Source organism: Myotis daubentonii, chromosome 3, assembly GCF_963259705.1.
Source record: "Myotis daubentonii chromosome 3, mMyoDau2.1, whole genome shotgun sequence".
Lineage (NCBI taxonomy): Eukaryota > Metazoa > Chordata > Mammalia > Chiroptera > Vespertilionidae > Myotis > Myotis daubentonii.
Genome location: NC_081842.1, coordinates 202,374,258 through 202,661,360, shown reverse-complemented (window position 1 = coordinate 202,661,360; position 287,103 = coordinate 202,374,258). Strand labels below are relative to the sequence as shown.

At 43.4% G+C, this 287,103-nt stretch overlaps 9 protein-coding genes, 1 long non-coding RNA gene, 4 other non-coding genes and 4 pseudogenes across 30 annotated transcripts in view; 12 read left to right on the top strand and 6 right to left on the bottom strand.

Annotated features, from left to right (window-relative positions):
• Window positions 1–7,152, top strand: part of FAM76A (family with sequence similarity 76 member A) — a 22,747-nt gene extending 15,595 nt beyond the window's left edge. For all 3 annotated transcript variants that reach the window (XM_059690605.1, XM_059690603.1, XM_059690604.1), the window contains 3 exons: window positions 1,047–1,182; window positions 4,027–4,128; window positions 4,879–7,152. In XM_059690605.1, the coding sequence (XP_059546588.1) occupies window positions 1,047–1,182; window positions 4,027–4,128; window positions 4,879–4,965 (325 nt within the window). In that variant the 3' untranslated portion in view covers window positions 4,966–7,152. The remainder of the gene's footprint in view (window positions 1–1,046; window positions 1,183–4,026; window positions 4,129–4,878) is intronic.
• LOC132232058 (U6 spliceosomal RNA) lies at window positions 1,852–1,957 on the top strand. The gene has a single exon (XR_009452221.1). It is a non-coding gene; the product is annotated as a U6 spliceosomal RNA (small nuclear RNA).
• Window positions 7,153–14,131: 6,979 nt separating the features above from the next.
• Window positions 14,132–45,961, top strand: STX12 (syntaxin 12). 2 transcript variants are annotated; one of them, XM_059690602.1, is made up of 9 exons: window positions 14,132–14,367; window positions 28,342–28,411; window positions 30,451–30,550; window positions 35,309–35,446; window positions 36,428–36,471; window positions 38,249–38,354; window positions 42,547–42,619; window positions 43,330–43,412; window positions 45,288–45,961. In XM_059690602.1, exons 1-9 carry the CDS (start codon window positions 14,250–14,252, stop codon window positions 45,381–45,383), a joined length of 828 nt encoding a protein of 275 aa, XP_059546585.1. In that variant the 5' UTR covers window positions 14,132–14,249; the 3' UTR covers window positions 45,384–45,961. The 2 variants fall into 2 exon arrangements, with proteins under 2 accessions (XP_059546585.1, XP_059546584.1); XM_059690601.1 differs by lacking the exon at window positions 43,330–43,412 and having other exon boundaries at window positions 14,135–14,367.
• Window positions 45,962–51,828: 5,867 nt separating this feature from the next.
• On the top strand, window positions 51,829–70,696 carry PPP1R8 (protein phosphatase 1 regulatory subunit 8). 9 transcript variants are annotated; one of them, XM_059690591.1, is made up of 7 exons: window positions 52,577–52,732; window positions 54,553–54,613; window positions 59,046–59,199; window positions 60,460–60,680; window positions 62,478–62,622; window positions 67,346–67,410; window positions 69,250–70,696. In XM_059690591.1, the coding sequence occupies exons 1-7, from the start codon at window positions 52,677–52,679 to the stop codon at window positions 69,601–69,603; spliced, it is 1,056 nt and encodes a 351-aa protein (XP_059546574.1). In that variant the 5' UTR covers window positions 52,577–52,676; the 3' UTR covers window positions 69,604–70,696. The 9 variants fall into 9 exon arrangements, with proteins under 9 accessions (XP_059546575.1, XP_059546574.1, XP_059546583.1 ...); XM_059690597.1 differs by lacking the exons at window positions 52,577–52,732; window positions 54,553–54,613 and adding an exon at window positions 59,308–59,431 and having other exon boundaries at window positions 59,063–59,199; XM_059690594.1 differs by lacking the exons at window positions 52,577–52,732; window positions 54,553–54,613; window positions 60,460–60,680 and adding exons at window positions 59,308–59,431; window positions 60,251–60,418 and having other exon boundaries at window positions 59,063–59,199.
• Window positions 56,636–56,800, top strand: LOC132232223 (small Cajal body-specific RNA 1). Its single transcript, XR_009452358.1, has one exon. It is a non-coding gene; the product is annotated as a small Cajal body-specific RNA 1 (non-coding RNA).
• Window positions 70,697–93,273: 22,577 nt separating the features above from the next.
• On the top strand, window positions 93,274–110,266 carry THEMIS2 (thymocyte selection associated family member 2). The gene is made up of 6 exons (XM_059690590.1): window positions 93,274–93,430; window positions 95,544–95,684; window positions 98,537–98,938; window positions 104,242–105,308; window positions 108,000–108,156; window positions 108,633–110,266. The coding sequence occupies exons 1-6, from the start codon at window positions 93,337–93,339 to the stop codon at window positions 108,686–108,688; spliced, it is 1,917 nt and encodes a 638-aa protein (XP_059546573.1). The 5' UTR covers window positions 93,274–93,336; the 3' UTR covers window positions 108,689–110,266.
• A 2,427-nt stretch (window positions 110,267–112,693) lies between these two features.
• Window positions 112,694–130,212, bottom strand: RPA2 (replication protein A2). The gene is made up of 9 exons (XM_059690589.1): window positions 129,983–130,212; window positions 129,618–129,724; window positions 124,640–124,741; window positions 124,187–124,300; window positions 121,122–121,196; window positions 120,145–120,261; window positions 115,197–115,304; window positions 114,924–115,018; window positions 112,694–113,389 (listed from the first exon to the last, which is right to left on the bottom strand). The coding sequence occupies exons 1-9, from the start codon at window positions 129,990–129,992 to the stop codon at window positions 113,305–113,307; spliced, it is 813 nt and encodes a 270-aa protein (XP_059546572.1). The 5' UTR covers window positions 129,993–130,212; the 3' UTR covers window positions 112,694–113,304.
• Window positions 113,463–113,584, bottom strand: LOC132232240 (small nucleolar RNA SNORA26). The gene has a single exon (XR_009452362.1). It is a non-coding gene; the product is annotated as a small nucleolar RNA SNORA26 (small nucleolar RNA).
• Window positions 130,213–140,322: 10,110 nt separating the features above from the next.
• SMPDL3B (sphingomyelin phosphodiesterase acid like 3B) lies at window positions 140,323–159,497 on the top strand. Its single transcript, XM_059690588.1, has 9 exons — window positions 140,323–140,406; window positions 142,308–142,592; window positions 149,240–149,453; window positions 150,447–150,544; window positions 152,594–152,737; window positions 153,746–153,912; window positions 155,748–155,928; window positions 156,011–156,144; window positions 158,898–159,497. The coding sequence occupies exons 2-9, from the start codon at window positions 142,532–142,534 to the stop codon at window positions 159,267–159,269; spliced, it is 1,371 nt and encodes a 456-aa protein (XP_059546571.1). The 5' UTR covers window positions 140,323–140,406; window positions 142,308–142,531; the 3' UTR covers window positions 159,270–159,497.
• On the bottom strand, window positions 145,599–145,705 carry LOC132232021 (U6 spliceosomal RNA). The gene has a single exon (XR_009452185.1). It is a non-coding gene; the product is annotated as a U6 spliceosomal RNA (small nuclear RNA).
• Window positions 151,363–159,880, bottom strand: LOC132231444 (uncharacterized). Of its 2 annotated transcripts, none has more exons than XR_009452058.1 (2): window positions 159,744–159,880; window positions 151,363–151,524 (listed from the first exon to the last, which is right to left on the bottom strand). It is a non-coding gene; the product is annotated as an uncharacterized LOC132231444 (long non-coding RNA). The 2 variants fall into 2 exon arrangements; XR_009452057.1 differs by lacking the exon at window positions 159,744–159,880 and adding an exon at window positions 152,396–152,595.
• Window positions 159,881–159,963: 83 nt separating this feature from the next.
• On the top strand, window positions 159,964–168,834 carry XKR8 (XK related 8). Its single transcript, XM_059690587.1, has 3 exons — window positions 159,964–160,384; window positions 163,702–163,898; window positions 166,221–168,834. The coding sequence occupies exons 1-3, from the start codon at window positions 160,092–160,094 to the stop codon at window positions 166,928–166,930; spliced, it is 1,200 nt and encodes a 399-aa protein (XP_059546570.1). The 5' UTR covers window positions 159,964–160,091; the 3' UTR covers window positions 166,931–168,834.
• Window positions 168,835–171,246: 2,412 nt separating this feature from the next.
• EYA3 (EYA transcriptional coactivator and phosphatase 3) lies at window positions 171,247–270,338 on the bottom strand. 5 transcript variants are annotated; one of them, XM_059690582.1, is made up of 18 exons: window positions 270,216–270,338; window positions 233,855–233,955; window positions 229,316–229,359; window positions 221,459–221,538; window positions 218,707–218,773; window positions 213,838–213,974; window positions 209,435–209,572; window positions 202,795–202,880; window positions 199,688–199,871; window positions 197,241–197,380; window positions 193,608–193,691; window positions 192,060–192,149; window positions 187,373–187,431; window positions 183,884–184,044; window positions 181,709–181,823; window positions 180,393–180,514; window positions 178,969–179,069; window positions 171,247–175,018 (listed from the first exon to the last, which is right to left on the bottom strand). In XM_059690582.1, exons 2-18 carry the CDS (start codon window positions 233,885–233,887, stop codon window positions 174,938–174,940), a joined length of 1,722 nt encoding a protein of 573 aa, XP_059546565.1. In that variant the 5' UTR covers window positions 233,888–233,955; window positions 270,216–270,338; the 3' UTR covers window positions 171,247–174,937. The 5 variants fall into 5 exon arrangements, with proteins under 5 accessions (XP_059546565.1, XP_059546566.1, XP_059546568.1 ...); XM_059690583.1 differs by lacking the exon at window positions 270,216–270,338 and adding an exon at window positions 236,462–236,576; XM_059690585.1 differs by lacking the exon at window positions 209,435–209,572.
• LOC132231442 (large ribosomal subunit protein uL18-like) lies at window positions 176,260–177,704 on the top strand (annotated as a pseudogene).
• On the top strand, window positions 184,283–185,373 carry LOC132231441 (chromobox protein homolog 3-like; annotated as a pseudogene).
• On the top strand, window positions 222,950–224,648 carry LOC132231439 (major facilitator superfamily domain-containing protein 8-like; annotated as a pseudogene).
• LOC132229787 (large ribosomal subunit protein eL15-like) lies at window positions 239,881–240,800 on the top strand (annotated as a pseudogene).
• Window positions 270,339–271,431: 1,093 nt separating the features above from the next.
• LOC132231437 (probable ATP-dependent RNA helicase DDX5) lies at window positions 271,432–273,441 on the bottom strand. Its single transcript, XM_059690580.1, has one exon. The coding sequence runs from the start codon at window positions 273,376–273,378 to the stop codon at window positions 271,534–271,536; it is 1,845 nt and encodes a 614-aa protein (XP_059546563.1). The 5' UTR covers window positions 273,379–273,441; the 3' UTR covers window positions 271,432–271,533.
• Between the last annotated feature and the right edge of the window lie 13,662 nt (window positions 273,442–287,103).

Genomic DNA, 287,103 nt, shown 5'->3' with positions numbered 1-287,103 from the left:
AAGTGTCTGTGAAGTTTACTCTTTCTTATTACCTCTGCAAGGTATCTTTTTAACAACTAGCATCATTGATTTTAAACTTCTCAGGTAGTGTTAGTGGGAGGAATCTGTTGAAAACCCATGTTGAGATTGACTTGGGAGTTTGCCACTTCTTAGTTCCTTTCCTAACTAAATGTCCAGAATTCATGCCCTGGCCAGGTGGCTTGTTTGCTTGGAACATCATCCCAATGTCCCGAGATTGTGGGTTCAATCCCTGGTTGGAGCACATGCAGGAACCAACCAATGAATGCATGAATAAGTGGAACAACAACAACAAAAGTCACAGAATTCTTGATATTGGAAGTGTCAGTTAACCCACCAGTTGTAATGTAGGGAAAATTGGCTTCCTTCCTGTTAAATTCATCTTCTTTTTATCATTTTTTAAAAGGACTGACTGTTCATTCCTGAGATGGAATACAGCAGCTTCTTAGCAGCTGTACCACATCACAGTGCTTTGGGGCAGAAAACAGAATCAAAAGAGGAGCTCTCTGGGGAGCATTAAAGAAAATGCATGTGCTTAAACTTCTTGATCATTGGTCCGGATTCTAGGGAAATTATCTAATCACAAAAAAATGATGACTTTCACCCATAAATAATTGGGGCTCCTCAGTGAACCTGAAACAGAATAGGTTTGCTCTTGTGAAGTGGCATTTATTTTAGTCCTGAATGTGAGAGGAAGTGCTGCAGGAATGCTGCGGGTTGTAGCTTGGCTATCTGATGATCACCTTGCCTGCGCAGTTTAGCAAATGCTGTTGAGTCTGACGTGGGTGGACATTGTGCTTAATGCTGGGAATTCAGATAGTGGCTCCTCCCTTGAGCTTGCAGTCAGTGGCCTACAGTGTGTCCTCAGGTAGAAAAAAAATTTCCTGAGCATTTATCTCAGTCTGTTGGGACCTTGCTTCCAGGTGTATCTTCAGTTTGACTCAAACTCATAAAAATTAAGAGGGGGAAAAAAGAAAAAAGTTTATCCATCCAAGTTATGATTTTTTTCTATCCATTTTTCTACTCAGCTTTTCCCCAGACCTGGCTCTGGACTCACCAGGCACTGACCACTTTGTCATCATTGCCCAACTGAAGGAAGAAGTGGCCACTCTAAAGAAGATGCTACATCAAAAGGATCAAATGATTTTAGAGAAGGAGAAGAAGGTATGATTTAATTAGTGCCTCTCAGGCCAGAATGATGACAGGGTAAGCTATGTGGACTAGGGCACGATGCTAACTCTATTTAACTGTTATTAGTTGGGTACTTAACATGGATGCTTTGAGAGAGAGCCCGTGGCAAGGTTGGGATATCCTGGGGAGAGGTTTGTTGTCTGCCAAGGTAACTCATGGCATGGTATCACTGTAATGGATCCATCTCATTCAAGTGGGTTTAGAAAGTTGATTTTCTCAGCATTTGGAGGGAGCTTTCATTTCTCAGGGAGAACTTGTGTTAACCAGGCTTACAGAGAAAATGTATAAAACCACAGTGTTTCCTCTTAATTTACAATACAGCATGTAACTGGATATTATTTTTCTCAGTATGAGCTTCCTTGGAAGGTTGTAATGAGAAAGTGCTAAATGAACATGGAATTGGGATAGGAGGAGGTAGTTATGTAATTGGAATTTTTAATGCTCTCAGGCTAAGAGAACCTGATGCCTCCATCTCTGTTATTGGGATGGCATGTCCGTGGGACAGTAATACTCAAAATATGTGGGCGAGGTCTCCCTTCTCCCTGGACAGTGTTCAGGTAGGCCTTCCTTTATGACTCTTGTGTCACTTCGCTTCCATTGCTGACAACCCCCTTCCTGAGTGACCCACTTATTAAACACACTGTGCTCGCTTTGGCAGCACATATACTAAAATTGGAACGATGCAGAGAAGATCCGCATGGCCCTGTGCAAGGATGACACGCATATTCATGAAGCGTTCCATATTTGAGAAAAACAAAACGTTAATATCTTCAGTAAAGTCTTATTCTGTTGTCCTATGAGTCATCCTTCCTCTTTAAGGGGACTTTTTCCATCCTTGTTCTGATTTGTGTCTAGTATTTATTTTCACATTCTTAGAGAGTATCTAATTTTTGCCTTAATATATTAATGAAAATAATAGTAGCTAACTTCTGTTGGATGCTTACTATGGGCCTGACTCTATTCTAAGTACTTTATATATATTAACTAATGTATTTTCATAACAACCTTTTAAGGTAGGAATTATTATTATCATCTTATTTTTTAAATGAAGACTTTTAAAATTTTCTTTTATTGATTTGAGAAACAGAAAGAGAAGTATTGATTTGTTGGTCCACTTATTCGTTGTTCCACTTAATGGTTGATTCTTGTGTGTACCCTGACAGGGGATCAAACCTGCAGCCTTGGCTAATTAGGCTGACACTCTAACCAACTGAGCTACCTGGCCAGGGCTATTATCATTATCATTTTATAGATGAAGAGTGCCTCCAATATTTTTTCTCTTAGGGTTCCAGTTCCTTCAACTAGCTGTTTTTCTCCGGAGCTGTATATTATCTTGTGCCGGGTTTGGAATGCTGTTACTCATTCCAGGAGCTAACACAGACATTTATAACATTAAAACCTTCACATGCAGTCTTTCAATCTAATTTCTACCTCATTTTACAGATGAGAAAATGGACCTAAAGAAAGTAAATGATGTGTCTGATTCACATAACTAAGTAAATGGCAGAGCAAAGGAATGAACTCAAGTCATTACCACTATACCGTTCTTTCTACTGTGCTGTGCTTTCTTCTTCCAGTAAGATGGAGATTCATAGGAGAAACCAATATTCTCCCACTTTACCACATGACTGTCAGATGAAAGTAGACTCAAGTATATTTTCTTCATGGACTAGATCAGAATGGCACATAAAAGGATTTTTGCAAAATAGAGACAAAATGAACACTTGTTTCTACTGCTTTGCAAAGTTAGGGTTTAAAAGGAGCAAAAAACAAATAGTAGCTTGTTCCCTAAAACTTTGAGGAGCAAAGTCACACTCCTTGGCTTGGAATGCAGGCTCTTTCATGTCCTGCCTCCCTATCTCTAGCCTCATCTCCTGTCATTCCCCATGCACATCAGCCATTAGAACAAGCTCTCAGTTATCTCACTCTCTCTGCCTATGCCCTTGCTGTACCCTTTGCTTAGGTACCCTTCTCCTTTCCTCATGTTCCAGTTGCTGCTTACACCTCAAAACGCATCTTACACCTGATTTATCTGATTTAAGTAGCTTTTCTCTGTGCTTCTTGAATGGCATAGTCAACAGAAGAAGGCCTGAGGTTTGAATTTTAGCTCTGTTTACTTGCTAGCCTATATGATCTTGGCTATGTTACCTAGCCCTTTCTAAGCCTTAGTTTTCCCATCTATAAAATGGGAAGAAGAATATTACTCCCCACAGGGTTATCATAGTATTGAATGAAGTAATTCATCAGTTTTATTGGAGCAGGGTAAAAATTCAGAACACGGAAGCAGCTATTATTCTCATGGATATTCTCAAGTCATCAGTCAGCCTGGCCAGTTTGGTTCGGTGGTTGAGCATGGACCCAAGAACCAAGAGTTCACTGGTTCCATTCATGGTCCGGGCACATGCCCGGGTTGCGGACTTGATCCCCAGTAGGGGGGGATGCAGGAGGCAGCCAGTCGATGTCTTTCTCTCGAAGTTTCTATCTATCCCTCTCCCTCCCTCCCTCCCTAAAATCAGTGAAAACATATTTTAAGAAAAAGCGTCAAAGTGTATTATAATCACTAATTTTTTTGGAGGTATACATGAAATTTTTCAAACCTGCTAGTGGTTAAGTGTCAGAAATGGTACTACAGGATTTTGTGTCATTTTCAGGAAATGCTTAGAAAAATAGGATATGGAATTCTCTGGCTTTGATTTAGGTATGGATCTTCAGGAAAGCCCTGGACTTTATTAATTTGGGGTACTATTTAGTTCTCTGGTAATGAAACATTCTTTATTGCGCAGAAATTTATTCTGGTTACTTTGCCTTTTCCCTCAGATCACAGAGTTGAAGGCTGATTTTCAATACCAAGAATCTCAGATGAGAGCCAAAATGAACCAAATGGAGAAAACCCACAAAGAAGTCACAGAACAATTGCAGGTGATGACTGCTCATTTTATGTAGTAACTCGTGTGTTTAATTGATTACATTTTAAGTGATCATCTCTTAGATTTATTTTTTTCCAAGTATTGACAAGTCTAATCCACCTTATACATGTCTTCTATTGTTTCATTCTTAGATGTGTTCTGATCTTTCCCCCTCAAAAACAGAGGAAGTAATAAATATTTTCTTTGAATTTGGGATAAAGTAAATGTGATTCCAAATTTCTGAATTATAAATTCTGTTTATCCAGCACATTAGGACACTCCATGGTTTGTTTGTGTTGCATAAAACATCCTTTTGTAACAGTGGATCCCAGGAGATTGAAGTATATTGATTAACCTCCAGCAAATATCTTCTTTCCCCCAAATATAGCTCTAGAGCTTGCTGTTGTTTTCTCTAAAATATGTTCATTTCTTGCCCTAGCCAGTTTGGCTCACTGGATAGAGCGTCGGCCTGCAAACAGAAAGGTCCCAGGTTCGATTCCGGTCAAGGGCACATGCCTGGGTTGTGGGCTCGATCCCGGTGGGGGACTTGCAAGGAGGCAGCTGATCCATGATTCTCTCTCACCATAGATGTTTCTATCTCTCTCTCTCCCTCTTCCTTCCTCTCTGAAGTCAATAAAATATCTTTTAAAAAATAAAATATGTTCATCTCTTTCTGACCATCTACATCTGCCTGCATCTGCATGAAAAGTGTATCCTATTCTATTAAAACATCCTTCTTGCGCTGTTTTTTTGTTTGTTTAAGGCCAAAAACAGAGAGCTTCTGAAGCAAGCAGCTGCCTTGTCCAAGAGCAAGAAGTTGGAGAAGTCAGGAGCTATAACCTCTCCGTAAGAGACCACAAGGAGATCCCCAGCAACAGCAAATGGATTCCTGGGTTAGGGTTGGCGACTTGGGAACTGCAAGTTTTCTTAAGAAATCTCTATTTTATTACAGTTAGCCTTTGTGTGATTGCAGTGGGCTGAATGGAAACACCTGTTTTTCACTGTGTTATGACTGCATGCTTGAATGTTTGGAGTTTCAGGCTCTTTTTCTCTCACTCTCTCACTCCCAATCCTCTCTCCTCCCTTTCCCCCACCTTCTCACAGTACTACTAGCTCTGTCTCTCTCTGTACTGCTTTTTTCTTCTTCTTCTTTTTTATGGTGGTTACTGCTCAGTGTTATGTGCAGAATGATTTTTTTGTCCATTGTTGAATTCTGCCATACCCATGAACAAATAGTTTGGCATTAATTTCATATCACTGCCACCCTCTGAACTTTGAAAACTGCCACCTTAAGACTTGGTATAATGGACGAAGCTTTCTCTCTCCAATAAACCTTTTGCTTCAGGGTATACCCTTGGGTTTATTTCCAGGTATATTACGTATCAACTTTGTACTATGTATAGCCAGAATTTTATTTATTTAAAAAAAAAAAAAGAAATTTTCTTGGCAAAGGAATAATGGTAGCCTAGCTTGTTGTTCTTGTAAAAGTGATGCCTCTTTTTTTAAAAAGTCCTACTCTAGCTTTTAGTAAAAGAATCAAATCTTTTCTTTCTTGTTATCTTGGAGTCTTAAAAACTGTTAAGGTGAAACAATTCAGTGCATAAGAATGGAGTTAAGTGCCTTTTGGAGGATTTCTTGGAAGAGCATTTAAGAAGATACTTAGGGTGGTAGCAGAGATTTGAATCGTCTGTCTTTGTAAGTAAGGGCAGAAAGAAAGGTTGTCCAGGTTGTACTGGACACTTCCCTCCCCTACCCCTTTCCTGATTGTTTTTATGTGACTGTTTTAAATTCTCACACTGCCACTTCTTTTAACAAAAAACCAAAAACCCTTACTTGCTTAGATCAGTCGTCATACTTGGCCATTGTCAGAGAACATTTTTTTTTTACATGAGCAGATTCAAAATGGGATAATATTTAAACTACAGAGCTTTTTGGGGGGGTCAGTACAGCTGCTCAAGTATGAACTCTGAGTCTGGTTGAAAGAAATGATATCACTGTAACTTCTCCCCTCCTCACCTTCTCCAGCCTGTATACTCCCTGTTTTTAACATAAATGCATTGAAAACAGGTGCTGTTCTCAGAAGCAGTTTGGTCTTAGCCAGAATTGTTCATGTCCTATTCTCTCTTCTTGACCCAATAAACAGGCACATGGTTACTTTTCTAGGAGACGGGATAAGTTTGCATTTCTAGCCTTACTCTCAGATCCTCTATATGATGTTTGTGAAAGAAATTAGAGACATGTAGTGTGCCATGATACAGTAAAACCAACTGTCTTGCAATCATTAACGCAGGGCGGTACTTGAGTTAGAGGAAATCATGAGGGCAGAGGACATTTGTACCTCAGGCTACCAATATTGTAGCAGGAAGTTTAACTTACTAGGCATTTCCTAGAAGCAAACACTTACCAGTGTGATAGCATTCTCACAAGCGGACCCAGGCATATAAGGGGCAGATGTGGGAATGGGAGGCTTCCTTCTGATAAGAGAAACAATAGGCCGTGCTGTTTCTATATCACTCTAGGAAGGGTTGTAATGTTTCCCTCCAAGCAAGGGAAAAGGCAGTGCTAAATAGTTTTCTAACTTTTTGAATGAGAAACTTTTAGGTAAAGACAAACTGTCAGATAATATTTTTCAAATGCACATATGTTGACTGTGGGGAAAAGATTGTAAAAAAAAGTTACAGTCTGGTTTTTGTTTAATTTTAAAGACTTGAGAAATTCTGTTACATGAAGTGACAATATAAAAGCATATTTTATACTAAATCTTTTTTTAAGATCTTGGCACTTATATAAAGCAAATTCACGCATTTTCTAACTTTCTACAAGTTCTAAAAAGGGAAGGAAGAAACCTCAGTCTTGCAATTTTGGTTTTTAAAAATCATGACACTGTTTTACCATGAAATTGAGTAGCTAACTTTTGGTAACACCTTTTGTTTATTTGTATGTTTGTGATAATGGACATTTTAAAATAGGAATGTTTTGGTTTGTACAGACTTTGACAAATGTGCATTAATAAAAATTCATATTGAGTCAAGTATAATCATTGGTGTGGTTTTTTTTCTCATTTATTTTTTGCTGGTTCACCAGTAAATCCTATTATTCCCTTCAACTTAGAAAACAGTCAGTTTTGACCGGTGGCTGTGGCACAGCAGTTGAGGACCTAGGAACCAAATGGTTGCCATTTGATACCCTTTCAATTACCAGTCAGAGCACCATGCCCTGGTTGTGGGCTTGATCCCCAGTAGGCAGCCCATCTCTATGATGTTCCTCTCATCGATGTTTCTATCTATTCCTCTCCCTCCCCTCTCTCTAAAAACCAATAAAAACCCATATATAGCCCTAGCTAGTTTGGCTCAGCAGATAGAGCATCCACTTGTGGACCAAAGGGTCCCAGGTTTGATTCCAGTCAAGGGCACATACGCTGGTTGCAGGCTCCTCCCTAGCCTGGGCCCTGGTCAGGGCTTGTGCAGGAGGCAACCAATCGATGTGCTGCTTTCACATCGATGTTTCTGTCTTTCCCTAAAAATCAATGGAAAAATGTCCTCAGGTGAGGATTAACACACACACACACACCCATATGTAAAAAAAAAAGAAAACAGTTTGTCTTGCTTGTCAACCTAAAATATTGGAAGTCTGCCCTGTCCAGTGTGGCTCAGTTGGTTGAGCATCATCCCACACACTGAGGGGTTGCTGGTTCAATTTCTGGTCAGGGCACATGTTTGGGTTGCAGGGGGCAGCCTCTCATCGATGTTTCTCTCTTATTCTCCCTTTCCCTCTCTCTCTAAAAAATATATTTTAAAACAAATTTAAAAGCCTAACTATGCTAATAGAGAGTTTCACGTCCATCAGAGAATAGCTCGTTCTCTTTCTTTTGTGACTTTATTTATCCAGTTTAAGTGCTTGCTTTGTTATAAGCACTGTGCTCGGCAATGAGTGTACAGCAGTGCAGAACATCCACAAAGTGACTGACCTCATGTGGCTTCCATTTAAGTGGGATATTGCACAGCTCCATTGTTCCTTGATTTTATATTTTATCCTTATTATTCAAAATATAATATAGGAGGAGCTTACAGTATGAGTGAAAGGTTTTTGGGATACCATCTTAAGGAGGAGAATGTGTTAGTTTGAAACCTTGGTGTTAGTTTAATAACAGGTACCTTTCAGGTATTATCACTTACATCCTAGTCATTCTATTTTATAGACTCCATGACAACTTATTTTCTCTAAATAAGTTTAAGATAGTCTTATTTTGTAGGTGCTATGGTCTGAATGTTTGTGTTCTCCCCAAAATTCATGTCAAAATCCTAACCCAAACATGATAGTATGAGGAGGTGGGGGTGCGTAGGCTCTGCCTTCATGAACGGAATTAGTGCCTTTATGAAGGAGGCTCCAGAGAGATTCCTTTACGTGAGGCCACAGCCAGGAGGAGCTGGCTGTGAACTGGAAAGAGGGCCCTTATTATAAAGCAACCATGCTAGCATCTTGATCCTGGACTTCCCAGCCTCCAGAACTGGAAGAAATTTCTGTTGTTTATAAGCTACTCAGTCTGTGATTTTTGTTATAGCAGCCCAAACAGACTAAGACTGTAGGCTATGTTTATGACCACCTTTATTGTGTAAATCATCTTAATTTATACATTTATTCAGCCTTACACACTTATTTAGCAATAAAAAAGATCAAACCCCTGACCAGTGTGGTTCAATTGGCTGGAGTATCGTCTCATGTACCAAAGGGTTGTGGGTTCCATTCCCGGTCAGGGCACATACCCAAGTTGCCATTTGATCCCCAGTTGGGGCACGTGCAGGAGGCAATCAACCAATCTCTCTCTCTCTTTTTTCTTCTACCTTCTTCTCTCTCTAAAATAAATACATACATGCACATATCCTGGAGGATTAAATGTCATACAGCTACTGATATATGCAACATTATAGATAAATCTCAAAAACATGTAAATTGAAACAAGCCAAACTCTGAAGAGTACACGAAATATGATTGCATCACTATGAAGTCCAAGAACAGGCAAAACTAATGTGTAAGATAAAAATAAAAAAGTGATTTCTGGGGGTAAGTGGAATTGATTAGAAAGGAGCATAGCTCAAAAAAACTTTCTGGGGAGGGGTGGCGGGCCGCGGCGGCGGGCGGAGGTGGGTGCCCGGCGGAGCTCCCGGAGCCAGCCTTCTCCGGGGCGCGGAACCCGGCGCCCCCGCCTCCGCCGGAGCTCCCGGTGGGGGCGTCCCCGGCCCCGGCCCGATCCTCCGCTCCGGGGCTCGGTCGCGGCCCCGAGAGTCCCCGCCGGCTCCTTTCTCCTGACCCCGGCCCCGCTGCGCGACCCCGGGCTAAGGCGGCCGAGCCGAGGCTCCGAGAGAAAAGGGAAATTGCAAAGTTCACCTATAGTCAGCTTGACAGCATAATTGTCTAGGAATCAAGAATCAACATTGGTTATTTCCTAAGATTAAACCTTGAAAGCCCACGTGGAGGCTGCACAGCCTTCTGCACACTTGAACATGAAGAATGGCCTTCTTCAGCTAAATCATCAGAAGTGGTGAGAAGAAGAAGGGACCCCTACCCGGCCAGACTCATCCAGACAAATTAAATCAGTCTTTTTTAAAAGCAAGCTGCACGAGGATGGCCAGATCTCCATGTTCTGCTCGCACCAGCACTGAGCAGCCCCGACCAGGACTGCCAGCCACCTATATGCAGGTGGTGCCATGAACAAGGGCACCTGGCTGAGGCAGCCAATGGGAGCTGACATCCTGCTGAGCTCCACTCACCAAGCAGACTGGACTGGTGCATGGTGTCTGCCCAGGCAATGCGGCTCCTTCTGATTTGCGCCAAGGCACCCTGTACGGGTTAGGAGCAACTAGGACCCTCCCACCCCCATACACCAGTCCTAGCCAGTATTATATTCCTTACTTCAGATAGATTAAAGGTTCTCTTGAACATTTTAGGATTATTGTAAAAGATGAAATATTTGACACAATTGAAATTGAATTGGTAAAGGTCCAAATATTACCATGTATATGAATTATGTATCTATATATTTATATATGCACACACTTATAGTATGTTGATACATACTTCTGTGTATCAGAAGTTAGCACAACTTAAATTTGGTAAATGTTTAAAATAAAATTATTCGGGTTATTGCAAAAAAAAAACTTTCTGGGGTGATGATGACAATTTTCTATATCTTGGTTTGGGTGGCGGTAACATGGGTATAGACAAGTGTCAAAATTCTCTGAACACTTAATATCTGTGCATTCTATTGTATGTCAATTATAACAACAGTTAATACAGAAAAGTACTGCTTAATCCTAAAAATTGCTATTTTGAACATTCCTATACTTGGTTTTTGAAACACATATGCGTTGACTTTATAGTTAGGTGTAGAATTGCGGAGCCATAGACTATGTATGAATCAGCTCTGCAACATAATAGCTGTATGACATTGGGCAAGTACGTCCTAGAACCTCTAGAGAGAACCAGTTTCCTTATCTGTAACCAAGGAGCTAATCTCATCTTGATGGGTGCCAATCATGAAAACTGTTTTTATCAATTAACAAAAGGACATAATGCTGAGAAACTTATTCTTTAAAATCAAAGAGTTCAAGAAAACTTGCAAATTGAAATATCAGGCAGAATGGAACATTCTTGCTTGGAGGATCTGAGTTATTTTGACACAGAGAAGCAGCCTCAATTTCCAACCCGGATGCAACGCTTCAGATAAGAGGTTTCCAGATACAACATTCCATATTTATCTTCACCTTGTAGTTTCCAAGGAAACAGATCTGAGTCCTCTTATCAGCTCAGGCCTGATGAGAATATCTTTACAAATAGCCTGGTATGCTTTGAGGCTATCCTGAAACAATTCTTTTAAATTTTACCTACACTCCATTCCCCCCCCAAATCCTAGAATAACTATCTCTTACTGTGCTTGATGTGACGCTCCGAGATTCCTCTGCTGTGCAGTCTCCCTTACAGCATTAAGTTAATAAACCTAACTTTGTCAGACCACACGTGGTCTTTATCTCATGGGCTTTATCTTGGGGATTACTGATAAATGTTTGTAAAATTTGTTCACATCGCCTGAGAAAGCATTTAAGAAACTGTGATTATTTTTTATTATTCATGTATAAATTCGGTATATGTTCATTTGACATCTAGTATTTGCAAGGTAAAAATGTATTGCTATGAAAGAATACACAAGGCTTTGGCCAGGGAGCTCAGTGGGTTAGAGCATCACACTGAGAAGAAAAGGTTGCAGATGGTTAGGGCACACACAAGAAGCAATTTCCTCTTCCATTCTCTCTAAAAATCAAGTCAAATAAAAAGTGGCTATCCATCTGTGTCCTGTGCTATCCTTTCTTTTCTTTTTCAAAATTTGATTTTAAAGAGAAAGAGAGAAAGGGAGGCAGAGAGAGAAACATTGATTTGTTGTTCCAGTTACTTATGAATTCATTGGTTGCTTCTTGTATGTGCCCTGACTCAGGGTCAAACTTACAACCTCGGTGTATGGGGACGATCCTCTAACCAACTGAGCTATTCAGCCAGGGCAATAACCACTTTTTATTTTATTTTTTGTTAAGCCTCACCTGGGGATATTTTCCCACTGATTTGAGAGAGAGTGGAAGGGAGGGAGAGAGACACACAGTGAGAAACATTGATGTGCCTGTGAAAGAGACAGACACAATGACTGATTGCCTCCCACATGCACTCCAAGCACTGCAACCCGGGCCCAGGCCGGGGAATGAGCCTGCAACTGAGGCATGTGCTCTTGACTTGGAATGGAACCCAAGACCCTTCAGTCTGCAGGCCGATGCTCTCTCCACTGAGCCAAACCAGCTAGGGCCTACTTTTACTTTAGAGGGAGAAAGAAAACAATAACAGCAACCACAGTGTCTTCCATTGCTATGAGAAAAATACCTTTATTACTTCACTTTACAGAGTAAAATGTAAATGAAAACATTCTAAAGGCTCTTTTATAGCTTTAAAAAAGTACAGTTTACTATAAGATGACATAAAACCATGGATTCTAGAAAATGGTAGGGCTTTAACCAGAGTGAGAGCCCCCAAATGTTATTTGTCTCTTTATAGAGAAAGAAATGCTCTTATAAATGTTCCAACAAAAATACAGATAACTCTAGCCGGTTTGGCTTAGTGGATAGAGCATTGGCCTGTGGACTGAAGGGTTCCGGGTTTGATTCCAGTCAAGAACACATGCCTGGGTTGCGAGCTCGAGCTCATTGATGTTTTTATCTCTCTCACTCTCTCCCCTCCTCTCTGAAATCAATAAAAATATATTTTAAAAAATAGAGATAGACTAGCTTGCAAAAGCCCTAAGGCTGAATGCATTCACCCCTTTGGGGTACCCTCTAGCAAGCAGCTTCCTCTCTTTACCATTCCCCAGAGATTGGAAAGCAGGCTGGGGTGGGGTGGGGTGAACACAGGAAACAAACACTACCAGTTCCCCTTCACTTCTCCCTATCTGGAGCTCCCTAGCCCAAATCCTACCCATGTCTTTCCATTTACCATAGCTCACAAAATGCCATCTTCTTTTTTTTAAGTTTATTATTATTTATTATTGTATTATTTTCCATACAAACAACTGTAAAACTACTTTTGTCCCACCCTGTATAATGGTGATTCAGAGAGGGAGAGAGAGAAACATTAATGATGAGAGAGAATCATTGATCGGCTGGCTGCCTCTCACACGCGCCCCCCCGCCCCCCGCACTGGGGATCGAGCCCACAACCCAGGCATGTGCCCTTGACCAGAATCAAACCTGAGACCCTTCAGTCCATAGAATGCCATCTTCTATGGGAAGAGGTCATACACTACAAATTACTTAAAGAAATGATTTAAAAATTTTGAGGGTCTAGTTCTCCAAAAAATCCTGGTTTGGGATACAGATGAAGAGGCTATTTGGATGAGATTTAGATGAAGAATGAATTTGGGAATATGAGAATGCGTTTTAGGAAAGTAGTGAGATGACAATGGAGTTAGCTTAGTGTTTGGGTTTTACAGTCAAATTAACCTCTGTGGTCTTAATTTTGTCAATTGTAAAAGGGAAAGTAATGACGCTTACTTTGTTCAGTTACTTTACTTCAACATTTAAAAAATTAATTGTAAAAAAAAATGAATTGTACATTATCTGTTCTGAAGGTAAAAATATAGTTAGAACATGGTCCCTTGCTGTGAAAGAGCTTATGAACAACTGAATTGCAGTGATGATTCACACATAGTATGTGCTCGATAAATCTTATATTATTTTATAGTTTTGATTAGAAGAGGGGTGGAAGGAGAAATGAAAGTGGTTTGTAAACCATAAAAGTACTCCAAATACTAACAAAGCCATAGAGGATGGAAGTAGAATGAGGAATTTCAGGAGTTTGGTTAAGGATCCGATTTTCAACGTTGTCTAATACTCCCATATTTGGGCCTGAATTCTCAGAATAGAACAGAAAAGGATGTTAGAGCTGAGATCATCTGGCACAATTTTATGCTAATCAAAAATTCTTGCCTTCTGTCACCGTGCTCTGCTGAGAAACAACACCGCACCCTCAGCTCCTCCAATCCCAGCTCCAACGACGTGACGTCATCGCCCCGCCAGGCATTCCAGGCCCGGGCTCTTGGTTCTCAACCTTCCTAATGCCGGGACCCTTTAAGTTCTTCATGTTGTGGTGACCTCCAACCATAAAATTATTTTTGTTGCTACTTCATAACTGTAATGTGGCTACTGTTATGAATCGAAATGTAAATATCTGATATGCAGGATGTATTTTCATTGTTACAAACTGAACATAAAGCATAGTGATCAATCACAAAAACAACATGTAATTATATATGTGTTTTCGATGGTCTTAGGCGACCCCTGTGAAAGGTCGCTGGCTCCCCAAAGGGGTCGCGACCCACAGGTTGAGAACCGCTGCAAGGGCACTCGCCCAGCCACGCAGGCGCATTGTGGGGCAGGGCGGGGCAGACGCATGCGCACTGCGTGGGGGTGGGGTAAGTGCGCACGCAGCCTCAGCCCCTTCCCCGCCCTTTCTCTTCCCGGTTTCCCAGTCAGCCTGCGGTCGGGTTTGGTGGCTGCTTCCGGTGGGACCGCGGTGCAGGGCGAGTCCGTCTCAGCTCCTCATCATGTCCTACGGTCCCTTAGACATGTACCGGAACCCGGGGCCCTCGGGGCCCCCGCCTCGGGACTTCAGCAGCATCATCCAGACGTGCAGCGGCAATATTCAGCGGATCAGCCAAGCCAGTGAGCAGGGGGACGAGCTGGGGGGTGGGGACCATCCCAGGAACAGGCCTGGGGGAGGCTGCTGGGACGCGGAGCCGGGCTGCGGCTGCGGCCAAGGCCACACCTGAAACCGTGTCGGGCTTTCCACTCTGGCGATGGCGAGCTGTCATCCCCCAGCCTTGTCAGGCCCGGACTCCCCAAGGGTCCCGAGCCCCAGCTGGAAGGAAGCTCGAGTCTCTTCTTAGAGTTATGCCCTCCTGGTGTTGGGGCCAGAACAGCAGACTGACAGCCCCAGGGTGGGAGGGTGTGTGTGTGTCACCTGGAGATGCAAGAGTGAGGTGACTGGGCGCAGTGGTCAGCCGAGTATTTCCTGTCATCCGCCTCCACCCAGCCCCCGCCCCCGCCCCCGCCCCTCCCCCCTCTTTCTTCTTTGATCAGTTTGCATCGGTTGTTGTTTACTGATTTAGACCTTAAGTTTACATTCTGCTCAGTTCCAGCTCCTTGGAAATCAGCAGCTTTCAATTAAGGGAAGTGGAGAGTGCTTGTGTTTGGGTGACTTAAAACAGTTCTTCCTTTAATGAATTTGGACATCAGGTACAGTGACTTGTATTTGAGGAGGAAGATGACTTCTGTTTTAACGAAGAGAATTCACCGAAAACATTTCAGTTGACATCTGCCTTTTGTAGCAAAAGGTTTGCATATACATTTGTATTTCAAGCCTATGAGGCAGTTGTTTACAAACCCGATACATAGAGCAGCTCAGGGACTTGGCCACAATCACATAAGTAAGACACGGTAGAGCCGGTGGTGGATTTCAGAATGTCATTGTTCGTCTTAAAACAACGTCCCCACAAGTAGGGTCTGAGGGAGACTATCTGAATGAGTCAAATACTGGCCATTTCTTGTGCCTGGAAATCAGCTCAGAGCTTTATCAATAGGAGGTCATCAGCAGCAACTTTACTTGGAAAATGGTGATCATCAGCCTTGTTGTTTGTTGTGTTTTGGGGAGCTTGGCTGTACTGTATTAGGCAGAACTAGTTGGTCCTGAGTTACAATTATTTTCGGTATTAAAGAACAGTCTATCACTTTGCTTTTAAATTTAAAAACACAATGTACAATTTGAGAAGTGGGAAGTTTTCGATGGGAAGGGATTGAGACCGGGTGATTTGAAAATGGAAAGAAGAGTAAGTGGCCTGTTTAATCCAGGCATTAAAAAAAAATTAACATGACCACTGGCTAGGAAATACAGTACTTTGTGTTGCAATTTCTCTTAGTGAGGGAGCTGTAATACAGGTTAGATCAGAAAATTCTGGTTCAATGATTAAAGTTTTCTGTTGGGGCGAAATCTCATTTTAATGTCTGTGAAATCATTCTACGTTTGAGCATGAGGCTATGTGTTAAATACTATAGGAACTGGCATGGATCCTTTCAAAAGGGTTTCTATGGAGTACATAACTGAAATATAAGGTTGAAAGGGATCACAATTTTAGAAGAGGTATAAATAACATTATGTAGGTATTCCCAGGGGAGAGAGATCTTTTTCAGTTGGGAATGGTGTAGGAAGGCATTATGGCATTTGAGCTAGGTCTGGAAAGGTGATGGAAAGGATTTGAACTTTTTCTTTTTTAAAAAATGTATTTTATTGATTCTTTACAGAGAGGAAGGGAGAGGGATAGAGAGTTAGAAACATCGATGAGAGAGAAACATCGATCAGCTGCCTCCTGCACACTCCCCACTGGGTATGTGCCCGCCACGAAGATACATGCCCTTGACCGGCATCGAACCCGGGACCCCTGAGTCCGCAGGCCGATGCTCTATCCACTGAGTCCAGCTGGTCAGGGCGGATTTGAACTTTTGACAGTAAAGAGTGGAAGAGCATCCCAGAAAAGAATAAAATGAGGCCGAAACCGGTTTGGCTCAGTGGATAGAGCGTCGGCCTGTGGACTGAAGGGTCCCAGGTTCGATTCCGGTCAAGGGCATGTACCTGGGTTGCGGGCACATCCCCAGTGGGAGATGTGCAGGAGGCGGCTGATCGATGTTTCTCTCCCATCGATGTTTCTAACTCTATCTCTCTCCCTTCCTCTCTGTAAAAAATCAATAAAATATATTTTTTTAAAAAAATAAAATGAGTAAGTCATGTAGTGGGACAGCATGAGTTGTATATAGAAAAAAGTAAAGTGATTTGGTTTGGCTGGAGTGATGGACTTCAGAAAGTAGTGGAAAATAGGTTTGGAAAGGTAAGTTGGGGTCCAAACAGGAAGGGCTTGAAGTGCTGAATTAGGGGGAGTTGGATTTAATTCTTTAGGAATGTGTAAATTGAATTGGAAGGGAGACACTGGGATCAGAGACACCAGTTAGGGGCTGTGACAGTAAAAAGGAAGGAAAGGATAGGAAAGGTTTCTTTGGTGATGGAATTGATAAGGTTTAACTGTTGATTGGGAATTGGGCCCAAGGGACATCGGAGTCAACCATTAACAACATTACTAACTAACATTTAGGTATATACTGGGTGCCAGGCAGTATGAAACATTCTTTACATGCATTATATTAATATTATAACAACCCTGAAATACAGCAGGTCACTGTGAGGCCGCTGTGTGGGTTGTAGGTACAGCTAAGGTTGACTGCTCGGTACAGAGGGTTGTTGTTAGTATGTGTGGGGTACAGAAGAAAAACACTTAATTCTGCTTGTTGTGGAATGACGGGTCTGAGCAGGTATTGCTGAGGCAAAAATAGGAAAAATAATAATAGCCTCTAAGTTATGAAGAATAGATAACTAATTTATTGATATTGAAGAATAGATAACTAATTTATTGCTAGTTTATTGATATTATTTTGATATTATCAATAAATATTGATATTTATTGATATTATTTTGTCTACAAAAAATAAACAGTTGAACTCTTAAAACTGATTATCATGGAACTCTGTAGGTTTTTCTTTCAAAGTTATTTTAATATTTGCCCTTTGCTTTTTATTTTATTGCCACCCTCTCAAGTTTTCATGATCTCAGCATGTGTATTCCAACGGCATTCTCTCAGTGTCTCTGTTCTCATTCAGGCGTATCCTGATAATGCTATCTGCAGTATCTAAAATCCTGTTTTCATCATACCATTCACCTTCTCAAGCGCCTGAGTGGCTCTGAATTTTTGCTGCATCAGATCTTAACATTCCTCCTTGCTTTTACCCTCTCTGTCATCTTAACCCAAATTAGCCATATTGTCTTCTTCTCTACACCCTTTGCTGTAGTCAGGCTTTCCTTCTTAACATACCTAAACACTAGCTTTTGCTCATTCTGTTCTTTCTTTAATATCTTTTCCTACCTCACTAGCTACCCAAATTGTACACATTGGATAGCTAGTGGTACTTAACTCCTGCCGCTTGTTAACTAAGCCTTCCTTTGCTTTTGACAGTGAAATCAGAAAGCATGCGCTTTAGGGTCAGTAGGTCTGTGACTGATTCTCTGCTCCTCTGTGTACTGTTAACCTTGAACAGGTTATTTCCCCTTTTTATCTGTTATCCATTTTAAAAATGAATAGTATTGTTAAAATGGGATGTTTGAAAGTGCTTGGTATAGTGTCTGGCACATAGTAGTCATTCAGTAAATGGTAGTATTTTTGGTTTAGTTCCCTGCCCAACTATAGTTTATTAGTTAGATGAACAGGCTCAGGAGTCAGGCCACCTGTATTTGAATCCTAGATCTGCTTCTTATAAGCTATGTAATATGTTACTTTACCTCTCTTTTTCTCAATTTTCTCATTTATTAAATGGAGTTAATAATAATATCTACTTCATAAGGCTATGAGGATTAAATCTCATGCGTTTAAAACAGTACCTGCAACATAGTGTTTAGGAAATGTTAGCTATCTTTTATTTTTCTTTGAATTTGCAGGCAATTTGTTTTCACAGTTTCACGCTTGCTTATATTCTGAATTCTTTAATTAATTTATGCTTTTTGACCTTGTCATTCCAACTAGAGAGATCACTGTTAGTTTTATGGGAACAGAGAGACCATACATTGTATGTTTCTCTTCAGTTAGCTACAGTTCCTGGCACAGCAATGGATATATAATTGGCATTCAATATGTCCCTAGTTGATTTTGTCATTGCCAAGTACATTTTTCTTATTCTTGAGTTTGATAATAATAGCCATCTTTAATTGAGTTCTTTTATATGCCAGACACTGTTCTAAATTTAGCTTCGTATTATCTCATTTCATTCTCACAACAACCACATGAAAATTCTCTTGTTATTCTCATTTTTAAGGTGAGGAAACTGAGGCACAGAGGAGTGGACTTTATTGCTCAGGATCATGAATCTAGAAAGTGGTGGAACCAGGAATAACACATAGGCAGTCATAATTTAGTCTTTGCTCATTACATATACTATCCCTGGTATGGTAAATGGAAGATCATACCTTTGATATTTAGTATTCATTTTCTGTTTAGTCTGGAGCTTTACTATTGTAATATAGTGGTTTATTTAAAAAATATTTATAGATTTGAGAGCGAGAGAGAGAGAGATACATGAAGGGAGAGAGAGAGAAATATTCCTTTGTTGTTCCACTTATTTATGCATTCATTGATTGCTTCTTGTATGTGCCCTGACCAGGGTGGAACCTGCAACCTTGGTGTGTCGGGCCGATGCTCTAACCAGTTGAACTATTTGGCCAGGGCTTACAGTTAATTTTTAAAAGTCAGGTCATTTTCACTGAAGCTATATAAAAACAATGTAAACCTAATTTTCAGAATAAGACACAAAATGACATCATTTTCATAAGCACCTCATAGGCTAGCATTTTCTCATTTGTTGTAAGTAATGTGTTTTTGGTTGAATTTTATTTGTTTGTTTTTTTTGAAGTATAAATTAGAGCATTAGAGTCTGTCAAATGAAGAGGATCTCTTCCCCCCCCCCCGCCCCCCCCCCCCCCGCCATGATGCTTTTGATATGACTAGACTTTGATTTGATTTGGATGGAGATTCAGATTCTGCTTAAAGCTGATATCAGCTAAAAACACATAAAGAGTGTTCAATTTAGAGTAGTTCCTGTGTGGATGTTAGCTGTAATGTCAAATAAATTGATTTGCTCTGTAGTCTTTTAAAAGTTTTAGCTAGGACATCCTTTAAAAAATGAAAAGTCACAAAGAAAAAAATGTCAGTGATAGGAGAAATTGAAACCTAGTTTTTTTTAAAATATATTTTTTAATTTATTTCAATAAAAGGAAGGGAGAGAGATAGAAACATCAGCGCTGAGAGAGAATCATTGATCAGTTGCCTCCTGCATGTCCCACACTGGAGCGAGAGCCTGCAACCTGGGGATATACCCTAACCAGGAATTGAACCGTGACCTCCTGGTTCATAGGTCTATACTCAACCACTGAGCCACACCAGCTGGGTGAAACCTAGTTTTATAAATAACAAAATTGCTTACATGGAACTAGAATGCTTAGAAAAGAGTTTTCTTATTAACCAGGTTGAGCAGAAAACCCTTTTCGATTCAATTCATTTTGATAAAAATCTTTTCAAAAGGTATCACTTTACTTTTTGACATTTTAAATACACTCAAGTGAAAAGAAGTGTATATGTAAACATTCTATTTATTTTTGTGCTTTAGGTTTATTAAGGGACACAATTCTTAGGTGTAAAATAAATGGGTCGTTGTGACACTATTTTTGAATAAATCCCTGATGGTGGTGGTTATGGAGGGCAGTATGCAAAATATTCTGCTTCTTTAGGTTCCAGTAAACTACGGTCCTTATAATTTGAAATTTGGGGTATCTGATACTTGAATCTTGATAAAAACTTTTTTTAAAAATTTAAATTCTTTATTGTTTAAAGTATTACATAAGTCTCCGTTTTCCCCCTTGACTTCTCCCCAGCCGCCCCCACCCCCAGCACATCCCTGTGCCCATTGGTTGTGCTCATGTGCATGCATACAAGTCCTTTGGTTGATCTCTTACCTCCCCATCCCCCACCTTCCCTCATAGGTGGGACAGTCTGTTCGATGCTTCTATGACTCTGGTTCTATTTTTGTTGATCAGTTTATGTTGTTCATTATATTCCACAAATGAGTAAGATCATGTGATACTTACCTTGATAAAAACTTTTAGGAAGATATCTTTAAAATATATTCATAGGTTGACACTCAACCATTGAGCCACACCAGCCGGGCTAGGAAGATCTCTTCATATTTAGGAATTTAGAAGGAGTTGATGGAGGCTTGGATTAATTCTGGTGCTTAGCTAGCAAATGATCCTATAAGGTCTCCCTCTCCCATACTTCCCTGGCTCCGCTGCCTTCTCCCAACACACACACACACACACAAATTCAGGTAAGCTCAACAAAAGAAGTAAAAAACAATCTACATGAAAAAAGTTCTCAGATGGGGATACAGAAATAACAATTGATTTTTAATGGATTTTCTAAATAAAAATTCCCATTGCTCTCTAGGATAATAAGTTTGGATAGATGATTAATAACTTGATGTTTTGACACATCGCTATAGTTGCTAAGGAGAGTGCTCTACTTTATAAAGACAGTCAATAAAAGGAGATGTTTCCTTGAACTTTTGTAAGATCTACCTTTATGTGTCATCTAGAGGGATGTGTGTGCGAGTGTGTGGTTATGCAAATACAAAAATGAGAAGAATGTGGTCCCTGCTCTCCAGCAGCATATAAACAGCCCAGTCCCATTTGTACACTGGTAGAGCCTCTCTAAGCCAACTTCTGGCTTGCAAAATAATTCCTTGGTTACACAGCATCATTCTGGGACTAGAGCTTTTTAAAAATTTTTTTAGAGCTTCTTTGTTATTACTGAATTTTAGCATTGAGCAGTGGTGGGAGTACTTAGAGATCATTTAATCCTCACAGAGTTGTAAAGATTTCATGAGAAAAACAAATCCACCCACACAAATAAAAAGTACAATGGCAAATAGTAAGTGCGCAATATATGGTAGTTCAACCTGAATGTCATGTACAGTTGGTGAAAAGAGACCCAGCACATGAAATGACTTGAGTGGTGCCACATACCTAGTTAATACCTAGTCAGGTCTGGTTTAGAGTTCAGGTGTCATTGCTAGCTCATGTTCATTCATATCTTCTGCCTTAAAGACAGTGTCATGATATAAAAGGAAGGCTAACTCAGTTAATCAGTAATTACTTATATACCCACTGAGTGTCACTCTGCTGGACTCTGGTGAGCACACAGGAATATTCTCAAAGGTGGGAGGAAGTTGGGAAAGGAGCAAGTTAGAGAGCAAGGACATTAGCCTATCTAGAGTAGAGAGCTAATAAGTTAGGGAGGTATCAGATAGGCAAGGTGGGGCTAAGTGGAACACTGGGATATGGAGGCCAGCCCTGTGTCACTACAGTCTATTTCCTTTAAAGTGTTAGCCTTTTGATAACATAACATGGTACAAAGAGTATAGCCATTGAAATTAGTCTTGGGTTTGAATTCTGGTTATTATGACACTGCTCAAAACCCAGTGGCTTCTCATTTAAAATCCAAAGTCCTTTCACTAGCTTATAAGGCCCTATACCAGCGGTTGGCAAACTGGCCCCTTGAGTGTGGCTCTTCCACAAAATACCACGTGCGGGCGCGCACATACAGTGCGATTAAAACTTCGTGGCCCATGCCACGGGGCCAAAGAGCCGCATGTGGCTCGTGAGCCGTGGTTTTCTGACCACTGCCCTATACAGTCTAGCTCCCCTCTGCCTCTTTGGCCATTCTGTTCTCTTTCTCTAGTCACGCTGGCTTCCTCTCTGTTCCTCCATCACACCAAGTGCTCTTGCCTTGGGGACTTTGTACTTGATACTCTCTCTGCTAGAAAACTTCTCCCCCAGATACTTAAATGGCTGGATCTTTTAGTTCCTCTAAGATCTTTGCTCAGCGTCACCTGGTCAGAAGTCTTCTCTGACCACCCTATATAAACTGGTACCCACTCCCCAGCCCCTGTGATTCTAGCCCTGACCTGAATTTATTTTTTTTATAGTACTTATAACAACCTGGTATACGCTATTATTTATTCTTTTCCTTAAAATGTAAGTTTATTGAGAGAAAATGTCTTGTCTGAACTCTGTACACAATGCCTCCCCCACCCTCCACTTGTTTATGCTGTCTGAGTCCACCGCAGCGGGGAAACCCTGGTTTTAGTCTTTCTACCAAGGGACCGGGACCTGCCCAGTTCAGTCAGAACTATGCCAATAATATCCTCATTTGCATCTGTACCAACCATTCATAACTGCATGATTTAGGCCAATCAGAGCTGTACAATTTGGAAACCTCATTTACGTGAAACTGGCCAAAATGAGAGGTCCCTGGGTCTGGCTGAAAGTTCCAACCTTCTAATCATTTGGTCACTGTGGTGACCAGTCCCACCCAATCTAAGGTTATCTAGAGGCCCCCCCCCCCAAGTCACCTCATTAGCATAAACTTGGTGTGCTCAAAGGGGCTCTTTATTACTAACCAAAGACACTCCTATCACTCAGGAAATCCCAAGGGTTTGTGCCTAGAACCAGAAACAAAGATCAAATATACTTTTTATTATATCGAAAATATAGCTCAATAACACATAGTAAATGCTCAGTAAATTTGAATGTCTGCTTTCTTTCATAAATTATTTATTTGGCTAGCCAGCTGATACCTTTAGTGATATCCTGATTCCCATTTGAAAGAAATTGATGTGAAAAATTGTAGCTTATATATGTGAAAAATTATAGCTTGTATAATGCTGTAATTGATTTTATTTATTTATTTATTTAATTGATTGATTTCAAAGAGATGAAGGAAGAGGGAGCAAGAGATAGAAACATCCATGAGAGAGAAACATTGATCAGCTGCTCCTGCATGCCTCCTTCTGGGAATCGAGCCAGCAACAGGGCATGTGTCCTGACTGGAAATTGAATGGGCAATCTCCTGGTGAATGCTCAACCAACTGAGCCACACCAGCTGGTCATATAATGCTATCTTAGCAGAATGCAGTGATTATAGTGATTACGTCTTCCTATAATCAAGTGAATCCTATATTTCCATTATAAAGTTAGTTACATTTTTGCTAGAAAAACATGGTCTCAAAATAAGATAAAATCATAACTAAAAGTGCTGTAAACCTGTCCTAGCCAGTTTTTCTCAGTGGTTAGAGCATCAGCCCATTGACGGAAAGATCATGGGTTGGATTCCCAGCCTGAGTCAGGGTACATGTGGGAGGCAGCCAATGGATGTGTCTCTTTCATGTTGATATTTCTCTCTCTCTCCCTCTCCTCCATCCCTTCCACTCTCTCTGAAAATCAATGGAAAAATATCCTCAAGTGAGGATTTTAAAAAAGTGGGGGAAAAAGTGCTATAAACCTATATGTTCTTGACTTTAGAAATTTTGGATTCACACATCCATGATATAGTGATTGTTTTGGCTAGGGAGAAGTAACTTGTGCATATTGCTAAGGACTAGGTTGTTCAATTGCCACTTAGGAGTAGAGTCACCCAGCAATCAATTAGAAGATTTTGCTTAATCATTGTTTCTTATCAGAGTTAGAGACTGTCCACAAAAGAAAGTCCAGCTTGAGAAAAAGTCTTGTAGAAGAGTTTACTTGAGCCAAACTGATGACAATTGCCAGGAAGCAAAATCTCAATGAATTGAGAAAATGCTCCAGGTAATGGCAGTTTTACAGCTCATTATTATTTTTAAGAATGCCCCTAGAGGCTCTAAATGTTTAATTTTCAATGTTCTGGGTAAACCATTATTTCTATATATTTAAACTGAATATTTTGGCAGAAGTCACTAATTAATAACAGGTGCCTCAGGGGCTTACAGCTTATTTTATACATTAGAATCAAAGGAGACTTGCGGGTGGGGGGCTAGGGGGTGTTACATGAAGTCCATTGTTGGTAGATTAGAGATGTGGGAGAAAGCAAAGCAGGGGAATCTCTGAAATTGGATAAAAAGTAAAACAAAGAGACACATACTTCTTTTACATTGGTAGGTACACGATAGTTACCAATTACAACACAAAGATGGTGTGTAGACAATAAGATAACAAGGAGGGGTTCTGTGGCCTCATGTTCTGGTGTGATGGCTGTGTCCTGAGGGGTCTGGAAAAGATAACTTTGACATTCCAAAGGTATGTTATTGTAGATGCAAAAAGACAATAGATAGGAGACTTCCTATCAAGATGACTGTAGGTAAATGCGGTCCTCTCATCCTCCCACAGCCACATCAAAATTACAGCTAACCTACATAATAACCACTATTCAGAACACCTGAAATCTAGCTCAATGGAAGTCCTACAATTAGGGATTTAAAGAAGAAGCCACATTGAGACCGGTAGGAGGGGCAGAGACGCAGAATGGGTTGGTCCCACACGTGTGGTGGGTAATAATCAGGAGGGATATTTTGGCTGCAGAGGTCCCTCTGAGGAGTGAGGGATCCCAGCCTCACACCAGCCCCTGATCCCAGGGTTCCAGTGCCAGGAAGAGAAATCCCCATAACGTCTGGCTGTAAAAATCAGCAGGGATTATGGCTGAGTGAGACAGAAGGCTGCTGGAGCCCAAGGCAGTGCCTCTTAAAGGGCCCACACATGGACTTACTCTGATTTACTCCCTCTGTGTTCCAGCTCCGGAGGCAAGCAGCTTGAAAGGCAGCTGGGACATGAGGGGAGGAACTGAATCGTTTGTTATCAGGGTAAAAGCTGGGGTGGGGTGGCTTTCTGTCACACAAAAGTGCTGGCAGAGGCCATTGTTCCTTTTCTGAGACCCCCAGAGCTGGCAGGCAGGCACCATATCTAAGTCTGCATCCACCAGGCTCACACTGTTTGCCCCACCCTAGTGATTCTAGAGAGCCTGCCCAACCCAACCTGTGGGGCCCACCCAAGCTGTTTCTAGTGGCTTTTTTTTTTTTTTTTAATAGGAATGGCTTGTCTTGGCTCATGCTTTGACTTTCCTAAAATCTCTCAAAAGAGCAGCACATGGTCTCATTGTGCCCCATACTTCATGAAAAGTGGCCCCACACCGAGCACTAGCAGCAGCTGGCCGTGATTCACAGCTTGACCTCACCTGGGCACCTCTAAGCCCAGAACAGGTAGCAGCCATCTGCAGATCACTTTGTAGCTCATGCTGGGTCACCCTAGGGCAGTGATGGCGAACCTATGAACTCATTTTTTTGGTTGATTTTTCTTTGTTAAATGGCATTCAAATATATAAAATAAATATCAAAAATATAAGTCTTTGTTTTACTATGGATGCAAATATCAAAAAATTTCTTTATGTGACACGGCACCAGAGTTAAGTTAGGGTTTTTCAAAATGCTGACACGCCGAGCTCAAAAGGTTCGCCATCACTGCCCTAGGCAGAAAGTAGGTGGCACTGACGTTGGCCTGTACCTTCAGGAGGCCCAGCACACCCAGTGGACAGCTTCAGACCATTTTGAAGCACCACCCAACCACCTCAAGTGACACACTCAAGGGGTGTACTCAGTGGGCACCAAAGCCCCGCTGAAATAAGTCCTGCTCCATGGGGTGGTCCCTGTACAGCTGATCCTGCACGGTGATCAGGGATTGGTAGTCAGTGGTTGCAGCCAATCCTTGCAGTCTACTGGCCTGGGGTAAACCCCTCCCATCGATGTGCCAACAGCAATCCAAGCTCAACTACAATAGGAGGGTGTACTCAACCCACATGGGGTGGAGGAGGAGCACCTGGAGTGCCCAGCTTGGGTGATCAGGGAGGCTGTGGCACTAGATCCTACACAACACTTGTTACATTAGGCCACTGTATCAAGCCCCAGAGACGTGGCAGCTCTACTTAATACATGGAAGCAAACACGGGGAGGCTGCCAAAATGAGGAGACAAAGAAATATGTCCCAAATGAAAGAACAGAACAAAACTCCAGAGGAAAAAGAAATGGAGACAGGCAATCTACTAGATTCAGAGTTCAAAACACTGGTTATAAGGATGCTCAATGAACTTAGAACTTCCACAGCATAAAAAAGGACATGGTAGCAGGACACAAAAGAAATTGAGGGCTCTATTCACGTTGCAGAAATCAATGAGGACGGGTGGGGGTGTTCAGATTCCCAGGCAGGCTGCTGTTAAGAGTGCTCCTTCTTGCCCTAGCTGGTTTGGCTCAATGGATAGAGCGTCGGCCTACAGACTGAAGGGTCCCAGGTTTGATTCTGGCCAAGGGCACATGCCTGGATTGCAGGCTCGATCCCTAGTAGGGTGTTCGGGAGGCAGCCAATCAATCATTCGCTCATCATTGATGTTTCTGTCGCTCTCTTCCTCTCCCTTCCTCTCTAAAATCAATAAAATACATTTTTTAAAAAGTGTTCCTTCTTACTGCTAGATAATCAATTCCTTTGGATCACTGCTGTTTCAGGACTAAAGGCTTAAACATCCAGGATTCAAACATGATCATTCCTTAGTCTTAGCAAAATATCTAGGAAAAGGTAGAATTATCTAACAAAACCATGTATTTGACTATAATTAGCATAGTTGAAAGAACACAGGTATATAACTGAGGTTGACTTTTTTGCCCTTCTACTTATTGTGTACCCTTATATAAGATACTTCTTTAAATATATTTCCTCCCCTGCAAAATGAAGATATATCTGCTTCAGATTTTTTGCTGTGAAAATAAGATGATGTATACAAAGCTCCTGATATAGTGCCTGGCACACAGAGGTGCTCAGTCAGTGGTAACTTTTTATTAATAATAAATATACATTGCCCAGCCAGTGTGGCTCAGTGGTTGAGCGTATTTCCAGTCAGGACACATGCATGGGTTGCAGGTTCAGTCCCTAGTATGGGGCATGCAGGAGGTGGCCAATTGATGATTTTCTCACATCGATGTTTCTAGCTCTCTCCCTTCCTTTCTCTGAAATCAATTTTAAAAATATTTTTTTTTAAAATATATTTTATTGATTTTCCACAGAGAAGAAGGGAGAGGGACAGAGAGTTAGAAACATCGATGAGAGAGATCGATCAGCTGCCTCCTGCACGCCCCCCACTGGGGATGTGCCCGCAACCAGGGTACATGCCCTTGACCGGAATCGAACCCGGGACCCCTGAGTCCGCAGGCCGACGCTCTATCCACTGAGCCAAACCGGTTCGGCTAAAAATATATATATTTTTTAAATATACATTGTCTTTGCTATAAAAAGTGTGCTATAAAAAAATTGTGTACTAGTGGATTGTAGTTTTTATTGTGATTTGATATTTGGTATTAAGGCCCTTCTAAAGGTGATTACAGCTCTGGCCAGTGTGGCTCAGTGGATAGAGCATCAGCCTGTGGACTGAAGGGCCCCAGGTTCAATTCAGGTCAAGGGCACATGGCCGGGTTGAGGGCTCGATCCCCAGTAGGGGATGTGTAGGAGGCAGCTGATCAATGATTCTCTCTCATCATTGATGTTTCAATTTCTCTTTCCCTCTCCCTTCCCCTCTGAACTCAATAAAAATAAATAAATAAATAAATACATAAATAAATAGCTATTTCATTTTTATCCAGTACCATGGGAAATCTGAAAAAATTTATAAGTTCTTTGGGGGAGATGAACAAAACCATCACCCTCTACTTAGAGATGTAGTTACTCTTTAGGACAAAGGTGAACCCCAAAATTTGTCCTTTAGAAAAATACATATTTTGATTTCAGAGAGAAAGGGAGAGGGAGAAAGGGAGAGAAACATCAATGAGAGAGAATTACTGATTGGCTGCCTCATGCACACCCCTAACTGGGGCTCAAGCCGCAGCCCAGCATGTGCCCTGACCAGGAATTGAACTGTGACTTCCTGGTTCATAGGCCAATGCTCAACCACCGAGCCATGCTGGCTGGGCAGGAATTTAGTTTTAAAGGGAATGTATATGTATATGCCAAGGAGTTGATCATAGCAAGCTTTCTATTAGTTGCATGTACTTGTTCAGGATATAGAAAGAAACTGGTGATCTTAGATGTAGGGTGCTCATGATGAATCTATTTTTCTTTAAACAAGTCTTTCTCCCCCTTCTCTGCAGCTGTTCAGCTAAAGAATTTGATGAGCCAACTAGAAACTAAGCAGGACTCCGCCAAGCTACAGGAAAATCTGTGAGTAGCTTCCTAACAAGGCTGGGTTTTGCGAGGGTCCTTCAAGGACACACATAAAGTCATTGGTGCGTGGCTGCTTAGGTGTCAGGTCTATGAAGTCAGAATGAGAGGCAGTGGGACATGAGGTAATAGCTGGATCTAGAAGAGGGGCAACAAAATAAATCAATGGATTGTGATCTTCCTGCCTCTTTAAGTCCTTGATCTCTGGTTCTTTCTTCCCTTGGGCAGTTTAGCAGAACAGCTTAGGGAAATAAAGAAGGGAACCCTACTTCTCTTAAACTATATTTTGCCTAAATGAGTCTCCCTATTGGCCGAGGCCTGATGATCTGCAGAGCTCATTTCATCTAGTTGGATTTCCCAACTATATACATTATTAGGAAGATGTATTCAGAATGATTCCGGGGGAGTCAGAGAATAGTAGACTGGTAGTAGGCACATGTGATTCTTTTTAAAAAAAAATTTTGTATTTAAAAAATTTGATTTCAGAGAGAAAGGGAGAGGGAGAGATAGAAACATCAGTGAGGAGAGAGAATCATTGATCAGCTATCCCCTTTTGGAGACTGAGCCCACAACCTGAGCACATGCCCTTGACTGGAATCGAACCTGGGACCCTACAGTCCGCAGGCCGACGCTCTATCCACTGAGCCAAACCAGCTAGGGCTGATTCTTTTGATCATATCCTTCTGAGTACATTTCTGCTTTTAGTAGTTCTCTTCTTGATCTTTAAAATATATTGAATAATGTTCTTTATTTCCTGTCCTAGACTTTGTGAAATGAGAGAATAACTTAACTACATTGAGCGTTTTCCAGGGAGATGTGAAATATCTCTGGATATGTTAGTCCTGTCTGGGATGTTCAGGCTCCTGTGGACTCCCTCTTGTTTTTTTATCTTGGAGGCCCCTTTGCAGTGAAAAAAACATTAATAATTAATAGTGTGGTTTCCCTGTCCTCCCTGAAAACCTTTGTAGAAATGGCCAGATAGAGGAAATCATGACTGAGAGGAGCCCTTTTTATATTTCCACTACTTTTCTTTTTTCTTAAAATATATTTTTATTGATTTCAGAGAGGAAGGGAGAGGGAGAGAGAGATAGAAACATCAGTGCTGAGAGAGAATTATTGATCGGCTGCCTCATGCACATCCCCTACTGGGGATCTAGCCTGAAACCCAGGCATGTGCCCTGACCGACTTCTGCGTGTGGGCCACAAAGTTTCAGTCGCACTGTACGTGGTATTTTGTGGAAGAGCCACACTCAAGGGGCCAAAGAGCTGCATGTGGCTCACGAGCCGCAGTTTGCCAACCACTGTCCTAGTTCTTAAGTTGACGCTCAACCACTGAGCCACACTGGCCGGGCTATTTCCACTACTTTTCACTTCCACTTAATATATTATATATCCTTGTCTCTTTAATGTCCTTCCCTCTCTACTCCTGATAATATGTTTTCACACTATAGGGCTTTTTGTTTTAGAGGGAAGAAGCAGAAAGTCAAGCATAAAGGGAGTCAAAGCTAAAGCTGAAGGAGCATCAACTTTTAGCAAGAACTTGGGAGTAGATCTTTGGAGCTTGCTCCCTAGGGTAGGAGCTGTGCTTTTAATGCACATTTCATCCAACTGCCAGGACTCTGTCTCTAGGCAGTGGACTGTGACAATAGCCGTGCGAACTCCTGGACAACTCATTGAGAGAGTTTTGTGAGAGGGTCCAGCATGTTAAAACTATTAGATTTAGCTGTGGGGCAGTGGCTCTTCTTACATTCCTGTCACAACTGCTATATGCTTTTCTTTTCTCCCCAAAGAGTAAAATACCTGATCATCAGATTTCACTGAGACACGTTCTTTCTACTCGGTAATAGGAGGAAGCCTTGACATGGGTTTGACTGGGTAGTAGTTCTGGAATTTTGTTGTGAACGCAGGCATCTAGGACCCTATTTCTTCGTGTACCCTTTTATTCTCTGCATTGTGAGACACTCGGAGGATAAGCTGATACTAACTATAGCAGCTCGCAAGAAGTGAGAAGATTCTGAAACCTGTCTTTTCTCTCTTAGGCAGCAGTTGCAACACTCGACAAATCAGCTTGCCAAGGAAACAAATGAATTACTGAAGGAACTAGGGTCCTTGCCCCTCCCCTTATCGACCTCAGAACAGGTAGGTATTTTCTGGTTTTTGGTTTTGTTTTTTAATAAAAAAGGATTTGTTTTAGTGGAAATACAGTGCGTGAAACAAAAAATAATTTGGCCTTTGGTGCTAGATAGACCTTCTCTAAACCTCAACCTCATTATCAGTAAAATGGGAGTATGTGGCCACTGTGACAAGAAAAAGAATGTGTGCACCAGATCTTGCAAAGTGCCTGGCATTTAGTGGGTACTCAATATGTGGTGGCTGCAGTTATTACTAATAATAACATTAATATACTAATAAAATAGGTTTAGCTGAAGAAGAATCTCAGCGTTTGCATCTTTTTGGGTTTGGGCTAGCATCTTTACGTTTTCAGGCTTCATCCTAATTTGCTTTGTATCTAGTATCTCTATATTCCAGTCACATGTCTTTTACATTTTGCCTTCACTTTCACGTCCCATCACAAGTCTTTCATAGGTCTCAGGTTGAGGAAATGCTCAGGAAAAAAAAGACCTCTTTTCAAGTAATTTTATTCAGTGGCCATTTAAATCCTTAAAAACACACACATTTTATAGGGATTCATTGTTTTGTTGATCTGCCCTGCCTTTTGTTCACACGTTCATGAAGTCGGATGTGCTCCCTCCATTGTGGCTGGACTCTTACCTGTCATTCATGATCTACCTCAAATTCTCTCTCTTCCAGGGGAGAAACCTTCACCTACCTAAACCTGTTGTGAGTCCATTTTGTTTTTTAACGTTTTTAAAAAAATTATCCATTTTTTACATTTTAGGCACTTTTAAATTATACACACACACACACACATGATTTCATAGAGGAAAGGAGAGGGAGAGAGATATAGAAACATCAGTGATGAGAGAGAATCATTTATCTGCTGCTTCCTGCATGCCTCCCACTGGGAATCGAGCCCACAACCCAGCATGTGGCCCTGACTGAAATTGAACCCAGGACCCTCAGTCCACAGGCAGGTGCTTCCACTGAGCCAAACCAGCTAGGGCTGCTTTTAACTTTTATACCATTCATGGGGGCACTTAACTTATATTATTTTTAAAAATTTTAGGTAAAGGGGGAGAGAGAGACAGACAGACAGACATCAATTTGTTGTTCTACTTACAGTGGAGCCTTGACTTACGAGTGTCCCGACTAACGAGTTTTTCGAGATACGAGCTGTCTCTCGCCAATTTTTTGCTTTGAGTTGCGAGCTAAAATTCGGGTTACGAGCCAGCTTCAGATACCCCACCGCTAGTTGGCGCAGCGAACATCACAGTGAACGCCACAACATCAGCCCAGCATCACGTGTCTCACTCGTTCACTTTTTGATTTGACATACGAGTAATTTGAGTTACGAGCTCCGTCACGGAATGAATTAAACTCGTAAGTCAAGGCCCCACTGTATTTATACATTCATTGCTTGTTTCTTGTATGTGCCCTGATCAGGGATTGAACCCACAACCTTGGTATATCGGGACGATGCTCTAATCAACTGAGCTACCTGGTCAGGGCTTATTGTTGAACTTTTTAAGTGATGATGTGTTATCTATGATGGCCCTAAATATGAAGCCTACAGGGGTTCTCAGTGAGTTGTGGCTGTTGGAACATCAAATAATATTAGTGTGTTGTTACCATCATTTTGACATAGAGTAGAAATAAGAGTGTGTTGTTGTTACATGAAACTTGTTTCATATATACTAGTATGTATGTATATGATACTGGATTAAGATGTCACAGTCTTGCTGTGTGCCTCTATCAAAAAAAGTTTGAAGATCACTAGTTTAATCTGTACCTGACAAGCCATTTAATGAAGTGTATGTTCAGTCTTTGGAGTTTTGGTGCCCCTTGCACAAAAGAGAGGATGCTTTCTCATCCTGCTACAGAGTAGTTAAGATGGAAAATAATCTTCATGTACTCATTCTTTGGTTATCCGTATGTGTGCTGTTTTAGTTGTTACTCATGCTGATATTTCAATATGGACAAAGTTCCATCCAATATCTCTAAATTGTTTCAAAATTACCCCTCTTTTCCTCCCAGTTGTGCACTTAGAGAATACACTCTTGTAGATAATCTTAGTAGTAAAAAAGGAGTCTAAGGGTCTGAGGCAAACAGAGCATTGAAAGTACTTAAGAATTAAATAGTAGCCTAAGCGAAATATAATTAGAAAGTCAACTCTGCTAACAAACAAACAAACAAAAAGGATCTAATGTATTCCAAAATCAGATAGAAGTTATTTTTGGATTATGCATGTTATTGTTCCCTTCCATTATCTTGGATCATAAAACACGAAATAGATCTACAAACATACTGTTTCTAGTGAAATATAATTCCTTGATTTTCTTCCTCCTATTGTGCTGAATACTCTTTTCCTTTCAAGCCTTTGTTCATCTAATTAATCTTAGCCACATTTCCCATCTTGTGCTACTGTCCTACGCCTCAAGCCATATACTCTACTTTTCAGTATTTTTTTTTCATATTTATATACTATCATCAGTGATTATTTAGTTGCTAAATCCAATGCCTTTTTGGTTCTTACTCACTTTTCTTCTCTGATTCATTGATCCTCTTGCCCAGCCTGTCTCCACTGAAACCTTCTTCTTCCTTTCATTCTGTCCCTCAATTCTGGTGAACTTTTTCGGGCTTATTTTCTCTAACCCCAGGTTGCTTCTCGGCCTCCTTCTCTGAGTCTGTTGCTTCCTAGAATGGACATGCTCTGCCATCCATTGATCCTGTGATTTTCTCACTCTGCTTTCTCCCTCAGGAGTCCTCTCTACTTTTATAAGCTCCCTGTCATCTTTATGAACGTGACCCCCAGGTCTTTTTCCAGCCCTAGCCTCTAAGCCTCTATTGCCAACTCCTTTCTGAACTCTCCTCTTCATCTGAAATGTAGTGTGTTGTGTTATATTGAATTCCTCCCATTCCTCCTAAACACCTTAACTAAGCTGATTTACAATACGTATTATCATAGAAAATTTAATCTTTAGACCTAATATTCCCACTCAACCAGACTTGTCCTGAGGGAAAAAGTACTAAGAGGAAAAAAACAACTATACTCTGGAGCCAAATTTCCTGGATTTAAATTCTACCTGTGCCACGTACTGTGTGACCCTGGCAAATTATTAACCAATCTCTGCCTCGGTAAAAGGGGGACTATAATAGTACCTAACTAAGGTAGGAGCTTGTACGGATTAGATGAACTACTATATAAAGTACTTATATCAGTACATGAACATAGTAGGCACTCTGTAAATACGAGCTATCATAAATACTAGCTATCACTTTAGCTTTATTTAGAATATTTAAAAAGTGGGAACAATCTAGAAGGAATGTTTACATAAAATTACTAGATCAGTTTGATGGAATATTATGTAACAAAGACCGTAATTGTGAAGAATATGATAACTTGGAAAGTGTGTATGCTATACTTAAAAGAGTATTTTTGGATAGATTGGGGCATGATGTTTCCCCCCCACTTATTGTTACAATGTTTATGAAAAAATAAAAATCCCAGAAAAAGGAAAAAACGTTCCTCATCTAAGTTTGCTTTCAGTATTACCATCACTCTCTTCAGTGTGAAATTTGAGTCATTCTTGACTTTACCCCCTTCCCCCACAGCCACTCACTAAGCCATTATGTTTCTTAAATTTATTTTTTTGTGTTCCCATTACTGACAGAGACGTATCCTCCTAACCTTAAGTCTACAATAGACTATTGCAGTAATCTTTTTGGCTTGTTTCTTTTTTTCTGTTCTATCTTATACAATATCACAGACTAATTTTGTAAGTTACCATTTTGTACCCATTATGTTTCCTGCTCAGAAATCTTTGTTCTTTAGAGATTAAGTCCCAAAATTATTAGCTTGGCACTTAAAACCTGCTGTGGTCAGCCCCTTTCCTGCCTTTCCAATTTCATCTTTTAGCATTGTCGTGAAAAAAATCTGTGCTTCCAGCCTTATAGGTCCTCTTCCGATTCCTACCACGGTGCCTTTGCTCACACAGTCCTCCTGCCTGGCTTTGCCTAGCTAGCCCCTTCTCTCACGCCTTACTCTTTCTTCAGTGACCCCTCCTCTTGAGGCCCTTTTGACTCCTTGAGTTCTGACTGATTATACCTGCCTCTAAACTCCTATAGTTCTGATTGGATATAGCAGTTATTTATAGTGATTTGTTACTTGTATGTGTACATCCTTTATCTATAAATACATGGTAAGTTGTTGAGATCAGGGGTGAATTTTTATGTTCTCAGCACACAGCAAGTGCTCTCACTGTGTGTTTTTTGAGCCATAGCATCGATACGCTTAGTTAAGGTAGCCTATATTTGTACAAACTAGTTTTCAGATTTAAAACCTCACCATAGTAAAGGAAAATGACCCTAGGGTTTTCAGGGAAGCTGTGAGCTCAGCATAGATGAATACGGTTTTAACACTTGAATAAAAACCAACCCCTGGGTCCATTCTGAGTTCAAAGGCGTTTATTTGGCTTTTGATTATTCAGGGACCCAAGATTCTGAACTGCAGTTCCTTCTGAGATCGCCTTACAAGGTGAATGACACCCAGTTCCCAGGGTTGTCAGAATGAATATTTTCGTTCTGACGTGGTCTATGGTATTAACCAGGAATTTGAGTTAGCAATGAGCAAATTTATTAATTTAAGGAAGATCCTATTTCATAGTAATTTTCCCAGTAGGAAATCTTCAGGAGGTATAATATACTGCTTTGAGTGGGTGTGAAACCACATGGTTTGAGATTAGTATGAAATTTTAAGTTTTCGTTTAATTTCCTTAGCGCCAGCAGAGACTTCAGAAGGAACGCCTCATGAATGACTTCTCTGCAGCCTTGAACAATTTCCAGGCTGTGCAGAGAAAGGTGTCTGAAAAGGAAAAGGAGAGTATTGCCAGAGCAAGAGCTGGATCTCGACTTTCGGTAAGTTTATTCCCCAGAGACCTTTGCAAATTTCAGAATTTTTTCCCCCTGATCATTAGCCTTTGTTTACTATTTCCCCAAATAATAAATATAGACATTAACTGCTGCAAAATGCCAGATTAGTAAAACCTGTGTAAAAAAAAATGTGTGCATATGGTCAAAGACTAGAAAGGAATGTTAACAAAGGTTTTAAAAAGTGACAGGTAGGATTATGTACAATTTTCTTTTTTATTATATTGGTCTTTTGTTAAAAACAAAAAAAAAGAAAGAATGAATCTGTTTCTTGGAATATAGTACGCTAGGTTATTTGGACTAGCTTTCTCCTTGAAAAGAATTAACAAATACTAGATTTTATCAATCCAACTTCTCAAAAGTACCTAAGAGCCATGGGAATATTAAGGTCAAAATCTAAGAGAAAGTGAGAACCTGTAGAAGTAAGCAGAGCATTGAAACTGCTTTTGCACTGAGTACATTTACTGAGGATAAACTTGAACTTCAATTTTTTTTTTTTGTTAATCCTCACCTGAGGATGTTTTTCCATTGACTTTTTAGAGAGAGACAGAGAGAGAAACATTGATTGGTTGCCTCCCGCACACACCCTGACCAGGGCCAGAGATCCAGCTTGCAATCCAGGTTCATGGCCTTGACTGGAATAGAACCCGAGACCCTTCAGTCTATGGGCCAACACACTAACCACTGAGCAAAGCTGGCCGGGGCTCATTATTTTTAAGCCTCTCTCCTGCCCATGTTCTCTCATCTTGTTTAGTATGCGTTCAGTTCTGAGCACAAACTGGAATGCAGATTTTTCTTTGTCACCCATTTTCTAGTCCAGACAGATTGCCAGAGCCCTGTGCCATCTTGTAGATCCTGTTGGAGCCAAGGGCTGTTGCTTCTTTACACTTTAGCTAAAGAAAGCTGTTGTTTTGTGTGTCTGTGACATGTTTCTGGATAACAGCAGCAATAATGCCCTCTGCTTTCTAGGCGGAAGAGAGGCAAAGAGAGGAGCAGCTCGTCTCATTTGACAGGTAAAGGAATTATTCAGACACCTGCTGGCTACTTGAGATGGGATTCTATTCTTTATACTTTTAACTTTAAAACTCAGTGAAAAAAACCAAGGAAAAATAAAGAGAAACCTGAGGAGGTTAATTTTATAATCCACCAAATAAAACAATGTCAAAACCACGGGATTCCCAAAGATCTTTGAATTATTTAAGGAGTAATATCAAGGTGAATAAAAAATATCAGGAACCCTCCCTGATGTCTATATTTTGAGGAGAGAACCTGGCTCATTAGGAATAAGTATGAAGCCACAAATCTACAGATTAAAGTCCTAAATCATTTTATCTTTAATTGAGATCATTTTCTCACTTAATTCTTCAGAGTTATTAGGTCTCTGTTTACTCATCTCTAAAATGGAGGCAACTCCGTTTCCCTTTTCTTAACTTGTTCACACTGAATCAGCTACAGTAGGTGCTCCAACACCGCTTTGTTCAACTTTGTGTGTTTTTTCTGTTTTTTGTTGTTGTTTTTAATTTAAATTCTTTATTGTTTAAAGTATTATGTAAGTCTCCTTTTTCCGCCATTGACCACTCCCTGGCCACCCCCACCCCAACTTTGTTTTCTTATAGCCTTGGCAAGATGCCATAGGAACCTAATTTTTGTTTATATCCATTAGCCTATGGTAAAATTGGTTTCATTATATGTCATTTTAAAGTCACAGAACCTATCAACATTGAGTGTTTACTGTAATTCCTTAGAAATGTATTTGTACTATTAGTTCAAAACTTAAAATGTTTTGTCATAGATAGATACCTATCTCCCTTCCCTAACCTTGAGGTAGGGGTGCTGTATTATTCAGCTTTGTATCTCCAGCACATGGAGGAATTTTTTTTCTTAATGTAAGGACAATGTATGATTTATGCACACTGGTGAAAACAAATGCTTAATACTGGATTTTCAAAGTGTTGCATGTTTAATATAATGTATCACATGCCATTCTTTCAAATATGGTACCAAGAAAAAAAGAGTTACCACATTTCACTAATTTTTTACTTTAGTTTTCTGTTAAGAGGTATTCAACTCAAAGCATAATCTTTTTTAAAAAATACTTTTTTATTGATTTCAGAGAGGAAGGGAGAGGAAGAGAGATAGAAACATCAATGAGAGAGAATCATTGATTGGCTGCCTCCTGCACGCCCCCTACTGGGGATCGAGCCCACAACCTGGGTATGTGCCCTTGACCAGAATCAAACCCAGGACTCTTCTGTCTGCAGGCTGATGCTCTATCCACCGAGCCAAACCAGCTAGGGCTCAAAGCATAATCTTAAGATTTCTGAAAACCAGGAGATGTTTTTCTGTTGGACTGCCAGGTCATTTAGCCTTCCCTTCTCCACCCATTTGGTACCCAAGATACCAACACAGCTTGCACTTTGAGAGTGTCCTGAAGGGAATGGGCTAGTATTCTTCGTTGACTTCAGATCGCTGCCTACTTTGCTTGTCTAGCAAGTCCTAGCAAGATTGCAGAGTGTACCCCTAAATGGAAACAGCAAGGAGTCCCATCCCTCATAATTCTGCTTCATCCCAGTCTTGCCCATGAAAGCTGGGACTTTGTTTTCTTGGTGTTATAAGCGCTTTGCCTCTGGATATGAAAACTGTGGCCCCAGGGCCTTTGTATTGATTGATACCAGAGGAGATGGAGCCTGCAGTGTCCTCGGATAGGCTCTGCTGGCAGAAGAGATGCTGTAGCTGTCTCAGGCACACCTTTGAGAGCAGGAATCAACTAGAGTGCTTGTCTCCCTGCAGCCATGAGGAGTGGAACCAGATGCAAAGCCAGGAGGATGAGGTGGCCATCACCGAGCAGGATCTGGAACTTATTAAGGAGAGGGAAACGGCGATTCGGCAGCTGGAGGTGAGAGCCAGGCCATGTTTTTTGTTTGACTTAATGTATCAGTGCTGTATAATCCACTTGCTCCTCCCTGACCTTCATCTATGGCAGTAGTTCCGAACCCTGACAGCACATTAGAACCACTTGGACTTATTTAAAAAAATCCCCAACTCTCCTCCCTCACACACCATTTATTAGTTTGGACTATGTGAAACTCCTATTTTTTGTAAGTTAAAAATGGGCAAATATCCACAAGAGGCCATGGGGGTGGGTTGTGTTTTTTTTTTAATTTTTTGACTTTAGAGACTGATTTGTTGTTCCACTTATTTGTACATTCATTAGTTGATTCTTGCATATACCCTGGCTGGGGATTGAACCTGCGACCTTGGCATATTGGTACAACGCTCCACCAACTGAGCTAACCAGCCAGGGCATCAGAGATAGATATATATTTTTAATTTCCCAGATGATAATATGCATTTAGGGTTGAGACACACTGCCCTGGGTCCCATCAGTGTCTAGTCTTAGATGAGATACTTCATCCTCAAGTTGGATTATTTAATTTCCTCCAAAGATATTGTATCTTTCTTTTTCTCCCCCACTGCTATTGGTTCTCTAACATTAGAAATACTATCATAGCAGGGAGAGAGACATACTGAGCAAAGTAAACTAGTGAATGTAATGGGCACTTCACATTCAACAGAATTAAGTCCAAATTCCTTAGCCAGGCTCGATTTTCATGTCCAGTCATTTCCTATATCTAATATACAATCCCTGTTCTAATCTATACCTATAAAAAACTAAGTTGACTTACGCCTGCGCAATACATAGAAAGCGCTCGCTGGCGCCAATCGCACACGTGTTTCAAACTATCATTGTCGATTGTGAATTTGGTTGACACTTCTTTATAGAGAAAGAGCGAATAGCGATATTTACAATATTTCTTCTAATTAATTTCCTTTCAGTGTGCATGAATCCATGCACCAGGCCACTAGTGGGAAATAACATACTCTTACGTGTCTCCTGTCTTCTCATACTACACTTCTGGCCACCAAATGTGTAGGTTTTTCCCCACATCAAGCAATTCTGCCACACCAGCTGGATGTCCTGCAATCTAACTCAATTCTGACACTACCTGGAGATAGCATCAGATCCCACAGGTTGAGTTCAATCCCACGCTTCAGATACCATTGTCAAGTCCAGGTTGTTATCTGTGCTTCTGACTGACAGGCTCTAAATTGGAGGTTCCTATCACCCCTCCTTGGTTTTGATTAATTTGCTAGAGTGGCTCACAGAACTCAGGAAAACAAGTTTCTTACTAGATTGCTGGTTTATTATAGAAGAATACCACTCAGGAATAGCCAAATGGAAGAGATACATGAGGCCAGCAAGGTATGTGGGAAAGGGTGTGGAGTTTCCATGCTTTCTCCAGGTGTGCATTCTCCCAGGAACACCATGTTGTTCACCAACCCAGAGCTCTCAGAACCTATTGTTTAGGATTTCTGTGGAGGCTTCATTTCATGAGCTTGATTGATTAAATGATTGGCCTTTGGGGATTGATTCAGCCTCCAGTACCTCTCCCCGCCCCAGAGTGCAGCTGAATGTTCCAAACCTCTGATCACAAGGTTGGTTCCCCAGGCGAGCATCACCCATCCTTAGGGATTATCCAGAAGTCAAGTCTTTAACATAAACTTTGGTGTGGTTGAATAAGGCTTGTTATGAATAACAAGACACCTTTATCTTTTATCACTTAGGAAATTCCAAGGTTTTAGGAGCTCTGTGATGGGAATGGGACAAAGACCAAATATATATATTTATTATAAATAACAATATTGCATCTGTGTTATAGCCAAACTGGGCTATTTGCTCTTTAACTCAGTTACCTTTCCATTTATATGGCTTCTCTTTTGCTTTAAGGCACAACTCAAGTCCTACCTCTCCTGCAGTCTTTCTCCTCTACACAATGTTCTATACTATTTATTAGTCATTTCCCATATAAAAGCCCTTCTTTTTTATCTTGTTGTGTGCTGATCCCCTCAATTCCTACTTAGCTATTAAGTCCTTTTGTATCCACAGCAACTAGTAGTTTGTCCCAACAAAAGCAAACTCTTAGCAAGTAATTGAGGGTGATAGGAAGAACTATTCTTGTCAAGTTATGATTAGGAAGTCATTGCTTTCAAGGTATCAGTTTTTATTGTAGCATTCTGCGAGGCAATGTATTGCAATAAAAAGAGGGTGTGTTTTGGATATGTAATCCTAGCTGCAACACTTAGTTTTCTCACTGAGGAGCTATGTGACTAGACAGATTACATACTCTCTCTGAGCCTCATCATCCTCCAAGATACTTACTTCATAGAGTTACTGAATGATTAATTTAAACTCTTAAAAAAAATGTTTTTATTGATTTCAGAGAGGAAGGAAGAGGGAGAGATAGATAGAAACATCAATGAGAGAGAAACATCAACATCTATTGGCTGCCTCCTGCATGCCCCCTACTGGGGATGGAGCCCGCAACCCAGGCTTGTGCCCTGACTTGGACTCAAACCGTGACCTCTTGGTGCTTGGGTCAATGCTCAACCATTGAACCACACCAGCCGGGCCTGATTTATTTTTTATTTTTTACTTTTAAAATATATTTTATTGGTATTTTACAAAGAGGAAGGGAGAAGGATAGAGAGTTAGAAACATCAATGAGAGAAACATCGATCAGCTGCCTCCTGCACACCTCCCACTGGGGATGTGCCCACAACCAAGGTACATGCCCTTGGCCGGAATTGAACCTGGCTACCTTTCAAACCGCAGGCCAACGCTCTATCCACTAAGCCAAACCAGTTAGGGCTGAATGATTAATTTAAATATAAAGGAGGTATAGTAACATAATGAAACATCATGAACTTTTAATTCTCAGTTTGGCCAATTGTTGTGAGACCTTGACACAAATCATTAAACCTCTCTGAGCCCCAATTTTCTCTTCTATAGAATGAGGATAAACATGTCTCATTGGGTGTCATGAGGACCAAGTAAGTAATTGCCGGGGTCCAACCCCAGCAGGTCCAGGGGTTCCCAAAGGCATAGACGGAGTCGGCGAAGAAGGAATGACACGGAGACAGCGTTCAGTTGATCAGCAGCCTAGCCAGGATCTCTAGCCCGGATCTCCAGCCAAGTTCTGGTCTGGATCTCCAGAGAGGTTCTGCTCAGGTTCTGTGTCCATGCTCTCTTGCTAGGTTCTCCAGCCAGGTTCTCCAGCCAGGTTCTGTAGCCATGTTCCCTCGCTAGGTTCTCCAGCCAGGTTCAGTCACCAGGTTCTAGTCAGGTTCTCTTGCCAATTTCTGTAGTCAGGTTCAGTCCAGGATCTTTTGCCATGCTCTCTCCAGCGAAGTTCTTCTGTCTGTAGGTTCTGTCTGTAGGTTCTCTCTTCTGAATTCTCTTCTAAGCTCTGTCTCTTTCTGTCTTGTTACATCTGTATTTATACCAGTTGATTCAATCCCATCAATCTCTATTCCAAAGGTTAGGGCGTTTCTTATCTCCATTCCAGGGAGTAAAGATTATGTAGCTTAAGCATGATTGTTTGTAGTTAAATTGATTAACTACCCGCCTGGCACTTAGTTAAGGAGTTTCATCCCCTCCCTAACTTCAGGGAAAAATCCCTACCTGGGGATTCAACCTTTCTCGGAGAGGTGACCTTGGTTAAAACACAGCGCCAAGAAGGTGAGCAAACATATTAAGAACCGTATGCTGTATATGCCAGGTCCCTTGAAACAGCAAGCATGGACCTGCTCCCGGCAAGTAATAATTCATAATAGCTAACACTATGAAGTGCTTATTACACAGTTCTAAGAACTTTATATATGATTTATAAGCCTTAAAAACACATAGGTTGTCCTAGCCGGTTTGGCTCAGTGGATAGAGAGTTGGCCCGCAGACTGAAGAGTCCCTGGTTCGATTCCGGTCAAGGGCACCTGCCTGGGTTGTGGGCTCAATCCCCAGTAGGGGGATGTGCAGGAGGAAGCCAATCAATGATTCTCTCTCATCATTGATGTTTCTATTTCTCTCCCTCTCCCTTCCTCTCTGAAATCAATAAAAATATATTTTAAAAACAACAACAAAAAACACATGTGTTATGTTAATAGCTTCAGTTATGTTACTACAGGTAAGTAGAGGAAATGAATCTCTAACATGTTGCCTAATGTTAGTTAATTGTTTTTGTGTTCCTTAGGCTGACATTTTGGATGTCAATCAGATATTTAAAGATTTGGCTATGATGATCCATGACCAGGGTGATCTGATTGGTATGTATTATTAATACCTTCTGGGGCCCTATGTCACCTGCCTATTCTCTCTTTTAGATAATGTAGAAGTAGCCATCTGGAAATTAATCCTAAATTCCAATAGATATACACAAATGTGAGCGGTCTTTTGTCAGAGCTGGTCCATGGCTATTAACAGGTTAACTATTCTGTCTCTTTTTCGTACCCCACGGCTGCTATAATTTTAATTTAGAGTAGCTTAGAAATTTTTTTCTTGTCGTAGGTGCACATAATTTTTTCTCAACCATTTGTGGGTGAGTTGTATACTTTATAACCCTTTCCTGTAAATACTTCAGTGTTTATTTCCAAAGAATAGGGCTATTCTCTTACAAAGTTAGTTACTTCTTTTTTTTAATACTGATTTTAGAGAGAGGAAAAGGGAGGAGGAGGAGAGAGAAAGAGAGAGAGACACACACATTGACCAGTTGCCTCCCATATGCACCCCAATCTACAACCTGGGCATATGCCCTGACCAGAATCAAGCCGGCGACCTTTTGGTGGTACATGGGATGATGTTTAACCAACTGAGCCACACTGGCCAGGGCCGGAGTTAGTAACTTTTGTTTTCATGGCTGGATAGTTAGAATGGTGGTGGTGAAACCAGGATCCCCATAACATCAGAAGTTTGTTCAATTTGCTGCCTTGCAAACATCTGAGTTTGGTAAAATTTCCACTGCCCTTCTTTTTTGCAGATAGCATAGAAGCCAATGTGGAAAGCTCAGAGGTGCACGTGGAAAGAGCCACTGATCAGTTACAGCGAGCTGCTTACTATCAGGTAAAAGGAGGTACCGTGGGGCCTTGACTTACGAGTGTCCCGACTAACGAGTTTTTCGAGATACAAGCCGTCTCTTGGCTGATTTTTTGCTTTGAGTTGCGAGCTAAAATTCGGGTTACGAGCCAGCTTCAGATACCCCACCGCTAGTTGGCGCAGCGAACGTCACAGTGAATGCCACAACATCAGCCCAGCATCACGTGTCTCACTCGTTCACTTTAAGATTTGACATATGAGTAATTTGAGTTACGAGCTCCGTCACCGAACAAATTAAACTCTTAAGTCAAGGCCCCACTGTACCAGAGAAAGTCACTCTGTGCTACAAGCTTTATGGGCCATTAGAAAACACCAGCGATTTTCAACCTTTTTCATCTCATGGCACACATAAACTAATCTCTAAAACTCTGCAGCCGACCAAAAAATATAAAATAGGTGTAATTTAGGTTGTTTGGTGCGTTGTTATTTTTTACAAAAAATAGGTATAATTTTGATTCATTCATACCAGACCGCTACTGTTGTGTTGGCTGTTGTAATTTTTTAATTTGACAATCTAAGGGAAAAGAGGTCAGGTATTGCATTTTTTAAAAATTCTTGCTGCACATCAGTTGAAAATCGCTGGAATACACTGACACATTGAGAACAGCTGCAGCCTTTTTCTTAGGCTTAAGTTGGAGACAAGTAGTCATAATTGCAGTGCCAGTTCCGTTTTTAGTATTTTCCTTTGCAGAGAGATCTACAAAAAGGCATCAAACCTTGAATAAACTTATATAAAAGCTTCTTAACTACCGAGCTAACCCCATATGCTAACATGATACCTAAATTTGGTTTAAGGCTAATTTTATATCCTAAACAGTTGAAATACAGGGTTTCAGTTAGGGTAACAATTGGTACAAAGAAGAACTTTGCAGATACTTTCTGTTGACTTTGCCACAGAGGATGGACATAAAATCAACTCTGACTTCTGTTTATCTATGAATATATAGGGACTTACCATTTGGGGATTATTTATCTATGAATAAATAGGAGTTAATCGTTATACTTTCTGGAAAGTGATATTCTCTTACATATTAGTTGAAACTGGTTTTATTACGTATCTGTGTCTTTATCTGTGTACAAATATTGTGAATGAGGTCCTTCTCATTTCTCAGTTGGGTGTTGCATGACTTTTTAGAAACAAATAGCATTTTAATAATTTTCTATATTCCTAGGATAGCTGTATTTTACCTGGGAATGTTCTTAAAGAAATTTGTTTAATAATAGTGTTTCCTTTTAAAAACTGAGTGATGACTTTAGTATCTAACGGCAAATGAATAATTAAGTAAATTATCTATATCCACTCAATGTTATATTATGTGGAAATTAAAGGAGATGTTTATGATGAGTTTATAATAACAAAATTTTTATGCTAAAATGTTACGTGAGAAAAACATCAAACATCATATAGTATGATCCCAATTATATCAGATAACAATTTGCATAGACAAATGAGGAACTATAATCAAAATGTCAACAGTTTTATCTGTGGGTGATTATTTTGTTTTCTTTCTGCTTGTATTTTTTACATTGAACATGAAATTTTACAATAGGTATAAAACCTTTATTAATATATACATGCACAAATAACTTACTTCATTGCACATAATGCCTAGCAGTATTGGTATAAACAGTTATTTTGATAAACTGTATTTGGGAACCTGGAATTAAAACTTGCACTAATTTCTAGCTCTGGTAACTGTTAAGATTTTGGGCAGGTCTCTGCATATTCACTCATGGATAGAGTTGATTTTGAATTACCAGGAGGCAGATTTATGAAGCACTCTTAGAATAAAAAATTTCACCTGTTTCATGAGTGTCTTCTTAACATATTTCTCTTCTCAGAGAAAATCTCGCAAGAAGATCTGTATCCTGGTGCTTGTCCTGACGGTGATTGCTGCTATCTTCGGACTTATTATGTGGTTAGTTTATGGAAAGTGATTGCCTCAGAGCTTTCTCCCACGGAACTGTTTTCAAGGGCAAATGCTTGCTGGAGTCTACCAGAACAAACTGATCACAGAAGAGAGCATACATCAGAACGTCCTGGAATAACTTAGTTAGAAACTAACTACTAACCAGTCCTTGGAATCAGTGACCTATGGAGACAGTATTTATCAATTTATGTATACATTTTATTGATTTCTCAAATTAGGAATTAATTTATGTAGATTTTGCTTTCTCTTCTATTCTGATTTACCCTTCATCCCAAGTATTTACTGAAAATTCCATTCTAGATATTCTTGTTTTAACAGGGACACTACAGTTTGTAAATTTCTTTTTATGTGTATACAAGATTTACCTTTTTACTAGCAACTGACATAGAATTACTTTTTAGCACCCAGCATATTGGAGTCTGTCAGAAACTGTATAATAAGCTCGCAATTTTTATTATTTAACATTTTAATTTGAATTTGTAAGAAGCCTATTCTCTGTCTGCTTTGAAAGATTTTGGCAATGTATTTAACTAGAAGGTAAGAATTGCACATGTGACCCAGATTAAATGAGAAGTATCGATTTGAGCTGGCCAGTTGTGGGTTTAACGTTTACTTTATTATCTGCTAATGTCATCCACAGTAGTTCATCCATATACACACTAACCCATCATGTTCACTTTTTGAAGAGATTAATTTAATTGACATTACTATACTCCAAGGAGTTCCTTTCCCACCTGCTTATTTAGAAAGGGATAATTAGACAAAGCATGCATTTGGAAAGCAAGTAGGAATTGTTTGGAATGATTTGATCATTTTGTTCTTGTTCAGTTGTGGTTCTGCTTTCCTGGTGAATGATGATGTTACTGTCAAAACACTGTCCTCCCTTATAAGGGTCACTGGGCATTTGATGGCAGAAAGATTTGAAAGGCTAGACTGTAGTTGGTTTAAAATTTAGTCCTGTGAACCTGGCGATAAAGCAAAGAAAAGGTTCATTTTTGTAAATAATACTGGTTTGGAATAGTGATATTAGACTTATCTTAATTTATGAACAAGAAATTAATCTCTCTATGCATAGTTTTAGACAAAAAATGTTTCAATAAAAGATTGTTGTCTTGTAATATAAATATTGTTCACTTCCCTTTTTAACAGGTTTAGAACAGTTAAAGGGAATGTAATTTCTTCAGGCTCTCACATGATTTATGTGAATTGGACCAACAATTTCAGTTCATCTTTTAGTGAATTAGAGGATTTGACCACGCTGGATATATTTATATTAATTTCTTCCAATCCCTTTAATGTTACTTAATCTTTGTTTACCAAGCTAATGTGAATGGTAGGGAAACAAGAGCCCAGATGCATTCTTGCACCATTCTACCCACTTAATACAAATAAACATTTAAAAAACTTTCGTAGTAAGTTTTTATGAGTTAAACCTCCTAATGTGGTAGATTTTAGATAATGTGCTATTCTTTAGAAAAACTGAGACCTGCAAGAAGACTGGGAATCAGAGGAGGATTGATTTGGGGTGGAGTTGGTGTTGCTGCAATCCTTTCCTTGGAAAACAGGATAGAGCTATTGGGGTGTCACAGTGGCCAAAGCAGCAGCTTCAGAGCTAATTTCTTGGTTCTATGATCACTGCCCCTTAAGCTCCAAATTACAGCTGGACTTGGATACATCATTTGTAACATTCCAAGCAAGAAAAAAGTCTTGATAGTGAAACACTGTTGCACTCTGGGTAAAGTGAAGCCACCATAGTTCTGTTCTGTAATGCTATGTAACCTGGCGGTGGCAGTAATAGTGGCCATAGGTAGCAAATAGAATTGGAATGGCCTAGAATTTGCATGGCCTGAAATTTGTAGCAGTTACCACGAGGTTCTGCTAGATGGTCCTAAAAACCTATTTATTTATGACACCTTAATCTATGTTTTATTCATCATTAGGGGCACCCTGGTCTAGGACAATTGTTCTGAACCATGGCTTCACATTAGAAACTAGAAAATTACTGATACCTGGGTGCCCCTGCTGTAAGATTCTAATTTTGTTAGTTTGGAATATAAGCTAGGCATAGGGACTTTTTTTTTTTTTTAAATATATTTTATTGACTTTTTACAGAGAGAAAGGGAGAGAGATAGTTAGAAACATCGATGAGAGAGAAACATCGATCAGCTGCCTCCTGCACATCCCTACTGGGGATGTGCCCGCAGCCCAGGTACATGCAGCCCAGGTACATGCCCTTGACCGGAATCGAACCTGGGACCTTTCAGTCCGCAAGCCGACGCTCTATCCACTGAGCCAAACCGGTTTCGGCTAGGCATAGGGACTTTTAAAAGCTCCAGATAACTCATGAGAACCATTGGTCTGGAGGTCAAAAACTAGACTGGGATACTGAAGGCCTGGAGAATCTCAGCTCTGCCATTAACTTGCTGTAGGTATTTAGACAAGTCATTTAACCTATAGACCCCCAAGTTTTCTCAACAGCTCTCTTCTAGCTGTGAAATTCTCTGATTATAAGGACCATAGGAGTTTGGTCCAAACATGCAAATTCTGTTTGCCTCTGTATTCCTTTCCTTTTCCTCTTATCTCCTTCCTTTGTGTAATGTTTTAGAAATACTGGACAGATCTAGCTGTTCAAGTGAATTAAAATTTTAGTACTATATACGGTAAGGTAGAAATGTCGGGCTGGCCACTTTCTCTGGAAATATACCAGAATAAGAACTTCTAGCTGATGCTTCCAGGGTAGGTTTGTCTTGTTTTGCCAAGGGTGGTGATATACTGCCTTACCATTGGGCAAAAATATCAAAATGAAATTATTGTTCAGTCAGTTCAAAGTAAAATAACCTGAGTCTCCTCCATTCAGTTTTGTCTTGTCTTCTTTTCAGAGGCTGTCCTCAGTCATGCGAATGAAGCATTTGCTTTTGGTCATTAAATGCAGACCGGAGCCCTAGCTGGTTTGGCTCAGTGAATAGAATGTCAGCCTGCAGAATGAAGGGTCCCAGGTTCAATTCCAGTCAAAGGCAAATGCAGGGGTTGTGGGCTCGATCCCCCAGTAGGGGGCATGTAGGAGGCAGCCGGTCAATGATTCTCTCATCATTGATGTTTCTATCTCTCTCCCTATCCCTTCTCTGAAATCAATAAAAAAAAATTTTTAAAAAGAAAAATGCAGACAAGAACCCAGTTCAGATTTCAGTCTATCCTGTTTCCTAGGGCTAGGTATCACCTGCTTTCTTCTGGCTTTTCTAAGCATGTTATTATATCCCTAGGTTTCAAATAATTTTTCAGTATTGCCTTCCAGTGCTATGAAATACAACTACTTTAAAATCTACGCTTATCCAGGAGTTTGAAAGGTTTTGATTCCCAACCTACTTTTAAGCCAATGAATAGTTCATTTTAAATACTTATCTAACATGAAATTTGATTGACAATGTCGCACTTAATTTTTATTATTTTTTTATTTTAAAAAATATGTTTTTAATTGATTTTAGAGAGAGGGGAAGGAAGAGAGAGAGAGAGAGAGAGAGAGAGAAACATTGATGTAAGAGAGAAACATGAATAGGCTGCCTCCCACATACCTCTTACTGGGGATCGAGCCCAAAATCCAGGTATGTGCCCTGACTAGGAATCAAACCGGAGACCTTTTGGTGTATGGGACAATACCCAACCAACTGAGCCACACCGGCCAGGACAGCACTTAACTTTTAAATATAAACTTGAAATAATAGAGTTTTTAATGTTGGACTGTGATTAAGGACCAAGCTTTTACCAGTCCATGGAAAAATGAGAGAAATGATATAGTAGGCTTTTCAAAGTACCATTTTTGAGGTTGAGCTAATGACCTTTCAACTTACTTATTTTTCTTTTTTTAAATTTTCTATTTTTTTTTCTTTCTTTCAACTTTTTTAAAAGGATATTTCAAGATTATAAAAATGAAAAGGTGGTGATATTAGATGGCAGTCTTCATTTTAAAATCTTATTTGGCAAAATAAAAGTCGACATTCCTATAAATTTTTTTCCTGGTCCATGACATCTCTAATGTTTAAACAACTCATTTAGAGTAGTCCCATCACTTGACAACTGAAGAAATTGAGGCTAGGAATGGCAGTCTACTACAAGAATTAAAAGGCTTAAGGAAGTGCTCTGTACATGTGAATGGTCATTTGTAGGGTAATTTTTGACTCTTGCTACCAGCAATTTACAATGCTAAATGTTAAGTGTTTTACATTTTATATTTAATATCTCATATCCACGAAACCAACTAGGAGATATGTTTTCTTGTCCGCTTTGTATGGATTAGGAAAAGGAGGCATAGTAAGTAACCTGTGCATGGTCACACCGTTGAGGAGGGATGGAGACAGGATTTGATCTCAGACTTCAATTCCACACCTTCAGATTCTAGACACTGTCTCCATGCATCACTGACACAAACTGTCCTCATCACCTCTTTCATGAAGCTTTCTCTTAAAATCTGGAGTAGTGGCAGTTTCTACCCAGTTTTTCATGAATGTCTTTTCTTTTGTCAGTCCCTTGTGAACTTTTCATTAACCACCCTGATAAATGAAGCCTCCTGCTTATACTATCTACATACACGTTTTGTTTTTAAGACAGTTTTCTAACATCAATATGCTAATGTCTTTAGATTTGAGTCTAAGGAAGTCTCGGTGTCTAAGAAATGAATCTATCTTTGTTGAGATACCAAAGTCCAAAAGCAGCTAGTCTATCAGTCTTCCCATTTCAAAAAGTTAAGGGTCTAGACTGCTGCCCTCCAATTCGCTGATCTATACTGACATCATTGGTGCCCAAACAAAGAACGTTCTGCTTTAGAAGGCCTAGGTAAGTATAAGGTGCCATTACATCACATGCTAGTGTGAATGTCAGCTGTGCTGAAAGCAGGGAACACAGACCAAGGGTAAGACAAGGGTAAGAATCTAACTTCAAGCTTTCTTGGGTGTATAGTCAGCAATAGGAGGGATTAAATAATGGACCACACACAAAAGCTTGAGAAATTGAAAGGCAAAGTTGACATAGATGTTATCAGGTCACTCAAAGCTAGAAATGGCTTCAGTAGCACCTCATGCCTGCAAGGGGCATGGAACCTCAGAGGCCTGCACAGTCTCTGTAGATAAAAATGAACGTGTTCTTTTCTGTTACACTTAAAACACTTTTGAGACTATTTAATTCCTTCTCAAGAATCATGTCCTTGCTCTCAAAAGAAGAGTCAGCCAGGCCAGCGTGGCCCTGTGGTTGAGCGTCGACCTATGAACCTGGAGGTCACAGTTCTCTTCCTAGTCAGGGTATATCCCAGTTGTGGGCTCAATCCCCAGTGTGGGGCATGCAGGAGGCAGCCAATCAGTGATTCTCATCATTGATGTTTCTCTCTCCCTCTCCCTTCTCTGAAATCAATAAAAAATTTTATTTTATTTTTTAAAGGAAAGAGCCTCTTTTCTTGAGACCAAGTTTAGAATTTGTATTTCCCCCATCAGCCTAGTCTTTGGAATCAAGATTGGAAAGGAGGCTATACACAGGTCAGCGGATAAGTCATCTGATCAATTAACATCCTTGCTGGATAAATTTATTGTGCTTTTGAAAGCCAGAGGAAAGTGATTCTCCTACCTGCCTAAGAGTTGATAATTTCAAAATCCAAGTTAATATCATGTTGCAATTAAATCTTGATTCCTGGAGAGATGTCATTAAGGACAAAATCTTTTGAACAGGTTGATGTTCAATTTAAAATCTAGAGGACCAGCAGCAAGGAAATCAAGAAAAGAAATTATGTGCAGTGCCTCTTTCTGGTTAACAATTTTCAATTTAAAAAGAAACAGCCCTGACCAGTTTTGCTCAGTTGATAGAGCGTCAGCCTGCAGACTCAAGGGTCCCAGGTTCGATTCTAGTCAAGGGCATGTACCTTGGTTGCGGGCACATCCCCAGTAGGGGGTGTGCAGGAGGCAGCTGATTGATGTTTCTCTCATCGATGTTTCTAACTCTCTATCCTTCTCCCTTCCTTTCTGTAAAAAAAATCAATAAAATATTTTTAAAAATAATTAAAAAATTAAAAAAAAAACAGGTCAGATAACCCAAACTTTCTACAAAAGTGAAAAGGTGTTGGGCATCATTTGCATGATAATATATCAGCATCTAATTGTGAGACAGTGGTGATTAAAGAGCATGGCTGGCCTTTGGCATCATACAGATTTAGGTCTGAATCCCACTCACCCTCTAGGGCAGCGGTTCTCAACCTGTGGGTCGCGACCCCTTTGGCGGTCGAACGACCCTTTCACAGGGGGCGCCTAAGACCATCCTGCATATCAGATATTTACATTACTATTCATAACAGTAGCAACATGACAGTTATGAAGTAGCAACGAGAATAATTTTATGGTTGGGTCACAACATGAGGAACTGTATTTAAAGGGCCAGAAGGTTGAGAACCACTGCTCTAGGGTGAGGCTGGGCCACTCAATCTGTTTGAGCATTCTGGGATCATACCTACCTCAAGAGTGTTGTGAGGATTAAATGAGATGATCCACATAAAATATCTACTTGCCCAGAGAAGTAAGCACCCAACAAACAGCGATTACAACTAGAGCACCTGCTCAAGGTCTCTTTCAGGCAGCTGTTGGCCTAGGGCAGGCCTGGAATCCTAATGCTTCCTTTCACTATTCAGTCACCATGACCAAAATCCCGAAGGGGCCACGCCTTGATTAGCCATTGAAGATCTGGATGTCTGCCTCTGATTGGATCCTTCTTCCCCAGCACGTCCAGACTTTTCATAAATAGACGAGATGGCCCCTTAAAGCAGATTCCCAGATAATACACATAAATCCACAAGTCCCGATTTGGATTAGGAAGAGGAAGCGAGCATGCAACTCTGCAGAGAAGGGCCGTAAGAGAAACAGAATGAGTGATTACTGTAATTTCTAAGCTCTGCGCTCTAATTCCTCTCTAGCTTGGGGTGCTTGGGGTGCAAGCCTGTAGCAAGGACGGAGTCACAAGATTTAAGAGTCCAGCAGAGTGTGTGCAGGAGGACGGACGGGAGACCGATACCCCCCCACCTCCCGCCCTTATAAGCACCTTTTCTTCAGACACCTCCCAGCCAGGAGAAACCCTAGTCTTCGGAGACACTGACAAACACCTCAAAATCCCATCCCCGTTTCCACCGCCCCTAGAAGCGCCCCCTGCGTGCGTGCGTGTGTGCGCGCGCACGCGGGCGCGCACGCACAGGCTACTGGGATGCCGCTTCTCCCCTCCGAGTCTTCCAGTTTCCCGGCGTGCTTCGGGCCCGCCAAATGGGCGGGGGAGACGCAAGATGGCGGCAGCCACGAATTCCGGCTCCAGCCTCCCACTGTTCGACTGCCCGACTTGGTGAGTGGCGGGGAGACCAGGGCTGGAGTGGCCTGGGCTGGCTGGGCGGCCCAGTTCCCGCAGCGGGCCGAACGGTTTAGACGTTTTGGGACTGACTGAGGGAGAGCAGGTCGTCGGGCCGGGCAGCGTGGGGAGGAACCGGGAGCCCAGGCCCAGGCACTGAGGAACCCAGAGTTGGGGGCTCTGAGGCGCTCGCTGACGCAGCCCCCCCCCGGCGGTGCGCCGGTTGCCTGGGCGTTTCGGGGCCGTGGCCCTGAACTGACCTCCACTCCCGACTGGATCGAGTGCTCTTGGGGAGCAGCGGACCGCGCCCCTGCTCTCAGTCCCGAGCGCGCGCGAGCCGGCTTCCCGGACGGAGCCCGCCGCGGAGCCCGTGCCCCGCCGCTGTGCTGCTCCCCTGGTCCAGCACTTGCCTCTCACGGACCGGGAGCCCCCTGAGCGCAGGGACGGCGCCGACCCACCCCTGCATCCGCAGCGACCGGCGCTGGGATTGTTGGAAGGAACCCCTTCCATCCTTTCTCAAGTTCTTGGGAAGAGTGGGATAATTTCATTTCGCCTTGGAGTAGAGTACAAGATGAGTAGTTATGCACTGCCTTGAGTTAGAGCTATTTCAGCAGTAACTCACCGGTGGATGAATAATGTTATTCTTCTCTGCCTCCCGCTATGTTGAGATCCTCAAGGGCAAGGCGTCTGATGCATCCTTTCTATTACCAGCGCCTAGGCCTTAGCCAGGCACATAGTAGGAGTTCAGAAAGCATGTTTTGGATGTAACATTGCTTTTCCTCTTTCCCAGAAAAAAAAAAAAAAAAAAGGCTTTTCCCAATGCACTGTTTTCAGCAACTGCCATAGAGGAGTTGGGGCAGGATTGTGAGATGACTATGTTGCTCTTCAAATTAGAGGGAATTTGGATTGCATATTTTATGCAAATATGCAAAAGGACTCTGGCAAGATTGTTCTTTTTTTTCAAACTTCAAAGGAGCAAACACAGGAAGCAAGTGAATGTGTGCCTGTTTTCTGGGTTCCTTTGCATTTTGTAACACCCAGTTGCTTCAGTCTACAAATTTTATGTCCATTTTGGTTCCCTGCCACAGTGATTTCTGATGTTGGATCAGGATAGTAAACTTCTAGTTAGAAGAGACATATCACCTACCATTTCTTCAGTCCTGTATGCACCAGCTCCTGTGTTAGGTGCTTTGACATGTATCCCTCTTGGATGTTGTGGTTATAGAAATGCAGAGAAAAGTGCCCTGAACAAGCCATTATAGATAGAAAGACCTGTTCGAGGGTAAGAAACATCTCTTGTATTCATTGGTACCTGGTTTCGTAGGCACGATACGGGATTGCCCTAACTCCCTAAGTATATACCTCTGATTTGGTCTCAGAGTTCAGAGCTCTGTTTATTTTGTGATGAGACTAAACTTGGATCAGCACAGAACACCAGCGATATACTCAGCCTTCGTATGTTCTTTGCAGTAGTCACAAAGCTTAGATTCAAACTCAAAGGATCAGACTGCGCCAGCTGTAGTACGTGCACTCTCGATGCTGCTTTCTCTCCGAGGTCGATGTTCAGTGTTAAAGTACAGGTTTCTTCGGTGCTGCTCTAAATACAAATCCATTAAAATCTGTGTTAGAGCAATTGAATCACTGGGGAAGCAAGTGTCAAACTTAGAAAGGAGCTGTAATAACAGTGAAGTAGATGACATTTCTGCTTGAACATGAGCTAATTATAGGCTGGTAGAGCTGCAGTGTTGAATGGGACAGTAATTGTAAATGGCATTATGAACTCATTCTGAAAATGCTTTTTCCTTCTTATTTTTCAGGGCAGGTAAACCCCCACCTGGATTACATCTGGATGTAGTCAAAGGAGACAAACTAATTGAGGTACAGAAATACATGTCTTTCCTTTTTCCCATCACATTAAAGATTTTTGCCAGTGACTCACTTTTCCACCCCTTCTGCTGTGCTTTGTTTTCCGATGCTACTTTCGTTCATCCTGATTTTTTTTCTATTAAAAGCACATGGTGATGTAACACATTCAAACCTCTTATCTCCCACAGACACTCAGTGTTTTTTTTTTTACTTCTCTCACCTTTTAAATAAAGGATTTTAATAGATCATAGGCCTATGAGCCCTAATCAAACTGGAAGCCCTTTAATATGGTAAATTCCCTCTCTTTGAGTACATGGAGTTGTGTGGAAGGTACAAGATATGCAATCTATAATAATAAAAGCGCAATATTAGCGCTGGACATAATTAGACTGGACAGCCAAACAACCTTCCGGATGAAGCCGCCCTGGCGGGAGCTGAGGCAGGGGGGGTTAGGGGCGATCAGGCAGGCAGGCAAGCAGTTAGGGGCAATCAGGCAGGCAAGCAAGCAGTTAGGGGTGATCAGGTAGGCAGGCAGAGTGGTTAGGGATGATCAGTCAGGCAGGCAAGCAAGTGGTTAGGGGTGATCAGGCAAGCAGGCGAGTGGTTAGGGGTGATCAGGCAGGCAGCTAAGTGGTTAGGGGTGATCAGGCAGGGAGGCGAGTAGTTTGGGGCAATCAGGCAGGCAGGCAGAGTGGTTAGGGGCCAGTGATCCCAGATTGAGAGAGGGATGTCTGACTGCCAGTTTAGGCCCAATCCCACAGGATTCCCTGCAGAATCGGGCTTAAACCGGCAGTCGGACATCCCCCAGGGGTCCCGGATTGCAAGAGGGTGCAGGTCAGGCTGAGGGCCTTCCCCACCTCCACCCCCACATGCACGAATTTCTTGCACTGAGCCTCTAGTAATTGAAGAAGAAAGTGAATGACATAGATTGAGTTTAGATTTTAAGTTGCTTTTATGATATTCAGGCCTGAGCCCTTCAAAGGGAATGGAATGGTGATGAAATTCATTCATTTACTCAAAACATTGAGTGCTTACTTTGTTCTTGTCGTTGTGCTCGCTATAGGGACTACAACAGTGGACAAAACAAGCGTGGTTCTGATCCTCAAAGAAATCTGGCGGGAAAGACACTACATAAAAATTACCTGAAATAAGTTCTATAAAGGAAAAGTTTAGCAGAATTGCAGATTTTCTACAAGTCTCTAGAGTGAACACCACATAGAACTTGAAGATAACATAAATTTTGATTAGATACTAAGTTGTGTGAGATTTTATTTTATTTTTAATAATTACGGCACATTTATTTACCAAGAAATGGAGATTAAACCCACTGTGACTATGGAGCTGTGAATCTCCAGCTCTTAGACCAATTTTATGTTTGCTCGCTCATACAGAATTTAGATTTAAGGTCCCACTTTTGAGTGCAGTTGTTTTTGTTTGGTGTGAATAGTAAAAACTCCCAAGGGGATACTTTGTATATTAGGCTTTTATATAGAGAGATTTTATTTACTTGTTTTTAATTGATTTTATTGGGGTGACATTGATTAATAAAATTATATAGGTTTCAGGTGTACAATTCCATAATACATCATCAGTGTAGAGTTCTTTTATTTTAAGTCACAAAACTTCAAGATTATTCAATGAAATAATTTTGCTAAATTGTCTGTAAAACCTATTTTATAGACTGTTCCACAGATACAAAATATTGTTGCTAAATAGCATGAAGCTCTGAAGACATAAGAATCTGTTTTGTTACCAGAATTTAGTAAATCTCCCGTTTGCTACAGGAAGAAACAAAGGAGGCCTAGCTTTAATGATTATATCATATTCCTTTGTGAAATAATTTATATTTTTAAAGTGCTCTTAGTTGTCAGACATTCCTCTGATTACTGATTTCTATTAACTGATAATGTTCTCTGTCTTTCATTGCTCTTAGGTGTGCTGAGTTGCCATACAATTGTCAAGTTGCAGTCTTTAGGCATCACTGTGCTGTTTCTGAGAGGAATAGATTTATGTGCTTATTTTTAAAGATTTAGACAGCACTTGATACTAGCCGAGCTATCTACATCCTAGCCTTGTGTCAGAGGCTTGTGATGTGTTGTGATAGCTGGGTTTAAGAAGTGCAATATTAAAGCAAAAGCCGTGAGTCTTTTAGCCCAGTGTGTAAAGACACACTCTGAGTTATAACTCAGTGGCACAACTGGGTAATGGTATAGCTAGTCAAGAAATTGTGGCTTTGGTGACTATTGAAACACCAATACATTATCTTATTTACTTGGACAGAGAAAGTACATTGTTCAGGAGTTAACAAATTTCCTTAATTCTAAGACATACTATTTTCCCGCTACATCGTTATGTTTCTGTCATTGAGATGCCTTTAATAATGAATGTATATATTTAATTTGGAGGACCTTTCACTCCCCCTCGCCCTCTAAATACCTAGATCTCTGGTATGTCTTTGGCACCTTAGAAACATAGAAATTTGGTCAGTGGTATAGTAGAACCCAAGATCTGGTGGTCTTATATACTGTTTCCTTGAGACTATCCAGTGAGCCCTGTGTTTAGCAAATTTAAGTTTGTGAGGGCATAATCTGGGTGCATATAAATATGAATGAGAAATGCAGTGAGATTCAACCTGCGCAGATATTACCTAGAAAGAATAAGATGTTGACATTTCAGAATTCTCTCAATTTTAAAACAATGTCTTATATTTAATCCAAGTTTTAAAACTTGAGTCTAGGCCCGCGGTTCTCAACCTGTGGGTTGCGACCTCTTAGGGGATCGAGCGACCCTTTCACAGGGGTCGCCTAAGATCATTGGAAAACACATATATAATGACATATTGTTTTGTGATTAATCACTATGCTTTAATTATGTTCAATTTGTAACAATGAAATTGGGGGTCACCACAACATGGGGAACTGTATTAAAGGGTCGCGGCATTAGGAGGGTTGAGAACCACTGGCCTAGGCAGACCTGGGGATGATCGTCTTATTGAGCTGTCAGCTGCTCATTCTTGATGCTGCCCAGCAGTATAGTGGGGCTGGAACGAGCCTTGCCAGTAGCACATGGTCACTGGACAGGGTTTCCCAGCAGTGACCCACATACCTATACTCGCTTGAACTAATTTTGAACCTTAAGGCTAAGCTTTAAAGAAACTGGGTAAGTGATTGTTTAAAGAAAAATGAAGAGTGTGGCCCATCGTCGTTTATTCATTAAAATGTTCCTTGCCATGTAGTACATTTTCTGACGCAGGTAGAGTGAAGAAAATATATAATATGGTTAAAAGAGCTTAGACTCTGAAGTCAGACAGATTCTCTGTCTCTCTGAATTTCTAATTCAGCTTTTAAATATCTGGCTGTGTGAACTTGAACGTGTTAATTTCTTTATGCCTCAGTTTTGTCATTTATAAAAATAGGAATAATAGTATGTACCCACCGCATAGAGTGGCTGTGAGGGTGAAATAACAGCATAGAACACATACCACAGTGTGTGGCACATGAATACCCAACGGCTGTTACTGTTATCAGTGCGTGAGGTATATTTCTGGTCTTGTAAGGGGAACACTAAAGCATAAGGGAGAATAGTAGCCCACTGTGAGTGCAGTGACATAGCCAGGAATGAAATATAAACCTCTTGATTCCTAGCCTGGAACCTACTAACTTGACTGTGCTTCTCTACTCAGCTGTGTGCTGTCTTCTCAGGGATTTTAGAAGGAGTGCCATGTGAAATGTGAACTAGAGCTTAGTGAAACCTTGAAAGGGTTATTCTTTAAAATGGTCAAATTGTAGACTTTTAAAACTGGAAGAAGTGTTAGTAAAAATTTATCAAGAGGCCTTTATCTTTGACAGCTCAGTTTACAACCAGGCTGTGTCAGGGTTTACTAACCCAAGATTAAAAGAAAAATAAGGACAGTGTTGTGAGTTCTTCATAAAGCTAAATCCAGCTCAGTATTCCAAAAGTGCTTTGGGGCTATGATGGCATGATTCAGATGTAAATAGGTATTTATAACCCCTTTCTTCCCTAACCAGCTGGTAATCTTCCTTTGGTTATGTTTCTGAAAAGCAGTCATTACTTTATAAACATGCTTTGTGTTCTCATTTCTTGCTTGACCTAAAGTTACTATCCGTTGAAATCTTAAATTTCCAATGGACAGAGACAACCCCTTTTGCAGGTCACTTTTACGTAATAGAATTAGTAGGAAAACTTCTTTTCATATCAATAGTAAACATTTGACTGCTACATTTGGGGATATTAAATGTCATCTATCCCTCAACATGTTAGTAAGTTTTTCTGAGCTCTTTATCTTAAGAATAATAGGAAATAAATTTTTTTCACTGTGGCAAGGAATTTTTCTATTCAAGATCCTCTACTTATTTGATAAGAAGAATTTTTGCTTAACCCTGTTGAGACTATTTAAGTAACATTTAATTTAATGTTTATTTAGAAACTGATTATTGATGAGAAGAAATATTACTTATTTGGGAGAAACCCCGATCTGTGTGACTTTACCATTGACCACCAGTCTTGCTCTCGGGTCCACGCTGCCTTGGTCTACCACAAGCATCTGAAGAGAGTTTTTCTAATAGATCTCAATAGTAGTAAGTAATTCACATCCCATTCTGTCTCACACATTTCTTTTGGGCAATGTGAAAGTTCTCTTTAAGTTCTTCAGTTTCAAAATTGTGTTTTATTATTCACCAAGGAAGAAGTTTACATTTGATTTTTAAATCAACTCTTCTTGACTCCTGTGATATCGCCTATTTTCCTGAATAATTGATGACTGGAGAGAGAAGAAGGTTTTGGGGAGGACTGTCCTGGAGGAGGCATTAGGTAGATATAGAGAACACCATCAACAAAAACACTCAGGAGCTAGGGACTATGGGTAGCTAAGTGTTTACAAGACCATGATAAATTGTGGTCTAATTTAGGCAGAAGCGGTGGTAGCTCCATTAATATAATAGAGTAGTTGTGCAAGACATTAACAACAATACTTGTTTTGAACAATATTTAATTTTTTATTAAAGGTTCTTTATCCCAGCTACATTCTGCTTTGACTAAGTAATAATATAAATTTTAATTTCATGAATGTACTCCAACTAATAAGATTTTCAACTTTGCCAAAGATAATCCCAGAAATGCAGTTGAGACTTAACTACATGGAGCCTTGAAGTGTTTCACTTTTCCCATATATAAATACAATGTAAAATAGAAAGGATCCTGCTTCCTGGGCTGACCATGTTCTCCTTCCCCACTTTTATAACACAGACCCCACCCCAGTCTGCTGATAGAATGGTTTTGGAGAGCCTTGTCTCACACGTACTTACTTGCAAATTTATCTCATCTTTTCTGTCCATTTTATAACATGCCGAAAAATACTCAGACTCAGCAGTAGGATTTTGGCTTGCCTTGGTATTGATATTGCACCTGTTTCTGCCAACCTTTCCTGTTCTGGGGAAAACCCAGCATAACTGCCACCAGGGCCTGTATTCCTTAGACTTGGGGCTGGAGAGGTCAGACCACAGCGATGCCTGTCTCCTGCCTTGGGTGGCATGGTTATTGCTGGGTTGGAGCCATCCTGCTGGACCCAGAATGGAGCCAAGCCTGTCTGGCAGGAGAGCAAGCAGTGGTATTTGTTATCTGGGTTAACAGCAGGTCTGAAGATGTGTAAGAATTCCACTGAAGAGATTCAAGACCCAGTGAAGGAGTTTTCCTTTTCGTTGTGACTCATGACAAGGGATGCAAAGTGGACTCAGTGTCATTTTTATTTTAAAAAGCAGAACTGATAATGCTGGGAGGAGCTGCTCTCCTACAACTCAGGTTGGTTTTTTCTCTTACATTTTTGATTTGGTTATTCCCAGCACACGGCACTTTCTTGGGTCACATTCGGTTGGAACCTCACAAGCCTCAGCAAATTCCCATCGATTCCACAGTCTCATTTGGCGCATCCACAAGGGCATACACTCTACGTGAGAAGCCTCAGACATTGCCATCGGCTGTGAAAGGAGATGAGAAGATGGGTGGAGAGGATGATGAACTCAAGGGCTTACTGGGGCTTCCAGAGGAGGAAACCGAACTTGATGTAATTCCACGTCTGTCATTATTTTGTCTTTTGGGACTCTAGTTTTTCCATTATGTAGCTGTCTGTGTAGCTTGAAATGCCAAAGACTTAGAAGCAGGAGGTTTTCCTGAGCCCAGTGATGGGCCTTTGCCACTTTGTCAGTTATAAGGTGGTCAACTGTGACACACTTTGGAGAGCTGCATTGTGTGATTTGCTTATGTATGACCAGGGGTAACAAGGAAACTGGTCTCTTGCCAATAGACCCTCATGGTTGTCTGTGCACCTTCACTGGATGTTAGAAGCCAAGGCTGGGAGTTAAGTTTTTCTAGAGCTGCACTATCAAAGGTGGTGGCTATTAACTACATTTCAAATACTCAGTGGTCACATGTGGCTAGTGACTTCCATGTTGAATGGCACAAATAGAGAACATTTTCATCATTCAGAAAGTTCGATTGGACGGCACTGACTTAGACTGAAGCTTTCATTCATTTACATTGCTTTCTTGATATTGTCCAAATAGCCCAGGAATCTTCTGAATAGAACTAGACTGCTTTTGTTCTTATGGGCCTGGCTGCCCTGAAGGCTATGAATTTGACAATATTGTATTTAAGTGCTAAAGTTTTCCTTTTCTAGAGACTGACCCCAATATGTGAAGTGGCCGTCATCCTTTACATGTCAGTCACTGCACTGGTGTGACTGGTCTATTCAGGTAGACCCTCTGTAAGCATGCCTTAACCACCCACATGCACTTACTGTTCTAGTACACTAAGGCAGTGTCCCAGCCCTTAGGAAGAAAAGTGCCATGGAAATCTAAAGTTTAGAAGTTATTTTGTTCTAAAGAAGTAGCCTCCTAGCCAGAGGCCTTGATGGTGGTCACTCTTACCCATTTCTCCTCCGGCCTTCTTCCATGCTTTCCTGTATTTAAATTAGTATGTGAGGTCCTCTGTGGGTCTTTATTCTCAAGACATTTTGAATATCTCAAACCGCAATGCAGTTTGGAATAAGTCCAGAGGATTGGGAAGAGGCAGGCAGCAGTGCTGAGGCCAAGTTAATCATTGAGATGGATGGATGGTTATGAATAGAAATGGGGCCATACACAGGAATGGGGAGTGACAAAATATTAATGCCAAGTGTAAGTGCACTGACAGTGTCTGTATGAGTTCTCAAAGAGAGTTACTGGGAAGAAAGCTGTCAATCATCCTTTCTCATCTCTGTTTTGTTACTTTAAAACAATTCTTGGAGTTCCTTCCAGTTACATTCTTTTAATTCTCAGCATAAAGACATGATAACCTTTGTAAAAAAAAAAACAAGCAAATCTCATCTGGCCAGTGTGGCCCAGTGTTTGAGCATCAACCTATGATCCAGGAGGTCACAGTTCCATTTCTGGTCAGGGCACATGCCCAGGTTGTGGGCTTGATCCCCAGTGTGGAGCATGCAGGAGGCAGCCAATCAATGATTCTCTCTCATCATGTTCTATCTCTCTCTCCCTTTCCCTTCCTCTTTGAAATCAATAAAAAAACAACAACAACAAAACCTCAACTCCAAGATGTTTGTACAGATGACCTGTTCTCAGCTCAAGGTCCTCACCTTTTGAATATCACTGCCCCACTAGTCAGAGGGGCACATTCTGTCAAAGGTGACTTATAAATATTAGCAGTCTGGGGATAGTAATGAGTTCTTTCTGAATACAGAGGAGAATCTTGTCTGCCTGGGGAAGTCAAGGTTAGCCCCGAATGCCTTTCTGCCCGTCATTTAGTAAGATAGTCTGCTTCACTTTTCTGTGTACTGACTTGTCTCTTCCTGTGAACCCTGGCCTAGAACCTGACAGAGTTCAACACTGCCCACAACAAGCGGATTTCCACCCTCACCATTGAGGAGGGGAATCTGGATATTCAAAGACCAAAGAGGAAGAGGAAGAACTCACGGGTGACTTTCAGTGAGGATGATGAGATCATCAACCCAGGTGAGGTGTCTTTCTAGTTTCTTCTGATGAAAAAGCTGTGGTCTCGGAGGGTAGTGTGCACAACCTATAGGTCAGTTGTAATGTTTCCAAGGTTTAGAATAACAGGTGCTATTTTAAGGAGAGATAGTTTTTACAGTTCATTGGTGGAGTGCTCTCAACAACTCAGGCATTATCCATTTGCACTGTGGAAGAAATAGCTATCAGGAGAGTCCATTTAGTTCAGTATACAGAGCAAGGCGGTAATTCTCTGCTGACCCAGAGTGTCTGTGTCTTAGTGGAGGTTTAAGTTAAGCATAAGTGTTTTCTGTCTTGACCTCAAAGCAGAACGTTATTGTCTTTTGGGGTTCTGTGTACTAGTATGAGTGGTAACTATAAGATTGGAGAACCTTCTGCTGCTACTGTTAACTGCATTGAAGACTTGCCTCTCTGGAAGGAAGTAATTTATAGTTTGAATGGAAATGTCAGTAAGATAAGAGCATTGTATTATGGGAAGGCCACTAACTTTACCAATTTCTTCCATCATTCAACATTTATTTATTGGGCCTGTGTTGTATCTTAAGTACTCTGGTGGATGGATGACATAGAGCTGGGAGGTATAGTTATACAGTGAAGATGGAATTGGGATTTAAAAAAACCTTGTTTGAAAATAAATCTCAATGGATAGAAGAAACAAGGATCCCAGACTAACAAGTTGCTTTTAATTTCCAAAGTAAAATGCAGTGAGAATTACTTTCAAGTCCTGCATTTAGGTTCAAAATATCAATTATTTAAATGGAGATGGTCTGCTCCAGCATGAAAAAAAAAAGGTCAAAGGATTTTAGTTAATTGAAAATGAAGTTTTATGTAGACCCAAGGGTCCCAGGTTTGATTAAGGTCAAGGGTACATACCTCGGTTGCAGGTCCTCCCCGGCCCCAGCCCTGGTCAGGGCTCATGCAGGAGACAACCAATTCATGTGTTTCTCTCACATCAGTATTTCTCTCTGTCTTTCCCCTTCTCTTCTACTCTCTCTAAAAACCAATGGAAAAATATCCTTAGGTGAGGATAAAAAAAAAAAAAAAAGGAAGAAAGAAAATATAGTTTTAGTCATTAGGAGTATGTGAAAACTAATCAAGTGGAGTGTAAGATTCATTAATAGGAGAATTGGGGACAGTAACCCCACTGGTCTGTGTTCTGAGCCAGTGATGGCGAACTTATGACACGCGTGTCAGAGGTGACACACGAACTCATTTTTTTGGTTGATTTTTCTTTGTTAAATGGTATTTAAATATATAAAATAAATATCAAAAATATCAGTCTTTGTTTTACTATGGTTGCAAATATCAAAAAATTTCTATATGTGACACAGCACCAGTGTTAAGTTAGGGTTTTTTAAAATGCTGGCACACCGAGCTCAAAAGGTTCACCATCACTGTTCTGAGCATAACTCATCCATATGTTACTAAATACGAGCATGGCCCTAACCATCAAATGTGATGTAGTCCTGAGGGAGGAGGAGATTCATATATACAGAAAACAGTGCCCTGCATGCTGGGAACGTGGGGAACCATGCAGGAGGGAGAGCAGATTGGAGGGGGCATGACCACTGTGGTCAGGTATTTGCAGGACTAACCTTAGAAGGGAACAGTGGGCAAAACCAGAGCTAGTGAGTAGCAAGTATTTGACTCAGCGTAAAAAGCAACAATGAATCTTTATATTTAGAAGAATTAAAAGGATTCCTCTGAAAGAGATTGAGGCATTCATTCTAGTGACAAGTTTACTTTCTGATGGTGTGTGAAGTGGAAAGGATTACTCCTAGAAGTAGTGAATGCCCGAGGGGAATTTTTAGGCAGGGGCTGGATAACCAATCGAGGAAACTTATTTCTGGGCCCTGGAACCTCTTGAGTAAGTTTCTAGAGGTTGAACCTAAAAATTTGTAGCTTCAAACAAGCTCTTATTGTACTGATGAACAGCCAATAACTTGGAAATTACTGGACTAGACACTAAGTCTCTCTCAGGATTCAGTGTCTGATCTGCTTTGTTTTTCTCCTGGAAAATTATTGCCCCAGAGCTTTATTAAGGTGCTGTATTCAGGCAGAGTATAGCATAGTGGTCAGAGGGCCTGGGTTTGAAATCCACCTCCCCTCTTAGTAGTTGTATGACCTTGGCCAAGTGACTTAAAAGACTGCTGGCCTGCCCTGACCGGTTTGGCTCAGTGGATAGATTGTCGGCCTGCGGACTGAAGGGTCCCGGGTTCGATTCCGGTCAAGGGCATGTACCTTGGTTGCGGGCACATCCCCAGTTTGGGATGTGCAGGAGGCAGCTGATAGATGTTTCTCTCTCATCAATGTTTCTGGCTCTCTATCCCTCTCCCTTCCTCTCTGTGAAAAATCAATAAAATATATTTTTTTAAAAAAGACTACTGGCCTCACAGAATTGGTGAGGAGAATAAATGATTAACATTTGTAAAAGCACTTCATATCAGTACTTGGGATTTGTAAGCTCTTGATAAATGTTAGCCATTATCCCCATCATTATCTGCCACAACTTTTGCCTTCCACCTGTGCATCTTTCCTAAACTAGAAGTAGACTTCGTAAGGAATCTGTTGGTAGATCTTCCAGGAGCAAGGCTCTCCTAGAACATGCGTATTCTCTACGACTAGAATGAGGAAAGGAGGAGAGGGCCTGACCATCAGCCAACACAGGACAGGGTCCCCCAGAGAGGCTTAGTCTCTCCCCTCTACAGGCCTAGTGCACGCATGGGGTGCATCCCCCAGTAGCCACTCCTGTCAGGCTCCATCCAGTTGCTTGTGCGCCTCGTTCAGCTTTCCTTGCTGAAGGGAGATGAGAACAGGGCTCTTATGGGGGTGAGGAAGGATCAGGTTGCCTTTTTTAGAGACCTTGTCTCCTTCCTGAGTCTGGTTATCTTTCCTCTTTCTTCTTCCATGTAGAAGCCATTTGTTCGTTCATTCATTGAACAAAGATTGGTTAATCAATGAATATACCAGGGCATATTCTTTAAAGGCATCCTAAAGGGAAAAGTCAGACTTAAATCAACCAGGTGTAATTATTCAGATTAAATAGGGAATCTTTATTTTCCAAAGGAATTCATACGAGTGCTCATCTTTAAAATAGCAAGCTCCCTCAATGCATTTAAAATAAGATGTACAACATCAGTTAGGGAAATAATTCCTTTCCTGTCACTACATTAAGATGAAGGGGACTTGGAGTCGTTTTCTGTAGTAATGCTAACAAGTCAGCCTGCCTGTCTCCATACACACAGCCTTCAGCGAGAAAACTGCTCATCCTAGGCGGCCCAGCGCAGCCATCCTCTCTGTGCGACAGAGCAGCTCTGCTACCTGTCTTGAAGCACCTCCAGTGTGCTCTAGCCTATCTGGCTTTACGGTGTGAACTCTTTAAAGGCAGTGCAGTATCTTGCTCTTATTTCCATGCCTGATGTCTAATAAATGAGGCACAAGAGAGTGGACTGACTGCAAACATGTCCCTTACGTGGTCTTATCTCTTCCTCCCTGCAGAGTGAGTGAAGCTAGAAGTTGTAGGGTATAACAATGTGTGTAAGCTGTGAAAAGGGTGCTGCCCTCCCACTCTGCCTGGACGAGGGCTTCAGATCCTTTAGTAAAAGTCTTTTTTTTTTTCATATATATATAATTTTATTTATTTTTGTTAATCCTTACCAGGGATATTTTTCCCATTGATTTCTAGAGAGAGTGGAAGGGAGGGAGGGAAGAAAGGAGAGAAGGAGAGAGAGAGAGAAACATCAGTGTGAGACAGACACATTGATGGATTGCCTCCCGCATGCACCATGACCAGGCCTGGGATGGAACCTGCAACCCAAATCTGTGCCCTTGATGGGGAATCGAACCCATGACCCTTCAGTAGGCAGGCTGATACTCTACTGAGCACACCGGCCATGGCAGTAAAAGTCTTGATTGTATACAGTTGTTCAGGTCAAAAGGCCAAGTGAAGTTGGAAGCCCTGGATCTGAATCCTAATTCTGTTATTTGCTAATGAGTGGGCATTACCAAGATAGGTGGTGTGTGACCTCTTGACATGTCATTGTTTTGTCACTATCATGGGATTACTAATAGGTACTCCTTTGTTTCTCCCTCAAAAAAGGGAAGTATACGGAATGCAAAAGAACTCGGGGAAGGCAGCACAGCACAGTGGTCCAGTCCTACTTCTGAATACTTGGACTAAATCCTGGCTCCTCCACTCTTCCATAGGGTGACTAGGCCCATCACTTGACTCCTCTTAGCCTGAGGTGTTTTCTTGTCTATTACATGTATATTGTAACCCTAGCTGGTTTGACTGAGTGGATAGAGCATTGGCCTGGGGACTGAAGGGTCCTGGGTTCGATTCCAGTCAAGGGCACATGCCTGGGTTGCAGTCTCAGATCCCCAGCAGGGGGTGTAGGAGGCAGTCAATCAATGATTCTCTATCATCATTGATGTTTCTGTCTCCCCCTCTCCCTTCCTCTCTGAAATCAAAATAAAAATATTAAAAAAATAAAAATTAAAAAAAAAAATGTTGACTGTAGTCATGCTTTCACCTCATAGGCTTGTTGTGAGGATTTAACACAGTGCCCAGCACATAGAAACAGTTGACGTGTTAGCTGTATTTTATTGTTTTAATGTGAGTTGTGATTGCTTTGTTTGTAGTGAGCCCTCTTCCCTTAACCCTCACAGGAGAATACCAAACTAATCCTTCCCTCATGTCTTTTTGCAGAGGATGTGGATCCCTCAGTTGGACGCTTCCGGAACATGGTACAGACTGCAGTGGTCCCAGTAAAGGTAGGAAGCACATTGTAACAATATTTGAAATGCCATTTCATATAGTCTGGTTTAAAAACCCACTCTTTTATAAATAGGTTAGGTGTACTTAATTTTAAAACATATTCTTTGCTCCTCTTCCATTTTTTTACCCTGTGGTCATACTTTTACTCCATCTGTGTCTAGAGGATTCTGGAGCCCATAATAAGGCTGCAGGTGACCAGCCAGCTTGATGCTGTATGTAAATTATGGTGCAATGTAAATCTACCGCCAGCAGGCTGCAGAGAGGCCCACGTTTCTTTAGCCTTTCCCTTTTCACTCAGAGTTAGCTATTAGGCAAGAAAGGCGTTGTTGTATTTCTGCATGGCACTGCTGCCTTTTGCTGTGCCTTTATTTTTTGTGCCTGGGAGTGGCACAGATAGAAAAGCCAGCCCAAATCTGGATTAGGTTTATAAAGACCAGGTATGTTGAAGAACCAAGAGATGGAAGTTACAAAGATGTTCTAATTGCTAAACATGTGGAGGAACTACCTGACAGCTAGGAATAAATAGTCCTTTAAATATTGGGATCTCTGTACATAGAGGTATTAAAAAAGTAATTGGGCCCTAGATGGTTTGGCTCAGTGGATAGAGCATCAGCCTGCAGACTGAAGGGTCCCAGGTTCAGTTCCAGTCAAGGGCACATGCCCAGATTGCAGGCTCGATCCCCAGTAAGGAGGGTGCAGGAGGCAGCTGGTCAGTGATTCTCTCTCAGCATTGATGTTTCTATCTCTCTCTCTTCCTCTCCCTTCCTCTCTGAAATCAATAAAAATATATTTAAAAAAAAGAAATTGGAAGATGCTGGTCAGAGATACTATAGAGTTTTTGTTTGTTTTCAATGCACAAAAATCAATTATATTTTTATGTACTTGCAATGATAGAGTTTTATTTTTTAAAAGTCTTTAGAATATATTAGACGAGGTTGATGTGTCAAATTCCTGGTTAGTCTTTAACTCAAAAGGAGTAGACAAGTGAGGGGATCTTTCATGAACTTTCTTTAGACTCTTGTGAAACGTACAAGGTGAAGTTTTCCTGTGCAACTCCATAGAGCTCATGTCACATTTCCCCCTGAGCTCTGTTCTCTTTTGGAATGTTCTGTTGTCATTAAAGTACAAAACCAGAAGATATTTTTACTTTTATATCAGATTTATTATGATATAATTTACATACAGTAAAATGCACACATGGCAAGTGTACAGTTTGAGTTTTGTCAAATGTGTACCCCTGAGTCATCACCATTATAATCAACATATAAAAGATTTCCATCACCCAGAAAATTCCTTTATGTCCCTCTGCTGTCAGTACCCGCCCACTCCCAGCCCCAGGCAACCAGTAAATTTCTTTCATTCACTTCAGATTTGTTTTGCTCTGAGATGAATGTTGAGACATTTGGTGCCCAACATGAAGATAAATACTAACTTCTGCTCCCCCCTCCAAATTTAAATACCTACTACCACCCATTATCACCTATTTCCTTAAAGGGCATTTTAACACCAAAAAAAGAGAGGGAGACGTATGACACGCTAAGGATAGTCACTGAAACTGGATAAGGTTATTTTATAAAATGCTCACACACTATCCTCATTTTTCTCAGTGTGACTTGGGATGGTAAATACTTTATGTGGACCCATCACATTAGAGGACCACTGTAAAATCTCTTTAATCACTGAGATTTCAAGACTGGGAAATAGGTTTGTTTGGGACACAAAATAAGCTAGAGGTTTAGGGGCTTTCCCCAGTGTTTAGGGCTGGAATAGAAAAGGCTAATGAGCACCACCCATGTGCCTCACCTCTTGTCTGCTCGGTTCCTTGTAAACCACAGAAGAAGCGGATGGAAGGCCCTGGCTCCCTGGGCTTGGAAGAATCGGGGAGCAGGCGCATGCAGAACTTTGCCTTCAGTGGAGGACTCTACGGGGGCCTGCCCCCCACACACAGTGAAGCTGGCTCCCAGCCGCATGGCATCCACGGGACAGCACTCATCGGTGGTTTGCCCATGCCATACCCGAACCTCGCCCCTGACGTGGACTTGACTCCTGTTGTGCCATCAGCAGTGAACATGAATCCTACACCAAACCCTGCAGTCTACATCCCCGAAGCTGTTAACGAACCCAAGAAGAAGAAATATGCAAAAGAAGCTTGGCCGGGCAAGAAGCCCACGCCTTCCTTACTGATTTGATATTTTTGGTCATGGAAAAGGGGTGGGGTTGGGTGGGAATTGGGTGGAAGGGTGATGGGGGAGCTGATGAACTTGGGAGGAAAATTTTCCATGTGTGCAGTATCGTCTTTCAGAACGTCTCCCGGGGTCCTAAACATCTAATACCAAAACTGGGGGTGGGGTTGAAATGTCCCGTAAAGACTGCTCTTCAGAACACTTCAGTGTAGAAGAACGTTTCATACGTCATTTTAAATTGGTGCCCTGGAGCCTCCCAGGCCTTCCATGACCTCCTTTTTCTTTCTTCCCTCTTTCCAGGGTTATTTTTATTTTAAGTCATGTACCCTGTGGAGAGACTCCAGGCCCAAAGAGTCGAATTCAGAGCTGGAGAGGTGATGGTGGAATCACCAGCCTTATGGGTCCAGCAGCCTAATTTATATTTACTATCCCTATAAGTTCCACATAGCAAAAGGGTTGCCATGGATCTGAGGTTGATAAAAAAGAGGGTTAAAATTCCTTAGTTAAGCTAAAGTTTAAATAATGTTTTTCTGGGTCAGTGGTTTTGAGGTCCAGTAGTTAGGCTTTTCTCTTTTGTCCTTTCCGTTGGAATGAGAATATTTTGATTGTGGTCTGTGACCAGTGAATGCCATAGACACAGGTTGATAGTTTTAAACTTATTACTTTGTTTGAACTTTACCTGTTTTTTCTTGTCAAACCTGAGTACTCTCTACTTGCTGAAGTTTCTCATTTGATTCCAGAGTACTGTACTCTCCAAGGCTTTCCTTTTCAAGTGTGTTATGAAGGCAATTTTTAAAGCATTTGACCAGTTAGAACAATTTCAATTAAAAAGGAAAAGATTTCACTTTGCAAGTAACTGATGTCTCTAAGAAGACATTTCAGATGTCGGTTTGGAGGCGCTTCCCCCCTGTGAGAGCTCTTGTTATCTGAAGCTCTAAGATGAGATCTGGCTAATGAACATAGGAGACGAAGGTAGGAAACATCGATAAAAGCTTTGTATAGAGATTTGTACATTTGTGTAATAGGCCTTTTCACGCTTTATGTGTAGCTTTTTACCTGTAACCTTTATTACATTGTAAATTAAACGTGACTTTTGACATCCGGTGCAGTTGTGGTTCGGTCGCCGCACGGATTCCCGCTGACAGTAGGAAATGTTGCCCAGGGTGTGCTGTCGGGCTTGGGAGGTGGTGCCTGTCCCCATTTTATTACCACGAATGAGAACGCCCCCTAATGAATGTAGAAACTAACTAGAGATACTGGTCCCCAGAGTGAAGCCTCATGGAGCCAAGTGGGTTGAGAGATGCCAGTCGCCCTTCATCAGGAGGCAGAACCACAGATGTGACAAAAGATTGGGCTTTGGGGCACTCGGCCTGGAGTGGGCATGGCTTAAACTTGGTCATCCGCCCTCTGGCTACAGCTGCAGCTCAGGTGCTGAAGTTGAGGAGGGTTAGAAGGGATTTCAGCCAGAGTTGGGATTGAATGGATGTGTCCATTCAATACGGGAGCCTCATTTCAGGAAGTGCACTTGGTGTGTGGTGAGAATTATAGGTGGCTTTGTGATGCTGCTGCCAGCTGAGTTCCAGATCCCTTGGGTCGTCGAGAGTGTGGACTTGCAGCAGGAGCAGCCTGATAACAGAGAGAGTCTATAAAATCACAAGTTTACAGGAAGCGGACCTCATCAGCCTCTGTAAAAACGAGTGTCCTCATCTTAGGAGAGCACTTTCCCCTCATCTCATAGCAAAGATGACCATTAGACACACATGGAGCCCCTACCTACCCCGCCAGCCATTCACGGCCTGTCGTCTAATTCACGTAGCCCTACGAGGAGCACTGCTTTTGTCCCCATTTTACAGGTGAGGAAACTGGCCGAGACAAAAGAAACTCAGGATCCCACTGTAGTGAAGTCCGGATTGAAACTAGCCTGAGTCCCGAGCACAGGTTTACACAGCCTCCAGGATGAGTTGGTGAAGGGTGTGTGTGGCCCACATGTGGAATGCTCTCAGCAGGCTGGGGTTATATTCATTTGTAGTTAGGCATTTGTTTTTAAAGTTGATTTTTTTCCAAATGATAAGCTCCTACTTATCATTATGGTATATTAAAGGATTTAGCTTTAGTTCGCATAGTAAAATAAGTCATTGGTGAGAGAGATCATGCCCTGTACTATTTGGCTCTGGCATTTGAGTTGCAGAGTGAAACTCGCATTTGTGTCTCAAGGCCCAACAGACTATCCCAGCCTGCAAAGCTATTATCTTTTTCCTTCAAAGGCCCAGTTTACATTCGTGGCAGCAGGAGTGCTTGAATTTGGTAGTTACGTGATGAACGGAGGCTTGTAGGCGCAGAAACCTGGCTTGCCTGGCACTATTTTTCTGATTTCTTCCGATCATGTTTTAGTGTCCCTCAAAGATGAGCACTGCAGGAGGGGGCTCAGCTGCCTCACAGGCTTAATGCAGCTCTAGACACTGACCATGAATAGATAAGCCCCTCCTGTTCACCACAAGGATTAACATGATTATCACTCACCACTGGGGTGAGCATCTTTCTGTTGAAGACATAGCCCCGCCCCATCCTAGGACACAGTCCACCCTCGATGAGAAGTGACCATGGGTTCCCCAAGGTCCTGTGTGTAATGGGCCATGTGTAAAGCAGGGAGAGGACAGCCATGTTCCCCTGCCCAGGGTGGTAGAGGGGCAAATCCCCTGGAGCCCCTTCTCTAGGAGATCCCCGCTCAGGATTCGCTGTTGGGTGACAGTTGCCTATGATATGCTAACCATTATCCGTAAATGAGAAATTTAGAGTCAGAAGGATTTGTGAAATCCTGTCTGTCTGGATCCTTCATTTTGCATGTGAGCAAACCATGGCAGTGGGAACTCGTGTCAACTAAGCAGGGCTGAACATGGGAGGCCTGTTTGAGAGGCACCTGCCACTTACAATGCTGTCGAGCTGGGAGCTTTAGTGGAAGGCGGGCAAGGAGGAGGGAGGAATCAGACAGGCAGAGGCCAGGTCCCACCCTGGAAGCTTTGCTAGGGAATTTGAAAGTAACAGGAGGCCCTGAAGGATTTCCTTTTGCTTTTTTAAAAATATTTTTTATTGGTTTCAGAGAGGAAGGGAGAGAGAGGAACATCAATGATGAGAGAGATGGCTGCCTCCTGCACGCCCCACACTTGCGATCAAGCCCACAACCTGGGCATGTGCCCTGACTGAGAATCCAACCCCGACCTCCTGGTTTATAGGCCCATGCTCAACCACTAAGCCATGCCTGCCAGGCAGACTTCTTTCTTTACTAAAAAATAAATAAAAATGTAAAAATATTGGATAATCCAGAGACACAAACGTCACACACACCCTCACCCCTCACCCACAGTGGGGGAGATTCAGTTATAAAATCCCTCTGGCAGCTGATAAATAAGGCAATACCTGACCTCTGGTGAGGCAGGTGTTCTAGCAAATCTAGAGGTAAGTACAGATGTGAAGAGACTATGGAAGAGAACGTTCCAGCAGTTCAGTCTGCAGGGGGTAAGGGTGGTTAAGGGGAGAGCTCACAGAAAGCCTCAGAGGGGGGACTTGTGTTTCCAAGTGGTGGAGGGAGCCCATTCCGAGCTGGGGCAGCTGCAGGACCAAGCGGGGCGGGTGGGTTAACATCTCGCTCAGTGTATGATGGGAGGTGGGAAGGCTCTGGAGTGCTCGCTACTGATTTTGGATGACATCTGCTGCGGAATGAAATCATTGCCGGGGGCGGGGGGGAAGGTGGCGGGGAATTGAACTGGATTTGGAAGTTCCACCTCTGAACAGGGGCGAGGTGCAGTCCAGCGTCAGCCAGCAGGAGGGGCCCTGCTCCCATCTATGGAGTCGCTATGGTAACGGCGTGAAGCCTGGGGCGGGGCTGTGAGGGGAGAGATGAAGGGCACAGAAGAGAAGGTCGCTCCCTGTGCGCACCCGCCCGCCCTTTCTGTGCATTATCCCCTGCTTGTCCGCAGGGCCCTGATGGGGGGGGGGGGTCTCCCATTTCACACCTGCGGAACCTGAGGCTCAGAGAGCGCGCCGCGACCCAGGTCGCAGCCGGCAAGCGTGAAGCAGGGTCCCAGCGCGGCTGGCGCTCGGGCGGTGAACAGCGCGGGAGCTCCTGGCTCGGGTCTGTGAGAAACTGCATTTTGTCTCTTTCTGATTTCCCCTCTACTTCCTACTCCTTCTGTCTTATCTCTGGTTACAAACAAACAAAAACCATCTGTTGACTCCACTTCCCCATCGGCGACCTCAGCTTCCCCGCCTTTCTCTGCGGCACCTCGCCGTCTCCAGCGCCTCCTCCACTCACTCTGAAACCCACCCCAGCCTGCCGACACTCCGTTCAAACTGTGCCCTCCCCAGTGGGGGGCGTGCAGATCAATGGTTCTCTCATCATTCACGTTTCTCTCTCCCCCCTCTCCCCTCCTCTCTGAAATCAATGAAAATATATATAAAAAAACAACACAAAACACATGCCTGCTAATGACCCCAGCCAGTCCTAGCCACTGCTCTGACCAGAATACTCCAGAGGCCCCTCATTTTCTCCAGAGTAAGAGCAGTTTACGTCGTACCTGCACCCCTCCCTCGCTCCCCGCCTCCCTCTCTCCCCTCACTCAGCTCCTGCAGCGCCCCCAGGTCTGCTTGGTCCTCCAGCCCTCAAGGCACACTCCCACCCTGTCCCTGGGCTCGGCTTCCGCCCCCAGATGTCAGCGTGGCTCCTTCCCTCACAGCCTTCAAGTGGGAAAGAGAAAAGCCTCCCTGGCAGAGTCCGGGGAGAAGGAAGAATGCCGGGGTCCAACCCCAGCGGGTCCAGGGGTTCCCAAAGGCGTAGACGGAGTCGGCGAAGAAGGAATGACACGGAGACAGCGTTCAGTTGATCAGCAGCCTAGCCAGGATCTCCAGCCAAGATCTGGTCTGGATCTCCAGAGAGGTTCTGCTTCAGATCTCCAGCCAGGTTCAGTCACCAGGTTCTAGTCAGGTTCTCTTGCCATGTTCTATAGTCAGGTTCAGTCCAGGATCTATTGCCATGTTCTCTCCAGCGAAGTTCTTCTGTCTCCAGGCTCCGTGTAGGTTCTGTCTTCTGAATTCTGTCTGTTGTTGTCTTGTTGCATCTGTATTTATACCAGTTGATTCCAATCCTATCAATCTCTATTCCAAAGGTTAGGGCATTTCTTATCTCCATTCCAGGGAGTAAAGATTATGTAGCTTAAGCATGATTGTTCATAGTTAAAGTGATTTACTACCTGCCTGGCACTTAGTTAAGAGGTTTTATTCCCTCCCTAACTTCAGGGGAAAATCCCTACCTGGGGAAACAACCTTTCTCAGAGGTGACCTTGGTTAAAACACAGCGCCAAGAAGGTGAGCAAACATTTTAAGAAAAGTATGCCATATATGCCAGGTCCCTTGAAACAGCAAGCATGGACCGGCTCCCGGCAGAAGAAGACGCCCCCGGGGTCCCTGGCCGGGGCTGTTGGTGTTCAGAGGGGCCGTTCCCTGCAGAGGGGGAGCGGGAGGGGAGGTCGCTGGGAGGGGCTGAGTGTGAGGCACCCCATGCTGTGAGCCGTGGGGGCGGTGCCAGCGGGCAGCTGTATGCAGCACCCCTGCAGCTCACGGTTCGCCTGCAGACGCGGGCTTGGAAGGTGGACCTGCAGTGCTACCGAAGCCTTGGCCGAGAGGGGGCGCCTGAAGACTTCTACCTGAGGGCTGGCCTTGCCCCCCGGAGCCCCCAGGGGCTCCAATCACACGCTGGGACAGAGATCTCCTTTCTCTCCTAATAAGTCACTGCCCCGGCTTCTTGAGAGAGCAGAGGGGAGGCTGTGCGGGCACCCAGCCAGCCAGCTGCAGCTCTGGAGGTGGAGGGGCAGCCTGGCCCTGGGTCTCGGGCCCATTATTCTGGGAACGCTCAGAACCGGGGCTGACGTGGGTGGTCACCATAGGAAGCCCAGGCACTCTGTTACCATCAGCAGGACACAGCAGGGCCTCGGGACAAGCCTGGCACTGGCTGGCACACTGCCTCCTTGTCCCAGTGGTCCCAACCACCCGCCCCCCAAGACTGACCAGAGCTGAGGCCGCCCTGCCCCAGATGGGCACCTGAACCCAGACTCCATGGCTCCATCCCTCACTTTCCATTCTGCCTCCTAAATGCCTCTCCATGTGCCCACCACTCCAGGCTGGGCTTCCCTGCTGTCCCCCCCGAGCATAGCCCCGGCCTCATAAGCGCCCCTCCCTGCCTTCCAAGTCCTCTGCCACGCCTGCAGCGGAGTCCTGCCAAAAATGGATTTCACGCTACGTCAACCAGGGCTCATCCCAAAGCCTTTGGGTCAAAGGCCGAGCTTCCTGGGGCTCGGGGCCAGCTCTCAGTCCCTGCTGGGGCCTCCAGCGTGGCTCCCACTTGAAACTTCTTTTAGTTCCTCAATGTGTGTTCTCCCTGCTGCCCTCCCCCTTGTTTCCAGCTCACTCTCGGTTAGCTCATCACTACCTCTGGGCGGCCTTCCCTGGCGTCCGGGATGCAGAAGGAGGGTCTGGTTGAGTAACCCTCATCCACTGGGTTTTCCCCGCCGGAGTGCCGGCGGGCAGGCTGCTATGCTGACCATGGGTCCTAGCCACCCCACAGTGGGCCAGAATATGGACGGCCTTGAACTGCAATGCGTCATGTAGCTCTTTGACTCGCCTCCCCCCGTCCCCCAACCTCCCCACTCCCTTCCCCAATGGGTGACAGGGCTGTGTCCTTCCCAGCTGGAAGGAAGGAGACGCCTGAGTCCAGAGGCTGTGTCTCGAACCCAGTGACACCACCAAACCAAAGTCACGTTTCTACAAGACTCCCAAGCCCTTAGGGGAAGTAGGAGACAGGGAGTTCCTGTGCGGAAGGCAGAGAGGCCACTGAGAAAGGGAACTTGCCCCGGGGCTTCCTGGTGGGGCAGCGCAGAGGGGTGGTTTGAACCTGGGGCCCTGCCTGATTCAGCCTCTTCCTGGCTGCTGGACTTGGGTGCACTGCCTTTTCCAGGTGGCAGTGTCCCCATCTGTAAAGTGGAAAAAACGAGATAACCTGCATCACAGGGTGTTCATGAAACAAGCACAGTACCTGGTGAGCCAAGTTCCCCTCTCAGGCCCCCAGGTCTTCCCATCTCCTCCCCACGTGTGAGAATTCAAGTCTGTGCAATGCCCAGGCCGGGGATGGATGAGACAGACCCAGCAGGGGGGACAGAGACATCAGGGCAGATGTGTTGTGGGACAGGGCCTTGGGGCTGGAGGAGGGCCCTTTGAGCTTGTCCTTCCATCCCTTTTCATTGCAGCTGGGGAAACTGAGGCTAAGAGGTGGTGGCACTGTTGCTGCTGCTCAAACATTGTTGGAGGCAGGTGTGGCACTGAAGCGTCTCTCCTGGACTCTCACGTTGAATGACAAGTGCCACATCCCAGAATCCTGCCATCATCATTCAACAAACTCCAGGCTCTGAGGAAATAAGTTCCTCATGGAGCATCTAGCCTACTGGGGAAGAGAAGTTAAGAAATCACAAATAAACGTAGCATCATAGTGTGAGGAGGGCTATAGAGAAGTGGTTCGTGGTCCATACAGTGTAAGGGTGTAATAAGGGACCATATTCTATCTGAAGGTGGGTGTGGTTCAGGGAAGTCTTCTTGAGGATGTGATGCTTACATGGATGAAAAAGTTACTGTGAGATTAAAATGTGTGTGTGTGTGTGTGTGTGTGTGTGTGTGTGAATTGGCCTCTGGACCCAGTTCTTGGCACAGAGCTTCTAAAACACTTGTAGCCCAGCCCAGCTGGCTTGGCTCAGAGGTTGAGTGTTAACCTATGAACCAGGAGGTCACGTTTCAATTCCCAGTCAGGGCACATGCCCGGGTAGCGAGCTCAATCCCTAGTGTGGAGCATGCAGGAGGCAGCTGATCAATGATTCTCTCTCAACATTGGTGTTTCTATCTCTCTCTCTCCCTCTCCCTTCCTCTCTGAAATCAATAAAAATGTATTTAAACAATCTACACTAATAAAAGAGAAACATGCAAATTGGTGTCACTCCACTACACCCACCAGCCAATCAGAGTGACTATGCAAATTAACCCAACAAAGATGATGGTTAATTTGCATACGCAGGCACGGAGCAAAGACTGAAGACTGAATACTGAAGACTGAAGAGGCTTGGCTTCTCCGCTGCGGCCAGACCAAAGGCCTGCGTCCCAGGTGCCAGAGGAAAACCGGTGCCAGCAGCCAGGGGAAGGAAGGCCTATTGCGTGAATCTTCATGCAACGGCTTCTAATAAATAAGTGAATAAAAACACTTGTAGCCCAGCCAGCGTGGCTCAGTGGTTGAGCATCGACCCATGAACCAGGAGGTCTCGGTTCCATTCTTAGTCAGGGCATATGCCCGGGTTGGGGGCTCAATCCCCAATGTGGGGTGTGCAGGAGGCAGCTGATCAGTGATTCTCTCTTATCATTGGTGTTTCTATCTCTCTTGCCCTCTCCCTTCCTCTCTAAAAAATAAATAAATAAAAAGTAAGACACTTGTAATTTTCTAAGTGATAAGAGCACTAGAAGCATCTTTTGTTCTATTGAGGTGACTCTGGGTGAGCTCCTGGATGGGGACTCAACAAGCCAAGATCAGAAGCTTGGAATCCTCAGCTCCCTACCCGCCCCTTCTCCCCACCCCCACTTCAACAGAGAGGGGAAAGGGACTGGAAACAGAGTTAATAATTGGCCATGCCTATGTGAGGAAGCCTCCCTAAAACCCCAATAGTCCAGGCTTCAGAGACCTTCAGGTGGGCAAACACACCCACATACTGGGAGGGTGACACACCCCAACTCCAGGGACAGAAGTTCCTACACTCAGGACCCTCTCAGACCTCACCTAGGGTCTCTTCCCCTGGGTGTTCATCTGTATCCTTTATCATGTTCTTTCACAGACTGGCAAATGTAAGAACGTATTTCCCTGAGTTCTATGAGCTGCTTTAGCAAATTAACTGAACCAAAGGAGGGCTCATTGAGGCCTGCGAATTGTAATAGGCGGTTGGTCAGAAGCACAGGTAATAACCTGGGTTTGCAACTGGCATCTGAAGTGTGTGTGTGTGTGTGTGTGTGTGTGTGTGTGTGTGTGTGTGTGTGAGAGAGAGAGAGAGAGAGAGAGAGAGAGAGAGAGAGAGAGAGAGGCAGTCTTGTGGGACTGAGCCCTTAACCTGTGGCATCTGATGCTGTCTGTAGGTAGACAGTGTCAGGATGGAGTAGAACTGTAGGACACCCACTCCGTGTTGCAGGGAGTTACTTGGTCTGAGGGGAAATTCTCTGTGAGGACAGGGTTCCCCCCACAGTTATCCAGGCAAGGAAGTGGGGTGCATTCCAGGCAGAGGGACTGGCATATGCAAAGGCCCTATGCTGAGAAGTACAATACAATTTAGAAAAATGCTCCAAATCTACCTTTTCAAGAAGGTGGAGTAGAGGCATCTTCTTCCCCATTTCTTTTTCTTGAAAATCACCTCCCCGCCTCCCCCCCCCCCCCCCCCCCCCCCGCCACACACACGTACAATGAGAATGAGAAACAGGAACTTCATCTTTTAGGAAGGTATTTTGTACCTCAAACTATGGCATGAAAAAAGCTCCAAATGTTCTAGATTCCAGTATGGCTAAATAATGGAAATATTCAATAATTGTATATTTTTGCTAGTTCTAGAACTTGGCCTCCTCTGGCCTGTTCTTTCTTATCTATACCAGTAATGGCGAACCTATGACATGCATGTGAGAGGTGACACATGAACTCATGTTTTTGGTTGATTTTTCTTTGTTAAATGGCATTTAAATATATAAAATAAATATCAAAAATATAAATCTTTGTTTTACTATGGTTGTAAATATCAAAAAATTTCTATATGTGACACAGCACCAGAGTTAAGTTAGGGTTTTTCAAAATGCTGACACGCCGAGCTCAAAAGATTCACCATCACTGATCTATACTAATAAAAGGGAAATATGCTAATTAGACCGGGAGATCTTCTGAACATCCTTCTGGACAAAGCCATGGTGGCAGGGCTGAGGCAGAAGCAGTTAGGGGCAATCAGGCAGGTAGGGGAGGGCAGTTGGGGTTGATCAGGCTGGCAGCAGAGTGGTTAGGGGTGATCAGGCAGGCAGGCAGGTGAGTGGTTAGGAGCCAGCAGTCCTGGATTGTGAGAGGGATGTCGGAGTGCCGGTTTAGGCCCTATCCCACAGGGATCCCAGATTGGAGAGGGTGCAGGCCGGGCTGAGGGATACCCCCACCCCGTGCACGAATTTCATGCACCAGACCACTAGTAGTGTTAATAAAATTCCAATGTCTGGCCCTAAGAATGAAAATCTTCTTGATTAGCCACTGCTATAAAAGTAAACCTCAGAGAGATGAAAAGTTGCCCTTTCTCCCCTGAAGCTGCAGAAACAAAAACACTTACTATGCTCCACCAGGAACATGAGGTCAAGAGTGAGATGTGATGGGTCCAAAGGAGACCTTTCCCGACAGGAGAGCCCTGCCCTGTCTTCCTGTGAGTGTGGGGGCTTGTGGGACTCGTCGTGAGGAAAGCGGTGCGGTAACTGTCAGTAGAAACCTGTCCGTGGGAGGGCTGTTTGCACAGAGAATGCTGACAGGCAGCCGGACTTCAGGTTACAGGACACTCTCCGGGAGGAGCTTTTAAATTCCAAACGCAAGTCCGGGTCAGCAATCGACTACCTTCATTGATAATCTGAGCCGTGATAATTTTGCCGCAATTGTCCTCTGTTATTTAGTTATAAGCTTTGTTCTTTGGAGGGGTGGGTTAAGCAGAAGACAATCGCGGCAACACCTTCTCCCCCACATCCTGTCTAATAAAGAGCTAATATGCTAATTAGGCCGAACAGCAGGACGACCGTCCGGATGACCTTCTGAACGAAGCCGGGCCTCTAGTGACATATAATATCCACAACATAAGAACAGGATGAGTAAAAGGAAGTTCAAAGACATTTAAAAATGGGAGCCCTACCTGGTTTGCTCAGTGGATAGAGCATCGGCCTGCAGACTGAAGGGTCCTGGATTCAATTCTAGCCAAGGGCTTGTACCTCGGTTGCAGGCTCTGGCCTGAGGCAACCAATCTCTGTGTCTCTCTCACATCGATCTTTCCCTCTCTCTGTCTTTCTCCCTTCCACGCTCTCTAAAAATCAGTGGAAAAATATTCTCAGGTGAGGATTAACAACAACAAAAATAAAAAATGGGAGAGCCCACCCTGCATGGCTCAGTGGCTGAGCGTAAACCTATGAACCAGGAGGTCATGGTTCTATTCCCAGCCAGGGCACATGCCCGGGTTGCGGGTTCGATCCCCAGTGTGGGGCGTGCAGGAGGCAGCCGATCAATGATTCTCTCTCATCATTGATGTTTCCTCTCCCTTCCTCTCTGAAATCAATACAAATATGCATATATATATATATATATATATATATATATATATACACACATACTTGGAAAATAAAATTGTTAATAATGGAATTAGTAAAACTGGTAGAATGCTTAGAAGATGAGGCTATGAAATCTCCTAGAAAGTAGAACAGAAGGACAGGGAGATGGAGTATTGGTCCAGAAAACACAACACACAACTAAAAGGAGTTCCTGAAAGAGAGAAAAACAAGGAAGTTTCCAGAACCGAGAGGCATGAGCCCCCAGATTTAAAAGCTCTACGAGTGTCCAGAATGGAAGGCCTGCAGAGAGCTGAGCGCGTGAAGTGAGCGCGCACGGGGACCGAGAGGAGGCCCCCAATGTTCACACACAAGGGGGCTGCAATAAGAACGACATGGGACTTCCCAGCAGCAAACGTCACTGCACAGACTTGCTGCCAAATCTGGGGGGACACTGTTTACAATCTGGGCCTCAATACCAGTCAGGTCATTGTTGACGAAAGACCACTCCTGTGCAGTGGATATGAGAAACAGCCTGAGATCACTTTTTTAAAGGTTGTGATCCAATACACATAATGTAGCGTTTCCCGTCTTCCCATTTTAAGTGTGCAGTTCAGCCGTGTTAAGTACGTTCACACTGTTGTGCTGCAGAACGTCTCATCTCGCACGCCTCAGACGCAGTCCCCGCCAGGCAGCTCCCCGTGCCCCCGGCTCCCGGCTCCTGCAGCCATCCTCCTGCGGTCCGTGTCTGTGACAGTGACACCGAGGTGCTCACACAGGTGGGGTCACACAGAACTTGTCATTCAGCTTATTTGAATGAGCATAGTGTCCGCAAGTTTCGTCCACGTGGCAGCGGGGGTATGGATTTCCTTCCTTTTTTTTTGTTTAATATATTTTATTGATTTTTTACAGAGAGGAAGGGAGAGGGATAGAGAGTTAGAAACATCGATGAGAGAGAAACATCGTTCAGCTGCCTCCTGCACACTCCCTACTGGGGATGTGCCCGCAACCACGGTACATGCCCCTGACCGGAATCGAACCTGGGACCCTTGAGTCTGCAGGCCGAAGGTCTATCCACTGAGCCAAACCAGTCAGGGCCAGATTTTCTTCCTCTTTAAGGCTGAATTCTGTTTCATTGTGTGAATACGTCACATTCTGTTTATCTGTCCACCTGCTGGTGGATACTGGTTCCTCCCCCCTCTTGGGTACTGTAAGTAACGCTGCTACGAACATGGCTGCACAGATACTTCTTTGAGGTCATGCCTTCAATTCTTCTGAATATATATCTAGAAGTGGGATTGCTGGGTCATATGGTAACACCACTTTTCATATTTTCAGAAAGAGAGAACTTTTCATTAAACCTCTGCTGAAAGGCCGTAGCCACTCCCCCAAACCCAGAAGCTACACAGAGGTTCTGTAGTGTTTGGAGCTCAAAGACCGATGCCACCATCTCCCCCTCCCAGCCTGGGCCCACTTCCTCCTCTCTGCTCCGGCCGTGCGGCCAGGTGGGCGCTGCAGTCGCTTCTCTCACAGTTTTGGCTTCCACCCAGTCCCAGCTAGGAAGCTCGGGGGTGAAAATTCTCACTGGGCTCAAAACCACTTCCTCAGGCCCAAGGTCAAAGGTTTCACTCTCTGTTCTGGCTCTGCTCCTCCCCAGCCTCACCCTGGGGACCTGGCCTGGTCCCAGGCCTGAGCAGATCCTGGCCAACACTCCCCAGGGGCCACCCTGACGGATCTTGACAAGGTGTCTGGGGACCCCCCTCCTTCCTGACAGCATCCCCTGTGCCTTCCCAGAGGCCCTGGGTCCCCGCCCTGGTTTTCTCTATCCTCTCCTTCCTCTTTTCCTCCCTTCCCCTCCTTCCCTTCTCCTCTCTGCTCCTCATCCCCCCTCCTCCCCTCACCCTCTGCCCCACCTTCTCATCTTCCTCCTGACCCAGAGGCCCCTTGTCGGCTCCCTGCTTCGCCAGGTCAAGAAAGCAAGGAGGCTTGCCGCGCCCTCCCCCTCACACCCGAACAGGCCTGTCCTTCCCAGCTTCACAACCAGAGGCGCTGGCCTCCTCCAGAAGTGACTCTCCTCACCAGGGAAGCCTGCGAGGGGAGGGAGCAGCCCTCCAGACTCCACGTGGTCTCGGGGATCCCCGGCAGGGAGCTGCTCCTAAGACCTTTAGACTCAGAAAATCTAGAAAAGACAGCAGATCGCCTTTCAGGCCCCCGTGGTGCCAGGGCCGAGGGCCTCATCCTGCGAGTTTTCTGCACTTTCTCCCCAGGAGGCTCTGGCACGAGGTGGGGCCTTGCTCTCCCAGGGAGAAGGCAACTCTGGAGAGAGGGAGGGACCACCGCTTTGGGCGCAGGTGGGCGTGTGTCTGGCGGGCGCCCTCTCGCCCAGCCGTGTCCACGCATGACAGACGGCCTGGGGACTTGTGAAAGGACACATGTCCAAGGCCACTTAGGGCTGTGCTGAGAGGAAGGAGCCCCCAGGGCCCATGGAAGCCCCCAGGCTGTGCGGCCAGGCGGCCGGAGGGGCCGGGCAAGCAGAGGCCTGGCCCATCTCACTCCGCTAGGAGCGGAGGCCTCAGTCCTGACCTGACGGCGGCCTGCTGTCCACTGCGCGGTGCCAAGTTGGTGGCATTGGCGTGAACAGCAGGTCACTGCGCCCACCACCCCGTCATGTCCACGGGGGTCCCTTCCCCTCCTGGACACTCAGGCAGGACCCCCCCACCCCTGGTGTGTTGCTGGGAAACGCTGGGCCACGTGATGTCACATGCAAGCGTGGAGGGTGCCACGGCAGCAGGCAGGGGCCCACGCTCGTCCCCCGTCCCCCGTCCGCCTGAGTCACCTGCTGCTGGACCAGCGGCTGCCAGAGCCGTTCTCCTTCGGATGCTGACAAGCCTGGAGGGTGCGAGGACGACTCTGGCTGGGGCTGGGGCTGGGGCAGGCCTCCTCCTCAGGGCCCCTTCCCACCCACTTCCCCCACCTCCGTGTGCACCTTCCCGCTCAGTTCTGTTTTTTTGCTTTTACGATATCGCTGTCATGCATCTTGTATGTAGTGGGCATGTCGAAACAAGACAGTCGTCAATGGTCCAGCCTTCCGAATGGATAGTTCCTCCTCCAGAGTGAGGCTGAGGTCTGGGGAGGAGACATGAGTGAGAGGCGGGCGGAGGGGAGTGAGGACCGAGGGAGTCAGGGGAGCTCCCAGGCACAGCTGCAAGTTGGGAGTCTCTCCATGAGACGATGTGGGGAAACTCTCCCCGCCAGGTTTTTTAGGTGAAAAAAAAAACACAAAACAGCAGCTCAGACAGTATTGAACTTTCCAACGTCTCCCTCCAAGACAGGTCAATACAGCAGGAACCATCTAGATCTTTCCGGGAAGTGGCGGTGGAGCCTGGCATTCCCCCTGTTTGGCCCCAGGAGGATCTGCCGCTGCTGCACCTGCTGCTGCGGCTCCATTTGCAACATCTGCGTCTCAAAGGCCACAAGAAGAACCAGGATCCTGAAGGAAGTTGTCCCAATGCCCAAGGCTGCCCTGGAAAACTGGACATTTTTTGAGGGAGGGAGGGAGGGAGAGAGAGAGAGAGAGAGAGAGAGAGAGAGAGAGAGAGTGATCAAAAGTGGCTCCAGGCAGACCGGATCCTCTGGAAACATGTCCTCAGACCCAGAGTCCCTCCGGCAGGGTCTCATCTGGCTGTGTCTCCTCTCCCAGCTCCTCCTCAGGCTCCGCATTGCCTTCCGGAAGCAATTTGTCAGGGGCGGGGAGGACTGGAGGGGCCCTGGATGCAGGGGGGAAGGGGGAGCCCCCCCCCCTCAGCCCGTAAGGAGCCGGGAGCCCCAGACCAGGCTCCCAGGGTGCGTAAGTGGAAAGGGCTTTCCAGTTCCCCATTTGCATGTTGCGCAACAGCAAGGAAGACGTTTCCCACTCAGAATCATATTTGCCTAAACTAGAGGCACACGAGACCTGAATCCCCAGAAATGTCAGAGGCTCGGAAGCCCAGAATGACAATGAGGTTGAGCACGTGGCGTGTGCCCACATGCCCGGTGACACTGTCATTTTCTCTGACAGCCCAGCTCCGGGCAGTCCCCATGCACAGAGGGGACCTGAGGCCCAGAGAGGTGAAGGAACTGATGGAGGTCACACAGCTGCCCAAGGAGTGGAGGAGCCAGGATTTGAGCCCAGCTCTCTTTCTACAGCCTGTCTTTATATTCTTTTTTCTGTATTTTTTCTTTTATTTATTCTTAAGAACATTTTTATTGTGAAGTATTACACATATATAAACATTCATAAAACAAACACACAGTTTAACTAATGGTTACAGACCTAGAGGCCCAGTGCGCAATATCACCCAAAACCAGGACCCACCACTCCGGTGGGACCCAGACTGACTGCCGCAGCGCCGGGCAGGACGTGGGACCCGGGACCCAGAGTCAAGTCCCCACCCACCCACGTGCGCCTCACCGTGCACACAGCCTCCTGGTGACCAGTCTTTGGTCGTTCCGCCATTACAGCATCATGACCGCAGGCCTTTTATGATATAAACTCGTGGCCCAATGCATGAAATTTGTGCACATTGAAAGGGAATTAATTAGAGGAAATATATATATATATTTTTAATATATTTTATTGATTTTTTTAGAGAGAGGAAGGGAGAGGGATAGAGAGTTAGAAACATCAATGAGAGAGAAACATCGATCAGTTGCCTCCTGCACACTCCCTACTGGGGATGTGCCCGCAACCAAGGTACATGCCCTTGACCGGAATCGAACCTGGGACCCTTGAGTCCGCAGGCTGATGCTCTCTCCACTGAGCCAAACCAGTTAGGGCGGAAATATTTTAATATTGCTATTTGCCCTTTCTCTATAATAGAGGTGTCAGAGATGAAAGAAAATTAGTAAAATGTATATGAAAATCTTCCTCCTGTCAGAGTCTGGGGCACACCGTGGGACCCAGAGTCAAGTCCCTGCCCACCCACATGCACCTCAAAATCATGTGAGACCCAGACTTGGCTGGCCCCACCCCCATTGGGTGAGATCCAGAGCTGGCTGGCCCCACCCACATTGGGTGAGATCTAGAGCCGGCTGGCCCCATCCCCGTCAAGCCCCACTGGATGGGGGGTGCAACCTCAGATCCCCTGGCCCGGTGCCGGGGCAGGGGGTGCAGTCTGAGGTTCCCCAGCCTGGCACTGGGGTGGGGGGCATAGCCTCAGGCCCCCCTTCAAGCCCTGCTGGGTGGCAGGTGCAGCCGGAGGTCCCCCATCAAGCCCCACCAGGCGGGGGCGTGCAGCCTCAGGTCCCCCACCCCTGCCTGGCACCACACAGCCTCAAGTCCCTTCTGATCACTCGTTATGGCTCATTGTGGGAACCCCACCTCTGCTGTGGGCGCAGCCATCTTGTGATGGTGTGATGGAGTGAGGGTCAATTTGCATATGACCTCTTTACAATATAGGATGAGCATCAAGTCAAAAAATAAAACATTGCTAGTTCTCCATATATCCTCAACTGGCCTCTTCCCAATCCAAAACCACTCCCTACCCGTCACCAAGGTAACTACTGTCTTGATTCTTAGAACAATGACTTCTTTACTTTTCTTTATAGAGTCATCACCTAACTGCATTTCTAAACTCTGAACTTCAATTTGCCTGCTTTGAAACATTATAAATATAAAATCATAGAGCAGATATTCTTTTCTATCTGGCTCTATCTGGGCTTTTTTAATCAATATTTTGTTCGTGATATTTACCTATGCTGCAAAAAGCTTCAGTTGGTTCATTTTTATCCTATATAATAAAGAGGTAATATGCAAATTAATCCTCACGCCCTCACAAGATGGCTGCCTACGGCCAGGCCGGCAGGGAGGTTAGTGAGGGACGACCAAATGACTGAACAAGCAGGCTTGTGTGGGGCGACCAGGCCAGCAGGGGGGCTGGTGAGGGACGACCAAACGACTGAACAGCAGGCTGCGTGGGGTGACTAGGCCGTTGGGGGAGGGGTTGCAGTTGGGGGCAACCAGGCCGGCGGGGGGGGGGGGCGGGGGGCAGTAAGAGGCAACCAGGCTGGCGGGGGGGCAGTTAGGGGTAACCAGGCTGGCGGGGGGTGCAGTTGGAGGTGACCAGGTCAGCAGAGGGGGGGCAGTTGGGAGCGATTAGGCTGGTGGAGTGGCAGTTGGGGGCGATTAGGCTGGCAGGGGGGGAAGTTGGGGGCAACCTGGCCAGCAGCAGGGGGCAGTTAGGGGCGACCATGCTGTCAGGGGGGACAGGTAGGGGTGATCAGGCCGGTTGGGGGGGGAGTTAAGGGTGACCAGGCAGGCAGGCAGGTGAGTGATTAGGAGGCAGCAGTCCAGGATTGTGAGAGGGACATCTCCTGAGGGGTCCCGATTGGAGAGGGTGCAGGCTGGGCTAAGGGGCCCCCCGTCCCCATGCACGAATTTTATGCATGGGCCTCTAGTTGGTATATAATTGTCTTGTTATTCCTCATCCTTCATTGCAATTCTAGACAACGCTGGGCTGAGCAGAAGTCTGCCAGTTACATGGTCTGCTGACGCACGCATGGAAGAGGGAAGAATTGCCACATTCTGTGGCCTGCAGGGAAAGCTCAGCAGCGCTGGGCTAACATCCTAGCCTCTCGCTCTGGCCTGTGTTGCTCAGTGGTTAGAATTTGGCCCATGCACAGAAGGGTCATGGGTTTGATTCCTGGTCTGGGGCACATACCTCGGTTTGAGGTTTGATCCACAGCCCCCAACTGGGCCACATGCAGGAGGCAACCAATCCATGTATCTCTCTCACATCGATGTTTTTTTTTCTTTCTCTCTTTCTCTCTCTTCCTCCCTCCCTTCTGCTCTCTCTAAAAATCAATGGGAAAAAATACCCTTGGGTGAGGATTACCAACAACAACAATAACCAATCCTAGCATCTCCATTTCTCACTGCATGATCGTAGACGAGTCCCTTCACTCTTCTGAGCCTGTTTCCTCACCTATAAAGGGGGGATGATCGCGTTGGTTTACCTGACTGTAGGGAGATTAAGTGGGCAATGGCTGTACGGGGCCTGCTTGGAGCAGGTGCTCAGAGAGTCACATCTGCTGATGTTTCTGGAAACATTTAGAAATGCCCCCGGCACATCTCTGCGTAGCAGACCCTCCTCTTGAGCCCTTGCAGGCCTCTGTTTACCTCAGCTCCTTTATTTTATCGTGTCCACTGGAGGCTCGGTACCCCTTCAGCTCCACTTAAATATGCCCTTTGAGCCCTGCTGCTTTGACTCAGTGGACAGAGAGCATAGGCCCATGGACTGAAGGGTTCAGGGTTCAATCCTGGTTAAGGGCATGTACCTTGGTTGCAGGCTCATCCCTGGTGTCTCTCCAACCTCTCTCTCTCTCTTTCTCTCTCTCTCTCTCTTTCTCTCTCTTCCCACCATCCCCTTGCTCTCTTTCAAAATCAATTTAAAAAAATATAGGTGGCCCTAACTGGTTTGGCTCAGTGGATAGAGCGTTGGCCTGCAGACTGAAGGGTCCCAGGTTTGATTCTGGTCAAGGGCATGTACCTTGGTTGCAGGCACATCCTCAGTTGGGGGTGTACAGGAGGCAGCTGATCGATGATTCTCTCTCATCGATGTTTCTAACTCTCTATCCTTCTCCCTTCCTCTCTGTAAAAAAAAAAAAAAATCAATAAAATATATTTTAAAAAATATAGGTGAATCCACATTGGCATAAAATCTTCCTTACAATGGAATTCCAAGTAATTTATTTTTTTAATTAAATCTTTATTGTTCAGATTATTACAGTTGTTCCTCTTTTTCCCCCCCCATAGCTCCCCTCCACCCGGTTCCCATCCTACCCTCCGCCCTCACCCCCCCCCCAACTGTCCTCATCCATAGAGAGCAAGGGGGTGGTGGGAAGAGAGAGAGAGAGAGAGAGAGAGAGAGAGAGAGAGAGAGAGAGAGAGACATCGATGTGGGAGAGACACGATTTTTGTCCAGTCTCTTCCCGCATCCCCCACATCCCTTTCCCCCCCAAGAATAGTCAGTCCACTCCCTTTCTATGCCCCTGATTCTATTATAATCACCAGTTTATTCTGTTCATCAGATTATTTATTCCCTTGATTTTTAGATTCACTTCTTGATAGATGTGTATTTGTTGTTCATAATTGTATCTTTTTTTTTTAAAATATGTTTTATTGATTTTTTACAGAGAGGAAGGGAGAAAGACAGAGAGCCAGAAACATTGATGAGAGAGAAACACCGATCAGCTGCCTCCTGCACATCCCCCACTGGGGATGTGCCCACAACCCAGGTACATGCCCTTGACCGGAATCGAACCTGGGACCCCTCAGTCCGCAGGCCGACGCTCTATCCACTGAGCCAAACCGGTTTCGGCCATAATTGTATCTTTACCTTCTTCTTCTTCTTCCTCTTCTTAAAGGATACCCTTCAGCATTTCATATAATACTGGTTTGGTGGTGATGAACTCCTTTAGCTTTTCCTTATCTGTGAAGCTCTTTATCTGACCTTCAATTCTGAATGATAGCTTTGCTGGATAAAGTAGTCTTGGTTGTAGGTTCTTGGTATTCATCACTTTGAATATTTCTTGCCATTCCCTTCTGGCCTGCAAAGTTTCTGTTGAGAAATCAGCTGACAGTTGTATGGTTACTCCCTTGTAGGTAACTAACTGTTTTTCTCTTGCTGCTTTTAAGATTCTCTCGTTGTCTTTTGCTCTTGGCATTTTAATTATGATGTGTCTTGGTGTGGTCCTCTTTGGATTCCTTTTGTTTGGGGTTCTCTGCACTTCCTGGACTTGGAAGTCTATTTCTTTCACCAGATGGGGGAAGTTTTCTGTCATTATTTCTTCAAATAGGTTTTCAATATCTTGCTCTCTCCCTTCTTCTGGCACCCCTTAATTCGGATGTTGGTGGGCTTGAAGCTGTCCCAGAGGCTCCTTACACTATCTTCGCATTTTTGGATTCTTTTTTCATTTTGCTTTTCCGGTTGGGTGTTTTTTGCTTCTTCGGTTTTCAAATCCTTGACTTGATTCTTGCGATCCTCTAGTCTGCTGTTGGAACTCTGCATAATATCCTTTATTTCAGTCAGTGTATGCTTAATTTCTAGTTGGTCCTTTTTCATAACCTCGAGGGTCTCACTAGATTTCTTGAGGGTCTCACTACATTTATCGGCGACCTCACCAGACTTTTTGAGGGTCTTACTAAATTTATCGGTGGTTTCTAGAAAGTTCTTGAAAAACCTTAAAAGTGTGGTTTTGAACTCTATATCCAGTAGTTTGCTTTCCTCCATTTCTGTCATTTGTGACCTGTTTCTTTGTCTCTGCATTTTGGCTGCTTTCCTGTGTTGATAGAGTGGCTTCGTGTGCTAGGTGTCCTATAGGGCCCAGTGGCTCAGCCTCCCCAATTACCTGAGGTGGACATTCTTGGTGCACCCCTTTGTGGGCTGCATGCACAGTCTTGTTGTAGTTAAGCCTTGATTGTTGTAGGTATCACTGGGAGGAATTGACCTCCAGGCCAATTGGCTGTGAGAGTCAGCTGTGTCTACGGTGGGAGAACTTCTGTGCTGAAGACACCCTTCTGGGGCAAGACTTGCTTCAGTGGGGCTTTGGTGTGCACTGAGTCTGCCCCCTGAGTGTGTCCCTTATGGATCTGAGGAGTTGTAATTGGATGGTCCCACTCTGACCACTGGGTACACTGGCTCTTGGATCTCTAAGGAGGTGCTAATTTAGCCTCTGCCTGAGGCTACCCAGCAGGAGCTATGAGGAGATCTGCAGATTCCCCTTCCTTGTTTGGGGTTTGGAGGTGCCCAAATGAGGCCCAGCTGTGAAGCAATGCAAGCTGCTGTGGGGCCTTGGCCTTCTCTTGGAAGTTCTGGGTCTGTCTGGCCCAGCTGCAGTTTGTTAGGCAATTTTCAGATTGCAAAGGGCCAGGGTATTCATATGCAAAAGCCTCTGCCATAGCTTGGGCGGGGCGGGGTCTCAGGGAATCAACAGGGCAGAGCAAGCAGCTATGGCTGATCCTCAGCCCTGCCCTAAGGGGCCCCGGGTCTCAGTGTCCCAGTAATCGCTGCAAGCACCTTTGAGAGAAAGCCGCCCTCGAGTTCCAAGTTCTGCCCGCTGCCAGGCAGTCCAGTTTCTCCCTGTATGAGTCTAGGTCCCCAGAGACTCGCCCGGAACTGGAGTTCAGAGCAGTCGTGGGCTTGTGACTCCCTCCTGATTCAAAAAGACAGCCACGTCCTCAGTTGCCAGCCCTTGCCACATGCGCCTCTGTACCTCTGCACTTTATTCCTCACCTCCTCTGAGTCTCAGTGTGCTTTTCTCTTTCCTTCTAGTTGTAGAACTTCCACTCAGCCAGCCTTCCTGTGGTTCTGGATGATGTCCGTTTTGTCTTTTAGTTGTATTTTTGAATTTGTTTTGGGAGGTAGCAATTTCCGATGTTTACCTATGCCACTATCTTGGTTTCTCCTCAAATTCCAGGTAATTTATTTGGATGCTCTCCCTCCAAGGGGTGCAGCTTGGCTCCCCCTGATTGTGGACTGCACTTAGTGACTTGTTTCCAAACAGCAGGGTATGGAAAGGGGAAAAATAGCACCTTCACATGGAAAAGCCTGGAAACTCCATCTGACGCCAGGGATTAAGGTCCCTATCACAGTGCGAAGTCATGTGGGAGGTCCTGTGTCCCCCTGAGAGGATGTGAGGAGAGAGCACCTCATCTTGTTGGCAGGCGCCTCTCCAACCCACAGCCCCAGGCTGGTCATGAGGAAAACATCAGGAAACACACACGAACAAATTAAGGGACATTCTGCAAAGCCCCTGACCAGCGCTCCTCAGGACTGTCAGCGTTGTGAGGACAAGGAGAGCTTGGCCACGTGTGACAGACAGGACCCATGATGGCTAAATACAATGTGAATCCTGGGTGGGGTTCTGGAACAGGCAAACACAAACACGGGCAAAATCCAAGTCACGCCTCCAGTTTTGTTAGCAGTAACTCAGCAATGTTGTTTTCTTAGTTTTGAAAAGTGTATCCATGATAATGTGAGGTGGTAGCGTTGGGGGAATTTGAAACTGGCTGAGGGATTGATGGGAAATCTCTGCTGTGTTTACAACTTTACTGTAACACTCACACACAGAGGCAGAATAGAGCGGAAAGAAACAGCAAAATTTTAAAAGTAAATATATGTGGGTGGTGGGGGGAAAATGCCTGTCCTCTTTCTATTTGTCAAGTGTCTTTAATTGGGGTTTATTCCTTTTATTTTAAACTTTCATTATTTTTCCTGATTAGAAGTCATCTATTACTTTTGTAGTGACAAAAAGTGAAGTAACGCGTTTTGCATAATGCCTACATCATCGCATTTCGCCCTTCCACCGGCTAAGTAAGCGAAGGCTCTTTCCCCTATTTTATAGATGGGGAAACTAAAACGCGGAGAATCGACGTGATTTGCCTCAAGTTATGTAACAAGCAAGACGAGGAGCTAGGATCTGAACCTCTGTGGATCTGACTCCCCGGCGCCAGGGAAATGGAAAAACTGCATTCTTGTGGGGTCAGAAGAGATTGGACTCTCTCCTGAGTAGATTTCCCTTTAGCCTAAGGAAGATTTCTTCTTAAAGTAGAGCTTCTTAAAATCTTCAATACAGGCATTTAAAAATATATTTTTATTGATTTCAGAAAGGAAAGGAGAGGGTGCCTCCTGCACGCCCCCTACTGGGGATGGAGCCCACAACCTGGGCATGTGCCCTTGACCAGAATCGAACCGGGACCCTTCAGTCCACAGGCCGACGCTCTGTCCATGGAGCCAAACCGGCCAGGGCCAAGGAGGACTTTTCAGCTAGAGTTGTCCGAGGGGCATGAGCGTCCTGCAAAGCGAAGTCCGGTCCGTAGGACCGTGGAGTGTCCGGAGAGGGGCCTGACCATCTCCCCAGATGCGAGGGGCTGGGCTGTGCCTCTCCTAGGAGACCTGGGAGCACACCAGGCGGCGTGTCTCCTTGTTTAACGGGGATGGCGTGGGGGTTGGGGGGTGGGGGTGCGGAGGTGAGGGGGTACAGGGTGGGGGTGGAGGGAGCCTCAGGGGCTTCCCTTCCTCGTGTCCCCCTTCCGCCGCGGGGCCCGTCGCTGACGACTGCAGCCGCGGGACCTGCTCCACGCAGAGCCTCCCCGCTCTGGGCCCCCCATAGCGTATCGTGCCACCCCTGAAACCAGCAGGCGCCGCACCCCGATTCTAGAGAAGCGGAAGCCGGCCGGGGCGGGACAGGCTTGCCCAAGAGCTCGGGAGCTTCCCGCGGGCGGGGCGGGGCGGGGCGGGGCGGGGCGGTGGCTCGGGCGGGAGCGCGGGCGCCGGCCACTCGGTGCGCGTCCCGCGAGCCGCGCGGACCATGGAGCCCGTGTCGCTGCAGGACTTCGTCCGCGCCCTGGACCCCGCCTCCCTGCCGCGGGTGCTGCGGATCTCCTCGGGCGTCTACTTCCAGGGTGAGTGCCGGCCGCGCCCCGCGCCCCGCGCCCCGCGCCCCGCGCCCCGCGCCCCGCGCCCCGCGCCCCGCGCCCCGCGCCCCGCGCCCCGCGCCCCGCGCCCCGCGCCCCGCGCCCCGCGCCCCGCGCCCCGCGCCCCGCCTGGCCAGGCTCCCCGTCCGGGGGCAGAGGCGCTGCTGGGCGTTAGGAACCCGGGAAAGCGCGCCCAGCTCCGAGCCCCGACGTGCCTCTGCCCCAGCTGGGAGATTCGGGCCGCCCTCCACCGGGGTAGCTCGGACCTCAGGCGGGCGAATCGAGCCCGGCCCGCGGGGAACCGCTTTCAGGGGTGGAAGGGAGAGGACGGCTGCTCAGGTCGGGTGTGCGCCGGCATTAGCGCGCAGCGGGCTCGGAGCTGCTGCTTGATTCTGACGTGCCAATCAGCCCTCCCCTCGGGGTAGCTCCCACTCCCCCGACACCCTCTGCACCCCCCCCCCCCCAGGTCCCTCCGCCGCCCTTTGTCCCTGCGGGTCTGTCACAGGCGGTGCTGGATGTGAGCAGCTCTCCAGCTCTAGGCTGGCACGGCTCCTGGTCCTGCACGCCTGCGATCCGCTCCCCTGGCCGAGGCCGCCTGGCTCGCTGCACACAGAGGGGCCCAGCCAGTCACTAGTTATGACCTGAAAGAGCAGGAGGCCACGGGCTGACAGGCGGTGGAAGGGGGAGGATGGAAGGGGGAAGACGGCTGCTCAGCCCATGGGAAACCCAGGCGGTGGAGGGTGAGGGAGGAGCTGTGGGAGACAGAATGGGGAAGGAGAAGGTGGAGGAGAGAGGGAACCAAGACACTGGGTGGGGCAGAGGGCTCTTTCCTTAGAGAGCAACTTAATTCCTGGTGCCCTGGTTGTCCTGTCCCTCTCTCTGCCCCCTCACAGCAGCTCTGAGGCCCCAGGGGCCCCGGACCAAGGGTGAGACATGCAGGGCCACACAGGGGACAGGTCTGGCCAGGTCCACTTAGGAATCCGACGGGTCTGGGTTCAAATCCTGACCCTACCTCTGGGGGCTTGGTGCAGGCGCCCGGTTCTGTTTGTTCTCCCCGGACATCCCCTGCTCATTGGGTGTCACAACACCTGGTTTCATCATGCTGCCTCTGCCGGGTGGTGGGAAGTGACCGATGTTAGGGTAGGATAAGAAGCAGATGGGTGTGGAGATGGGGTGCGTGGAGGACAGATGGCGATGCTGATGGGGCAGGCGCTGGCCCAGACCCTCGGACGGGGTTAGGAGTTGCAGCTTTGGAGGCACACACCCTGGACTCAAGTCCCAATTAGGCTCTAATTACCTGTCATCTCGGGCCCCCTTGCGGCCTCGCCGAGGCTCAGTTCCATCATTTAGGAAAGGCACTGTCTGTCCTCCGAGGGCAGTCATGGGCTTACACGCAATGATGGACATGCAATGACCACCCCGCTCGTCACCCCAGCTCTGTGCTCACCAGCCCCGAAACCGCAGGCTCACTGTGTGCTTGTGAGTCGGTGTGCACTTCCCTGGGGACCAGGAAAGAGGTTTGGGCAGTCTCTGGGGGCTGTTGTGCAGGCCCTGCTGGGCTGCAGTGGGGTGGGCTGGGGTGGGGTGGGTGGGTCCGGTGGTCTCAAGGCTGGCCCCGCTGTACTTTGCTGCCGGTCGCCAGCAGGACGCAGAGCCTGGGCACTCCGTGGGAGAGAGAGACCTCTACTGAGACCTCCCATGTTCCAGACCCTGCTTTTTCGGCCCAGGACCCTGCCTCGGGGCCCACCCTGCCGGCGGCCTCCGTGTTCTCCTGTACGTCCTTGAAAGACAATTCCTCTGAAGAAGAAGAAGGCACCCGGGTGGGTGCTGGGCTCTGCGTGACCGTGGGAAGCCACGGGGATGTGAGGAGGCCAGAGGATGTACCGCAGAAGGTGCATCCAGCGAAGGCAAAGGCGGCCTTTGTGCGGCCTGAAGGCAGCTGAGCCAGTGGCCGCTGAGTGGGGAAAGACAGGGAAGGGCGTTCCTGGCAGAGGAACACGTGTGCAGAGGTGTGACGGGGCAGGGCTTGTGGGAGAACAGGGCACAGGCTGCCCAGTGCTTGGGCCTGCCGAACGGAGAAACTGAGTCTGTGTCTCTGCAGGTTCCGTCTACGAGATCTGCGGGAATGAGTGCTGCCTCTCCACGGGGGACCTGGTCAAGGTCACCCAGGTTCGCCTCCAGAAGGTTGTCTGTGAGAACCCGAGCACGGGCCAGACCAAAGAGCTGGACCCCAACTTCAAGGGTAAGGTTGGCTGGCACCTCTGTCCCCCCGAGTGTCCGGGCACCCTCCGGGCACACCTGCAGACACGCTCGTGGGCTTGCCGACTCCAGCACGCACTCCCGCTCCTCTGGGTTAGCGCGCGCGACGCTCACGACGCCCAGCCTAAGGCTCAGGATGTCCTCGGGGTGGTCTGATGCCCTGAGCCTGGCCTGGCTGCCCCCTCTCCCTGTCCATCTCTCTGATCACATCTCAACAGGGATTTTTTTTTGTTCCAGGTCTTTGTCCACCTGCCTGTCTCTGTGTTCGCTCATACATTCACTTACTGAATATTATTGACACCCTCTGTGTGGCAGGCTCTGTGCTGGGGGTTGGGGTTCAGGATGAATCAGGGGCAGCCCTCTCGGGGTGGGGGCGGGGAGCTACCATGATGGCAGTGAGAGAAAGAGCAGCAGAAGCAGGCACAAGTTTAGAGGGGGCTCTGGCGGGAGTGGCCTGCCTCAGGGGTCTGGGCAGGCTTCCCGGAGGAGGTGGCCTGTGCTGGAGGAAGGATCCCTAGAAGGAGTAACCAGAGGGAGCAGCATGTGCACATTCGGGACTCCAGAAACCCCATGTAGCTCAGTTATTTCGGGAAGTGTGTCGTGTGGTGGACTGTGGGCCCGAGGCCAAAGCCAGCAGCCTGGACGGGAATCCCATCCTGCAACCACCAGCTGTGGCTGTGGTCAGTTCCCCTGACCGCCCTGGGTCTCAGCTTCCTCCTCGGTGACAGGGACACTCGGGCGCGATGTGAGGATGAGGTGAGTGGCCTTGCATGAGTGGCCATGCATGAAGGCCTGGCACAGAGCAGGTGCCCTCTGAATGCTGGCTCCTAGTATGAGTCACTGTGATCGCCCAAACAGGATAGGTGAGGGTGTGTGTTCCGGATGGGGTGGGAGGTGGCGGGAGTCAGACCGAAAGGGGCCTGTGTGCGGCACAGACACGTTTAGGCAGTGGTTCTCGACCTTCTGGCCCTTTAAATACAGTTCCTCATGCTGTGACCCAACCATAAAATTATTTTCGTTGCTACTTCATAACTGTCATGTTGCTACTGTTATGAATCGTCATGTAAATATCTGATATGCAGGATGGCCTTAGGCGACCCCTGTGAAAGGGTCGTTTGACCGCCAAAGGGGTCGCGACCCACAGGTTGAGAACCACTGCTTAGGTCTTTATTTTGAAGACACTGAGGAGTCAGTGAGGGTTTTAAATATGAAAGTGATGTTGTGTTGATTTGTATTTGAGGATTTTGCTTTTATTTTGGAATAATTTCAAATTTACAAAAGACTTGCTAATAGCAACTACTGTACACCTTATCCAGATTCCCTAATTGCTAAACATTTTGTTATGTTTGCTTTCTCTCTCTTTCCCTTCCTCTCTCCTTCACACACGCACACACTGAACATGTCACGTCACTATATACGTATGTGTTTATGTATATACTAGAGGCCCAGTGCACAAGATTCGTGCACTCGGGGGGAGGGGGCACCCTCAGCCCTGCCTGTGCCCTCTCACAGTCTGGGAACCCTCGGGGGATGTCCAGCTGAGGGCTTAAGTGGGCCTAAGACGTCAGTCGGATATCCTTAGCGCTGCCGCAGAGGTGGGAGAGGCTCCCGTCACCGTCACTGCGCTCACCAGCCATGAGCCCGGCTTCTGGCTGAGTGGTATGTCCCCTGAGGAAGCACACTGACCACCAGGGGGGCAGCTCCTGCGTTGAGCATCTGCCCCCTGGTGGTCAGTGTGCATCATAGTGACCTGTCTTTCCGCCGTTTGGTCGATTTGCATATTAGCCTTTTATTATATAGGGTTTTCCTTGAATCATTTGAGAGTAAATGGCAGACATGATGCCCCTTACATCTAAATATTACCCCCAATATTTAATGTGACTCCTAAGAACAAGGACATATGCTCACAAAACTATATTTAATGATCAAATAAATCTAGGAAATTTAATATTGATACAACACTAGTGCCTAACCCAGTCTGTATTCCAGTTTCACCAGCTGCCCGAATAATGCCCTTTGTAGCAGTTTTCCCCCTTGATCCCGAATCCAGTCCCAGATCACACAGAGCAGGCAGCCATCCTGTTTCTTAGTCCCCTGTGGGCTGGGAGAGTCCCTCAGCCTTTCCTTGTCCTGACATCCACATTTCGAAGAGTCCAGACCAGTGCTTTTGCAGAATGGCTCTCAGTGCGGGTCTGTAAGATGTTTCCTAGCTTGGATGCTTGTTGAGTGTTTTGGGCAGGAAAATCTCAGGAGTCATGTCCAGGTGAGGGGCTAGTTTAGGGCAGTCGGGTGGCAAGATTGGATGGGGTAGGGGAGGGGCAGAAGTGAGAGCAGCCAGAATTGGCAGACACTTTAAGTGGGGGGGAGGGGGCAGTGTTAGAGCTCATTTGGCCAGTGGCTCCTGGGTCTCTAGTTTGGGGAAGGGGGACAATGGCGCTGCCCCAGGAAGGGGTGGCCGGTGTTGGAAGTGTGGCATTGGAGCCCTGGTGAGCTATCTGGAGGCAAAGTTGGCAAAATGAGAGGCAGGCGGGGTCAGGAGGTAGGGAAATGTGGCAGCTGTCAGTGTGTCTACGGGAAATAGGTCCCTGTTCTCTTCTCTGTCTGCCTGTGTGTCAGAGGGACCATCTCCACTCGGCCCCTCGCTGTCCATTCACACGTGGTCACTTGCTGCCCCCCCTTTCTCAACCCTACGGCCCGGGTATCCAGATGCTGGCCTGTCCTTGGCACCTGTCCTCGGGGGAATCTGGGTCCTCTTTGGCCAGACTGGGGCCTGGTATATTCAATCCTGGACCCAACCCAGGCCTGCCCCCCTGACACCCTCTGCTGTGCCCCCAGGCCTCTTCAGCCCCCTCACCGGCCCCCAGAGCTATGGAACCCTGGAGGAAATGATCTCTGCTATCAACCAGAGCTCCAAGCAGCTGCCCATCTGGTTCATGTCGACCCACAGAATTGACACGAAGGCGGTGGTGGTGCCTGAGGAGCAGCCCCTCATGCTGGAGTCTGTGGAAATGCACCTCGGGGTCTGCTCCGCCCGCTGCGTGCTGGGCACGGAGGCCCAGGTGACGGTGCTGCACCTGCCCCTGTCCACCAAGGGGCCCTTCTGGGAACTGGAGACTGGGGCCCCTCGAACGCTGCTGCAGGCCCTGGCCCTGAGGGACCGCCAGCTCACCTGCCCCGCCTTCCCCTGGCGCTCCTTGATCCTGAGGCCCCAGTATGAGATCCAGGCCATCATGCACAGTGAGTTGTCGGGGCAGGTGGGTGGAGGTTGCTGGGGGAGGGAAGGAGGGGGCCTGGGGAGCAGCTCTGATGGAGGACCCCCGCCCATAGTCTGGGGGTTCCAGGTGGCTTACGGAATAGACTCTCAAAGAGTGGGAAGTAGGTGTACAAGGAGATAGGAAAATAGGGTAAGTTGAGCGTGGGGTCCCAGGATTTTATAAAATTGCGGGAAGCTGGGTTGTGAGGTACTAGCACCCAGGAAAAGAGACCAGTGTTACCAAGCAACACCTTGACCCTTTGCTCGGAGAAACATGTTTGCCTGCCTCTGGGGAGAGCAGTGTTGTTCCGAGGGCCCTTCTGTCGGTGACAGGGCACCGAGGGGAGCCCCAGCTGCGCACGAGCTACTTCTCAGGGCAGGCTGGTGGCAGCATGCAGAGCAGTGTTGGTGTCCAGTCGGAGGCCGAGCCTGAGCAGAGGTAGAAGCGTGGCACCTGGGGCCTCTTCCCTAGAGGCCAGAGTTTGAGGTTCGGCTTCCTGGCAGTTACCAAGAGCAACTAGTCGGGATTGCTGGCAGACGACAGAGCCAAGTGGGGATTTTTTGCCTTGATTTTTAAAAATCTTTAAAAGCTACTTTACGCCCAGCTGGTGTGGCTCAGTGGTTAAGTATTGACCCATGAACCAAGAGGTCACTGGTTGACTCCCAGTCAGGGCACATGCCTGGGGTTGTGGGATGGATCCCCAGTAGGGGGCGTGCAGGAGGCAGCGGATCAATGATTCTTTCTCATCATTGATGTTTCTATTTCTCTACTCTCTCCCCTCCTCTCTCTAAAATCAATAAAGGCATATTACAAGAAAACAAAACACAAAAACCTACTTTACTATGTAAAAATTCAATCCATTACAAAAGCAGGGAGGAATATAACAACCCCCATGACCCCATTACCCAACATCATAATTGTCGACTCATTATCGATCATGTTTCATCTCTCCCAGCCCCCCTCTCCCCACTCCATCTCACTCGATTATTTCAAAGCAAACCCCAGGTATCATAACCTTTCTTTTGAAAATACTCCAATATGTGTCTCTATTTTAAAATGTGACTCTTTTTCCCAAGACACTGAGTGTTTAAGAACACTTGGTCTGACAGTACACCACGCCTAACAGTCTCACCCAGCAGTCCTCCGTCTGCTGGGACCCTGGCTGTGATTCTGTTTGGATCGCCTTCCTGACAAGGCATCGTTAACCACGGATCTTGGCTAACAGGACGCAGCAGCAGCACTTACCAGTCACATCTGACCACGCTTCACGGCAGGTGCTCCTGGCCGTGGACCACATGGCTCTCCCCGGCCTGTTTTCCGGTTTTTCTCCAGCTCCACTTGGTCTGATGGATGATACCGATCAGCACTTCCGGCAGCTTGAGCTGCTCTTTGGCTTTGGAGACCACTAGCTTTTTGGAGTTTACATAGACGTTCATGTCTTTGTACTTCTATTGGATAACAACTCCTGTTTTCTGATTGGACTGATGGTTTTTTTTTTTTATTGTTTTATTGCTTAAAGTGTTACAAGGAGTATTACATATGTCTCCTTTTTATTCCCCCCGCCCTTGACAATCCCCTGGCCTCCTCTACCCCCCAGTGTCTTATGTCCATTGGTTATGCTTATATGCATGCATACTATTTTTTATTTTTTAAAATATGTTTTTATTGATATTTTTAGAGAGAGAGGAAAGGAGAGGGAAAGAGAGAAAAACATAAATGAGAGAGAAACATCCATCAGCTGCCTCCTGCACAATTGAGCCTGCAACCCAGGCATGTGCCCCATGACTGGGATTCGAACCCGAGACCTTCCAGTGCGTGGGCTGACACTCTAGCCACTGAGCCATGCCGGATGGATGCTTTAGAATGGAGACTGGCCCAATGTCATTGCCATTTTTTTTTTAAAATATATTTTATTGATTTTTTACAGAGAGGAAGGGGGAGAGATAGAGAGTTAGAAACATCGATGAGAGAGCAACATCGATCAGCTGCCTCCTGCACATCTCCTACTGGGGATGTGCCTGCAACCCAGGTACATGCCCCTGGCCGGAATCGAACCTGGGACCTTTCAGTCCGCAGGCCGACGCTCCACCCACTGAGCCAAACCGGTTTTGGCCATTGACATTTTTTTAAAAAATTATTATAGTGCTTGGGTAAAGTCTTTGACTTTTTAAATTTTTGGTAAACTGCTTGAGTTTGGGTACATATTTCTTTCCTTCTTTGTAATCATCCTCTTCAGTAGTTATTTTCACTGCACCTGACCTGGTCACAACAGATTCTTCCTCTTCCTCTCTCGGTTCCACATAAAATAGCTCCCCACTTTTCTGCACACAGTCCAGCCATTCAGGCACAAGGTCGGTCTCGATGTGACTTCTTCTTTATATCCTTAGTTGTAGGACTTCTTCTCAGCTAGATTTCAGGTGGTTCAAGATGATGGTTGTCCTGTAGTTTAGTTGCAGTTTTGATGTGGTTGTGGGAGGACTCCAGTGCCGCATTTACCTACGCCATCTTTTTTAAAAAATTAATTTTGAGAGAAAGATACTGATTTGTTGTTCCACTTATTTATGTATTCATCAGTTGATACTTGTATATGCCCTGACCAGGGATCGAGCCTGCAACCTTAGTGTATGGGGATGACGCTCTAACCAACTGAGATACCTGAGCAGGGCCCTGTGCCACCATCCTAACCGGAAGCTTGCACTGCTTTTTCTTTTTGAACAGATACAATACCATCATCACCCCAAAAGAAAGAACAGGAACTCCTAGCACATGGTGATAACACCCCCCTGGTGTTTGAATTTCCTCCACTGTCTCATAATTTTGTTTTAGTTTATTCACCTCAGGACCCATATAAGGTCCACAATATTGCCGTTGTTTTGTCTTTTAAGTCCCTTTTAAGCTATAGGTTCCCCTTTCTTCTCTATTTTTCTTGTAATTTTTCTGTGGAAGGGAGTAGGCCATCTGTGCTACAGGCTTCTTCACGTTTTGGGTTTTGTTGCCAGCATCCCTGTGGAGTGTTAACCTGCTCTGTCCTGATTCTCCCGCTGGGTCTGGCCCTGAGACCACCCCAGGTTGGGTGACTCAGTCACAGCTGTATGCGTCCCAGCGAAAGGACACGAAGCACCGTCAGCACAGGGAAAGTGCAGGCGGAGAAGCCCAGAGGACACGGGGGAGTCACACGGGGCACACTGAATTCCTGCAGCACTGAATTGTGACAACACGTGTGAAACCAGGGAAACGCAATAGAGAACCAGGGCCCGAGGTTTTTACTGGGGCTGATCACAGAGGCCTCCTCTGCCTGGCATGTACCGAGATCCCAGACTCCGGGAAGGAAAGCAGGTGTTCAGCTTAAACCACGCTGCGTGTACAGCTTAGGCACCGTGACCCACTCTTATCAGGAAATGGTGGGGACCCGCCCCAAATCCACATGCCTGCCCGCCAGCCGGGAACAACTCGCAGGCAGGCAGGCTTTTCTAGGGACAGCCGCCTCGGCGTGCTGCTAGCTCTTTCTGCTCACCTGCAAACAGGCACTTCGCTCTAGAGGCCTGAACAGATGCAGGAGGCAGTTTGTCACAGTTGCGGGGTGTGGGGCAAGGAATCCACAGGTGGCTCTGTGTCTGCCACCAATCTGACTACCTTGAGCACCAGCCTTGCCATGAGGTGTAGCTCAAATAACACAATGGATGGGCCAGTGTGATGTGAGTAGCTGCTGATGACCCCTGCCTCGATCCATGATTTCATTAGAGGTTGCAATCCCGTCATCCCTTCTTCAAGGGAAACGGCATCAAGAGAAAACTCCCCTCCTCCGCTCTTTGGTTCCAGTTTGTAGGAAATTCAGGACATTGTGTTTGTAAACGTGGAGGTCCCGGGACCATTCGCCTCCACTCCGGCTCGGCCTCCACTGGCAAGGCTCTACCTCCGTTTCACCAACCCTGCCACCAGCCTGCACTGAGACTGAGAAATATCCTTTTTTCTTTTCTTTTCTTTCTTTTTTTTTTTTTTTTTTACTAGTTTTTAAAAGAATGAGTTGGCTCCTCAACATCCTTCAATGGGTGGTTTAGTTTTTTATTTTTTATCACTATGAACTCAGGGATGACATGTTTTCAATATTTCAATCCACTGAAATTGTTAATCTTATGGGAAGCTCAAATTAGCTCAGCTTGGCCAGTGGGAGCCATGGAAGCTGTTTCACATTGGCCCCTAAATCCTCTTGACAAAGCTTAGTGGTCTTGAATAGATTTTCTTGCTTTCTTGTAAAAGATAGTTCGGGCTCATCTTCAGCATTTCCTCCTCAGGAAATTAGCTCTTTCCCAGGGAGTCCTGGGCAATAAGAGACCACATCTGGGGAGCCAAGGATTTTGAGGGCTTGGCAGGCTGTGCTGGATAATGAGGCAGCTCAGGTAACCCTTAAAATATTTTGAAGAAAAAAAACAAAACACATAATGGACCCCCACGTGCTTCAACCCATTATCAGCTCATCTAGCACAAAGCAAAAATCCCAAAAATGTGACCGAGGAAGCCATCACCACCCCTCTGAGCCTCTGTGTTCTCATCTGCAAAATGGGAGGGTATGCCTGCTCCGTCTTCTATGTGGATCAGACAACACAGTGGGTGGGCCAGTTTGCCTCATAATCACAGTCACCCTTTGAGTTTATGTACCAGGTACTAATCCAGAGAGGAGGCAAGTTGCCCAAGGCCATTTAGTCTGTTTTTCTTGATTTGGTTTTATGTCTTTATTTACACCCAGAAAGGATTTGGAAAGGCAGCTTATAAAATGACATTAAAAATTCAATTAAAATTTAAAAGTGGTTGAACCAATTGAATATTTGGTATTAAGGAATTATTAAATAATCATTATTATTTCAATGTGGTAATGGCATTGTGGTTATGCTTTAAAATTTTTAAACCATCCCTTCTTTTAGGGGCCGAAATAGTCAAAGATGGTGTGATGTGATTGTTCTGATTCAAAATAATTCAGTGGAGGGGAATAGATGGCTGGGAGTAGAAATTAAAGATGAGCTTTTGAGTTCAGTGTTGAAGCTGGGCACATGGGGGGGTCACTATACTAGTCTCTCTACTTTCACAAACGTTTAATAATTTCTAAAATAACTTAAAAAAAAAAAAGAGGTTGGAGACAAGAGTGGCCAAGGAATCTGGTACAGCAGGAAAATGCTGGCTGGGGAGAAAAGACAAGAACGGGAGAGGTCAGCCCAGATCTCTTTGCTGGGGGTGGAGAGTCCGCTGAGGTGGGTGTGGCCATGCCGCTGAGCGGACTCTGCTCCTCCACAGTGCGCAGGACCATCGTCAGCATCCCTTCCACCCTGGAGGTCGACGTGGAGGATGTCACTGCCTCCTCTGAACACTTCCACTTCATCCAGCCGCTGCTGCTGAGTGAGGTCCTGGCCCGGGGGGGCCCCTTCCCCCTGAACACAGAGATCCTGGAAGTTCCAGACGGGCCCCCCATCTTCCTCAGCCCGTGGGTGGGCTCCTTGCGGAAAGGCCAGAGGCTCTGCATCTATGGCCTGGCTTCGCCACCCTGGCGGGTCCTAGCCTCGTCCAAGGGACGAAAGATGCCCAGATACTTCCTGGTCTCCGGGGCCTACCAGGGTAAACTGCGGCGACGGCCAAGAGAGTTCTCCACGGCCTATGACATCCTGAGCGCTCTCCAGCCGGGCCAGCCACTGCGGGTGGTGGCCATGCAGGACTGTGAGGGGGATGAGATGGAGATCCCTGGGTTCACTTCCCTGACCATGGGAGACAGGCTGGAGGTGGTGGGGTCTGGTCAGGCCCACGACGCTCATGGCAGGGACGTAGACATCTTGGTGTGTCATCAGCTCAGTGACCAGGCGGAGGAGGAAGAGTGTGAAGAGGAGGCAGAGGACCAAGAACGGATTCTGCTGCCCCTCTACTTCTCTGGCGGCTTCGTGGAGGAGATGAGTGATAGCCGGCGATATAGCCTGGCAGATCTGACTGCCCAGTTCCCACTGCCCTGTGAGGTCAAGGTGGTGACCAAGGACACCAGCCACCCTGCTGACCCTCTGTCCTCCTTCCCGGGCCTGCGGCTGGAGGAGAAGATCATGGAACCCTTCTTGGTGGTCAGCCTGGACTCTGAGCCTGGGGTATCCTTCGAGATTCCTCCCCGGTGGCTGGACCTGACTGTTGTGGAGGACGAGAAGCAGCCAGGCCAGCCAGCTGGGTCTCTCCCCAGAGCCACAGTGGAGGAGCTGACAGATGTCTTCTATTATCACCTGCGGAAGTTACCTGCCTTTGAGAGCCAATCCCCGCCACCCAGGCCCCCGAAGCGCCAGAACCTCAGTGGGCAGAAGAAACAGAGCAGCCAGGAGAGAAGCATCAAGGTACCAGTATAACCAAAGTTGGCGGGGATGGGTTCACCGGTTAGGGTCACTGCAAGTCCAGCCATTCTCCTTTGTCTAGCATCACATTTCTCTGACAATCGCATAGAACTTGCATTTACAAACGTGCACACTTTGCACCTGTTATTCTTATTCCATCCTCACAGTCCTGACGTTGGTGTGGTTACCATGTTTTATGGTTAAGTGACTCACAGACCCTGAGACTCACCTGAAGTCACAGCTAATAAACAGGAGGCCCGAACTGGAGCATAAGCGTACTGACTTTGCCTCTTTGCTACCCTTGATGTCACTCTAGTTCAGGCTTCATCGTTATTCACGTCAACTGTTTCGGCAGCCTCTTCAACCCTTTCCACTGCTGTCAGAATTGCCTTCTAAATCTTTCCCTGGTCACCAATGGGTTTTGGCCCTATTTTCTGAAACCTCCAGTGGCTCCCCATTGCCAGGGGGTAATGCAGGCCCCGTAACATAGCATCAGCGTCCCTTCTAAGCTGACCTCAGTCTCACTTTCCCAGGCCCACCTTCCCCCCACCCACTCTGAAGTCCACACTCCAGCCAGAGAAGCTCCTGTCGCTCCCTCACTATGCCAGGACCCCTGCCTCAGCACTTGACACACACCAACCCTTTATCTTCTTTCTTTCTGGCTCACGAGCAAGGCTCAGCTCAGATTCCCTCCTAGGCACCGAGTCCTCCCTCTTGTGTATTCACACTGCATGTTGGATGTAGCTTGGGGGTGGGGTGGGGGGCACGTAGTTTTCAATTAGATATACCCGAGTCTGTCTGGCTAGAATGAGAGTTCTGTGGGTACAGTGGACAGAGAAATGCCAGGGAGTGCTGAACTGAATGAAACAGAATCACAGTAAGAGGAGAGAACCAGTCAGACAACAAGCAGCTGTGCAGACAACTGTTGTCTGCACCAGTCACAGAGAGAAAGAATGTTGTAGTCCCAGTTTACTCAATTTGTGGCCTGGACTCAGCATCGTTTCCTTGTCAGTGAACCTGAGATGATATCGCTGACCGCTGTTACATTAGCTGCTTCCTGCTGGGTGTTTACTCTGTGGCAGGCACCTAAGCATTGCTCCACCTGGCTCTCATGTTGTACCTCTGAGGTGGCCACTGATATCCTCTCTGTACCGAGGAGAAAATAAGAGTGCTGGCAAGTAATTTACCTGAAATCACCTGGCTAGCAAGTGGTGAGGGGGGTTTAAAATGGGGTCTGAGCCGAAACCGGTTTGGCTCAGTGGATAGAGCATCGGCCTGCGGACTGAAAGGTCCCAGGTTCGATTCCGGTCAAGGGCATGTACCTGGGTTGCGGGCACATCCCCAGTAGGAGATGTGCAGGAGGCAGCTGATCGATGTTTCTAGCTATCTCTCTCCCTTCCTCTCTGTAAAAAAATCAATAAAATATATTTAAAAAAATAAAATAAAATAAAATGGGGTCTGACCATTGGAATTGAACAGCTAACTACCATGCTCCACTCGTAGTTTGCACTGTGGATAAAGTTCAAAAAATGGATGCTGGGTCTCAGTCCAGAAAGAGGTCATATCTCAAGAGGGGCCACTGTTGACCTGTCCCAGCCTTGGTTCCCGATGGACGTGACTTTGGGCCCAGCTCCTGCTTGTCGTCCTTGATCCAGCAGCTTTTCCTCTCTGGGTCTTAGTATTCTTTGTTGCTGATCAGGGAGCTATACGTGTTTGTTCTCCAAAGCACGGTGTGGCGGAAAGAGCACCAGCTTTAGGTGGCAGACATGGTCTGGTGCCGGGGTCCAGCCCCAGCGGTCCAGGGGTTCCCAAAGGTGTGGACGGAGTCGGCGAAGAATGTTTTACACAGAGACAGCAGACAGCGTTCAGAACTCTCTAGCTCTTTCTAGTCTCCGTGGATCTTCCTGTGCCTGGCTGAGGCCACAGAGAAAGATCTGGAGGCAAACTGAGCCTTTATTTTATAGTCAGAGGTAAACAAGGTAGTGGTTACCACAGTTACACTGTTCTTGTGAGTTTCACTTGTTTTTGTTCTTGTTCTTGCTGCACTTCCCTCAGCCCATTAGCTTCCCAGATAAGATCTAGGGAGCATTATAAGGTCAAGCCTAATTATGCTAAGAGGACTGTGACCTCTAAGCTGGGACTTGTTTGTGACTTTGCCAACAGGTCAGTCCGAAGCTTAACCCTACAGCTGCTCCCCAGTCTGGGACCGAGTGTTTTGGTCCAGCTCGGGTCCCCGTGTGAGGTCTGACATGGCATCCTCTCCCTGACCCCATTTCCTCATGTGTCAATTGGGGACTGAAGCAACTACTCAGAGGCTCACTCGAGGGAGCAGATATGCATATAGTATCTGGCACCAGGTAGTTGTGCAATGAAAGTCCTCTTCCTTCTGGGACTCCTCTCAGCCCTGGCACTGTGTTCTGAGGCTTTGTGACATTTTCCCCCTTCAGCAAACTCCTATGTGGATACTGTCTCTAGCCTCTAATCATATCATCTCTCACCCTGGCCCCTTTCTCCCCTGCCAAAGAACATTCCATGTGCTTATAGCAAAAACCCCTGGGGTCCTGAGAAGCCCTGCCCTGAAAAGGAGGTAGAGAAAGGAACAGAAGAAGTGACATTTGAAGGAAATTACATTTCATGGATTTTGCTGCTCTATTTCTGGGGACCCTGCTGACTTCTGCATTTTCTCTCACTTAGTCTTCTAAAGCCCTAGCACAGCAGCCGCCCCCTCTGTTGCCCAAACACACGATGAAAACCCTGCCGGCGGCCACAGAGGGAATATCAAATACCTACAGCAAGATCTCTGCCAACAGGAAGGGCCGGAAGCCCACTGCGTCCAACATTCTGGATCCAGGTAAGTCCCGTCGGCCCCTATTCACCCTTATCCTTTCTTCTCCCTTCCTACACTGATCCTCCGAGGCTGGTGGCCAAACATTCAGCAAGGCCCTGCCAACAGGCGGACCCTTCTGTGGTCCCAGCTGGATGGTCAAGCCTCTATAGGGGGGGCTTAGGCCGAAGCGTCCCCACTGTCCCTCTCCCAGCCCTGCTCCCGATGGAAGTGACTTTGGGTCCAGTTCCTGCTTGTTGTCTGCACAGAGCCCTGGCAAGGAAAATGAGTTCCTCTCTCAACACACTCCCCTCCGTCCCCAAGGCATACAGGGGGAATGCCTGCAGTGTTCAGTCAGAATGTATAGTTTCCAGGCTAGCAAGAACCTTAGAGCACTCAGACCAACCCTTCCCTGTCCGGGCGAGGAAGTGTGCCCTAAAGTGGTAAAGTGGGGAAGGAACCTGCTGAAGGATGGATCCTCACTGACCTGGACTCCTTTGCAGACGATGAAGAACACGATTACGAAGAGGTATCTGAGCACTTTCGGAAAACCCTCTAGATGCCGGAGGAACCATGCTTCCTGACTGCTGCTTCTCAGGGAATCCGGGATCCCAGCCAATGCTACACGCCGCTAGAAGACCTTGGACTGTCTCACAGAAACCGAACTGCGGGCAGGGAATGGCTTTGTGGGACGGATCAGAAATGGGATGAACACAGTCCCAGCTTCCCTCGGGTTCTCGGTCTCTGCCACTGAGGGCTGGCTTGTTTGGGCCCAGCCCCTACACTTGACTCAGTGATGGTGTCCAGAAGAGCCAACTCATTTCTACTCCGCCGTGTGTCCCCTACACCAGCTGTCCCACTGGTCAGTAAGAAAGGAATCAAAACCGCCACCTTCGGTGATGGCAGCACAGTGACTTCTGCCCCTTGGTAAAGGGGACTCAATCCTGATCACACGGAACTGAGAGCCCTTTATGTTTGCCACCCCCGTCCCCCTTCCTGCTCCACTCACTCTTCCTCCCTCTCCCCTGCCAAGGCTCTAAGCTCCTGGGATGCCAGGACTGTCTTCCTCCTCTCTGCAGCTCCTAGCACATGACAGCTGTACATGACTACCCAAGATTATTTCATTCAAGAACCATAAAATAAAAAGGACACCTGAGTTCCTGGGAAAATGACAAAGACATCACTTATTCTGTGTGGCAGATCCTTTACAAACCTATTTAAATCCTCCAGTTTCTGAGGGAGACAATAATAGCCTGGTTTTCAAGATCAGGAAACAAGCTTGGGTGATCAAGTGGTTCAGGAGGCAAACTGGTCACGAACCTGGGTCAGGATGCCAGCTCACCACCCATCAGCTATGACTATGAGCAAGTTATTTTAACCTAAGATTTAGTTTCTTCACATGTAAAATGAAACTAAGTTACCTACCTCACAGGATTGTTTTAAGAATCAAATCAGATAACTTTTGTAAAGCATTTAACACAGTGCTTGGGACGTAATAAACACTTGATGAACATGTATCAGTACTACTGACCAATACCAAACCTATATTCTTCCCACACGTCCACGTTATCCCCCAGCCATGGAATCGTCTGTTTAACTCGGCTTCCAAGGCCACTGGAGGCCTGTTCAGTGAGGGAAGACCATAGGCCTCATTTCCTGAAGTGGTGGGCCTTTGGTTTCCTAGAACTAACCACCATGGTCAGCAGAGGGCAGGAGGCAGACAAAAAGGTGATCGAAGTGTCCACTTGAGGTGAGGGCCAAATGTCCAATTCCTGGATTCTAGGAACTGCACCCGAGTTTGTCACCCTTTGCTTGCTGTCATCCCTCTGGGCTGTCTGGACCTGCTGCACTTCCCAGGCCTTCTGGCCTTCCCACCACTGCATGGATTTTTCCAGGTGAAGTATCTAGCACCCCATCCTCATCTCCCCCCACCCGGTTCTCATGCTCTCCTCCAGAAAGATAATCTAAACTGCAGAGGAGGACCCTGAGGAAGAGTATCCTGGACAAGCAATAAGCAATAAAGTGAGAAAGTTCCTCCCTGACACAGCCCCTAGGGGCCAAGCCACATGCAAAACACCATTAGTTTTCACTTTGCATTTACGCTTGGCAACAAACTGAGCGTGATCACAAAAAGGGGGTGCGGCGGGGGGTGCAGCGGGCGGGTAGAGAAGTGGGCTACCAGTTCCTATAAAAGGAGTGGACTACCAGTTCCTACAAAAGGGGATTTCTGAGTGGCCAAATGAGAAATGAAAAAATTTCACAATGGGGAAAGCTAGGCTTAAAAGGAAAACATGTTTGAAAATTACAACTGTGCATGTTTGATCAGAGCAATGAAGGTCAGCAGAGAATGGACCAAAGGCAGACACCACCCTCAGGGTGCTTTTGGCTTCTTTACCTCTGGAATAAGCCACTGGGCAGTGGGGAGGGTGCTCTAATGGGGACAGGAATACCCTCTGAGCAGTTGGTCTCCAAAGTGAGCACCCACGCCCCCGAGTACACAAGATGATACACTGGGATACCTAAGTTATTAGTACACCCCTTCATATTTTTAATATCCTTTTCCATTTACATTTGTGAATGTTTTGTAATATATAACTACTAATATAGTAGCAGATGTAAATAACTGCTAAATAAATGGATGTAAGCTGGGGATATATGCTTACAAATATTTATCAATGAATTCTGAATTTCAACTGCATTTTTAAAAACCACTTCATATCAGACACTAATTCTTATTGGCCTATCTTTCTTTTTAAATCATCACTGAGGATATTTTTCCATTGATTTCTAGAGAAAGTGGAGGGAAGGAAGAAGGGGAGTGTAGGGGGGGGGGGGAAGAGAGAGGGAGAGAAGAAGAGAAACATCGACATGAGAGAAGACACATTGACTGGGTGCCTCCTACAAGCACTTCCTGCAACTGAGGCATGTGCCCTTGACTGGAAATCAAACCCAAGACCCTTCGGTCTGCAGGCTGATGTTGTAACTACTGAGCAAACCAGACAGGACCTATTGCCCTTTCTTTAGTTAAACCCAATACAATACTATTTCTCAAGGAGCCTAATCTCCTACCTGTATACCTAGAGAGACCCTATGGAGAGCAGGCTAGACTCACTGCTTGGCTATGATACTGGGTCATTTCTAAGAACCTGGGTCATACAAGAACTTGGTTCATGCTGTCTCCTCATATGCTAGCAGAACATTATGCACATCCCAGGTGCCCACAAACACCTGAAGTGTAAAGGCCTCCTGCTGAAGCAGGACCTTTACAAAGACTGGGATTTCATTCTGCTAAGCAATGGGCTGCCCGTGCTCAGCCCCACAGGCCTCCGCAGTGCTCAGAAACCACACAACTCCTGTGAGACCGTGTGAGTGCCAAGATGGTAGGGAGTTCGGTGCCACTGAGCAGCTACTCTGTGCTGCTGGGAATGCTGAACCAGCAAGTCCTGTGATGCCAATCTCCTTATTTTGTTTTAAATTCCTAGTGTCTGATCAAGAAACACTTGCTGAGTTAAGGATTAAGTAGTTTGTGTTTTTAAAAAATATTTTTATTGATTTCAGAGAGTAAGAGAGAAAGAGAAACATCAATGATGAGAGACAATCATTGACTGGCTGCCTCCTGCACAGCCCCTACTGGGGATTGAGCCTGCAACCTGGGAATGTACCCTTGACCGGAATCGAACCGGGACCTTTCAGTCCATAGGCTGACGCTCTATCCACTGAGCCAAACTGGCTAGGGCTGAGCAAGTAGCTTCTAATTGCTGAATCCTCATATCCAAATTAAAAGAAAAATAGACTTCCACCCAGAACCAGGGCTATGCCTTGCCCATTTGAGGACACAAGCCTGAAAACTAGAAAGAGAAGTCCGCCACCCATATAAGTACCCTATCATGCATTCTGAGTTCAAATGCATGATATTTTTAGCCTATTTTTGGCTCACTGTCCTTTATAGGAAACAATCAAGAAACAAATAGACATACTGGTGACTGACTTTTAAACATCTGTCTGCTCCCAAGAGAGGAACTACTCTGCATAAGCCAGGATGGTGGAGCTTTCTCCACACAGCTGCTGGATCTCATTTAGAAACATAGTTAAAACAAGCACAGGACTTTTATTTGCATATTACACCTCATTAACTTAGAATTAGCTTACTGTCTGGAATTGTCAGAAACATCTTGGAACTAGTTTCTTCTCCCACAAGAAAAAAGGAGCTAATTAAGTTGGCCAAAAAATAGCCAAGGCCTCTTAGAATTTCATCTTGAGGTGACATGGTAGGTATTTTATCAGTCACATGATCATATACTGCTAGAGTCAAGATTAAGGCCTGCTTTAGAACCCTCATTAATGGCAATGCTAGATGCTTTACAAACTTTATTTCATCACAAACCTATAAGGAAATAACATTGTTGTCTTTTCATAAATGGAGGCTCTCAGAACTGATGTACCCTGCTCAAGATCCTAACTAAAAAGCAGGAGAACCACGATGTCAAATCCAAGTCAAGTATGCTGTACTGTCTCAGATAAGGTAGTAATTAAAAAGAAAAATAAGAATGTCTTCACAAGTTACTACAATAATAGAACTACTTTATTAAACATATGAATGTACTTATTTTGTACAAAACACGGTGACATTTCTTTCTCTCCTCTGCCACACGAGGCTACCACTCTAGAACTTCCTATTTACCAAAACACTTGGCAGCAGTCATGACAAGTTGAAGAAAAGTGCAATTCTGAAAGTAACACCACATAACCAAAATGGGGAACAAAACCAGGCAGAAGTTAGCAGGTTTCTTGGCTAGCTCTCTGCGGACAGATCCTAATCGTACTCAACAGGTAATATTTTAGGAATAGAGACTCCTGAGTATTTAAGTAATACTGCCCAACTCTATGGCAGCATCCCTCTTCTACTTCCATCTATCCAGATGGTATTATAACTAATAATTTGTAACTTCTTTTAAGAAATTCCAGTTTGGCTCACACCTCTATGAGTTGCCTATCTCACTTTGAATTTCAAAATAACGGAAGAGCAGTAAGTTTCAAAATGATGTCAATTGAGACATTTTTTGGATGAAACCTACTTTCTAGAAGTCAACTGTTCAAAACATATGCACAGCTGGACACAACAGACTGAGAAAATAGGTCCCGCTGGAAAATATGTTGGGTACCAATTAGATCCAGTTATTCTGCATCTGTGGATTTAAAATGATCATCATCCACAGTGGAATAGATGTGTCCCTCGTTGCTTAGAAAATCCACAGCTTGCCTAAAAAGAAAGGGAGGGAAAAAGCTCATTTTCTTTCTTTATAAAAAATTTTTATATTAAAACTTTTTTTTTCAGCTGTGACTCCAGACAGGATCCAAAGAGGAGTTTTACCATCTCTTCTGTGGGTTTTATGGAGACTTAGTTTACCCTTCTGTGTTAGCCTCTTAAGGCACTGAGTCAACCTTAAAAGGGCAAAGAAAGGGAACTGCCTTCCTGACATTGCCAAATATGTAAACTTCACTACCTCCCCACTTTCTATCTTAGCTAAGAATTCACATCCATTTGCTCACAAAAAGCTCTTGCAGGGAGAGATGCCAGTAAAATTACAAAACTGAGGTAATCCATGGAGGCAATGGCTACTGGGAGAGGGCTGCCTTGGATAACTCTCCCAAATTATATAAAGGCAAGAAAATAGAGCCTCACTTAAATAGCAGTAGAAGCAAATCAAAACAATCATCTAAAGTTGTAGTCCAGCTTGCACATAAAATCTCCTAGCATAAAGAGCTATTTTTAAAAGTTGTCCTCCCCACCCACCCACTGAACCTCTAGCCTGCCCGCTGGGAAGTAAAGTTGAAGGAAGTAAAGGGAAGGTCTTTCCAGAAACGTTAAGAGACCTTCAAACCTTCACAGCCCTCAGGGCCAGAGTCAGTAACATATTTAGTAACAGGAACAATTTATAGAACAGTTACTATGTGACAGCCATTCTATACCTCATCGTCATAGTTACTCTGAGACTGAAACTATTATCCTCATTTTATAGGACAGGAAATGAAATTAGACCTGAGCATTTTTCTATCTAGGCCTAGCATACTGATTTATGGTAACAACAATCCAAGTATCATAATACCCTGTTTGATTAGTTCACTGGAATCAGGAAGCTGCTTGACAGAGTGTTAACTCTATCAGGGCGAGACTGTGGGGAGGACTGTCTAAATGGCTTCAGGTGCAGACAGCCTGATGCATACACCTCCACAGTAGGATGGTAATGCAAATGGTACTGTACATCTAAAGACCAGAGCTAAGGACCTCACACTCCTCCAGATTTAATCAAGAGGTATAAGGTCAATTTTGCTCAAAATTATATCCCACATCATGGGATTCAGTATTTGATGAATGAACAAACGAATGAGTGATGGTGATGGGCAATAACATCCTTGCAAGTTCTTTTCTATTTTTCCATGACTGAACGACTTCCTTTCTGTCAACAGATAGTTTTGTGGTTTATTTTCTTAAATTTATTTTTTATTAATATCAGAAAGGAAGGGAGAATGATAGAAACATCAACGATAAGAGAGAATCACTGACTGGCTGCCTCCTGCACACCCCCAACTGGGGATGGAGCTCGTACCCAGGCATGTGCCCTGACTGGGAATCAAACCATGACCTCCTGGTTCATAGGTTGATGCTCAACCACTGAGCCACACCAGCTGGGCAACATAGTTTTTTTAAAACCCACTTCTCATTGCCAGGAAACTCTGACAAGGGGAAATGGGCATAATTCTGGAGTCCTAGCTCATAGAAACCAAATACTCACTTGATTGAGGCTATAGGCATGTGTTGAAGCTGGTTCTTGAGATCGTGAAAGTTTAATCCTTCAGGTCTTGGGCAAGCCTTAATCAAATTCAGCACCTGAACATAAAAATCAGAACGATTTTAGCAACTACTTTGAATCAGCTCCCCTCTTAAACCAAAGTGTCGTTAAAAGAAGGAAACAAGTTGGGTACTTAGCCTCAGAATCATTAAGGAAGTAGCAAAATTTAAGACAGTCTGTGCTTTGCATTTCTGGAGCCATTCAAGTAGAGTTTACCTGGTTTTGGGCCACAGTGAGGCCATTTGCCGGTATGAGGCTATTCCCACCAAAGCTCCCTGCTTCACCCATTCCTGGATTGCTGATAGGCGCTCTCCCGGCTGAGGGCTGAATTAAGAAATAAATTCACAACATTAGAAAATTAATCAATTTAAACACAGTCCTTGCTATTTTAAAGAGCTTGTTAATAAGCAGCTTACAAAAAACAATTTAGGCAGTTTTCGCAATAAGTTTTTATTTTAAAATATATTTTTATTGATTTCAGAGAGGAAGGGAGAAGGTGAGAGAGATAGAAACATCAATGATGAGAGAGAATCATCAATTGGCTACTTCCTTCATGCCCCCTACTGGGGATTGAGCCCACAACCTGGGCATGTGCCAACATTCTATCCACTGAGGCAAACTGGCTAGGGCCCAATAACAAGTATTTATATTGGAAGGAAAGCTATTATCTGATGAATATTTCAAAGGAGGGCAAAGCACATCATATCAAACCCAGCTCCTTCTATTCTTTGTAATGTGAGGGGAACAAGAGGAAAACTAGCACTGAGAAGAAAATTACCCAGGTCTGCTATAATGATATCTTTGGTGTTGAACCACTCAAGCATTCACTGAGTGTCAAGTAGGCATGAAACGTTACATAGAAGAAAAGAATAGGGGAGAACCAAGATGGCGGCAAAGGTTAACGCCGGAGTTTGCTGCTTTGAACAACTACTTCAAAAGTGAAACCAAAAAACGGAAGGGACATCACCCAGAACCACAGGAACGCTGGCTGAGTGGAAGTCCTACAACTAGGAGGAAAGAGAAACGCATACGGACACTCAGAGGAGGCGCAGTGCTGAAGTCAAATTCTGAGGTGCGGAGTGCGCGGAGCAGGCTGGCGGCGGAGGGTGCGGTTGTTGTTTTCAATTGGGAGGGAGTCGCAGACTCTGAGCACCAGATCCGGGCAAGTCTTTAGGGACCCAGACTCAAACGGGAGAAGCGGGACTGTCTGGCTTCGGTCAGAGCGAGTGCAGCTTTCTCTCCCAGCTTTGCAGCGGGTGCTGGGACTCAGAGAGGCAGAGCCCCTGGGGTCAGGACTGAGAGCCGCCATAACTGCTCTCTCCGGCCCACCCTGTTGATCCTGTGCGACCCGCCCCGCCCAAGCCCTGCACAGAGGCACTTGCCGGATAGCCTCAGGCAAAGGCTAGATTAGCACCTCCCTAGAGGACAGAAGTTCTCTCACTGCTGACACAGCTGATTCTCATAGCCACTTGGCCTGGAGGTCAAACCCTCCCTGGAATTAGCTACAACAATCAAGATTTATCTATAAGACTGCGAACAAAGACCACTAGGGGGTGCACCAAGGAAGCATAACAAAATGCGGAGACAAAGAAACAGGACAAAATTGTCAATGGAAGAAATAGAGTTCAGAACCACACTTTTAAGGTCTCTCAAGAACTGTTTAGAAGCTGCCGATAAACTTAATGAGATCTACACGAAAACTAATAAGACCCTCGATCTTATATTGGGGAACCAACTAGAAATTAAGCACACACAGACTGAAATAACGAATATTATACAGACGCCCGACAGCAGACCAGAGGAGCGCAAGAATCAAGTCAATGATTTGAAATGCGAGGAAGCAAAAAACATCCAACCGGAAAAGCAAAATGAAAAAAGAATCCAAAAATGCGAGGATAGTGTAAGGAGCCTCTGGGACAGCTTCAAGCGTACCAACATCAGAATTATAGGGGTGCCAGAAGATGAGAGAGAGCAAGATATTGAAAACCTATTTGAAGAAATAATGACAGAAAACTTCCCCCACCTGGTGAAAGAAATGGACTTACAGGTCCAAGAAGCTCGGAGAACCCCAAACAAAAGGAATCCAAAGAGGACCACACCAAGACACATCATAATTAAAATGCCAAGAGCAAAAGACAAAGAGAGAATCTTAAAAACAGCAAGAGAAAGAAACTCAGTTACCTACAAGGGAATACCCATACGACTGTCAGCTGATTTCTCAACAGAAACTTTGCAGGCCAGAAGGGAGTGGCAAGAAATATTCAAAGTGATGAATACCAAGAACCTACAACCAAGATTACTTTACCCAGCAAAGCTATCATTCAGAATTGAAGGTCAGATAAAGAGCTTCACAGATAAGGAAAAGCTAAAGGAGTTCATCACCACCAAACCAGGATTATATGAAATGCTGAAAGGTATCCTTTAAGAAGAGGAAGAGGAAGAAAAAGGTAAAGATACAAATTATGAACAACAAATATGCATCTATTAACAAGTGAATCTAAGAATCAAGTGAATAAATAATCTGATGAACAGAATGAGCTGTTGATTATAATAGAATCAGGGACATAGAAAGGGAATGGACTGACTATTCTTGGGGGGGAAAGGGGTGTGGGAGATGTGGGAAGAGACTGGACAAAAATCGTGCACCTATGGATGAGGACAGTGGGTGGGGAGTGAGGGCGGAGGGTGGGGCGGGAACTGGGAGGAGGGGAGTTATGGGGGGGAAAAAAAAAAGGAACAAATGTAATAATCTGAACAATAAAGATTTAATTAAAAAAAAAAAAAAAGAAAAGAAAAGAATAGTTTCCATCAACCTCTCTTCTCTTTTATAACCAAATTCTTTTAAAAAGACTATAAACAGTTTTCATTCCCTTCTTCTTAGTCACTCCTCAAAGCCCCCACTATTTGGATTCTCCCCAAAGCACCTCTGAAACTGTTCCCACCAAAAACTTTTCAACCAACATACCCAATAATCTCTTTCAGGCCTCATAACACTCGACCTCTCAGAAGGAGAAACTGCTTAGCATAATCCTCTTGCAATGTACCCCTCCCTAACCTACTTCTTCTTTTCTTTAAATCTTTTTTTAGTTTCTCCCTGGGCTTCTCTCTCCCTACCCGCTCCCGGGCTTCTTGATACCAGTCTTCTGATTCTCCTCTTACCTCTCAAACGACACCTTCTCAATACCCTTTATTAGCTCTTCTTCTACCTGTCTCCCCCAGGATTTCATTCCAGACCGCCTCCTGGGCACAAATCCTTATTCCCAGCCAGCTGTTGGACACCTACACCTAGCTATCTCACACTTCAAAATAAAATTCATTACTTTCCTCCCCAAACCTGCTTGCCCTGCTATATTCCATCTCAATTAGTAAACGCAAACCTAATCAGACCGACCTCAGTCATCCATTTCCTCCCTTCCTGTCACCACAGCCTTTTAATACAATCTTCAGTGTCCCTCAGGTCAATCCTCAACACACCTGGCCTCCTGATTGTTATCTCAGCTGCTAGTCTCTCCTACTCCAATCAACCCTCCTTGTTGCTACCAAGTAACTTCTGGTCATGTTGCTTCTCTGCCTGAAGCTTCCAGGTGGCTCCCCCTGCCTGTGAAAACAATATAAAACTCCAAGCCAGTGATGGCGAACTCATTTTTTTGGTTGATTTTTCTTTGTTAAATGGCATTTAAATATATAAAATAAATATCAAAAATATACATCTTTGTTTTACTATGGTTGCAAATATCAAAAAATTTCTATATGTGACACGGCACCAGAGTTAAGTTGGGGTTTTTCAAAATGCTGACACGCCGAGCTCAAAAGGTTCGCCATCACTATAGACCCTCAAGAACTACCACAATAAGATGTCAAAATCTGTATTTTTCTTGATCACTCCTTTTCAGCAACTCTATCCCCCAACTGCACTTGGACTTCTTGCCATCCAAAAACATGCTTTGTCACTAACATGTCGCTTCCTGACTGGAATGCTCCTCTCCTTGTCTGCCTGGTAAACACTTCGTTGACATTCCCAAAGCCAAGTTAAGTCATGGTCTTCCTTCTTGGCTCTCATAGCATATGGCCCAGTCTTTTTCACAGCAGCCTTCATTCACTGTCCCCCATCAGTCCCCTCATCTTACACAGTGCCTGGGGTACAGTGCTGCTCAATCAATGTCTAATCTATTGAACTGAAGAGGTAAGGATGACCAATCAAATGTTAAGAACCCATAACAGGATAGAGGAGCATGTGGAAGCTCACTAGGAGAAATCCCATCCAGTTAGGAGATTTACTCATTCAACACATGTTCACTAGATGAACATTTGAGGTAAATAAAACAAAACAAAACAAAACAAAAGAACCAAGAGTCAGTCCTGGCCCTTTGTTTTCAAGCTAGATACCTTCACATTGTCTGCTGGTGAAATAGAAGTCTTACGTTTTATGATCCAGTAGTACTGGACTGAATGCTATTTCCTACCTCGTTACCTCTGCTGAAATGACCTCATGTGCTGCTTCAAGCGGTCCCATCTCATGCATATTTTTATTTTTACTGATTTCAGAGGGAGAGATAGAAGCATCAATGATGAGAGAATCATTGATCAGCTGCATTCTGCATGCCCCCTACTGGGGAGTGAGCCCACAACCTGGACACATGCCCTGTGAGCTCATTATGAAATGACTCCATTAGGGGGCATGCAAGAGGCAGCTGATCAATGATTCTCATCACTGATGTTTCCATCTCTCTCCTTCACCCTTCCTCTCTGAAATCAATAAAGATATATGCATAAAAAAAAAAAAAGAAAATAAATCTAACCACTGCTGTTACCATTCCCCTAAACTACTACTGCTGCTATTCTTGGTGTCTTATAGTCTATTAACCATACAGCAGCCTCAGTGGGCTTTTAAAAAGGTCAATTAGGCCTGGCCAGTGTGGCTCAGTGGTTGAGCATCAACCCATGAACCAGGAGGTCACAGCTGGATTCCCGGTTAGGGCACACGCCAGGTTGCAGCCCAATCCCCAGTTGGGGGCACGCAGGGTGCAGCTGATCAATGATTCTCTCTCATCATTGATGTTATTTCTATCTCTCTCACCCTCTCTCTTCCTCTCTGAAATCAGTACAGATATATTAATAACGAAGAAAAAAAGAAAAAAAAGAAACTATGAGTGAAGCTGCTCACCTGGCTGTTAGCTTTGGTCAGCATCATGTGTGCATTCACTACTTCCAGAATATGTGCGGTGAACTCATTCATATCCTCCAGGGGCATGATCTTAAAGGCCACCAGGCTTTTTTTGTTCTATTAAAGTAAGAGAATAAAGGATAAGCACATTCAAGTCAATTTAAGATCAAAACATTATGGCTCTTTTCTTGGTTATATTTTGCTAATATGGGAAAAATGTGTTATATATTTAAAAATTTTTACTCAAGGTTAATCTAGATATAGTTAATAAAATATATTTAAAAAAAAACTAAACTACCTCAGAGATGTCCAATGACTTCCCAAGGTTACATAGCAAGCAGAGCCTAGCATCCTGACTCTATATCCAGTGCCCACCCATCTACGCCTAATGGATGCCATAGATGTCAATTGCAGGCGGAGATCCTGTTCTTTCTCTACCATTCTGTTAGTTTTTTTTTTTTTTTTTTATTGATTTTTTACAGAGAGGAAGGGAGAGAGAGATAGAGAGCTAGAAACATCGATGGGAGAGAAACATCGATCAGCCGCCTCCTGCACATCTCCTACTGGGGATGTGCCCACAACCGAGGTACATGCCCTTGACCAGAATCGAACCCGGGACCCTTCAGTCCACAGGCCGACGCTCTATCCACTGAGCCAAACCGGTTTCGGCCTGTTAGTTTTATATTAAGGTAAAAATCCATTATTTCCTTTTGAAGAAGAGAGTAATAAAATAACTTCAATATAACTCCCATTAAATATGAAGACTTAGTTAAGTTTTAAGTATCCTAAATGCAGGCATGAATCTAGAAATTGTTAGCATGCAAATACATTTAAAAAAAAAAAATTTTTATTTTTATTTTGAAGGGGGATCAAACCTGCAACCTTGGCATATCCGGACAACACTCTAACCAACTCATCTACCCAACCAGGGCCCAAGGAAACACATTTTAACAGTCTTTTTTTCTTTCTGACTTTACCTGAAAAGATCTCAGATGGCCAGCCACTTTCACATACGTTTCTGGAGGAACCACAGTGTTTTCACCACTGGCATCCTAACAGGTAAAATACAAACACATTACTAAGGTTTTAGTGATATTGGTAAAAGCTTCTTTAAAATCTCTAAATTATGTACAGAAACAAAAAGTTAAAGCTACAGGATCCTAATATGTCCCTAACTAGTTTAACCAATCTATTAGAATTAACTTTTTTTGTAAAAACAGGAATTAGAATAAACATCTCTAAAGGTAATTTCCAGTTCCAAAGTTCTGTTATGTACATCATAAAAAAAGCAAACAATGATGGTACTCTCATTCAATGCTCTTAGGCACACAACTTTCTGGTGGATAGTGGACATACATATTGGCATAGTGTTTCTACTTTTAGGAATTAAATGAAATTAAGAACATGCATTAGATTTAGCTTTAGGAATATTCATTATAGCATAGATTACAATATTGAAAAATTTAAAACAGCCTAAATACGCAACAATAGGCACACATTCAAACAATGTAGAATTCTATTAATTGGGAGGACCAGTTGTGGCATGCAGTAACAATGGTTAACTGGGATAATTGGGGTTTTACAGAATATGTACACATTATTTATTTATAAGAAAAAAATATAAGCTGATTCATAAAGATTTTCCTGATTATAAAATACCTGACTATAAAAAACTAAAAAGCTGCCCAGGCCATGTAGCTTGGTGGTTGAGCATCAACCACCAGGAAGTCATAGTTCGATTCCGGTCAGGGCACAAGTCCAGGTTGCAGGCTCCATCCCGTGTGGGGCATGCAGAAGGCAGCCTATCAATGATTCTCTCTCATCATTGATGTTTCTCTCTCTCACTCTCCCTTCCTCTCTGAAATCGATTAAAAAAAAAAAAATTAAAAAAGGCCTCTGCCCAATTAAAAAATAAAAAAAACATGTATTTTATTTCAGTCTATTTCCTCCATACACACGTTTTTCTTTGCAAAAATGGGGTTATACTATGCATACTATCATATAGCATGCTCTTTTCCTCTCAACAATTTATGGTAAACACTTCTTTGTGACAATACATACATTTCTACATCATTTGGAATATTTTATAAATATACCACGATTTAATTAAAAATATCCTATTGTTAGCATTTTAAGATTGCTTTTAATTTTTCATTATTATAAATAATGATATGATCAACATTCTTACAACTGCATATGTATTTAATTATTTCCTTAATGTAAACCTCTAGCAGTAGAGTATGAGGTCAACATTTTTATGAAGGATGATTTTGATCATCAGCTAATTTTTAAAAAATATATATTTTTATTGATTTCAGAGAGGGAAAGGGAGATAGAAACATCAATGATGAAAAAGAATCATTTATTGGTTATCTCCTGCATTCCCCGCTATTTAGGACTGAGCTTGCAACCCGGGTATATGCCCTTAACCAGAGTCGAACCTGGGACCCTTCAGTCCGCAGGCTGACACTCTTATCCACTGAGTCAAACTGGCTAGAGCGATCATCAGCTGATTTTAGAGAAAGGTTATACCAGTTTATATTTATACCATCTGAGTAGGATGGTACTCACTTTCCCAAACAAACAGTGACAAATCATTAACTAATTAAGTGCTTACTAAGTACTAGAGGCGCTGTGCTACCTATTGCTTTCATAAAAAGTGGGCAATGCGCCCTAACCGGTTTGGCTCAGTGGATATAGCGTCGACCTGCGGACTCAAAGGTCCCAGGTTCAATTCCGGTCAAGGGCATGTACCTTGGTTGTGGGCACATCCCCAGTAGGGGGTGTGCAGGAGGCAGCTGATCTATGTTTCTCTCTCATCGATGTTTCTAACTCTCTATCCCTCTCCCTTCCTCTCTGTAAAAAAAAAATAATAAAAAAAAAAAAGTGGGCAATGCCATTCTTTTTTTTCTTTGCCAATTTAGTATGTTAAAAATATCTTAATGTCTATTAAACTTAATTATTGTTGCTGCCATTTCATCTGTAATAAATAATCTGTGTATCTTCTTTGCCTACTTCTCTAAAATGCAATTGCTTTTTTCTTTGTAAGAACTTTTATTAAATAAAAAACTTGATGTTTATAATATGTGCAAAAATTTTTCCCATTTATTTAAATAATATTTATTCAGGGCCCATGATGTAACTGGCATTATTCTAGGTGCTGGGGGTACAATGGCAACATAAAAATCCTTGTTCTCTAGTGCCTCCTACCTCTTGCCTTTTTAACTTGTTTATAGTATTTTGGAAAGTTTAGGTTTTAAACTTTTACAATATAAAATATATTAACCTTTTATTTTAAGAATTTTGCCTTTGATGTCTTATGTATTACTAGTGTCCCAGTGCACAGATTTGTGCACACTGAAAGGAAATTAATTAGAAGAAATATTTTAATATCACTATTATCATCTTGCTAATGAAAAGAAAACAGGATTCTACTGAGTATCCTATCTACTTCAGGACTTCTGTGAGGATCAAATGAGATGAGGCACAGGAAAGCACTTCACAAACATCTGGTTAAACTGTAAAATGTTTCACCTGCCTATAAAGCAAGTCAGGTTCCTGGGCTGAAGAAACTCCAAGGAGGCTAGTTGCTAGGGAGAGGAAGCTGGGCATTGCTACGTGATGTCATTACCCGGTGCCCACAGTGACCGTTTCCAGGTGGGGCTGGGCTGTGGGCCACATTTTGCGCCAGGGGGTCTTGGCAGCTTTGGTTGTGATTTGGTGGCGTGTCACTCCAGGGTGGTGGGCCTGTGTCCCACTTGGGGTAAGCCGAGTGTTGGTTTGTCGGTGCTGGGTCCGTGGTGCTATTTATTTTTAAATGGTCAATGTGAGTCATGGCAGCTCCTGCGTTGAGTGTCTGCCCCCTGGTGGTCAGTGCGTTTCACAGCTACTGGTCAGACAGACATTTAACCTTTTATATATATATATATATATATATATATATATATATATATATATATATATGTTTTTATAATAAGAACCTTCAAAAAGACTAAAGAAATCCAACAACTCCAAACCCCACCCTGATTTAAAAACCGCTTACATCTGTGTCAACCCACTGGCGAACATCCATGGGTGCAGCTGTCATGTCATCTATTTTGTAAACAATGTTGGTTGGAGCCTTCTCAGCATGTCTGATTATCCCCACAATAGTGACCTAGATCAGAAGAAAAAAAAGTTTGGTTTTCTTGGAAACAAAAGCAACATTTATGTATTTTTTTAAAATTTTAGTCCACTTTAACTTATTTTTTAAAAATATATTTTATTGATTTATTACAGAGAGGAAGGGAGAGGTATGGAGAGTTAGAAACATCAGTGAGAGAGAAACATCGATCAGCTGCCTCCTGCACACCCCCTATTGGGGATGTGCCCACAACCAAGGTACATGCCCTTGACCGAAATCAAACCTGGGACCCCAGTCCACAGCTGATGTTCTATCCACTGAGCCAAACCAGTTAGGGCTTAAATGAAATAATTTTTATTTCATTATTCATACCTGTGATATCTCAACACTCCCAATTCTGAACACTTCATCAACCAGAGTGGCAGAAAGCAGCTGAGATATGGTACAGGGTACAATGTGCTGGGCTCGGGTTCTCTGGGGAAAAAAAAAAAAAAAAAAGAGCATGCACAAAGTCAATTGAAATAATAACTACCACTCATTTAACACCTGCTACATGTGCCAAGCACTTTGCATATATGATAACACTAGAGGCCCAGTGCACGAAATTCATGCACTCAGCGAGTGGGGGTCCCTCAGCCTGGCCTGCGCCCTCTTGTAGTCTGGAAGCCCTCGGGGGATGTCTGACTGCCGTGGAGGCGGGAGAGGCTCCTGCCACCGCTGCTGCACTCTCCAGCCATAAGCCCGTCTTCTGGCTAAGCAGTGCTCCCCCTGTCGGAGTGTACTGACCACCAAGGGGCAGCTCCTGTGTCGAGCATCTGACCCCTGGTGGTCAGTACGCATCATAGCGACTGGTCATTCCGCTGTTTGGTCAATTTGCATATTAACCTTTTATTATATAGGATTGGATCTTCAAAACAAGCCTCATTATCTATGCTTCATATGGAAACAAAGGTCATATAGCTAACAAATGCCACACTTTAGAATTCAAACCCAGGTTTGTTTGACTCCAAAGCTCCTGAAGAATGGTTAAGTTTGTGTTGCACTAGAGATTCACCAAAATAAGTGGACCAGAGTGGGGACAGCATAAGGAATGACCTGCTTCCTGCACAGACTTTTAAGAGGCAACGCCAGCTTTAGGCTGAGGACTAGCTGGAGCTAGCTGTTCATCACTGGTGAAATGAGATGGTATTTGGAAAGGGTTTGAGAAATGGCCAGTGGAGACAGAACTTTGAGCTTGCTCTAAATCTCTCCCTATTTTAAAACCTTCAACCAAGGATATTTTTCCCATTGATTTTTTTTTAATATGTTTTATTGATTTTTTACAGAGAGGAGGGGAGAGGGATAGTTAGAAACATCAATGAGAGAGAAACATCAATCAGCTGCCTCTTGCACGCCCCCTACTGGGGATGCCCACAACCAAGGTACATGCCCTTGACCAGAATCGAACCTGGGACCCTTGAGTCTGCAGGCCAACGCTCTATCCGCTGAGCCAAACTGGTTAGGGCTTTCCCATTGATTTTTAGAGAGAATGAAAGGAGGGGAGAAGGAGGGGAGAGAAAGAGAGAGAAACATTGATGTAAGAGAGATACAGTGACTGGTTGCCTCCTGCAAATACCCTGACTGGGGGCGGGGAGTGAAGCCGCAACCGAAGTACATGCCGCCCTTGACCAGGAATTGAACCTGTGACCCTTTGGTCCACAGGCTGACATGTTAACCAGTTAACCAGACCGACCAAGGCTTGCTCTAAATTTCTTAATAAAAATATAACAAGCCGAAACCGGTTTGGCTCAGTGGATAGAGCGTCAGCCTGCGGACAGAAAGGTCCCAGGTTCGATTCCGGTCAAGGGCATGTACCTGGGTTGCGGGCACATCCCCAGTAGGAGATGTGCAGGAGGCAGCTGATCGATGTTTCTCTCTCATCAATGTTTCTAACTATCTCTCTCCCTTCCTCTCTGTAAAAAAAAAAAAAATAAAAAAAAATCAATAAAATATATTTAAAAATATATATATATAACAAAAGTTAGAGGTATAACTTCCTTTAGGACAGATGTTCTGACAACCAAATGGAAGTCCTAGGGAAAATTGGATAAGAGCTTGGCTATACTAGACATCTTAAAGGGAAGGGACAGGATGTGATGGGCAGAAGAGTCCCTAGTAAGAGCACTCAAGTCACATCCTGAAGCAGTCTAACAATAGCATAAATTTATTTTTTCCTACAACTGGCCAGGGATTGTCTGGGTCACATAAAGATGAGTATAGTTGCCCTTAACACACTACAAACCCAGGGGAGGTGAAAATGCAAATAACAAACTTGATCTTGATATCCTACCGAATAAGATGCACTAGTGGGATGTAAAAAGAAAATTATGGTATTGGTGATTTCAAGAGGCAGCATTTTATGCTGAACCCTAAAACCCAAACATTTTTGTTTTTGTTGTTAATCATCACCCAAGGATATTTTTCCATTGATTTTTAGGGAGAGTGGAAGAGAGAGGGAAAGACAGAAACATCGATGTGAGAGAAACACCATCGACTGGTTGCCTCCTGCACATGCCCCGAGCCAGGGAGGAGCCTGCAACTAAGGTACATGCCCTTGACTAGAATCGAACCCAGGACCCTTTGGTCTGCAGGCTGACGCTCTATCCACTGAGCCAAACGGGCGAGGGCTGAAACACAACCATTTGACAGTGAAAAAATAGTAGCTGAGGAATGAGCATTACAGGCTGAGGACAAATATGCACTTCCACAGAATCATAGAGGGAATATTCAAAACAAAAAGAGCATAGTGGGTTAAAGATTAGAGTTCTTCCTGTCAGAAATCAACAGGGAGTAACCTGACGACTGTTCTACATGCAAGACCAAACATAGTAGACTCTTGACCTTCAAGGATTTAGCAGGTGCAGCTTTACCCCGAAGGTCCATGACACCAGTAACATTTCACTTTGCTGAAGTATAATTTTGAATGGTGAGTATTAGCAAGATGGTAGAAAATAAGCCCAGGCAACCACTAGAACATATACCACAAAAAGCAGCACTTGAGGGTAAGAGTTTGGCTCTACCACTCAGGAGCAGTGTGCTTTAGGTCACATTTCTCAACTCATCTGGACCTCAGTAACCTCATCTACAAAACTAGGAATGACAAAATCATTATGAAAATTACATATATGGTGAAGTACCTACAATACTACCTGGTTCATGTATGCATACTCAATAAATGTCAGCAATTATTGTGTCAGCTATTGTTCCTCACTCTTTACATTTGAAATAGCTTTTAATAAGGATGTGAAGGAACCGACTATATTTTTAAATTTTACTTTACAGCATTTTATAAGTGAAGTTATATGCTATATTAGTATTTATAGATTGAAAATTTGCTGAGGTCCCAGATTTAGTTCTCAAACTCTCACAACCGAGAGTTTTATTGTATCTGCAGCATAAGAAAATTAAAAATCACTACAGTAACAGCAGCAAGAACATGGGCTTTGGAGCCAGACAGTTCTATAGACCTGTGTTCAAATCCCAGCTCCAGGCCCTGGACACACCACCACCTCTTCTTTAAAATGATGACATTTGAAACATATAACTTATACAAATGTGACAACACCGATGTCTACATAGGTATTTAATAAATACGATTACTCCTCAGGTAAAAAAGTTATGTATGGGTAATTATTAAAGTGTTAGAAATGCCTTCAAATTCATCTCAAATTAGTTGTAGCCTGTTTTTTAATGAGCACCTATTATGTGCCAGAAACCAATTGCAATGAGTGCCTGATTTGTTCCAAAAAGATTCAGAGAGTGAATCAGGCACAAGTATGTTCAATTTTGAAAATATAATTTTCTAGGTGACTATGAACCACAGGATATTCTTAAGTACTGTGTGAAACCACCATTTTTATCGATGAAACACTGGAAATTTCTCATGGTTCAATAAAATATAATGGGTTTACAGTCAACAGGAAACATTTAAATCTAATTTACTGTGGGAAAGGCACTGGATTTTAAACACAAAAAGACTTAGGTTTCAGTCTTCGGCTTATAACCATCATCATTCTCTGAAAAGCTGTCTCAAAACACAGCCCATGCTAGGAATCCTGAGATAAAAATTCTAACAACTGGAATGAAGAAAAAATAGTTAAACTTAGGGAGGAAAGATGAGAACCAATTATCTAGCTTCTGTTTTCACCTTCACAGCCTCAAGGAGGAAAAATTAGAGAACTGGAGTCCCCTCTGGTCTTTCCGGTTAAACACACACACACAAAAACTACCACCGAGAGACTCAGCTGTCTACCAGATTTTGGATTTGCTCAGCATCGCGTGTGTTCGGTCTGGTTCCAGTTACTCGCTGTGCCAGCTTAGGGAGTCAGTCCCTTACTCTCCCCGGGCCTGTGTTGTACCAGGGAGTAAGCAACAAACACCTGATAGCATTACATGAAATAAGCTGCACGAAAAACACAAAGAACATCCACATGTATGAGGATTACCGATGCTTTCATTCTTCCCCACCAACACCCACCCCGGAACTCAGTGTCGGTAAAAGCTTACCAACCGGCCCGCAAACCACAGAAGCTGCTAACTCCTCTGCACGGCACCTAGGAGGCCACACTGACCCTGTACCGAAAGGGCGAAACCCACGGCAGTGGTTACGCGCAAACTCCTTTTCCACGCAACAGGCGCGTGGCCAGCTCCTCCCCTTCCTCCCTCCGACCTTGGCTGATGCGCCCGCTCCCGGGGAGGAGTAGGACCCGCACCGCATCAGACGGAGAAACCACAGGGGCCACCGAGACCCCCGGGTTCGAGCCGCTCCACTCGCTCGCCGCGTTAAAAGGCAGTTGATTCGGGCGCGATGCATTATGGTCCTCGCTCAGGTCTTTTAAGTAACACGCGGGGCCACTGACGGACGTGACTACGGGGCGGCGTGTCACACAGGGTCTCATACTGTCCGACAACCTGGCGAGGCACGCGGGAGGAAGAAGGTGGGCAGGCCGACTGACCGCAGAGGCCACGCTCTTTGCACCGCACTGCCACCTCGCTCTGCTTAACTGTTATAAACACGACTCGGAACACAAAAAGGACGTAAAAGCGGCTACTAACACGAGCTCGGTTTCCCCACTAGGCATTGGCTACGTCAGTAAACTTCAAAATAAAGGCAAGGGCGCAGTGAGTGCAACATTTGGGGAGATCCCTTTTTTCAAACTTACAGCACTTAGGGGATTCGGCAAGGTAATAGTTGATAGTTATCAAATCAGCTCGTGTTTACCACCCTTCCTTCGCCGCACACATTTGCTCCCATGGGTGAATTACGCGCTTCAGGACAGACCAAAAAAAATGGAATACTCTTTCCACGTACTGATTTCCTCTCAGCCTGAGAAGGTGTCGGCGATCCAAAGCCCCCGGGGGACTGGGTGTAGCCTCCGGCTCCCCCGAAGGTGGCGCTGCCATAGCTCTCAAATCCACCTGGTTTTAAATAACAACCGCATTAGCACCCGAGCCGCTTTCCCAAGCTTCTGAACGACCCACAGGCCCCCTCCCCACCTCACTCCTCGACCCAAACACTCCCAGCGCGTCCCGAAGCTTCCCGACCACCTGTCGCGGCCTCCAATCGCCGCGGCCCCGGCTCCCGCCCCTCCCCCTCCCGCCACCACACGCCTCTCCGCTCCCCGCCCTCTTTGCTAAATTCTTGCTATTCTCATCCTCCGCCACATTTATCATTACTGTTCCACATCTTGGTCACGACTCCCTCAGGAAAGAAGCGCCCAGAAGGCTCCGGCCCACTGGGTTCGCCGGACGCCGCAGAACCTTGTTGCGGCTGCAGCACTCTACTTTTCGCTGGCGCCACAAACTCCTTCCCGCGAATGGCGGAGCCAATCACTGTCCAAGAACGCTTCCTTCGTCAGCCAATCAATGCTCGTGAATCCTACGCTTTTTCCGGTCTTTGCTGGCCTGGCTTCTGAAGTCGCGCACTCCGTTCCAAGTAGGACCGGAAGCCATTGCGGCCATCTTTACTAAGGGCACGCACGCTACGTCAGCGGAAGCGAGGATCTGCGCGAGGCCTCCGGCGTCTCAGAAAAATAACCAATCCAATAATTCCGGATCTCAAACCCATATAATCCCACCCCCACCAATAAGCGACGTGACGTCACTTCCTTTGTTCGGCGTTTTCCTCTGTTCCCGCCAAATTTTCACCAATCACAGGACGCCTTAATCTAAAGCGCTATAGTAGAGCCTGGTCTGTGTGGCTTAACCGTTGAGTCTGGACCCAGGAACCAAGAGGACGCGGGTTTGATTCCCCGTCAGGACACATGCTCCCGGTTGCGGGCTCAGTCCCCAGTAGGGGGCGTGCAGGAGTCAGTTGATAATGATTCTCATCATTGATGTTTCTCTCTCTCCCTCGCTCTCTAAAAATCAATAGAAACATATTAAAAAATAAAGCGCTATAGAATTCCCGCTTGGAGTCTGCAACCTGCAGTCCCCCAGGATATGTGCTTTCAGGAAACTCAGTCCTAGTTCACTGCGCCTGATGGATTGACCCGTTTCTAATTCTACCCAGAGAAGCTATTAAAAATCTACACTCTCCTCCAGGGCAGCCTTCCAAAACTCTGAGTACGGCACCCCCACACCATCCTCAGCCCCGTCCACTCCCGCTCCACACCCTCCGCTGCTCCAGCTGCTCTAAACATAAGGCGGCATGTTCCTCCTGTATCAGTTCCTTACTCCAAACACTGCTGGGTCGTTAGACATCCCCCTCCCATTTGTTTATTTAAAATGTGTATTGATTCCTTTTTTGCTCTAAGCTCTCTGCTGGCCATTGGGACTCAATGCAAAGGTAGACATGGTCCCAGGACCCCTGCATCATTTTTTTTTTCTTTTATTAAAACAGCAGGCACGGCCTTAAGCATGTTGCATTTCTTAATTGAAGCCTGTGAGGTTGGTGAGGCGCTGCTATTGTCCCCATTTCACAGATAAGGAAACTGAGGCACGCTTGTGGAAGCCTGCATTCAAGCCTGGAAAGTCTGATTTCGTCCACCAGTGTAGTTACTATGCCCTTTTTGTGTGTTAATCCTCACCCCAGGATCTTTTCCCGTTGATTTTTAGAGAGTGGGAGGGAGGGGAGAGACGTAGAGAGAGAAACATGGATGTAAGGAGACACCTTGATTGGTGGCCCCCCAGCCCTGGGACAGGGCTGGGATGAACCCACAGTCGAGGATGGGTGACAACATGGCCATGACCAGATCGAACCCCTTGGGCGGGTGGCCGTACTGACCACTGGACAGCCGGCTGGGCCCTGTGCCCTCGCGGACACCCCGAACAGGCCCATGGCTGCTGGCTGGACCGCACTCTGACCACCGGACAGCCGGCTGGGCCCTGTGCCCTCGCGGACACCCCGAACAGGCCCATGGCGGCCGGCTGGGCAGGGCTGGCGGTGGGGGGCCGGGTCACGGACTCCCCACTGTCTTCCCGGGGAAGGAAAACGACACGAGCACGATGCCAAATAGCAACGGACACAGAGCGGACGCGGACCGACTATGTGTTTTAGCAGGGGTCAGAAACTGGGATTTTTGTGTTAAAAATGGCTGCATTTTCAGTGTTTTAAAACAAATTAAACAGTTTCCAAACACAATAAGCCAAAGGAAAGGTCACTTTTTAAAAATATATATATTTTATTGATTTTTTACAGAGAGAAAGGGAGAGAGATAGAGAGTTAGAAACATTGATGAGAAACATCGATCAGCTGCCTCCTGCACACCCCCCACTGAGGATGTGCCCGCAACCAAGGCACATGCCCTTGACCGGAATTAAACCTGGGACCCTCTAGTCTGCAGGCCGACACTCTATCCACTGAGCCAAACCAGTCAGGGCCACAGGTCACTTTTTAAATCCTGTAAGCCTCCCCGTCGTTGCTGAGGAATAGACACAGCCAAGACACAAATCGGAGGCATACGGTGGGTGGGTGGGGAGAGGTGAACCGAAGAGCTTGTAAGCAGATATGCACACCCCATGGCACAGACAACAGTGTGGGGAGCTTTGGTGGGGGGGGGGGGGGGCTGGAGGGGACGCTGGGGGACAAATAGGGACATCTGCAATACTTTTAACAGCAAAGATATCAACAAAAACGATCTGGGCAGCCCGGCTGGCGTGGCTCAGAGCCTGAGCGTCGACCTATGAGCCAGGAGGTCATGGTTCAACTCCCCGTCAGGGCACATGCCCAGGTTGCAGGCACGATCCCTCGTGCGGGGCGTGGAGGAGGCAGCCAGTCGATGATTCTCTCATCATTGATGTTTCTGTCTCTCTCTCCCTCTCCCTTCCTCTCTGAGATCAATAGAAAGTATATATATTTAAATCTGAGGCATATCAAGACAACATTATTGTATTAAGCCTAAGGTGGTTGAAACTTACACAGTCTGATAAGAACAGATTTATGATATATGGGATGAAATGTTTGAAATTAACACTATTCTGGTGTGCCAGGCCAGCACAGGCAAGGGTTCGGTGAGCCTGGGGTGGGGGGTGGGGTGGGGGGAAGCGAAGGATTGAAGAAAAGACAGACAAAGAGAATGAGCTGGGCTAGGTGGATCTCCTGTGCCTGGCTAAGGCCACAGAGGGCAAGCTGAGGCTTTATTTTATAGCCAGAGGTAAACAAGGTAGTGGTCTCCATAGCTACAATGTTGTGAGTTTCACTTGTTTTGGCAGCACTTGCTGCACTTCCCACGGCCCATTAGCTACCCAGGAAGGATCTAGGGAGCCTCATAAAATCAAGCCTGATTATGCTAAGAGGGCTGTGCCCTCTAAGCTGGGACTTGTTTTGGCTTTGCCAACAGGTCAGCCTGAGGCTTAACCCTATAGCCGCTCCCTACATTCTGGGAAATTTAAGTTGTGTGTTCACTTGGGTTAATGGGTTTCATTTGGGGTTTGATTCATTATAAATTCAGCTGTGAAGGTTAAACAGGTAAAAATGAAATGAAGATGTCTTAGATTAAAATATAACACAATGCAAACCATCAAAATAAGATCTTTGCACATCTTTTCAAGAGCTTGATGATCAGATAAATTGAACAGAGGGCTCAGTTCTCTGTCAGTGCTAAAAAAAATTGATATTTGCTCTGTGTGTTAATGAATTCATCTCTCAAGGTTTACTTTTGTCAAGTTGCAATCTTCCAGTCACAGTGATTTTTTTAAACACTTATTCTTATTGATTTGAGAGAGGAAGGGAAATGGGGAGATGTGGGGAGCTGATATAGGGTTAAGCCTGGGACTGACCTGTTGGTAAAGTCACAAACAATTCCCAGCTTAGAGGGCACAGTCCTCTTAGCATAATTAGGCTTGACCTTATGAGGCTCCCTAGATCTTATCTGGGAAGCTAATGGGCTGAGGGAAGTGCAGGAAGTGGTCAAAACAAGTGAAACTCACAAGAATTGTTTAACTATGGAAACCACTACCTTGTTTACCTCTCACTATAAAATAAAGGCTCAGCTTGGCTTGGGATCTTTTTCTCTGTGGCCTCAGCCAGGCACAGGAAGATCCACGGAGACTAGAAAGAGCTAGAGAGTTCTGAACGCTGTCTGCTGTCTCTGTGTAAAACATTCTTCGCCGACTCAGTCCACACCTTTGGGAACCCCTGGACCACTGGGGCTGGACCCCAGCAGAGAGAAACATCAATGACAGAGTCATTGATTGGCTGCTTCCTTCAGGCCCCACACTGGGGATCAAGGCTGAAACCCGGGCATGTGCCCTGACCCGGAATCAAACCGTGACCTCCTGGTTCAGAGGTCAGTGCTCAACCACTGAGCCACACTGGCCAGGCTCACAGTGATTTTCAAGAAATCTTCCATTTCCCTCTCTCTAGGCTATTACCAGGACTGAAAAGAGGAGAAATCACCCCTTATTTATTTATTTATTTATTTTTTAAAATATATTTTATTGATTTTTTACAGAGAGGAAGGGAGAGAGATAGAGAGTTAGAAACATCGATGAGAGAGAAACATCGACCAGCTGCCTCCTGCACATCTCCCACTGGGGATGTGCCCGCAACCCAGGTACATGCCCTTGACCGGAATCGAACCTGGGACCTCTCAGTCCGCAGGCCGACGCTCTATCCACTGAGCCAAACCGGTTTTGGCTACCCTTTATTTATTTTTTTTTAAGTATGCTTTTATTGATTTTTTTAGAGAGAGAGGAAGGGAGAGGGATAGAGAGATAGAAACATCAATGAGAGAGAAACATTGATCAGCTGCCTCCTAAAAGCCCCCTACTGGGGATCAACCCTGAAACTGGGGCATGTGCCCTGACCAGGAATGGAACAGGCAACCTTTTGGTTCATGGGTCGATGCTCAAACACTGAGCCACACTGGCTGGGCAGAAGTCGCCCTTTAAACACATTCTGGTAGCCCTGGCTGGGTGGGTCAGTTGGTTGAAGTTGGTTGAAGGCACCAAAAGGTGGGGGGTTTGACTCCCGGTCAAGACACATACCTAGGTTGTGGGTTTGATCCCCAATCAGGGCATGCACAGGAGGTGGCCGATCAATGTTTCTCTCTTATGTTGATGTTTCTCTCTCTTTCTCCCTTCCTCTCTCTCTAAAAATCAATAAAGAAACATATCGTCAGGTGAGGATTAAAAAAAAAATTGTTAACTGAATGAGTGAGTGAATGAAAGCTAAAGATCAACGTAGCTTTGCTTTAGAGTGACTGGATTCATTGTGTTCCCACTCTTGCCCTTCTTGGACTAAGCCCTGTGTGGACTTGACCCTCGGGCCAGCCACAGCAGCAGCCAGAAGCTCTGAGGCTGGGAATGGGCAAAGGTCACTAGCACTCGAGGGCTATCACCCACATTCGCCAGGGCTTTGCTGCCAAGCGTTTGTTTCTCCTGAGGTGATAGGCCTGAAAGGCTACAGCAAAATCAGGAAGAATGCTCGCCTCTTGCCGAAACCGGTTTGGCTCAGTGGATAGAGCGTCGGCCTGTGGACTGAAAGGTCCCAGGTTCGATTCCGGTCAAGGGCATGTACCTTGGTTGCGGGCACATCTCCAGTAGGAGATGTGCAGGAGGCAGCTGATTGATGTTTCTCTCTCATCCATGTTTCTAACTATCTCTCTCCTTTCCTCTCTGTAAAAAAATCAATAAAATATATTAAAAAAAAAAAAAAAAGAATGCTTTCCTCTTACAGCTTTTATACAGCACAAGTGGCCCGGCGCACGAAATTCGTGCGTGGGGGGCGGGTGTCCCTCAGCCCGGCCTGCACCCTCTCCAATTTGGGATCCCTTGGGGGAATAACCGGCCGTTGGATATCCCCCTCACAATCCAGAACCGCTGGCTCCTAACCGCTCGCCTGCCTGCCTGATTGCCCCTAACTGCTTCTGCCTGCCAGCCTGATCATCCCTAACTGCTCCCCTGCTGGCTTGATTGCCCCTAACCATCTCTGCCTCAGCCCTGCACTCAGGACCCAGGATTCCCTCCTCCAGCTGACCACAGGCACCTGGGACCTGGGCTTCCCTCCCTCTGGTCAGCCATAGGCACACGGGACCCGGGCCAGCTTTGCCCAGGCCGGCTGCAGCCGCAGGGGATGGTGGGCAGGTAGCTTCCCCCAGCCTGGAGCCGCAGGTGCTGGCGCCCGGGACCACGGGGTGGGCGGCTTCTCCGTCTATCAGGCCACAGCCAGCCATAGGTGCTGGTGCCCGGGACTGCCAGGAGGCGGCTTCGCCTGGCCCGGCTTTGTCAGGAAGGATGTGTGGATGGTCGTCCGGAAGACATGCGGTCTAATTAGCATATTACCCTTTTATTAGAATAGATCATGGTGTGTTTTTTCTTGCCATCATTAACCATAGTAACTGTTGCTTATGTATTAAAGTTCTATTCCTGCTAAGTCTAGAAGCAGCCTCAGAATCCTTCTCACCATTCATCTTAGGTCTGATGCTTAGTTGATCAGAATTAATACCTGAGGTGAAGCCTCTTACTGCAGATGTATCCCAGAATGTATGGCATCCTCTCTGCTTTATGTTCCAGCTAATAATACATTGCTCAATCACGTTGATTGCGGTCATTTTCCCCCTTGCAGTTTCTAGTAGTAGATTACCATCTACTGCCTAGGAAGTAAAATTGACTGTCTCCATGTAGATCACAAAATAAGGCATTTTTCTCATCAATAAAATGTCATTCTTTCAGCATGAGTAATTTTGTCAACAACGTTTTGAGGCAGTAACAGTTTATAACAAATTGAGGGAATTATTGTTTCAGGTACTGTGCTGTGTCATACAGATTTCATTTTATCTTTGCAACAACTCTATACAGTAGGTACTATAATGACACAGATGAGAACACTGAGGTATAAGAGAGTTCAGGTAACTTGACCAGTAAAACCCAAAAGTGGCTGAGTCTCATTTCAAACCCATGAGCCTTGGCATTTAACCATTACACTCCACTCAGTATTGTGCTAGAGCCTGCTCTTACTGGCTCACAAATTTTCAGGAATTTTGTAAGCTGGTTGTTAAACATGTTCATTATTAAAAATTAAATCAGATAATCTTAAAAGTGAATAAACTACCTGAAAACCAAAGGAAATACATACTCCAAATTCATCACTCCTCAATTATTTACTACAATTTACTGTTCTGACTCTTGACATTATTTATATCTTTTGGGTCTTTCTGGTAGAATATAATAGTGTATTACTGCATGTTTCTCCTCAGCTCTGCATTTAGTGGCATCACATTAGCAGCTGAAATCAGCCTTGGATGGAGAATTTGTGCCACAGAAATTGGCCGACAGTATAAATCAAAGAAAACAAATAATCTTTGATTGAGAGCCAGTTGTTAAATATTTATCAGCACAACACTGACCACATTGATGGTGGTGGTCTTGTCAGAATGTGTTAGATTATGCAGGTGAAAATCATTTTAAACAGACTTGATGTAGATATTTTCAAAGATGGAAGAATTGTCCCTGTCAACTATGTTAGTTGATTCATAGCTTCACTAATTGTCATCATTGCAAAGTTTTCAGTCCCCATATGCATTGCTGGATATAATATGTCATGCCCTGTCCCTGTCCCCTCCCTTCGTAGCCTTTGTTACCTTAAGGACTCCAGTTTTCCATTTATATGTGTAAGTACCAACCTTACCACCTTAAAAATGTCAGCTTTTAACACGGCTCTGTTCCGTATCCTTCCGATGAAAAGTGGAGTTGGGTTGCGGCACCGGAGAGAAATTCAGAAGGGGAATGTTGGAGTAATGACTGCAGTGGGAGAAGAGGGAACCTATTTCCCGGGACACAGGCGCTGGCGTCCTGGACCACAGGGCTGGCAGCTTCTCCTGGCGGCTGCAGCCTGAGATCATGGGGCAGGCGGCTTCTTCGTCTCCCAGGCCGCAGCCAGCCTCAGGCGCTGGGCCCGGGTTCTCTGTCTCCCCTGGGATGCAGTGTGGGCGGCTTCTCCAGCCGGCTGCAGCCTGAGATCATGGGGCAGGCGGCTTCTTCGTCTCCCAGGCCGCAGCCAGCCTCAGGGGCTGGGCCCGGGTTCTCTGTCTCCCCTGGGATGCAGTGTGGGCGGCTTCTCCAGCCGGCTGCGGCCTGGGATCACGGGCAGGCGGCTTCTTCGTCTCCCAGGCCGCAGCCAGCCTCAGGGGCTGGGCCCGGGTTCTCTGTCTCCCCTGGGATGCAGTGTGGGCAGCTTCTCCAGCCGGCTGCAGCCTGGGATCACGGGGCAGGCGGCTTCTTTATCTCCTGGGCCGCAGCCAGCCTCAGGCGCTGGAGCCGGACTTCTCTGTCTCCCCTGACTTCTGCGTCTCCAACAGGCCTGGAGCGGCCAGAGCCAGGATGCTTGCATGGTAGCCGTGGCTGCGACGCAAGAATCCCGACTCCGGCCTCCGCCATCTTTGTTGGGTTAACTTGCATATCACTCCTGATTGGCTGGTGGCCGTGGCTTGTGGGCATCGCAAAGGGACAGTTAATTTGCATGTTTCTCTTTTATTAGTGTAGATGCTCTCCCCTAAGAGTGATGGAGATTTTCTGTAGATTACAATTGCCAAGAGTCAAATAAGTACCGGGGGCAATTTGAAGAGGAGGGACTGGTTTGTACTTAAAGAGGCAAAGCTCCAACCATTCGGATTTCTCTGCCTCGGTTACCTCTTTCAGTAAACCCAAACGGGTTCAGCTGGCCAGGCTGCACCCAGGAAGAAGCCACTGTTATTTAGGCAGCAAAATCCTGGCAGAGGGCTGAGTCAGGGCTGAAACCCTCCTGCTCCACTCTGAGCTCTGGCTGTGTCTGTCTGGGATGGAGGCATGTTTTTCTAATCCACACACAGGCCTAAAGGAATGCCTTTTTCTTTCTTTCTTCCTTTCTTCCTTTCTTTCTTTCTTTCTTTCTTTCTTTCTTTCTTTCTTTCTTTCTTTTAAAACATATTTTTATTGATTTTTAGATAGAGAGGAAAGGAGAGGGAGAAAGCAATAGAAACATGGATGAGAGAGAAACATTGATCAGCTGCCTCCTGCATGGCCCCCACTGGGAACTGAGCCTACAACTCGGGCTTGTGCCCCGGCTCAGAATCAAACCCACTATCTCTTGGTGCATGGGAGGACTCTCAATCCATTGAACCACACCAGCCGGACAAGGGCGAGGGGTGCCTGTTTCTATTCTCACAGAAATACCTTGTGGGTTAGTAGTGGTGGTGGTGATGGTGAAAAGGAACATGGGGGTAGGAGGGCTTGCAACCTAGTTCAGTATCTGGTTAAAACTGTAGTCTTACTTCCCCACACTGACTTGGGCGGAGCTGCAGGGCCTAACACCAGGGCCCCGTCACAGCTGACTTGGGGGAAGCTGTGGGGACTCTCAGGGGCCCGCCACAGGAAGAGATATATAGGTCAGAGCCTCCCCACGAGTTCAGTTCAGGCTTTGGATCCGGAATTCCCTGTGCATTCTGCCACAACAATGGGGGGCTTTCTGGGGACACTGACCAAAAAACTGGGGTATTTAAAAGTAGTCTTTGCAGTCAGCCAAAAGCTGAGTGGGACTCTAGCACCCCTCAATGGGTTTACAAGGAGCACCTGAGCCTGCCCTAGACTTTCAGCCTGTCCTCCTTCCCCACCAGTCCCCTGGCTTACCTTCCAAGCGAACCTCGATGTGCCCCAGATACCGTCCAGCAGGTATGAATCAGGCCATAGGCTCTGGTGCAAGAAATGTCACACTGCCTTGTTTTTGTTAAATCAACAGCTGAAATGGCACAAAATTAAGTCCTGGTGGTTATTTTGATGCCCTCCTCCTCCCTGGGGTGGCTCAGGGCCCTGAACACGACTGTTCTTCTGTAACAATCTATTTGTACTTCTTAATTCCTTCACCTTTTTCACCCACCCCGCACCCCGCTCCCACTTTCAATAATAAGAGATTAAACCCCTGTCACCTTCTCAGCCTGAGTCAGATCCCTCCTCTCGGCTTGTCAAGCCACTGAATATGCTGAAATGCATGCTGTCCAGTGGGTTACCTCCCCATCTTGAGGGCAGGACTGCCTTGGGTCCCCTCCGTCTCCCTGGGACATGGTTCCCAGCATGAATGAATGGATGACTCATAGTCTTGATTCATTTGTGAATGAGCAGCTTTATCCCCAACTAACAGTGGCGTTCCTTTGATGGCAAAGACCAGCCATGTTCTACAGGCTTGTTTGCTCTCCAAGAGCTTATGACATTTGCTTCCCAGTGGCTGGGGTTAGGTGAGTGCCCTCAAGCAACCAGTTGCTGGCTGGACTGACATGCTCTGAGGAACTGGCGATGTTACCGATGAGACAATGAGGCCTCGGTTCTTGTCTTCTTGAAGGAAAGATTTCAATCAAGAGACGAAGTGTAGAAAAGCAAGCATGAATGTATTGACCGCAGCAAAAATACATTTAGGAAGTGAAACAAGGAAGAACGTAGAGCCCAGTTAGTGTGGCTCAGTGGTTGGGCGTGGACCTATGAATCAGAAGATCAAGATTCAATTCCCAGGGGGGCGTGAAACCCAACAACCAATGAGTCCCGGCTGCCTGTCACCACTTGAGCCAATTCCGCAAAGACAGGGTTGAATCATATATGAGCGTTTACTCCAAACTGCCGGCAGGTTGGGAGAGCAGCAGGTCATCCACAAAAATCTGCCCTGCAGCCCCCCATAAGCCAGCTGCTTATATAAGGTAGGACAAAGATTCCATGGGGAAGCAGGGATTTCAGGCATGGAGAGGGAGGCTATGTGGGTTTAGGGGATTAGCCCAGGATGAGCTGCCGCTGCCCATTGCTCCCCTGGTTGCAAGTCTCATGGGGTCCTCGGAGTTTAGGAGATACGTGCCTGTGGGGGAAGGGGAAGGGTAGGAGTGGAATGGGGATTAAAGGCTGGATGTTGTAATGTACCCCTCAAATCACAGAAGGACGCCTCAAGAAGTTGAATTAAAGAGTCACATTTATTGCAATCTGGGACTATGAGGGGCCATTCCCCAAATCTCATAGTGATAAGATGGTGGCAAAACCAGACTTATATAGGCAAAGATCACAAAGGTATTGATTACATCTCAAGGTTTCAAATGAGGAACCTGGTTTGCAAAAAAGCAGTTTACAGCCAGAACCAGTTTGGCTCAGTGGATAGAGCGTCGGCCTGTGGACTCAAGGGTCCCTGGTTCGATTCCGGTCAAGGGAATGTACCTTGGTTGCAGGCACATCCCCAGTGGGGGGCATGCAGGAGGCAGCTGATCAATGTTTCTCTCTCATTGATGTTTCTGGCTCTCTATCCCTCTCCCTTCCTCTCTGTAAAAAATCAACAAAATATATTTTTTTAAAAAAGCAGTTTACAGAAGCAGAAGCAGCATGTTATCTAAATTACAGTTTGGGGTCTCTGGATCACTGAATTGACAGAAACACATTATCTAGAGCCCTCGGGTCTGGAATGAGGAACCTGGTCAGACTTAAGCGTGTTATCTAAAATATAAATTTTATTGATTTTTTACAGAGAGGAAGGGAGAAGGATAGAGAGTCAGAAACATCGATGAGAGAGAAACATCGATCAGCTGCCTCCTGCACACTCCCCACTGGGGATGTGCCCGCAACGAAGGTACATGCCCTTGACTGGAATCGAACCTGGGACCTTTCAGTCCACAGGCCAATGCTCTATCCACTGAGCCAAACCGGTCAGGGCAAGCATGTTATCTAAATTACAGTGTTTGGGTCTCCGGAACACTGAGTCAACAGGGACACGTTAACTGGAGCCCTCTGACCTTGGGATAACTGTGCTGTCCTTCCCAGGTAAAGGAAAATGTGCTTTCTAAGACCAGTATGACCACTACCCATGGGATTTCACATTACAATCAATAGGGTATTTAATCGAATGGGATGATTTATATAATTCAGAAAATCAAAATAACTTTTCTATTGCTAAACAAAGCAAATGAGTACAGAAGCCAAACAGCAGGGTTAGAGTTAAACTACAGTTTCTACCTGAGATGATTGCTACCGTACTTCATGGGCATTTAGGTCCTGGGGGAGGACCAATAGACTATTTATCAGCTTGATGCCGATGTCCCAAAATGAGGTTTATTCTCTTAATTCGTCTCCCCTTGGGTGTGGTTGGCAAATGGCACTAACTGGATTTCTGCTCTCTGTCCCCCTGAGTAGGGCGATTTAAGCTATTTACCCTCTGGCTGGGGAGAAGCGCAGAGACACCAAAGTGTCCTTGGTTTAGGGAAGAAAGGATTTAATACGTGGCTGCAAACTGCTATTTACCCATCTGTCTTAGTTCCCCTATTCCACTTGTCCTGAAATTTTCCTAGCTTCTTACTAGCCCAGCCGTGGGCAAACTACGGCCCGCGGGCCGGATGCGGCCCGTTTGAAATGAATAAAACTAAAAAAAAAAAAAAAAAAAAGACCGTACCCTTTTATGTAATGATGTTTACTTTGAATTTATATTAGTTCACACAAACACTCCATCCATGCTTTTGTTCCGGCCCTCCGGTCCAGTTTAAGAACCCATTGTGGCCCTCGAGTCAAAACGTTTGCCCACCCCTGTCCTAGCCTGTAACCGTGGGACGGGTGCTGCTTTCTCTTTCAGAATCCAAAGGTCTGGCTGGCGTAGCACCTCCTGTGCACCCAGTTCACACCCTGCTGGGCAAAGGAGGAAAAGCCAGGGGAGCCTTCGATGACTGGAAACACCAGGTAACAGGACAGGAAGCTCTGCTCAGGCCAGCAGCCACCATTACCTACTTAGGAAGCCTGTGGCTCGAACCACAGCTCCTGGAAAATCCCACGTACCCTGTGACGCCGCAAGCCCCAGGGATGAGCCTGCTCAAGCTGCTGCTTTTCCTGGCCCACTGGGGAGTCGCCAGGGCTGGACCAGGTAGGCTCTGCCAGTGCCCCTGATGTCTTCCCTCTGTATTATGAACTCAGTGCTTCCCGGAAAGGGGACCTGGCCCTGAGAGGGTCTGCCACGGGCCAGCAGCAGTGTGTGGGTTTTTGACTTCCTGCAGGAAAAATTTCACAACCGGAGTCCAGGTGAATTTTAAAGGATATTTGTTAAAGCTGGGGACAAGGAAACAAGGAAGGGCGGGGGAAACGAGCCTAGGCTGGGCTGCTTTGGCTAAGAAGTCAGAAAAAAGGGGGCCTTGGGCACAGGTTCAGGAGGTTTGGCTGGGCCGAACTGCCGCTGCCCTGGCTGCAAGCCTCGCGGAGTCCCTTGCCCTTTAGGAGGCGCAGGCCTGTGGAGGGGGCAGGGGAGAGGCTGGGTGTGCTCCTGGGAGGGAAAGCTGGTGCAGGACCTTCCTTCTGAGGGGTTTTAAAGGCTGGGCACTGAGGGCCGGTCTTATGCTGATGTACCCCAATGCAGTTTATTCTCTTAACTTTATCTGTCCTTAGGTATGGTTGGCAAGTGGCACTAAGTGGATTTCTGTTATGTCTCCCCGAGTAGGGTGATTTAAGCCAATCGTTTATTTTTAAGTGTCCTTGGTTTAGGGAAGATAGGATTTACTAGATGGCTGCAAACTGCTTGGCATGTAGATTTTCTAGATGGCAGTATACGGTCTGTCTGTTTTCCTGTCTCACTTGTCCTGGCTTACGGGCCTGTCTCATCAGGATCGGAGTTGCTGCAAGCTGCTCACAGGAAGCTGGAGGTGCTGCTAAAAATAGCAAGGCATGGAGCTGGGCAGGGAGGCTCTGAGAGAGTTAGTAGGCGGGGTGCGGGGGTGGGGGGAGGGGGGGTGGGAGTGCCGTCTGAGCCTGAACGTTATACGCGGAGGCGACAGCTGGCCAGGGGAGGGACACCGACCTTGCTAAGAGGTAAAGTGGACACATAAGACCCGGCCCGCTGGTAGAGGAAGAAGGTGGCAGGAGATGGTGAACTCACTGAACAAATATTGGTTGAGGGTCTGCCATGTACCATGAGCTATTCCAGGAACCGGAAAAGAAAGGAAAACAAGCAAAGCCCCAGGTCTCCCGAAACATCCCTTCACCTGGAAAGAAACAACCCCAAAGACATGTACATGCATAGTATTCCCGGAGATGACAGGTGTGATGGGAAATAACCAAGCAGAAAACAGCGGGTTCCTGTGGGGTGGCCAGAGCAGAGCCGTCGAATAAAGTGGCATTTGAGGAGAGACCTGAGGCCGTGAGACAAAGAGCCATGTGGACAGCTGGAGAAGAACATTCCAGTAAGAGGAAGGACAGTGCATAGGCCCTGAGCTGAACATGCAGGTGATGTGTGTGAGGATGAGCGAGGAAGCCAGCGTGGCGGGAGCAGAGTGGACACGGAGGGTGGTAGAGATGAGGGCAGGGAAGCACGGGGGTGGGGTGAGGCTTGGCACCAGCTCCTGTATGAACTTGCAGCCGATGGAAGGCGTCGGAGTGAAATGGAATGCCATTAGAGGCTTTCAGGCAGAGCTGTGATGTGATCCGACATGTGAACGTTTAAAAGGAGCCTCGGGCCGAAACCGGTTTGGCTCAGTGGATAGAGCATCAGCCTGCGGACTGAGAGGTCCCAGGTTCGATTCCGGTCAAGGGCATGTACCTGGGTTGCGGGCACATCCCCGGTGGGGGATGTGCAAGAGGCAGCTGATCGATGTTTCTAACTCTCTCTATCTCTCTCCCTTCCTCTCTGTGAAAAATCAATAAAATATATATTAAAAAAAAATAAATAAAAAAAATAAAAGGAGCCTCGGGCTTTTCTGAGGAGAGGCTGTAAGGACAGGAAGGCAGGGGAACCAACTCGTTTCTGTCTGCCTGGGACTTTCCTAATTTTGCCACTTCACGTTTGGCGCCTTGGACACTCGTGCAGTCCTGGGCAATGCGGAACGGTGGGTCACCCTAGGAAAGAGAAGCAGCCAAACCAGGGGGAGGCGACTGCCATCATCGAGTGAGAGGGGAGAGCGGCTCAGCCTGGGGTGTAGGGCCGGAGATGGTGGGAGATGGTCTGTTTCTGAACAAGACTTACTGACAGATAGCGGGTGTGAGAGAGGAGGGGGCTCCAACTGGAAGGACAGAGGTGTCATTCCCTGATATGAGGGAGGAGGAGACGGCAGTTTGACTGGGGATACGTCCAGTCTGAGATGCCTGTTAGAGGGCTACATTTCCATGCAGTTAGAGGGGGCTCAGTGGGAGGGCGGGACCTGTAGTTTTCCTACGGATTCTCGCTGCCCTTCTCTGGAGTCCTTTGCATGAAACCTTAGCGATGATCCAGCGCCCTTTCTGCAGCTGCAGGAAATTGAGGCCAAGGTGAAGGACCGGCACAGGGTTCTGCTCCTCGCTTGTCCCTGTGGAGCTAGCTCAGTCCTGGTCAGTCCTCTGGTCATCCACTTCCTCTGACCCTACTCAGGAGCAGCTGAGCGCCTGGGCAAAACAGTCAAGCACTAAGGACAATGTCCAAGAAGAGCTAACATCTATTTACTGAGCAGTTATGATGGGCCATGCTGGGCCATGCTTGTGCTAGGTGCTTGATATATGCTGTCTTTGTTGTTGTTGTTAAACCTCACCTGAGGATATATATAAATATATATATATTTTTTTTAATTAAATCTTTATTGTTCAGATTATTACAGTTGTTCCTCTTCCCCCCCCCATAGCTCCCCTCCACCCAGTTCCCACCCCACTCTCTGCCCTTACCCCCCCCACTGTCCTCATCCATAGGTGTACGATTTTTGTCCATCTTTTCCCACACCCCCCACACCCCTTTCCCCCCCAAGAATTGTCAGTCCACTCCCTTTCTATGCCCCTGATTCTATTATATTCACCAGTTTACTCTGTTCATCAGACTTTTTATTCACTTGATTTTTAGATTCACTTGTTGATAGATATGTAATTGTTGTTCATAATTTTTATCTTTACTTTCTTCTTCTTCCTCTTCTTCTTTTTTTTTTAAAATATGGAACGCTTCACGAATTTGCATGCCATCCTTGGGCAGGGGCCATGCTAATCTTCTCTGTATCGTTCCAATTTTAGTATATGTGCTGCTGAAGCAAGCACTCTTCTTCCTCTTCTTAAAGAATGCCTTTCAGCATTTCATATAATACTGGTTTGGTGGTGGTGAACTCCTTTAGCTTTTTCTTATCAGTGAAGCTTTTTAACTGACCTTCAATTCTGAATGATAGCTTTGCTGGATAAAGTAATCTTGGTTGTAGGTTCTTGCTATTCATCACTTTGAATATTTCTTGCCACTCCCTTCTGGTCTGCATAGTTTCTGTTGAGAAATCAGCTGACAATCTTATGGGTACTCCCTTGTAGGTAACTGACTGTCTTTCTCTTGCTGCTTTTAAGATTTTCTCTTTGTCTTTTGCCCTTGGCATTTTAATTATGATGTGTCTTGGTGTGTGTGGTCCTCTTTAGATCGCTAAGGAGGTGCTAATTTAGCCTCTGCCTGAGGCTACCCAGCAGGAGCTACAGAGAGATCTGCAGATTCCTCTTCCTTGTTTGGGGTTTGGAGGTGCCCAGATGAGGCCCAGCTGTGAAGCAATGCAAGCTGCTGTGGGGCCTTGAGCCTTCTTTTGGAAGTTCTGGGTCTTTCTGACCCAGCTTCAGTTTGTTAGGTAATTTTCAGATTGCAAAGGGCCAGGGCATTCATATGCAAAAGCCTCTGCTAGCAGCTTGGGTGGGGCAGGGTCTCAGGGAGTCAACAGGGCAGAGCAAACAGCTATGGCTGCTCCTCAGTCCTGGCCTAAGAGGTCCCGTGTCTCAGTGTCCTGGTAATCGCTGCAAGCACCTCTGAAAGAAAGCTGCCCTCGAGTTCCGAGTTCTGCCCAATGCCAGACAGTCCAGGTTCTCCCTGTATGAGTCTGGGTCCCCAGGGACTCGCCCAGAACTGGAGTCAGGGCCGTAGGGAGCTTGTGCCTCCCTCCTGATTGCAAAAGACACTGGCGTCCTCAGTTGCCAGCCCCTTTCCGCGCGCGCTTGAGCCTCCGTACCTCTGCACTTTATTCCGCACCTCCTCTGAGTCTCAGTGTGCTTTTCTCTTTCCTCCTAGTTGTAGAACTTCCACTCAGCCAGCCTTCCTGTGGTTCTGGATGATATCCGTTTTGTCTTTTAGTTGTATTTTTGAAGTGGTTGTGCGAGGCAGCAATTTCAGGTGTTTACCTATGACGCCATCTTGGTTTCTCTCCAGGATATATTTTTAAAATTGATTTTTAGAGAGTGGAAGTGGGGAAGGGAGAGAGAGAGAGAGTGAGAGAGAGAGAGAGAGAGAGAGAGAGACGTTCATGCGAAAGAGGCACATAGATTGGTTGCCTCCCGCATCCTGATTCCAGCCAGGGATTGAGCCTGCAACTGAGATACATGCCCTTGACTGGAATCGAACCTGCAACCCTTCAGTCTGTGGGCCGATGCTCTAACCACTTAGCCACACCCACCAGGGCTCATGTTGCTTTTAAAATGATTTCTTGCCCTGGGGAGGGATAAGGAATTGTTTGGACAGTCATTTACACCTTAGTGTGAACAAGTTTCTGCTTCTTTCTTGAGACCAGATTTAGATCCAGAAAAGTGGGTAAAAGCTATGACTCACCAGGGAGGAAAAGTCAAGAAGTGGTGATCAGGGGCCAGACTTCACCCTCCAGCCTGCCCCTTGGCTTGGGTGGTGCCTGGCTCTCAACCCTGAAAGCAGCAGAAGCTGGACACAGAGGCCCAGTTTCCTGAGGGTTGGGCGGGTGTTGACTGTTGGCTCTGAGCGACACAGGAAATGGAGGCCAAAGTGGCAGCAATGGTGAAGGGTGAGGAAATCCCAGGCCTCACCCTTGTTTTAGCCAGAAACGGGATTTGGGGCAGTGGCCAACCCTGTTCAGTAAACATCACTGAAACTATATCAGGCTTGGTACTGGGTACAGAAAGCGAACCCACTCCGTGTAGCCTGTTTCTCTGGATTCCCTTCTCTCTATTGCACCAAGAGATTATTGGCATTTCAGCCTCCCTTGGTTTGGAGCTGCGACCAGGTTTCATTCGACCACTTCAGAAAACAGGACGCCTCCCAGTGGCCTGACCTGCCGCCCTGCATCTAGAACCACCGAGCACACCCACAGGAGGAATCCAGCCCAATCTGAAACCACATTCCTTCTTTTCTGGCCTAACATTATGTCCACATCTACTCCCCAGGTTTTTGATGGTATTAATTAGCAAGATCTTACAACACATTTGGTAAGCCTTCTCCTAGGTCAGATTTCTTTTTTTGGAGAATGGAAGGGAGGGAGTGAAAGTGTGTGTGTGTGAGGGGAGATCGGTTGGTTGCCTCCCACCCCCCACCCCCCAAATGGGGCCTGGGGCCAGGGATCGAATCTGCAACCCAGGTATGTGCTCTTGACCGGGAATCAAACCTGATGCTCAGGCCAATGCTCTAACCATGGAGCACACCAGCCAGTGCCAGGTCTGATTTTTGTATTTCCCTGGAGCATGATAAAATCTGGCTCTACTAGTAATTATGGGCTCAGAGAGGTGAAGAAACTTGCCCAAGATCACACCTAGTATGCTTGCTTAACTCTGACCCCCCCCCCCCACTTTTGCTTTAAGATAAGCACTTTCCTTAGAACTCCCAAAGGTTTCTGAGGGTCACACCTCAGCCCAATCCCTCATGTTGATGCTGGGGATGCTGAGGTGGGGAGATGGAGAGGGCCTTGTCAAAGGTCACAGGTCAGGGTCAGAGAAGCCTGTGCTCCCTCCACTCAGTGCCTCCCTGGGCAAACCCTGTGGCCCAGTCTCCCTCCCTCCCTCCCTTTCTCTCTCTCTCTCTCACCCTCTCTCTCTCTCTCTGTCTCTCTCTCCTTTCTTTCTTTCAAAAAATATCTATTTTCATTCATTTCAGAAAGGAAGGGAGAGGGAGAGAGAAACGTCAATGATGAGAGAGAATCATTGATCAGCTGCCTCCTGCACGCCCCACACTGGAGATCAAGCCCGCAACCCGGGCATGTGCCCTGACTGGGAACCAAACCATGACCTCCTGGTTCTTGGGTCTACGTTCAATCACCAAGCCACGCCGGCCAGGCTCTGTCTTTCTTTTTGTAATATTTATTTTAGAGAGAGAAACACGATGTGAGAGAGAAACATTGATCAGTTTCCTCCCATACATGCTCCCACCGGGGATCAAACCTGCAACCTGAGTATGTGCCCTGACCAGGAATCAAATCAGTGATCCTTCTGGTGCATGGGCTGACACTCAACCAACTGAGCCACACCGACCTGGGCCCCTGGTCCATTTTCTCTGGACCCTTTCACCTGCACCACCTCCCCTCCTCCAGCTCCTGGCTCCCCCACTGCCTCCCCAGGTGGGCTCGGGAGGGCTCAGGCGGGCTCAAGAGGGCCCAGGCGGGCTCAAGAGGGCCCAGGCGGGCTCAGGAGGGCCCAGGTGGGCTCAGGAGGGCCCAGGCGGGCTCAGGAGGGCCCAGGTGGGCTCAGGAGGGCTCAGGAGGGCCCAGGAGGGCCCAAGCGGGCTCAGGAGGGCCCAGGAGGGCCCAGGAGGGCTCAGGAGGGCTCAGGAGGGCCCAGGCGGGCCTGGCATTGAGAAGGGTCTCCTCTCCCCTGCAGGGAGGTTCTGGCACATCTCTGACCTGCACCTGGACCCTGACTACAAGGTGTCCACAGACCCCCTCCAGGTCTGCCCCTCAGCTGGCTCCAGGCCGGTGTACAACTCGGGGCCCTGGGGTGACTACCTCTGTGACTCTCCCTGGGTCCTCATCAACTCCTCCATCCACGCCATGAAGGAGATCGAGCCGGAGCCAGACTTCATCTTCTGGACAGGGTGAGAGCCGACATCACAGCCACCCTCCACCTGGCACCTTCCTGCCCGTCCCCCTTAGTCCTCATCTGAAGCTCAAAGGGGCCCTGGGTGTGGCTGATTCCAAAGCCTGTGCCCTCGCCCTCCGTGTCCCGGCCTCAGCAGAGTGCAGTGTGGCTGCACGACCAAGGGTGAGCCTGAGTGGGGGGGTGAAAGGATTAAGGAAAAGACAGACAAGAGAATGAAAGCTGGGTCTCGGTGGGACGCTGCCTCCCTGATGAGGAGACAGTGCCAGCGCCCACAAGCCGTGTCTTTATTTTATAGCAGATGCCACGAGGCAAAGCAGGGGCGTGATCACGTTGTTTACAGCATTCTCGTGAGCTCTAACCCTGCTCAACTACATGCACCCGAACTCTAGCACAAGCCACGTGGGGTTACGTGCTCGGACCACAGGTTCAAGCTTACAAGCACAGCCGTTGGCTATAACTGTGCTGGGGGGGCCCTGCCCTCCAGCTGGGACTTGCACGTGGCCAGGAGAGGACCCTGTCCTTTCATTAGTCCGAGGCTTGAACCTGGCCAAAACACCGTAACCGCGCCCCACAGTGCAGCTCTCACTGTGGCTGGGACAAGGCCATGGCTTGCCTGGGCGTGTGGAGAACTCCCCCATTTTAAGTTGGGGGATGAATACTGCAGCCACTCCCACTGGGGTTTAGGGACTGCAAGCCCTAAAGATCCAAATGCAGAAACAGGAGAAGGTAGGTGCCATTATTATTCCTATTTTACAGATGAGCTGATGGGGGCTCAGAGAGTTTAAATAACCAGCCAAGGACCCACAGCAGGACAATGGCAGAGCCATTGGGTTTGAACTCTGTCCTATGTGACTCCCAACTTCAGCCTGGCCATACCTCAGTTCCACGGCCTCTTTTCTCACAGCAGAGTCCCCCCACTCGCCGTACCCCTTTTCTCATTCCCCATCCTGAGCTGCCCACACCAAACTGGCTTGGCGGTGTTTTGCAGGGACGACACCCCTCACGTGCCCAACGAGAGGCTGGGAGAAGCAGCTGTGCTGAAAATTGTGGGACGCCTGACCAGTCTCATCAGAGAGGTCTTCCCAGGTGAGAGCCTGCCATAAGTCCTCCACAGCATTCCCTGAACCCCAAGGTGCCATGGGACAGTAGCAGCGAGGGGTAAAGCCACGGGACAGTAGTGGCCTTCATCCATTGACAATAATGGCTGTGGGAAAGTTCTGTGCCAGGCACTTCCAACAGCCCTGTAGGGAACATGAGAGCTAATTGGCCTATGGATACACACAGACTTATTCTTGGAAATGATGGGAGAATCATTGATTGGCTGCTTCCTACACACCCCACACTGGGGATCCAGCCAGCAACCTGACATGTACTCTGACCAGGAATTGAACCGTGAGCTCCTGGTTCATAGGTCGATGCTCAACTACTGAGCCACGCTGGCTGGGCTAGAAGGTTTTCCAGTTTATCATACACTTGCACATTTGCTGAATTTCCTAATATCCAAGATGCCATCGACTGTAAGATGCATCATTTTATGTAGAGTGGTGAACACAGATGTAGAAGGCTTGCCAACCCAGCCCCTTCTAGGCCCTGCCACGCACTAGCTGGGTAATCTCATCAAAACTATTTCTCCCTGGGAAAAATAAATACTGGTACCTGCCCAGAGGAGTGCTGTGAGGATTAAAGAAGCCAACCCATTCACTCATTTAGTCAATCAACAAATATGTATTGAGCGTCTACTATGGGAGACACAAGTTTAGGGGTAGGGGACTTGGCGGTGGAACAAGACGTCAGGTCATGACCTCATGGAGCTTGTAAGGAGCTTCCAAAAAGTCTGACCCATAGAAGCAGCAAAAAGAGGGAGGGATCCTCTCCCTTCTCTTCTGCCCTTGAGATTCCAGGAATTCGTGTTTTTCTTAAATGGATCTTTAATGGCTGCCAGCATTTATTTCAGAGAGGTGAGGTTTTTCCCGGCAGTTACAATCATGGCTTCCTGCTTTGTGAACAATTCCTGGTGAGAATTCTATAACTTCCTCCTTTTTGCAGCGCTCTCAAGACCTGGCAGGCTATACAGGACAAAGGGTTTGTTAGAGGCATTTCCCCAACTGAGAATGGGAGGCTCCCTGGGGTGAGCCAAGCTCATATAAGGAAAATGCCCTGCCCTGAACTCAGAGGAGTCTTTATTTGTCATCAGATATTTATTGAACAACTACTACCTGCCAGACACAGTGGTAAAATAAAAGTGGGGATAAGGCTGACAGCCTCCCCTCCCCTCCCCTCCCCTCCCCTCCCCTCCCCGGCTCATTCACAGGCCACTTCCTCTAGGACCTTCCCCTGACTCCACCACTCCTGTTACACACTCCCACAGCAAGTGGCTCTTCCTTTTTCGTAACAGCCACACACCTCTCGTTGCCCAATACCTGTCAACCTGCTGCAATGCAAAGCCTCGGACTGGGCCTGGGCCTGGGTGCCTGGTACCAGGTCGACGTGTCGGTACCAACAAGGTGCAGTGAATACTTTTGTTTCATGAGTGAAACTCCCAGGGCCTCCGGGAGTGAACCAGACCGTTTCCCTAACAGTAAGATGGCCCCGGAATTGACAAGAACAAGGAACACTAAATACTAAGTGTCCTTTTTAGAAAAATGTTTATTTTTATAGCTTTCAGAGAGGAAGGGAGAGGGAGAGATAAAAACATCAATGATGAGAGAGAATCAACAATTGGCTGCTATCTGCACGCCTCACACTGGGGATTGAGCCTGCAACTCGGGCATGTGCCTTGACCGGGAGTTGAACTGTGAAATCCTGGTCCAGAGTTCAATGCTCAACCGCTGAGCCACACTGGCCGGGCTAGCTTTCTCCTTCTCAGTCGATGCTTCCTCTCTGACCAGAAAACTTTCTGCTGGGGATGGGGTTAGGGTCCAGGATCAGAGAGCTCACCGCTCCTCCTTCCCAGGTCTCAGCAAAATTCAGTGAGATTCTATTAAATGAAGTTTTCTGTTTATCTCTGTATTTTCCTCCTCTGTGGGTTTCTTCTCATTGCTCTTCTCCATAAGCTCTGATGGCCAATGGCCAACTGAAAATGATTAACTCAAAGTGCTTTCCCATATATTTTTATATTTTTCCTTCCCTTCCCAGATACTAAAGTATACGCTGCTTTGGGAAATCATGACTTTCACCCCAAAAGCCAGCTCCCAGCAGGGAGCAACAGCATCTACAATCAGATAGCAGAACTATGGAGACCCTGGCTCAATAATGAATCCATTGCTCGCTTCAAAGAAGGTAGTAATTCCATTTGCTACTATACGCACCCATTGTACACCAAGGTCTAATCTAATTCATCTTTACCACATCCCCATGAGATCGGTACTGATTTTATCCCTATTTTATAGATAAGGAGACTGAGGTTTAAAGATACCAAATCACTTGGCCAACATCACCCCTTAGAGGAGGCAGACGTGATAGCAGAACCCATACTCTTAACCCCACGGCACTAAGGAGGATGAGCAGTGAATATTATTGAGAGTTTATTGTGTGCCAAGCACTACCTTCAGTGCGTATTAGCCTCCTTGCAAATACACTAGGAAAAAGCAGTGACCTTCAATTCAGTTCAAGGAGGGTTTCTTAACCTTGTCACTATTGACATTTGGGGCAGAATGGCTTTGTAGGGGGAGCTGTGCTGTGAACTGTAGGCTGTTTAGCAGCACCTCTGGCCTCTACCCCTAGGTGCCAGTAACACCCCCAGTTGCAATGCCAAAAAAATGTCTCTAGACATTGCCAAACGCTCCCTGGGGGACAAAGATCACCTGGTTGAGGACAACTGACCCAAAGACAGCCTGCCCAAGGTAACCCCATTCCTCTTCCTGTTCTTCAGTTCCCTGCGGCTGGGGCTCCCCATTGGTCAGACCAACCAGAAGCCTGTGGCACGGAAGCTCATTGGCTTAGTTCACATAGGTCAGCTCCTAGGGCAAAGAGCCGCGTGGAGAAGGGTTGATGATGCATCTGGAGGGGCAAACACACCTCACTGTTATCACCATGATACGATGAGGAAACTGACAGAGAGTTAGGTAACTTCCCCAAGTTGCACAGCTAATAAGTGATAGAAGCAGGATTTGAACCGACGTAACCTGACTCCAGAGCCTTAGGTCTTAACCCATGATGCCCATCTTATGGGAAAGATGGGAAGGGAGTATTAAGGGAGGGAGGAAGTGGGAGGGTAAAGGGGGGCAGAGGTGTGTTTAGTCAGAGGCAGAGGGCCCCTTCATATTTCCCCTGGCTGTGATGTCTTAGGTGCGTTCTATTCTGAGAAGTTGCCGGGGACGACTGGGCGTGTTGTGGTCCTCAACACCAATCTGTACTATACCAGCAATGAGCAGACGGCCAGCATGGCTGACCCTGCCCAGCAGTTCCAGTGGCTGGAAGATGTGCTGAGCAACGCGTCCAGAGCTGAGGAAAAGGTAAGGGCTCCTACCTCCTCCCCCTCCCTCTCTCACTCTGGAATCACTTCCTGAATGAGTCTCCCACCTCTGCACGAATTCATCTGTTCTTTGCAGATGCCTACATCACAGGTTGGAGTGGGGAACCTTTTTCTGCCAAGGGCCATTGGGATACTTATAACATCATTTGCGGGCTGTACAAAATTATCAACTTAAAAATTAGCCTGTTATATTTGGTTAAACATTTAATTAACTCAGCCCCAATGCCTTGGAAGAGCCAGACCAAATGATTTCACGGGCCTATATGGCCCGCAGGCCAGACATTCCCCACCCCTGACAGAGGGTCTTTATTAGCACCAGGAGGGGGGTTTGTCCATCCTCAGAACAGCCTGTCAGTCTGGGACCCCAATGCCCATTGCAGATGTGAGGCTCGCGAGGGGTGGTGATGATCCCAAGTCACACAGTAAGTGGTGGGGCCAAGACCAGAACCCCTGACTCCAAGTCCAGTGCTCTTTTCACTTCTGCCACACTCCACGGCTGCAGACCACATTGTGGGCTAGACTTCAAGGGGCTGCCCTGCCCTGTGGGGAAGCACGGGACTTGGTTGGAATGCCTGTAAGGAGGATTCTCTGAAAGGTCGGGGGCCTCTGGGGGGACCTTGCCGAAGGCGGCAGCCCCTACCTTGACTTTTCCAAACAAGTCCTATCCCCTGGAGTGTTTTGTTAGAATCTCTATGTTTAGTCTTTAAAGACCCGACCTTGTAGAAGCATATACTTTCTCAAGGATACTTACCCTACTGATTGTCTCTAGAGGTTAATTTTAGTTCAAGCTGTCATTACAATAAAAAACTAAAGAAGCAGGCAATCAGGGCTATTTTAGTTGCTAAAGCCAAACAGTCCCTTAGCCTTCTCTTTTACAGAAATGTGTGTCAGAGTAATCTGTTCATCCATCTCTCAGGGTCTGCTGGTCAGCCCTGGCACTGCCCTTGAGGTGTGTCCAGCTAGTCTGCTGGGCTGGCAGCTCCCCGAGGACTGGTCCTGTGTCTCATTTGCTTGAGTCCCTGCATGGAACAGCAGCACCTCCCAGCAGGATTTCATGGCTGGTGCTTCTGAGCACTCACTGTGCATTATCTCATTTAACTCTCAAAGCTCCACCAGTTAGGTGCTATTCCCGATGACAAAACTGAAGCTCATGGGGGCTGAGGGGGTAAGAGATCAACCAAAGGACTTGTATGCATGCATATGAGCATAACCAATGGACACAGACAGTAGGGGGGTGAGGGTATGTGCTGGGGGGTGGGAGTGGCTGGGGAGAGGTCAATGGAGAGAAAAGGAAACTCATGTAGTCTACCGCTGGTAGACTCCAAAGTTCATGCTCCTAATTGCCCTCTCCCTCACCCCCATTCTACTTCTTGCAGTGGTGGCCAAGGGTCCAGGTATTGTTAGCCGAGTGATTCAAGGAATGGAAGATGTGATCACACATGAACACTTAGCATGTGCTACGCAGTCATGCAGGGCAGGGCAGTTACAGTGCCCAGCTCTCCAAGAGGAGACCAGTCTGTGAGGATCAGGAGGAGGTGTCCTTTGAACTGGGTTTTGAGGTCTGAGTAGGATTACAGAAGTGAAATTAAAAAGGGCACTCCAGGTGGCAGGCACAGCACGGGCAAAGCAGAGGTGGGAAGCATGTGTACATTACAGGGTACAGAGAACACTGGAATCTGCCCGGAAGAGGGGAAGCAGCAAGGGTGCACTTGAACCTGTCTGCTTGCCTCTGGGGAGATGGGCAGGTTGTGAGAGGTGGAAATGAAGGGCTGGCGAGGGCATCTCTGAGCCCCTCCTGGCACGCCCTCCTCGTAGGTGTACATCATTGGCCACGTGCCCCCGGGGTTCTTTGAGAAGAAAGGGAACAAAATGTGGTTCCGGGAGGGATTCAACGAGAAGTACCTGAAGGTGGTCCAGAAGCACCATCGAGTCATCGCAGGGCAGTTCTTCGGGCACAACCACTTGGACAGCTTTCGGATGTTCCACGATGACGCAGGTACTCAACCTGGAGGGCGCCTGCCAGCCTCCCTCCCTCCTCTCACCAGCCTCTCACAGTCCCATTGCCTCTCTCCTAAAAGGTGCCCCCATCAGTGTCATGTTCCTGACACCTGGAGTCACCCCATGGAAAACCACATTACCTGGAGTGGTCAATGGGGCCAACAATCCAGGCATCCGAGTGTTCGAATACGACCGAGCCACGCTGAGCCTGCAGGTCAGGAGCCCTGGGTCTGCTGGGGGTGGAGGAGGTGGGAAGGAGGGAGGGAGGCAGGGCCCTAAACACATCACCACACTCGCGAATTCTTTCCCAGCGAATCCACACTCTAATGACCACTGAATCTCAGGAAGGTCACGTTACTTCCCTCCTGCTAGAACTCAGGACCAGACACCCCTGGTGCCAGCTCCAAATCCTGCCACCAAATCAGGTCATTTCTTCTTCCCCAAATCTCCCTTCGCCCCGGATCATTGCCACGGGCCTCTTACCGAATTTCTCTGCCTCCAGCACTGCCCTGCGGTAGCTCACCTGCTACTTACTACAGAAGAGATTAATCTTTTTAAAGCACTTGTCTCTCTCCTGCTCAATAACCTTCAGTGGCTCCCCAGGGTTCCCAAGATAACATGGATCTCCTCAGCCTGGTATTCAAGTATGCCCACAGGCCCACTGCCCACACGTCTGCCCTCTCTACACCGATTACACTGCAGCTAATGCAGGTTCCCAACTCATCAAGCAGCCCGTCACCTCCCGGGATGTGCTTGTGATGACTGAAATGACAAAGAAACATTATTCCTTAATTTATTCAACAAACTATTAATGATCTGCTATGTGCCAGGCCGGTGTGCTAAGCACAGGAGATACCTAAGTGAGCACAATAAAGTCGCTGCTTTCCTGGAGCTAACATCCTTACAGGAGTAAACAACTAAGTCACGTCAAGTATGGCATGAGATACGTGCTAAGGAGAAAAGAAAACAGCGAAGAGGCAGGTGGTGACGATGGTCATAGAGTGTGTGTGCCGTTAGATATGTGGCAGGAAAGTGTCATGGACAGGATGACATTTCAATCCCGAGTAAACTGAGGGAGCGAGCCATGTGAGCATCTGGTGGAGGAAGAGCCAGCCTTTTGCCCTGGGGTGGGAGTGTGCCTGGTGTCTTAGAAGAGCAAGGAGGCCAGTGTGGCCCCAGTGGGAGGCACGAGGAGAGAGTGGGAGGCACAAGGAGAGATCACACAGGCCATGAGTAGGAGGACTCTGGATTTGGAAGGTTTGGGGCAGAAGAATTAAATATGCTGACTTACAAAATTTACAAAACCACCATGTCTGCTGTGCAGAGAACAGGCTGTAGAGGTCAAGGGCAGAAGCAGGAGGACGAGACAGGAGGTGACTGCGCCAACCACGAGAGGCGATGGTGCTGTGGGCCAGGGTGGTAGCAGGGGGTGGTGAGACGTGCCAGACCCTGGATGTATTGTGACGGCAGAGCAGACTGGATTTGCTGGTGGATTGGACGAGGGGTGCGAGGAAAGAGGAATCCAGGAGGACGCCAAGGCTTTGGTCTGAAAACCTGGAAGGAGGAAGTTGCTGTTGACTGCAATGGGATCACTGCAGGAGCAAGTTTCGGAGGGAAGACCAGAAAATTGGTTTTGGGCCTGTTAGCGTCAGGATGTCTAAGTGGCGTGCAAGTGAAAATGCCGAGGGAGGAGGCAGCTGGAGTCCCAGGAAGAGGTGGGTACTGAGATTTAATCTGGGAGTTGAGAAATGCCATTTAAAACACGGACTGGGTGAGATAACCTCGGTCCTTGATTCCGGAGTAAATGAAGATGGAGAAGAGGGCTGAGGATTTTGAAGAGTGTGATCTCTTGTCCACACGGGCACTCAGAGGGCTCTATTCAGCAAGAGGAATCACAGGCTGGGACTCCCTCCTCCTCCCTGCACCTGGCCCCACCCACGATGGGCCGTTCGTTTCGCCACGATGCAATGTGAGAGGTCGCAGTTCTAGCCTGGGCACCAACATGCCTGATCAGTGGTTTTCAACCTGTGGGTCGTGACCCCTTTGGGGGTCTAACGACCCTTTCACAGGGATCGCCTAAGACCATCGGAAAACACATATATAATGACATATTGTTTTTGTGATTAATCACTATGCTTTAATTATGTTCAATTTGTAACAATGAAATTGGGGGTCACCACAGTGAGGAACGGTATTAAAGGGTCGCAGCGTTAGGAAGGTTGAGAACCACTGCCTTACATCCTTCTCAGGGAGGGAGCCAGACACACGCGGGTTTGAATCTTGGCTCCGCCACTCAGGAGCTGTTGACCTCCATGTGCCTCCCTTGCTTCCTCTGTAAATGGGAGGCAGGAAATACCATGCATACATGGCAGCTCCTCTAACCCCACCTCTAGTGACCTGAAGCAGATCCACAGATTTAAGTGGAAAATGTTGGACAGATGAACCCTTCCAGATTCTAGTCCTGAGGATGCACCTGAGTCCTAGGGGTCTTGGGTGTATCCCAAGCCTCCAGCCAACCACAATTCTATAGCCTATCTCAGCAAGGCACCCTGTCCTACTTCTTTTAAGTTGCTTTTTATCCATTTATTCTATAAATATTTATTGAGCATCTTCTGTGTACCTGGGAGCTTGCTGGGACAGAAAATGCATAGGCCAGGGGGTCAACCACCTGGTTCCACTCCTGCCTTGGCCACTGAACACCTGTAGGAACCTGGGCAAAGAAATTAACCTCTTTAGGACTCAGTTTCTTCATCTGTGAAATGGGGGTGATAAGCACAGTTACTTTATCAGATTCTCTCTCTGTCTTTCTCTCTCTTACACACACACACACACACACACACATCTGGTAAGTAGTAAATGCTCATTAACTAATAGCAGTCATTATGGAGGGTGAGGGCAAAGGCAAGGTGCAGGATTGGGCGTGGAAGCAGACAGTTGTCCATAGCCGGCCTCCTGCCCCCTCTCCAGGACATGATGACTTACTTCATGAACCTGAGCCAGGCGAACGCGCAGGGAACAGCGCGCTGGGAGCTCGAGTACCAGCTGACCAAGGCCTTCACGGTGCCCGATGCCAGCGCCCGCTCCATGCACGATGTGCTGGGCCGCATCGCCAGCGACCAGGGCACGCTGCAGCGCTACTACGTCTACAACTCGGTCAGCCTCGACACGCGGGCCTGCGACGAGATCTGCCGCGCCGAGCACGTGTGCGCGCTGCGGGAAGTGGCCTTGGACCCCTACACCACCTGCCTGCGCGGCCCCGCCGCTGCTCCCGGGCCGGGGCTCGGGCTCCCGCTCCTGCTGGCCGCGCAGCTAGGCCTGAGCGCGTTGCTCGCGTGGTGACCCGGGGTGCCGCCCGCTGGATCGCTGGGCGTGCCTTCCTCTGGGTGCATTGGGGCCAGCGTCACCCATTGAGGGCTGGACTTTTTCATTTTCCCGGCGTCCGCAGAGTGAACGGGGATGGGGCAGCCGGATCAGGAAAGAAGCCCAAAGACCCTACCACAAGCTCATTCCTTCCAAGTTCACGTTTTACAGTATTAAAAAGGCTCATGATGTGTCTTATTATGTGCATTACCCTGTCAATGTGTAAACAGTGTTGAAAGCAACTCCCTTGCCGTTAGTGAAAGTCCCCCCACGGCTAATGGGAGTAAAATGAGCCGCTAGGACGGCGCGCCTTGTCTGTCCTGGGCCCTCGTCTCCCCGGCACAGGCCCGAACCCGAGGCACACTTTCAGCTCACGAAGTCCCGCAGGCTGCGATCAAAATAGGCCTCTCTGCGTTGCAGTGTGAGAGGTCGCAGTTCTAGCTGGGCACTCACCTCCGGGCCATTTTCGCCCTCGTGGGCCCACAGGGGCCTCCAGGGCAAACACGAGGCAGGGAGAAGCTGATACGCTGCAGGCAGCGCACCTCGGCCGGCCGCCGGCAGCGCGGCTGGGAACCCCTGCGCCGCAGGCCGCGCCCCGGGGCGGGGGCGGGGCTCGGACCACCTGGGGCGGGGCCTGCGGGCCTCGCTCCGCCCCGGACAGGGCGGGCCGGGGAAGTCCCGCCCAGGAGGCCGGGCCCAGGCGGCTCGGAGGGTTGTGACTGCCTCCTTCCGGCCGCCGGGACCCCGGGCAGGAGGGCGAGTCCCAGCCCAGAGGGCAGCAGCCGGAGAGGCCGGCGGGTCATGCCCTGCTCACTCCGCGCCATCCTCCTTCGGGACCTGATCCTGGGCGTGTTGGGCGTCTCTGCCTTCCTCCTCCACTTGGGCTCCGCCCTGTGGGCGGCGAGCCAGTATGTGCTCAGCGGCCGCTACCTGTGGGCCGCGCTGGTGTTGTCGCTGCTGGGTGTCGCCTCGGTCGCACTTCAGGTCTTCAGCTGGGTCTGGCTGCGCGCCGACCCCGCCGACCTGCACTCGTCTCAGCTCTCCGCGCGCTGCCTGGCGCTGCTCCACCTCCTGCAGCTGGGCTACCTGTACAGGTGAGCGCCCCGCCCTGGGGAAGGGGCGAGACGGAGCCCGGCGGTACCCCCGACAGCTGGGCTACCTGTACAGGTGAGCGCCCCGCCCTGGGGAAGGGAGGGGACGGAGCCCGGCGGTACCCCCGACAGCTGGGCTACCTGTACAGGTGAGCGCCCCGCCCTGGGGAAGGGAGGGGACGGAGCCCGGCGGTACCCCCGACAGCTGGGCTACCTGTACAGGTGAGCGCCCCGCCCTGGGGAAGGGAGGGGACGGAGCCCGGCGGTACCCCCGACAGCTGGGCTATCTGTACAGGTGGCGCCCTGGCACGGGATGGGGGTGGGGAGGTACCCCCTGGGCACCTTTACCTACAAGTGAGTTTCCAGCTCCTTAAAAAATGACGCCGGCTGATAGCCCTCAGACCTCATCCAGCCCTCCCCTGCCGGGCACAGGTAAAGAAGGAAGCAGGGCCAGAGAAGAAAGGCTGATTCGGAGTCAGACGTCTCTGGGACCCAGTCTTGGCTTTACCATCTGTGGCCTCATGCCTGCCTTTCTCTGAGCCTCGGCTTCCTCCCCTGTTAAAAAGAGGTAGTAGCTCTGGCGGGTTTGGCTCAGTGGATAGAGCGCCAGCCTGCGGACTGAGGGGTCCCAGGTTCGATTCCGGTCAAGGGCACATGTCCCGGTTGCTGGCTGGGTCCAGTGTGCAGGAGGCAGCCAATCAATGATTCTCATCATTGATGTTTCTATCTCTCTCTCCCTCTCCTTCCTCTCTGAAATCAATATATATGTGTGTAACATATATACATAGAGGCCTGATGCATGATTTCATGCAAGAGTAGGCCTTCCTTCCCCGGGCTGCCGGCACTGGCTTCCTTCTGGCACCCAGGACCCGGGCTTCCCTCTGGCCACCCGCAGGTACCCGGGACCCCGGCTTCCCTCACAGCCCTGGCTTTGTCCGGAAGGACATCTGGAAGGATGTCTGGTCTAATTAGCATATTATGCTTTTATTATTATAGACTAGAGGACTGATGCACAAAATTTGTGCAAGGGTCTCTGCCCTCACAGCCGCAGCTTCATCCAGAAGGTCATCTGGATGGTCGATCTGCAATTTGGTCTAATTAGCATATTAGCTCTTTATTATATAGTGTGTGTATATATATATATATATAAAGGTAGGTCTGGCAGGCAGGCCTGTTGTGAGGAGTGAGGGAAAGAACAGAGAGCTCAGCTCCTGAGACAGGTAAGCAGACAGACCAGTGTTCCTTTTAGCTGTGGATGGGGCCTTGGGCAAGACACTTGACTCCTGTAGGTCTCAGTTTACTCTCTGTTCCAGGGGGGATGGTCCTCATGCATGCCTCTGTTTGGTGCAGATTAAATAAAATGAGACCTGTGAATTGTGTGCAAACGCTAGCTAGCTTCATGAGAGTTCCAGCAGCCCTGACCCCCAGAGCGGTACTTGTCCCCTCACCCCTGAGTGCCTCGCACCCTTTCTTTCCCAGCTGTATTCTCCCTGAACATTTCCTCCCGCCTCCCCCTGCTCCCCACCCTGACCAAGTTAGAGGGCAGCGATGGGCTCTGACTCCTCCTTTCCAGGACTGGCAAGGCCCTCTAGAGATGGGGAAACTGACACCAAGGGGTCAGAGTCATGACGTGAAGTCAGGACGGGATGTGGCCTGGGTTGGGCTGGGTTGGGATGGGGTGGGTGGACTCGGGATCTGCTTTTGAATCCATTTTTGTTGTTGTTGTTAATCCTCACCCGAGGATATTTTTTCCATTGATTTTTAGGGAGAGTGGAAGAGAGAGGGAAAGACAGAGAGAAACATCGACGTGAGAGAAACACATCAATTGGTTGCCTCCTGCAGGAGCCCCGACCAGGGCCCAGGGGAGGAGCCTGCAACCAAGGTACGTGCCCTTGACCGGAATCGAACCCGGGACCCTTCGGCTCACAGGTTGATGCTCTATCTACTGAGCCAAACGGGCGAGTGTTTGAATCCATTTTTGCAGTCTCTCCAGCTCTTGTCTTGACAAAGCTGCAGCGAGTGTCCAGGAGGGGGCGAGAGGGGCTTTGAACGGTGCATTTTGCCCGAGGGACTGTACAGGCATCAGTAAAACTCCAGGGGGGCATGAAGAGGCACACGTTACCGTTCTGGCAGCCTCAGTGAGCCCTGAACCCCTAACTGTATCTGCATCTTCCCGTCTCCTGTTTCTGCTGAGTGTGAGGCAGACAGTGTACTGAGCTTTGGTTTGAGAGCCATCTCTGTGCCTGCCTGTGACTCGGCTGAGGCAGGGCCCTGCCCTGGCATTGGGGGACCAGGGGCAGAGGCTCCTGCTCGGGGAGCGCCCCAGCCCAGGGCTGCCTGCCTGTTTCCTTCCCGTGTCGTCAAGTCCGTCCCGGGGAGGTAACAGTACCTGTCTGATGAATGAGTTCGCAGTGAGCCAAGGGCTCACCTCCCAGTAACCAGCTGAGACCAGCTGTGGGTGGTGGAAGCCGTGGTGCATCTCCACTCCCCCCTCCTGCCAGCGGGTCACCCAGGCCTGTCTGTCCAACTTCTGTACTCTCTCACCTCTGCCGCGGTCTCCGTCCCCACCCCTCTGAGGCTCTTGTCCTTTCTCCCTGGATTGTTACGACAGCCTCTCAAATAGACCCCTGCTTCCGGTCTTAGCCCCTCCATCCCTTCCTCCTCGCCACACCTGGGAGTTCTTTCTACAGCACAGTTTGACCTGTCTCACCTGTGCTCAGAAGCTCTCAATGGCTGCCCTTCCCCACAGGAGCCTAAGACATTCTTGGGCTTGCTAACATTTGAGAACTATCATCGTAGGCAGTTTTCTTGTGTGCCTTTGATATTCAAACACTACTGCTTATTAGCTCTTTGGTCATGTTTTCCCATCTGTAAAATACAGATGTTGTAAGGCCTAAATGGGACAAGGTTTGTGATGAACTTGGGATAGTGCCTGGCCAGCAGGAGCAGCAGTAATTATTGTTTTGGGGTGTGTGTTTTTTTTACTGTGTTGGCAGAACTCTTTTTTTTTTAAAAAAAATGTTTTTATTGATTTCAGAGAGGAAGGGAGAGGGAGAGAGATAGAAACATCAATGATGAGAGAGAATCATTGATTGGCTGCCTCCTGCACGCCCCCTACTGGGGATGGAGCCGGCAACTGGAGCATGTGTCCTTGACCGGAATTGAACCCAGGACCCTTGAGTCCATAGGCCGACGCTCTGTCTTGCCCAACGTCCCACAGCTTGTAGGATTGGCGCCTGCCTGCACCTACCTGGTAAGCAGGGGAAGGAGGAATGCCTCGGGACACTAACCTGGCCCCTGGGTCATCCCTCTGTGCCTAGGTGCATGCAAGGGCTGCAGCAGGGGCTGTTGGTGTGGCAGCAGGAGACGCCCTCCCCGTTCGACTTGGCCTACGCCGACTTCCTCTCCCTGGACATCAGCATGCTGCGGCTCTTTGAGACCTTCCTGGAGAAGACACCGCAGCTCACGCTGGTGCTGGCCATCGTGCTGCAGAGCGGCCAGGCCGAGTACTACCAGTGTGAGTAGTCGCCCTGGCAGCAGCTCGCCCCCCTTTTGTGGCTGGAGAAAGTTTCCCACAGAGATCAGAAATGCTTCCACTCTTTCATGAGGGCTGCTTAGGAGATAGGAGCACGTCCTTCGTCAGGCAGGCCTGGGCTCAATTCCAGCGTCAAATCCCAACACTAGCTGCAGGAGTTTGACTAATGACTCCACCTCTCTGAGTACTGGTTTGTTTTTATCTGTGAAATGGACATAGCACATAATCCTACCCCATAGGACTGATGAAAGGATCAAGGGAGGTGATGCATATACCAAGTCTCTGGTGCATAAATAAAGCTTAATTGTCATTTTTACTCTTTTGAAGACAACAGATAAAGTGAGTGTGTAGGGTGCGACACATAATAGACAACTTGTTGGCCCATAAAATGTTTGTTGGGCACCTTCACTCACTTAAGTTGTTATTGAGCATCTTTGTGCCTGTCCCTGTGCTGGGGGCACTGCAGTGAGCAAGGACCAGCCCCTGCCCTGCTGGGCTGGCTGGAAAGCAGGTAGTTAAAGGGAAGTAATGAGCCCATGGACTCCAACTGTGTCTGATTCCAGGTCCAGGGCTGCCCCTTTTCTGCCACACCCCTGCTTCCTGCCCTGCTCCCCCACCCCTGCTGTAAATGCCACAGGCCTCCCAAGGGACCAGTCTCCACTCCGCCCTCACTCACGGTGTGACCTGGAGAGCCTTCCCTTCTCTGGCCTCAGGTTCCATAGCTGTACAAGATGGGGTTGGACTTGGTCTCCAGGGACACTTTCAGCTGCTCTTTTGAGCCTGTAGTATTAATTGAAAAAGACCAGTAATAGCAGCCATCACGATCGAGTGCCTGCTGGTAACCAGGCACTGTGTGGAGTGCTTTATTGTCAGAGCTCACATCAAGCCCTATAGGTTGGTGCTATGTTTATCTCCATTTTGCACAAGAGGAAAGAGGGACAGAAAGGTGGAGTGATTTGCCCTGGGACACACAGCATATACTGGGCACACATTTTTGTTTGCCTGTTTGAGGGCAGTGAGTGTCTAGGATCAGGGCCAAATGGATACAGTCTATACCGTCTGTGTATGGGGGTTGGGGGAGAGGAGCGAGGGAAGAGACGGATTTTCCCAAGTTTTTATTTAACAAACATTTGTGCTGGGCTGCCTGGGGATCCCAGGGGAGCAGAATCTGTGTTCCTACCCTGAAGGAGCTCAGAGATAAGGAAATTGGTCATTAGTTCAACATAAGTGGGTGGGACCAGATCTGGATGTGTGGCTCTAGGCCAGCGGTTCTCAACCTTCCTAATGCCGCGACCCTTTCGTACAGTTCCTCATGTGGTGGTGACCCCCAACCATAAAATTATTTTCGTGGCTACTTCATAACTGTAATTTTGCTACTGTTATGAATCGTCATGTAAATATCTGGTATGCAGGATGTATTTTCATGTTACAAATTGAACATAATTAAAGCATAGTGATGAATCACAAAAACAATATGTAATTATATATGTGTTTTCCGATGGTCTTAGGCGACCCCCGTGAAAGAGTCATTCCACCTACAAAGGGGTCGCGACCCACAGGTTGAGAACCGCTGCTCCAGGGGCTACTTCAGGGTAAGGATTCCAGGCTGGGCGTGGGGTCCTGGCCCATAAGAGGTTCCCAGTAAACATCTGGCGAATGGATGCGGTGGGAAGGAGGCAGGGGAGGAAGCGTTCTAGAGACATTCCAGCGCTGCTTCCCTCCCTCTCTGGGGACCCTGGTGCCTCTAGTCCACCGTGGACAACCAGTAGGTGGGATAGGATCCCCACTGTGCACTTGGAGTTTTGGAAAATCAAGACCAGGCCCAGTCTGAGCAGGGAGGGGAGGGGGGTGAGGATCTACCCTCCACACAGCAGGGCACCTTCAGAGGCCTGTTGCCACCGCATGGGGTTTCCAGCTTCCCTTTCTGAGAGTAAGAAAGGGGGAACTGGGACCGCTGAGTTTCAGATCCAAGAAAGGCGTGGGCTCTTCCGGGAAAGGAAGGGTTGCAGGGTTCTTTAAGATGCCAAGGCCCAGGGGTGCGGATGAGGGTGTGTACGTCGCACACCCTCTCAGGTAGCACCTGAAAAGTAAAAGCTTTGTGGTGAAGGGCAGACCCCAGAGTTGAATCTCAGACCAGGTTTTGGTTGTGAGAACAATGTTCTCCAGTTGTAGTTTTCCCTTCAACAAATTGGGGGTTCGCATACCCACCTCAGGGTGGTTATGAGGCCCCCAGAACCTGTGAGCCCTGGGGAGGGGCAGGCAGGCTGCCCACAGGCCTCAGCTGTCTCCTCTTCCTCTCCGCAGGGGTTGGCATCTGCACGTCCTTCATGGGTATCTCATGGGCACTGCTTGACTACCACCGGGCCTTGCGCACCTGCCTCCCCTCCAAGCCTGTCCTGGGGCTGGGCTCTTCCGTGATCTACTTCCTGTGGAACCTGCTGCTGCTGTGGCCCCGAGTCCTGGCTGTGGCCCTGTTCTCGGCTCTCTTCCCCCGCTACGTGGCTCTGCACTTCGTGGGCCTGTGGCTGGTGCTGCTGTTCTGGGTCTGGTGTCAGGGCACCGATTTTATGCCAGACCCCCGCTCCGAGTGGCTCTACCGGGCAACGGTGGCCACCATCCTTTATTTCTCCTGGTTCAATGTGGCTGAGGGTCACACTCGAGGCCGTGCCACCATCCACCTGGCGTTCCTCCTGAGTGACAGCGTTCTCATGGTGGTCACCTGGGTGACGCAAAGTGCATGGCTGCCCAGTGGGATCCTGCTGCAGATGTTGCTGCCTGTGGGCGGCACCAGCTTCCTTCTGGGTCTGGTTCTGCGGCTTGTCTACTACCGCTGGCTGCACCCCAGCTACCCCTGGAAGCCTGACCAGGTGGACGGGACAGCCGCCTCCCGCTCCCTCGGGTACTATCAGCTGCCTCAGAACAGGCGCATGGACCATTTGGCTCAGAATTTTTTCTCCAAGGCGAGGGATGAGGCTGCTTTGCCATGGCCGGGGGAGGCCAATGGCGTCCTTTGAGGCAGGGTCGGACCCAGCCAGGGGACAGAAGGACACATGCAATCAATCGTTAGGATGCAGGAGAAGATAAGCTAATTGTGCTGCTAGGGGCCTTGACTCACTCAACAAGCACTTGCTGCCTGATCTGGCCAGGCACTGGAGACTAGAGCTGAATAAGACAGAGGCCTGCCTTCAAAGATCAGAAGAAGATGAGGAGGACCGCACCCTAGAGGGTCAAGAGCCTCAATTATATACAAAACACTTGGAGAGGACAGAAGAGATCCCCTTTTCTTTTCCTTCCAACCAGTATATCTGGAGCCCAAAGCACCCCAGTGTTGGTGTTTTCACCCAAATAATTGGTGGAGGCGCTCTCCCAGCCCTTGGGTCCCCTATCCTGGAAGCCATGGATGCCCCAATTGGCTGACCTCCATCAACCCATCCAAGGCCTTAGTGCAGCTGGCCCGGCCTCTGACTCTGCTCTCAAGGGGCTGCCTTTTAACCACGTGCCTTGTTAACCTGTGGTCTGGGCCATGGCTCAGCCCATGGAGTGTATGTTTTATACGTTAGACCAGTGGTTCTCAATCTTCTAGCCCTTTAAATACAGTTCCTCATGTTGTGACCCAACCATAAAGTTATTTTCGTGGCTACTTCATAACTGTAGTGTTATGAATCGTCATGTGAATATCTGATATGCTGGATGGTCTTAGGCGACCCCTGTGAAAGGGTCGTTCGACCGCCAAAGGGGCCGCGACCCACAGGTTGAGAACCGCTGCCTTACAGTGTATTTTCTACCTCGGAACCTATTGTGAGGAGGAGAAGGTATGTGCATGTGTCTCTGCAGGTGAGACACGATGTGTTGTTTTGTTGAACAGTATTATTAGGTTGTTATTAAAACCTTATAAAATCCTCCAAACTAGTTGTGTCATTAAACTAAATCTGCAGAACTCCACGCCGCTTGGAAAGAAGGGGTCGGGGACACGAAGCCCACTGCTCAGAATCGGTGAAGAGGACAGAGGAGAAGGGGGCTGGACGTGGGCAGGACTTCTCCACCTTGCTTTCTACGTTTCGGGGCTGGCGAGCCGGCGTGGGGTTGATCGTTCAGGTGGGCACCAGAACCCAGATCTGGACTGACTGGTGCTTGCTCTGCTGCTGGGCCCGGCAGTAGCTGCAAACGCCTTTAGTGCCGGAAGTGAATACGGGAGCCCAGGTGAAGGAAGGTCTTTTATTGGAAGCTCAGGGAGGGGGTAAGTGATGAGGTGGCTTAAGGAATGTGAAAGCGGGCAATGGTGCCAGGGAGGTGGAATCTTTTGCTGCTCTCGGGAGGTCTGTGGGTTGGAGAAACAAGGAATTTTTGCCAAAACTGTCATCTATACTCTAGATCAGTGGTTCTCAACCTTCTGCCCTTTAAATACAGTTCCTCATGTTGTGACCTAACCATAAAATTATTTTCGTTGCTACTTCATAACTGTAATGTTGCTACTGTTATGAATCGTAATGTAAATATCTGATATGCAGGATGGTCTTAGGCGACCCCTGTGAAAGGGTCGTTCGACCGCCAAAGGGGTCACGACCCACAGGTTGAGAACCGCTGCTCTAGATGAAGTTGTCAAATGATGGCAATATGTATGCAGTTAACTTCAAACAATGTATACCGATACTACCTAAAAAGCTATAGAAAAAGTTTCATTTGTATATACACTTAAAAGTTTACAGGATCGCCCTAGCCGGTTTGGCTCAGTGAATAGAGGGTCGGCCTGTGGATCAAAGGGTCCAGGGTTCAATTCTGGTCAAGGCATGTACCTCAGTCAGGGCTGGTGTAGGAGACAACTCATCGATGTGTTTCTCTCACATTGATGTTTCTGTCTTTCCCTCTCTCTTCCACTCTCCCTAAAAATCAATGGAAAAATATTCTCGGGTGAAGATATTATAAATAAGATTACAGAATCAAAAGCTTTAAAAAGATGAGTGACATTACACACCCATTAGAAATTTCCTTTGAAAATTCCCATCAATCATTTTTTTTTCAAATGTCAAGAAACCTGTTTTTGAAGAATAAAAACCTCCTGAATTGTCTGCCACCGAAAGTTTTTGAGAAATGTGCAGATGTTATACTTATCGTAAGGAGAGATGGAGGTGTTTACTCTTTGGGCTTGAGAAGCAATATTTGTGCTTACAAGCAAGGATATAGCAACTCACGGGTTTGCTTCATCTACAGTGTGGTCCAACATGTGCCCCTTTTTTTTCTTCTAAATCCTCACCTGAGGATATGGGTGTTTTTTTTTGTTTGTTTGTTTGTTTGTTTGTTTTTAGAGAGAGAGGAAGGGGGAGGGAGAGAGAATCATTGATGTGAGAGAAAAACACCCATTGGTTGCCTCCTGTACTCGCCCTGACTGGGGATCAAACCCACAGCCTTTTGGTGTACAGGATGATGCTTCAACCAACTGAGCCAACAGAGCCATAATGTACAACTTTCTGTTGAAAAGATGTAATGATTAGAATACATGGCAACCCCATCTTTCCTGAGATGATTAATTCGGGAAAAACACCTGTTACTCTGACATCTATGGCACTTGGAAGCTAGATCTGGATTCTGATTTCCTTCATGGAAATAAAAGGCAAAAGAATTCTTGATTTTTCCAGACCAACAATGGACAGACCCAAATCTGAAGAAATGAAATGAGAAAAAGTAGCCGATGGGACATGAAATCAGGCCATATCCAACAAGGCTTGATGTTAGTTTGTGTTTTATTGCTTTTGTGTTTTAAGCTCAGCACAGCAAGTTACTCTCTAATAATTAAATTTCAACACATTTGACAGAAAATGAAATCTCTTATACCAGTCCTAAACTTTAAAAAGCAACACACACACACACACACACAGTGGCCAGATTATTATGACCACCTGACATTTGTAGGCAAATTGGCTATAATTTCGAGCTGAAGTTGTTAGAGGGCCAGACCGTTATAAACAGGGAAGCAGGTTGTTTACCACGATAGTTACCCAAGCACAAGAACACAAGGATTGGACAGTCGAGCATTGGAAAAAAGTCATGTGGTCGATGAATCACGTTTCCAGTTGCATCATGCAGATGGCAGAGTGAGAATTTGGCGGAAACAGCATGAAAGCATGCACCCCACGTGCATGAGTACAGCCCTTCAAGCTGGTGGGGCAGTGTTATGGTTTGGGGCATGTTTTCCTCGCATGATTTGGGCCCTTTAATTCGTGTGGAACAATGTCTGAATAGCACAACATACCTAAGTATCGTTGCTGATCAAGTTCATCCTCTCATGTTGATGGCGTATCCCAATGGAGATGGCTTCTTCCAACAAGACAATGCGCCATGCCATGGTGCTCGTATTGTGCAGGAGTGGTTTCAAGAACATGAGGGAGACTTTACCTTGCTTAGGTGGTCCCCACAATCACCAGATCTCAATCCAATTGAGCATTTGTGGGACGAAGTTAAAAGAGCCATCAGGCAGCTGGTTCCACAACCATCAAATCTCTCAGAACTGGACAGTGCTATTCATCAGGCATGGTGTCAGATTCCTCGCATCACCTTTCAACATCTCGTGGAGTCAATGCCAAGAAGAATCGCCGCAGTATTGAAGGCAAAAAGTGGCCCAACGAAGTACTGATGGGGTGGTCATAATAATCTGGCCACTCAGAGAGTGTGTGTGTGTGTGTATAAAATTTGATTTCAGAGAGGAAGGGAGAGGGAGAGAGAAACGTCAATGATGAGAGAGAATCATTGATTAGCCGCCTCCTGCATGCCCCTACTGGGGATTGAGCCCGAAACCCGGGCATGTGCCCTGACTGGGAATCAAACCCTGACCACCTGGTTCACAGGTCGATGCTCAACAACTGAGCCACGCCAGCCGGGCTCAATATATTTTATAGACAATTAATTTGTCCTGGCTTAGTGATTAGAGTTCCGACCCATGCCCCAAAGGGTTGCAGGTTCGATTCTGGTCAAGGGCATGTGCCTGGGTTTAAAGTTCAATTCCTGGCCCTGGTTGGTGTCTTTCTCACCTGGATGTTTCTCTCTCTCTCCCCCCCGCCCTCTCTAAAAATAAATGGAAAAATATCCTCGGGTGAGGATCAGCTAAAACAAACTTTTCCTTGCAAATTATTTTTCCTCCATGTACATTTATTTATACCAAAAGATTGGTTATTTTTTTCTACCTTTTTGGTGAAATTAATTAGTTATTAAAAGGGTGGTATCTTTTAATGAACTCGATTTTTATAATGAGCTCTTCAGATTTTTATAAAACCTTACTTAGGTGCCAACTAGCTGGGCAACTGTGTTGATCCTATTCAGAAAAGACATAGGAGCAAACTGTATAGAAAATAAAAACTTTATTTTTTTTTCAAGTTTACAAGATAGTTCCCATTACATATAACATTATGGTCAAAGACTCTACAGCCATGAATGCCCGCAGTCACATAAATATATCCAATTCAATCAATGCCTTTTACTGCTAAATGAGGCATCTGTAATCCAGAGGGTCAGGCTTTGAGAAGTTGCCCTTAATGGGATGGCTCCTGTCAGTGCATTAGGAACTAGCCAATGAGTCTTGCTTGCTAGAGCTGTCTGACTCAGAGGAGAGAAACAGAAGGCCTGCTGAACTAGATTTTCTCTCTTGTGGTTTAAGATATTTTAGAATTTGCCCTGGCCAGTGTGGCTCAGTTGGTTGAGCATCCTCCCATACACCAAGAGGTCCTGGTCAGGGCACAGGCCTGGGTTGTGGGCTTGATCCCCAGTAGGGGGTGTGCAGATGGCAGCCGATTGATCGATGTTTCTCTCTCCTTCTCTCTCTAAAAATCAATAAGAACATAATATATATAAGATATTTTAGAATCTCAGAATTCAGATTTGGCTTGTTATGGTGGAAATCTGGGGAGTTCCAACTTTTGGATGAAAAGGAAACCAAATTAGTGGTAAGAGACAGAAGCTTGCTTCAAGGGGCCCTGCTTGCCCCTTCCTGCAGGAGGAGAGGAACACCCCAAGCTCAGGACCCCTTGGCTCAGACCATCACTCTCCCAGGAAGTGGGAGAACAGCTCTGTCCCTCGTCCTCTTCCCTATGCTTCAGCAGCACTGACACCCATTCAAGGGAGTGGACATCTAAAAGCTCCACATGCTGCAGCCGGTTTGCCAGTCAGATTCTACTTGGGAGCTTTAGCGCTGAGTGTGTGTAAACTGCGAACAAACTGTGGCACAAGCCTCCTGGGACGCTCGTTTTGGCCCCTCCCAACCTGCAGAGCAGAAGATAGGAACACCCCAAACCAAATAAAAGCATCTAAATCTGGAGCAGGAATCCATTCTCCTGGACACCACCAGCTGCCCCAGGGACACTGGACAGGGTGATGCTAAGGCACAGTCAGTTTTACATTCGAGAGTCAAGCCACCTCTTAAACCCAGGACACACTTGACAACTCCGGATCCCTTACTAGAAAAGTCCTCACCACGAAATGTGCAGACCCATCTTATAGAACCCAGTCCCCAGCTGGGGAAAGGATTCTTTCTAGTAAAGAGAGCTTCCCCCTCGTCTAGAGGACCCCCAGTGTCCCGGGGCCCTCGGCTTCTAGGAGCTCTTGGTGCTCCCACTTATTTTCCTTTCCAGGTCTTTGTACTGGGAGGAGAAAAACACGGTAAAGAGCACTGTGTTCCCTGGACAATTCATTTTGGCAAAGAGGAGCCAGGTCCCAGTTTCTGCCTGCCCCTAAATGAGTGTGGCAACAACCAAAAAAGAGCAACGACTGCTCTGCTGAGCTTCCTCACCTCTCTTGGTCAATTTCAAGGTCCTTTGCACAGACCTCGGCTGGGCAGTCAGGAAAAGACCAATGAAAAGGGGTCCACGTCATATTCTAGGAATGAAGAGCTTCTCCCAAGGGCAGGGAGAGGGAGGGGTTAGTGTGTGGACCTGGGTCTATGATGGGGGTACCCCCCCACAGCCTCACAAGCCTGAAACACAGCACCAACCGGGTGGCCTATGTCCAGGGTAGGAAACCAAGTTACACGGCCGGTAGGCGGAGGGCATGGGGCCTGGAAGAAAAGATCCACCCTAGAGCTTTCTAAGATCAATTATCAAGCAAGGCAGAGCGGCATCTGGGCAACTGTGCTGAACTCAGACCAAGGGAAAGTCTGCCTTAGACTACATAACCCCCACTTCCACCCCACCGACGAGAGCAAGGCCAAAGCAGCAGCTGAGCAATGAGCACTGACTTCAGCTCCTCTCCAAAGACCTGTTCCCTACAATTGTGAGCCATGAGTTGTTTCTCATTCAGTTCTGAAGGAATGTGTATGAACAGCCTTTCTCTGCTACATGAATGACCTGGACTCGGGAGGAGTCTGGCCTCTTTGTGCTGCAACAGCTCTAGAAATGAATATGCAGGTTCTCTGGGGTCAAGCAGGTATCGCTGGGGTTGGTCCGACTGAGTTCCAGACTACACCTCTCTGCAGCCTGGGAGAGGCTGAACGTCCTCAGCTCTAGGGAAGTTTATCCTGCCTGAGCAGATGCCCAGGTGGGTCGTGGAGGGATGGAGCACCCACAAACACAGTTGGGCTAGAAGGCTGGGACTAGTGCCTGGCACCCATCAATCTCCCCAGAGGCCAGGCTGGGAGATGTCCCTGCATTTGGCCCAGGATTAAATTTCCAGGCATGGAGTAGGGACCCAACAACTAAAACAGGAGTATTTCTGGCTTCTGGTTTTCCACTTTAGAATGAGATTTGAGAAAAGGGGAGGGTGTACCATGGGAAAATTGGGTTTTGATCACAGCAATCTCTTCAGTTCCAGACAGAGATCTGGGTAAATATACCCGGAATACCCTTACTAGGCTTAAGGGCTTCAAAGAAAGTCAACTACATTGGTAGTTTTGGCCAAATGTAGTTACGAGCCTGTTCTTAGACTTAATTTGACTTCTTGGGTCCAAAGCCCAGGGATTGGCCAGAGCTGCACGGAGGTGGCTGTGAGGGATGCAGGGCAGGAAAGGGACAGGAGCCTACACTGGGGACTAAGAAGGAAGGAAGGAAGGCTGTAGGGTGAGCATCTGTTGGGGGAGGAGTGCCTCTCTGCAGGAGGAAAAGGTGGAACAGTCCTGGTTCAAGAACCAAAGAAGTGAAAATTCACAAGAAGCCGTAGTCCCTTCTCTCCAGTTTAGAGGTAAGCCCCCTGGACATAGTCTTTGAATCAGAGTCAAGCTGAAGGCTTAGCATTTACTGTCTAAGAGAAGAAGTTTCCAGGATTGTGCCATTTGGTTAACGGGGAGGAGGGATTGGAAAGGGGACTGAGGCTTTTAGGATGGGAAATACCAGAGTCTAAAGTTAATCAGTGTCCAGTGCCCCACAGTTCAGCAAACCAGGAGATGGAAGAACAGCAGAGAAACCATCCTAGAAAGCAGACCACTGGAGCAACTAAAGAGGTGCTACTGTCACACAGAGAGGTATTTCAGATATTTCAATTACTATTTTCCAAGGAAACTTTACACATCCCTTTCTCGCTAGGAAAGAAAGGAGGGAAAACCTGCTTCTGAGACCAGACCCTTACCTATAAAAATTACATATACATTCACTGGGAATATGTTCTACAGCTAAGGAGTTTATAAAGACTGCAAGAGATGTTATTACAAAAGTCTGCCACATTTATCCTATCACCACAAGTTAACAGCAGTTCTCAACCAGGTCATGGACAAAGAGTGCAACTCTGCCCCCAAAATTTCCTTTTGTTTTTTCTTCTTCATTTTTTGAAACAAAAGAAACAAAACAAAAAACACAGAATTAAAAGCACTGTAGCTGCAGTGAGTCTATTGTTCTCTCAATCCAACTGTCCTGCTTCTGCATGAGAATGAACCCGAGGGGGCTGCAGCTCACTCTTAGCAAAAATAAGCTTCATCCCTTGCAGCTGTTGGTTCTGATTGTGTTCTCGCCAGCATTCCATGGAGAAAGAGAGAGAGTTCTCAGTTGGTTCCAGTCTCCGGCTCCTTTCAGGAGTGAAAAGCAGCTCATGGGGAAGGCTCTTCATTCCAGTTCTTAGAGAAAATCAAGCTCCAAAGCCTGGTGGAGGGACACTAGGTCTCCATGGTTTGTGATCCTCCAGAAAGGCATGTTGTGCTAGAAGAGAGCAGGGACAGCTGTTAACCCAACTTCTTTTGGGAGGCCATATTTACCCAAACCCAAGACCTCTCCCCAGGTACTTGAAATCCTCTCTTCTCCTGCCCACCTCATGGGGCTGCCATAAGGATCAAATAAGTCATATGTGTAAGGACTGTACACTATAGGACACTCTACAAATGTGAGAGATTTTTATTAGGTTTCAGTGGTAACTCTATGCTTATATCTACTTATTCTAGCTGCTATATAGGGTCTTCAGGATCAAATAAAATAGCCACACAAGAAATTAGTATCAATATTACATTTTCTTGTAGATAGGCAATTTCCTATAAGTTACAGAGCTACAAGGCCCAAATCTTGTTCATCACTAAGATTCAGAACATACAGATCTTGGAAATAATCCCATTATGTAATGTGGTCAGAATTATGTCCAGTAGACTGTGTGCTGTTCTGAAAGCCTTATGAATGGCTTTGACAAATCCAAGTGTTAGAATCTATGTTCTACGAAGCTGCAGGAGACTAGCGTTACTGACTGTCTTGTTCAAACTGGTTACAAATTACCCAGAATTTTGAAGTCCTAGAATAGTTCTTTTGACATGTAACTCAGTGCACATACTATTTAAAAGGCTTTTAATATAGAGAAGAGGAAGCTGACTTGTTATGTTGTACTCAGGAATGCCACTAGGACCAAGATGTGAAAGTCAGAGAGATAAATTTAAGTTCGGTGGAAGGTGGAACATCCTAACAGTTTGGACAACTCCACAATAGAACAGGATACGTGGGAAGCAGCCTCCTTATCCTGGGGTATGTTCAAACAAGGACTAGAAGTCTTCTGTCAAAAAGGCTGCAGGAAAGATCCCTCACAGGGTAGGGGCTGAATTGCACAGAGGTTTTAAGGCATTTTCCAGCAGGTATATTCTATGGTAAATGATAACAGGCATCAGCTTAGAGACACCGACTCTGCTAACGACTTGAGTTGTTCTTTATCTCCCTCTCCCTTCTTCAGACCAAGAAGTACTGATACCTACATCCACTAGTATCTTTCTCAGAGGCAACATGCACTTTAGAATCAAAACTCCAGCTCCCCTCCATCCCCGGAGCTGTGCTAGTCCTGCAGGTCTTTGGCGAGCCGCGGACATGGGTCTCTCTTCTGCAGGACAGGGTTTGTCAAAAATAAGGCCCACTTCAAGAGATACCAAGTGAAATTCAGAAGACAATGAGAGGGTAAAACTGATTACTATTCCCCAAAACACTTGGTGATCCAGGATAAAAATAAGTACAACACACCTGAATACAGGATGATAGTTTCTGTAACTAACAGAGAGATCATTTGTCAGACTGCTTATTCCCTTATAGAAGGAGGTATGATAATCTGTGCAGTTTATACTCAAGAACTCCCAAAGCATGGTGTGAAGGTTGGCCTCACAAATGAAGCTGCAGCACACTGTACTGGCCTGCTGCTGGCCCACAGGCTTCTCAATAGGTTTGGCATGGACAAGCAGGTGGAGGTGACTGGAGATGAACACAATGTGAAAAGCATTGATGGTCAATCTGGCGCCTTTACCTGGATGCAGGGCTTGCCAGAACTACTACTGGAAATAAAGTTTTTGGGGCCCTGAAGAGAGCTGTGGATGGAGGCTTATCTATCTCTCACAATTCCAAACAATTCCCTGGTTATGATTCAGAAAGAAAGAAATTGCCTGGCTGGTGTTGTTCAGTGGTTGAATGTTGACCTATGAACCAGGAGGTCAAGGTTCCCAGTCAGGGCACATGCCCAGGTTGCGGATCCATTCCCATTGTGGGGTGTGCAAGAGGCAGCCGATCAACGATTCTCTTTCATCTTTGAGGTTTCTAGCTCTCTCTCCCTCTACCTTCCTCTCTGAAATCAATAAAGATACATTAAAAAAAAAAAAAGGAAGGACTTCAATGCAGAACTACATTGGAAGCATATCATGGGTCAGAACACTGCAGAGTATGAGTGATCTAATGGAAAAAGATGAAGAAACAGTTCTCTCAATACATAAAGAACAATGTAATTCTAGACATGGTGGAGGAGATGTATAAGAAAGCTCATGCTGTGCCCTGGCTGGTTAGGCTCAGTGGATAGAGCGTCAGCCTGCGGACTGAAGGGTCCTGGGTTCAATTACAGTCAAGGGCACATGCCCGGGTTGTGGGCTTGGTCCCCAGTAGGGGGCGTGCAGGAGGCAGCCAATCAATGATTCTCTCTCATCATTGATGTTTCTATCTCTCTATCCCTCTTCCTTCCTCTCTGAAATCAATATATATATATATACATATATATATATATATTTTTTTTTTAAATATATTTTATTGATTTCTTACAGAGAGGAAGGGAGAGAGATAGAGAGTTAGAAACATCGATGAGAGAGAAACATCGATCAGCTGCCTCCTGCACAACCCCCTACTGGGCCACTGAGCCAAACCAGTCAGGGCAGTAAAAATATTTTTTAAAAAAAAAAAAAGGAAACTCCTGCTGCTATATGAGATAATCCAGTCTATGAGAAGAAGCCTAAGAAAGAAGTTAAAAAGAAGAGGTGGAACCATCTCAAAATGTCTCTTGCCCAGAGTAAAGATCGGGTAGCTCAGAAGAAAGCAAGCTTCCTCAGAGCTCAGGAACAGGCAGCTGAGAGCTAATAAACCAAACCACAATTTTTTATGAAGATTTTTCAGAGAGACAAGAAACTTATTGGACAAGCAACTAAAAATAAAAAGAATCAAAACTCCAAAGATAACACATGTGAAAAAATAAAGGTCCTTGAATTGCTACATAAAGTGGCAAATGAAAACATAATGTGTTAATATTGCCAACTGATTACCTCCATTCTCATAGTTCATTAATAGTTCCTGAAGGTTTGCATGCTACTGAATGAAGAAAATTAGGATAGTGGTCCTAGTTGTTAACTCACTGCCTCCAAGTTTAAGAAATAGAGCTGCTAGAAGAAAGCTGGAGTAGAAGGGAAAGAACTTCTGTAGATCCATTTAGCAGATGAGGATAAGTCAATTATTCACACAGCTAATAGGTGATTCAGATCTGAAAGGGTGTGATTTTAGGTTACATAGTCAGGACTCTTTCACCTGTTTCCTGTTTCAAGAATAGACAACCTGAAGCTGGGACTGCATAGTGAGGAGGTTAACATCAGAACAAACTCTCCAGGACTCAGAAGCAGAGAGAACTTTCTCCAAACAACTCCCCATTGATTGCAACGGTTTTTGAGAATCTGAAGCCTGGAAACGTCAAAATTATTTGCCTTTTCACAGCTAAGTCTCATGCTCTTTAGAATGCACTGCCTGAAACTGAACTGTAACACAGCTCCTGGCGAGACGCTAATCCATCCCAGAGCATGCTGGAGCTGGATCACCCTTCAGAGATGAGGGATGGAGACCAGAGCTGTGTCTCTACCCCCACCAGTAACTAGAAGCAAGGTGTCTTTGGGAAGGTGATGTAACTTCCGCTGAGGGCAATTCTGGGGGAGAAACTGTGAGCCCACAGCAGCCAAGAGCAGGGAGTGGCTAAGGAAATGAGTGCCTCAGTCCTGCTGGGGGTCTGGGCGGCACTCCACAGCATCCTCTACAGACAATAAATTCTCTGGTCAGTCTTCCCAAAACATTACTTCTGAGCTAACATTGCAGCAAACGAGTTAATATTTTCTGCTCCCACGTTACCCTGGACCACAGCTTTTTGTGTTGTCATCAATGTGTGTTATTAGACAATTCAAAGGTCCGATGTCCTCTGTAAAAACCGAAAAACCTAACAAAACAAAACAAAAGTTTCTGAATGAAGGTCACTACCTCTCCAAGTAGATAAATGATCCAAGGAAGTACACTGAAGTCAGGTTCAGATTCTCCTTAGAATTTCTCTTCCTTTCCAAAGCATACACAAATGAGAGCAATAGGTCCTGAAATTCCCACATTTTCTTTACCATGATTACCTGTTTGGCTGCAATTTCTTCATCTCGTCCATCTCCAATCACTACATATGTGACTTTCTTTCCAAACCTTGACACAATTCTCTCAAAGCAGCTCTCTTTACCTGATGAGAGAAAGCAATTTCCTATTAGGACATCCTGTCCTACCTTTTTTTCAACAGCAAAGAAAAGGCTGCCGCTAGGTTCACCAGCCTGTGCACAGACAAAGTGAGTGGCAGCCCCTGAAGTTTGCTTGGTGAGGAGTAGCGGTGGCAGCTAGAGATCCCAGTAGACTCTCTGCATCTATAAATGGGAGGCTAAGTGGCCTAGGCAGTGTGAGAACTGTGAGCACCACTTCCCTTTTCCACATCTCCTGTACTTGACAGCTTACAAAGCAGTTTTCAAATTATTCCTTACTTAATTCTCAAAATAATCCAGTGAGATAGGTACCGTACCCTCTTTTAACAGATGAAATGGGACTAGTGACTTGCCCAGATCCAAACAAGTTTATAGCTAGACTCTGGGCTCCTGACTCCAAGTCTAGGCTCTGGACATTGTGAAAGGATATTTTTTGAGGGGAAACTATTTTAGTGTAGGGGGAAAAGTGGGAACATAAGGCCTCGGTTTCTTGTTAGTAATAAGAAACAGACAACAGCCATTTCCCTACAATTTTTTATTTTCCAGAAACAGTCCTGGCCATGAACGAGCCTTATGGCTTTCAGTAGGGGAGGAACCCCAGAGTACCAATAAATATGGCAGCAACATTTGTCATATCTGGAATTTCCTCACTATTATATTTTGTAACTGCAACTGAGATACTATATCACTGACCTTAACCTTGGGGAAACGGGTGTTTCAATACATTGCAGACTGTTTTTAGATATATGGTAATAAAAATTCAAATCCCATTTGGAACCTACACATAAAACATGCACAGGTGATACTGCTTTTTATTTGCAGAAATAAATAAAAAGGAAATTGTTTTCTTTCCTTTTTCTTTGCCATCTCTTATACTTTATTTCCCTGCTCTGCCACCTTCTTCAGTTAAGTGATTTTTCTATTATACTATATTGTAGTGCTCTCTATGCGAAAAAGAAATCGGAAATGAGGCAAAAGTAGATTTCTAAACTAGATATTATGTCCTTTCAAATATTATAAAGGAAAAGAACAAAGTCCCACAGATCTGGATTTGAATCCTGTTTATGTAACTTACTTTCTGTGAAGTCTTGTGCAAGTTACATAACTGTTAAGCCTGAACTGCCTCATCAGTAATATCAGAAGACTGTGAGGAGATATATAGATATAGATATAGATATAGAGATAGATATAGAGATATAGAGATATAGAAATAGATATATGTCTAACAGAGGAACTGGTAAATAATAAGTACATCATAGTAGGAAATATTATTGTAAGGCAAGTGGTAAGAAACTGAATAGAAACCATACCAATTTTGGTAGCACTATAGATGTTTTCAATAGGAAATATTTCTCCAAGCCCATATAGGAGAACCTTGGCCAGAGCTGGAACCAGCTGGGTTGTAGTGATCAGAACATTCACACAATTCTTCCTAGAAGGGAGAAATAAGGAGAGAAAAGAAAAGGGTGAACCAATCCAGGATGTGACCTTTAGATCTAACCATTAAAAATTAACCTTAAAGGGCCTGGTAATGATATTTGTTCAATGTCATTGTTCAGTTATCGTTCTAATTATCTCAGGTTTACTTACTTTCCATATTAAAGGACAGAGATTCTATAGTGGGCACAGAGCAGCAACTTGATTCTTGCCTCATTTCCCTCTGATAATTCGCTCACTGCACTTGTTAGCAATTACCACCAACCCATGTCATTGATACTACTCTCTAGGAAACAAATGACAGACTTTCAGTTACAGTGCTATTTCATCCGAATGCAACCCAGTTCTTAATGAGATATGATTTAAGTCTTCTCTGTTCTTCATGTAATAGCAACATAGATTCTAGAAAACACATTAATTTCACAGGTCCTTTACAAACTTCACTGAATAACCTGTGTCAGTTTTAATGTCTGCTCTATTAGATTATGGATCTGGAATTCCTGTTTTGAGGAAGAAATCAGTAAGAGATTTAGATACAATTATGACTGTATTTATTTCCCACTATAAGCTTTAAACTGAAATCTCCTTAATCTGCTTAATGTATCCTTTTCTTTTGAGTCCTGCCTTCCTGAGTAAGTTTTGGTACATTTTTTTGAAGCTTCCTGTACTTAGGATATTTGAGATATGTCTCCTTTATGTATCCTTTGATGTCACCAGGACCAACTCCTGGGTGGAGATTATGATTTACTGAGTTTTAATTTTGTGAGCAAAAAGTAAGGGGAAGCCCTGGTTGGTGTGGCTTCGTTGATTGAGCATTGTCCCATGCACCAAGAGGTCACCAGTTTGATTCCTGGTCAGGGCACATGCCTGGGTTGCTGGCTGGATCCCCAGTGAGGGCATGCAGGAGCAGCCGATCAATGTTTCTCTCTCTTTCTCTCAAATCAATAAAAAAATATTAAAAAAAAAGAAAGGGAAAGAAAAGGGCTTTCATATATATTCTCTTAAAACTCTAAGGTGTGTTATTAGTATAAAATGGCCCTGCCTCCCACTAACCTACTACATACTTCCTTGCTTCACTTAAACTCCTCTCTCCCCTCCCCACATCCTATTTTGGGAATGGCCTGTCCTAAGCTGGTGTAGGAAAGAGTGTGTCTCTGAGAGGATGAGACTGAAGGAACCACTTTCATACCTGGACTTGATGAGAAGTAAGGACTTCAGTGCAGTACCTAACCAGGAATCTGTTAACACTTCAATTTCCGCTCTTAGTCTCTGCAGTGCTTCCTTTCTCTGGGGACTGAGAAGGCCTTTGGGAATAAAAGCAGACACACTTATCATCTGACAACACATCCTTGCTGACATCCACAAAACAAGTTCTAGAATTCAACTGAGAAGTAGTGTGTCATTAAAATTTCTACTGAACTAATACAGTTCTCTTCTTAGTAAAACGCTAGAGTAGTCTGCTCAAAATATCTTTTTCACTTTCTTCATCAGAATGTTTGCTACCAGGCACAACAAAACCAGCTGAGGAAACAATATGATTAGATTCTGACACAAGCTCTTTCATCATGAATCAGCAGCAGAATCTGCAGACGGGTGGACCGTTCCCTGAGTAGCACTGATTTAGACATGGGCTCAAGAACCAAAGGGGAAAAATAAGTGTTAGAGCTGAAAGAAGAGTCCGCACCATTCCAATCTCTTTCTAAAGACACCAGACCCAGGGAGGAAAGGGATGCTAAGATTACACAGACAGTTAGTGGCTTTTGGTCTCAAAAGTCTTTCTACTGCCTCTCCTGGTGACTGTGCTTTTCCTTTACCCCTTTAAGAAGACATCAACCTGAGATTCCAGGTTGAAAGACCACCTCTATGAATGTCATGTACTTGTACTGTATTTACTTCTGAAACAACTCCAGCGAGAAAGAGACCAAGATACTGTTTAAGATCAGATAATTAAGCAAAACAAAACAGAATTCATCTGATGAGAGCACGTTATCAGACACTTGAGTTATAATATTCAAATAATAAATCTGGCCCTGAATTTTCTATAGTGAAGAGAAATCCTATAATCTATTACCAATATTCCATAAAAATAGAAGGCATTTCTATGAGGACTAGAACTGCATATAATTTGTTTTCAGATTGATGGTTTCACAATGCAAGCCTAGAATTAGATGACTTTCAATGTTTCTAATAAAACAAAACCAATACCTCTATGGCATGTATGACATAAACATATATGTCTTTTACTTAACTAATAATATGATGTGGCACTTTGACAATTCAAAATTTTTACAAAATACAGGTGGATATTCTTATATAGGGTTATATTACTTTCTATAGCAAATTAGGTCAAGGTATTTAATAGGCAAAAAAAAATAATCAGACACTTAAATTTGACTCCCAAAGCCCAGTTGCCTGTGATTTTTACCTGGTATTGAAAGACTGTAACAGAAATGAACTAAATTGACTTTCAAAGTCCTATTTTCACTTTCTGCAGCACAGAAAGCGGTAGCATGGTATTGTAGGAGGATTCTCTTGACCTAGGGTAATATACCTTTAGGCAGTGCAGGAAATCCTTGAAACTTCATGCAACATTTTATGTGTATGTAAAAGTTTGAGGGTGATGGCTTACAATTTTAAATATTTTCTCATAATGGTATATCACTAGAAAAAGAACTGCATGAATGTAAAGTGGACCAAGAATTCAGGGATGTGGATTCTAGCTGTGATAGGTAATTAACTTGCTACGGTATCTGCCCTTGTTACTTTCAAGATGGACAGCAATTTTCTCAATAGATATCTAATGTCTCTTCTAATTTGGACAATCTATCACTAATTAATCCCAAATAATAGAATTCAGGCCTGGTGGCACCTGACATGAGATATTTCTAGGTAGAAAGAATTTCCAAGGTCCTTCAAATCACAACACATGGATACTGCCACCCTATACTCCTGGACCTAGTTTTCCATCCACTAAAAACCAATCTAGTGACTTGTTATATATGACTTGTCCTGATATATTAGTTAAAAAACAATAAGGCAACCTATTAACTAGTACTGACAGTTTTGACTCCAGAATAAAATACGTCATCAAATATAATTAATGGAACATATTTCCTTTAAAAAGGCATTTGTCTAAAAAAGAACAAGAGAGCTTTGAACTTATGCTAAGAGAAGCCCATCAGAAATGCAGAGCTTCCTCCCCAAAGGATTTTAATCAAACCTCCATGTTTTAAAATATAGAATTAAAATGTTACTGCGGCACAAATTCATAAACAGTTGTCAGAGAGTTCTAAGGAATCCCTGGACAAGAAAGCAGTAAATCGGAAGGAAAGAGAAAATCAGACTGATCGTATGCCACACTTACCGCCCACGTTGCTTTTATGCTTATCATAGATTTCTCTCACTTTTCGGTAACGGAAAGCCAGTTTTCTCATCCAGTCCACACCTCCCTGTACACCCACAGAGGAACCATGGCTGCCACTGCCTCCTGAGCCACTGAAACCATCTGTTGAGAAACTATAGTTGCTGCAGAGAGAGAGGATAATGAAAATGAAAATCTATACTGCATGGGGTTTTTGGATGAATGCCACTTGGGATTCTCTGTCCTATTCCTAGCACCTGACACCAAGACTAAGTGCTTTGAGAATCTTTTCTCTAATCTCTACGTCTCAGAGTCTATCTTTCACTATTCCTCTATATCATCCCTATTACATCCATCAAAAAAAGGATGAAGACTAGGGAAAGAGAGGTAGGAACAAGCACCAGCATCCCGCAGGGGTTAGCTTGAAATGAAGCATCCTTTCATTAATGACAGAATATCTTACAGTGAAAAAAAACCCCAGAATATGAAATTTTTGTGTATGTATATATAAAATGATTGCAACTATGTAAAGAAAAAAATAAAAAAATTAATGGGCCCTAGCTAGTTTTGCTCAGTGGGTAGAGGATTGGCCTGAGGACTGAAGGGTCCCCAGTTCGAGTTCGATCAAGGGCACATGCCCAGGTTGCGAGCTTGATCCCCAGTGTGGGGCGTGCAGGAGGCAGCCGATCAATGATTCTCTCTCATCATTGATGTTTCTCTCTCCCTCTCTGAAATCAATAAAAATATTAAAAAATAGGGAGCTGAAGGCATGCAGGGCCAGAGACACCGGAGAAGCCGGAGACACGGGATGCGGAGCGGCATGGAGGCGGTGAGTAATAGCTCTTTGAATCTGCAATAAAAAATGGCCTCCAATAAAACTACATTGCAAAAAATGGGAAAGAAACAGATGGAAAGAGTAAAAAAGTTGGAGGCAGAGCTGAAGAATTTGTAGTGGAAAAGTATTGGATCGATGTGTAGTGCATGGGAAGGTGGAGTATTTCCTGAAGTGGAAAGGATTCAGATGCTGATAATACTTGGGGACCTGAAGAAAATTTAGATTGTTGAGTTAATTAAAGCATCTCTTAATTCTCAAAAAGCTGGTAAAGAAAAAGATGGTACCAAAAGAAAGTTTTTATCTGACAGTGAATCTGATGATAGCAAACACAGAAGAAAAGAGATGCTGCTGATAAACCAAGAGGCTTTGCCAGAGGTCTTGATCCTGAACAAATAATCGGTGCCACCAACAGCAGTGGAGAGTTAATGTTTCTCATGAAATGGAAAGATTCAGATGAGGCTGATCTGGTGCTGGCAAGAGGCAAATATGAAGTGTCCTCAAATTGCAATTGCTTTCTATGAAGAAAGACTAACTTGGCATTCTTATCCAGAAGACGAACCCCAATTATTTGTTTCCATTCCTTTTTATATCTGTATATATAAAAGCCTAAGCGACTGTCTGACAGTTAGCTATGATGCACACTGACCACCAGGGGGCAGATGCTCAATGCACAGGCATGGAAACATGGAACAGACTGATGAATCTCAGAGGAAAGTGGGGAGGGGGAGGGCAGGAAGAGATTAACCAAAGATCTTATATGCATACTAGAGGCCCGGCACACCCTTGATCTGCATGTTTTCTCTTTACTCCAACTCATTCCTTCCATGTAGGCTCAGTCTCAGTATTTGGGGTACTGGTTCAACAAAAGCCAGGAAAAACAACAGCTTTGTAGTAAACAGAATGTTACTCAAGTGTATATTGTTTACTTTATTGTAAATACTGGTAAACAGTGGTTAATATTTTTATATTCCTTTGTGAAAAAAATATTTAAAAAATATATAAAATAATGGAAGGTAATAACACAAAATACTAATAATAGTAAGATAACAGGGATGTTCTCTTTCAGTGATCTGTTGGCTAGTTTATTAAGCTCATAGTTCATTGGGTGGCTTTAAATTATGCCCACAGATTCTTCAATGTTCCTCTCCTCTAATTCCGCTCCTTTGGGTATGTAATGTATTGGAGTGTAAACAGAACGTGGTGTTAGACTTCAGAGACTAGACTTCTCTTGTTCTCTCCTGGAGCACTTGTTCTGAAGGAAGCCAGCTGTCACTTGAGAACACTCAAACTGCCCCATGCAGAGGCACACAGTGAGAAACTGAGGTCTCCTGTTATCAGCCACAGGCAAGAGGCTGAAATCAGGTTCCGCCTCTAATAAAACCTTCAGATAAATTTAGCTCCTGCCAATGTCTTGATTTCAATCTAAGAGACCCTAATTCGGAACTACCTAGCTAAGTCACTTTCAAATTTCTGACTTACAGAAACTATGAGATGATAAATGTTTACTCCCTCTGTCCCATAATAATAGTAGCAAGTGAATATTTAAAGGGGAATTATTGGCGAATGCAGCTGTAAGTTATGTTGTAGCGCAAAATTGCGAAGCCTTCAATCAAAATCAATGTTTCAAGACATCTGTCATTTGTTTTGACACATCTTTCAATTTTTAGGTTAATCTAATTATTATGAATTATAACTATTTTTCTAATTTCATCCGCTGATCGAAACTGATTGTTTTATTTCAGTTGAATATCAACCTATTGTAAAAGTAAGATGAAAAAAAGAGAGTTTTCAAGCAAAGATCGAGTTGCAATTGTCCAGTTCTTGATGCATCAAAAGAAAAAGGGAAAGTTGCAGAAAGGTGCAATTACGTTAGCTGCAAAACAATTTAAGTGCAACAGAATGACCATATCAAGAATTTGGAAATGTGCTTCCGAAAATAATTGTCAAGGAGAATCTTATGCTAATGTTGATTCTTTGAAAAAACAAAACTGTGGACGTAAATGCAAAGATTATGGAGAAAACTTGAAAAACTTAGACATATTCCTCTTAGCAGAAGAGGCACCATATTAGCCTTTGATAATATTTCTCCCGAAATACTGGATAATACGTTTCTGTCACTTCAACAAGTTATGCTGGAAGCAATGAAGAACGATGGCTCCAATAATTTAAGCTCACGCGTATAGGGAAAGCAAAGCTTCGCAGCCAATGGATCCTGCCTACAAGTTTAAAATGCAGTAACGAAATTACTGAAAAATCCAGAAACTATCTGAACACTCAAAATAAAAATTAGGAGTACTATTTTTAATTTATTGTTTAATTTAATCTAGTTTTTTGATAATAAATGTTGCATTCTATATTTATTTTCTTTTGCTACTATTATTATGGGACAAATTACATCCATCAACTGCTACTATTATTATGGGACAGAGGGAGTATTATTTTAAGGTACTAAGTTTGGGATAATTTGTTATACAATAGATAACTGATATAGGTTTACCTTGGAGATATTATGGGTTCAGTTCCAGACCACCATAATAAAGCAAATATTGCAATAAAGCAAGCCTGGTGGAGGAAACAAATGATTTTCTTTGTTTTCCTCTAAGCCTAGATTATGTCTTATGGTGTACTAGTATTTAAGGCATCGTTGTTTTTATCACCTTAAGTCTTGGCCATTGTCATCAGAAGCCACATCTTCCACATGCACCTGGTCACACTCCTGTTAAAAGACAAAACCATACACTATTTCAGTCTGGCCAGTAGAAGTGCTAGTACCAACATGACATATTGTAAAAACACCACAAACAATGGTGGAATGATGAAATACCTTATGGCCTCTCTTGGAGGATCACTCTCACCCCCCTTGCTGTCCATCTTCTTTTAAGGCCTAATTCATACAGCACAGTCTTCATGAAACCTTAACCAAGCCAACCCTCACTTATGCTCTTATCTCTATAGTTCATTTTTCCAACAGCTCCTAGGTATGAGCACAAACTCCCTTACATTGTCAGGTGTGTCCATGTTCTATACTAGATTGAAAGTTCTATTACACTATAGGCCTCTTACAACACGACCCCTATCTTCCATCTCTTTTGTACTCCTCTGGTCTAGTCCAGTGACCTTATGCAGCATGTACCCAATAAATTCTTGAAGAAGAAACAGATGTTGGTAGAGTGTAGTATCACAACTGAAAGTGACTGAAACAGAAATTTATAAGTTCAAATCTGGTACACAGAAGAGTTCATCTAAGTCAATCTCCTCATGTTATAAAAGTGAGGTAAAATGATTTACCCAAGTGAGTGGTAGAAAGAATCTAGAAAGAGCCTTATAATTCAGATTCAAGGTTCTTTCCACCAAACCCATTAGTACTGACATAAAATGCCACCCACTGCCTAACTCTAACAGATTTACTCCTCTGACATCACCTAGGGTGGTAGTGTAATGTCCACCTGCATCAGAATCCTCTGGGGAAGTTTTTAAAAAATGCATATTTGGGTCCACCCCAGAACTACTTGAATAGAATTTCTGGGAGTGAAGTCCTAGAATCTTCATTTTTAACAAGGTCCCCAGGTGATTCTTATGCCCCCTAAAGTTGATAACCACTGACCTCAGGGGCAGGAACACATTCAGGTCAAATTCTTCACAGAACTTTCAGTCCTGAGTGAGGACTATGTCTAGAAAATCATTACAAATACAATTTGGCAATAATTACTGGCAGATAATAAGTTTTCAACAAATGTTTGCTGAATAACTCTGATGTCCTAACTTCTCAACATGTGAAGTTGAGGAAAGATTAAAGCATCGTGGAGCTTAGATTAAAGTATTAGAGTTTAGAGCCTTATTAATTTAATTTGTTGGAGAATTGTCTGTTAAGTAGAACTGGATTATATTTGAAAAGGAATAGAATTATTTCATGTTTATAAAATGCTATCTTAATTTACTTTAAAATTTTCACTATTTCTAAAACTAGGTAATACATTTGGTGTACAGTTCAAAATTCAAAAGGATATTAAGTGACAAATCTGCTCCTTCCTACTTCCGTGTCCCAGTAATGCATCCTCCTCCCCAGATAGAACAACTTTTAATAGTTTCTTGTGTAGAATAACTGCTTCACTGAGGCCCAAAGGTGGGAAGATAACTTTCCTAACTTGGGACTCACACTCCGGTCTTCTGACTCCCAGGTCTGTGTTCTTTCCACTAAACCATGTTTACCTCAAAGGCTAACTAAAATGTCAAAGCCAAAAAATTCACCAAGAAGCTCTCAGTGTTTCTTGGTTTTCCTTACACTTAACTATACAGCGACTCTGGATGTCAAGGCTAACTCATCCATGGAAAATCAGCATGTATAAAATAAAATGAATTACAGCTGTTACTTGTAGATCTGACAAATCTAGAGATTCTTTTAAGAAGGTAAAATTGAGAAACCAAGATGGCGGCATAAGTAAACACCAGAAATTGCTGCCTCACACAACCACTTCAGAAATACAACTAAAAGACAAAACAGACATCATCCAGAACCACAGGAAGGCTGGCTGAGTGGAAATTCTACAACTAGAAGGAAAGAAAAAAAGCATACTGAGACTCAGAGGAGGTGCGGTGTGGAAGTAAAGTGCAGAGGTATGGAGGCGCAAGTGGAAAAGGCTGGCAACTAAGGATGCGGTTGTCTCTTTTAATCGGGAGGGAGTCTCAATCTCCCAACTGCTCTGAACTCCAGTTCCGGGCGAGTCTCTGGGGACCCAGACTCATACAGGGAGAAACTGGACTGTCTGGCATTGGTCAGAACTCAAGGGCAGCTTTCTCTCACAGGTGCTTGTAGCGATTACTGCTGGACACTGAGACCCAGGGCCTCTTAGGGCAGGGCTGAGGATCAGCCATATCTGATTGCTCTGCCCTGTTGATTCCCTGAGACCCCGCCCCACCCAAGCTGGAGCAGAGGCTTTTGCATATGAATGGGCTGGCCCTCTGAGATCTAAAATTACCTACAAATTACAGCTGGGTCAGAGAGAACCAGAACATCCAAAAGAAGGCTCAAGGCCCCATAGCAGCTTCCATTGCTTCACAGCTGGGCCTCATCTGGGCACCTTCAAACCCCAAACAAGGAAGAAGAATCTGCAGATCTCTCCGTAGCTCCTGCTGGGTAGCCTCAGGCAGAGGCTAAATTAGCACCTCCTTAGAGATCCAAGAGCCAGTGTACCCAGTGGTCAGATTGGGACCATCCAGATTACAACTCCTCAGATCCATAAGGGACACACTCAGGGGGCAGACTCAGTGAGCACCAAAGCCCCACTGAAGCAAGTCTTCCCCCGGAAGGGTGTCTTCAGCACAGAAGTTCTCCCACTCTAGACACAGCTGATTCTCACAGACAATTGGCCTGGAGGTCAACTCTTCCCAGTGATAACTACAACAATCAAGGCTTAACTACAACAAGACTGTGCACACAGCCCACAAAGGGGTGCACCAAGAGTGTCCACCTCAGGTAATTGGGGACGCTGAGCCATTGGGCCCTATAGGACACCTAGCACACGAAGCCACTCTATCAACACAGGAAAGCAGCCAAAATGCAGAGACAAAGAAACAGATCACAAATGACAGAAATGGAGGAAAGCAAACTACTGGATATAGAGTTCAAAACCATGGTTATAAGGTTTTTTGAGAATTTTCTAGAAATCGCCGATAAATTTAGTGAGACCCTCAAGGATATGAAAAAGGACCAACTAGAAATTAAGCATACACTGACTGAAATTAAGAATATTATACAGAGATCCAACAGCAGACTAGAGGATCCCAAGAATCAAGTCAAAGATTTGAAATACGAAGAAGTAAAAACACCCAACCGGAAAAGCAAAAAGAAAAAAGAATCCAAAAATATCAAGATAGTGTAAGGAGCCTCTGGGACAACTTCAAGCATCCCAACATCCGAATTATAGGGGTGCCAGAAGAAGGGAGAGAGCAAGATATTGAAAACCTATTTGAAGAAATAGTGACAGAAAACTTACCCTATCCGGTGAAAGAAATAGACTTACAAGTCCAGAAAGACAGAGAACCCCAAACAAAAGGAACCCAAAGAGGACTACACACACCAAGACACATCATAATTAAAATGCCAAGGGCAAAAGACAAAGAGAGAATCTTAAAAGCAGCAAGAGAAAAAAAGTCAGTTACCTACAAGGCAGTACCCATACAACTGTCAGCTGATTTCTCAACAGAAACTATGCAGGCCAGAAGGGAGTGGCAAGAAATATTCAAAGTGATGAATAGCAGGAACCTACAACCAAGATTACTTTATCCAGCAAAGCTATCATTCAGAATTGAAGGTCAGATAAAGAGCTTCACTTATAAGAAAAAGCTAAAGGAGTTCATCACCACCAAACCAGTATTATATGAAATGCTGAAAGGTATTCTTTAAGAAGAGGAAGAAGAAAAAGGTAAAGATAAAAATTATGAACAGCAAATACATATCTATCAACAAGTGAATCTAAAAATCAAGTGAATAAAAAATCTGATGAACAGAGTAAACCGGTGAATATAATAGAATCAGGGGCATAGAAAGGGAGTGGACTGACAATTCTCAGGGGGGAAAGGGGTGTGGGGGGTGTGGAAAGAGACTGGACAAAAATCGTACACCTATGGATGAGGACAGTGTGGGGGGGGGTAAGGGCAGAGAGTGGGGTGGGAACTGGGTGGAGAGGAGCTATGGGGGGAAAAAAGAGGAACAGCTGTAATAATCTGAACAATAAAGGTTTATTTAAAAAAAAAAAAAGAAGGTAAAATTGAAGAATAGTCAAATACACTTAAGACCACAAATAATTGCCTGGCCGGTGTGGCTCAGTGGTTGAGTGTCAACCTATGAACCAGTATGCCAGGGTTCAATTCCCGGTCAGGGCACATGGTTGTGGACTCAATCCCCCAGTGGGAAGTGACTGGGAGGTGGCTGATCAATGATTTTCTCTCATCATTGATGTTTCTATCTCTCCCTTCCTCTCTGCAGTCAATAAAAATATATATTAAAAAAAGAGCACAAAAACAGGTCAAACCCACCTTATATATTATTTAATATATATGAATAAATTGAAATTTTGGTATCTGTGTTTTGCCTAATGGGTTGGCAAAACAGAGCTAGATCACTTCCAGAAAAACAATAAAATTTTTGAGCCAATACAATTGAGGGATAGAACCAAGACTGTGATGACTTAGCCAAGGCACTATTTCTACAAGACTATATAAATCTAAGTAACCAGCTGACCTCTCCATACCCACCCTAACCACATATCCTCTAACTAAATAAGCACTAAATAGTTACTGAACAAAATGTTTCATTGAAGCACAGAAACAATTTAAAATGCTTACCTCTAAGTCATTGAAAAATAGGTGTGTATCAGCCACTTCAAAAATCATTTCTTCCATAGTTAAACCTGAGCCAATCACTACTGTTGGGTCCTGGAATACAATAAGAGAAAAACTGCTTGACTAGATACTCACAGATCTGGTTCTGATCCTTAAATATTTAAAAATTATTTGGGTCAAGGCCAGAACAACACAGACCCACAATAGTGCTTCCAACTATTACTGATGCAATTTCATTCAGTTTTAAGAATCTGGAATTGTGAAAAGTTAAAAATTTCAAGACTTTAGTTTCTAGAAGACCAAACCCACTTAAAAACAACAATAACAAAAACAATCTTGTCGTCCCGTGCACCGTAAGGTTGATGGTTTGATTCCTGGTCAGGGTATATGCCCAGTTGGCAAACTCAATGCCCTGTAGGGGACATGCAGGAGGTAGCCAATCTATGTGTTGCTCTCACATCAATGTTTCCCTCTCCCTCTCCTTGCATCTCTCTCTAAAACTCAATAAAAATATTTAAAAAACACACACAACACTTGAATTTTTTTTGGGAGGGAAATTCTGTTTCAGGAGAAACTCTAACTATTGCTAAAATATTAATATTGTAACACCCATTATCTTCCCTACACACACACACAGAGTATAATACCAGAAATCAGCTATCTGACAATCTCAACAACCAGGAAATAAGTAAACAAAGGCCGAAGAGTCATAATATTTGCAGGAAAAGCAATGCAGTTAGCTTACCCTCATCTTCAACCCCCAATGCACTTAGTTTTAAAATGAACAACCAGGTCTTCATTTAGAGGCTGTATGCTCTTATTTTATTTATTTATTTATGGTATAAACAGCCTAGTTACGGTATTTAGCGTAGGAGCTTGCCAGTCTATATACTAAAAGTCTGTGGAAATTACTCCTAACACAAACATTTTTGACAATAAGGAATATATGGGAATAGTAAGAGAGCAAAAGAGGCAGATATTTTTATAAAATGTATTTATAATACAGAAAAATAGGTGCCTGAAGGTAGTTTAGTGTAGAAATATATAGGCAATAGCTCAAAAACAGCTCATCCCTCTATGAAAACTGATGTTTAGATTAATGACAAAACAAGTTAAATTCTGCTTGGTATATTTAATTTAAGAAGGTAAGTAATCTCTTTTAGAAAGATACTTTATATTTTATCTGTAATTTGAACTAGGTAAATGAAATGTACAGTTTAGGTTGTTAAAAGAAACTTAAGGGATAATAGATTGGTCTTTGGAATATATAATCCCGAGACTCCACTCTGTTTTGAGCATCATTCCCATACTTCATTTATACAAAATACCACTCTCAAAGAACTTCAGCTTTCACCACTTACCTCAGGTCTAGTCTCTAGCTTTATCATCAACTCTGCCTGACCATGCAGCCTGCCTGGTAAAAGCTACCAGGTGAAATTTAACATGGAAAAGCCCAGGGTAAGGTGGAGGTAGCAGAGAAAGTGATTTTGGTTACCTGCTCTTATAGCAGAAAAGGGATGGTTACAACAAAGGAAGAAAGACTCAAATTACCTTTCCATACTTCTGGGCATAGGATCCAGTAAGAAGGGAGTGAAAGATGATGATAGTTTCATCCAAGTCCCACAGAAATACCCGCTGAGGGAGGAAAATATGAAAAATAATGAGTGAACATCTTTTCTAATCACAATGGGATAAAGCAAGAAATTAATGGAAAACTGGAAAATTCACAAATACGTGAAAATTAAACAACACAATTTTAAATAATCAAGGATGGAAGAGGAAATCACAAGTGAAATTAGAAAATACCTTGAAATGAATGAAAATAAAAACACAACAACAAAAAAATTTGTAGTATGCAGCAAAAGCAGTGCTAAAAAGGAGATTTACAGCTGTAAATGCATAACTTAAAAAAGATCTCAATTAATAAATAACCTAACTGGACAATTTAAAAAACTAGAAAAAGCCAGCAGAAAGAAGGAAATAATAAAAGTTAGAATGGAGATAAATAAAGCATAGAATAGAAAAATAATCAAGGAAAATCAACTAAAAGCCAGTTCTTTAAAAAGATCTATAAGCCCTAGCTAGTTTGGCTCCGTGGATAGAGCGTCAGCCTGCAGACTGAAGAGTCCCACGTTCGATTCCAGTCAAGGGCACATGCCCCCTAGTAGGGGGCATGCAGGAGGCAGTCAATCAATGATTCTCGCATCATTGATGTTTCTCTCTCTTCCTCCCTCTCCCTTCCTCTCTGAAATCAATCAAAATATATTGTAAAAAATAAAAATCTATAAAATTGACAACTTTTTAGACTAAGAAAAAGAAAACTCAAATGACTAAAATCAGAAATGAACATTATTACTAATTTTAGACTTTAGAAATAAAAAGGATTATAAGAGAACACTATGGACAGCTGTACAACAACAAATAACCTAGGTGAAATGAACAAATTTCTAAAAAAACACTAAGTGCCAAATGACTCAAGAAGAAATAGAAATTCTGAATAGACCTTTAACTGGTAAGATGATTTGATCAGTAATCAAAAACATCCCAAGGAAGAAAAGCCTATGACAAGATGGCTATCCTGGTAAATTCTACCAAACATTTAAAGAAGTCGTCTTAAGCTATTCCAAAAAGTTGAAGAAGAGGGAACATTTCTTAACTCACTCTATGAAGCCAGCATTACCCTGATACCATCAAGAGAGTAAGAAGACAATCCACAGAATGGGAGAAAATATTTGTATATCATATATCTGACAAAGGATTAATATCTAGAATATATAAAAAATTCCTAAAACTCAATAAAAAACAAATTTAAAACTCAGTTTAAAAATGGGTAAGTACCCTAGCTGGGTGGCTCAGTTGGTTGGAGTGTCATCAAATACAGAAAAAAGGTTGTGGATTTGATTCCTAGTCAGGGTACCTACGGGAGACAACTAATCGAGGATTTTCTTTTTCTCTCTTTTCTCTCATTTCTCTCTCTTCTCTCTCTCCTCTCTCTCCTCTCTCTCTCTCTCTCTCCTCCCCCCTCTCTAAAATCAATGAACAGCCTGGCTGGTGTGGCTCTGTGGTTGATCATCGACCTATGAATCAGGAGATTAGGATTCAATTCCTGGTCAGGGCACATGCCTGGGTTGCAGGCTCAATTCCTTGTATGGGATGTCCAGAAGGCAGCTGATCAATGATTCTCTCTCATCACTGATGTTTTTATCTCTCTCTCTTCCTCTCTGAAATTAATAAATATATATGAAAAATAAATAAATAAAATCAATGAACATATCCTCAGGAATAAGAAAAAAAGGGCAAGGAATTTGAATAGACATTTCTCTAAAGAAAATAAACAAATGGCTAATAAACACATGAAAAGGAAATGCAAATCAAAACCACAATGAGATACCACTTCACATCTATTAGGATGCCTATTATCAAAAATATGGGTGAGGATGTAGAGAAACTGAATCCTCATGCATGCTGATGGGAATATTAGATGGTATAGCCACTATTGAAAACATTTTGGTGGTTCCTCAAAAAGTTGAACATAGAATTACCGTATCATCCAGCAATTCTACTCCTAGGTTTACCCAAAATCAATGAAAAGAGGTACTCAGAGATACTGGTATAGCATTGTTCATAGCAGCACTATTTAGCAGCTCAAAGGTGAAAGAACCCCAGGTGTCCATCAACAGGATGAATAAACAAAATGCAGTATATACATAATACTACAATGAAACAGTATTCAGCCATAAAAAGGAACAAAGTTCTTATGCTTGCTACAAAATGAATGGACCTTGAAAAAAAGTCTGTCATAAAAGGACAGATATTGTATTATGCTATTTTTTTATGAGATATCTAAAACAGGCAAATTCAAAAAGACAGGAAGTAGAACAGAGGTTACTAGGGGCTAATAAGAGAGAAAAAGGAGTTATTGCTTAATGGGTACAAAGTTTTTGTGTAGTAGGATCGTGGAAATAAATAGTGGCAACAATTAAATAAGTTTGTGAAAACATTTAATACCACTGAATCACACTTAGAAATAGTAAATACTATGTTAAGTATATTTTACGATTTTCAAAAATGAGCTTTCTCTCTCTGTTTTTCCCAAGAACCATATTAGGACTTTAGATTTTCTTTCTTTCTCTTTCTTTTCTTTTCTGTTCCTTCCTTCCTTCCTTCCTCCCTCCCTCCCTTCCTTCTTCTCCTTCTCTCTCTCTCCTTCCCCTCCCTCCCTCCCTACCTCCCTCCCACCCTTTCTTCTTTTTCTTTCCCCAGGAATAAAGGGGAAGAGAGGCTCCAAAAATAGCTTCAATTTACCCATGTCTTCAGAACACCTATCAATGGACTGATTTTTAAAGACAGCTTTTCTCCTTATTAAATAATTCTATTATAGAAAAATTGAAAAACAAAACGATTAATATCAAAACTTCACTCTTATTAATCGTTTGTATGACTTTCTAGTCTTTTTATAATAATGAAGCCAAATGTATCCCCATAGTAAACTCTTATAGTGTTTAACCACAGAGTAAATAAGTGTAAATCTCATTAATAAAGTCATCAAATGGACATAAGACACTGGGGGGTAGGGGAGGCTGGGGGAATGTCAAGGGGGGGAGGGGGAAGGAGACATATGTAATACACTTTTAATACTTTAAGCAATAAAAAAAAAGAGATAAGTAAAAAAAAATAATAATAAATAAATAAAATAAAGTCATCAAATTTGGTTGCATGCTTCCCAGAAACTTTGTCTAAAGCACTCCAGTCTTCTCATTTTACTTTGAGATTTTTGAATGGCGAACAGTATGACATTACTTGCGACACCCTCTGCTTTCTGAAGATAATGCACTGTTCTTTCTGTTCTCTGGAATATAGAGAATAGTTGCTTCTTTCCCTTAAAGAGTTAACTGGTTACTTAAATTCAGAAAAGCTTTTTTGATACTTTTGGTAAAAGCATCTAAAGTAATATGGAAAGTTATGGGCATAGACAACTGTGTTTTTACATTTCTCTTATCACTTGATCAACTCAGTTTCTCTTGCCCAGGAATTAAAGGGTACACAACATAGAACCATATTATTCCATGAGATAGGTGATAGATAGATAGATAGATAGATAGATAGATAGATAGATAATCTTAATAAACTTAAGAAATGAAGAAAAAAATGAAGTAGGTAACTCAAAGAAGTTTCTTCCCATACTTCCAATTCACTGTCCTGGGAAGAGCTAGCATCAGCCTTCCTCTTGCCCCGGTTCTTTCCAGTCATGTTTTTTCTGGACAGGTCATCAGCATCTTTACTTGGTGTAGTCTGGGACAAAGATGGGCTTGTAGAAGGGTCTCCTGAAAAGGAAAAACAAGACATCTATTGCTCGTAGTCACAGAGAGGGAAGAGGGCCAGAAGTTTTTTGTCCTTAAGAATCATATTGCAGAGATAAAGCATGAAAAACCAAACTTTAATTTGGGAATGCAGAACTAGGCACTGAACATCAACAGCTCTTAACGTCATAGAGAGTTATTACTAGAATTTATACACCCGCACCCAATGAAAGAACACATCTATAACATTGTTTTGCATAAAAAAGAAAAAAAAATCTGAATCTGATTAAGCTTCTAGATCAGAGTTGCTCAACTTGGCACAATTGACATTTTGGGCCAGATTAATGTTTGTTGTGAGTGTGCTGTCTTGTGCATTGTAGGGTGTCTGACTAAGCAGCATCCTTGGCCTCTACACTCTAGCTGCCAGCAGCACTCCACATAGTGTGACAACCAAAAATGTTTTTATACATTGCCAAATGTCAAAGCGGGAAGAGGGAGGCACATGTTGCCTCTAGTTGAAAAAGACTGCTTTAGATCCATTTACTAATGTACAATAACATACACAAGGCAGCAGGATATGTTAAACTACCCTATGAGGCAGCGGTTCTCAACCTGTGGGTCGCGACCCCTTTGGGGGTCGAAGGACCCTTTCACCGGGGTCACCTAAGACCATCGGAAAACACATATATAATTACATATTGTTTTTGTGATTAATCACTATGCTTTAACTATGTTCAATTTGTAACAATGAAATTGGGGATCACCACAACATGAGGAACTGTATTAAAGGGTCGTGGCATTAGGAAGGTTGAGAACCACTGCTATAAGGATATAATCAACGCAATAGTTTCTTGAACAAAATAAAGTACACAGGGAAATAAAAAAAAGAGATGGAGGAATTTATAGATTAAAAGAGACAAAATACGTATCTTCCAATCACAATGTATGGATCTTACTTAGATCCTAATTTAAACAAACTGTAAAAAGAAAAACAAAATAATATTTATGAGAAAACAGGAAATATGAATACCTCTTGGTACTTTATGATATTAAGAAATTATTGTTGAATTATTGTAGATGGGATAATAAAATTGTGGTCATGTTGAGCATTTATCTTTTAGAATGATGTTAGAATTTAGAGAGGGAACTGGATGAAGTATAGTTGAAAAAAAGTTTGCCTATGAGCTGTTATTGTTGAAGATGGATGTTGGATACATAAGGGTTCACTAGACTACTCTGACAACGTCTGTCTGTTTGAAATTCTTCATTATTCAAAAGTTAAAATTGTTATGAAGAACGAAGAGATTTAGAGAAATGAAATCAAAAGTAAAGCATCATTACATGTAATTATTTCAAAGTTACGTAATTTTGAAGCGACCATCTGTATGTCCATTACTTAGAAGACTGGTAAAGGCACACAGAAAACTGCTTTAGTTGATGTAGAGCACTATTTTTAAAAATGCATCAGAGCTAATAACAATAAACAGTCCTTCCTCAAGTGATATGATATGACAGCAAACTTTAAATGAGTGAAATACAGGGGAAGACAACTATCACTATCATCAAATTTTCATGAAAATTAGTGATAAATAAAAAGTATGGCCCAGGCAGTGTGGCTCCGTGGTTGAGATTCAACCTATGAACCAAGAGATCATGGTTTAATTCCTGGTCAGACACATTCCCCAGGTTGTGGGCTCAATCCCAGTACAGCGCATGCAGGAGGCAGCCAATCAATGATTCTCTCTCATCACTGATGTTTCTCTTCTTCTCTGAAATCAATAAAAAAATATATATTTTTAAAAGTGTGTGCATATGTTTATTGAATGTGTCAGGGTTTGTTTGTTTTTAACCTGGACATCATAATCCATTGAAACATTTCAAAGCTAAATGCACAGATCTAAATTTGTAGGTCAAATTTCATGTGTTTCTTTAGTTTTACTTAGAATCTTAAAGGAATCCATGACACAGAAAAGGTTAAGAACTACTGCTCTGAAGCTGAGCAGAAGTCCAAAATATTCAGACTAAAACTTCTATAAAATGTGCCATGAAGTTCCCTGTGACAATCATGTTAGAGCTATAGAAGGGAGGTGGGATGAAGTAGGAGTCATAAATACAGTCTTTCAATTCTTAGTACTTTTCTGTTTACAGCATCAGGTATTACATTCAGCCTGCCAATGACTTGTTACAGTCTGGCTTCAATGTTTATATACTCCTGAGAGGGAAAACAAATAGCATGGCAATAGTAACTTAGACCAGAACAAAATACTCGTCACCATCACCTGTCAGATGAAGTGCCCTTAAAGCCAAAGTTTTTAGAGCTGTGGTGCTTACCAGGGGAAAGTCTCTGTGCTGCAGGCGCAGGTACCATGACACTAGGCTTCTCCGCCTGGTATGTGGTTGCTGCTAATGTGGTACTCTCAGCATCATTGTTAGTTTGGCCTGTGACTCCAAAGCTGGAGCTGGGGTAGCAGGCCTGGTACTGACTCTGACCAAGGATAGTATAGGTGGGATAGTCCTGTATATCAAAGGGGTTAAGGGAGAACAAGACTTTTAGATACAGCAAAACATTAATTTCAACAACAAAAATTCTCATGCCCTTCCTATTCATAATTATTTTCCTTAAACATTAAATTGGCTGCTTCTTATATCTTCAGCTTAAAGAAATGATTTTCAAAATGCATTCTGTTGGAAACCTATGAGTCAAGAGGAGATGCCTCATGGCTGTCTGGAATGGGGGAAAGCTGAGAGGGAAGGGTCCCACGCACTCTACACATAATGTCCCTTTTTCTAAATATAATAGCTCTCTCTCTCTTCTTCCTATTTTACGGATTGAATTTCTAGATAAATATCTGCATGGAATTCTTGAAGAAAGATCTACTCTTTAAGTAGTTTATAAACCACCTGGCCAGCGTGAACCAGGAGGTCACGGTTCGATTCCCCGTCAGGGCACATGCCCAGGTTGTGGTCTCTGTCCCCAGTGTGGGGCATGCAGGAGGCAACCAGTCATTGATTCTCTCTCATCACTGATGTTTCTATCTCTCTCACCCTCTCCCTCTCCCTTCTTCTCTGAAATCAATTTTAAAAAAAAGTTTATGAACCACTGCACTAGATGGTAGTGTTTCTAAGGACAGAAGACCTTAAACAAAAAAGATCACAAATCCTACATTAAAGTTTCCCAGTTTAAAAACTTTCTAAAATAATCAATGTTTCTTTAGAATATTCAAAGGGAACTTTTGCTGGTGTCACGAGCACATACATGTCAAAACTTATCAAACTGTACAATTTAAATCTGTAAAGTCTATTTTATGTCAATTATACCTCAATAAAGCTGTTAAAAAATGGGTATGATGTATAGCTCAAAAACACACCTTAAAAAATTCCATCTATACTGAAGTTGATGAGAAACAGAAAGACGCTAACTGATCAGACCAATTATTTGTAAAGAATATATAAGTATCTACCCTAAGTGGGGGGGGAGGGGGTGTGTGCATGCGTGGGAAAAGAGATTATTAAAGAGAGTAAGTCATACTAGCTGTACTCAAGGGAGTTAAAAATTCAACAGGAGCTAAGGAAAAAAACAGTTCCAACAAATTAGCAATAAATTATATGTCAAATGAGTGAAACACACAGGAAGACAAGTATCACAGAAGATTGTGGTTAGAGTGTTTACTGAGATAAGTAAGCAGAGGGAATAAATACAAGAATAGGCTCTGAAAAGATTTTATTAAGGAGCCAGAGATGTTCAGTCTGGTTGAAAGGATCTTTTTAGGCTTGAATGGCTGGTTAAGGAATATGACTTGGATTGTGTCCAGTGGTTCTCAACCCTGGCTGCACATTAGAATCACCTGGGAATCTTTTTAAAATCCTGATTTCTGGGCCTCATCCTCCAGAAATTCTGTTTCTTTGTTACTAATGTTGTGGCCCCACCCCATAACAAAGAAACAGAATTTCCGGAGGATGAGTCCCAGAAATCAGGATTTTAAAAAGATTCCCAGGTGATTCTAATGTGCAGCCAGGGTTGAGAACCACTGGTTTAGACAATGGTGATTCGCTTATTGGGGGCAGGAAATGGGGATTATCAAATTCAAACCAACAAGTAAACAGACAGAAAGATAATGAGCAGATGAGTGTAGGATAAAAAGTGACATTTAGAGAAAAGTAATCAGATGGTGCTTAGAAAATGAGAGATGAATAGTTAAATACAGTAATTCAGGATTAAGGGGCTAGAGGACAAAACATGGGAAATGATAGCAAAAGTGAAAAAAAAAAGAATTTTAGAAAAGGCTGGATTAGGGATAAGTGAGGAAAAAATATTGTTGACTGGTCTAGGCCTAGGTTTATTAAAAAATGGTCTCATTAACAAGAATTGAGAAGTCCTAGAGAAAAGTGGTCTTACTGATGGAGAACAAGGTGACAGAGGAAAGGGAAGAATGAAAGATTGTTTTTAGATATGGTAAACTTAAGGAAATAACAGGACATTTAAAGTGCCAGGTACATCTTATCCCCAATAGGAGGAACTCAATAAATATTTGTGGATTAAAAGATGAACAAATGCAGGAACAAACATAAAAAAATGAACCAGAATAGTAGTATGTTAAATGCAGCCAGAGAAAAAGATTGATACAGTGGTTGATAATATTAATTGCTGCAGAGAAACAACAAATAAAAACATAACAATAAAGGCACTGAAGATATTACCAGTGATCCAAGATAAAACGTTAATAGAACAATGATACCGATCAGACCACAGCCCTGGCCAGTTTTTCTCAGTGGTTTGAGCATCGGCCTGTGGACCAAAGGGTTTCAGGTTCAATTCCTGGTCAAGTGCATGTACCTTGGTTGCATGTTCCCCAGCCCTGGCAGGCAACCAATGGATGTGTCTCTCTCACATTGATGTGTATCTCTCCCTCTCGCTCTCTTTCTCATCCTCTCCTCCCTCCCTTCCACTCTCTCTAGAAATAATTGGAAAAAATATCCTTGGATGAGAATTAAAAACAAACAAACAAAAAAACAAAAAAACAGACCACAAAGAATTCACAAAGGAATGAGTAGCTAAATAAAAGTGGAAGCAACATTTATTCATTCCACAAATATTTATTATGTGCCTTTAATGTGAATGCCAGGCATTTTTATGAACTCTGGAAATATGTAAGTGAACAAAATAGAGAAATAAATCCCTACCCTCATAGAGCTTACATTCTAAAAGGGGCAGGGTAGGAGATAGAGACACACAGTAGATAAAGGGAGCAGATAGAACCATATCATTGAGAGAAACTGGATGGGGCCTATGAAACCATCCAGGGGACAGGTTCTCAGGGCTTCCAGAGAAGGGTCTTTCCACAGCACATATTTAGGTTGGCAAATTGACAATAAAAGAAGAGAAGACGAGCTAGCTAGATGAACCATATCAAATAGGATAAACAAAAGTAGCACTGTACCTGGTTTGAGATGCTGGAAACTGCTGCTGCTGGAATATTGGCAATTGTAGATGAAGTGGATATCAGGCTGGCATTTGTGCTTGAAGCTATAGGATTGAGAATATTAAGAGATATTAAAGATATTATGTAAAAGGCTAGAAGAAATTTAAAATATACTGTATCTTAAATAGGTCTCCAAGGATATAAAGAACATTAGCAAAGGAAGCAAATACTAGTTTTGCTCTTTAACATGCTATATCATAATTTAGAATTGATTAAACAGTTCAAATATTTTTCTGTTTCAACTTGGGTCTTCAACTATTCCTACTAAAGTCCTAGAACAGTGGTTCTCAACCTTCCTAATGCCATGACCCTTTAATACAGTTCCTCATGTTGTGGTGACCCCCAACCATAAAATTATTTTCGTTGCTACTTCAAAACTGTAATTTTGCTACTGTTATGAATCGAATGTAAATATCTGATATGCAGGATGTATTTTCATTGTTACAAATTGAACATAATTAAAGCATAGTGATTAATCACAAAAACAATATGTAATTATATATGTGTTTTCTGATGGTCTTAGGCGACCCCTGTGAAAGGGTCGTTCAACCCCCAAAGGGGTCGCTACCCACAGGTTGAGAACCGCTGTCCTAGAAGGATACATATACTGGTTCATACTAATGATACCAATAAAGTCAGAAGCTAAACCAAATGACTGTAGTCCCATCTTTTCTGGTGTTGAAAAATGACTCACCTATAACATGGCCTATTGACTATCAGTAGAAATAACAAGAGCTCTGGTAAATCCACGTGTAAATCCTACACTATAGTATTTATTGTCACTTGCCCCAAATTATGCCTTTCCTGATGCAGCATAATTACTTTGAGAGAGAGATGGTCCTCCAAATTCAAAGGTACTTGAAATTGCTTATTGGGCACTACTCAGTGAAATTATTGTGATCAACAAACACAATGGCATTTAATGATTTTCTGGAAAAATTCAGAAAATATTAAGTAATATCTGGCCAGGTAAAAATGTACCCTATAAGTTAGGCTGCTTATCTTGAGATAAGGAATTTGGGTTAAGTTTTTCATGCCTTTCTATCACAGATTCCATTAGGGTTTTAATCAAATCCTCAGTGACTAGTATTTGCCACAGAAATTTTTTTCAGGCGGACAATGTAACTGAGATTGAGGCAATGGTCCTTAGTTCCTCTCACTTACTTATCATAAGCACATGTAAGCCTGGTTCCCATTGCAGTCACAAACACCACAGAGTTCAATATCATAGAGTCAATAAACCTGACTACCTGACTACCTACCCCATTAGCAACAAAGTCCTCTACAGGGAAGTTGGAAAATTTCCATTAGGAATAGGGCAAGTAAAGAAATGCACAGAATTTCTAAGTACTGGTCAAAATCAAAGGAAATTTTTTATTCCTTTCCTTAAAGAAACTCTGCTTAGAAGAAAGTCTAGAAGAGATTAAGGTAAATATAAGGAACAGCTAATGCTGCAATGCCAGCTTTCATATGAAGAACCAGGACAAACAAGAGTTAAAGTAATTTGTCCACAGTCATGGAGCTAGTGGTAGATATTAAGATGATAAAAATGGGATCTCCCAATTCTTCGTCAGTTGCAGATTTATAAACAAAAGTAGGAGTAATAAGATATGCAATACAAGGTACAAATTTAGAGGATTAAGTAAAACTCAAGTGGTAACTCCTATTAATATATATCTAAAGGCTATTAGCTCTCCAAATGCTAATGGCATAGCCAACTGTTTTTGGATAAGTCTCCACCTGTTTTGACAATGGAGCTGTGAACCCATAGAAAGATAAAGCATCTGAGAACCATGCCCCACTAGAGGTCTAATTAGAGAGCTCTAATCAAAGACTTTGATTACAGAACTGTGAGAGGCAGCATTGAATTAAGTGACATTGCCCCAAAGCTGGAGGGTTAATGGCACATAAAGGTTGCTGCAAGATTTAGTTTCTATCCACCCCTTTAATTTTATATATGTTTCTCCACCACTCTTGCTCACCCTGGCCTTTTCAAGTTACTCAAAACAAGAGAGGATCTCTACCTGGATTGTTCTCCCTGTCCCTCTCCTCCTCCCAGCATGATAGCTCCTCCTTCTCAGACCCTCTCTGACCCTTCTATTGAAACTAACTCCTTTCTTGTTTTCCCAATCATAGCAATCTATTCTTTATTCCTTTCAGAGCACTTTTCAAAAATCTATTTACTTGCCTGTTTTCTATCTCCTCTACTAGTCTGTAAGCTCCATGAAGGCAGAATCTTAAGATATTCATTAATCCCAATATCTAGCAAAGTGCCTGGCCTACAGTAGGTGATGCTCAGTAAGTAGTTGTGGGATTCATTTATATCTTGTATACATGTATAACTTGTAGAATTCAAGTATAGCATGTCAAGGTCATCAAAAACAAGGAAAGTCTGAAAAACTGCATAGTCAAGAGAAACCTAAGGAGACATGACAATTAAAGGAAATGTGGTATACTGGATGGGATTCTGGAACAGAAAAAGGATATCAGGCAAAAACTAAGGAAATCTGAATAAATATGGATTTAATTAGTAATAATGCACTAATATTGGTTTATTAATTGTAACAAATGTTCCTTTCTAATGTAAGATGTTAATAATAAGGGAAACTATGTACAAGGTGGGAGGATAAATATAACTATACCATGTGCTCAATTTTTCTACAAATCTAAGACTATTCTAAAAAATAAAATATATAATAAAAACAAGTCTGGTCAATGAAAGACTATTATGTATACCAACAACATCAGGGCGCAAAGACCTTCATTAAAAGTCAAGATTGAGTTAAAATTAAATTTGAAATTTCTGTAATTAATTTTGCCACTTGAATATTAATCATTTAAACCATCTCAACTGAAGAAAATAACCAGATATTGGGCCATAAACAAACAGTGTAGGAAAAAATTAATATAAAGAAGCCGGATCTACTTAATCAAAGGGTTTTCATAAACACTGAAGTATAAAATAAAGGTTTTGATCAGCGCTGATGAAGTCAGAAGAGGAATTGAGTTTTTGAGATCATTTTACTAACTTCCCAAAGGAAGAAGGGCTGCTGTCAATGATAGAATGCTTTGGGTAGAAAGAGGAGATATTGCTGTTTTGACCATTAACAAAAAATTGCCCTAGCCGGTTTGGCTCAGTGGATAGAACATCAGCTTGTGGACCAAAGGGTCCTGAGTTCAATTCGGTCAAGGGCAGGTACCTTGGTTGTGGGCTCCTCCCGGGCCCAGGCCCTGGTCAGGGCTTGTGCAGAAGGCAACCAATTGATGTGTTTCTCTCACATTGATATTTCTCTCTGTCTTCCCCTCTCTTTTCCACTCTCCCTAAAAATTAATGGAAAAATATCCTTAGGTGAGGATTAACAAACAAACAAACAAAAAATCAATACAATGCTCCTTGTTTGTATTCTGTGGAATGGTTGGGTAGTCACATAGTGGGGAGGAAGAAGCCTGGACAACTAACACTAATTGTTCATGCTAACAGAAATGAAAAGTGGGGTGAGGAGAGTGAGTGGAGAACCCAGGTCATTTAAATGTTCCAATACCCATATTTCATTTTAGCCCACTGTTCCAACTTATTTTCTTTCTTCCCCCCGCTCCCCCAAAATATATTTTATTGGTTTTTTACAGGGAGGAAAGGAGAGGGATAGAGAGTTAGAAACATCGATGAGAGAGAAATATCGATCAGCTGCCTCCTGCACACTCCCCACTGGGGATGTGCCTGCAACCAAGGTACATGCCCTTGCTGGAATCGAACTCGGGACCCTTCAGTCCACAGGCCGACGCTCCATCCACTGAGCCAAACCGGTCAGGACCTAACTTATTTTCTACCATTTTTTTCCTTCAAAATAAGTGACAAAAAATACCCCAATAAATTTAATGGTAAACTAGTTTTTTTTTTTAATTAAAATTTTTTTCACCCCAGCCAGTTTTCTCAGTGGTTAGATCATCAGGCCACGGACTGAAGGGTACTGGGTTCAATTTTGATCAAAGGCACATATCTGGGTTGCAGGCTTGGTCCCTAGCCCCAGTAGGGGTGCATGTGGGAGGCAACCAATTAATGGGTCTCTCTCACATTGATGTTTCTCTCTCTCTCTCTCTCTCTCTCTCTCTCTCTCTCTCTCTCTCTCTCTCTCTCTCCCCCCGCCTTCTTTCCTTCCACTCTTTCTAAAAAATCAATTGGAAAAATACCCTCAGGTGAGGATTAAAAAATAAAATAATTATTTTTCAATTAAAGTTGACATTCAATTTGGTGAACTTCTGCCTTAATTTCTGTGCCAAAGTTCTAATGAATAATACAATGGACCAATAAGTTAACCAAAAAAAGAGATGAAAAATAAATTTAGATATCTGCCACTATAGGTTCTTAATTATGGGAGGATTGATATTGATACCATAACTTCAATATTAAATATCATATATTTTCAATCATAAATCACTCATGCTCTGTGGTCAGACTGCCCAGCTAACATCCTGACTTTATTATTTACTAACTTTGTGACCTTTGACAAGCCACTTTGCTTTTTCTGTGTCTTCTGTTCCCCTTCTTTACAATGAAATAAATAATAGTACTTCCCTCAAAGTATATTGTGAAGATTATGATTAACACCTATCTATTGTTTAAAACAATGCTAAGAACATAGTAAGCACTTAATAAACACCAGCAATGATCATTATTAGAAAAATGTGAGGAAACCAAATTAAGCTATCAAAACGGGGGAAAATGTACTAACATATAAGTTAGGGTAGTGGTTAATGGAATTTAAAGGATATTTTCATGACCTTTTATTTTTATTTTTTATTTTTTACTGCCCTTGACCGGAATCGAACCGGGGACCCTTGAGTCCGCAGGCTGACGCTCTATCCACTGAGCCAAACCTGTCAGGGCTTTTCATGATCTTTTAAAGCAGCGGTTCTCAACCTGTGGGCCGCGACCCCTTTGGGGGTTGAACGACCCTTTCACAGGGGTCGCCTAAGACCATCGGAAAACACATATATAATTACATATTGTTTTTGTGATTAATCACTATGCTTTAATTATGTTCAATTTGTAACAATGAAAATACATCCTGCATATCAAGATATTTACATTCGATTCATAACAGTAGCAAAATTACAGTTATGAAGTAGCAATGAAAATAATTTTATGGTTGGGGGTCACCACAACATGAAGAACTGTATTAAAGGATCGCGGCATTAGGAAGGTTGAGAACCACTGCAAAACAATGAGTTCCAAAGGTGGTTCCTCTTTTTTAAAAAGAGAGAGAAGTATAGCTATTAGGTTCCTCAAACTTAAGATACAACTATGGAGAAGTGGTGGTTCTACACCTTGGGAGAGGGTTAGAAATATAAAAAAAAAGAGTATTCCCTTCATTTCTTTCACGACCTAGGTGTAGTCATCAGGGATATGCCCCTTTAGAGGGACTTGACAACTAGATTTACCTAGTTGGACCCAAAAGGTCTACTAACCTAGAGAATACCTTATAAAAATCAACTGGGATAGATGGGAAGACAGACAAACAAAGTCATGCTCTTCGAGTTTTTTCCCTTTTGGTTTGTTCTGTTTAGCAAGAAAGAAGGGGGAAGGGACAAAGAAAGAAAGAAGAAAAAATAAATATGACAAGAGGAGACTCAGTAAATAATAGAGGGTCAGAGCAATGTCTTAGGACGTAGTGACTGGTTCTGTTCTCAATGGACCAAGCAGAAGTAGTTCTCAATCATTTAACTGAAAACAGTTAAAACTAATAATCAAAATATTTTGTTTGAAATAATCCACACCAAAACATTTTTCATCATCAAAGTTTACATATTAAGAGTACCTCAGACCAGTTTTTGCTGTCTCGCCCTTACCCCCTGGGCACCCATTTTATAAGGAATAAAATTTAAAAGCTGGGAGAAATCAGGAGAAAGGAGGCAGATGAGAAGCAAGGTACATGGACATTAATTCCCAATCTGACATTAGTTTATCATTGATAAATTGCATGCACTGGATTTGGATGGGTTGGGAATTAATTCCATAGTGTCTTTTGAGTTTTTTTGTCCTCATTCCTAAAAGTCCTATCATACTTCTAACCTTTTAGAGAAAGAATTTGGGAAGGCAGAGATGTTTAATGCTATGCTTCTCATCATGAAATAGAAACAACTTTTTGAGCAACAAAAATCAACAAAAACCTCTCACTAAGAAGTGATTGTAAATGGTATGATAAAACCACAGCAGAAAGTGGCACACATCTCACAAAGCAGCACTCATCTCACAATCCACTCTATTTGGACTTTATATAAAAAAGTCAGTTCTAACCATAGTGTCTTCTACTTATTTATAGGACAAAATGCCACTGAGAACAGACTGGTTTTCTGAACACCAACATGCAAAAGGGAAAGCTTTAATTCTACTAAGCAGTTCACATTAAAGGGTTAAACTACTTACAAACCACACTCCTAGGTTCTGGTTTGCCTAACACAAAAAGCATGCACAATGGCACATATCACCCCCCTTTTCTTTTAGAAGACAGAGCTCCTATTACACTGGAGATACAGGTAGACTAAAAACAAAAACCAACAATAATAAAACATACACACACACACAACCATGCCTATTTACCTTGAATGGGATAAGAATAATGTGCTGGGCTTGGCTGGCTTGTGGTTAACCCTGTAGTGCAGGTAAGAACACTGTGTTGACTTGGAGGTGGAGTCTGAATTAAACCACTTTCAGGTTTCATACCTGGCCACAATGCACCTGAATCAGATAAATTGGACCAATTACAAACAATACATTGGGACTGGGGAGCCTGGTTATGCTTTTAAATATCAGCCAGTAGTTTAAAATCTAAATCTTAAAAGAAAGTAAATTTGCTTGTAAGAGAAAATTACTGATTCTCCCACTTACAGTGTACCACAAGCAAATATAATTTCAAAGAACTAGGGAGTGGGGCCATGGAAACAAAAATCTTATCAAAACCCCAATAATTATATATAAATGTTTTCATTTCAATGATTGGGGGGAATTTATCAGGGTTAAAAAAAAAAACAGGGGCTACTGACACCCAACCAGAGTATTTGATGTAGAGTGTGTGATGTCCATGTACAGCAATAAATCATTTATCTGCATTTTCAAAGTGGGAGACATTTCACATAAGTTTAAAATTCACTTACCCATTAAAAAAGCACCAAATTTTTCTAAAATGTATTAAATACTTCTCTGCCTTCTTAAGCTGGTTATTTTGTTACCTTTGTTTCTTCTGATTAAGAAAGACACATCTGCTTATTTTTATAAATTAAAAACATTACAGAAATATGTAACTTAGAAAAAACAGTCATATGTAATCCCATCATCCAGATTTAACCACTATTAAGTTTGCAGAAAAGTCACTCAGGTTTCTCCTATGTACTTACTAATCTTTTTTCTTCTTTTTAATAAAAATTTAAAAGATGTTATACATACTGTTCATAATTTGCTTTTCCACATACCTTTAAGAGACATCGTTCCATGTCAGAACATATAAATCTATCTCATACTAATAAACATCATAGCTATTCATTTTTATCACAATGCTCCTGAGTGACAATCTTTCTAATATATTTATCCTAGAGGACCAGTGCACAAAATTTGTGCAATGGGAGAGGGGGAGGGGAGTCCTCAGGCCAGCCTGCGCCCTCTCACAGTCTGGGAGCCCCCAGGGGATGACCGACTTCCATGGAGGTGGGAGAGGCTCCCGCCACTGCTGCTGTGCTCGCCAGCCATGAGCCCGGCTTCTGGCTGAGTGGCACTCTCCCTGTGGGAGCGCACTGACCACCAGGGGGCAGCTCCTGCGTTGAGCGGGATTGGACTGAAACCGGCTCTCCAACATCCCCCGAGGGGTCCTGGATTGCAAGAGGGCGTAGGCCAGGCTGAGGGACCCCACTGGTGCATGACTGGGGCTAGGGAGGGATGCAGGAGGTTGGCCAGCAGGGGAGGGACTGTGGGAGGGCCCCAGGGCGTGTCCAGCCCGTCTCTCTCAGTCCCGATCGGCCGGACCCCAGCAGCAAGCTAACCTACTGGTTGGAGTCTCTGCTCCCTGGTGGTCAGTGCACGTTATAGCGAGCAGTTGAGCAGCCTTAGCATATAATTAGCATATTACGCTTTGATTGGTTGAACGGCCGACTGGAACACCAGACACTTAGCATATTAGGCTTATATTATATAGGAGGATCTCTTCCTGCCTTCTTGGCAGGGAGGAAATAGTGAACATTCCTTTAGATTTTTATCAGAGTTATTTCTGATAACTCTGATAATAATATATATATATTACAGAAACAGGTTATTGTGATATGTGAAGACATTTGCTTACTACTAAATAGAACTCAATTATGGTTCTATGATTTTTAGATACTTGTATTACTTTGTTTTTTCTCTGTGACCTTTCACTTCTTCACAATCTCTTATCTCTGATTGTATCTATCTCCTTTTCATTTGTAGTAACCTAGGAAACCATAAACAGAGCTTTGCTTCTTACATGAGAGCCCAAGGATATCCTTTATGAGTGAGTTGTTTTTGTGATAATTTTGGCTATGCAAAAGTCTATTTATAAAAAAACTTATTGTCTGGTTATTCACTGTGTTCTGAATAGCTACAGTTGCTGGATCAGTGTAGTTGAAGCTGAGAATTTGGTTTAAGAAGGTTCATCAATCAAATACATTCCAGGTAAGAAGTCAATACCAAAATCAGCCAGTTTCAAATTCAATATTAACTCATTTCATTTACTCCTAATCTGATAGAGAATTTATAGAAATATAGTAAGAACCTCTGCTTCACCAGGGCACTGAGATATTTTAGTGCAACTCGGATCTGTAAAATTTGTTGAAAAGTAAATATAAGGATAGTACGGGGAGATGTAAAAATCTTAAAAGGTTGACGGACACGGTAATTGCTTTGAAGCATTAAAAAAACAAAAAGCCACATTATTTTCTTTCCTATTAAACACATGAAATGACTTATTTGAGGAAATAAAAGAATATCAACATCTCTAGCATGAATTAGGAGAACTGCCCCCGCAGCCTCCAGTTCAAGATCATTAAAAAAATCTTGTCCAGGTTAGCCACAGCTAAAGTTCTTGCTATATCTAATTTTCAATAAAAAATTTGAGAATATTATTTTTAAAACATTTATTATATGAAATTTGGATATTAGTACCATGATTCACAATTTCTAGTAAACAAATTGCTATTTCAATGTCATAATAACTTTCAGATTTATTGTAATCAATGTTTTTTTCTAAATGGGTTCTGAACCAAAGGTGTTGGATTTGTGAACATGTTTATAATTATACTGTACTAAAATCCTACCTTATTAGTAAAAATAACATTAACTGAGAATCTTTTGCTAGCCTCATTATTTCATTTTTTTAAAAAGTTTTAAAATGTAAAATGCCTATAAACTGGTTCTTTTTATAAGGTTAAAAATTAGGGCAAAATGTCCAAGATAAAGGAATAGTTAGTTTCTAATGTATTTGACCAGAAACACGAAGTACTTAATACATAATTATTTTATGAAGACAAGAGTAATAAAAGACAATATGGATATTGCCGCCAGCATTACTGTAACCCTGTGTTTAAGCATATAAGCATCTTCCTTCAAAAGCACCCTTCCAAGAATTCTAAGTAATAGTAGTATGATTTGATCATAGAGCATTACTGCCCATAGCAAATGATGAAACAAAATCTTCATTTCCTGACCACTAGTCCACAGTTGTATGCCTGCAACTACAAAGCTTCTTCATTTTAAGCACAAAAGCCTGATGTGGAGCAACAGCTGGGTCTAACAATGGGAAAGGAAGTCTTTCTCTGAGTGCCATCCTCCTGCTGCCCCACACTGGGGTCTTATCATAAACTTTACCCAAGTCTCTGAGCACAAATATGTGTCACTATGGGTTAGTCAATAACCAAACTAACTTGAGCAGTTCAGTATATAGTAATACACAAATGTAAGATTTTAGTATACTGGCTGAAACTGACAGGCATGTAGGCATGGATTACAAACTCAGAAATAAAAGCATTTCTGTTTCTCTCTTCTTGTGAAGTTACCAACAAGGACTATCATGAAACATAACCCTCAATTTTTTTTCTAGTAGTTATTACGAGCCAAGGAATGCCTAAAAGTAAGAAGGCGGTCACTATCATAAAGATTAGCCAAATGGGCCAGGAAAAGTAGCAATGTAGAAACCAGAAGAAGGCAACATGAATACATCCATTATCTGTGGCGGTCTGTGGAAAGATTTTCTAATTCCCAGCTAGTTTCAGTAGAGGCTACAGAGGTAGAATTTTATTAACATATTGCATATTTTAAAATAATATAATAGTCTCTCATTTTTTTTTCATACCAGTTCAAGGAAAGCAGGGAATAGGTAATAAACAACCCTAATATATCTATCAATTTTCATACACTGAAAAAAATCAGTGCAGATATCAAGTGTACAAAGAATCTCAAACTGTCTTCTCATAAATCATTCTAATTTATAGTTCATGTCCAAGATGCCTATAACCAAAGAACAAAATTTTCTATGCATATAAGGTTGTATAAAATTGGGGATTTCCCCAAATATAAGACATATTCAGATTGCCTGGCTTTAGCAAACCAGTCACCTCAAAATACATTTATTATGCTTACTTAACCAAGGTACCATGTTTAATATAAAGTAAAATAAATAGTAATGTTTCAAAGATTTTCCACAAATACTTAAAGAATCCAGGTTTTACAGTCAAGACTTAGTACCTTGGAAATTTGGTGGCTAACTTTGATAGATAAATGAGTACTGAAAAATCATGATTTTATATTACATGCATCAAATATGCTGTTGGGAAGTTGCAAACCCAACTTCTATTACAGCTGTAATTGAGTAGATGCTCTACAAAGAACAACTCATCTCTCCGCTTTCTGATCAGCCATGCTTGCTTTTTGGGAAAAGATCAGTTTCTGGGGGATAAAAATCAATTTTCTTAGAAACTGCTTATAATAAGATGCCTTACCAAAAGGAGGTAGTCCATACGTTTGGGTTGCCTGAGGGTAGACAGCATACGGTTGAGACTGCTGTAGTGTCTGGTACTGAGTCTGCCCAGGATAAGCAGTTTCCGAAACAGGAACTGAGAGGATATGTGCATACGGTCTAGAAAAGTTCAAGAAAACAAAAACTTGCATGTGTGATTTATTTTAGTAATGAAAAATAGGAGAAATAGCTAATATCACTAAATGCCAAGAATCAGTAATGAGGAGACTAACCTTCCACAAAATGTCTCTGACTGTGGTCAAAAAGTATAGCTAATATTTCCTTTCCAGGTTCTACTACAATCTACCTAAGAAAAAATTTTATGAAAAATTTATAATTTTCAAATATCCTCCAATAAAAAAATATATATATTTTAAAAGGATAGATTAAACTTGTTTATGCCCTTATGTCTACATACAGAACAAAACTAAACTAATAGGAAACTGGATAGAACAGGCTTCACAACTGCTCTCGTTCTTCACCCAGCCTTCTGGGCCAAACTAACGCTCTTTTTAAAATTATTTAAAAATATTTTTATTGATTTCAGAGAGGAAGGGAGAGGGTGAGAGAGATAGAAACATCAGTGATGAGAATCATTGATTAGCTGCCTCCTGCACGCCCCCTACTGGGGATTGATCCTGCAACCCGGGCATGTGCCCTTGACTGGAATTGAACCCAGGACCCTTCAGTCCACAGGTCAACATTCTATCCACTGAGTCAAACTGGCTAGGGCAAAACTAAAGTTCTAAGAGGAAAAGCGGGGCTTAGAAAAGAGGGTGAGGCTGGTAGAGAAAAGGCAAGGGAATAGAAATGGGCTCCAATATTGTCAGATCAAGCCCATAAAACAGGAGCCAGATAATAAAAATATGGGAAGTCCCAGATAGGACTTGGAATTTTCCCACTGATATTTAAGCCAGAGTATACTGCTACTAAATGGTGCCAACCACATCAGGTTTAACTAGGGATTTGAATTCAGCAGTGAAACTTCCGGTAATATATACTAGCTAGATGACCTCACATTACTTTTTCATCTTTTTTTTTTTTTTTTTTTTATTCCTCACCCGAGGATATTCTTCCATTGATTTTTAGAGAGAGTGGAAGAGAGAGGGAAAGACACAGAGATATATTGATGTGAGAGAAACACATCAACTGGTTGCCTCCTGCACAAGCCCCGACCAGGGCCTGGTCCAGGGAGGAGCCTGCAACCGAGGAACATGCCCTTTACCAGAATTGAACCTGGGGCCCTTCGAGCCACAGGCCGACGCTCTGTCCACTGAGCCAAACTGGTTAGGGCTGACCTCACGTTTCATTCATGCAATAAGATGATCCCACATTTTATGCATTGAACTTTTAGATAACAGTTATATTATATGGTGAGTTATGCTGCACTTACAAGAAAAAGTGTTTCATGTACCATGTGAGTAATAATGATAAAATACTGGAGGGAAGCGTTGTTTCAGAAGGCAAAAAGATTCTTTTCAGGTTTGGAGGAGAAGAAAATGAAGGAAGGCTATAAAGAAGTGGTATGTGAACTGAGCATATATAGAATGTGCAGGAGAGGGAAAGAAGTGTGTTCTAGGGAAACAGAAAAACTCTGGAAGAGGTACACAGGAAGGAAAGCAAGGGCTTCAGCCTGCAGGAAGCATAGATTATATTAAGGGAGGTATATAAAGGGAAGGGAAGTAGTGAGAGAGAGAAAAAGACAGATAGCCAAGACCTTGAATACTAGGCTAAAAGAGTTCAGACAAATCTGAAACAAGTGGGAGTCACTGAAATTGTTGAGCAGAGTGACAAGATCAGAGTTACTCCTTAATAAAGATTAGTTTGGCATTGCTCTGTAAATGGATTAGAAGAGAGAAAAATGAAATAGAGGTCCAGTTAAAAAAGTTATACAGGAGCTCTGAATTAAGATAGAAGGCATATGCCAGGCCTGTGTTGCTCAGTGGTTGAACATCAACCCTGAACCATGAGGTCACCAGTTTGATTCCCGGTCAGGGCACATGGCTGGGTTTCCGGGCTCGGTCGCCAGTTGGGGACATGCAACAGGCAGCCAATCAATGACTCTCATCGATGTTTTTATCTCTCTATCCCTCTCCTTTCCTCTCTCTCAAAATCAATAAAAACATTTAAAAAAAAAGATAGAGGCATAGCTAATAAGGTATACTGAATATAGTAGGTATACCAATCTTTTTTGAATAAGTAAATGAATTTGGAATATGCAATATATTCTCATCTCAGTGGATTCTAAGAGGCTGAATTTGAAAATTTCTATTCTTCTTAGCCAGATCTGAGACCAAGAAATAATTCAGGTTGTAGCTATTAATCAGATTGCATGGGGAATTATTTAAAATCTTAGTGATTAATCTCCAGATATACCCTATTTAATATAGTGTCTTTACAGCTCAAAGTATTTTGTTAACTCCATAATATCTCAGAGAACAGGTTTAGTTATTTCACAGAAGAAAACCACATGAAAATGACTGGCCCAAGTATGCTATTAGTGTTAATACCAGATTAGAATTTGGAAAACTCATTGAGTTAACTTTTTAATTAGTGTTAACTTTTTAACTGGTGCAAAATCAAGGTACAAAGGGGCACAAAAAGGAGGGAAATGCCAGTTTTCTTTTTACAACAGTCCCACAGGCATCACTGATCTGCTACAAATTTCTATGAATCCTGCATTATGTAAGCACATAGGAATATATCCTCATTTAATAAGCACAGTTGTATGTATTTATGTATACACTAGAGCAGGGGTCCTCAAACTTTTTAAACAGGGGGCCAGTTCACTGTCCCTCAGACCATTGGAGGGCCGGACTATAGTTTAAAAGAAAACTATGAACAAATTCCTATGCACACTGCACATATCTTATTTTGAAGTAAAAAAACAAAACGGGAACAAATACAATAATTTGTATTTGCATGTGGCCCGCAGGCCATAGTTTGAGGACCCCTGCACTAGAGGCCTGTTGCATGAAAAGATTCGTGCAATAGGCTTTCCCTTCCCCTGGCTGCCGGCACTGGTTTTCCTCCGGCACCCGGGACCCAGGCCTTCGCTCCGGCCGGAGCCGCCTTCAAGCCTTCACTATCCCACCCGGCCACCCCAGGTTGGGTTGCACATGGGACGCCCACTGCCCCGGGTCGCAGACAGCAGGCCCAGATGGCAGCAGGGCAGGCGGGATGGCCCTGTCCCACCCTGCCTGCAGTATGCAAATTAGCCGCCATCTTTGTTGGCAGTAAATTTGCATATTGTGCTAGTTAGCCTATGGGAGGTGTAGCGAAGGTACGGTCAATTACCATGTTTGTCTATTATTAGATAGGATAGGCTCACTATCAATGCACAACTGGCAGCTTGGCATACACAATGTTCTGCACCTAATTAGTCAGGAGATGATTAACTTGGTGGATTTTAAATGCTGATCTTAACCCCTCACAGGCTGCTTTACAGCGACTTCAATCCACTAAACGTGTCTAACTTCAAGTCCACTTCTACTCTGAGGATAGTCTTAAGACAAGAAACTGAACATAAATAGGTTGAGAAGTCCCAGTATGAGGCTGGCTTGAGCTATTTTTATTGATCTGTCTATCAAGGTAAAGGAAACAGAAAACGATCAGAGGTTAATCAGTAATATGCTTTGATCACTAACAGTATTTTTCATTTTCAGTGCCTATTTATTTAGAGCAGGAGTGGGGAATCTTTTTTATGCCAACAGCTATTTGGATATTTATAACATCATTCACAGGCCATACAAAAACATCACCTTAAAAATTAGCCTGCTAGACCTAGCCAGTTTGGCTCAGTGGATAGAGTGTCAACCTACGGACTGACGGGTTCCAGGTTCAATTCTGGCCAAGGGCACATGCGTGGGTTGTGGGCTCGATCCCCAGTGGGGGGCGTGCAGGAGGCAGCCGGTCAATGATTCTCTCTCATCATTGATGTTTCTATTTCTCACTGTCCCTCTCTGAAATCAATAAAAATATATTTTTTAAAAAATTAGCCTGCTATACTTAGTCAAACATATAATTAACTCACCCCTGCCTTGGCAGGGTCAGACCAAATGATTTCGAAGACCTTATACAGCCTTCGGGCCAGATGTTCCCCACCCCTTATTTAGAGTGAGCTCCTGAGTAACAGTGATCTATTCCAGGCGACCATCTACTTTTTAAAAGGATATTACAGCCCTGGCTGGTGTGGCTAAGTTGGTTGGAGCATCATCCCATACATCAAAAGGTGGCAGGTTTGATTCCTGGTTAGGGCACATACCAGGGTTGCAGGTTCAATCCTCAGTTGGGGCGCATATGGGAGGCAGCTGATTAATCTTTCTCTCCACCGCGCCACCCCCCCCCCCCCAAAATCTATAAAAAGCATAACCTCGGGTAAGGAATGAATGAATGAATGAATCAATGAATGAATGAAAAGATATTACACAGACTCCATATTTGGAGGGAATAAAAAAATTGGAGTAAGGCCCTAGCTGGTTTGGCTCAATGGATAGAGTGTCAGCCCTCCAACTAAAGGGTCCTGGGTTCAATTGCAGTTAAGGCCACACACCTTGGTTGCAGGTTCAATTCCCGGCCCTAGTCAGGGAAAGTGCAGGAGGCAACCAATCAATGACACATCAATGGTTCTCTCTCTCTGTCTCTCCCTCTCCCTTCCACTCTTTCCAAAAAAAAAATCAATGGAAAAATATCCTTGAATTAACAAGAACAACAACAAATTGGAGTAAGGATTGAGAATGAGAGAGGTGAAAATAAATTAAATGTCAACTTACCGAGTTAAATATCAAGTTAAATTTTGCAATTAACCTAGAGAAAAAGCATACATATTTTTAAATAATTATATTCAACTTACTTTGCAGAATACATTTGTGAGGTATAATCATTGGATGAGCGAGGGATGTAATCGGTACATGTCATTACTGAAAGAAAGACCAGGTAAAAAGTTAGAACACTTCAAAAATGAGATGGGAAAATTATATCTCACTGTATAGTGTTTCAAACTAAATTACAGAATACAGATTAGACATCAGAAATTTAGAAAGACTAGTAGCAAATACCTCACTCTTCTAATAACAGATTTAGAGACTCTAGACAATAAAAGAAGCTAGAATGTGAGAGGTATGGAAAAGAATTGAAGGTTAACACCAATTGATCTTTACCTTCACCCTTCCTGATTTAAAACCACAGATGGAGCACCCTAAGCTCTTAGCTGTGCCTACAGGCAAACTTAAAAAGTAAGATCCATATCTAGAAAACCACATTATACTTCTTCAGCTTATTCATTCTCTGGGTGCTGATTCTCTATTTTGGCCATATGACTGACTTGCAGGAAGACAGATTTAGGGGGAAATACCCAATTTTATTAGAAAATTGTTGCTATCACTATGTATAGTCAGCAGCAGGGAAGATGCAGATATGCTTCTATATTACTATTTTTTCAGTTTTGTGGTTTTAAGGTTTTAACTTTGGAAAATCAGAGACAGGCCTGAGGAACTCATGTGATGCTCTGATAACCTAGCAAGTAAACACACTTTCATAGCTAGAGTCCTCTTAATCGTCATGACTTTATCTAGAAGAGCTGCTGTGAAGGCTTGGCCCTCATGATTTCATCTTGGATAAATGCTATAAATATTCAACTCAAGTTGACAGATAGCAAAAATCCTATTCATTAGGCACTACTTCAGCCCATGTTGTAGACTGAAACATCATAGAGCTTGTACCAGGCTCCTGAACTGTTCAAGAACTTCTTTCAACATCTATAAGTGAGGTTGCTTTACTATAAATAGGGACTAAGAGTGAAGCAACTAAATTTATGTCAAGCTGGGATCCCTGAGTGTCTGAACCAAAAAGGGAACTTTGGTCAAGAGCAGATGAGGAAAATGTTCATGCCCAACAGTGAAGACAAGTCAACATCTGTGAGTTTATCATAGTAGATCTTGTCCATTGCCACTGTTCAAGGTCTTTAACAATAATGACTAGAAACTTGTAGATCATATTCATTCGTAATCATTTTGACAGAAATCTCAATTAGATCTAAAGTTCTTATTATCTATCATAAAGAATGTAGGTTCATTTGAATTCTACATGATAGTTCCTTCTGTGCTGGCAAATGCTTTAAAAAACACAAACATTTCTCTTCCTTTGATTTAACCCTATGAGTGCCAACCAAAATCCTAGGAACTATGCTAAAATTGCCAAGGCATTTTTGCTGATTTTACAGCAGTTTAGGAAAAAAATGATGAATCGCAAGTAAATGAAGTTACATATTCAATATCTTCCACAAAATCGTCATCTTCACAGCAAGAATTGACATATTTAGCAATATCATCATCACTAATAAAAGCAGACTTAGAACTGGACACTGAAGGAGGAGCATGATAGTGCTCCGGGCACTTTTGGCGAAAGACAGGAGGAGCGCAATCGCGCTCCCCGGCACTCTAGGGGTTAAGTTAATTCTAGAAGAGACTGACAAAATATCCTAGGACAGTGGTCGGCAAACTGCGGCCCCTTGAGTGTGGCTCTTCCACAAAATACCACGTGCGGGAGCGCACATACAGTGCGATTAAAACTTCGTGGCCACACTGAAGGGGCCAAAGAGCCGCATGTGGCTCGCGAGCCGTGGTTTGCCGACCACAGTCCTAGGAGATTTAGGCCAATTTTTATTTTTCTAGAGAAAGAATAAGCCTTGATCTTCGCAGTATTTGGGAACTATAAAAGGATTATAAAGAGTCAAGGCATACCCTGCTATTATAGTAGAGGAACAACAATGGAGACAAGTTAAAACCTTCAAGTATATTCTGAAGGTAAAACTAGCAGAACATTCTGATGGATTAGTATGTAAGGAATGAAGAAAACGGGAAAAGAGACAATTTCTAGGTTTTTCAGCTTGAGCAACTGGAGGGATAATGAAGCCACTTCCCAAGATGGAAAAACCTGGGAAAAGAACAGATTTGATGGAGGCTAAGGGAATAAAAAGCTTCCACACATTTTAAGTATGGCTTCCCTTTTAGAGCAAAGTGGAGATGTCAAACAGGTAGTTGAATACACAAATGAAATCAGGGGAGAAGTTAGACTGGAAATATACTAATGCATGAGAGAATGCGGAAAGAGAAAAGACTAGAAACAAATCCCGGGGCCCACCAACATTCAGAGTTCAGACAGAGAACAAAGGGTCAGCAAAGGAGAAAGGTGGGAGAACAGTAGTGAGAAGCAGGATATGAACAGAAAATGTCCACCAGAACTAGTACTTGCAGTTATTGAAAGTTACTGATGGCCTTGACAATAGCAATTTCATTGGAAGAGTGGTAATAGAAACTAAATTTGAGAGGGTTGAAGAGTGAATGGGAGGTGAGAAACCAAAGGAGGGCAATTCTTTTCAGAGGTTCCAGTGAGTCAAGGAACAAAGAGGAGATCTACAACTCGCGGGGGATATAAACACACACACACACACACACACACACACACACACACACACACACACGGGAAGGAAAGTCTTCTGGACATCCAGGACAAACAAGGCAATCAGTGGAGACCAATTATAAAAGAACAGCATCATCTGGTTTATAGGAATGCCACTTATGTCATGCAGAGAATTTGGTACTTACTTTCCTCTGACATGGTAAGGTTTGAAGCAAGGCTTGAAGTTTCAGGTTTCTGATCACTGACTTCGGGGTTGCTTACTTGACTGGGAGAACCAAAATGAATATATTAGCCTCTGACTAACATATTCCATTGCTAAAAGTTACTAAATCAAGCCCATTTCTTCTGAGGCTATATAAGAAAGAGGCAAAGTAAGTCATCTTCATGATATCCTTATTCTAGGTTTTTAGCAGCTACCTGAAGAGCAATGGCCAGGGTTAGTACCCACAGCATTCTACAGTTCTTTCTCATATCTGTAGACCTCTTCAGTTTTTATATCACTCAAAAATTCCAGCTAAGTCACAAGCAAGTCAGATTTTCTCTGAAGACAATGTGGTAAAAGAAAAACTCCACAACACCTAAAAATGCTTTAAGACAATGGTTCTCATAATAACTTGAGACATTTTTTCAAGTTATACATGCTTGCTTCCAAGAAGGTGTTCTGAACCTTAAAATGGCTCATTCCATGGTATTCCTCTTCTCCCCCAATTAAAAAAAAGAGACAATTTTTAATTTGTTATTATACCCAAGACTAAGCAACATCTTTTTCTTTTACTTGTTTAACTTATAAAGAAAATTAAGAGAAATTACGAAAGGTAAATCGTATAAACTGGGAGGACAAGTCATTATGTTAGACACTTTAGTGTTGGGAAGATTCTCACTGGAATTCTGAAATGGAGATTATACTAACTTTCATTACAATGTCCTTCCTCTTCCTTCTGAGTGGACTTTCCACTCTCTAATATTCCCTCAACTACCCCTACAGCATAATCCTTAGGAGTACAGATTCTCAAGCCAGACTGCTTGAGTTCATATTCCATTCTGCCAAAGCTAGCTTTATGACTTTAGGCAAGTCACTGAACTTCTTTAGTGCCCTGGTTCTTCAACTATCAATGAATAGTAGCAATAGAACCTACCTCATAGAGTTGTTATAGAGATTAATGAGTTAACATACGAAAGTACTTAGAGCCCTAACCGGTTTGGCTCAGTGGATAGAGCGTCGGCCTGCAGACTGAAGGGTCCCAGGTTCGATTCTGGTCAAGGGTATGTACCTTGGTTGCGGACACATCCCCAGTAGGGGGTGTGCAGGAGGTAGCTGATCGATGTTTCTCTTTCATCGATGTTTCTAACTCTCTATCCCTCTCCCTTCCTCTCTGTAAAAAAATCAATAAAATATATATATTTTTAAAAAGTACGTAGTGCAGAGACTAGAACAGAGTAAATACAATATAACAATAGCTAGTATTACTTATATTATAACTTCTCCCCAGTCCAGGCATCTTTCCCACATTCATGTTCCTAGAAAATCTACTTTGCAGCTGGTTTGGTCTGACAGCAACTGTGTAGGATGTGAAGGTGCCAGAGGTGTCGAGAGTTAGCCTCTCACCTCCTTGTTTATAATGTTATGTCATATACATTATATTAAAAAATTCTGGGACCAAAATCTCAGGGTAATTATGGTGGGCCTGGGGGTTCAGGCTGAGCAGGAGCCGTTCTTAGATGACTGCACACCCGGAAGCAGAGAATGGGATATTATAGAAACTGAGGTGCCTTATGAGAGCCGATGGAGGTCTATTAGGATTCTGTATCTTACTATGTTTCTCAGCAGTGTAAGATTTTCTATTGTGATAATGTCAATATGGTCCTATCTCCAAAAGACTGACCAGGCAGCTGATACAATTTTTTGGGCTGGGTTATTGCTTCATTTAGTCTTGGCCAAATGGTAGCTTCACCTATATTTGGTTTGTGATCTAATTATAGACCAAGAAATGAACCTCTCATTGTCTCCATCTTCATTTCGGTGGCAGCCAACTGCCTCTATGGATATATGCATGTCCCAGCTTCTCATAATAAATACTACTTGTTAGCTGCTCGTGGACTGGTGGGATTCGGAGCAGGAAATGTGGCAGTTATTAGATCATATATTGCTGGTGCTACTTCCCTTCAGGAAAGAACAAGTTCCATGGCAAACACAAGTCTAATGTCAAGCATTAGGTTTTATTCTAGGTCCAGTTTTTCAGTCCTGTTTTGCACTCATTGGAGAAAAGGGCGTGACATGGGAGACTATACAGCTTCAGATGAACATGTATACAGCACCAGTTTTACTTGGCACCTTCCTCAGAGTTTTAAATATTATTCTGACCCTTATTATATTAAGAGAGCATCATGTGGATGACTCAGGACGACAGTGTAAAAGTATTAATTTTGAAGAAGCAAGTACAGATGAAATTCAGGTTCCCCAGGGAAGTATTGATCAAGTGGCTGTTGTGACTACCAATGTCCTGTTTTTTGTGGTCCTATTTATCTTAGCCCTTTTTGAAACCATCCTTACTCTATTAACAATGGATATGTATCCCTGGACTAGAGAACAAGCTGTATTATGTGCTGGAATAATACTTGCTGCTCTTGGAATTGAGGCCGTTATTATTTTCATGGGGATTAAATCACTTGCCAAAAAGATTGGCGAGCGTGCTATTCTGCTGGGAGGACTTGTTATCATATGGGTTGGCTTCTTTATCTTGTTACCTTGGGGAGATCAATTTCCCAAGATACAGTGGGAAGATTTACATAATCATTCAATTTCTAATACCACATTTGGGGAAATTATTATTATTCTTTGGCGGTCTCCAAGAGAAGATCAGAGTGAAGGACCAACCGGTTGCCCAACTGAACAAGCCTGGTGCCTCTACCCCCCATTATCCATCTGGCCCAGTTCCTCACATCAGCTGTGTTAACTGGAATAGGCTATCCATCCTGCAATGTTATGTCATATACATTATATTCAAAACTTCTGGGACAAAAACCTCAGGGTGTGCACATGAGCTGGTTAAAAGCTTCTGGAAGTGCAGCACGTGTTCTTGGGCCCGTGTTCATCAGCCAAGTGTATACTTCCTGGGCCCACGATGGGCATTCAGCCTTGTTGTGGAATAGCTGTGCTCACCATCATACTCCTGGGAGTGGTTTACAGGAGACTCACTGCTTTTTCTGTAAGGCATGGAAGGATTCAAGAGTAACCTAGCTAACTAACACTGGGATGCACAGTACTTGCTGTGTGGACTTCCTTTACTAAGGCTCTGCTAGACATTTGCTATGAGTCAGTTTCCAAAAGTAAGGCTTCAGGTATTGTATATTGTGAAAAGCAAGAGAATATATTGAGTAACATGGAATTCTATGAGTAACTGCGTATAGTAAGATAATATAAAAAACATTCTGGACCTTAATTTTTTTATCTCAAAAAAGAAATATTCCTCACTCAACACCTTTTGGGTGTTACATGAATTCATGAGTGAATGAGCAATGGTCTATAAATGGGAAACTATTTTTTTTTAAACTACAGAGGTATCACTTAAAACAACGAGAGACTATCTATGCAGTGAAATCACAGTAACGTTCTGTAAGAATTACCTATAACAGAATGAAATTATAGAAATTGTTTACCTAAATCGTAGGTATCTTGACCAAATCAAAGATATCTACTTTTTATTTATTTAAAAGGCATTTTCTATTATTATCAAGTTCCCTTATGAAATAAATATCCTTACTCTTAAATTTTCCACTTACTATGCCTCCCATTCTACCATATCTTCTTTAATTTATTTTTAATACACCTTCTGTCTTATCTCACTAAATAACCCTAAATTAATAGAGGAGTACGGATAATGCTAATATTTAAGCCATAAAGAGGATTAAAAGACCAAGATGGATTTTACTACCTTTAGTAGAGTTAACTACTTTTTATTTCAAGTGCTAGTAACTTACTTTAGAGACATAAACCAGGTATGTGTTATTGTATACATATACTGTTTATTATAATTACTGGCATTTTCAACTCCCTTAAATTCTGGAGGAAAACTATCACTTTATTTACTTTTCCCACCACTTATTAGTGGCAAGGTAGACACAACAGCTTTCAGTCTATATCTGCATAGCTATTCAGATCTGCACAATTTTACATTTGGAGGAGCCATGACAGCCCCAATCTAGTCAGGCTAATATTTGAGGCAAATGGCTTTAAACTAACACAGTTTACTGAGTTTACTTGAATATTCGGTCTCTATGTATACATTTCTACCTCTACCTAAGTTGAATGCTCATAAAAGAAACTAGTACAGAAATATGTATATGGATAATCAGTATTACCAAAAAAAAGTAAAGATATTTTGAAATACTTTTCCAAATGTTCTTTTTTTAATATATTTTATTGATTTTTTACAGAGAGGAAGGGAGAGAGATAGAGAGTCAGAAACATTGATGAGAGAGAAACATCGATCAGCTGCCTCCTGCACATCTCCTACTGGGGATGTGCCCGCAACCCAGGTACATGCCCTTGACCGGAATCGAACCTGGGACCTTTCAGTCCGCAGGCCGACACTCTATCCACTGAGCCAAACCGGTTTCGGCCCAAATGTTTTCTACTCTAAGTTATAAATATTTTAAAAACTGAGAGTAAAGACTATAATCTGCACTTAAAAGAAAAACAAAATCTGCTTTGCTGTTCTACACTCTAGGAGAAATGGAGGACACTGTACCGGAGGATCCATATATCTGGAAAGAGGTACACTGACAGATTAGTTTCTACACAGGAAAAAAAGAAATTTTTTTTGGTTAATCCTCACCAGAAGGTATTTTTCCATTGATTTTTAGAGAGTGGAAGAGAGGGAAAGACAGAGAGAAACATCGATGTGAAAGAAACACATCGATCGGTTGCCTCCTGCACAAGCCCCGGACCAAAGCCTGGGCCAGGGAGGAGCCTGCAACCAAGGTATGTGCCCTTGACTGGAATCAAACCTGGGACTCTTTGGTCCGTAGGCTAAAGCTCTATCCACTGAGCCAAACTGGCTAGGGCCAATTTTTTTTTTTAAAGAAATGCTACTTCTATTAAAAAATATACCGCACTGCCCTAACCGGTTTGGCTCAGTGGATAGAGCGTCGGCCTGTAGACTCAAGGGTCCCAGGTTCAATTCCAGTCAAGGGCATGTACCTTGGTTGCGGGCACATACCCAGTGGGGAGCATGCAGGAGGCAGCTGACCAATGTTTCTCTTTCATCAACGTTTCTAACTCTCTATCCCTCTCCCTTCCTCTCTGTAAAAAATCAATAAAATATATTTTAAAAAATATATATACTGCACCAAAATTCTTAAAGCTCTCATATATTTTCTGAACAAACCTCTCGTATCCTATCTAATAATAGACAAACATGGTAATTGACCATACCTTCGCTATGCCTCCCATTGGCTAATCAGCATGGTATGCAAATTAACCGCCAACAAAGATGGCGAGTAATTTGCATACTGCAGGCAGGGCGGGACAGCGCAGCCACCAGCACGAGCCGCCATTCCGGGCCACAGGCTGGCCCCAGAAGCCGGTGATTGGGGGGAGATGGGGGTCCCCTGCCAAGGCCTGACACCTTTGGTGGAGGCATCTGGCCTGGGCAAGGTACCAATCCGGCAATCGGAGGGTGATAGAGGTCAACGCCTCTGGCAGAGGCGTCAGGCCTGGGCGGGGGGCGGAGCTGGAAATCGGAGAGGTCTGGGGGTCCCCTGCCCAGGTCTGATGCCTGGGCCAGAGGCATCAGGCCTGGGTGGGGGGCAGAGCCAGTGATTGGGAGGGTATGGGGGTCCCATGCCCAGGCCTAAAGCCTGGGCCAATGGTGTCAGTCCTGGGCGGGGGGTGGAGCCGGTGATGGGAGGGAGATGGGGGTCCCCTGCCCAGGCCTGACACCTCTGGTAGAGGCGTCAGGCCTAGGCAAGGGGCCGATCTGGCGATAGGAGGATGATGGGGTCGACGCCTCTGGCCGAGGCGTCAGGCCTGGGCGAGGGCGGAGCCGGTGATTGGGGGGAGATGGGGGTCCCCTGCCCAGGCCTGAAGCCTGGGCCAGAGGCATCAGGCCTGGGGCGGGGGAGCAAGCCGGTGATTGCTGTGATCTACAGAGGAAACACCTTTTCTGACCACTCATTGGTTAAGCTCCCTGTATGCCACTGGTAATATTCTTAGTAACTTGGGTAATAAGAATCCAAAAAGGTGATCTAGGGTTTTTCACCACACTCCTGGCAAAAAAAAAAAAAAAAAAAAAAAAAAAAAGGTCCGCTGCTGGAGGGCTAAGAAATGTCATATCCTGCCCTAGCCGGTTTGGCTCAGTGGATAATGCCTTGCCTGCCAATGGCAGGGTCTGAGTTCAATTCTGACCAAGGGCATGTACCTAGGTTGCAGGTTCCTCCCTGGCTGGGGCCCAGGTCAGGGCTCATGCAGGAGGCAACCAATTAAAGTGTTCCTCTCACTTTGATGTTTCTCTCTGTGTTTCCCTTTCTCTTCTACATTCTCTAAAAATCAATGGAAACATATCCTCAGGTGAAGATAAAAAATGTAAGAAAGAAATTATTATTATATTAAAGACACATCTTGAAAATGCCTAAAGAAAGTTGTCATTTTTTCATGGTGAAGGGACTGGAGTCTGTGTTGATGAAAAAAACCTTGCTGGCTGCGGGGACTGGCAGTGGCTGCAGCAGCGGGGTGATGGGGCTGGTGCCTTCCCCTGATCAACCCAGTCGCCTCTCACAAAGGGAGGCCAGACTGCGGCTTAGGCCCGCTCCCCAAGAGGAGCAGGGAGCGGGCCTAAGCCATCACTAGGACATCCCCTGTCTCACATACTGAGGGCTCCCAGTATGTGAGAGGGGGCAGGCTGGGCTGAGGGACACCCCCCCCCCCCCGCTCAAGTGCACAAATTTCGTGCACCAGGCCCCTAGTTTAAGCATAATATCAATAAAGTTCCATGCCCCCATACCTGGTATATTCTAAATGTTTAAACAATTTTTCCTTAGATGAGAGAAAGGAAAAAAGGGAAGAAAGATAATTTTATAGACTGGGAAATAAAACACATCAGGAAAGATAGTTGGACCACCAAGAGTGTTTAAGTGCCTGTTTGAGATGTAATCATGAATGAAAATTGAGACCAGTAAGCATAATTTTATATTTTTCTCTCACAATGTTCAGGTGATTGGAAATTAATATGGAATCAGCAGAAAGATGAGTTTAACCAGGGTTGTGATTTTGCTAGGGAAGTACAACACAAAGGAAAGGGGGAGGAAGTTAAGACTTCCTAAAGGACTGATTAAAATAAGAGATCTTATAATTTAAGCAGCATAAGAAAGATACTGAAGTCCTTTTTGAGATAAGGGCCAATGGTTGATAGGGAAAATATGATAGATCATTTCATTGAATGTATATAATAAGACATATGGATTAGTGTGGCAGTAAAATAAATGATCTGGAGTATAATGTGTGGTAGCAAAAGAGGAGGATTCTGGAAATTAAGATATTAGAGGTGATGAAGTTACTGGTTCATATGGTTGGTGGACAAACGACGGGAGATAAGAACTGTGGTGCATGAGGTGCATAGAAGTCGCCTCTCTTCTACAACAGGAGGGAAGCTAATGACTGAGGCATCCCATATCCATTTGGTAATGAATGCCAAATAACTTGCATTTCCCTTACTTCTGCTTATTCTTCCTATTTCGTATTCTGTACATCTAACTAAAGAATACTGACCAATGTGTCTCCTCCATATATCATACGCTCTGATAGATAACATAAGTTTGGTATATATTGTTGAATAAATAATTAATGAATAAAATAAATAAAATCAGCACTTACGAGTTTCAAAAACAAACTTTCGGAGGGTATTTTCATTTTAAACCAAATAATTTCAAAATGTAAAGACTGACTTTAAAAAACAAAAAGAAGGCAGTCAACTTAAGTCATGTCCATCATCAGCATGTGAAAAAATTGTAGGTAGATTATTAAAAAGAAATTCAACTTAATATACCTTAAAGTTTGCTCTCCCGATTCCTGCATCTTGGCTTTTTTAACCTGCAAAAATAAATAAACAAAGGAATAATGTAATGATCTATTTTTGAAATAATCTGGCTACTCAAATGTCAGGCTAACATTAACTAATTAACATTAACTAATAAATTTCAGGGTAACTGTCTTGTCTTGCTTAGATTTATTTAATTAACCCTTATATTTTTTAGTCAGAGATGAACTTTTGTTTTTCACATGGAGATCTTTTTTTTTTCTTTTCTATTTTTAAAATTTATCTTTATTGTTGAAAGTATTACAGATGTCTCCTTTTCCCCCATTTTTTTTTCAATGAAAAAAGTGTTTATCAGATTCAAGGTAAAATGTAAAAAATCTTTATAAAGATTTTTACGCAAGATAAAATGTTTACCAGGATGAAATATCTAAACTTGGACACAAACTCGTTGGTTTTAAATTTTAACAGATGCATAATTATATCATTAAACAGTAAATCTGGAACTCTTGATATCATCTACTCAAAATTTCTTTAACAGAAATGTCTTTTTCTTTTTGGTTAATCCTCATCATATTTTTTACATTATTTCTAGAGAGAGTGGGAGGAAGGGGGGAGAGAGAAAAAGAGAGAAGCATTGATGTGAGAGTGACATGGACTGGTTGCCTCCTGCACAGCCCCCCACCGGGGCCAGGATCTAACCTACAATCCAGGTACTTGCTCTCGACCAGGAATTGAACCTGAGATATGTTGGTGGGCGCAGGCAATGCAGGCCAACACTCTGACCACTGTACCACACCATCCAGGACTGACAGAAATGTCTTTATACTTAAATTACCTACATGCCAAAAATAAAGACAATTTATTATGCTATAGTAATTTTAAAAATATTATTCACACAATTCTGATTTTCCCTCCAGATTTTCATCTTTTCTTAATTCCTTCTGAGGTAAAAGCATTTACATTGAAGCAATTTAGTCCAGAAATGCAAAATAATGTTTAACACTGTGCATGTTCCCTGCTTTCCTATTACAAAAGAATCTGATTTTAGAGCTCTCTGATTAGAATAACTAGTTATAGTAGAAACATGCTAAGTATACTTAGCCATACAAATTATGAATACTTAAAAGTATTTCAAGCTAATAAAAGGCAAAAATTCTGCTAAATAATTTTAAACAAATATAACAGGTGGGAATACAGCTATCTAATATGATTAGATTTAACATTTCAGATACTGTTCACCTTAATTTGGGCAATTATGTCCCCCTGTAAATCAGGGATAGGAAGGTTGTACTACCCTGGCACCAGAGGCAGTTAAACTAACTCAAAGAATACAGACATATTTCACTGAGTTACAAAAGCATGGGTTCAAACAATACAATCCAGAAACTGACAGAATGCAAATAGTACAACTACTTTAGTACGGCTTCCTCAAAAGGTTAAACTGAGTTACCATATAATCCCGCAATTCCACTCCTAGCTATATAACCAAGAGAAAAGAAAACAGGTCCATACAAAAAAAGTGAAAACAATCCCAGAATCCATGAACAGATGAATGGATAAATAAAATAATGATAAATAGCCCTAGCTGGTTTGGCTTAGTGGATAGAGTGTTGGCCTGGGGACCAAAGGGTCCGGGGTTTAATTCCAGTCAAGGGCACATACCTCAGTTGCAGCTCCTCCCTGGCCTGGGCCCTGGTCTAGGCATGTGCAGGAGGCAACCAATTGATGTGTTTCTCTCACATCAATATTTCTCTCTGTCTTTCCCTCTCTCTTCCACTCTCTCTGAAAATCAATGGAAAAATCTCCTCGGGTGAGTATTAAAAAATAAAATAATGATAAATGAATAAAACAATGAGTATTGAGTTTGATATGTACATTTTAAAATCCTTTCCTATGTATATAATGCCCTTTCAAAATTTGAGTTCAGAGACCACTCCTGATATCCATAGAGGAGTTAAGTGCTTCCAGTTCATCAGAAATAATCTTGGATTATACCTCTTATTCCAAACTGAGTCTGGTTAATGCTCCCTTTCACTCTTTTTAAAAAGAGTTCCAGGTTGGACAATAATATGAGCTGCTTCAAAGTAGTTGAAAAAGATGAAGACTGGAAGAAGACTGAGTCAAATACCTAAATGGTGACTACAGAGAAATCCATTTCTCATTGCAGAGGATTGACTGGCAATAGGGAAAGTGAAAGAAAATCCTGTGGGTAGGATTTATGTTGCCTTGTTAAAAATGACCCGAACAAATCTTAAATCTTAAAACAGAGCAAGTAAGAAGTAGAGAAACGAGAGAAGACAAGACAAGAGACGATAGAATTAAAATAACTCCAATAATAATGCCCATCAGTAATGTCTCCCTCTATATAGAGATAAACAGTAGGGTTAAAAATCTTAGCTTTATCATCAACCTGGGATAGGACTATTCTTTCCATTCAAATTTCCTATCTCCACTACAGCCTATGAAAACTTATTTTTCTCCTCAAAGTCTGGTATTTACTCTCCTATCCTAATTATTCTTAACAGTCAATAAGTGTTCTGTGTTTTCTTAGATTCCATATTTATTTGATATCCATTAATCATGGAACCAAAATTGTTTACCAGTATATCTCCCCTACGATCCAGAGCCCACACTCTGAACTACCTCCTTTATCTAACTCATACACACCAAGTCAATATTCAATATTCCCCTGTTCTAAATCAACTCAGGGCCAGGTGGATATCTAGTGACAGCCCGATACCCCAAGCCTCCTGGAATTATCGAGCTAACAATCCTAAACTATTTACCCTGGCATGCCATGCCTCTAATTTCTAAGGGAATTGTAACATTAAACTTTTCTTTCAAATGGCACTGACCTCTCAGTGTGGTCACTCAGTCACCTTTATAAATTAAACCCAAGCACAAATCAATAGGAAAATGATGCCCCAAGGCAATCACCATTTACAGTCAACAGAAAATTAGTTTTTAAAGTGGTTTAATTTCTTACCTTCCTCTGAAATAACAATCAGGTTTAATACGTTATGTTATAGAAACTGAATGAAAATGGCAAGGAAATAAAGCAGAGTAGAAAAGATGACCTATTAGCAGGTCAGCCTCACAATTCTCATTACCTTAAATAGATAAGGAGTAACCAACAATACCTATTTCAACAACTTATATAAGTCTTTTGAAATTATGACTAGACCTTTTACTAAATTAAAAACTCAATGACATCATTTTCGTTGGTGCATTTAATGTCTCTAATTCAGCTATTTCTTCTTACACAAATACAGTGTATCCTAGATACACTGCTGAGGATGATTTTTAACCCTACCATTTCCCTGATTATTAATGTCCCACCAGGAAAGGAACGATATTCCAAATGTTTCAAAAGGTTTTTTTTAACAATTGCTTATGACATCCTAATTTTATGCTTACTGTAAGTGAGAGGGCTAAAAATATAGCAAAGTAATCATCAGTATACATGTCTCAACCCAAAGAAAAATATTAAAAACATATTAAAGGACTTTATTAATTAAATGGAAGCTGGTGTCTATCCTTCTGTAATGTAAAGAATACATCTAGTACATGAAAAACATATCTTATTACCTGCCTTCAACATTCAACTTTTTCTATGTTGGATTTCATAAAGAAAGGTAAGCATGTACCACTCTATATTCTCTTTTAATATTAAATGCAAGAGGCTCTCTCAGGATAGCAAATTGAATCAGTATTTAACTTCAGAAAAAGAAACTCAAGACAAAAGGAAAAGATTCTTCAATATAAAAGTATCTTAAGAGAATGATTATTGCTCTCCTTTTTTAAGTGAGAAGGATCAAAAACAGACAAAAAAACAAACAAAAAGAAGCCATGGCAAGGCAATAAATCCATTTCACTTGTGGACATTTAAAATGATTTTATTTATTTGAATTAAATATTTAAAAGAAATTAAGAATTCAACCTAGTCTCTAAATCTTTTCTTTTTAAGAATTAGCTAGTGGTCAGATTACATTTTCTTCAACTACTACAACTTCTTAAAAAATTAGGTCAGTTAGGAAAACTTAGGTAAAGGTAAAACTAAATTTTCCATCAGAAGTGGTGTATACTGTTTGGTAAATAGATGTTCTCTTTTATTTTAAAAACTGTAAGAATATCCATTGTTTTTTCTTTCTTTTCTTTTCTTTTTCTGATCTGCCCCACAACTGATTGAGACCTACAGCACATCCTGTTGCCATCTCACCTACCACGATGTCTAATTGCTCTGCCCTTCCCTGACAGCTCCCCAGGCCACAGATCAGACCAAGCAAAAGTCTTCTACAAAAGGAAATATCCATTGATTTTTTTTAATATGACAATCCCAAATACAATACTAACTTTGTAATGCTGAATTTTCTAAGCACACTCGTTAGCATTGTTAACAAAATATGCATTTGAGATCATATAAAATTTTTTACTTAGAAGTATTAAGAAGTCTTTTCCTTATTTTTATTTTGAATTTGAATAATATTTAAAATCTCTTAAGATTAGTTTTTCTACAATGAACTTTAAATTGTTAAAGGAAATACTTACTGGTTGCTCTGGTAAATCTTGTTCTTCTTCCATGGGGACCAATATTTCTTTATTCCACTTATGTGACTGGATCGCAAGTGTCTCTTAGCAGTCTTCACAGTCTGTTGAAAAAAGGGGAGGAATTCAAAGCTTTATGTACTCTTAAGGCATTATCATTCAGGCCATCAGAAAATAATTTTTTAAAAATATTTTGCTACCCCAAGCTTTCCACGTGAGTTCTAATCTCAAAATCTCAAACTTGCACATGGCTTTTCAAAACTGACATGCTACACCAAGTCAAGATAGGTATACGCAATGATTTTTTAATATCTTGCAAAAACCAACACGTGGAACCACTTCTGATGTACTTAAAACACGGTTACTATAGTGCCTAATGTATTAAACATTTTACAATGTGCTGATAACTAGGACAGTTTTTTTTTAGGATTAGAGTTACATATTTTAATGATAAAAACTAGCCTAGTAAATCAGTAAGTTAGGATAACATCTAACCTGCTGTCATGTGGAACATTTATATAATGTTAACACAGACACACTGAAACACTTTAAATATAACAAATCAAAATATAAATTAAATACATTCACAACCATCTGTATATATAATTAATATAAAGGAAAATGGAATTCTCTGGATCTACTTTAATAATGCAAATAAATAAAACTTTGAATTTTAGAATTAAAGAAAAATAATCATGTAAATTTTATTTATATCTTTAGTCCTCACTGGAGGATATGTTTTTAATGATTTTAGAGAGGAAGGTAGAAAGAGAGAAACAGGGATGTGAGAGAAAAACATCAATCAGTTGCCTCCCGTATACACCCTAACCGGGGGTGGAACCTGTAACCTAGAATTGAATCCGCCACCTTTTGGTGTAAGAGATGACGTTCCAACCAACTGTGACCTGGCCAGGGCTGGGACCCAATTTTAGTCTGAAATAATGAACTCCACTAAATATACTGTCTAGTCAATCATTTAAGGAAAATCTTTATCTTCTTAGACCCTGCTCTTCTTGTCCTGATTTTCAAACTAACAAAGAAAAATAGACTATCCTCTTTTATTTTTAACTGTAAGAATATCCATTGTTTTTTCTTTCTTTCTCTCCTCCCACCCCCCTTTTTTTTCCTGGTTTGATTTTCAAACTAACAAATCCCACGTTTACTGGTAAAAACACCGTATTATGCCCTTCTGGCAAGAGAGACAGATAGACATTAGAAACCTTAAATACATTATAAAAAAAGAAAAACTCCATTACAATTTAACAAAAATGAAACTAGCACTGCTCCGAAACAGATGTGATTGCTTATGCTTTTAATTAAGGTCAAACCTCTTTTCACTTCTAGCAACCACTGTAACCAACTTAATATATAAAGAAAGCTAAAGCAAGTATAGAATCTTATTGCAGAAGTAATGAAAATAGATAAATAACATGAAAAGGGAAGTGAAAAACTTCAGTTATGCCAATATACCAGCAATTCCACTTCTACTGCTCTATACAAAACACTTTCAGAGCCACACTCCGGAATGGGAAAAGAAGAGAAAACACGTGTAAGCTAGACCGATTAAAAAAATGTCTAACTCTGACACAGCTTTACTCCCTACCCTGATCTAGAATGTCAAAAGAGAAAAAAGTGTAAAGGTCAGAAGCAGAGGATGCTCAGTGCACTCACGTGTAGCTCATGCACAAAGCCTCAAAAGCTAGTTCTCATACTACCTGACGTAGGTAGCTGCTGCTGCAGAATTACGGTGCACAGTAACTAAAGCTCCAGGTGCTATCTTCCCTGCACTTGTTTTGCTCTATCCAGAACAACATAATCAATGTGACGTGAAACTGACTCATAATTATGAAAGATGAAACATTTTTATGTTTCGCCAACTTATATCTTAGTTTTAAATTGAAATGTCTTTATGGGATTTTAATACTGCCTCAATGAACATAATGTACATCTGTGAACTGATCCCTTAAGAGCAAAATAGGACCAAATCACTAGGAAAATGCAATGCCTTTAATACCTTATTTGTTGAATTTTTGTGTGACCAGCTCTCACCTTAAAAATGATAGTATTCCATGTTTTACTTAACTGTAATAACTGCAATCTCTAATTAGTAGATTCTCGGCAAGAGGGAGGGGATACTCATTCTCATAGGGGAAGTGTTTTAAAACCTACCTCTTGGTAAGAAGGTAAGGAAAATTATTTTGTTTTGTTTTAAAAAGGATACCAAAAAGCATGTACTTTAATTTTGTTTTTAAACACAAAAACTAATTTATTTTAAAAATATGAACAACATTAAAGAACATAGATTTTTACTGATCAAAATGGGTTATGGATTTTAAATGGCAAGAACGATTACTCTTAGTAGTGCGGAAATAAATTTTCAAGCCATACAAAACTAAATGTTAAAATCTTAAATTTTGCTCTCTAGATATATGCTAATATTACTGTGATTTTATAATGAAAATGGACTAATTTTTTTTTCTTGAGGTAAATTCTACGGTAAATTTTAAGAAAACCTTCTTTAAGGGAACACTTGGAAGATATTCCTTTCTACCTCTCCTATTTCTTCTATGAAAAGAAGGATCCTTTGTTGTTGCCATCCCTAAAAATTACCTTCCACATAATTCCATCACAACATGTATCTAAGATATTACTTTCCATCAATACAGTATTCTTCCTTCCTTCCAAAAATTTGTAATTTATAAGACCGGAAATATAGAAACATACTGAATAAAGAATGCAAGTATTTACCACGTTCCTAGCATTAACCAATGTGCTAAAACTTTTAATATTAACATCTCACACCATTTTCTACAGTGGCACATGCTTACAATCAAAAGCCGAGTTTACTAGCAACCAGATGAAAGTGTTATGTAACACAAACACAGTGATCCAGTATTTGACAATAACAAAAACTACGAAATTACAATACAAATCTTAGTATTCTCATTTCCATGTAGTAGTTTTAGAGTTTAATACAATGGCTTGACATAGAACGGGAAAGTGGATTCTTAATGTAATGTAAATTAATATAATTACAACTTAGCCAAACAGCCGATGAAATTACAAAACACGCTCCGAGTTCATTTTTTGTTTTAAGCACCTTTATAAGGCATTTGGATAGTAATGTCTTCATAATTTTCTAGTTTCAATTTTTAGAACTGTTTCTACATACAATTATTTATTACTTTTTTTGAGTTTGTTAGTATTTGTATGCCTTCATCATTAAAAATCTGGGAAAATCTGCAATTGAGAACAGAAATAATATTTCCCTACCTGCCAATGCTGACAATGAAAAAAACAGAAACTTTAGTTTGATTCAAAAAGGTCACATAATTTTAAATATTGTGACTTCACAAGCTCATAAATAAAAGCAGGATCATTTTGTAATATGGCAGCCATAATTTTTAATCCTTAGAAATTAGAAGGGAAATAATTAGTAACAAATATTTTATTTCAAAATTCTAATAAGATTCTAACCACATAATTTTTGCTTTGTACCAAGTTCACCATAAAAATATTCAAGTATTAAGCTAAAATTACCCTGTAGTTATAAATGGCCACAGGCAAGAACTTGGGTTACTTCAAATGTGTTATTGTAGCTCTTAAACACAGAAAGAGAAATTTAAAATTAGGTATATAAATATTTTAAAACGCAATATAAAGGTCAATTTTTTTTTCAGTGAAAACACAGTATATATCAATTTTAATTGTAACACCAAGAGAAGTGTCTAAATAGAACAAACAGTCTGATTATACGCCCTAGAAGGGAAACTTGCATGCAGCTAAGTGTGCATAGAGATTTTCAAGAGTTAACTGAATAGCTTTGATACAGTTTTAAATAGAACAGGTAGCTCATAAATTTGATCATATTTACACTGTATTTTAGAAGTCTATTTACTCCCCCTTTCAGAACCTTATATATATTTTCAGAGTACCCCAAAGGCTATAGAAGTTTCCCTGGAAACAATCAATAGTATCCCTCCCAAAATTAAATATATCTCAGCAATAATAGTTATAAACAGTAGCCTTAAGAAGTATAAAAAAAAAGGTCTATAACCACTTAAGATTTTTATTAATATGTGGATTGCTTCAGAATTTATAAGAAATAAGTAATTAGCAAATTTTGCCATGATTCCCTCAAATATAATTATGTGTATGCCTTGAAGAATGAAAACAAAAAGCAAAATACCCTCCTCTAATGGCTTTAAGATGATTGCTTCAAGTATTGTTATTCAACAATAACTGATCTATTCTAAAAGGAATCTATGAGCATCATCCTTATTCTATGGACCGGTCAACTGGGATTCAGAGATTTAAACAATTTGCCTGAGAATAATAGCAATCATTTTTCAGGTTTAAGTAGAAATATATCAAGTAAAGAGACTAGAGGATAGTGGTGATAGCTGACATTGTGAGTGTACGTAATGCCACTGAATGGTATACTTTAAAATAGTTTTTGTTAAGCATATTTTTGTAAAAAAATCAAAGCAAAACATGAGACTAGAAATACCAAAGCAATAATCAAATCTAAAAAGTGCTTATAAGTGGAGAAAAATCTATTTTAAAAAAATGTTGTCATAAAAACTGAGTATCAATGTGGAGAAAAACATATCCACATCATACACTATGATTAATTCTAAATATATGAAGAACAAGTAGCATTAAAAAAAAAAGGAAAAAACAGAATAGTATACTTATCTCATCTGTAGAAAGAGATAAATTTTTGAGCAATAGAAGCATAAGCAACTAATCAACGGATCCGGTGATGTAAGATATACTTTCATGCAATGAAAAAAATAATAAGCCTAAAATTAAAACAGTAGAGTAAATGTAAGCAACACCTGCAATAATCACAATAAATAAAGCTTAATGTCTACAATATAAATCCAACCAATTCAACATTTACCGATCATCTATTATGTGGCAAACAATGACTAACATATATATCCATCAAAAGATACAAATAGTTTTTAAGATCAAATCAGCATTTGGGGAAAAAGATTCTCCCTACTAAGTAAATTTTAATATTTTTAAGATACCACTTCATACCTATTCAACTACCAAAAATAAATCTAAAATAACAAAACCTAGAGTTATCTGGACTCCAAGAAGATAAGAAATATTCAGGCACAGCTTTAAAATCAGACTGTTCTCCAGTTAAAGAGTATAAAAGAGGTCATAAAATTACCCATGATCTGAATAATTTTTCTTGTTCTTTTTTCCCTAAAAAGAAGCTAACTCTATTTTAAAAAGAGAAAGTTTGTTTTCACAGAAATGAAAAATTAGAAACAACCAACACATGGAGAATGGTTTACTTATGCTGCAATTATACAATCGAACATTCTATATTAAAATGAAAACTATAATCTATTTCAATACAAGCTCATTTAAAATGTGAAAAAACCTAAGATTTCACAATAACTATAGAATAATGGCTTAAGTATAATTTGGTAAGAATCAAAAGCATAGACAAAGAAATACAATGCTGGATGCTTAAGGTTTATATAGTAAAATGTTTAGGTACATCACTTTTAAAATGCTTTTATAAAAATGTTCAAGTATTAAGCTAAAATGAGACATAAATTCTACATTCTGGCTCATCCATTTTCCTCAGGAAAAAACTTCAACTTTGAGGAAAAAGCAATTTAAGTAGCAATGATCCTCCCTTACCCCCAAATCTTAAAAGAAGCCCATGACGACACTACAGACAGAAAGACTCATTTAATTTTCTAGCTCTGTCATCTCTTCCATAAGTCAAGTTAGACAGACACTACACACAAACCCAGGGTTGCTTCATTTCATGGTTCTGAGTAAAAGCTTTCAACTCCCAACAGTTAAAAGAATTTGGTATCAGAAGACATTTCGCATTTGATTTTACTCTTCTGGACAGAAAAATAGTCACTCTGTGAATGGAAGAAAATTTATAACAAATGATGCTACAAGGAATATAGATTATTAAATTGTTAGAGGTAATCCTTATTTTAGGGTTGAGTAAACTAAAACCAAAGATGTGAAGGCATTGCTCCATGATGTCTGTAAGTAGCAGAACCAGTAGTGGAACCCAAGATTCTGAACTCCCTTGTCTTATTTCCCTTCATGCAGAATTGAGCATAAAACCTTCCCTTTTATAACTGCATTCCCAGGAGGAGTCCAAAGAGGATTGTTGGAGAGGCTCTTCCTTTCGGTCTGGCTAAAGCCATCAGGTAAACCAAAATGGGCGCGCTTACAAGTACATCCAGGAGCTAGGGAGGAAGCAGCAGTCCGATGCAAAGCGCTTCCTTCTCAGAGTGCGCTGCTGGCAGTACCGCCAGCTCTCTGCGCTCCACGGGGGGGGGGGGGGGGGGGGGGGGGGGGGGGGTCCTTCCCCCCTTCCCCCCTCCCCCCCCTTCCCCCCTTCCCCGCTCCTCACCCGACAAAGCGCGCAGGCTGGGCTACAAGGCCAAGCAAGGCTATGCCATATAACAGATTCGTGTGCACCATGGTGGCCGCAAACGCCCTGTTCCTAAGGGTGCGACCTATGGCAAGCCTGCCCATCAGTGTTAACCAGCTAAAGTTTGCTCGAAGTCTTCAGTCTGTTGCAGAGGAGCGAGCTGAACGCCACTGTGGGGCTCTGAGAGTCCTGAATTCTTACTGGAGTGGTGAAGATTCCACGTACAAATTCTTTGAGGTTATCCTCATTGATCCATCCCATAAAGCTATCAGAAGAAATCCTGACACCCAGTGGATCACCAAAGCAGCCCACAAGCACAGGAAGATGCGAGGGCTGACATGTGCAGGCGCAAGAGCCATGGCCTTGGGAAGGGCCACAAGTCCCACCACACTACTGGTGGTTCTCACCGTGCGGCCTGGAGAAGGCGCAATACTCTCCAGCTCCACCGTTACCGCTAATATGTTTGTAAAATCCTTACCTAATAAACAATTTAGGACAGTCATGTCTGCTTAAAAGTGTTCTTTGTTAAAACTAGTCTGCTAATTGTCTCATGAATGCATTGTCACATTATAAAAGCTAAAATGCAGTAACGTTAGAAGACTATAAAGTGATGGTGTGTCTCATTACTCTTAAGATAGACGCTTTTGTCTTGGCTTTATATCAGCGATTTTCAACCTTTTTCATCTCATGGCACACATAAACTAATTACTAAAATTCTGCAGCACACCAAAAAGTACTGTTTTGCCAATCTGACCAAAAAATAGGTATTTTGATCCATTCTTTTTTTAAAAAATATATTTTATTGATTTTTTACAGAGAGGAAGGGAGAGGGATAGAGAGTTAGAAACATCGACCAGCTGCCTCCTGCACATCTACTGGGGATGGGTCCGCAACCCAGGTACATGCCCTTGACCGGAATCGAACCTGGGGCCTTTCAGTCCGCAGGCCGATGCTCTATCCACTGAGGCAAACCGGTTTGGCCCATTCTTTTTTAATATGACAATCTAAGGGGGCTAGAGGTCAGTGCCCCTGACTAGTCAGGTATTGCATGTTTTAAAAAATTGTGTCCCAACAGTGTGCAACAGTATACTGACTGAAAATCACTCCTTTATCTTTTTTTTTTTTTAAATATATTTTATTGATTTTTTACAGAGAGGAAGGGAGAGAGATAGAGAGCTAGAAACATCAATGAGAGAGAAACATCGATCAGCCGCCTCCTGCACATCTCCCACCGGGGATGTGCCTGCAACCCAGGTACATGCCCCTGACCGGAATCGAACCCGGGACCCTTCAGTCCGCAGGCCAACGCTCTATCCACTGAGTCAAACCGGTTTTGGCACTCCTTTATCTTATTAGGGAGTTTTCTATGTCAGTGTTTGGTATCATAGGTGTAAAATTCTGTGAAAGAGTGCAAAACTAGCCAGTAGATTTGTTGGTGCATGGGATGTAATCTACAGCTTTATTAGGGTAATAATGCAATGCTCTCTGCTTGTTTGTTTACTCTCAAAGGGCTGTTTTTTGGAGTTTGAATTTTGCTTGGAAATGTGAAAGATAACCTAAGCCATTCTCATGATCCTATGCAGAAAAATGAAAGTAGGGGGGTTCACATTTTTTAGATTAACCCAATATAACTGCTGCTTCTGAAAAAAGGAAAGTTTAAAAGAATGCCACCATTTTTAGAATTGAATGATCCTGTTGAAAGAGGGTTCTCTTAAAATTAAACATCCTAGTTTACCTAAAAAAAAATAAAAATGCATTCCTAATATTACCTTAGGCTATTTATTCCCCTTCCTTCATTAATTCTCCAACTATTCTGTTATATTACTTTGACTTCGTGATATAGTAACATGTTCTTAAACTTAAAACTTCTTTTTAAATGTGTTATCTGGCACTTTAAGACTTACTGAAAATCCTAAAATAAGATTATTTTTTTATGCTACTTTTTAACTTCCTGTACAGTCTAGCAAAAATAACAATTTGCTTTCTCTTTACAACCATAAATCTTTAATTTCTAATGTACAGGCTTTGATCTGTTAATGGAACAGGTAATTTTAATCACAAAATATATGAAAATAAATTTTTACCATTTCTAGTCAGAGATAAAAGCATATTTTAGAAAAACAAAGTATCTCCAAACCTACTAAAGCCTCAAAGTTACTGGAGAAAGATTTTCCTGCTTCATTATTAGTTATTTAAGAATTTTTCAAAACTACTTACTCCTCTGACCTTTACTGTGTAGTCTCTATAACTGGCAGTTAATTCTGCTAAAATTAATTTTCCCTTGTTTCTAAGATTCTGTGGAATCTTGATCCTAAACTGACAATGGCAGAGCCCACCTTCTTCTTTTTAGTATCTGATAGCACATGGCGGGCATTAAATATTCATTCAATCAAACACAATTTCCAGGCTCTTGATTCCTCTAAATATTTACTTAAACTAGTTCTTTAAGAACCTTTAATATATTTAGAGGCACAAAAAATTAAAATCTTCACTTTTCTCATTTCTCACCAGGGATGCCTTAAGTCACAAATTTAATTCTTTACAAGGTTTTGTTAACTGATTTGAAAAACATCATTTTGAAGTTTGTGTTATCCAAAAAAAGCAAGAAGTGATAAACTTTATTTCAAATTTTAATATTATATTTATAATAAGAGATCACAGCACTGATACTGCTTACTTAGAGGTTAGAAGCCTTTATTTTCCCTCACTTATTAGTAGGTTAAAGGTTTTTGTTTATTTTTAAAATTTTTCAGTTACTATTTACATTCAATATTATTTTGTATTAGTTTTAGATGTGCAGCATAGTGGTTAGACAATCATATACTTTACAAACTGTTCCCTCTGATATTTCCAGTATTCAACTGGCACCATACATAGTTATTACAATATTATTGACTACATGTTTTTTATGCTGTACTTTACATTGCCACAACTATTTTGGTAGGGTAAAGTTTTAAATTAAAAAGAAAGGGAAGAAAGGGAAGGAAGGGAAGGAAGGGAAAGAAGGAAGGAAGGAAGGAAGGAAGGAAGGAAGGAAGGAAGGAAGGAAGGAAGGAAGGAAGGAAGGAAGGAAGGAAGGAAGGAAGGAAGGAAGGAAGGAAGGAAAGGTGGATGGATTTACATCCTAATTCCCAGAACTGGTGATTGTTACTTTATTTAGAAAAGAGTCTTTGCAGGATTAAATTAAGGATTTTGAGATTAGATTATCCTTGATTACCTAGGTAGGTCATAAGTGCCACCTCATGTCCTTATAAGAGTAAGGTGGAGGGGAAATTAGCTAACACATACAGAGAGAAGGTGATACAAAGATGGAGGCAGAGGTTGGAGGATATGGCCAGACTTCCAGCAGTCACCAGAAGCTGGAAGAAGCAAGGAACAGATTCTCCCCTTAGAGGCTATGAAGAAAGTGCAGCTTTGCGTTGATTTCAGACTTCTGGCCTCCAGAAATGCAAGAGAATAATAAATTTCTGATGTTTCAAACCTCCAAATTTGTGGTAATTTATTATGGCAGTCACAGAAAATTAATACAAATAGTATAAAAGTTTATTGAGTTTTTCATTCGTTTTGCTATTACCTCTCTGCTTTGGTTTGTTGGCCATTTGGCCACTGAAGAAATACACAAGCTGAAAACAAAGGTGGGAAATGAAGAAAAATACATAAATAAGACAAAACATGATTATACATACCGCTGTAAAAATGCTTCCACACATTAATAGGGTAAAAATAAAACACTCAAAAACTTTCCAAATAATTGGACAGTTTGCCTAACTGAACTGTCACATAACTACAAAGTTAGCATTCTCATGCTTTTGCTCTGAGCCGAACCCTAAATGTATAGTGGAAGAAATTCCCAGCGAACAGTAATAACACTGGCAGTCCCAGGTATTTCATGGATCGTGAGAAGCCTTACTGATCTAATAATGCCTTGAGAACAAACTCAAGTACAGTCCCTGACTTATGACTGTTTGACTTACGCTTTTTCAACTTTATGATGGTGCAAAAGCAATACACATTCAGTAGAAACCGTACTTTGAATTTTGATCTTCTTCCAGGCTAGTAATATGTGGTACAAAACTCTCTTATGATGAAGGGTAGCAATAGCTCCCAGTCAGGCACACAATCACGAGGGTAAAGAACCAACACTCTAAGTATAGTGTGTTGCCAGTGTTTTTGAGATATTGTGTTCTCAACACGTTTAAGGTAAGCAAGACTTAACTATGATGTTATAGGTTAGGTATATTAAGTACATTTTTTACTTATATTACTAGAAGATGATTTATGATATTTTCAACTTATGATGGGTTTCAACTTATGATGGGTTTATTGCGGCTGCATCGCAAGTTGAGGAGCACCTGTACTACTATTTAAAAAATAGCACTTAAAATCAGAATACAGCCACTATACTATTTGTTGTTTTGCTTAGGGGAAAAAAAAAGAAGACTGCTTAATGGAGTTAAACCTGAAAGATACACAAGTCCTCTTTTCCAGTTGATCTTAACTAATAATCTTAGGCAAACTATGCCTCAAGACTGAAATTCATATTTTTCTATTTTGAGTGAAGTATTTATTTTTTTATTTCTTTCACAAAGTCACTTTTTATATCTATAGAGTGCAATGTGGTATCCTGAGTTGGATCTAGGAAGAGAAAAAGGACATTAGTGAAAAAAAAACAGTGAAAGCTAAAGTTTGTGAAGCCTGGATTTAGTTAATAGTAATGTCCCAATATTGGTTTCTTAGTTTTGACAAATGTACCATAGTTATGTAAGCCCTACCTGGGTGGCTCAGTTGGTTGGAATGTCGTCCTGTACACTAGAAGGTTGTGGGTTTGATTCCCAGTCGGGGCGAGTACAGGAGGCAACCTATCGATGTTTCTCTCTCACATTGTTGTCTCTCTCTCTCCCTTCCTCTAAATATATATCCTGGGGTGAGGATTTAAAAACACACAAAAAATATTAACAAGAGGGGAAACTGGGTAAGGGGTACATGGAAACTCTCTGTACTATCTCTGAAACACTTCTGAAAATCTATTTCAGAATAATATTATATGAGCAGCACTGTTTTCTTTAAAAAATATTTAAATGGCTTATAGGCATAATACCAAAAGGGTGCAAAAATGTGTTAATCAAGCTTGCTTTATGAAACGTTTCTAAGTTTGTGATCACATTTTTATAGTCAATCATTCCAAATGCGCTAAGTAGGAGCTTACTATGTAATGAGGCAAGTCAGTCTAAGGGAAAGAGATGGGATTCAGAGTCAAAAGCATTTAGCTCTATTACCTACCAGCTATAAAACCTTGGGCAAGTCAGTTTTAGATTCTCTTGTAAATATAGATTCATTTTATTTATTTTTTAAATATATTTTTATTGATTTCAGATAGGAAAGGAGAGGGAGGGAGTGATAGAAACATCAATGATGAGAATCACTGATTGGCTGCCTCCTGCATGTCCCCTACTGGGGATTCAAGCCTGCAACCCAGGCATGTGCCCTTGACTGGAACTGAATCCAGGACCCTTCAGTCCACAGGCCGACACTCTATCCACTGAGCCAAACCAGGTAGGGCTAGATTCATTTTATTTTATTTTAATTCAATTAATGAATACTTAGGAAAAGAGTCTAGTACCATGCACAGTGCCTAAAACATAGTAGAGGTACCCTAAAAATATTAGTCCCCTTTGCATTCATAAGTGTCTTACTAAGCACTGGGAGTGGAAGAAGAAATCAGGACCATTTCCATAAGGCATTCACAGTTCAGTGGATTTCTTAGGTATGACACCACAGCAAATCCATAAAAGAGAAAAAGGAATAAATTTGACTTTATTAAAATTTAAATCTTCAAAATTTTTCTATGAAGTCATAACTGATTTTTCACAATGGTCTTTCCTCAGTCCACACCTTACTTGCATTTTCTGCTAGATTAGATGATGCTGACTGAATGTCCCATCTGTACTACATTCCTTTTGGTGTACCTGAAAATTGCTTTCTTCACCCACAGGGTAAGCCCTTTAATCCTTACATATAAAAAATACATGTATATATGTGTACTTTTTCTTCTTCCTAAGTAATTCTACCAAACCCTGATAAATCTGTCAGACTGAAGGAACCCTGAAAACCTACAGAAAAAGACTGCAACGATTAGTGCACACTTCCTTGTGCCTCAACTAGTACCAAGTACCATCAATCTTTTAAGTTTTGCCTAATGCAATAAGTAAAAGATGATTCCAAATTGCATGCTTTATATCACTAATTATAAATAAAAATAAGTGTTTTCAGTTGTTTGGCTCTTATTTCTGATAAACTGCCTAGTCATCTTTTGCCAATTACTATAGGGTTGCTGATCGTTTTCTTAATATTTGGTATCAATACACTGTAAATTATGGAAATTAGCCTTTTCACTTATACATTTTCTCTCTCCTTGTCATTTGTCTTTTGACTCTGTTTATGGCATATGTTGCCAAATAGAAGTTATGATTTTTAGGAAATAAAATTTGCCAATTTTTTTCCTTTGTAGTTTTTAGGTTTTGTGCCGCTTTTTAGGCTTCCACAAGACCAACTTATAAATAATGATTCACCCTTCCTTCTATAACTTTGATGGCTCTATTACTTACATTTACATATACGCTTAGAGACAATAATAGCACAGTGATTAAGAGAACATACCATGGAACCAGAATGCCTATACCTGAATCCCACTTTCTGCCACTTAATTGCTGTGTGACTCTGCATCAATCTCCCCATCTATAAAATGGGGTAAAACAGTATCTCACAAAGCTGTTGGGAGAATTAAATATATTAATAAATATAAAGAGTTTATGATAGCTGCCCTGATACATAATAAGTGTTAGGTGTTATTTGACTGATCCACCAAATACTTAACCACTTGTCCTAATACCATTTACTAAATCTTGCCATTTTCTCCAATGACTTGAAATGCCAATTTTATAATGCATAAATCCATATATATATATATATATATATATATATATATATATATATGCAATTTCTAGATTTTGTTATTAGTCTATTTGTTTCAGAGTCTATTTGGTACTTCCTCGGAAACCAACTTGAAATATTATAATTTCCTAACATACCGTAGAGGTGTTTTTTTTCATGTGTTTTAATACTTGAAAGGCTAGCTTCTCTTCTTCTTCTTTCTCACATTTTATGCTTTCCAAATGAACTTCACAGTAATGTTGTCAAGTTTTAAAAAACTAACAATATTTTAATTTAAATTGCATTAAGTACATAAAATAATTTAGGGAAAATCAATAAGTTTACAATATTGAGCTCTCCTAAGAGCACAGTATTTCCAGTTAATCTTTTTAAAATGTCTCTTAGTAGAGCCTCTCCATTTACTTATGTTGGTATCTTATCTTTTTGTTTCTTATATTTTTCGTTATATTTTCTAAAGAAGCTGCTTTTTATATATAGGAAAGCTGATGATTCTGGTACATTAATTTTGTAAAGAGCCACGTTACCAAAGTCTCTTATTGTTTCTAACAACGAGAACAGTAAAATGGTTGATTCTTGAGTTTTATGTATATATTGTCCCCTGCTGCACAAAAATTTTGCTTCCTCTCTCCCCAATATTAATCTTGGATATTGACTTACACCTCCACTATAATATTATGTAACAGTGCTAAACGTTGGGCATCCTTTTCTTGTTCCTTACATTAATAAAAATACTTCTAGCATACCACTCGCTAAGCATGACAATGGTTTTGGTTTGAAATAAAATTTTTCTTAATCATGTGAAATAAGAATTCATCAATTTTAATTACACAGAGAATGCTTATCAGGAATTGATATTAATTAGGTCAAATGCTTTTTTGGCATCAAAAAAATGATCATGTGGTTTTCTCTCACCTATTAATAGAACATGTATATAGATTTCCTAATATTGAACCACATATGCATTTATTTCAGAGCTGAAACCCTGGGGCTGAAGATTATTTTCATGTACTGTTGAATTCCATTTGCTAGTACTGAATTGAAGCTACATTAATATTTGTAAAAATTTTTCATATTTTCCTGTTTCATGCTGCCTAGAAAGTTTACAATCAATATTTCATTAGCTTTCTTAAAAGAATTATAAACTTTTTTTCTTCATCCATGCTCAACCAGTGTGCTGCAAGAACTTTTAAAACATGTAATACCTGACTAGTAAAGGGCATTGACCTCTTTTCCCTTAAATTGTAAAATTAAAAAATGAAAACAGCCAATACAATAAATAATAGCCATCCAATGTGAATGAATCAAAATTATACCTATTTTTGCTCTGGCTTGGTAGCTCAGTTGGTTATCGTCCTGATACGCCAAGATTGTGGGTTTGATCGCTGGTTAGCGCACATACAAGAATCAACCAATGAATGCATAAATAAGTGGAACAAGTCGGTATTTCTTTCTCTCTCTCTCTCTCTCTCAAAAAATTAATTTAACAAAATAAATAATTTTTGTCAGATTGGCAAAAAATATAATACATTTTTGGTATGCCGGAGAATTTTAGTAATTTCTGCCATGAGATGAAAAAAGGCTGAAAAATCACTGCTTTAGAAGAGCCATAAGTATCTCTTCCTTGGGTATTTGAAATAGCATACCTATGAAAATATCTGGGTCTCAAGGTTTTTGTGGAGCAGTCCTTAAAACAACTTTAATTTCTTCAATGTTATCAGTCTATTAAATTTCTTTCTTCTGGCATCAAATCTGTTAATGTTTTTCTAAAACAGCCATTTCATGCTTGAGAAAATAATCATTATTAAAGGGGATAACCAAGTCATTGCAACTACAAATCACATTTTTAGTATGACCACATGTGCCAGTAGAAATAAACACCAATCAATGCATATTTTAAAACTTCAAAGAATTATTCACCACACCTCCCCAAATAAAATTTTAGCAAATAATTTCTCCATCTTATGACTGGGCCTAAGTATTTTTTTAAATGTGTGGCTTAACTTTAATAAAATAGTGTCATGGGAATAAGAGATAGTAATGAATAGAACTTGAAAATCTAAAAAATAAAACAAAATAAAAACAAATAAAATAAAATAGCCACTTCATCCAGATTGTCAAAATTATTTGTATAGTGTGTAGTTATTTCATTCTCTTCTTTTGAATGCTGAATTCTACCACATAACTTCCCAAACTTCATCCCAATCAGTTTACTCTCAACCACCTTCCTATTGATCAAAATCAGGAATCAGAACATTGGGTTCAAGAGAGCTGACAATGCACAGAAATCCACTCTATAAAATTAATAGTAAAGGAATAGAATAGATAAAATACACAATTACAACGAAAATAAAAAAAGTGTTTTCAGGGGGCAAAAGACAACAGATTTTTAGAAGACAGAAAGTGAATAGAGGATTGATATCTGAGTCATTCATTTATTCATTATTTCAAAAAATATTTCATGTACTAGGCATTGTTCTAAGCACTGGAGATAAAGCCCTGTGCAAAAAGACAAAGTCCCTGGCTCTCACTGCGTGGATATTCTAATCAGAGCGAAGAGACAGATAACCAGTAACTTATTATTTAAGTAGTGGTAAGAAAAATGAAATAGGAGAGGGAAATAAAGAATCTAATTCTACAGTCTGGATTCTTTGTCACATGTGGCCACTGAAGTCTCTGCTATTAGTATTAATGATGAGCTACTGATTAGACAGATTTCCTTAGAAAATCTTCCAGTCTTGACTGCTGGGCTCTGTATGTATATCAGGGCACATACTTAACACTCAGCCAATCAATTTACAAATCTGCCTTAGTCTTCACTACCTGCTTGCACAGAACTTAAAGATGAACCAGAACTGACAGCTTAGGCCTTCTCAGGTCTTTCCTAAACATGCACAAAGCCCCACGCATATACATCTTTCAGATTTCCCAGAAATATATCAGAGCTTCTCAAATCCCCTAATGGCTATCTCATTCCTCAAGCTATTCCTTTTAAGCTTTTTGGTTAGCCTGTTGTTTGTCCCAACTGTTATTCACTATCACAGGCAGCCAAGATGTTCAACCACTGCCTCTGTTTCCAATGAACACCCTGATGGGCAAAAGGCTATTTGTACAGGATGAGCTCCACATCGGGTCAAATACAGACAGTCTTGTCTTTCAAGGAACCACCAAACAGGTCAAGTAATGACAATTCCCTGGGAATGGGGCTTTGAAGGAGTTCCAATCTTGTTCTGCCCCTTCCAGTGGCTTCTGGAGGCTGCTAGTTTTCACCATGATTGGGGCAGTTGGTTTTCAAGGCTACTGTGGAGCTGGAGAGAGGGGAATAGAAACAAAGCAAGTTAAAACTCTACAAAGTATACTGTTTTGCTGAAATTCAGCCATTTTTCTTGAATAAATGTTCCCAGATTGCTGCAAGCCTTTGGTTAATTCTCATAGTTCTGGAAAAAGTTCTATTTTTGTCAGTGTTCTCATTGCTCTTAGGAGAAAGTTTTCAGAGGTTCTTTCTCTGCCATTATTGTTGACATCCTCTGCATTTGATTTGAGAAGCTCCTTCAGCTCAATCTTCATACTTATTAATTCAGTCTCTTTTTTATTTTAAAAATTTCAATATTTACATTTCTTATTTCTTCTGCAATTACTGATAATTCTTATCTTTAAATTTTCCTTCAGTTTATACTATTCCTTATTTCCTTAGTTTCGGTTGCATTTGGTATCTCTCATAGTATTAATTTTTCTCAAATGACTAATTAATCTAGGTTATTAGTTCATATTTGTATTTTGGAAGTTTCAACTAAACAGTTTTTTCTCAGAGTGGATGAGAATCTTTGTTCATCTGTTGTTATATGCAGGTTCTAGTTATACGTTGAGTGGCCAGATTATTATAACCAGCCAGATTATTATGACCACCCCATTAGTACTTCATTGACACTTTCAAAAATACTGAATATTGAAAACTTCCTAAGCAAATACTCTCAAGGTTTTATTATTATTATTGCTTGCATAACTAATCCACTCATTGTACTGTTGGGGTGGTCATAATATTCTGGCCACTTAGTATATATACCCACTTCCAGTGCCTATAGAAAAGAGGTGAATTATGCTGTTAGGCAGTATCTGCAGTTAACTGGCTTTCTAGATATGAATCCCTATCTGTTCTGAACATCACATAAATTATTAGGGATATATCTGGTCTCTATGCCAGACTTCTGACTTCAGAGAGAGTAGCTATCAGAGTTTTACCCTAGAAAGAAACACTGGAGTTAGAAACTCACTTTGCTTTTTGCTTCCTCTGCTTTTGTAATACCAGTCTATAATTGCTTCAGTCTATTCTTGCTTCTTTCTCTAACGTCAAAATTCACTCATTCATTTATAAAATATTTATTGAGTGTCTACTACATGCCAGGCACTAGTTTAGATACTGGGAATTTAGTAATGAGCAAAGTCCCCAGACTCAAGGAAATTTATATTCTAATAGAAAGATAAACAGATACGTAAGGTAATAATTTCACAAGATAACCAGTACTATGAAAAATAAAACAAAGTAAAGAATAGAGAGTAACTACACCATGAGTGGGGAACCTTTCTTCTGCCGAGGGCCATTTAGATATTTATAGCATCATTCGTAAGCCATACAAAATTATCAACTTAAAAATTAGCCTGCTGTATTTGGTCAAACATTTAATTAACTCACCCCCAATACCTTGGCAGGGCTAGACTAAATGATTTTGTGGGCCACCTTATATGGCTAGGGCCAGCCTTTCCACACCCCTGGACTACAGGGAAGCTATTTTCTTTCTTTCTTTCTTGTTTTTTTTTTTTTGGAGGGGGGGGGGGTTAATCCTCACCCGAGGATATTTTTCCATTGATTTTTAGGGAGAGTGGAAGAGAGAGGAAGACAGAGAGAAAGATAAATGTAAGAGAAACACACCGATTGGTTGCCTCCTGCACGTGCCCTAAGGGTGTGGGGGGAGCCTGCAACCGAAGTACATGCCCTTGACCGAAATCGAACCTGGGACCCTTCGGTCCAAACTGAGCCAAACCAGCTAGGGCTATTTTATTTGATTTTTAAAATTTTATTTTTATTGATTTCAGAGAAGAAGGGAGAGGGAGAGAGGGATAGAAACATCAATGATGATACTCACTGACTCCTACACACCCCCTAATGAGGATCGAGCCTGCAACCTGGGCATGTGCCCTGACCAGGAATCCAACTGTGACCTCCTGATTCATAGGTGGATGTTCAACCACGGAGTCACACTGGCCAAACCAGGGATGCTATTTTAGATAAGGTAATTTTTCCCTGATGTGGTAACATTTCATCAGAGATCTGAATAATGAAAAAGAAAGAGCTATAAAAATATAGCTCCAGCCAGCATGAATCAGTGGTTGAGCGTCGACCTATGAACCAGGAGGTCACGGTTCAATTCCAGTCAGGGCACATGCCTGGGTTGTGGGCTTGAGCCCCAGTATGGGGCTTGCAGAAGACAGCCGATCAATGAGTCTCTCTCATCATTGATGTTCCTATCTTTCTCTCCCTCTCCCTTACTCTCTGAAATCAATAAAAATATATATTTTTTTAAAAAGAGAAGATGTGAAGGAGGGCTTTCAGAAGGAACTAGTAAGTGTGAAGAAACTGAAAGGATAACATCTAGGCATGTCTGAAAATAGCAAAAAGGCCAATGTTAGCAAGTGAATGAGGGGTTGGAAATGAGGCCTGAGAAGTAGGCAAAGGGCCGGATCACACAACCTTGTAAAATACAATAGAGTTTAGGAAGGCAATGGGTGCTTCAGGCAAAAGAATGACATGACCCCTTTCATAGGGGTCGCCTAAGACCATCGGAAAACACATATATAATTACATATTGTTTTTGTGATTAGTCACTATGCTTTAATTATGTTCAATTTGTAACAATGAAAATACATCCTGCATATCAGATATTTACATTCGATTCATAACAGTAGCAAAATTACAGTTATGAAGTAGCAACGAAAATAATTTTATGGTTGGGGGTCACCACAACATGAGGAACTGTATTAAAGGGTCGCGGCATTAGAAAGGTTGAGAACCACTGCTATAAGGAAATTTATGCCCTCTCCAGGCAGATGGTTCAATGTTTGGAAAACTTTTCTCTGGGCTTTATCCAGGGGACACACACCAGATGATCAAAATTGAGAGCAAAGGCCAGGAAATTTGATGAATAGGCACCCTTCCATTCTTCATTTTTGTTTACTTGCAGGGGTCCTCAAACTACGGCCCGCAGGCCACATGCAAATACAAATATTGTCTTTGTTCCCGTTTTGTCTTTTTACTTCAAAATAAGATATGTGCAGTATGCATAGGAATTTGTTCATAGTTTTTTTTGAAACTATAGTCCGGCCCTCCAACGGTCTGAGGGAGAGTGAACTGGCCCCCTGTTTAAAGAGTTTGAGGACCCCTGACTTAGAGATTAGTACATTTCTGAAACTTCTACACATACTTTCAACTGTGATTTCTACTCCTAGTTTCTCTACTGATGCAATCTGTTTCTTATCTTTCAGAAATTCACCAAAATCTCATCAGCTGATGGCAACCATTTTTTATTTGCCACCTTTTAAAAAACATCTAACATATCTACTAACATATTTACTTAGAGTCCTGCTAAAGTAAACACAAATATCCAGTAGCTCTGCACTGAGCAGACATCCCTTAAGGCTTATTTAGAGTGACTTTAAGAGGACCTTTTAGCTCTCATAATTCAGGCAACAGCACAAATCACATTTCTGTGGCCAAAAAATATTGTATCCAACTGTACCTTCCCTGATGGACTTTCTGCAGAGAGGCAAAACCCATCACCATGCTGGACAACTCCTTCCATATAAATAAACAGCTTGGCCAACTGACTCTGGTAAAGTTGATGAATTCTTCTAGCTTCTTTATTTGGGAGGCATGACTGATAACATATCATGGTACTGTCAGCTGTAGGAATATTTATAGTAACTTTACACTCAACACACTGCGGACCAGTAGTTTTATTGCTAGCTTCACCCAGTGGGTAGATAAGTTTCTATTGAACGAGTACAAAAAATGTTTTACATAAATGTTAAATGCACACTTTAAAATTAAATACCCATTGCATTTTGAAGTTATTTATTACATGTTCTTACAAGCTAATATCTTTTTAGAGTATGATATTTTGTAAAAGCGAGAATTCTCATAATCCGTCCCCAATGTGTTAACAGAACACTATAGAATTTACTGAGAAAAAATATTTGAAAATACACTTAGGCTGTACCAAATTTTAATAGGAAAAATATTTTATCCAGAACAGATTCTCTAAAGAATTGTTTTTACAGTTTCTAATATTACTTCTTGAAAAATCACCCTTTCAAGTTGTTTATTAAATCTTTAATAAAAAATTAACACAAACTTTTCCCCACAAGCTTTCTTTAAAATAGGAAGATGTGTTCCACAGAAAAAATTCTAAAACCACAGTAAAAAGTATTGAGAAGAAAGGAGTTAACCTGAATTAAATGTGTCAAAGTAAGCTTAATATAATAATCCAACAGTTCTACTACATTCCTTCCAACCCTCCTTGGATGAACCTCTCTTTTGTTTTTAACTTGTCAGTTACAAAACAAGAATTTCTCTAATGTGTGAAGATCCAGACTCCATAGAACTCACAGCCTCCAAAACTTTATCTTCATTTTCCTTTAATCGCTGAAGTGAACATTTTTACAAGAAGCACAATATTTTCTGTAGGTGCTATTGATAGCACTGTAATAAACTCAGTCATGAATTAACTGGATAGGAGCAAAGGGAAAACCAAATAGACGCATGCCTATTAAAGTCTGGGTGAAATAGGGAAAGTACTTGTCTGTCAGTCACACCTGGGAACAGGACATTGGCCAGAATAGGCGTGGCCACTGCAAGGGCGGGAATATTTGTGATACATAACTCCTAAACAAAGAAGTTCCCTCTCTTGCACTCTTTTGCATTGGGCTCCTGGCTCTCTTATTGCAGGTGGCACACTCCCATACATTCACCCACACAATGGACTGATGAACTGTGACTAATCTTATGCTACACCAGACCCAGCTCCACCATGGAACAGAAACTCTGGACATTGGCTTTGCTTCTAGCTCTGCTGAATCCTCAACTGCACCTCTTCCAGGACTGGTTTAAGGGAAATGTAACTTTTCAAACTGAAGGCTGTAATTCCACACAAAGCTTTCTAACACGTCTCATCCTCCTGTGGGGGCCTCCGGAAACTCTTATTCCACCAATACCCCAAGAACCCCACTCCCACTAGCAACAGAGAAAGGCCATCCATGCATTTCTCCAATAACACTATTGCCTGACATATGGTATACTTCAACATGAATATTCTAGAAATGCATTGCTTCCAGTAAAGATTTGTACTCTATTTCATCCACTTTTAAAGTAAAAATTCTATATATCTATATATCAACGAGCTCTCCAGAGTAATCTGGATAAAATTTATTATATACTATACTAATAGAAATAAGTCTTTTGAAATGTCTTTAGCTGTGAGAAAAACTATAAAATCTAGGTTTGCCCTGGCCAGGTGGCTCAATTGCTTGGAGCATTGCCCTATACATCAAAAAAGTTATGAGTTCAGCCCAAACCGATTTGGCTCAGTGGATATAGCGTCGGCCTGCAGACTGAAGGGTCCCGGGTTCGATTCCAGTCAAGGGCATGTACCTTGGTTACGGGCATATCCCCAGTGGAAGATGTGCAGGAGGCAGCTGATCGATGTTTCTCTCTCATCGATGTTTCTAGCTCTCTATCTCTCTCCCTTCCTCTCTGTAAAAAATCAATAAAATATATTTTTTAAAAAAAAGTTGTGGGTTCAATTCCTGGTCGGGCTGTGTACAGGAGGCAACAGATCCATGTTTCTCTCACATGGATGTTTCTCTCTCTCTCTCTCAAATCAATAAACATATCCTCAGGTGAGGATAAAGAAAAAATAGGAGGGGGGGGGGGGAACCAAGATGGCAGCATAGGTAAACACCGGAGATTGCTGCCTCGCACAACCACTTCAAAAATACAACTAAAAGACAGAATGGACATCACCCAGAACCACAGGAAGGCTGGCTAAGTGGAAATTCTACAACTAGAAGGAAAAAGAAAAGCATACTGAGACTCAGAGGAGGCACAGTGAGGAAGTAAAATACTCAGGTGCGGAGGTGCGTGAAGTGGGCTGGCGGCTGAGGGCGCGGTTGTCGTTTTCAATCGGGAGAGAGTCTCAGGCTCTGAGCTCCAGGTCCGGGCGAGTCTCTAGGGACCCAGACTCATATGGGAGAAGCGGGACTGTCTGGCAGCGGTCGGAACTCGAGGGCAGCTTTCTCTCCAAGGGGCTTGCAGCGATTACCGGGACATTGAGAAGCAAAGCCTCTTAGGGCAGGACTGAGAGCAGCTATAACTGCTAGCCCCACCCTGTTGATCCCGTGGGACCCGCCCCGACCAAGCCCTGCAGGGAGGCTTTTGCTGGATAGCCTCAGGCAAAGGCTAGATTAGCACCTCCCTAGAGATCCAGGAGCCAGGAAGCCCAGAGGTCAGAGTGGGACCAACCAGTTTGCAGTTCCGTGGAAACATAAAGGACACACTCAGGGCGCAGACTCAGTGAGCACCAAAGCCCCATTGAAGCAAGTCTTGCCCCAGAAGGGTGTCTCCAGCACAGAAGTTCTCCCACTGCAGACACAGCTGATTCTCACAGCCAATTGGCCTGGAGGCCAATTCCTCCCAGTGATACCTACAACAATCAAGGCTTAACTACAACAAGACTGTGCACAAAGACCACAGGGGGGTGCACCAAGAGTGTCCTCCTCAGGTAATTGGGGAGGCTGAACCACTGGACCCTAGAGGACACTTAGCGCAGAAAACCACTGTATCAACACAGGGAAGCATAAAAAATGCGGAGACAAAGAAAAATAAAACAAATGAAAGAAATGGAGGAAAGCAAACGACTGGATATAGAGTTCAAAACCACACTTTTAAGGTCTTTCAATAATTTTCTAGAAACTGCCAATAAACTTAATGAGATCTACAAGAAATCTAATGAGACCCTCAATGCTGTGATAAAGAACCAACTAGAAATTAAGCATACACTGACTGATATAAAGAATATTATACAGACTCCCAACAGCAGACTAGAGGATTGCAAGAATCAAGTCAACAATTTGAAATACGAGGAAGCAAAAAACACCCAATCGGAAAAGCAAAATGAAAAAAGAATCCAAAAATACAAAGACAGCGTAAGGAGCCTCTGGGACAGCTTCAAGCGCACCAACATCCGAATTATAGGGGTGCCAGAAGAAGAGAGAGAGCAAGATATTGAAACCTATTTGAAGAAATAATGACGGAAAACTTCCCCTACCTGGTGAAAGAAATAGACTTACAAGTCCAGGAAGCGCAGAGAACCCCAAACAAAAGGAATCCAAAGAGGACCACACCAAGACACATCATAATTAAAATGCCAAGAGCAAAAGACAAAGAGAGAATCCTAAAAGCAGCAAGAGAAAAACAGTCAGTTACCTACAAGGGAGTACCCATACGAATGTCAGCTGATTTCTCAACAGAAACTTTGCAGGGAGTGGCAAGAAATATTCAAAGTGATGAATGCCAAGAACCTACAACCAAGATTACTTTATCCAGCAAAGCTATCATTCAGAATTGAAGGTCAGATAAAGAGCTTCACAGATAAGGAAAAGCTAAAGGAGTTCATCACCACCAAACCAGTATTATATGAAATGCTGAAAGGTATCCTTTAAGAAGAGGAAGAAGAAGAAAAAGGTAAAGATACAAATTTTGAACAACAAATACACATCTATCAACAAGTGAACCTGAAAATCTAGTGAATAATCTGATGAACAGAATGAACTGGTGATTATAATAGAATCAGGGGCACAGAAAGGGAGTGGACTGACTATTCTTGGGGGGGAAAGGGATGTAGGGGATGTGGGAAGAGACTGGACAAAAATCGTGCACCTAAGGATGAGGACAGTAGGTGGGGAGTGAGGGAGGAGGGTAGGGTGGGAACTGGGTGGAGGGTAGTTATGGGGGGAAAAAAGAGGAACAAATGTAATAATCTGAACAATAAAGATTTAATTTTAAAAATAATAATAATATCAAAAAAAAGAAAAAGAAAAAATAGGTTCAATTCGTTAAATCTTTTATTTCTCCGAACTTATTTACTCCTTCAAAAATCCACCACCCATAATTTCAGTGCTGTCATTTCAACAGAGAGTGTAAATACTTTTTTTGGAGATCCAACTGTATGAGTTATTAATAGTTTACATTTATGGAATACTAGTAGCCCAGTGCATGAAATTCGTGCACATTAAGAGGGAATTAATTAGCAGAAATAGTTTAATATTGCTATTTGCCCTTTCTCTATAATAGTAATGTGAGAGATGAAAGGAAATTAGTAAAATGTATATAAAAATAATATATAAATTAATAAACAGTAACAAAAGGATATAACAAAAACAAAGGCATGATATAAAAACGACAAAAACATGATATGAAAACAACAAAAACATGATATAAAAACAACAGTGATGCAATGACTGATAAAGTGATTAAACTTATTCTAATATCTCCCTGTACACCACATTAAGAGTGAAAACATTTTCAGAGTGCTTGACTAATTTCCCTTGTGATGAAGTATTTAGAACTTTAACTGTAATGTCACATGCTCTTCAAACTCGAGAGAAAGCAACATATAACTGACCATGTGCGAAAACAGTTCAGGTAGGAATATGCCTACTCTGTCTAGAGTTTGTCCTTGTGATTTATTTATTTTTTTTTTTAAATATATTTTATTGATTTTTTACAGCGAGGAAGGGAGAGAGAGATAGAGAGTTAGAAACATCGATGAGAGAGAAACATCGATTAGCTGCCTCTTGCACATCTCCTACTGGGGATGTGCCCGCAACCCAGGTACATGCCCTTGACCGGAATTGAACCTGGGACCTTTCAGTCCGCAGGCCGACGCTCTATCCACTGAGCCAAACCGGTTTCGGCTCCTTGTGATTTATTAATAGTCATCACAAATGCTGGCATTACAGGAAACTATCATCGAATCAATTTAAATGGGAGGCCAGTGGCAGATGGGGCAAATTAATTATTGGAATCAGAACAACCTCTCCCTCTGCAGATCCTGTTAATTCTTCAGCTTCGATAATGTTAGGTCGTAATCTTTTGATAATATATCTGGTACCATTACAAAGACTCCATTTACTATTGAGACTTCTCAATAGTATGATGATTGCACTCACTTTCAATTTTAATTTATGACATGGCATTCCCAAAGGAGTAATACTATTAAGAAATTTGACGGGAAAATTTTCCTTTTCAGCATCATCTGTGGAATCAATGGAATCATCACTCAAATATGTGTGAAAATCTCCATCGAGTATATCCAAAATTTCATTTAATTTTTGAACATGCTCATTTTTTGGACCAAGAATTGCACGTTTAGATATATTTTTAATATTATCTATAGATATAGTATTTCCAAAGGTAGCTTCAATAATAGATCCATTACAAATCATTTCACAGGGGATTTCAATAATATCCATTCCTAAATGAAAACTGCTATCAAGTTTGCCATCTCCAAGTTTTACTAACCATCCACTATAAGCAGAATCCTCTGATCTCATATTTGTTGTTAAGAGACAACTTTCTGAAACATCCCCAAACATTGCAGTACTTTAAACTAGTTTGTACTATGGCCGATCATATAGCATGTGGTACAATACTGAGACATTGTCGAAAATCTCCTCCAAGAAGAACTTTCCCACCAAATACAACATTCAAATTTCTCTTAGTAATCTGTCTATGGCCTTTATAGCATGACTGGGTGCCATGGTGCATTCATCAATAATGAGCAGTTGGGCCTTTCTAATAGTTTTGGCAACTTCACTCTTTTTTTTTTTTTAATATATTTTTATTGATTTTCTACAGAGAGGAAGGGAGAGAGACAGAGAGCCAGAAACATCGATGAGAGAGAAACATCGATCAGCTGCCTCCTGCGCATCTCCCACCGGGGATGTGCCCGCAACCCTGGCACATGCCCTCGACCAGAATCGAACCTGGGACCCTTCAGTCCGCAGGCCGACGCTCTATCCACTGAGCCAAACTGGTTTCGGCACAACTTCACTCTTTATATTGAGTCTAGAAATTGAAGTTTCATTTAATGAAATCGGTAATTTATATTGGGAATGAAAGGTGCTTCCACCAAGAAGTAAATCTGCAGCAATTCCTGTAGACACTGTGGGTAAAACAGTACCACCATGACCTCTAATATAATGTATTAAAACTTTATACAGATATGCAGGTGAATAGGATTCCTAGCTGGCAGGCCCATGACAGCAAGCTGGCCACCTGTGGATTCCATGAGGAATGGAGCTCCCTCCTCCCTCCTGTCAGGGTCCCGGGTGCAGGTGAATGGGGTTCCTGGCTGGCAGGCCACTGACAGCAAGCTATCCAACAGCAGATTCTGTGAGGAATGGGGCTGCCTCCTTCCTACGGTCAGGGTCTGGTTTGAAGGCCAGACTCAGTACTTCCACGCTCCGCTCTGAGGGCGGGTTCCTGCCTGAAACCTCACCCTCCGGGGAAACAGCTGGGGGAGGGTGCAGCTGTTTCCAAGATGACCCCTACAGGACTGACTTCCTTCTGCTTGGTCACGCTTCTGGACGTGATGTTACACGCAGGGTTTTTATTACATAGGATTTGTTATGGATCAAGGCACTGTTCTGAGTGCATATATCAACTAATTTATTCCTCTCAATAAGTTTATAAGATAGGTACACTTCAATATTATCACCATTTTTCACTGATGAGAAAACTAAAGTACAGAGAGTAACTTGCCCAAGGTTATACAACTAGTAAGTTACCAACCTAGAACCTAAGCCCCGGCAAGCCTAGCTTCAAGGTCTGAGGTCTCAAACTACAGACAGGACTGATGATTTTAAAAAGCTGACCAAGCCTAAAAATATATGCCATGCCATGATACAGTAACCAACAGCCAGAATTCACAAGCAGAGTAATGAGAAGATACTAAGGAGGCAAGTTTTCTTCTCTATCCTTTCTCATTCTCATTCTCCTAAGTTTTCCAAGTAAATATGAGTTAGTACAAGTGAAATGCTTTATGCAGTGCCTGACAAATAGTTAAGTGCTCGTTGTGTTAAGAGATAGTAATGGTAAAAATAGTAGAGAATGCCTAATGACCCTGCCTCACTCTAACTGTTGATATCTTTACCATATTTTCCCCTTTGTCAGTACAGGAAATGAATTAGGACAATCAATAGATGCAGTCCATTGTAACAAACCAAATTACTCTTCAATCTGTTACTTTTACCTGATCACATATGCAGGAGCAAACTACTCCACTCCCCACTTCTCTTTTCTTGACTTACAAAGACTGGATTGGGACCGGAAGAAAGTAGAATAAAGCAGCTTTGTTACCTTTTGACTAGTTGCCAAAAGCATAAGCAAAGTTTGTGAAAAACAACTTAATCAACCAAAACTTAGATTGTTAGATGGAAACTAGCAAAGAATTCTTATGAGAGAAGCTCTGTATATGACCAAGCATTTTCAACCTCATGATTCTGCATTATTGCAGTCTTAAAAATGATGTGCCTAGACACAGTAAAGAACAGAAATGACAGCAACAAACAGTGTCTCCCTCTCTCAATTGTTTTTGCACAATTATAAAGCTTAACAGAATCAAGATACATTTCAGAGGAAGAAACTAGCAAACCCAAACATTTTCAATTCTAAAAAGACAATATTGGAAAAAAATTTAGCAGTCACTAGAATATTTCAAATTGTAGGTACAACACATTAATAGGTTGTATCAACTTAATGGAGACCAAAAAATTGTTTTGAATGAAATACAAGAAAACAAAATAAAATAGAAAATATTACTATGTATCACCAATAGTAAAGATAAATATTATTTAATGAAACTTGTTTCAATTTTAAATATTAATATGTACATACGTGTGTATAAATACTGGGCAACAACGAAAATGCATCTTATAGTGGGTTGTGATGAGAAAAGTTTGAAAGCTACTTTGCCAGAGGATAAAAAACTGGCCAGTCGAAAAGGAGGAAAATATGTACTTCAAACTACATAGGAAATAACATTTTCTGTTTTGGTGGTCCTCTAAATTATAGTTTTTTAAAGGCAAGCCTTTGAAAAAGAACAACAAAAAAAGGAAACCATTTGGGTAAAAATCAATAGTCTAACAGAGTTATCCAATTAAACAAGTTCACAGAATGTGAAGTACTAAAACGAAATAAATCTATACTAACAAGAGATACACCGAAATGAGATAAAGCTAAGCTTTTCAGTTCACTCAGCTATTAAATGCCACATCAATATGAGAGACGACCTAGCCTCTTTGCAAAAGCTCTGATTCTCACCCTCAAGAACACATATTCATTAGTGTTACCTCATCACTGCTTCCTAATCTATAGCAAAGACCTGGTGAACAGAAAAAGTACATTTGGAAAATTCAGTGAAGTAATAACACACTGATTACTAGGGTACTTTCTATACAACAGGTATGTACTATTTTTTATTTTTTTTACAGAGAGGAAAGGAGAAGGATAGAGAGTTAGAAACATCGATGAGAGAGAAACATCAATCAGCTGCTGCCTGCACACCCCCTACTGGGGATATGCCCGCAACCAAGGTACATGCCCTTGACCAGAATCGAACCTGGGACCCTTCAGTCCGCAAGGACGACGCTCTATCCACGAGCCAAATCGGTCAGGGCTGTACTATTTTTTAAATCAATACTCTCTAAATTCTGAAATAGTCTAAGAAAAAGATCATACACACATTTTGGATGATGTGTCTGTAAAAAGAAAATCTCTCAAAAAAATTAACATCATTGTGCTAAATTAAAATTCCCTCTTATTTTGAAAAAAGGAGGAACAACAGATGAACCTGACCTAAATCTTTTTCAACTAGTATGGAAACAATGAAGTTCAATTCCATCTAAGAGCTAATCATTCTCATTTATTCCCATAGCAACAGTGCTAATAGCAACAAACTACCAATTTTTCCTAAATTCAGTATTTGCCACATTATTAAAGTTTAGGTGAAAGAAACTATTGAAATCTTAGAAGATAAACAGATTATCAAATCCACATAGAAAAAGAGTTGCTTTTGAAACAAAAATGAAATATTTAAATCAAAGCAAAGAACATTCTAAAAACCAACAAGTTTATACTTTTCAGCAGCATACTTTTCCCACCAAAGAAAATAACAAGACAAACAAAAACTACTATTAAAAACAAAACAAAACAGGGTACTTAATGTATGAATGAATAAGCAGAGTTAATATATAATAATTAAAATAAGTAGTATCCCTAACCAAGTGTCATTTCTTACCAGAAATAATTATAGTTTTTCTGTTAACCAGATTCCATAATTCTCAATTGTTTTCAAAATATTTAGAAAAATAATTTGTCATCACATCTGAGTCCCAGACTCTTGCATTAAGATGAACCTCAATTAATATAAAACCATCTCATTCCTTTAGAAGTGGACCAATTTTTAAAAATTTGGAAATAATAAAGTATAAAAAATATTAATATGATGAATAATATCCTAAATGATTATTTGCATTTTTTATTTTTTTAATATTTTATTGATTTTTTTACAGAGAGGAAGGGAGAGGGATAGAGAGTTAGAAACATTGATGAGAGAGAAACATCAATTAGCTGCCTCCTGCACACCCCCTACTGGGGATGTACCTGCAACCAAGGTACATGCCCTTGACCAGAATCGAACCTAGGACCCTTCAGTCCGCAGGCCGACGTTCTACCCACTGAGCCAAACCGATCAGGGCCAAACAAGTCAGGGCTGCATTTTATTAATTTAAAAAAGAATTGGCTTGTGAAAGTTCCCCATCTCTTTTCTAAGTAAAAAAACACACACTAGTTTAAATATATTATTCTAGATATGGTAGTCCTAAAGATATTAATGTACTGAATTTTGCACAAATTTGGAAATGAGAATGGAGAAAAGTTAGAAATTTCAGTTTTAGTCTTATTTTTTTTATATTTCAAAGTTGTTAAATTCACATTGAAAACACTAAAATTTCAGAGTTTAAAGCTATTTTTAGTATATGTGCTGCTGAAACGAGCACCAGAGTTTAAAACTATTACATAAATTTAATATTCTACAGATCAAAGGAAAGGAAAAAAATTAACGTTAAGGGGTAAGACATTTTAGTAATATAGAATACATTTTACCTATACTGTCCATTCTTCTTCCATAAGATAATTTTTAAAAAGGGAAGGATCTGCTCCTGTCTTGCTTTCTTAGTATATGATTTTTGCCATCTAATAAACATAGGTAGTGAAGGGTTTGCAATTTGCCCTTGGCCAGCATTAATAAAAAACACACAAAACAAACAGGTAACCCCTACTCCCTGCCCTAAGACTCCCAAGCAGAAGCAGTATTTTTTGTGTTTCAGAGAAATTGGATTTTTTTCCTTAACCTATAAATGAAGAAATCACTGAATTAGTAGAACTTTGTACAAAAAGGTCATGAACTCTGGAGCCAGAAAGACTAAATTTAAAATCCAGCTCCCCTGCTAACTTGCTTTGTTACTTTGGACAAGTTATGTAACTTCTGTGTCTTCATTTTTCTCATTTTTAAAATGAAAATAAGGATTAAAAAGTTAATATATATAAACCACTTTGAATAGTTTCTGGCACATAGTAAGTGCTATGTAAAGTTGGCTTTTATTTTTACTGTTTATCATTATATATTTTTATAGTTCAATTGTGAAAAAGTTTCCTAAATGAAAATTTAATTGCACCTATAAAGAACATGATTTTATATTAATTAAGCTGTGATGCAGAGTAATGCAAAAACCTTAAACTCAAATAATCATGAGAAATCACTGCTTTGAAAACAATAGAAAACCATAAAATCTAGCTTCAAAAAGTCATATACCATTGTCACTGAAAAGAAGCAACATTTTCTTAGGATTAAACCTTTTTAAATTCTAATTATGTTGTCTCTCTCTCTTTTTTTTGCTACACCCTGGAGATGCAGGAATTCTAAGTCTTATTATTTAATTCAGTTATCTGTATATATAAAAGGCTAATATGCAAAGTGCCCCTTCAGGAGTTCGACTGGGAGATGGGGGCGTTCGATTGCTCGCTTTGACGAGTGCTGACCACCAGGGGGCGGTGCGGAACGAAGGAAGGCCCCGGCCAGCAGCCAAAAGGAAGGCTCTGGCTGGCAGCTGGAAGGCCCTGATCGGCCCTGATTGCCAGCCAGGCCTAGGGACCCTACCTATGCACGAATTTTGTGCACCGAGCCTCTAGTATACAAATAAAACCAAATTCTGTATTTAAGTATAAATGTCAGTCCTGTATAATGTCACCTACTTCACATGAATAGTCTATTTATGTATTATTATAATTGTACATAGTAGGTATCTAAAAGAAATACATGGAAATGTATTACAAAAATTACTATTTTCTAGGGCAGTGGTGGCAAACCTATGACACGCGTGTCAGAGGTGACACGCGAACTCATTTTTGTGGTTGATTTTTCTTTGTTAAATGGCATTTAAATATATAAAATAAATATCAAAAATAAAGTCTTTGTTTTACTATGGTTGCAAATACCAAAAAATATCTATATGTGGCACGGCACCAGAGTTAAGTTAGGGTTTTTCAAAATGCTGACACTCCGAGCTCAAAAGGTTCACCATCACAGTTCTAGGGTGAATAAAAAAAAAAATCCAAGCTAAAAAGTTAAAGTGCATCATCCATCACAATCTGTAGTAAGATCTTTATAATATTAAGTACTGACTGCCTTGGGTTGATATGCTGACTTACAATACGTTAACACCATTTACACATTTCCTTTTCTATTTTAAAATACTACTACATATTTAAAAGGGAAAACAGTAAAGATAAATTTTATGAAGTCCATATTTCAAATATGTTTTTGATATACTATAAGCAACAGAGAAAATACCCTAATTATTTCTACATTTAATAATTAGATACTCCAGGACTTAAGTTTATGGGACCGAATAAAAATAGCAACATCATGATGTGGCTGCTGTTTGCTATATGTTCTCTGCCAATAAAACATATCAATAAGTCAGTTTATAGCTTAAGCCATACATTTTGTACAAGAATATCCACTTGTATTTTTAAGTTAATCAGCAGATAGAAAGCCTACCTAATTTCTACTTTACTATGAATATAACAATTCAACTCCTTGGTATAAACCAATTAAGTGAATATATGGAAAAAATAAACTATTCCTAATATTCTTAAATATATTTTAAAGTATCTCTACATTGTCCTAGCTCAGTGGTCGGCACACTCATTAGTCAACAGAGCCAAATATCAACAGTACAATGACTGAAATTTCTTTTGAGAGCCAAATTTTTTAAACTTAAACTATATAGGTAAGTACATTGTTATTAACCTACCTATATAGCTTAAGTACCGTCCATATTTGGCGCCTCCCCCGCACTGCATATCCCACACCCGCCTGCGCCGGTCTCCTGTCGCCCGACCGACTGACACCTCCCACTTCTTCTAACGCCACTTCTTCAAAATAGACTCGCCCAGGCCGAAAACCGATTTCTGTGCATGGGCCACGAAGTCTCAGTTGCACTGTATGTGCGTGCCAGCACATGGTATTTTGTGGAAGAGCCACACTCAAGGGGCCAAAGAGCCACATGTGTCTTGCGAGCCACGGTTTGCCGACCACTGCACTAGCTGGTTTGGCTCAGTGGATGGAGCGTTGGCCTGCGGACTGAAGGGTCCTGGGTTCGATTCTGGTCAAAGGCATATACCTGGATTGTGGGCTCAATCCCCAGTAAGGGGCATGCAGGAGGCAGCCGATAAATGATTCTCTCTCATCATTGATGTTTCTCTCTCCCTTTCTCCCTCTCCCTTCCTCTCTGAAATCAATAAAAATATATATAAAATCAATAAATAAAGTATCTCTACACTGAACTATTCTATGTTGAACTAATTTGAATGATACTTCCTTTATTTAAATCACACATAAATTAAAATATCCTGTTTTCATATGCAGAACACAAAAATCTTTTAAACATTCTACCAAAAAAGAAGTTATATGAGCCTTTTGTATATAAGAAAAACAAGAGAATAGAGCTATGAAATGGCTTAGACAGATCACAGAAACTCATACCACAAGGTACAAATGGTAAGAATGTGGTGGAAGTGTAATTTGTTTCTTAAATTTTTAAAACTGCATTTTTCTTAAAACATACCCTAGGCTGAAGGAAAAAATAAAAACATGTAAAACAAAATACAGAAGAAAGTAAAATGACAAAAAATAACAATAAAAAATAATCAAAACAAAAAAAACTGGCAGGCATAAAACTAATATGCAAAAACATTTTAAACCGAACCCTCAGGGTTATAAACTAAGACTGCAAAACTAAAGTAGAAATTTCTATAGAAAACTGACAGTGAGGCCTGTCCTGAGCTTTAAAAACACACGCACCTGGTCCTCAAATAACGTCGCTTCGTTCTAACATTGATGAGATGCACAGGAACTTAACTCTTTATAACAATGAGTCTGTAGTAACACTGGTTCCATTCTGTGGCTTGAAGTCACAGAACCTATCGATGATGTTAAGTCAGGACTTACTGTGCACACCAAACTGTCTCTAGTAATTTTTGTTGTTGTTTGGCAGTTAGGTAAGAGATGCAGGCTTTTCAGTAACTAGAAAGTACAAAGACCAAGAATATGCACACAACTGCTCCAATGTGACGATAGCTGCTCACTTCATGTAGGGGCTTTTATGCACAATCTGCATCATAGTAGGCAGAAGTGGTTTTAGAAGAAAAGAGAAAGACACTTGCTAAGACTTTAAACTTCTAGTTCTGCACAACAGTTTCTTTATAGAGTCCTTATTTGAAGACAAAATGACTTCAGCTTTAAATTTAAAAATCTGTCATAGATTTATTACCCTAAAACTTTCATTTCTAGGACATAAATTTATTGAAATAAAAAATTACGTACTATATTGTGCTCTCCAGGCTACAGTTTTGATGGAACTAAAACCCACTTCTGTGTGCGCATGTTCAGGACTTCTTTATTTGTAAAGGGGCTTCCCTCAGCAGTTAGGTAAGTCCTGAAAGCCAACCAGAAGGGTCCTTCCTTGTGGCTTCTAGGACTAATATGGCCAAGCTCCAAAGTCCTTTGCTAAAAATAGATGAAGGGAGCAGCCCAATTTTGGAATAAGCCAAGATCTATGCTATGTTCACAGATGTGTATGTATCACAGAGTAAGGGAGACTTTTCTATAACTTATTAGTCAAAAGAGAAGCAGATGCTAGAAGTTGTTCTGTTCACTGTAGTACTAAATTTTATAACACAATTTATATGATTATAGAAACTGATCACACAAAAACGCTTGCAAGCAAATGTTAGACATATACCATAAAGATTGGAAAAACAAATATAAAAATTATCCAATCCTGTAAAAAATATACCTCAGATCACAAAATTTGGGAAACAGGACACTAACCATTATTAAATCCAATCCTTTCATTTTAGAGATGACTAAAAACCTCCAGAAATTTTAAGAGATTTAAGAGAAACTTGAGTCTCAAAATGAGAAAAAGATGGTTTTAAGACTGAGATGGGGAAAGTAAAGGGAAAAAAAATAAAAGAACATTCTAAGAAACAAAGTACTATAATGTCTGGCTTATGACGAAACAGGAAGAAAAACAGAAAATTGTCAATACAGTTAAAATGAAGAAACAATCCTACATAATAAAAGGCTAATATGCAAATTGTCCCCTCAGGAGTTCCTGGCTGGCAGGACCCCAACCGGGCACGAATTCGTGCACTGGGCCTCTAGTGTCTAGCAGGCAAGAAGAAAGTCATAGGCACACTGAGTGCAACGAAAGAAAATGTACTCTGAAATTATTATAATGAACTCTTTAGCAGAAAACGTTTTAGTTAACAAGTTACTAAAATTCTTGGCAATAAACTTATAAATCTGGGGCGAATAATGTCCCCAGGAACTCTGTCCTCTGTCACAGCAATTGTCCGCTAAGTGAAGCCCATGCAGAAAGCAGGCAGAGCTGATCCGCCCAGAACATGGCATTTTCGGCCTCGGGAGCGCCCGTCTCCATCCTCAGGGAGCAGAGAACACCAGGATGACAGGCCGCCCTCACGATCTGTCAGTTCGCAAGACCCGTGGAGCCCAATCGCTGGCAGCTACGTGTGCCTGCTACCTGTTAGCCGGTTCCGGAGAGAGCCCCGAAGCTGCGCTCCAGCCAGGCGCTGGGAACGCCTTTGTTGTTCCCAAAGGACGGAAGCTACCAGAGTGCAGTCGAACCCAGCGCCTCAAGGCAAAGCTGCCCCAGGCCCGGTACCTCTGCCCGGGCTGGGGGGTTACAGCACAGCCCTCGGCGAGTTAAGAAAAGGCGGGAGAACCCCCGGCAACGCACAAATGTCACCTCCTAGTTCCGGGAGGGGTCACAAGTGAGGAAAGTTGGAGGACAAGTCCCTAGCACCCTGTTTCGCAGTGGAGGAGGACGCCCACCATGAGGTCGCGGGCCGTCCCGCTGGGTGAAAGCACAGCGAGATCGCGGAGTCAGGGGTCTGGGGAGAGAGGTGCTAAACTGAGACTATGCGGGGCGGGAAACGAGAGGCAGTGGCGGAAGGAAGCGCTGAAGCAGAAGGCAAGAAGCCGGTGCTTGTAAGGGGCGGGTGAGGCTGAGGAAAAACAGCGAAGCGAATGTTGCGAGAAAGGCGAAGCTGAGGTGAAAGAGGCGAGACCAGCGAGAGGCAAAGGGCTGAGGTGAGGGAAGCACAGCAGGGACAAGGGACAGGCAAAGAGAACCCCCGCCCACAGGGACCAGAACTCTCGACCCGTCCCCCGCTACAGGCAGTACTCCTCCGGCCGCTCCCAGACCCTGTCGACAGCGCAGACTCACCCAAAGGCTGCAGGGGCTCCGCTGCAGGACATGGGGACCGGTCCAGACCCACAGTAGAACCAAGCGAGTGGAGGAAACCGCGGCGGTAGCGTGACCCGGAAGCGCATCCCTAGAAAACGGAAGTCACCGTCCAGGGTCACCTCACAATCCACACCTCGTTCCACCAGAAGCCTTTGGGCGCATGTGTCAGGCCTCACGGGGCGGGGCTGAGAAGCGTCTAGGCCCCGCCCACTCTCCCACCCACCCAAACCTCCCCGCCCCGGCGAGCCCCGCCCAGGTTACACCTCTCTCGGTGCCTCCACGGTACCTGGTGCTGATAGGCTAGTTTTTGCGGTGAAAAGGCTCCGGTGCCCGGGGGCGGGGGAACATTTCTGCACTAAGTTTTCTTGGTCTCTTAAAATGCGTGTAATCCCTGCCTCCCTAAAGCGAACATGAGGAGAAATGCATTTGGTAGATTTGGAAAAACTGTGGAAGGAAGGTGGAGAGTTTTTGAAGACACTTGTGGGGAGGCTAACCCAAGGTGATGTTTTTATCCCCAGTATTAGTTTATAAAAATATTGCATTGCGCTAACAATTAACTTCTATTTTGTGCACATTATTTTATGTAATTATTTTGTCAGACACAAAAATTTTAGTCTTCGTTAACTTTATTTATTTATTTATTTTAATCTGAACAATAAAGATTTAATAAAATTTAAAAAAAGAACAAAACTCTGGCTATTAAAATAATAACAATGCCAATGCAAAACCCAAAACATTTTAAAACTAAGAATAATAAAACACCAGCAATGCAAAACAGCAATAAGTGAGTTTCTGCTAAAGGAAAGTTTCTTTTGCTGATTTACTCAGAGTCCTCGGACTTGGCTGAGAGAGTAGCTTCCACTTCTTGCTTTTCTATCATCTGCTGGGCCTCAGTTGTTTAACTTCTTCAGCTGACCCCATGTTGGCACCTCAGTCCCTTGCATAGCCTAAACTCTTGTCTGGTTCTTTTTCTTTAGACTTTTTTTTTTCGGTCTTCAAATATTTGTTATTGGAAGGCCATGCATTGCCTTCATTCATTGTATTTCAAATCACTATACATTTACTTTGTGAAAACACTGCCTGCGTTTTCTAATACAAAAAAAAACCCAAAAACAACCTAAAAATTGTTTCAGGAATGTAGAGAAATATCCAACTTTAAGAGCAAAAAAGTGCACCATAATTACTGCTACACTGCAGTCATTTCTGCATTTCCCATGTTTCTTAACTATCTTGTCTGATAACACACAATATAAAGAGCAATTATGAAAAACAGACATTTACATATACTTCTAAAGTCTTATTGAGAATATCCTGTTGGCATTGGATAACCAATCATAGGTGCAGCTGCAGTAGCAGGATATGCATATGCCTGTTGGTTCATACCATTGTGCATATTTGGAACATTACTTCCATATTGCTGAATGCTATCATAACCAGTCTGGTAAGTCCCTGTTGGATCACCAGTCCTGAAACTGGTCTGTATACCAGCAGACACAAAATTACTTCCAAAGCTCCCATGGGTGTAATTTGTAGCACTGTAAACACCATTCTGGGTCTTTGCCCCAAAATCTCTGTTAAGCAGACTAGAGTAGCCGCTGTCATAATTTTCCCTGTCTCTAAAGGTATTAAATCTACCCCTTTTGCCTGCAGAGTATCTGTCCCGACGGTCATCCTTCATGCCTCCTCTACCCCTGGAACGACCTGAACCTCCGTCTTCAACCAACTGAAGCAACTTGGGATTGACGGCTTGATTAGCTTCACGAAGCACAGAGATAAGGTCGCTCGCTTGCTTTATGTTATTAGGTGTAAAGAAAGTGTATGCTGTGCCTGTTTTGGTACTGCGAGCAGTTCTCCCAATTCGATGAATATAATCCTCTGAGGAGTTAGGGTAGTCATAATTGATGACAAATTTCACATCTTTCACATCTAGCCCTCTGGAAGCCACGTCCGTAGCAATCAGAATAGGCGCTTTTCCATGTTTGAATTCACTTAGAACCCAATCACGTTCCTGTTGACTCTTGTCACCATGAATACCCATGGCAGGCCACCCGTCTCTCCTCATTTTTCTAGTAAGTTCATCACATCTTCTTTTGGTTTCAACAAAGACAATGGTTTTACTCTCCGTCTCACTCATGATCTCTTCCATCAGACGAATAAGTTTTTCATCCTTTTCTACATCATGACACACATCCACAATCTGAAGAATGTTGTGGTTTGCACTCAGTTCCAGTGCACCAGTGTTTATATGAATATAGTCTTTCAGGAAATCTTCAGCAAGCTGTCTTACTTCTTTTGGCCAAGTTGCACTCCACATCAGGGTTTGCCTGTCAGGCCTTATCTGGTCCACAATCTTTCTTATTTGGGGTTCGAAGCCCATATCAAGCATTCTATCTGCTTCATCAAGGACAAGGTAGGTGGTTCGTCTCAGATTTGTTTTTCCACACTCTAAAAAGTCAATCAGTCTTCCAGGTGTTGCAATACAGATCTCCACACCTCTCTCCAAATCTCGTATTTGTGTTCCCTTGGGAGCACCACCATAGATGCAAGTAGACTTCAATTGGCATGCTCTACAGTATTCAGCAGCCACTTGCTGCACCTGCTGGGCCAGTTCCCGAGTTGGTGCCAGCACCAAGCAAATAGGTCCATCACCTCTCTCTAGGAACGGCTGATGATTGATGTGGACAATGGCAGGCAGCAAATAAGACAATGTTTTCCCAGATCCAGTCTGTGCTACTCCAACCATATCCAATCCACTTAGGGCAACTGGCCATCCCTGAGCTTGAATAGCAGTGGGTTCAGTAAAGTTCTGTCTTGCAATCGCATCCATGATGTTTGCAGGGAAGTTTGCTTCATAAAAATTCAGAATGGGCTTTGGGCAGTTGTGTCCTCTAACTGTAATTTCCTTGCTTCTTCTGTATGTCTCTACCTCTTGTGCTGTGCGCCTGGCCAAATCAGGGTGTTCTTGATAAAAATTCTTCTCAAATTTGGGCAGCTCATCAAGATTCCACTGCTTTTTAACTAGTTTCTCCCCAGGGTTTCCAAACTTCTTTCCTGATAGAGGCCCTGCCCTACTTCCTCCAAATCGAGGTGCACCAAACCCTCGATCCCGGCCGCGGTCCCGGTCACTCCAATAGCCCGACATGGCGTCAATGATTGCGGTTGGCGGGGAACGAGGTGGAGAGAATCGGGTGGTGCGATGAGTACCTGGTGGAGGCTTTGGCAATAGCGAAGCCTTGCAGGGGTGGGGGCGGAGGCGGAGGCGGCAGAGGAGGGACGGCGATGATAGGAGCCAGAGCTGCTTCCCTACAGGCCGGTGGGCGTCCTCTGTTGGGGTCCTGCCCCAGCAGGTCCAGGGGTTCCCAAAGGTGTGGATGGAGTCGGCAAAGAAGGAAGGACACACACGGGGACAGCGTTCAGTTGATCAGCAGCCTAGACAGGTTCTCCAGCCAGGTTCTGTCTTTATTCTCCTGTTACATCTGTATTTATACCAGTTGATTTTAATCCTATCCATTCTATTCCAAAGGTTAGGGCGTTTCTTATCTCCATTCCAAGGTTACTCTATTGTTCTATTAAGCTACAAGGAAGTAACTGAAGGAGATTATCCTAAGTAAAGATTATGTAGCTTAAGTGTGATTGTTCCTAGTTAAAGTGATTAACTACCTGCCTGGCACTTAGTTAAGTGGTTTTACGGATTTATTCCCTTCCTTAGTCCTGTTCATCCCTAACCTGGGGAAACAACCTTTCTCGGGAAGGTGGTCCTGTTTAAAACACATAGCACTAAGCGGGGGAGCAAACCATATGCCATATATGCCAGGTCCCTTGAAACATAAGCTGTGCAGATGTTTCTTCCCTGCAGCAACGTGTCAAGCAGCAAGGGTGGACCGGCTTCCGGCAAATTCCCCCATTTATATTTATTTATTTACGTACTTATTTATTTAAAATACTAGAGGCCCGGTGCACAAAAATTTGTGCACTTGGGGGGGAGGGGGTGGTCCCTCAGCCTGGCCTGTGCCCTCTCGCAGTCTGGGACCCCTTGGGAGATAACGACCTGCTGGCTTAGGCCTGCTCCCGGGTGGCAGAGGGCAGGCCCAATCCCTAGGTGCAGCCCCTGGTTGGGCTCAGAGCAGGGCTGATTGGGGGGTTGGGACACCGCCCCCTGTCACACTCAAGGCAGGGTCAATGGGGAGGTTGTAGCGCCACCCCCTGTCACGCACAGAGCAGGGCCCATCAGGGGGTTGAGGAGCTCCCCCCTGTCACTCACAGAGGAGGGCCGATAGGGGAGTTGGTGCACTTCCCACTGTCACACACAGAGCAGGGCAGATCAGGGGGTTTGGGCGCCGCCCTCTATCACCCACAGAGCAGGGCCGATCAGGGGGTTGGGGCGCCGCCACTCTCACACTCAGGGCAGGGCCGATGGGGAGGTTATGGCTCTGCCCCGTCACACACAGAGCAGGGCCCGTGGGGTGAGGGGGTTGGGGCACTGCACCCTGTCACACAGAGAGCTGCAGGGTGATCAGGAGGTTGGGGAGCTCCCCCCTATCAGGCACAAAGCAGGGCTGATCAGGGGGTTGGGGCGCCTTCAACTGTCACGAACAGAGCAGGGCCGATATGGAGGTTGTGGCCCCACCCCCTGTCACACACAGAGCCGCAGGGTGATCAGGGGGTTTGGGCGCTGCCCCCTGTCACACTGATCCCAGTGCCAGGAGGCCTCTCAGCTCTGCTGATCCCAGTGCTGGGAGGCATATTACCCTTTTACTATATAGAATGGAGGCCTGGTGCATGGGTGGGGGCTGGCTGGTTTGCCCTGAAGGGTGTCCTGGATCAGGGTGGGGGTCCCCACTGGGGTGCCTGGCCAGCCTGGATGAGGGGATGATGGCTGTTTGCAGCTGGTCACACACCCTTCAGGGTGGGAGTCCCCACTGGGGTGCCTGGCCAGTCTGGGTGAGGGGCTGAGGGCTGTTTTCAGGCTGGGACTGAAGCTCCCAACTGCTCCTTTTTTTCTTTTTCTTTTTATTCTGGGCCAGCTTTAGCTCTGAGGCTCCAGCTCTTAGGCCTCCGCTCCTGAAAGCAGGTATCTGGTTTGTTTCGGTTCTATAATTGAAACTCTGTATCAACTCCAGCTCTGAGATCCCAGCCGGCTGAAAGCTGGTTTCTGGGGTTTTGTTTAGTGTATATATTTGTTACAATGTTTGAAACTGCAGGCTCAGAGGCCGGCAAGGCAGGCGGGGAACGTTGCAGTCCTCTGTCACTGAAGCTAGCAAGCCCCATGTCAGTTTCAAGCTGCCTGGCTGCCAGCCGCCATCTTGGCTGGCAGTTAATTTGCATATCTCGCTGATTAGCCAATGGGAAGGGTAGCGGTCGTATGCCAATTACCATGTTTCTCTTTTATTAGATAGGATATTTTTATTGAAAATTTACAGAGAAGAAGGGAGAGGAATAGAGAGTTACAAACATTGACCAGCTGCCTCCTGCACACCTCCCACTGGGGATGTGCCCGCAACCAAGGTACATGCCCTTGACCAGAATCGAACCTGGGACCCTTCAGTCCGCAGGCTGACGCTCTATCCACTGAGCCAAACCGGTTTGGCCTATTTTTATTTTTAAATGACAGCGTGTGTAAATCAGTGGCTACCTCTCAGATTGGGTTGTTTAAGACTCAGAAGAAGTCTTGTTTGTGACTTTGCCAACAGGTCAGTCCGAGGCTTAACCCTATACTGGCTCCCCACATCTCACCCTTCTTTTATTTTTTAAGCTACTATAATGATAGTTTTTAAGCATCAAGAACAAAAAGCTACCATAATGAAAATAAAACTTAAGCATCAAGAACAAAACTCTGGGAGAAACCAAGATGGTGGCATAGGTAAACACCGGAGATTGCTGCCTCGCACAACCACTTCAAAAATACAACTAAAAGACCGAACGGACATCACCCAGAACCACAGGAAGGCTCGCTGAGTGGAAATTCTATAACTAGAAGGAAAGAGAAAAGCATACCGAGACTCAGAGGAGGCACAGTACAGAAGTAAAATACTAAGGTGCGGAGGTGCACGCGGAGCGGGCTGGTGTCTGAGGGTGCGGTTGTCGTTTTCAATCAGGAGGGAGTCTCAGGCTCTGGGCTCCAGTTCCAGGCGAGTCTCTGGGGACCCAGACTCCAACGGGAGAAGCCGAACTGTCTGGCATCGGTCAGAACTCGAGGGCAGCTTTCTCCCCGAGGTACTTGCAGCGGTCACTGGGACACTGAGAGGCAGAGCCTCTCCTCAAATATGGGTTGCATTCAGGTTTGTGGCAGCCTGAAATTTATTCAATTTGGGGGCCCTCTTTGAGAAAATTCATTACAGGTTTTAAAAATGTTTACTAACACAAAATCCAGAAAATACTACTAATTAACTGCTTGCTATGCCTTTCTCTCTCGGTAAATTTTTTGGCTGTAGTCTTTGATCACCACTTCCTATGATAACAATTTACTAAGTAATAGTACTTATGTACTAAGATCTTTGACTTCTCTCTCTCTCGCCCCCACATTCATCAGCAAGCTCTCCACGACCTGCCTTTGAAATCTGCCAAGAATCGGGCCATTTCACGCCTCAGTAAATGTGTGACTGTTTGCCTACCCTTTTATACCCTTGCCTTCCCACGGTCTATTAACACAGCGGCCATGGGCTTCAGTTAAAACCTTAACCAGATCATGTTGCTCCGCCAATGAATTTCTATTTTAAAGTGAAAACCAAAATTCTTACATTGGCCTAAGGACCCTCAAGATTTGACACATACACCCTCGTCCCCACTACAACCAACCTCATCTCCTACCCTCTCCATTCTCTCTCTACTCAAGGCATATTGGTCTGTTTGCTGTTCCTCAAACCTGCACGTAAACTCAGGGCCTTTGTGTTTGCTGATTCCTCTGCTTGGAATGTGCTTCCCCCTGATCATAGCATCATTCACCCTGTCCCCTCCTTTATAGCTGTGTTCATAGGTCATCCTTCCAATTAGACTTTCCCTGACACTGTTTTTTCCCCTCACACTGTATTTAAAATTGAAGCTCCATCATCCTCCCCGAATTTCCTAACCCAGTTCCCCTCTTAATTTTTCTCTCATAACATTTACCCCATCCAACAATTTGCTAGTGAATTTGGCTTAATGTCTCTCTCCCCATACTCACACATACCAGAATGTAAGTTCCATGAGGGCACACGTGTTTGTTTTGTTCATGGATATACTTCAGCACCGGAACAGAGCCTGACACATTGCAGGCACCCAATAAGTATTTGTTGAGTGAAAGAATAAGTTGCTCATCAACTTGGCTATTGCTGATCTGAAACCATGCAAGCTGTGCCACCAGCTCCACCAGGGGGTGCAAACGACTAACCAATGTTGCATCCCCAGAAGTTACTCCTAAAGCATATACATGCTCATTAATCCTAAAACAGAGCTACAGAAAGGCATACAAATTCCTCTCCAGAGCAAAGAGTACTGCGCCTACTAGCATTAAAAACCCTCCAATGTCTTCACAGTCCCTTGAGAATAAAATCCAAGCTTTGCTTATTTCTTTTTAATATATTTTATTGATTTTTTACAGAAAGGAAGGGAGAGAGATAGAGAGTTAGAAACATTGATGAGAGAGAAACATCAATCAGCTGCCTCCTGCACACCCCCCTACTGGGGATGTGCCCACAACCAAGGTAACATGCCCTTGACCGGAATCAAACCTGGGGCCCTTCAGTCTGCAGGCCGACGCTCTATCCACTAAGCCAAACCGGTTAGGGCAAAATCCAAGCTTTTTACTATGGTCCACAAGACCCTTATTGGCTTGCCCTTCTTAACTCTGATGTCTTGCCCAACCTCCCTTCCTCTCATATACTGAGCTTTAGCCATTCTGTTTTTTTCTTCTTGTACAAACCAAGTTTTCTTGCCTCAGGACTTAAGCACATACTATGCCCTCTCTCACTCTTCCCCAAACTTCCAAATGACTAGTGCCTTCTGCTACTCTCAGTTAAACTTCCCCTCTGAAGGCTTCATACGGCCTCCCATTGCCGGGAGCTGGTCCATCCTTGCTGCTTGACACAGTCGCTGCAGGGAAGAAACATCTGCACAGCATATGTTTCAAGGGACCTGGCGTATATAGCATACTGTTCTTAATATGTTTGCTCACCTTCTTGGCGCTATGTGTTTTAACCAAGGTCACCTCTCCGAGAAAGGTTGTTTCCCCAGGTAGGGATTTTCCCCTGAAGTTAGGGAGGTAATAAAACCCCTTAACTAAGTGCCAGGCGGGTAATTAATCACTTTAACTACGAACAATCACACTTAAGCTACATAATCTTTACTCCCTGGAATGGAGATAAGAAACGCCCTAACCTTTGGAATAGAGATTGATAGGATTGGAATCAACTGGTATAAATACAGATGTAACAAGACAACAGGACACAGAACCTAGAGATAGAACCTAGCGAGAGAACATGGCAAAAGATCCTGGACAGAACCTGGCTACAGAACTTGGCTGGAGAACGTAGACAGAACATGGCAGGAGAACCTGGATAGAACATGGCAAGAGAACCTAACTAGAACCTGGTGACTGAACTTGGCTGGAGAACCTGGGCAGAACCTGGCTGGAGAACCTAGTGAGGGAACATGGCTACAGAACCTGGCTGGAGATCCTAGATAGAACCAGGAGAGAGAACCCAACCATGCTGGTCAACTAAACGCTGCCTCCGTGTCAGTCCTTCTTCGCCAACTCCGTCCACACCTTTGGGGACCCCTGTACCTGCTGGGGTTGGACCCCAGCATCCCATGGCCTCCTGTCTCTTGTCTAAAGGAGCTCTCCACTTTTCCACACCTTATCTTTTCTTCATAGTCCTTACCACCATCTGAAATTGTTTTATCTGTCACTAGAAAGTAAGTGGGGGCTTTATCTTTCTTATTCACTGCTAAATTATCAGCCAATACTATGGTTGGCATATAGTAAGTGGCATATAGTAGGTGCTCAGTAAACAAAATAAATAATTACTAATATTTATTGAAGCTTTGCTATGTGTCGCTGGCTGTAAATATATAAGAGCTCATCTTTTTCATTTAATCCTTCAAACACCTTGGGAAGTATTTTGATTATCTCCATTTTACAGATGAGGAAACTGAGGCAGGAATAAATTAAGCAACTTGCTTGAGGCCACAAAAACAGCAAGAAGCAAACCTAGGACTTGAATCTAGTCTGTATACCTTCAGAGCCCATGATTTTAACTACTGGACCATGCTCCTCTCAAATTACAGAAAGAGCAATATGTAGCCAAGTATGAATTCATTTACTTACTATTTTTCTTCTCTGGTGTCATGCAGGTATGCTTATTGTCATGGTCAGCAGGAGTGGAAATGTTTATTGGGGTTTTTTTTCCTACTCTACTCCCGGTGACAGATCTAAAGAAATGTGGTTTTGTTTAAGCTGGGTTATAAGTACTTAGATATTTGTTATATTATTTTCTGTAGATCTGAAATATTTAATTCAAAATTTAACACAAAGGAACTGCTATAAAAATAGTCCAAAATATTATAGCCAAATCTTTCTAAACAAAAACCAATATGTAAATCAAAACACAAGTCTAGTTACACTAAAAGTGTCTAAAAATAAGGGCTCTGAATTTATGTTTCCATTTAAAACAAACAAACATGATTAGTGTTTTGTAACAGTTATCAACTGTATGATTAGTGTTTTGTAACAGTTATCAATTTAAACTCTCCTGATTAACATATCTAAAGTACATTGGTCTGGGCTTTATTCTTGTTGATGTTCTCTATTGTATCTAAGACAATCTTATTATAGACATGACAGTTGAACCTCTAAAAGCAATCTGTAGTTGGTAGGATTGTAAAATGGTTCAACTACTTTGGAAACCAGTATGGCAATTCCTCCAAAAAAAAACCCCAAAAAACTGCCCTGGGGGTAAGGGGTTGGGGTGAGGGGGGAGGACTCAGTGGTTGAGTGTGGACCTATGAACCAGTAGGTCATGATTCCATTCCCAGTCAGGACACATGTCCGGGTTGCAGGCTCAATCCCCAGTGCGAGGTGTGCAGGAGGCAGCCAATCAATGATTCTCTCTCTCATCATTGATGTTTCTATCTCTCGCCCCCTCTCCTTCCTCCCTGAAATTAAAAAAAAAAAAAAAAAGACTCATTCTGATACACCCACAACTTCTCATGGCTTCTCCATCTAAGACCTGGCATCCAAGAAGGTCCAGTCCCTAGGCAGAGGGACTCAGACCGAACAGTTAGTGCAATGGGCAGGGTTTGAGAAGGAACCTGCCCTGATGGTTGGCGTAGTTGAGCAGAATTCAGAAGATATATGGACTCAGAGCAGCGGTGCTCCCGCTCTGCTCTTGCTGTTTCTGACACACACCCTTCTACCTTTCCCTGGTCACTCCTTCTTTTATTTCTCTGAACCTTAGTCATTCTGAGGCTGGTAGTGGGGCGACACAGGGCAAGGCAGCTGTCCCTGAGACTCAGCCAGCCCCAAAGTAGCCCTGATCAGATGCCATTTGGTCAGAAGCCAGACTTGCTGTTTAGAAAAACACATCCGTTCTGGGCACCACTACCTAAGGGAAAACTATGAAAGGCTTCAAAAATAGCAGTAAAGATGATTAAAGAGTTAGAAAATAGGGCCTGTGAGGAAAGACTACAGAACCTAGGTTGTTTATGTTAAGGAAGTGAAGGCAGAAAGGGCAAGGCTGGGCTGCTGAGAAACAGGTTTGAAAGAGAGCCAAATAAAATACAAAAAAAAAAAAAAAAAGATACTGGTAAGTCTATGCTGTAGGTTAGGAGGGGGGAATGGCAGGGCAGTGGAAGGATCCTGGCAGGTCCATTGCGACCAGGGCCTGAAGTAAGGTGACCTATTCAAGAAAAAGAACGCAAAGTTATCAACACAAAACTCCTGGGCCCTTCCTGGCCTTTGGAAGGGTCAGGGGCCCCGAAGCTTAAGCTTCACAATAAATTCGTCTCTAATCAGGGTTTAATGAGTTAGTCGGAAACAGGTCTGGGACTCTGGCCAGCAGCCCTTGAGGAACTGAGTCCTCAGTCCAACGGCCTGTGAGGAACTGAATCCTGCCCATACTCATGTGAGCTAGGAAACAGATCTTTTCCAGTTGAGCTCTAAGATGACCAAGGCCTCAGCTAAACCATGCCTGTATGCCTGATCCACAGAAATTGTGAGATAATGAATGTGTGCTATTTTAAGCTGCTGCATTTTGGGCACATTCGTTACGCAGCAGTAGATAACTAATACACAAGTGGAGTGGTACAAATAAGCACAGTGTGTGATGGGTGCACATGGGAAGGTGAGACAGCAAACTACGGAGGCACGGAGAGGCTGCATCCTTTGAGACTTCTGAGAGGAGGTCAGGTTTGCATTGCATTTCAGAGGCTCTGAGGCATCAGTTGGAGGAAGAAGAAAGAGAGGGCATTTTCAGGTAGAGTGCAGCCCTAGATGGTTTGGCTCAGTGGATAGAGCACTGGCCTGCGGACTGAAGGGTCCCAGGTTCGATTCCGGTCAAGGGCATGGACCTTGGTTGTGGGCACATCCCCAGTAGGGGGTGTGCAGGAGACAGCTGATTGATGTTTCTCTCTCACCGATGTTTCTAACTCTCTCTTCCTTCCTCTCTGTAAAAAATCAATAAAATATATTAAAAAGAAAAAAAAAAGCAAAGCTTGGATTTTATTCTCAAGGGACTGTGAAGACATTGGAGGGTTTTTAATGCTAGTAGGCGCAGTACTCTTTGCTCTGGAGAGGAATTTGTATGCCTTTCTGTAGCTCTGTTTTAGGATTAATGAGCATGTATATGCTTTAGGAGTAACTTCTGGGGATGCAACATTGGTTAGTCGTTTGCACCCCCTGGTGGAGCTGGTGGCACAGCTTGCATGGTTTCAGATCAGCAATAGCCAAGTTGATGAGCAACTTATTCTTTCATGCCGGGAGCCGGTCCATCCTTGCTGTTTCAAGGGACCTGGCATATATGGCATACTGTTCTTAATATGTTTGCTCACCTTCTTGGCGCTGTGTTTTAACCAAGGTCACCTCTCCGAGAAAGGTTGAATCCCCAGGTAGGGATTTTCCCCTGAAATTAGGGAGGGAATAAAACCCCTCAACTAAGTGCCAGGCGGGTAATTAATCCCTTTAACTACGAACAATCATGCTTAAACTACATAATCTTTTCTCCCTGGAATGGAGATAAGAAACGCCCTAACCTTTGTAATAGAGATTGATAGGATTGAATCAACTGGTATAAATACAGTTGTAACAAGACAGAAACACTCAGAACTCAGAACACAGAACTCATGAGACAGAACACAGAACTAAGGACACAGGGCTTGGAAGACAGGACCAAGAGAGACAGAGCCTAGGCACAGAACCTACACAGAACATTCTCTAGAGACAGAAGAACTTCACTGGAGAGAGCATGCCGGAGGATCCTGGACAGGGACTGGCCTGGGAGCCTGGAGCCAGAGCCTGGCGAGAGAGCATGGCAGGGGATCCTGGACTGAACCTGACTGCGGAGATTGGCAGGAGAGCCTGACTAGAACATGGTGACTGAACCTGGCTGGAGAACCTGGACAGAACCTGGCTGGAGAACCTAGCAAGAGAATATGGACACAGAACATGGCTGGAGATCTCAGACCGAACCTGGCTACAGAACCTCGCTATGCTGATCAACTGAACGCTGACTCCGTGTTATTCCTTCTTCGCCGACTCCGTCCACACCTTTGGGGACCCCTGGACCTGCTGGGGTTGGACCCCAGCACTTTCACTCAACAAATACTTATTGGGTGCCTGCAATGTGCCAGGCTCTGTTCCGGTGCTGAAGTGTATCCATGAACAAAACAAACACGTGTGCCCTCATGGAACTTACATTCTGGTATGTGTGAGTGTGGGGAGAGAGACATTAAGCCAAATCCACTAGCAAATTGTTGGATGGGGTAAATGAGAGAAAAATTAAGAGGGGAACTGGGTTAGGAAATTCAGGGAGGATGGTGGTGCTTCAATTTTAAATACAGTGTGGGGGGAAAAAACAGTGTCAGGGAGTCTCATTGAGAGGGTGACCTATGAACACAGCTATAAAGGAGGGGACAGGGTGAATGATGCTATGATCAGGGGGAAGCACATTCCAAGCAGAGGGCCCAGCAAACACAAAGGCCCTGAGTTTATGTGCAGGAACAGCGAACAGACCAATATGCCTCGAGTAGAGAGAGAATGGAGAGAGGAGGAGATGAGGTTCTTTTCTTTTCTTTTATTTTCTTTTCTTTTCTTTTCTTTTCTTTTCTTTTCTTTTCTTTTCTTTTCTTTCCTTTTCTGTTTGTAACAAGATGTCTGGAGATAGGTATCCTCTGGCCTTGGCTCTCTCTGGCTCAATCTCACCACAGTTCTTTTGGCCTTCCACTCATTCTTGTCACCCCACTGTCCTCAGGTGGCTGCCCCCGCTCGGGGCATTTTACACCCACAGTCAAAGCAAAAAGAACAAGTAAGGGGAAGCTCCAGTCATGGGTGACTCTTCACCAGGAAAGCAAGAGCTTTCCCAGAAGTACCCGTGATGTCACGTGGACACTCCCACGTGACACATTTGTTAAAAGGAAGGCTTGGGGACACAAGAAACAGAAATTTCATAATTGGCTCAGAGAATCATGATTTGTACCGTGGTTAAACCCAAACAAACTCGGAGGTCTGTCAGCAATGAAAAGGAGAAGGAACACTGGGTGGGCAACCAGCTGCTGCCCCTGTTAGACAGGACACGGTGCTGCCCACTTTGTCACAGTCACCTCATTCCTTCTAAGATGACACTCAGGTTGCTTTATTCAATCACCTGCTAGCCCTTCAAGTCCTCTGAGCTTTCAACACATGAATATAAGGCTCAGGATTAGAAAGTGTGAAAGAAATTGCTGATTTTCCTCATTATCCATTATTTCCTTCTTCCTTCTAGTAAAAAGGAAACCTTCACCTCAAGATGTAACAGGGTGTATGGCTGCCCAGCTCAAAAATCATATTTCCCAGCCTCCCTTGCAGCAAGCTGGGTGTGACCATGCAAGTACTCACTATTGGAAAGTGAATAGAATTGATATAAGCATCACTTCTCCTACATCATTGCTTTAAAAAAGAAAGTTGTTAGCCATCTGCCTCCTCTTTTGCTCCGTTCCCGCAGGATAGGAATTTAGCTGTAGAGGTGGAGAGCTTGCTTCGACAAAGTCCTAGGAAACACAGAACAACAACCTTCTTTGATTCTTTGATCAACAGCCAAGTTCCCGGAAAGGACAGGAGTTAGGTAACCTCTGGGAATCCCGCTCACAGAAACATCTAGTTTCTCTCGGGCAGATTCACCTGGAGGATTTGTTAAAACACAGATTGCTCAGGACTGTGTTGAAAGAATTGTGAGGAAATATCGGCCCTTGAGAGCAAGAGCAAAGAACGCCCAAGACAAACTTCACTGGTATCAGAGTTTCGCACGAAATCAGACCGTGACATAAGGTCAATTCATTAATTTTATGAATTAATAAGTAAGTGTTTTAAGACCCTTAAATATTCAAGGCATACGGCATACAGGGGAGTGAGGGGGACCAAAGATACATAAGATACAGTCTCTAACATAAAGTCCACATAGTTTGCTTTGGGATCTAAGGTATAAATACATAACAAATCATGTAACAGTGCCGAAGTTGAATAAATATTCAAAATTAAAAACAAAAAACACAGCCCTAGCTGGTTTGGCTCAGTGGATAGAGCATTGGCCTGTGGACTGAAGGGTCCCAGGTTCGGTTATGGTCAAGGGCACATGCCCAGGTTGCGGGCTCGATCCACAGTGGGGGCGGGGGGCGTGCATGAGGCAGCCAATCAATGATTCTGTCTCATCATTGATTTTTCTCTCTCTCTCTCTCCCTCTCTCTTCCTCTCTGAAATAAATAAAAATATATTTAAACACACACAGATTCCTGGGGCTAACCCCAAGAATTTCTGATTTAGCAGGTATAGGGCATGGCCTTGGAATCTGTATTTCTAACAAGTTTCCACATGCTGATGTTGCCGGCCCAGCGACCACATATGAGAACCACTGTTCTGTGGTGAGCCCATCAAAGGACTCAGCTCCAGCTACCTGTTACCCTGCATGTCTCCACTCTCGAGAAAGCCCAGTGGACTCAGCTGAGTCACTGCTGTGGTCAGAGAGGCAGACTCCTGTGATTGACAGCCCTGTGAGTATCACAAGGGGTGGCTGTGGGAGGAAAGTTCCCCCAAAAAAGGAATGCTGGACACACAAAAATAGATGTCCTCAAAGTGGTAATTGGCCAAGCTGAATTCACAACTCTCCTCCATCTGAAGCAAGATCTGCAGCAGCAACTTCTCTCAAGACAGAAAGTTTCAGAAGAGGAAATTTAAAATACAAAGGGGTGGGGGGTGGGGGTGAGGAAGGAGGGAGTAGGTAGGCGCCTATGAACCATTCAACTCTATTGAAACCCTGTTCTATTTTCCTGCTCAAGAGCGGAGATTCCCCCCACCTGGAGGCTGGCAACCAGTTTCACAGCTGCCTCCTGACTACAGAAGCCTGAGGAGGCAATAGACCACACTGGGCAGTCAGGCCACTGCCCAGGCCAGCGTGTCATCGTGCATGCCGTAACTTTTCTCAGCCTCAGAGAGACAAACGCTAACAGATCATATCATTTCTAAAAAGCCAAAAATTCCCTTTTTTTTTTTTTTTTTTTTTGCATCCCATTTTATATGCTCACAATGAATTTTCTCCTTCAGAAAAACTTGGTAAAGAAGAAAACTTTTTTGTTGTTGTTGTTGTTTTTGTTGTTAGCCTGAGCAACCAAAACTGTAGTTGGGTACTCCTGGATTGTCATTTATCAAATTTTCTTCAAATGAGGCCCACCTGAGCTTATAAACCCGTATGATGCTGTAACATAGCAACATGGATATGTTAAAAACATCATGTTACTATCTACACAGCAATCAATATAATACACCATATTAACAGGAAAAAGGACAAAAACCACACATTATTTCAATAGGTACATGAGAAACATCTGACAAAATCCAGCACCCTTTCATGATAATAATAATAAAAAAAATACTCAACAAACTAGGAATAAAAGGAAACTTTCTCAACCTGAAAAAGGACATCTGCAAAAACTCCACAGCTAACATCATACTTGACAGTGAAAAACTAAATGTTTTCCCTTAGATCAGTTGTTACCATCAGTGGTTGCTAGGGGCTTGGGGAGGAGAAAAAGGAAGCAACTGTTAAGGGTTCAGAGTTTCCTTTTGGGATGATGAAAATGTTCTGAAATTAGGTAGTAACCGTGGTTGCACAAGCTTGTGAATGAATATACTAAAAACCACTGAACTGTACACTTTAAAATGGTGAGTTTTGTGGTATATGAACTATATGCCAAATAAAATTTATTTAAAAAATATATATTTACACAGGGGCAACTTGTGATTCTATGTAGCTAGAAGGGCAAAAAGAAAAGAAAAAGAAAACTATATAGATACTTGCTTGGTACAGAAGGAAAATTGTTTGTTATATACTATTCTCTTTAGCTTCCCAAAAACTGGTGCTAAAGGGAGCTCAGCCTAAGAATTTAATTTTGTTCAAGAAAATTCCCCTGTAATTTTCAAGTGTACTTGGCCCTTTAGTTAGAAGGACACTTTAATTAGCGTCCAGTAGGTCAACTTCAGCCTGAAGTCTGGCTGTCTAGTGCAGAGAGGAAAATATTTTGCATTAGAGTAAGAGAAGCTTTGGAGTAGACTGCTGGAAGCTAAAATGAGGCCAGAGAGAAGCTGCAGAAGATGGTACAAGCTGATTCCCAAGGAGAGATGTAGACCAAAAGAAATTCCTAGTCCTGGCCA

Coding starts and splice junctions, on each gene's coding strand:
- PPP1R8 (XM_059690591.1), top strand. CDS start 52,677: ATGGCGGCAGCCACGAATTCCGGCTCCAGCCTCCCACTGTTCGACTGC. Junction 54,614..59,045: donor AAGGAGACAAACTAATTGAG/GTACAGAAATAC, acceptor ATGTTTATTTAG/AAACTGATTATTGATGAGAA. Junction 60,681..62,477: donor AGGAGGAAACCGAACTTGAT/GTAATTCCACGT, acceptor ACCCTGGCCTAG/AACCTGACAGAGTTCAACAC.
- RPA2 (XM_059690589.1), bottom strand. Junction 124,742..129,617: donor CTCAGGCTGAGAGGAAATCA/GTACGTGGAAAG, acceptor TTTTTTCCCCAG/AGAACCCGAGCCCAGCACAT. Junction 124,301..124,639: donor GGAGTGTTGAGATATCACAG/GTATGAATAATG, acceptor CTTCTGATCTAG/GTCACTATTGTGGGGATAAT.
- STX12 (XM_059690601.1), top strand. CDS start 14,250: ATGTCCTACGGTCCCTTAGACATGTACCGGAACCCGGGGCCCTCGGGG. Junction 35,447..36,427: donor GAGCTGGATCTCGACTTTCG/GTAAGTTTATTC, acceptor TCTGCTTTCTAG/GCGGAAGAGAGGCAAAGAGA. Junction 38,355..42,546: donor CGGCGATTCGGCAGCTGGAG/GTGAGAGCCAGG, acceptor TGTGTTCCTTAG/GCTGACATTTTGGATGTCAA.
- LOC132231437 (XM_059690580.1), bottom strand. CDS start 273,378: ATGTCGGGCTATTGGAGTGACCGGGACCGCGGCCGGGATCGAGGGTTT.
- EYA3 (XM_059690582.1), bottom strand. CDS start 233,887: ATGGAAGAAGAACAAGATTTACCAGAGCAACCA. Junction 213,975..218,706: donor TCACAAATGTATTCTGCAAA/GTAAGTTGAATA, acceptor GAACTTTTCTAG/ACCGTATGCACATATCCTCT. Junction 199,872..202,794: donor TTTCCAGCATCTCAAACCAG/GTACAGTGCTAC, acceptor TTTGATATACAG/GACTATCCCACCTATACTAT.
- XKR8 (XM_059690587.1), top strand. CDS start 160,092: ATGCCCTGCTCACTCCGCGCCATCCTCCTTCGGGACCTGATCCTGGGC. Junction 160,385..163,701: donor CAGCTGGGCTACCTGTACAG/GTGAGCGCCCCG, acceptor CTCTGTGCCTAG/GTGCATGCAAGGGCTGCAGC. Junction 163,899..166,220: donor CCAGGCCGAGTACTACCAGT/GTGAGTAGTCGC, acceptor TCCTCTCCGCAG/GGGTTGGCATCTGCACGTCC.
- THEMIS2 (XM_059690590.1), top strand. CDS start 93,337: ATGGAGCCCGTGTCGCTGCAGGACTTCGTCCGCGCCCTGGACCCCGCC. Junction 93,431..95,543: donor CTCGGGCGTCTACTTCCAGG/GTGAGTGCCGGC, acceptor GTGTCTCTGCAG/GTTCCGTCTACGAGATCTGC. Junction 98,939..104,241: donor GATCCAGGCCATCATGCACA/GTGAGTTGTCGG, acceptor GCTCCTCCACAG/TGCGCAGGACCATCGTCAGC.
- SMPDL3B (XM_059690588.1), top strand. CDS start 142,532: ATGAGCCTGCTCAAGCTGCTGCTTTTCCTGGCCCACTGGGGAGTCGCC. Junction 142,593..149,239: donor AGTCGCCAGGGCTGGACCAG/GTAGGCTCTGCC, acceptor TCTCCCCTGCAG/GGAGGTTCTGGCACATCTCT. Junction 156,145..158,897: donor GAGCCACGCTGAGCCTGCAG/GTCAGGAGCCCT, acceptor CCCCCTCTCCAG/GACATGATGACTTACTTCAT.